Genomic DNA, 288358 nt, shown 5'->3' with positions numbered 1-288358 from the left:
GCTTCTCACTCATTGTGGCTTCATATCCGATCATGTTCCATCCTATATATGCCATCGTCTCATCTCTGGGGATAGTCTTGTAGGAGATATTGTCCTTCATCATGTCTATGATACCTTTAACTACAGCATTTTTCTTAGGGTTGTCTTCCGCAAAACGTAGGGGGTAGTGTGCATAGATGAATATCGTTCTGAATGCCCACACGGAACCATTGTGGCTGAAAGGCAGGATCAGATAAGGGATACCTTTATCTGCTGTGTGAGGCATAAGGCCACACACCCAACAGTTAGTTGTATTTATCACTAGTTGGTGTTGGTGCAAAAGCTGGATGAAGGAGTTATTAATGAACTCTAGTCTCCTAGCAGATTCATGTTTAGGGAGGAGTTGAAAAGAATGTGGGGAAACAGTGGAAGGAGGAGGTGCAGACGAGGTAGTGGGTGCCAATATCACATTAAAACAGAATAAAATATATCCTATAAAAAACATAAGTATACTAAATAACATAAAAATGCACAGCAGCAAAAACCGTTTCCTGGTTATCGTTTCACATATTCTCTTCTTGAAACTCAGTCTTTTAACATGTTCTCCATTTTGGAAAGATTCCATCCTCTAACCGTTGCCGCTCGTGGCGGTTGGTTTACTTCACTTAGGAGTGTTCTGAATGTTCCAGGCCGCCCTAGAACAAACCAGACCTGTAGACCTTGTGTCCACAGGCTACCCTCCTAAGTCTTTTCAGCCACGATCCTACAGCTGAACCCGGATGGAGGTTCAAAAAATACAAAAAGCAAAAAGTCATTCAAAAATAATTTTCCATATTGGAGAACTTTGCTAAAGAGAAGAAAAGTAAACTATTTTATTTGTCCTTTATTCTTGGTCGTAGATCATAACGGTTAGTCCCAGGTATCGTGTGGTCCTGAAAAAGGAGTTCAGGTTCTGTAGTGTCCAATCGAACTGACGGTGATACTGCTGATTGTAAAATGTCATCACTTTCTTTCTCAGTGAGTGTTCCTTTTATTCGTGCATCGCTGAAAGGCAGAAAACGTGGCACGGTTTCAGTCTCTGAGTCGGCGACACCTTCCTGGACCCACCGGTCACATGGCAGAGGTAGGGGTACCCTTTTGCAATGGGTCCCATGGATCCAGTGTTTCTTCCCTTCTACTCGAACAGCTGATCTTGTGGAGAGAAGAACGAGGTGCGGTCCGGTCCACCTGGGCTGCTCGTTTTTGGTTCGCTGAAAGTTCTTTATTAAAACCCAGGATCCAGGCTCAATGGGATGACCTGGAGATTCAGAGACCGGAGGCAAGGTGTTGTGGACCTGTTGATGTAAGACACGCAATTTAGCCGTCAATTCATACAGATAGTCAAGCAAGACAGGATGCTCTATCTCGCTAAACTTCTTGGGCCTAGGCACTCCCCATATATTGGCCGGGCGGCCAAAGACTATTTCGTAAGGACTAAGTTTCACTCGTGAATGCACAGTCATTCTGGTTGATAGGAGAGCTAAGGGTAGAGCGTCAGGCCATTTGAGACCAGAGCTCGCTTGTATCTTGGCCAATTTTAGCTTTAGAGTGCCGTTATAGCACTCTACTAATCCAGCTGATTGGGGGTGATTTGCAGCGTGAAACTTTTGGTTGATGCCTAGCCCTTCGCATACTTTCTTCATCACTTGACCCACAAATTCACTTCCATTGTCACTCCAGATCATTCTCGGCATTCCGAATCTAGGGAAGAACTCTTTCACAAGGGCTTTGGCTGTGGATAGCGCAGTATTGTCTTTTAGGGGATAGGCTTCCACCCATCTTGAAAAGGCACAAACAACAACGAGTACGTATTTTAAGTTGTTGCACCTCTCCATGTGGATGAAATCTAGCTGCAAAACCTCAAACGGATACGTAGGAGGTGCAAAATGACCAGCTGGAGTTGGGGTTCCTCTACCAGGGTGGTGTTTCAGGCATACCATGCAATTTCTAACCACATTTTCTGCGCACTTGGGAATTCCTGTATTTTGCCATATTGGGGCCAACAACTTACAAATCCCTTTCACACTGATGTGAGCCATTCCATGAGCCATTGTAACTACTGCAAGCACATACGCATCGGGTAGCAACCATCTTTGATGTTCTGACAACTCGACCCAACAACCATTCGCATCCAATTTACCCGTACTTTCTCTCCACACACTCAATTCTCTCTCTGTGGCTTCAGCTTGAATCGACTTCACGCTTTCTATCGTGTCTTCACACATTCCAACATCACCAATCCATCTTGCAGGGCCCGCGACATACATTCGGCTCATCACATTCCTTGCCGTTTCTTTTGCGACCTCGTCAGCAAATGCATTCCCACGACCAACATCATCAGTCACCTTTTTATGTGCGCTACACTTCACAATCGCACCTTGCAACGGTAAAGTAAGTGAATCAAGGAGCTCATTTACCAACTGACCATGCTGTATTTTAGTTCCATGCGAGGTCAGGAACCCACGTTCCTTCCACAAACGCCCAAAATTATGGGCCACACCAAACGCATATTGGCTATCGGTATAGATAGTCACTTTCATTCCTTTTGATACTGTACATGCTCTTGTTAGGGCTATTAACTCAGCTGCTTGGGCTGAATTATGTGGGATACGTGCAGCTTCAACAATCGTACCCAAAGTTGTCACAGCATACGCCGCAGTCGTGTCACCATTCGGGAGCTTAAAGCATGAACCATCCACCCACAAAGTACCATCACTCTTTGCAATGGGAGTGTCCAGAAGGTCTATTCTCCCTTTCGTTTCTTCTTCTGTTGTACGGAGACAATCATGTTGTTCAGAAGTATCTAACTCCGTCACAATTGGCAATAACGTAGCTGGGTTAAGTGTAGTGCATCTTTTTATATGTACATGGCTTGCTAACAATGTCAACTCGTAACCTGACAATCGAGCACTAGTTAAATGCTGTGTCTTGGTTCTGTTTAACAACGTGTCCACTGCATGTGGAACCATTACGATTAATGTGTTATTCATCACTAAACCAGCAGACTGGCGGATAGAAACAGCAGCTGCCGCTGCCGCTCTTAAGCAGCTCGGTAGTGCCTTAGCTACTGGGTCTAAGGTTGAAGAGAAATAGGCGCATGGACGCTCCCTGTCTCCAAATTGTTGCGTCAAAACTGCTAACGCACAACCTTCTTTCTCATGGACATACAATGTAAAAGGCTTGCTGTAGTTGGGGGTACCCAACACAGGAGCTGAACATAATGCATCACGTAATTCGACAAAACTTTTCTGACAATCTTCAGACCATGGGACGGGATTCGGTATATCTTTACAAGTTAATGCCACCAAGGGTTTGGCTATTAACGAAAAATTAGATATCCATTGTCTGCAATATGATGTAATACCCAAGAAAGCACGCACTTCTCTTTGTGTTCTTGGCACACTCATTGCTGCAACAGCTCTGATTCTCTCTGGGGTCAGTTGCCTTCCCTCCTTCGAAAAGAGATGACCTAAATAGGTCACTTCTTTTTGACAATACTGTAACTTTGAAAGGGACACTTTGTGGTGTAAATCAGACAAATGACGCAATAATGACAATGTTGCTTCTTTGCAGATCTCCTTAGTATCTGCGGCAACTAGCAAATCATCGACATATTGAATGAGAGTGGCGCCATCAGGTAACATAAGAGTGTCAAGTTGTGCTTTCAAAGCCTGACTATAGATGGATGGACTTTCACAATAGCCTTGAGGAGCTCTCTTAAATCTGAAGCTTCGTCCTCCCAAATTGAAGCCAAAAATGTCCCTGCTCTCTTCTGCAATAGGGATGCTGAAGAAAGCATTCTTCAGGTCTATTACTGAAAACCAAGTGGCTGAAGCCGGAATCATTGTCAACAATGCAGTGATATCGGGGACGACTGGAAACTGTGGCACAACTATTTTGTTCACCTGTCTAAGATCAATTACAAACCTATAAACAGGTGGCTGAGTAGGGTCAGTATGCTTCAAGACAGGCAAAACAGGACTATTGCAAACGTTGCCTCTTGTCTCTTCAATTACATCCTTCTCAATCAGATCACGAATAATTGCCATCAACGCCTTTTCCCCCTCACTAGAGATCTTGTATTGGGGAATACGTGGCATTTTAACATTGGCTTTTAATGTTATCACATATGGCTGAATTTCCAAAAGACCTACATCATTAGGTCCAGTAGCCCAAAGAGTATTAGGAAGAGACGAAAATTCTGGTGGAAATCTGTCCTTTGACAAATACATTGGTGAAACCACTTTCTTACCCAATGTGAGTTGTACTCCAGAAGGAGAGCAATACAATGTCGCATACAATCTTTTTAACAAATCTAATCCTAACAAGTTCTCGCCACAACCTGTCATCAAAATAAGGGGTGTTTCAAATTTACAAGGTCCAACAGAAAGAGATATAGGGTTAGAAATCGGATTTCTAACTGGGGCGCCGGAAAACCCTACTGATACATTTGTTTCGCCAGACAAAGGTGTGCCAGGGAGTTTTGAGTGCATAATAGAACTCTTGGTAGCACCAGTATCCAACAGAAAAGGTTCTGACACACCTGATGCAATCACCTTAACATAAGGCCCACTCTGATCTACTGGAACTGAAACAACTCCCTCTCTTTGTCTATGGCTGTCCTAGCAATCATTACTGTCCAAATGCTCACCCTCTGTATAGTAATCATCAGTATAGTACTGAGCCGTCCTACCGGATGCATTAACCTGTTGATCAAATCTGTTCATTGAGTTTTGAGGGAGGAATGGGCGCGCGTTCTGGGGAACATATCCACGTCCTCTTCCTCTAGGTGCTTGTGGAACACCTCGACCTCTTAAACCGGAAGTACCATTTGCGCGCTGTAGCAAAGCAGGGCAACTATACTTGAAATGACCCTCTTCCTTACAATATGAACACTGATTGGGACCTACTGGGATACGTGGTTGAGCATACTCGGCTCTTTGCGAGTTTCTCTGAAACGGTTGGGGCTGATAGTTATTCTGATAGTTGTTCTGTGCACCACTATTCTGACCACCACGTGGCGGGCACGCTTGTTGTAACAGAACCTTCGTTTTCAAATCTTTTGTTTTCTTCTCTACTCTATCTCTCTCATCTTTATCTCTATTTTCGTAGTATTGTGCAGTAGCCAATATCTGCGCTGAAGAGGAAACTGCCCAAGAACTTTCTGAATCTTTTAACTTTTTACACAACTCAGGAAGCAGATTATGCACGAATTTATCGACGAACAAACGTTGACCACCTTCCGTGCTCATATCTTGACCACTGTGGTCCACAAACGTTTCTTCAAACCTGGTGAAGAAATCTGATACCGTTTCTTCTTTCTTTTGCTTACATGCAGACAATTTATCCCAGTTTACACGCATCGCAGGCATTATAGTTTTCATGTAATCAATAATTCTACCAGGAAGTTCTGTCACTAAAGGCTCAGGTTTAGCACCACCAATTTGTCGGGCGTCTGCAGCAGCAATATTAGCCCATGTGTCACCTAATTCTTGAGCATGGTCTGCATGGCGAATCTTTCCCCATAAAGGCTGTGGAACAACATTCCCAAACAACATGTCTATGTCCGCTAAATTCATAATGCAAGACCCCGCAGTCTGTGACAATTCCTTGTAATACCCTGTAGGATTCTTACGGGGATCAGGCAATGTCTGCTTAAGGGCTAAAACTTCAGCTCGCTTCCATGGAACGTGTACCCATACACGCTGGAAGTGAGGCAGGACAGGTGGATTAGCATTTGGGTCCCCTTCCCTCCACTGTGGGGGAACTTCTCTCATGGGGTACTGTTTCCCTTTCTTTTTAGCAGAAGAATCATATTTAAACAATAACCTGGAAACACCTTCAGTCCTAAACGACAATAACGTCGCAACTGCTTTCTCGACATCTGAACCCACAATCAAACCTGTCGAAAAATCAAACCGTACACGACACAACTTAGGCGGATTGGGCTCCAAACCATTTTCCTCTAAATCCTCAGAAAGAAAAGTACACATTTTCTCAAAAACGTATCTCTGTTTCGGTTCTTCCCACTGATGGAAGACATCCATAACAGACTCTAGTTCATATCTCGCTGGTTCAGTAACCCATTTATGCGCCAAATAATTCAGTGTCTCTTTCTCCATACCATCAGGCAATTGGCTACGCAATTGCTTACGCTCTGTAACTGGGATCGTAGCTAATGACCCAAAGAGAGGGGATAAAAGACTAGTCACAGTGTTTGTCATTCTCTGACGGATAGAGGGAGAGGTTGACAAATGAACAGGTTGAAAAACAGAATGAGACAAGGCAGAGACAGGAGAAGTGTCAGAAACAATACCAGGAGTGGTAGTCGCTATAGTAGTCAAAGTTGTAGGAAGTAAAGGCAGAGCAGATGTCAAAGCCGGTGGCCCTTGAGAAGGCTGCACCGGAGGAATAGGAACCAACTGAAGAATAGCTGGTGGGTGCTGGGGAGGAGCAGGAGGCAATGCAACCACTGGTTGTGCAACTAGAGGTTGCGGAGGTGCCGTTGCATTCTGCGCATAGGGTGGTGGCGAACTTAGCAAATGCGACATTAGGGGATCTTTTTCAGAGTCTTTTGCTGCATCTTGCTGAAGAGGCGACAAAACTGGATAGCATTTATCTACTGTCATTTTGTGTCGCCTATGCAACTGCTCATTCAACTGTTCTGCTTCGTTATCTTTAAACTGTATAGCAGCTTGCATAATCGAAATACCTTTTTCTCTCTTATTTTTCTTAGCTAATTTAATTTCCTTTTGCTTGGCTTCTTTACGCCATAAGCGGAAAGAATCAAACATTGCCGGCCGGGCTTTCTTCTTAAAAAGTCTAACTTCGAGGTTATCTAAGATTTCTGTGTCAAAGCTACCATTTTGGGGCCATGTTAAAACACCATCTTTTCTGGTGTAACGGATCCATACTTCATTATATGTGATGGGGCCTACTCCGTGCTTCACATATAGTTCATAAGTTGGAGTTCCAATCGGAGGAACCGGACATGAGTCCTCCAACCGGGAGTCCCTTTTACAACCAAGACAAAACAAATTTCCAAGTCTGCTAAGACCAGGCATCTTCGCTCACTAGTCTAGCTTCAAACTTCAAAGGAATATCGTTTACGATAGTCTCGTGAATACACGAGTCCTTCGGCTTTGGTACTTGCAAGTTCCAAATCAAAGTGATCCCGAAGGGATACCAAACCAAATGTCCAACTTAAGGACCAAACCAAGTGTCCAACTAAGGACCAAATCAAGTGTCCAACTAAGGACCAAACCAAGTGTCCAACTAAGGACTGGGAGACGCTCCATTTACAGGGAGTGCAGAATTATTAGGCAAGTTGTATTTTTGAGGATTAATTTTATTATTGAACTACAACCATGTTCTCAATGAACCCAAAAAACTCATTAATATCAAAGCTGAATATTTTTGGAAGTAGTTTTTAGTTTGTTTTTAGTTTTAGCTATGTTAGGGGGATATCTGTGTGTGCAGGTGACTATTACTGTGCATAATTATTAGGCAACTTAACAAAAAAAAAATATATACCCATTTCAATTATTTATTATTACCAGTGAAACCAATATAACATCTCAACATTCACAAATATACATTTCTGACATTCAAAAACAAAACAAAAACAAATCAGTGACCAATATAGCCACCTTTCTTTGCAAGGACACTCAAAAGCCTGCCATCCATGGATTCTGTCAGTGTTTTGATCTGTTCACCATCAACATTGTGTGCAGCAGCAACCACAGCCTCCCAGACACTGTTCAGAGAGGTGTACTGTTTTCCCTCCTTGTAAATCTCACATTTGATGATGGACCACAGGTTCTCAATGGGGTTCAGATCAGGTGAACAAGGAGGCCATGTCATTAGATTTCCTTCTTTTATACCCTTTCTTGCCAGCCACTCTGTGGAGTACTTGGACGCGTGTGATGGAGCATTGTCCTGCATGAAAATCATGTTTTTCTTGAAGGATGCAGACTTCTTCCTGTACCACTGCTTGAAGAAGGTGTCTTCCAGGAACTGGCAGTAGGACTGGGAGTTGAGCTTGACTCCATCCTCAACCCGAAAAGGCCCCACAAGCTCATCTTTGATGATACCAGCCCAAACCAGTACTCCACCTCCACCTTGCTGGCGTCTGAGTCGGACTGGAGCTCTCTGCCCTTTACCAATCCAGCCACGGGCCCATCCATCTGGCCCATCAAGACTCACTCTCATTTCATCAGTCCATAAAACCTTAGAAAAATCAGTCTTGAGATATTTATTGGCCCAGTCTTGACGTTTCAGCTTGTGTTTCTTGTTCAGTGGTGGTCGTCTTTCAGCCTTTCTTACCTTGGCCATGTCTCTGAGTATTGCACACCTTGTGCTTTTGGGCACTCCAGTGATGTGGCAGCTCTGAAATATGGCCAAACTGGTGGCAAGTGGCATCGTGGCAGCTGCACGCTTGACTTTTCTCAGTTCATGGGCAGTTATTTTGCGCCTTGGTTTTTCCACACGCTTCTTGCGACCCTGTTGACTATTTTGAATGAAACGCTTGATTGTTCGATGATCACGCTTCAGAAGCTTGGCAATTTTAAGAGTGCTGCATCCCTCTGCAAGATATCTCACTATTTTTGACTTTTCTGAGCCTGTCAAGTCCTTCTTTTGACCCATTTTGCCAAAGGAAAGGAAGTTGCCTAATAATTATGCACACCTGATATAGGGTGTTGATGTCATTAGACCACACCCCTTCTCATTACAGAGATGCACATCACCTAATATGCTTAATTGGTAGTAGGCTTTCGAGCCTATACAGCTTGGAGTAAGACAACATGCATAAAGAGAATGATGTGGTCAAAATACTCATTTGCCTAATAATTCTGCCCTCCCTGTATACTTAACTGAAAATATCAATGACGTCACCAGAAGACTCGTCTTATCGTTTCGCTCTACCAAAAATCAAGGGTCCAAATCAGGGCGATAGCCAGGGCAGCAGTCCTTCGTAGCCGTCGGGAAGCGGGGAACCTCGCAGCAAAGACTTTCGGACCACGTCGACATGCAGGGGTCAATGAAGTGGCGGCCTTCCTCCAGAATTTTCACACGAAGCTCCTCACGAACCTCAGGCTTGGACCGGTACCGCTGGTATCGCCCCACGTTGGGCGCCAACTGAGGTACTGGGTTTTTCAGAACCGGTACTGATCCGGTAACCCAGCGGTGCCAGGGTACACCCAAAGACCTCGGGTACTTTCCTGATTCAGACTACAGAAACTCAGAGTCTTCTAGGTGAAGTAAAAGATCGAATTTATTGGCTGCAACCAATTGACAAGCGTCCTGGAAGTACAACAGCACGACTTGTATGTTCTCAGGAGACTGTGTGTCAATGCAAAATCAGGTTTCCTTATATACAGTTTTTTAAGCTTCAGGCAAACATTCTTGACATTTTGGTTGGTCATTCACATGTTTTCACTACAAAGGAAAAAACAGTGTCATGATGAAACCTCATATTTCATGTCATCCAACCCATAATAAATTACCCGGCAAGGCCTAGTATTTACATCAGATAAGTGTGGACCCCCAATAAAAACGGGCACCTCCCCCTCGTAAAGTAAGAAGAAGAAAAGAGCAGGTGCAGGTGGGAGTAAGATTAGGCAGGGTGTGTGAGCGATAATAAGGGTTTTATGGCATGGTGTGCCTTGATGCTATCTGATTCGGCCACTGGGAGAGGGACTGGCCAAACAGGTTTGGCCTGAGGCAATGGTTCCAGCTTGCCCAGGTCAGAGAAAAGTCAATCAAGGTGTACGTGTCCTTGGAATCAAATCCGACTGTATTATAAGCCTATGTGAGGGCAACTTTTAAAAATGGGAGCCACGAGTGCAGGACGAAAATGGCGATTTCGAGGTGAAAACGCTGCTGGAATTGAGCGAAAATGCTCATGCTTAGTGTACTAGTCATTATCGGTCTTTTGATACTAAAATCGTACTGTTGTGGCAAAGTAAATTACATGGGTCCAGAATTTTTAGAACCACAACAGTTACACCCCCCAAGCCCCCCCGGAAGAATGCAAAGACCAAAGAAAATGAGTGTAACTATCGGAATATATTACAAACAAGTAGGCAGAAATATATATATATATATATATACACCATGTACAAAATATATACCATTGCATAGTAGTTCAGGTACTGCACAAAGACAGTCCGTGGAACACTGGGACCACACGGTATGGGCGAGGCCCACACAAGATCCCCGACCATGACGGAGAGAACACTGCAGGGGCATCAGACAGCAAGAAAACAAGCGTCTGAGGTGCCCACCTTTCCCTCCCCTTGAGATGCCTGAGTGCACAACGCCAAATCCATGAGGGGGCCACATGCCCACTGTTACATCCTGGGGAGTGCAAAGCCACAGTCTCTCAAGTCTCTACAGTGGGTGGGTTGCCCACTGTTCCATCCTGGAGAGTGCAAAGCCACAGTCTCTCAAGTCTCTACAGTGGGTGGGTTGCCCACTGTTCCATCCTGGGGAGTGCAAAGCCACAGTCTCTCAAGTCTCTACAGTGGGTGGGTTGCCCACTGTTCCATCCTGGGGAGTGCAAAGCCACAGTCTCTCAAGTCTCACAAGTGGGTGGTTTGCCCACGGTTCAATCCTCGGGAGTGCAAAGCCACAGTTTCACAAGTCTCCCAAGTGGGTGGTTTGCCCACTGTTCAATCCTGGCGAGTGCAAAGCCACAATCTCACAAGTCTCACAAGTCGGTGGTTTGCCCACTGTTCAATCCTGGGGAGTGCAAAGCCACAGTCTCTCAAGTGGATAACAGTCTCCACTGGTTCTGGAGGGGGCATGGTGCCCAGAGTGCTTCATCCTGTTTAGGACAGAGGTAGTGGATGGATGTCTCCACTGGTTCTGGAGGGGGACTGGTGCCCAGAGTGCTCCATCCTGTGAAGGACAGAGGTAGTGGATGGATGTCTCCACTGGTTCTGGAGGGGGACTGGTGCCCAGAGTGCTTCATCCTGTGAAGGACAGAGGTAGTGGATGGATGTCTCCACTGGTTCTGGAGGGGGACTGGTGCCCAGAGTGCATCACTCACCCCGTGTCGGACCCAGTTGCGTCAGTGCCCCTGCCGCTCATGGGCCAGCGGTGCTTGAGTTGGCGGTGCCCTGTTCAGCGGTGCTTGAGTTGGCGGTGCCCTGTTCAGCGGTGCTTGAGTTGGCGGTGCCCTGTTCAGCGATGCTTGAGTTGGCGGTGCCCTGTTCAGCGGGGCTTGAGTTGGCGGTACCCTGTTCAGCAGGGCTTGTGCTGGTGGGTCTGGTGGCCTCCTGGGCAGCTGGGTTGGGGCTGGAGGTGGCCTCCTGGGCAGCTGGGCTGGGGCTGGCCGTGGCCTCCTGGGCAGCTGAGCTGGGGCTGGCCGTGGCCTCCTGGGCAGCTGAGCTGGGGCTGGCCGTGGCCTCCTGCGCAGCTGAGCTGGGGCTGGCGGTGGCCTCCTGGGCAGCTGGGCTGGCGGTGGCCTCCTGGGCAGCTGAGCTGGGGCTGGCGGTGGCCTCCTGGGCAGCGGGGATGATGGCGGTCTTCTCCGTCGTGCAGCTCTACCCAGACTTGCTGGGTTTCTTGTGGCCCTTCCCCACCTTCGAAGGTGTCACAGCTGACTCCACACTCCCAACGTGACCCCTGGAAGCGGCTTTGGTGGCTGGAGTCTTCCCCCTCTCCCGCCGGGCACTGGCCAAGTTCTGATGCTTCACAGGTGGGGGACTGTCTGTGCTGTGGCTCCGTGCCACACTGGCTGTCCTGGTGGCCGGTCTACTCCACATATTGGTGACTACAGGCACCACTGGTCCCGGAGATGTTTTGGCTGAGGTGCTACTTCGGGACCTATGAGATGGACGGGGTGGGGGAGGTGTGGGAAAAAGGTCAAGGGTGGACAGGAAAAGTTTTTTGGACACACTGAGACTGGAGGGGGTTTGGGAGTGGAGGAAGAGGTCGTGGTTGTAGGAGGTGTCCGTTTGCTGACTTTGGGTGAAGGTGCATGCGCTGAAGGCTGTCGTGAGGTGGATGGCTGTTAGGTGGGTGTGTGCCTGCGTTTCTGTATCTTGGGAGGGGGCATCACAGACACACTGGGAGAGGACACAGGGTACGTGTGAATGGTAGTGGGGGTGGTGACTGCACGTGAGCGGGGTGTGGGTATGGTGGTGGTGGTGCAGGAGAGGGACGTAGTGGCTGTAGAGGTAGTGCATGCAGGTGTGAGTGTAGATGAGACTGGGAGGGAGGAGGGAGATGACGAGGAGGGGGACACAGTGGAGGCAGTGGATATTGGTGTGTCTGCATGTGTGTGTTGTTTGCGTGAGTGCCTGTTGGATGTGTGGTGCTTATGTTTGCCTGAGCTTCCCTTGTGTGTTGAGGTGTGTGCAGGCTGGTCTGATGGTGTGCTTGGGATAGGCAGAGGTACAGGGGATTGGGTCTGGGTGGAGGAAGTTGGAGGGGGAGGCTAGAGACGGGGACAATGGCTGCCATCAGTGCTGAGGCCAGAGTTTGAAAAGCTTGGTGAAGGGCTGCCTGACCAGAATGAATGCCCTCCAGGAATGCATTAGTTTGTTGCAACTGCCTTTCTACACCCTGGATGGCATTCAAAATGGTAGACTGCCCAACAGTGAGGGACCTGAGGAGGCCAATGGCCTCCTCACTGAGGGCAGCAGGGGTGTCTGGGGCAGGGCCTGAGGTGCCTGGTGCGAAGGTGATGCCCACCCTCCTGGGTGAGCGGGCATGGGGCGAAGGCTGAGGGGCTGCTGGGAGGGCAGTGCTGGTAGGGGGGGTGGCGGCTGTACCTGTAGATGCAGGGGCACAGATGTTGCTGCCACCACAAGGGAGCTCCCATCAGAGGACGAGTCTGTGTCGCTGGTGTCAGCTCCAGTTCCCACTGTGGAGCTCCCCTCACCCTCCGACCCACTGGTGAATTCCGAGTCCGTAGTCTCGCCCTCCAGGGCCATGTGGGGTGCAGCTCCCTCCTGCTCCGGTGCCACTGCTCCTCCGCCTGATGATGCTAATGCACACAAGAACAGGGAGACCACAAAAAGGGGGGGGGGGGACAACAGAAAAAAGACATGTTGAGTGCATGGATTACCGCTACCGTTTGCGGACACGACAGACACAGAAGCCCCCTGCACTACACCGCGCTCTTGGGCTCCACTGTTCAATTCCTGGGAAATGGCCTACAAGGCTATGGACGACATCTGCACACATAGATGACACAGGGGCCAGAATAGCTGTACTTGCCACTCTACAGAGGTGGGCTGGGGTGCCACATGGCCTGCCTTATGGAGGGGCCTTGCCTACGGAACTCACCCGGGCCTAGGGAAACCCACAGCCCTCCTCCCCCACCCAGACACCTCCACTGCGCGCAAAGTCAGCAGAATGATAGTGTACTCACCCCCTTGTGTCTGCTGTGATGCCCTCAAGTGCACATCCAACTCCGGGTAGGCCACTGCCAGGATCCTGAACATCAGGGGGTCATGGTGCGACGGGCACCCCTCCCACGTTGGGAGGCCATCCCCAGCTGAGCCTCCGCCGTCTTCTTGCTCAAGCGGCGAATGTCCTCCCATTTTTTCCGGGAGTGGGTGCTCCGTCTGTGGTAGACGCCCAGGGTCCGGACGTCCTTGGCGATGGCACGCCAAATATCTTTCTTCTGGTGGGCGCTGACCTACATGAAATGTACAGGGGAAGAAGAGAAGTCATTACCAACTGCACCGTCAAAGTGATTGGCCCCCATCCCTACCCTTGCCATGTGGCACATGCATTCACCGTCTTTCATGCAGGCAGCACTCTGCCCCCTTCCTTCTTACATCCAGCCCTCTCCACACAGGCATAGCCCACACAACATGCTCCCTGTGTACTTACCTGTTTGTCTGGAGGACCGTAGAGTAGCGTGTACTGGGGGAGGACCCCATCCACAAGCTTCTCCAACTCCTCCGATGTGAAGGCAGGGGCCCTTTCCCCAGACGCATGAGCCATTGTCTCTTCCAGACCGAGGTCACAGCAGCACTTGCAGTGTAGGTCCTCTCCTGTCGAAGATCAGGTATCGAGTGATTGAACAGATAGAAAATGGCAGTCACGTCCACAGCGGTGTGTACCGTCACCGCCGGTCTACATTGTCATTGGCTCCTTGGACCCATAGGGTCCAATGTTAACCAATGCAGCATTGCGCCGCGGTCTTCGACCACCTACCGCGACGGTGTACAACGCCAGCGCAGTTACCTCACATCCCATTGTCCCACTTTACAGGTCAGGCAGCCACCATTTCAGGGGCCCACATGGCTTCATTTTCAACTGCGTCACACATACCTAGGCCTAGACTCGACACACATACAGGCCACCTTTTTGTGTATGATTGGTGTTCTGGGTAAACTGTGGGTACGTACCTCTGAGTTGTTTGACTCTGTGCTCGCTGTTGTCCTTCATAGGCACCGTCCGCTGGGACATGTGAGGAGATGGCGGCATCCTCCGGTGTACCGACCGCTGGTGGACCTGTCGACAATGGAGGAACGACATTTGATAATCACCTACAGGCTTGACCGTGCCACAATCCAGGAACTGTGTACCCAGTTGGAGCCAGACCTGATGTCAGCAATCCGCCATCCTACAGGAATCCCCCCCTCAAGTGTAGGTGCTGTCAGTGCTCTATTTCCTTGCAAGTGGGTCATTTCAAACAAACTGTGGCCATGGCATCAGGGATGTCCCAGCCTATGTTTTCCAACGTATTGTCCAGAGTGTTGTCTGTCCTTCTGAAACACATGCGGAGCTACATCGTTTTCCCTCAGGAGGAGGATTTGCCTACAGTGAAAGAGGATTTCTATGGCCAGGGACATATCCCCAACATCATAGGTGCAATTGATGTGACCCATGTGGCTTTGGTCCCCCCCCCCACAGGAGTGAACGGGTGTACAGAAACCGGAAGAGTTATCATTCTATGAATGTACAGATGGTATGTTTGGCAGACCAGTACATCTCCCATGTGAATGCCAAGTTCCCTGGCTCAGTGCATGACGCCTACATCCTGCGGAATAGCAGCATCCCTTATGTGATGGGTCAACTCCAGAGGCACCGTGTGTGGCTATTAGGTGAGCACCTGGAAGCAAGTCAGTGGGAATGGTTGTCTGGGTCTGGGGTTATCCCTCCAGGTTAGTATGTGTCTAACAGTTGCCTCTCGCCATTTGCAGGTGACTCTGGTTACCACAACCTGTCATGGCTACTGACCTCAGTGAGGAATCCCAGGACAAGGGCAGAGGAACTCTACAATGAGGCCCACAGGCGAACTAGGAGGGTGATCGAGCGGACCTTCGGCCTCCTGAAGGCCAGGTTCAGGTGCATCCATATGACAGGTGGATCTCTATCCTACTCACCAAAGAAGGTGTGCCAGGTCATCGTGGCCTGCTGTATGCTTCACAACTTGGCTTTGCGACGCCAGGTGCCTTTTCTGCAGGAGGATGGTCCAGATGGCGGTGTTGTTACAGCTGTGGAGCCTGTGGACAGTGATGAGGAGGAAGCAGAGGAAGAAGACATGCACAACAGGGACTCAGTGATCCTGCAATATTTCCAGTGAGACACAGGTAGGAATACAAACCTGCCTACTACATGTACTTAGACACTACTACCTCTCTCCTGTCTTTTGTTTTCACCCAGTGTATGGTCACTGAGTTGTCACTTTCCCTTACGATTTCACAGATGTGGGTCCCACTGTGTGACATCTGCTTAGATTCCTCATGGACTACAGCTGTGTGTCATAGGTATGTTGACATTACTATTTAAAAAACATTTTGTCACTGTAATTGCTAATACACTATTTCGAAATCACAGACAGACTCCAGATCATTTTGTGCTTTAGGTGTGTTTATTTAAATGCTTAATATTGGAGGGGGTAGTGAAATGGTGAGGGGTGATGGCAGAGGAGTGTCCATGGCAGAGTCCAGTCTATTAGTCTCACAGGTGCATTGCCAATATGGGCATAGGAAGTGGAGCTGGGGCAGTTTAATTATGGACAGGGTGACAAAGTGGGACAGTAAGATGACAATCAGGGTGGTCTCATTTCTTGGCGGGGTCTTGGCATCGTGCTCTGTCTTTGTCCTGGATCTCAGGGACCGTTTGTGGGGTGGTTCTCCCTCTGCAGGGGGTGGGGTGCTGGTGTGCTGGTCCTGTGGCGGTGCCTCCTGTCCACTAGCGCCGGTGGAGGTGGTGGGCAGTTCATCGTCCATGCTAGTGTCAGGGGCCCCTTGTAGTGCACAGTGTCCCTCCTGGTGTTGAGTAGTGCCTTCAGCACCCCTATGATGGTGCCCAGGGTGGAGCTGATGGTTCTGAGTTCCTCCCTGAAGCCCATATACTGTTCCTCCTGCATGCGCTGGGTCTCCTGAAACTTGGCCAGTACCGTTGCCATCGTCTCCTGGGAGTGGTGGTAGGCTCCCATGATGGAGGAGAGGCCCTCGTGAAGAGTGGGTTCCCTTGGCCTGTCCGCCCCCTGTCACACAGCAGCCCTCCCAGTTCCCCTGTGTTCCTGGGCCTCCGTCCCCTGGACCGTGTGCCCACTACCACTGACTCCAGGTCCCTGTTGTTGTTGGGGTGGTGGGTTATCCTGGGTTCCCTGTAGTTGTGGACACACAGCTGATTGATGTGTCCTGGGGACGGAGGTACGGGCCCGCTGGGTGGGTGCTGAGCTGGTGTTTCCAGAGGACGGAAGGTCTGTGGTGGCCTGTGCCTGTGTGAGGGGAACCAACTGTCCAGAGGTCCCCGATGGTCCGGGCTGGTCATATAGATCCAATTGGACAGAGCTGTTGTCATCACTGTGGGCCTCTTCTGTTGGTGGGGTGGACATATGTGGACCCTCCTGTCCGGTGACGTTGGGTAGGGGTCCTGCAGGGGTATAACAGGATGTTTATTAAATCTGTGTGTGTAATGGTATGCAATGGGTGGGTGACCGTGTACCCCAGTGCTAGCATTCCTGTGTGGGACCTTGTGTGATGATGGTTTAGGGGGGTGTCTTGGTATGTGCAGTGGGCATGCTTTGGTGATGGGTGTCCATGCTTTGTTGTTGCATGCAGGGCTTGGTGTTGGGATGTGTGGTTTGTGATGTTGGGACATATGTGAGGAGTTGGGGTGCTGGGGGTGAGGGTGAGGGTGGGGATATGTGATAGCATGCAGGTAGGGTGGGGGATGTAATAGTAAAGCTTTGTCTTACCAGAGTCCATTCCTCCAGCTACTCCTGCGAGGCCCTCAGGATGCAGAATCGCCAAGACCTGCTTCTCCCATGTTGTTAGTTGTGGGGGAGGAGGTGGGGGTCCGCCACCAGTCCGCTGAACCGCCAGGTGGTGTCTTGAGACCACGGAACGCACCTTTCCCCGTAGGTTGTTCCACCTCTTCCTGATGTCGTCCCGATTTCTTGGATGCTGTCCCACTGCGTTGAACCTGTCCACTATTCTTCGCCATAGCTCCATCTTCCTAGCTATGGAGGTGTGCTGCACCTGTGATCCGAATAGCTGTGGCTCTACCCGGACGATTTCCTCCACAATGACCCTGAGCCCCTCCTCCGAGAACCTGGGGTGTCTTTGCCGTTCCATGGGGTGGTGTAGGTGATGTGGAGTGTGTGGTGATAAGTGTGGTGATATGTAGTGGTGTGTTGTGTGAGGTGCGTGGAAGTTGTGTGGGTGGTGGTGTTGTGTGCCTGTGGATGCTGTTGTTCTTGCTGGTGGTGTCTCTCTCTGGCCTTCTTTTGGAAATTTTGGTAGTAGGGGTTTGTGGGTGATGTGGGTGTGTGTTTTATATTGTAATGGGTGTGTGGGAGTGGTGTGTGTATGTGTATCAGGTGTGTGTATTTTGAATTGTCCCATGTGGCTGTGTTTTGTAAGAGTGTGTGTATTTTGAGCGCAGCGGTGTGTACCGTCAATGGAATACCGCGGTTGAAAGACCGCCGCATGGATTCGTGTGTCGTGATAGTGTGGGCGTATTTCTGTTGGCGTGACGGTGGAGGTTTTGTTTTCGCTAGTTTATCACTGATCTTTGGTGTGGCGGACTTGTGTGGGTGTCTGACTTTTGGCAGATTCCTAGACGTGGGTCATAATAGCTGTGGCGGAATGCCGCGGCCGGGGCGGTGTGTTGGCGGTCTTCTGCACGGCGGTAAGCGCCTTTTACCGCCAATGTTGTAATGACCGCCAGAGTCTTTTCAATTTGGACATATAGTTTTACTTAAGGAAAATGCTCTGGCTTGTACTACAATACTTCTGCAGTCCTCTGGGATTTCTACATTGTGCAATTCTAGGAAGGTCAACGACCTCAGAGGCCCTGGGTGTTGAATCTTCATCTACAATAGGTGGTCTTTCTATTAGAAGTAGAAGGGCTTGGAACCAGTACTGTCTCTTCCTTGTTGGAGCAATCAGTATCAGACTGCACAGCTCTCTCTTCACTATATCACCTTGGTTAGTAGGGGAAGGAGTGGAAAAGCGTATGCAAATACCTTGCACCATCAGATCAAAAAGGCATTCTCCATGCCTGTTTGCATAGAATTGGGATTTCTTTTTTTCTGGTGGCTAGGCCAAACCATGGGTTCCCCCATGAGATGAATTCTTCTTGGGGAGCTGCCCTTCTGCTCCCACTTGTAGTAGTTCTGCAGTGTTCTGCTCAGGTAATCAACTTGATTGTTTTTCACTCCTGGAAATAGCTCTGATTGTAGGGTTAAGTGACGCTGAATGGCCCACTACCATAGCTTACTGGCTTCCAATGAGTAGATCCAAGATCTGGTCCGTCCAGACCAACAGATGAATTTTGGAATGTGAGGTAGAAACAATTGCAGGACTCTTCAGACAGATCTCAACTATAGGGCAGTTATGTGGAGTGTTTTCTTGCATATACCCCCTGCTAACAGTTCTTGGAATGTGAGACCTATTTCTGTATTCATTGTTGACAACCATTGTGATAGTACCCGTTTCATTTAGAAAGTTATTACTTGGTCCTCAAAAGAACCTGTTAAATGACTCTACTGACCGTCCAAGTCTTCTTGAATCAGATGTATTTGAAGACGGCAGAATAGTGTCAAGACAAAACATGAATACATCATACCAACAAAGCTTTTCAGCAGATGGCTTTTGCTTGAGGTTGTTTTCTTAGTTATTTTGCTAATGCATTGAGCGTGGATTGTCTGTCTGTCTTGGATACACTTTTGCATATTTTATATTTATTACAGCTCCTAGAAATTAGATTCTCTGAAATGAGTCCTAGCCTTGTGAAACGTTTTAAGGACATTGTAACTGAGGTTTTTATTTTTTATTTTACAGATTCTTTAAATGAATTTTTACCCATCCAGCCCTCCTGACATGGGTAGACCTGGTGACCAAAACATCAAAGTTGGGCTGCAACTGGCACTGAATTATCTGGGTGCCTATCTGAGGCTGAGTGCAAGAAAGAAGAGTGGATAGTGCGGCAGACCACCTTGAAGCTGAGAAATTGTCATTGTTTTTGGTCCATGGGTACTTGAACAATATGCATCCTGTATGTCCGAAAATGCCATACTGATTTTCCAAAAGGAGCTGCAGGATCTCCTGAAGAGTCACCATTCCGTAGTGTGTCCAAACTGAATGACATCGAGCACCCATTTTGTCTGTAGTAATTCTTGCAATGTTTGTAGAAAGCAGAGATTCTGTCAACTACTGGACGTAAGTCCTTGTGAGAGAATAAGGTGGGAGCTAGTGCCTTATGACTGTCAAGGGCATTGTTAAACTTAACTTTTTTGGGGTGTCCATTTCATCTGTACTTTGTTGGAGGCTTAGTATATGTCTGGACCAATGGTTGTCTGTATGAATGTTGTTGATGTGATGTGTTATATTGGTGTTACGATTGTGGCACATATTCTAGATGTATGTAAGACTGCTAGGCTCTACGGTAAGGTTGCATTCTCCCTCTAGCTCCGTGAAAAGGCTGGGATCCCATGTTAAAAATGGTCCAGACGATGTGGTTGAATCAATATCAGCTTTAATGCTCTGGAGTGTGTAATTCAAGTGCTTCCCAAAGAGTGACTTTCCGAAAAAAGGCATGTCTAAAATCCTATTGAACCTCAGGCCTGTGTGAGTTTGCTTTTAACCATTCCTGCTTTCTTAAAACAGCTGCTTGAGCTATCTGTTGGAATCCCAGATTTGCTACATTCACTGCGAAATAAATGATCACTCCAGATGCATGTTTTCCTTCTTGAAGAACTGCTTTTTTTCCTTGTTTTTTGTCGTCTGCCAGGATGTTCAGGTACAGAGTAATGTTCGACCACATATGGCTGTCATTCCTGCCCACAATTCCCTTAGCTTCTCTGTTTGAAATTGGTGTTGTAGATGAAACTCTCTTGCTGAAGGCATTCATTCTGCCCCCCCTCACCCCTGCTAGGATGTACAACACACCCCATTTCTTGATATTTTTTTGTGACTTGACTAACTATGTATTCTGCTTCAGGAAGGTCAACCAAGCATACAAGCAGGCTGTCTGGTACTTTGTACTTTTTATCCAGTCTGGGTACCACCACTGCAACAGTTGGTGGGGTCAAAACATGTTTTTTAACTCTTTTATTGAGTTTATAATAATAAATAAAGATCAAAACAAACAAGCAGTGCATTGTCATATGCAAAATCAGAATGTCCATTGTTCTCCCAAGCAGAGGTTGTTGATACCTATAAACAAAAACATGGAGCATATCCATCAGACCGCAGTGTCTCCTCCCTCCTCCCCTTCCGCAAGGACCTCCTATGTAACCAAACCGTTTATACCTCATCATAACAGCGATACACTATTACCACAATTGGTCGTCACCTATATGTCCGGCATAACATCCTGCAGTCAAGGCTCCTCATCTGAGCACCAGTCAGAGCTGGAATCTTGGGTCTCTGTGAAGCACTCCAACAATGTATTCCAGGTTGTTATGTCTTCCAATGCCCCTTCATCCTTGTGTGTCAGCTTCATGTTTTGTTTCTCAGCCATCCCCCATCCAAGACATCAAGGAAGTAGTGAGAAGGGAATGGGCTTCATGTTCCCATCCAACCCATAGCCACTCTTCGCTTGGACAACACCAATGCAAGCTGCGCAAATCTATATGGAACCCACCTTTCCTGTGGTCTCTGCATTACAACCAGTAGGCAAGTCAATGGAGGTGCCTCAAGTCCCAGACCGGTAGCCCAGTCCAGCTTCCTAACCCACACCCACCAAAACTGCTGCACCTCCCTAAAGGCCCAGGCCAAATGGCCCTCGTCGGGTCCATCTTATTAAGACAAACAGGCATGATGTACACACGGTGAACAAAATTAAAGTGCAACAACTTAATCCTATGATTACAAGAAACCGTGTGTACCAGAGACAGTGCCAGACTCCAGTCCCCATCTTCTAAGGGGTTCTCCAACTCTTGATCCCAGGACCTACACGCTACACACTCAACCCCCACACTATCCCCATGCAGTGCTCTGTAAAACAGTGTAACCAGGAGGGAATCCTCTCCCCAATTTATTAACCCATTCAACATCTTGGACGTCACAGCGGCCACCGGGAATCCAGACCAGACCTCCTGGGCCACACTCTCTAGCTTAGCATATGGCAAGAACTGGCCAGCCCTCAATCCAAACGTATCTCCCGCTTCCTGAAAGGAAATAAACTCACTACTGGGATATAAATCTCCCGCCACCAAACAACCACCCATTCTCCAAGCCTCCGTTGACATACAAGTATCTATGTCCCGAAAGGGGGCCAGACTCCAGATTTTCAGTTCCCTATCAAAGGGGGCATGCCATAGTATCATCTTAACCGCCTGTTCCCAGATCCCTGCTGTGTTTTTAACCAGGTAGGGGACAGAAGTCATCGACCTCCCACCCAACATTAATATGCGCACCAATACCTCATCTCCCAACATCCCAGCAAACAGCTGCTTCTCTCAATTATCCGTCTGCATCATCCACTTAGCAGCATGTTGTAAATGCGCCGCATAGTAATAGAGTCTAATATTAGGGAGTGCCAACCCTCCATCTTCCATGTCCTTCTGTAACGTGACAATGTCACCCTGCTACGACGGCCAGCCCAAACCAAGGAGAACAAGACATCCACCCGATGAAAAAGTCGAGCTGTCAGTGGAAATAAAGAATTCTGAACCAGGTAAAGACACCGTGGCAAGAACACCATCTTGGCCACCACCGCCATCACGGAGAGAGGCCGTTTATTCCAGAATGCTACAGAACGCTCCAATCCCTTCACCACCCCTTCCACATTGTGCTTCAGGTGTGCCGTCACTGTATGTGTAACCCATATACCCAGATACCGGAAACTATTAAACTCCCAGCGGAGCCCCACCTCAGGGAGATCCTCCGGCAGGACGTCGCACAGCAAACCCAGGGGAAACAGCTGTTTACCCGTAGCCCAGATATAGCCCCAAATTCTTCCATTAACTGCAGTAACAGAGGGACCGAGACACCTGGCTCTCTGAGGTACAGCAACGCATCATCAGTATAAAGCGAGACAACATATGTGGCCCGTCCCACTTGAACACCCTAGGGCCCCAATTTCTCACGCAGGCAGCCCGCCAACAGCTCGACCACTAAAACAAATAGAAGCGGTGACAATGGGCAACCCTGTCTAGTACCCCCTACCGATCGTCCAAACATCCGAGAACTCACCGCTCACCCGAACACGTGCAGTGGGAGCAGTGTATAATAGATGCACCCAAGCGCAAAATTGAGGGCCAAATCCCATTCCCTACAGAACTGCCAATAAGTACTCCCACTCCACAGTGTCAAAAGCTTTCTCTAGAGCTAGTGAAACCAAAACCAATTTGTCTACCCCCCCTGCTATTTTATGTAAAACATGTGCCAAATGGCGTAAGTTGTATTGCGACTGGGGATGAATCCGCATTGATCCTCGTGTACCAGGCCCCGGATCACTCCACGCAGTCGGGTAGCTAAAATTTTACACAAGATCTTGATATCCGTATTAAGCATAGTAAGCGGACGATATGAAGAAGGGATATCAGGGTCCCCTCCAGGCTTAAGCATTAGACAGACAACACCCCGTTGCATGGTCTCAGGGAGAAGACCCCGATCCCGAGCCTCCCCAAATACCGCCAACAACTTCTCCCCCAGCAGCAGAGGAAACGTTTGGTACAGTCAATTGGGAAACTTAGACAAAGCCTCCAATCCCGCACCTACCTATTTACCTGTTATCTCAGACTCAAGGCTCCCCATACAATCAAGCTCCAGATGCAGAAGTCTTGACCAGCCCCATAAACTCACCTAATCTAATGTCTGAGACAGGCGGACCGGCCTTAGACACATCCTGCAAATGCTCTACTAATACCTGAAAAATGTCCCTGCAGTTAGTGACCTGTACCACCTCTGCATTCCTAATACGTAGGATGGGAGGAGATTCAACCTCCCGCTTAAGGAGCCATGCCAACAGCTTACCGGCCTTGTCACCCTCCCGGTGAAGACGCTGTCTATACGATGTAAGGGTAACCTTATCCAGTGTGCCCCAGCAGCCACTAACCTTCTTTAATAGCCAAAGCTGCTCCCGCTCAACCTCCGGGGTAACCGGCGTCTGATGCTGTGCTACCTCTAGTTCACTTTCCCAACCTGTGAGCTCCTGTTCCATTTGTTTGTGCACCCCACATGTTGTGCCAATACACACTCCCCTCAAACCGCCTTCATGGCATCCCATTGCAAGCCCCTTGAGTTTGTAGTACCCCAATTCAGATCCAAATAATCCTTAAGGGCTACCGCCATTGTCTCACGACAGCTAGCCTCTATTAGAAACAAGGGAGGCATACGCCACCCATGAGGCACATTAGCATCAGCTCCCCATAACACATGCATCAGCACTGGTGCATGATCAGACAAAAACCTCCCTAAATGCTTGACATCCAACACCTGTGAACAAGTCAGTCTTCCAAAGAGGAACTGATCCAACTGGCTATATGTATTGTGTGTCTTAGAGTGACAGGTGAATTCCCTCACCTTCGGATGCAGTTCTCTCCATCCATCCCAGAGGCCTACATTTTGCATAATCTCTGTGAGAGATCTCGTCATCAATGGCTTGGTTCCCCACTTAGGAGGCGAAAAATCCTCCTCACCATCCAATATCCAATTATAATCTCCAGCCCATATCAAAGGGGAGGCCACCCCCTCCTCCCAACAGATCAAGTATGGTGTCATAAAATGAGGGATCATCTATGTTAGGTGCGTAAGTATTTAGAATGGTAAGAGGCCTTCCTTCCAGAGTGCAATGTAAATGTATATATCTCCCTTCCACATCAGCTTTGCTGTAGGTATGTGTAAACAGAACCCCTGGGGCAATCCAGATCAACACTCCCCTTGCATAGGAGGAAAAGGGTGCAGCGAACACCTGACCCTGCCACTTTTGGGCCAGCTTATGCGATTCCTCTACTGTCAAATGAGTTTCCTGCAGGCACGCAATATGAACCCCTATGTCGTCTTAGATAGGAGTGCACTCTGTAGCGGGTAGTGTAGCTTTTCAGACCCCTAACATTCCATGTCAATATATTAATCTGTCGACCCATGGTATGACTGCATATCCACCCCTCCCACTACAGCCCCTCCCCCATCCCCAAGCCCACAAGAAGAAGGGAAGACCAATCCCATCCACCCATCTCACATTCATCTATGCACTGCCATAATAAACTTCAAACTGTAGAGAACTTGCGAAAACTTTGCACTCCCAAACCCCCGTACCCACCCCGAATGAACAGTAAAGCATACTTTTCAAAATATACTGTAAATCCATATATACGTACGCTGCCAGGACAACAGCCCAAACCCCTACACACAAAAAGCCTACCACCACTGTGGAAGTGAACACCCCCATCTCCATCAGCATACGACATCATCTAGGATAAGCATTTTCCCCCTCAACTATATAGTAGAAAGACATGAAAAGCCCCTTGAAACAACTTCTGAATGAGGTTCATATCTCCCAGTCAAGCAAGGCGCAGACCGCAGTCCATCCACGCGGACCCCAAACGAGCCGCACAGGCTGTATCCCCGGAAAGGTACACATATTCAAGAATCAACAGATAGCACCCCATCCTCCATGTCCGATGGGCCATGGAGCACCATCGCCTGCGCAGGATCAACCACCCCCACAGTACCATCCTGCTGTATTTCAATTCTGGTACAAGAGTAAGAGTCAATACATCTCTGCGCAGAGACCCGGGACGGGCCCTCTCCACGCCTCCTCCAGTCTGCACTATCCACTCCAGAAGTACAAGGCCAAACCATCTCCAGACCTCCCAAAAGAACCCGGGCCAACCCTGTCCCATATCTCCAGCCATCTCCAGACATCACCTTCAGCCGTGCCGGGTACAGTAACATGTATCTGATGATCATGGCACGAAGCTTGGCCTTCACTTCCAGAAATCCTTTTCGGGATGACTGGACCTTGTGCGTATAGTCTGGGAAGATGGAGATCCTGCGATTCTCAAAGACAGTCCTATCTTTCTCACGGGCGGTCTGTAGGGTACAGTCTATGACTATATAGTTCAGGAGGTACGCTATGATGGCCCTCGGAGGGGCCCAGGGCTGGGGAGGAGCGGCCAACGCCCTATGAACACGCTCTACAACAAACACCCTGGACAACTCCACTGGTTGTCGTACATCTTTGATCCATTGTTCAACAAAGTTTTCCACTGAAGAGCCTTCCGCCAGCTGCAGGAAACCAAGGAGGCGCACATTGTTCCGCTGAGATCTGCCCTCCGAATCCTCCAGCTGTGCCTCTAATGTTCCAACAGTGGATTTGATCTGTGCCATCTGCTTGCGCAATGTGCCCACTACTGTTTGCAAGTCCACAATAGACCCCTCTGCCACCTTGACCTTTTCAGATACCATGTGAAGGTCAGCTCGCAGAAGGTTAACCGCCAAAGCCAGTCTCTATCTTCCCCTCCAGACCCACTCTGGATCCCTGTATGGCAGCCAACAGCTCCGCACGTGTGGGCTCCTGTCGTGGCTGGCTCCTCCAAGGACTCTCCCAGACCTCCCAAACGAGTCTGCCTCTGTGGAAGCGGAGTAAAAATAGTATATTGCTCCATTGTGTTGCCCTGCGACAGCGCAGCCTGCTGATGTCGCCCCATCTCACCTTCAGGTAGGATGACAGGATGTGGTACCTCCAGCAGTGTACAGATCAACTGTTCAGCCCAACTGGGCGTCGCACGGGCCCCCAGACACCCGCACAGCCCACTGCAGCCTAGCGTGGGCAAGGGTGCACCCCACTCATAGAATCCCAGGTCCGAGTCCTCTGCTGCTCCACTCACGCACCAATTACAGAACAACGGGCACCCCACTGCTGCAGGAAGCCCATCCATCAGGTCCCAATTCAGCCTCCCCAGTCGCTACTCTCCAGCAGGCCCCAGAGAAAAGTGTGCCAACGCAGGCCACTCAGACCAGCGACCCGCCGAATCAGTCCTCCATCAGTGCAGGGTAATGATGTATGGGCAGAGAATCCAGAACTAGGGGGCAAAACGTGCCCCCCCTTCAACCCTTTCACCCGGGGGGTTGTTGCGGAGCAAGCAGCTCCAATGCACACCCCGATTCCGGGTGTCCTCTCTGCCGGCTCGAGCCCCCCTCCCCCAGCACTCCAGCCACTCAATCCAGGGGCCAGCAAAAAGCTGCGACTGATCACAAGGTCGCTTTGATGTATGTGCAGATAATCCAGAACTGAGGGGGTGGGGGGCAAGCACTGCTTCCAGGAGAATATAGTAATCCCACTCATCCTCTTTTGTTCTACTAGGTTCAGACAGTTCTCCTTCTTCAATATCCTTGTAGTGGTCATCGTCAGGCATGTTTATTTGAATGGGTCTCTGTGGCAGGTCAGAGAAATGTTCAATCTCCTGATGTGGAGTTGGAGGTGGATCCTCTTCTGGTGAAGTGGGAACTCCAGGCCTAAGTCATAATGCTTGTGGTGATACAGGAGCATTTTGCAAAGGAACTGGTTGCTGTATGATTAAAGAGCTGATCCCTGCACGGTATTTGATGTAACAGTCTGCCATCACATGGTTTATATCTTTTAGTTGAATATTTCTTGTGGTCTCATATGGGTCTTTCTGGCAATCATAATTTCTGCTCTCTTCTCCCCATAACTGATCCTGGTGGGTCTGATAATTTAAGTGGTAATATACAGGTCCTCGGTGAAGGGAGTATCCTTGGTCTTCTGTCTAGTGCAATATGCATCCACATAGGTGTCACCCAGGTCAGAGACATCCCCTGCCTCCATTTCTAAGAGTTTAGGAGATCAGAGTGCTATTTTGTTAGGTAATTTTGTTAAGTGTAGTTCTGCATCCACTCTTTTTAGCATTTGGAAATTTCCATTGACAAGTCTGTTGTGGATGCTGATTTCGTGAATGGTTGTTCCATTGACAGAGTTGACACTGGTGAAGCTGTTTAAAAGACTGGCATAGATGGGATAATTGTTGTCAGTGGCCTGGTAATTAGAGGTGCAGTTGTCAATGGGCTAGTAGCAGATTGCTGAGACTGATTCTGTACTGAAGTACGAAGCATCAACAGTATCTCAATCAACTACGACGGGAGCCATCTTTGCCTTCTTTCTTTTTTTAACTGAGAAGATGGTGGTAATTGCATAGCTAAAGGCGAATTACTTTTTTTTTGTTGCTCCTGTTCAGGAGAGGATGATCTCAGAGATTTTTTTAAGAGCTTTTAATGCAATTTCTCTCAAGGTTTAAAGCAGGAAGAGAAAGGTCCTGATTTAGACACAATGCACCTGTAATATGGTGGATAGGTTGACTGCAAGTTTGTGATAGAGTAAACTGTCCGCCAAACTCTAAATCAGGCCCAGAGTCTTTTGAAAAATGTTTGTTTATGAAGCTTCAGATATTTTTGCTTCGCGTTTTTGATGCCTTTTTTTCATAGATAGTGGAGCATAACCCAAATCAATTCCCTGAAGAGGGGTTCTCAGCAACCTAATTTTCCTCTAGCCACCTAAGGAGCCTTCCGCCATGGTCACTGGGGGTTGTTGATAAAAATGTTATGCAAATTGTGCAGTCATTAGGCTTTTGATCTGAGTATAGGCAATAAATTCACATTTTGCTTGAGTCATCTGAAAGTACTCATTTTTTCTCAGGATTCATACGCCTTACAAAATTCCCTCAAGATGATTTTTCCATGTTCCATCCAGTAACTTTTTACCCAATCCAGAGAAGGTGTTAGAATAAGTTCCACACTCAACCTAAGGAAGGGTTTGAGTTGAATGTTTTATGGTAAAATAATAACAGCTCTTTGAGGTGAGAGCACAACTCAGGGGCTTGCTTTCCACACAACATGCAGTAGGACTCTAAGGTGAGGTGGCCTCTGGGAGCGGTGAGGCTGAGGACACTTCGAGGTCACTGTCAGAAGTTCAGGTCTTTTCAAATGAAGTGAGTGGGCTACTAAAAGGGAACTGTTTTAATGGCTTTCACGGAGGCAGTGCCTTGTAGTGCTATTGCTATATTCATTATTAATGAGGATCCCATAATGGACAGTGAGCATTTCATCCTCTTCTTAGCACAGAGTGGACTCCCTAGATTGTTCCACGTTGGTTGAGAAGAAACAGATTTTTTGTATTTCAACATTATTGCCTTTGCTTCAGTTCCGGAGCGCACTCTTCACATCGTTTTCACGTATTTTCTCTGCTTAAAATGCACTAGAGATACAGGCCCTCATTCCGACATTGGGCGGCGGCGGTCGCCGCCGGCCTGTCGGGGGCCGCCAGAATACCGTTCCGCGGTCGAAAGACCGCGGCGGTGATTCTGACTTTCCCGCTGGGCTGGCGGGCGGCCGCCTTCAGGCCGCCCGCCAGCCCAGCGGGAAAGAGGCTTCCACGATGAAGCCGGCTCGGAATCGAGCCGGCGGAGTGGAAGCTGTGCGACGGGTGCAGTTGCACCCGTCGTGTATTTCACTGTCTGCGAAGCAGACAGTGAAATACATTTAGGGGCCCTCTTACGGGGGCCCCTGCAGTGCCCATGCCAGTGGCATGGGCACTGCAGGGGCCCCCAGGGGCCCCGCGACCCCCCCTACCGCCATCCGGTTCCCGGCGGGCGGACCGCCGGGAACTGGATGGCGGTAGGGGGGGTCGGAATCCCCTCGGCGGCGCAGCAAGCTGCGCCGCCTTGGAGGATTCCAACGGGCAGCGGAAAACCGGCGGGAGACCGCCGGTTTTCCTGCACTGACCGCGGCCAAAGCGCCGCGGTCAGAATGCCCTGCGGGGCACCGCCGGGCTGTCGGCGGTGCTCCCGCCAACCGCGAGCCTGGCGGTCACAGACCGCCAGGCTCGTAATGAGGGCCACAGTTTCTTGAAATCAAACGAAAGTATTCTTTCTTGGCTTTAAGAAACATACATTTTGCTATATTTCTGGTGTAAGGCCGTTGTCCGATACACATCACTGATTGCTTATAAGATCTGCAAAACTGAAGAAGAGGGGCTGTTTTCTTCATCATTCTTTTGATACATTTGTAGTCTGCTCTTGACTCATACGGTTTCCCATTTGTTTTGCATTTCACTCCGTACCCAAATGCTGGAATGCCCACATTCTCCCAAAAAGCAAACATCTGCTTGATATCTGCTTATAATATTTCTAAAATATAGACCAACCCCTCTATCATTTACTTGCAAACCATCAACTTTCCTCTTTTCTGCCCGCTATTCGAACTTTGGTTTCCTTATTCTTAATAGAATGCGCCAAAAGTAGACTGCAGCTCTCCCCAGCTGCTTTCTCAACACTCTTAAATCAAGTATCGACAAGCACTGGCAAAGCGAAAATGTCTCATGGATTCCTGTTGGCTCTGCCAAAGCTTTTTGCTAATGCTACTCAGCATAAACAAAAAGAGTTTAAAAAAAAATACTTTTTTCTGATGCTGTGCAGCACTGGTAAAAGAAATCGTGAGATGTGTACATGCATCAACACGTACGTATCTCCTGATGGCACGGCGGCCCAGTATGGTGATGTATGTGTCACAGCACCTGTGCATTCTTATGCCATGCCGTGGCCACCAACTTGGATGTTTATTTGCAATTCCGAGATGGTGTATGCCAACCTTAGAGCAAAAGATATACAGTGCTGAGAGAGGAGGGAGAGCAATGGAGGAACCGGAGGGGAAAGACGTCTGTGTGGGGTGGAAGAGGGAGGAGAGGTAAGAGGCAACAGAGGAGCTTTAGGCGGGGAGGGAGGAAAGAAATAAAAATTAATTTAAAAAGGCAAGAAAAGCAAGAAAAAGCCAGGGAGGGTGGGGGACCAGCAGATGAGCTGAGAAGGAGAGAACAACAAGAAAGGTGCAAAGAGCAGGCATTTGAGGAGAGGAAGCAGCACATGAGGGTGATAGCAATAAAGCACATGCACTCCCATGGAGTGCTGCAAGGAAAGTAAAAAAAATAATTTCCTGAATGCAAGCAGTGAAAGGACACAAATCATCCAATCAGTACATAGTAAAGAAGTGCTCCAGAGGCATGAAAAACAAAGAACAGAAAGAAATGCCACTGAATAAAAAGCAGCAAAATGAGACAGGCAATGAAACCACCCACTCAAGAGCAAAGGGCTCATCCAAATTCAAAACAGGTATATATTTTAATGTATTAGTGACATTGGAGGCGAGAAATAGAACATGGTCTAGACTGTCAGTGCTGTCAATGTACTGTGCCTTTCCCACACTGTCTCACTCTATTGCTCAAGTTCCATATCTGGTCTGATGACCACATATGCTCATTCCGAACACTTTAATCTTGAATGTGTTCTATGATTTGTTTGACTGTCTTCTGTATGCTGCAAAGAAGCTTAACTGGCTTCTTAAATAAGTTTTCATGGCCTGAAAAATGAATTCAGATGCTTCATTGGATGTACACTGACCTTTAAGAATAAAAAAGCAATGTATCCTTTGATCTTTTAGACCAGTTACTTAACATTCTAAAAAGCTCAGTTGCCGACTAAAAGCAGGTCAGAGTCCTCTCGATATACATACTGCACAAAACAGAAACTGAATCCACACATGTGGCAGTACATGTACAGAAATAGGGACATAACAAAGATTGTCATACTGCAAGCTGGGAGCTGCAAGCAATGTACTCTCCTTTCCCCTTTTAGGTCTCGCCTACAGAAAGCTTTTAGTGCTTGGTTGTCGAAAACCTATTGTGTACAACACCAATCCACACAGTGGACTTTATGTCAACACGCTGCTCTTTGTTGGTTGGCTTTTTGTCAATCTTATTAGCTTGCCTTAGGTCCAATGGCCTTCCTTCCTCAGCGTTGGGCTGTCTCTCCCCTGGAGTATAGATTCTTTGCTATCCTTTTGATTGGATGCCTTGAATTCATTCACAGCTGACTTCAAGAAACTACTTTTTCCTTTATCTTCAAATACTCAATGGTCGTCAATTTCTTGCTCTATCCCACCTTCTCTCCCCTCAAAATGCCCCCCTGGCAACCTCTGTAATGCTCATCCATTATTTACCCAGTCCCAACCTGTCATGGTGAGAATTCATGCGCTTTTGTTTTTTAGCCCCTCTGCCCTCCATTTGTTTGCCCCTCCCTGCACTTTGCTTCCATACCGCTCAGCATTAACATACTTCCAAACACTTTCCTAATGCACTATTTTATATTTTTAAAGGGACCAGGCAGCAGCAGTTTGCAGGTGGGACACTACTTTCTAGAAAATGCTCTTTTTTATTCATAATATACCGCTCCAAGATGTATGTTTGCCATCTTGGAACAGTAAACTGAAGTAAAACAAACAGCTGCCATGGTGTCTTGCTATTTGCGTGCACATGTCACCATGACAGCATGCGTGAGACAGCGACGTTCCCAGGAGCTAACGATGGACACACTGACTACAGCTAGGATTGCAACAAAAGAGTTACCTAACAAACCTGACAATGGGAACAGGAGAAGAGAAGCCAATCATCGACATGTGAAGGACTGTTTAGCTATATTTTAGATTTATAGTTTATAGCCCATTGGTCCTACTGTAAATGTATGATTTTCTGACCAATGATGGTGTGAGAAGATACTTTCGGGAATTTAACTTAGCCTGCTTGCACTTAGGAATCAGAGCCCATAGCCCATTTTTCTGAGTTCATGTGAGCTATTCCTTCCTGTCCCTGTTAGAGTCCTGTTTGTGGAGTACCGTAGTTCCACGTATTCTGATTCTCTAGATTATTGTCCCCAAGTTGGTTCAGTTAACTTAGAGTGCAACTGTGGCTAAGCCATGTCCTTTCACTGTTCCATTGCAGATGCTGACCAGACAGATGTCCACCTGCTGAAGCGACCGCCTCTTGCTGACTCATTGAGATGAGGTATAATAAAATGCTATTCATTCTGAGCTATATTTCTGCTTTCTTTTAGGTACCAACCACTATTTTGACAGAGCCATTTTTAGATGTTTACTAAATGTGTTTTTTGCATGAAGCCCAAACATGCTATTCTAACTGGAAGGTCAGTTAGTATGTCAAAATGTTGACCGCTGTCATTTAAAAAGAACTGATTCTGTTCACCTGTCAAATCTAGATGTAGACTATCTCAGTATTTCAGTTTTTCCTGTTGTTGATTTGCACTGTAACTCTTGAGTGTTTAATTATAAAGTCTTTAGCTAAATTGAGATTCTTTAAACGCTTTGGTCAGCCTGTGTTATTTGTATACATTTATCATTTGGTTTTCAGACTAATCTACGTGATATTAGCATTATTATTATAGGGAAACAGGCATTTTAACTTTACTAAAAGGTGTGGTTATGCATCGCCAAATGGATCATGGTACGTAAAGATTATTGACCCCAAAAAATGGATGATCTTTATTGATTATGTTGTTATATTGTTGGTGAAGTTATGAGCTATGGTGGAATTACTCTAAGCATAGTCAAAAGGTCCATCAAACCTCTAACGCACCCTCTTATCAATTAAACTATAAAAGACCAAATAAGTCCATACGCGCTTACAGATTTTTGTAGCAGAGTTGGATGGTTACGTCTCCTTAGGAGGCCACCATAATTTTTCAGATTTTGGTAGTATAAACGGTTGGTACATCTCCTTAAGAGGCTGCCATAAGATTTTCTCAAATCTTGGTAACAGTAACGGAATGTTGCATCCCGGTAAGAGATCACTAGGATTTCCCAGATATAACAACCATAATTTTCCAGATTCAGTAGTACAAACACAAGGTTAGGTCTCCCCAAGAGCCTACCATTACTTTTCTAGAAACTTGGAGGTTGCCAGTGCTTGTTTGAAGATGTTTGCCATCTTGGAACGTTAAACTGAAGTAAAACAAATCGCTGCCATGGTGTCTTGCTATTTGCGTGCACATGTCACCATGACAGCATGGGAGGAGGGAGTAGAGGAAGAGGAAATCAAACAAACGCCACTCATCGAAGCATTAGCTATTTGGGAATTAGTTCCCAGAAACCAGCAGCAAGAGAAATTTGAGAGGAGAAGGAGAAAAGCTGAGAAAAAGTTAGCTGATGGGAGAGACAGCAGACAATTTGGAGAGCAAGAAAACGAAAGCAGGGCTAGAAAGAGTATCAAGAAGAGGGATTTGTATCCTTCAGATGACAGAGAGCAGAAATCAACAGTCTAGAAAATCTTTGATTTAAGATGAAGACTTAGATGATGATGAGTTTATTTTGCAATTACTGAGAAGTCGTCCCCCACCATATGCAGCACATGAGACAGGTTCAATTACTAGCGCAGACCCTACAGCACTGGTACCAATTGAAAACTATCCCAAGGTAAGTACAGGTTAGCCATATTGTCCCTAGCACTTCCAAAATTTAGACTCCTATACCGCAGGTTGAGATATTGAGAATTTATACAGTTGTACCTATTGTAGATACTGTAACAAACCTAATTGTGCCGACAGGGCAAGCTGCCCAAATGAGACAGGTTTACCAGAGGCAGACTATGATCCAGGTGGAGTCTACCCCTAATTTAATGTCTCCCATGCAAACACAGACAAACCAGAGATACACCCCCATAGCAGGGTCACACACAGGGATATCCGCATTAACAAGTCAGAATACACGAGTAATGTACCCTAGAGATCAAAACGTCCGACCGAGTCCAGACGTTGTGTTAGAACCCGTTACTATTGCTCCAGTCAAACACTTATTCGCACAGGAAAAAAATAGGAGCAGTGAGCAGAAAATCCTGAGTGCCAGTGTAGAAATGGAAAGGTTCAATGAACATACAGGAATGATGACTGATGAAACTGACATTTGACAGGACAGGTCCGTTAATTGATTTGAGTTACCCCAGGACTTCACCGAATAATCCGGGAAGACCAGAAATAGGTCCTAACCCATTTTCGATGACACCAGAGACTCCATGTTTAACATTCCAACAAATACCCAGTGTATGTAATAATAATGTCTCTTTACAAGGTTTGACAGCCCAGCAATTAACTGAACGGCTGGAGAAGTTGAGTATCACAACAGGAGATTCCAGTGGAGGAAGTCCGTTATATTTGACCAGACTTAATTTAGAAATAGACAAATTGATTCAGGGAACCATTGGATTGGATAGACGTAACTCATAACGAGAAGATGAGTTGCGCTTTTTGTGCAAATTAATTACCAACAAAGCTGGATTGGTACATCAGAGATTAGCAGGCCTGGCAGATAAGTGTGACATAGAAATTGAGAAAACGAAACATCTGAGAAGAAGTTACAGGTTAGAATTTGACTCAAAAGACATTGAGAGTATGAGAATCCTGGGAATTAAAATTCACATTAGAGAATTGAAACCGAGCATTCAAACATGGGGAGCATTAGATAAATGGGAAGGCAGATGGGTAAAGTAAAGAGACAAAAGGAAAAGGGAGTCTATGAATCTAACTCTTAATGTGCAGCAGACCGACAATCCAGTAAAAATATTACCAATGGGAGAAATTCCTGGAGGAAATTTTGTCCAGGTCCCTGGGAGCACAAGTGACATTTTGTCATTTACAAATGACTACCCCAGATTGAAAGAGAAACCAGTGGAATGATACTAGCAAACAGATAGGTATGTGAAGCTTGCAAAATGCCTATGGGAGGGTTTAAACACACTAGAACTAGAAATAGTGGTTCCAGCAGATCTGTGGGTAGAATGCAAAAGGAGTATAGATTGGCAAATACTAGAGCCCCCGGGAGACCAGTCAACAGGTGCACCATCTCCTAACAATATGTAGTACTATTACAAAGTGATTGAATTCTTGAAGACGAGGATTTCTCCCATAAATATTGATTGGCACAGAATAGACAGGATAGCTCACGAAGGAAAGAAGTTCTTACATAGATACAATGAGAGATTTTTGCAGGCGTTTAAACATTACAGTGGCACAGGCACAATTGAACCGAAAGACATGTTTCACTTTGTGTTCAGATTTGTTGAAGGCTTAAAACCTGAAATTAGCCAGAAGATTAAGAATCATTTGATTTGTTGGCAAGCAAAACCGATTGATGAAGTATCGCAATATGCTAAGTACTGTAGTGACGAGTGTAGGAGGCTGGACTGGCTTGTAGTGAGTACCTAGGGGTACTTGCACCTTGCACCAGGCCCAGTTATCCCTTATTAGTGTATAGGGTGTCTAGCAGCTTAGGCTGATAGATAATGGTAGCTTAGCAGAGCAGCTTAGGCTGAACTAGGAGACGTGTGAAGCTACTACAGTACCACTTAGTGTCATATGCACAATATCATAAGAAAACACAATACACAGTTATACTAAAAATAAAGGTACTTTATTTTTATGACAATATGCCAAAGTATCTCAGAGTGTACCCTCAGTAAGAGGATAGGAAATATACACAAGATATATATACACAATACCAGAAATATGCAGTATAGCCTTAGAAAACAGTGCAAACAATGTATAGTTACAATAGGATGCAATGGAGACACATAGGGATAGGGGCAACACAAACCATATACTCCAGAAGTGGAATGCGAACCACGAATGGACTCCAAACCTATGTGACCTTGTAGAGGGTCGCTGGGACTATTAGAAAATAGTGAGGGTTAGAAAAATAGCCCACCCCAAGACCCTGAAAAGTGAGTGCAAAGTGCACTAAAGTTCCCCAAAGGACAAAGAAGTCGTGATAGGGGAATAAGGCAGGAAAGACACAAACCAACAATGCAACAACGCTGGATTTCCAATCTGGGGTACCTGTGGAACAAGGGGACCAAGTCCAAAAGTCACAAGCAAGTCGGAGATGGGCAGCTGCCCAGGAAATGCCAGCTGCGGGTGCAAAGAAGCTTCTGCTGGACAGAAGAAGCTGCGGTTTCTGCAGGAACGCAAAGGGCTAGAGACTTCCCCTTTGGAGGACGGATCCCTCTCGCCTTGTAGAGTCGTGCAGAAGTGTTTTCCCGCCGAAAGAACGCCAACAAGCCTTGCTAGCTGCAAATCGTGCGGTTAGCGTTTTTGGACGCTGTTGTGGCCCAGGAGGGACCAGGAGGTCGCAAATTGGACCAGGAGGTAGAGGGGACGTCGAGCAAGACAAGGAGCCCTCTTAGCAGCAAATAGCACCCGGAGAAGTGCCAGAAACAGGCACTACGAGGATGCGTGAAACGGTGCTCACCCGAAGTTACACAAAGGAGTCCCACGTCGCCGGACACCAACTTAGAAAGTCGTGCAATGCAGGTTAGAGTGCCGTGGACCCAGGCTTGGCTGTGCATAAAGGATTTCCGCCGGAAGTGCACAGGGGCCGGAGTAGCTGCAAAAGTCGCGGTTCCCAGCAATGCAGTCTAGCGAGGTGAGGCAAGGACTTACCTCCACCAAACTTGGACTGAAGAGTCACTGGACTGTGGGAGTCACTTGGACAGAGTTGCTGGATTCGAGGGACCTCGCTCGTCGTGCTGAGAGGAGACCCAAGGGACCGGTAATGCAGCTTTTTGGTGCCTGCGGTTGCAGGGGGAAGATTCCGTCGACCCACAGGAGATTTCTTCGGAGCTTCTAGTGCAGAGAGGAGGCAGACTACCCCCACAGCATGCACCACCAGGAAAACAGTCGAGAAGGCGGCAGGATCAGCGTTACAGAGTTGCAGTAGTCGTCTTTGCTACTATGTTGCAGTTTTGCAGGCTTCCAGCGCGGTCAGCAGTCGATTCCTTGGCAGAAGGTGAAGAGAGAGATGCAGAGGAACTCGGATGAGCTCATGCATTCGTTATCTAAAGTTTCCCCAGAGACAGAGACCCTAAATAGCCAGAAAAGACGGTTTGGCTACCTAGGAGAGAGGATAGGCTAGCAACACCTGAAGGAGCCTATCAGAAGGAGTCTCTGACGTCACCTGGTGACACTGGCCACTCAGAGCAGTCCAGTGTGCCAGCAGCACCTCTGTTTCCAAGATGGCAGAGGTCTGGAGCACACTGGAGGAGCTCTGGACACCTCCCAGGGGAGGTGCAGGTCAGGGGAGTGGTCACTCCCCTTTCCTTTGTCCAGTTTCGCGCCAGAGCAGGGCTAAGGGGTCCCCTGAACCGGTGTAGACTGGCTTATGCAGAATTGGGCACATCTGTGCCCAAGAAAGCATTTCCAGAGGCTGGGGGAGGCTACTCCTCCCCTGCCTTCACACCATTTTCCAAAGGGAGAGGGTGTAACACCCTCTCTCAGAGTAAGTCCTTTGTTCTGCCATCCTGGGCCAGGCCTGGCTGGACCCCAGGAGGGCAGATGCCTGTCTGAGGGGTTGGCAGCAGCAGCAGCTGCAGTGAAACCCTGGGAAAGGCAGTTTGGCAGTACCAGGGTCTGTGCTACAGACCACTGGGATCATGGGATTGTGCCAACTATGCCAGGATGGTATAGAGGGGGCAATTCCATGATCATAGACATGTTACATGGCCATATTCGGAGTTACCATTGTGAAGCTACATATAGGTAGTGACCTATATGTAGTGCACGCGTGTAATGGTGTCCCCGCACTCACAAAGTCCGGGGAATTGGCCCTGAACAATGTGGGGGCACCTTGGCTAGTGCCAGGGTGCCCTCACACTAAGTAACTTTGCACCTAACCTTTACCAGGTAAAGGTTAGACATATAGGTGACTTATAAGTTACTTAAGTGCAGTGTAAAATGGCTGTGAAATAACGTGGACGTTATTTCACTCAGGCTGCAGTGGCAGGCCTGTGTAAGAATTGTCAGAGCTCCCTATGGGTGGCAAAAGAAATGCTGCAGCCCATAGGGATCTCCTGGAACCCCAATACCCTGGGTACCTTAGTACCATATACTAGGGAATTATAAGGGTGTTCCAGTAAGCCAATGTAAATTGGTAAAATTGGTCACTAGCCTGTTAGTGACAATTTGTACAGAGAGAGCATAACCACTGAGGTTCTGGTTAGCAGAGCCTCAGTGAGACAGTTAGGCATCACACAGGGAACACATACCTATAGGTCACAAACTTATGAGCACTGGGGTCCTGACTAGCAGGGTCCCAGTGACACATAACAAACATACTGAAAACATAGGGTTTTCACTATGAGCACTGGGCCCTGGCTGGCAGGATCCCAGTGAGACAGTGAAAACACCCTGACATACACTCACAAACAGGCCCAAAGTGGGGGTAACAAGGCTAGAAAGAGGCTACTTTCTCACAACGAGATTTGAATTGAAACAAAGAAAGTTGAAGGAGAAAGCAATGGTGATGCAGATTAAAGCGGCACAAACAGGAATGCAAAGGAGTTTTCCACAGCAGCCACAGCAGGGAAATATGTTGTTTCAGAATCAGGCCAGAGGTCGTGGTGGAATTGGAAATGGAAATATGAATTGTGGTCCTGATTTGAATACTGTAGTCAATAAGATTGACGTGCAGGGAATGAAAGGGTTGTTACCTTGTCACGCTTTTGGAGGCCTCAGACAATGGAAGCAGGAGTGTCCGACGATAGTTCAGGCAGGTGTTGCCCCACAGACAAATTAAACCAATTATTTTCCAAACATGAGAGGACCAAGAGTGAGAGGTCAAAATGTTGGTTTTCAAAACAATGTGAATCAGGTGCAACCAGCCCATGCAACAGATGCAACTGCCACTTTTGCAGATGCCACAGTCACAGCAAACGCAAACTCAAGTACAAATGGTACCTAGGCAACAAATACAGATACCACAAGCCTCAGTGGATCAGAAACAGATGATGCTTCCTCAGCAGGGTACAGGTCAAAGGTTTAATCTCAGTAATAACACCGTACACCAATATCCATTACACAGTGGGACAGCAATAAATGATGACTGGGTGTGTGAGAGTTCAGATGAAGAAGAATGTGTGTTTACAGCTTCATTAAATGTAGATCAGAAGGATTCCTACGTGAAGGGAAAGGTAATGGGTCACAAAGTTTCATTCCTGGTTGACACAGGAGCTACACACTCTACTGTGAGAAGTGCAGAAGTCCCCAACTTACCCCTTTCAGTGAAAACAGTACAGATTGTAAGAGTTGCAAATCAGTATTTGACCAACCCAATTACAGAACCAGTTTCAGTTAAAACTGGAAACTTCAGAGAACTGCATAAGTTTGTAGTTTGTGACTCGAGTCCAGTTTCCTTCCTGGGAAGGGACTTGCTATGCAAAATGGGATGTTCAAAAACTTGTTCAAATGGTGGAATTGCAATCCAGACAAATAGTGATGGTTAAGATGACCAGTTTGAGACAACAGATTGTAACCTAGTAAATGAAGCATACTCAGGGACCAGTTTCTTTCCCATTTTCACAGTACAAGATCTTTCTTCTGACTTGCAGGGAACTGTTAAGATGAAGGTTTGGGATTTTTCAGGAAAAGACATTGGTCTAATCAAAAGAGTTGACCCAGTTAAAGTCCCAGTTAAGCTAAATGAGATTTTCTCCCAGATTCCACAATACCACATGACACAGGCTACTATTGAAGGGGTTGCACCTATATTGGCAGAATTTGTAAGGCAAGGCGTCTTAAAAGAAGTATTGAACAGCCCATGTAACTCACCTATAACTGGGATTTGCAAAAGCCTTATGGGAAATTTCAAATAGTTTAGGATTTGAGGAAAATCAATGATATTGTGATTAAATGTTGTCCAGTAGTGCCAAATCCAGAAGTGATATTGTTCCAGATCCCATGTAATACTGAATGGTTCACCGTGGTGGACCTATCACATGTAATCTTTCAGGACGTCTTCATGAGGATAGCCAATTTCTCTTCTGTTTTAAATTCATTGATCGCGTATATTGTTGGTACAGAAGTCCTAGGGGTTTTCAGAGTCATCGTCCATTTTTAATCAGATACTAAAGAAGAATCTGGAGTCATTGGAAATTCCTTTCCAATCGATATTAGTCCAATACATTGATGATTTGTTGGTTGTTTCAAAGACAAAGGAAGAGTTCAGGCAAGATACTATTGCCTTTTTGAATCATTTGGAGAGGAACGGATAAAAAGTGTCCCTAGCAAAATTACAGAATTGTCAGACAGAGGTGAAATACTTGGGAGACCTAATTGAAAAGGGAGCTAGAAAAATTTCCAGAGAGAGGGTCACTGCCATATTACAGATGAATACCCTAGCTACACAAAGAGATGTCAGAATGTTTCTGGGAATTGTGAGCTATTGTCGACAGTGGATTTCCAATTTTTCAATCATCTCAAAGCCACTGCAAAAGTTGACTCAGAAAGAAGTTACTGACCCTCTAGAGTTAGATCAAGTTTGTATGAAACCCTTTACTGATCTGAGAAAAAGTCTATGCAAAACTCCGGCTTTGGGAATGCCTGACTACACAAACCCTTTTATGTTCTTTTGTCATGAGCGTGTTGCATATTCCTTGCTCGTTTTGACTCGAGTACATGGTGGTGTAAACCGCCCAGTAGCATATTTTTCAGCTACTTTGGACCCAGTTGCAGCAGCTTTACCTGGCTGTTTGCGAACTGTGGCAGCGGCTGGATTGAGCCTCATTTAGAGTGAGAGTATAATGATGGGACATCCCTTAACTGGTTTGGTCCCATACTCCAAATTTTGCTTATCTGAACCAAAGACTCAATATCTGACTAATGCGAGACTGACCCAATATAAGACTATTATTTTGGGGTCGCCAAATGTTACTCTGAAAAGGTGTACAGTGCTTAACCCAGCAACTTTGCTTCCAAAAGAAAATATTGAGATTGACAAATTAAAAGATGTCTATCATAACTGTCTGAAGGTTACTTATTTGTGCATAAAACCTAGACCTGACATTCGAGATACCCGGTTGGAAGAAAATGACTAAATTATTTTTGTTGATGGTTCTTGTTTAAGAGATAACATGGAAAAATTAAAAGCGGGATATGCAGTGTGCACAATTCCTGGTATACTCAAAACTTCCTGGCTTCGGGGAGTATATTCTGCACAAGTGGCTGAGTTTGTAGCCCTTACTAGAGCATGTTGTGTCTCTACACAACTTACCATTTATACAGACAGCCAGTACGGATTTGGAATAGTCCATGACTTTGGCCAGTTATGGTCACAGAGAGGTTTCCTGACCTCTACTGGTTCACCAGTTAGAATTGGTGACAGGATTCATGATTTGGTACAAGGTTTACAAATGCCCTAAAAGATTGCTGTGGTGAAATGCAGTGCCCACCAGAGATCACAAGATTTTGTTTCAATGGGAAATGGATATGCGGATCAAGTCGCAAGGTTTTGCGCACTGAATTGTATATCTTTCAAAGACAAATGGGAACTGTTGATTGAAGAAGAAAACTGTGCTAATTATGCAATGCATATCAGAATCCTGAGGTGAATGGAAAATTTTGCAGGAAAATGTTAACAAAGAAGGAAAGAAAGAGTGGGTTAAACTGAAATGTGTGTGGTGGGAGGATGATGTATGGGTATGTGGGGAGAGACAGGTAATTCTCTAACTGCCTGCTGACTCAGATGGCTAGGTATTTCTATGGACAAGCAAAGTTGGAAGGGATGTTACGATTCGCATTTTCCAGCAGACATGGTTTAATCAAAAATTTAGACAGGTTGCTGAAGCTGTTTGCCACCGATGTATCATCTGCCAGCAGATGAATTTGGGTAAAAGTAGCTTAGAGGTACCAAGGCACACCAAATGTAGTCCTTGGGGGGGTTCATCCAAGTGGAAATAGTAAAAACCAAGTCCAAAAGCACGATATCGAAATTGATTATTTCTTCAACAAGAATAAACTTTCTTCAATCAAAGTTACAGTCGACGACACGTATTTCGTCACATAGATTTTATCAAGGCCACAGGTTTAATGTAGATGCAGGAGTCCACTATGCATTGACGGAGTAGGAGCCAATCAAGTACCAAAATAAACCAGTGTTGCATCAAATCTCGAAATCACAATGTTCCAAAATCAAACTTTTTAACAAGGTAACTTATTAGGGAATGTCACTAGATGCAATGATCATGATACACCTGAATTAGTATCTCCGTGCATGAAAGCGTCGGAAAGTCATGTCAGGTGGGTAAAAGTACTGTGGTTAATATGAGCCACATTGGAAGAGCGGAAGGGCCATTTAGAAGAATGCTGATGGATTTCATTGAGTTGTCTGTGTGTGGAGGACTGAAATATGTGCTGGTGATTGTTTGCATTTTTAGCCACTGGGTTGAAGCCTATTCCACATGCAAAAATAACATCCTTACAGTAGCAAAGTTATTGCTTTGAGAACTGATACCTCGTTTTGGTTTTCCGGTCTCTTTAGAATCAGATAGAAGAAGTCACTTCAACAATGAGGTAAACAAATTACTTATGTTCAGCCTTAAACATTGAGCAGAAGTTGCACTGTAGTTACTGCCCTGAAACCTTAGGACTTGTTGAGACAATGAATGGTACCCTGAAGTCACGACTTGCAATGATGTGTCCACAAATCTGAAATGGTGAGATGCACTACCGTCAGTTCTGATGGGGAAACACGTGGAAGAACGAGTACGGAACCACAAGGTTGTAAAAAACGAAAGCAAAACAACACTTTTGTTTTCCACGACTTCCTGGTTTTGGTACCTTAACCAGGCATGTCTGAACAACGTACATGCATGGTTAAGGTACAGAAGGGAGTCTGAGTGGACGCAGTGAAGGAGGAGGTAAGTTGGGCTGGGACTGGGTCTGTCTGGGGGGGGCTAGGGGTGATTAGGGTTTGGGGGGCAGGGTTTAGGTTTTAGGAGTGGGGGTAGGGACTCGGGGTATTTTTAATTTTTGGGGTGGGGTGGGGGGCTGGGGGTGATTGGGGTTTATGGAGGAGGGGTTTAGGTTTAAGGGGTGGGGTGGGGGGCTGGGGTGGAAGCATGCTGGGACGTGCAAGCTGATTGCTAATGCCTGTAATGCTTGTAATACAGTCCAGCCATACTCGAAAAGTACCCTGTCCTTTGGACAATGAAGAAGAGTTGTTGAGAGTACCAACAACGCCCAGACAAACTCCTGAAGCAGAAAAGGAAACCGGAGAATCGGAAACATACCATGAGCAGAACTTAGAGGAAATACAGGAGGTCAACAGGGAACAAATCTCGACTGTTTTGTCCCTTACATGGGTATGTGGATTTTCTAAGCCAGCAGGAGAGTCTAATCAAAGGAGGGCTCCCCCAGAAGTAGATTATCTTGAGGCTCAGACAGAGCAGCCCATAGACCCGGTGGAAGGGGCTGAGTTAAATCAAAGTCAAAGCGATCTGATTCCTCCTGAGCCAGTTGCCGCTACATCATGTCATAATACTGCAGAACAAGGACACGTTACAAGTCCAGCACTGAAAAGAGCACTGACTAAGGGAGCACGGAACAGAGACAAGTGGCCAAAAGCACAAAAGAAGGGAAAAGAATCAAGTACGGTGTCAATAGTCGAGGAAGAAGTAGGCACCACAAGAAAGGAGGACTTGAGTGATGGAGAATTAAGTGGAGAGCGAGGACTAAAGAAAAGCAAATTGCAAATCGAAGGTACGCTGGTTCTGAATGGGCATATGCGACAACTAGTGATTGGCAAAGCAAGTTCTTGTGCTTTTGTTTTGATCGAGAGATTCCATGCCAATTCTTTGGCACGTGAAGTTGGTCAATGAACTGAACTTTGAGAATGATTCTGTGCAACTGAGAGACAAAAAGAGACATTGAAAGTAACCTAAAGAGACTTTTGAAATAATCTGATTTGACAAGCTGCTAAACCAATTTTGATACTTTGCTGATTTTGACAAAAATAGTTCTGGAAGAGAGACTGAAAGCTGTAAATAACTGCAAAAAAAGATTGAAGCTTTTTGCTTTGTTTATTTGCTGCATGGTTATTTATATATTTTTTCCTTCTACTTTCTGATTCTTTACAGATCACGAGTGACCATAACAAAACTGGTATGTACTGGCTTAGCAATTGTGTGCTTGATATTGATTGTGAGTATGACCTTTCTCAATAAAGTTGTAGCAAATCATACCTCTGCTTAGAATCTACTACTACATTTACAGAGTTAGACAAGTTTAGAAGAGATAAGAAATATTTGCACACAAATACTTCACAAGAAGATTTTTCCTCTAAAGATTTCTGCCGCTTATTGTGTGAATATGTGGACAAGATGAATGCAAGAGATTGTTATGTTTGCATGCAAATTCCTTCATCAGCAGAGGAAGGAATTACTTACCAAAGTTTGCCACTAACGTATGGAATAAGTTGCAGTCTTCTACTAACACGATTCTATAACCAAGAATACATACAGTATTTTTACTCAAATCATGATCTGGTATTTTTGTTTATTCAGGTATTTAATTATAGGAACAGAGTAGCTAAAGAAAATAATATAGAATTAGTGAGAGGTTTCTTCGAACCTACATTGACATTTGGCACAGCTTACGCACACAAGAACAACCTCACATGCTTGCTTACACCGATAGAAAAGAGCTTCTTAGATCAAACTGACAACAGGAGAAAGCCATTAAAAGAAATTTGAGAAGGGCTTAGTGGAAAGGACATTTAGAAATGATCATGCATTTACTGAAATCAAGACATAAGGAACATTTGCTTCAGATGCACAACACATAGGGAAGCTTTGCATATATAGACCGCAATCTGGAACAGATACATTGTTTGTGGGAACGAGTGAACGCAGAAATGTGTTTCTTTTTCAGAGTAAATGGACTTTCATGTTAAATGGACAAGTCCCAGCAATTCCATGGGTTTATTACATATGTGGACCAAATGCTTACTACGTCTTCCAAGAGGATGGTATGGCACATGTTTTTTGGGGATAATTTTCCCAAAGATTTATCAACTTGAAATCTTAAACGAGTCACCTAAACTGAATAAATTACACCTAACGAGACCAAAGACAGTCTTATTCTGGCATAATTGGAAATATATTTGGGGCTATAATTCCCTCAGTAGGGGTTATTCTAAGTTCCCTGAAGATTCAAAAGTTGTCTACTATTGTGGATAACATGCTGACTAGTTTTTCAGGAGCCATGGTCCTGATAGACACTGAAATGGCTGCGGAAAGATCTATGACTCTTCAGAGTCACCTTGCGTTAGTCATCCTTTTAGCAAAAGAAGGTGGAGTCTGTAAAATGCTGAAATCGCAATGTTGTTGCACATTTATTCCTAACAATAGTAAACAAATTAGAAGCTTTATTAACAAGCTGACAAATATTAACTCTGATTTAAAAGTTTTGGAAGAACCTTGAGTTTGGGAAAAGGTTGGCAAAGGTTTTACTTCTGTGGGAAAATGGCTGGGAAACCTAGGGAAAGGTATAATAATGAAAATAATACAAATAATTTTAATTGTTGCAATTTGTATAATTGGCATATGGGAAATCCGTAAATTGTGTTTGGGGATCAAAAGAAACAAATAAATTGAAAAATGATCAGAGAAGGGAAGAAATTAAATTAGAGTTGAAGAAGAGTAGATACTTTGATGAAGATTGGAAAATAAAAATAAATGAGAAACATTATAAGGAGGAAAACAAAATATGAAATGTTGTAAAGAAAGAACATTTTCAGTTAAACTAAAAATGTGTGATGTATGAAGTAAAGTGTGATGACACATTTAGTCCTCCGAGGAGAGATTTAGAGAGAATTAATTACTAATACATTTGTAATGATTAACTGTTAAGAATTCACCTGAAATAGGGTAACAGAGAAAACTGTGTGTCATGGAAATGTGCCCAGTAATGTGGTCACCATGAGATGTCCACAAATTAATGAGTTCACGTTTATAGTTTAAATGATGTACATGTGTAGAATAAAATGTATTATGGGGTCACATTAACATACTAATACTATGTATTTGCTTAAATTAATATTAGGCATTGATTAATCATGTAGTTTAGGCCTAGTCGACAAGCCTCATGTTAAGTTACATGGCGTGAATAACTGTTCGTAAATGTTTTTGTGAAAGCCAAGAATTGATATTGTATATTGTTCATACGGCACTGACCAAGCGATTTGTAAATGTCTTAAACTTTTTCATGAGAACTGCTGGTGGAGATATCCTGTACTAGAAAATGTTACTGTTGGACTTTTTTCCTTATGCAGGGTCATCCCCAATCTTTTTGCCTCCAGCCTCCTATTTTTTCTGACCGTTTTTTGTTGGCTTTAGAACTCTGAGCACTTTACCAGTGCTAAAGTGCATATGCTCTTTGTGTAAATTGTATTGTTGATTGGATTACCATGATTGGCATATCTGATTTACTGGTAAGTCGATAGTACAGTGCACTAGAGGTGCCCAGGGCCTGTAAATCGAATGCTACTAGTGGGCCTGCAGCACTGGTTGTGCCACCCACATTAGTAGCCCAGTAAACATGGCTCAGACCTGCCACTTCAGTGTCTGTGTGTGCTGTTTTAACTGCCAATTCGACTTGGCAAGTGTACCCACTTGCCAGGCCTAAAGCTTCCCTTTTCTTACATGTAAGACACCCCCAAGGTAGGCCCTAGGTAGCCCCATGCGCAGGGTGAAGTGTATGTTTAAGGTAGGACATATACTAATGTGTTTTATATGTCCTAACAGTGAAATACTTCTAAATTCGGTTTTCGCTGTTGCCAGGACTGTCTCTCTCAAAGGGTTAACATAGGGGCTGCCTTTATGATTAAAGCGTAGATTTCCTTGGGGAGCGTCTAGACATGTGGAGTTTGGGGTCTCTAAGCACACAATTTAAAAATACATCTTTTAGGAGAGTTGATTTTTAGACTGTGTGTTTGAAAATGCCACTTTTAGAAAGTGAGCATTTTCTTGCTTACTGTGACTGCCTGTTTGTGGATTCCCTGTCTGGGTCAGTTTGACAGTTGGGCAGTTTGCACCTCACTCTAGACAGTGACACAAAGGGAGCTGGGGTGTAGCCTGCATATCCTGATGAGCCATCTGTGCTAGGAGGGAGGGAGGAGTGGTCACTCACACCTGAAAGGGCTGTGCCTGCCCTCACACAATGCAGTCTCCAACCCCCTGGTGTGTGTCTGGGGTCTGGCGTGGGTAAGGCAGGATTTTACAAACATGAGAGACTTTTCTTTGAAGTAAGCCTACTTCAAAGAGCAAAATGGGTATAAGAAGGACAACCAAAACCACAGACTTTAGATCACTTCTGGACATCAAGAGGGACTGAAGAGCTGAGAAGAAGTGCTGCCCTGCCTGTGACTGTGCTTTGTGGAGCTATCCTGCAGTTGCTGCTTCTGCCTGGTAAAATGGGACAAAGACTGGACTTTGTTATGCATTCCTGCTTGTGAAGAAATCTCCAAGGGCTTGTCCGGAGCTTGCCTCCTGTTGTTGAAGTCTCAGGGCCATCAAAGACTTCCCCTACCAGTACCTGGACTCTCTGCTGAGACACCTGCCCTGCCAAGTGGTGCCCAATCAAGTTCCTGGAGCCTTGACAGGTGAAGCTGGCATACCAAGATTGAAAATCCACGCACAGACTGCTGTGCCAGGAAAGTACCGACGCAACCTCCGAGACGTGGCTGAAGAAACGACACGCGGCCGGCTCCGCGGCTGAAATCGACGCAGTGCTTGCAGCGCTGCTGGAAGATCGACGCACCCGGCTGGAGAAACGACACACCGCATCGCTAATGGAGGCTGGTAACATCGCAACCCACAAGAGCAGTTTTGCTATCACCGTGCATCAGGATTTTTTAATCAAACCTTGCTGGGCGTGGAAAAATGATGCAACGCCTGCCTGGACCGAGTGCTGCCCGGATCGACACATTTCTGTCCTGTGGAGAGGAAAAAAGACGCACGCCGACCCAACTAGAGGAGAAATGAGTCTCACTTGCAGGTGAGAAATCAATGCACCGCTTACCTTTTTCGAAGCACACTAGCCTGTGCGTGTTATTTTGACGTAACCCAGGTACTTTTCAACGCTAACAGTGTTTTACATGTTTACAAAAGGATTTAGACTCTTTTTCTTTTAAAATTAATATCTAGAGTTGTGTATGTTGGATTTTTGTTGTTTTGGTCTTGTTCTGTTTAGCTAAGTATTTCCTATTTTTCTAAACCTGTGTTGTGTCATTTTGTAGTGTTTTCATTAAGTTGCTGTATGTGCTGGTACAAATACTTTACACCTAGAACTCTGAAGTTAAGCCTGCCTGCTCATGCCAAGCTACCAAGGGGGTGAGCGGGGGTTAGCCGAGGGTGATTCTCCTTAACCCTGACTAGAGTGAGGGTCCTTGCTTGACAGGGGGTAACCTTACTGCCAACCAAAGACCCCATTTCTAACAGTTACATTGTAGGTTTTGATGCTTGAGATGGCGACGTTCCTAGGAGCTACAATAGATGCAGTTACTACAGCTAGGATTGCAACAAAAGAGTTATCTGACGAACCAGACGATGGATACAGGAGAAGAGAAGCTAATCATCGACATGTGAAAGACTGTTTAGCAATAATTTAGATTTATAGTTTATAGCCCATTGGTCCTACTGGGAACGTACGATTTTCTGACCAATGACGGCGTGAGAAGATACTTTTGGGAGTTTAACTTAGCCTGCTTGCACTTAGAAATCAGGGTCCTTAGTCCTTTTTTTTTTAGTTCATGCGAGCCATTTCTTCCTGTCCTGTAGAGTTGTTTGTGGTGTACCGTAGTTCCAAGCTTTTTGATTCTTTAGATTAATGTCCCCAAGCTGGTTCGGTTAACTTAGAGTCCAACCGTGGCTGAGCCATCCCCTTTCACTGTCCCATTGCTGATGCTGACCAGACGGATGTCCATCTGACAAAGAGATCACCTCTTGCTGACTCATTGAGGAGAGGTATAACAAATGCTGTTCTTTCTGAGCTATATTTCTGCTTTCTTTAAGATTCCAACCGCTTTTTTAATAGAGGCATATTTAGATGTTTTCTAAATTACCTTTGACTCAATTTGTTTTTGCATGAAGCCCAAACATGCTATTCTAATTAGAAGCTTAGTTAGTACTCCCAAATGTTGACCAGTGTCATTAATAAAGAATTGATTCTGTTCACCTGTTGAGTCTAGATGTATACTATCTCTGTATTTCAGTTATTGCTCTTGTTGATTTGCACTGTAACTCTTGAGTGTTTAATTATTAGGGCTTTAGCTAAATTGAGATTCTTTAGACGCTTTTGTCAGCCTGTGTTGTTTGTATACATTTATCATTTGGTTTTGAGACTAATCTACTTGATATTTGCATTATTAATCTAGGGAAATAAACATTTTAAATTTACTAAATGGTGTGATTATTCATGGCCAAATAGGTCATGGTGTGTAAAGATTATTGACTCCAAAAGATTGATGATGTTTATTGATTATGTTGTTATATTGTTGTTGAAGTTATGAGCTACGGTGGAATCACTCTAAGCGTAGTCAAAAGGTCCATTGAACCTCTAATGCGTCCCCTTCTAAATTAAACTATTAAAGACCAAATAAGGCCAGACGCACTCACATGGGTGAGGACTATCCAGATGGAGGTACAAACACTCCCAACCGCCCGCACTCTCATGGAGCAAGGAATGAAATATGCTTTTGCTCTGCAAATTACAAAGTAGTGAAGGTCTTCTGTTGTTTTTTATGTGTTAATAAACTAGTCGATAATTTCAGTAACTGGTGAAGCCACAAGATCTCTGCATGGATTTGGCTAGATCCTTAATGAAGGATGCTGTAAACCCCTGGAATTTCCTTGCTACAGCCTTTTTGAAGTTTACAACTGTGGACATTACTTTTATCTCCCTCCTCATGAATTTGCACTTTGTAAGCTGATCACTAATTTATGGCGACAGTAAAGAAATTTCACATCAAACCCACGGATCAGCAGATTCTACTTCTACTGTGGCATTCAGGAAAGGTAGTACTGCAGACAAACCTGTGAGCTCACATTAACCCTAAAACTCTTACCCCAAGTCAGAATGTCTATATGTATTAGGCCAGAGACGAGAATCTGCTGTAGCAAGACAGCTTGTTTTCCCTCACCGTCACCCTTCAGCCGTCCTTCCCAAAAATCAGGGAATGCCTTGTTTTAACATGCTTACCAACCACATCCTCTAACAACCTCCTTCACTCCCTCCAAGTAGTCTTCCTCGATAAATTATTCAATCCACTGAACCAGCACTCACACATTCCTCCAAATTCATCATCACAGCTTCCCACAACTTACATCTATTTGCAACCTCATGGACCAATTGTCTGTTATCGTTACGGAGCACACCCAACCCCACTTAGTATACTCATCTTGCTTAGTACTGCAGGCACCCCTTAATTAGTTTAATATCTATGTATCCAACCACTCATTCTCAGTTTTCTGGAGCTCTGATCAGTTCATGTCCACACCCTTTCATGGTTTTCTCAAAGGCTTTGTACCCTATCACTATACCTCTAACCTAGGCACGACTCTATTCTCTTCAGACTCGTTTTACCACATATAACCTTAAACCCCCCCATCATTTTCTTCTTCTCTAAACCTTAATATACAATTCCAATTTTCTAATTGGTTTTAGTCACTGGATGACCTATACTCTTTTCCTAAACTTACCTAAAACAAGATTCCCCTACTTTTCTGCTTCAACAGCCTTCCTCACTCAACTCTGATCACAACTTTCTTATCTGACAGCCGCATAATGCACTGCAGGGTCGTAATCCTTGGAATGTCCTTTGATTCTCAAACAAAACTGAACTCCTGTTTATCCCTCACAGTGAAACACTTCTGTGTGGATTCAAAGGGGCACCTAGCATTTACACACAGGAAGCCTGTGGGTACTCTTTTAAAGTTAGGAGCAGTGTGTGTGCCCAGGCTGTTCTCCTATCAGAGTTTCGGGTCAGTGGTAGACTTGATGGCAAGTTAGCTTGTTGCTAGAATAAGCAAGGGAGTATGTAGACAGGATTAAGACCCCGATGTACCATCTTAAAACACAGGCAAACTTTGGCAATGTCAGAAGGTCTGACATCAGCTCCCAGGCTTTAGGCTCTGCCAACTCTTGATTTGTCTTGTTATTGGTCTTACAAAACTTCATTTTTGGGGAGCTGCAGGGCCCCTGGCAATATATATAAAAAGGTTTCCTAAAAGAAAAACAACTTTTTCTAGTCTAAAAAAAAACAAAAAGTGCCAAGGTAGCGCTAGCACTGAATAGAGCTACTTTGAGGTGGATGTCCTTCTTGTCAAAGAGCAAAAAGCCATCACCCACAGTGAAAGTAGCCAATTGCTGAAGTGGGTTCACTAAGTCGCATGCTGGATGTTGTAGTGGCCAGAAAAAATGTGTATTACACAACATCAGACCAGTGTATGAAGACAGCTGGCTGTAAGACACTAGAAGTGAATTTGCATACATATAATTTTTGTAAAATCCTAAGGTCTTGGCTAACATTAAATGTAGATTAGTGTCAGACCGACAAAAGAAATCTCATTCAAAACTAGATGACCTAGGCAAAGTAATGGTACCAAAAAGGTTCCTTAGGCATGTCCAAATAGAACAGAGGTAAAACTAAAACAAAAGACATTTGTCTACCCAAAGTAGAGCACAAGGGCCAAAGTAACAGGCAGGCACCAGTGGTGCAAAGGTGATGTGGTGCGGTGCGCTCACACGCCCCTCTAAAAATTTTAACTCACGCAGTGCACAAGATTATTTGAAATCCTGTAACCAGAATATTGCCCATGTCTATAGAAAAAGTTCTTGGGCCTTCTAGCTGGTACACAAAAAACATGCTACTTACCTCTGCACAGTGGTTCTCCAGTATTCATATCTTCCATAGATTCATATACTTGACTCATCCCCGTCCTCGAGGTAGGAGCCCCACAGTAATTACAATAACTAGTCTAAGGGAATTCATATAAAGGAAAAGCTTAAACAAGTGACATTTGTAAACAATTCACGTCATTTTAAAAATAACTACACTCCAGACAATGAGAGAACAGTTACTACCTCTACCTTTCCTGCAAGGGCCACCATAACTCAGATTTCTAAGTATTAGTGTGAGAATTACTTGAAAGAGAGGTACCCGATTTTGTGAGCTCCTGCAATGGGGAGGAGGGAATGTCACATGTGAATCTACAAAAGATATCAATAATAGAGAACCAAAATGTACATGTAAGTAACTTGCCCTTCACCAGTATTGAATATTTCATATATTCACATGAAAAAGCAGTGGTGGGAAACACTTAGCACAGCCTGAACAAGTTCACCTCATTGGAATAGTTAGTGAAGAACTGCTTGGCCCACTGCTGCATCATCTTTAGTTGAGGCATTTAGACAATGTCTAGTGAACGTATGCCTGTTTGTCCAGGTAGCCACTTTGCACATATTCATTACTGAAACTTCGGTACACAGGGCAGTATAAGCAGACCCACTCCTTGTGAAAGGCCCACTAACTTTGACAGTCAATGGACCTCCAGCTTTTTCGTGGCAGAAGGTGATTGCTGAGACCCAGCAAGCAATACTGCTTCACGATAGAGCTTGTCCTTTCTGAGGAGGAGCAAAGGCTATAGGAAGATGGTCGGGCTTTATAAATGATTTAGGGCCAGATGTACGAAACAAAAAAATTGCGAGTAGGTGAGACTCGCTAATTGCGAGTCGCAAATTGAAATGCAGGTACAATGTCAGTGTTGAAATAGCGACTCGCACCCGGAGTCGCAACGCAGAGAGCGAGTCCACTGATTGCGAGGTCGCTTTTTGCGTCCGTGCAAAAAACGAACTCGCAATTTGCGAGTGGGCGGCGCAAATTGCGAGTTGCTTGTAAATTGGTTGCAGGTGCTGCAGAACACTCCAGAAACCACTCCAGAACACTCTGGAAACACTTCCTGGCACATGATGATGACATCACAGCCAGGAAGTTTACAAATACACCTGGGAGGAGGGAGGACCACACCCTTTTTAACTGCTGAACTGCACACAGGAGAAACAGCAGCTGCAATGGAAGGAACTCCTAGGAAGAGAAAACTTAAATTCTCAGAGAAGGAGCTGGAGGTGCTGACAGATGAATGCTGTCAGCACTATGACGAATTATTTGGGAAGGCAGCCCTCAATGTGCCAGAAGCCACCAAACGACAACTGTGGCAGGAGATCCAGGAAAAAATCAACTCCCTGGGGTTGAGCCACAGGAGTGTTGAAGAAATTAAAAAAAGGTGGTAGGACCTCCGCTCCCGGACCAAGGAGAGGGTGGCTGAAAGGCTCCGGGAGATGAGAGGCACAGGAGGGGGACCATCTTCAGTACCACCACCCACACCCCTGGAAGAAAGGGTGGAGGAGACCCTGGAGCAGGAGGCAGTGTCTGGATTTGGAGACCTGGACACCTCAGAGCCCACCACATCAACCGGTGAGTACCATGTGACATGCCTGTACCCCTATCAATGCCATACCCCCACCCACCATGTAGACAGGGGCATGCTCAACCAAGATAGCTCCATTTCAGGGTAGCAAACACCAGAATGATGCATTATGGGAAATGTAGTCAAGTAGGCAGTTTGTAGGCAATTGTTTATTAGGAAGTGTGCAACAGATAGTAGACACTGACAGTCTGTTCCCCATGTCCCACAGGTCTCCCACAAGACACCACCACAACCCACAGCAGCCAGCCACACGAGGACAGCTCAGGAGCCGCCAGCACTCCCACCTACACTGCCAACATCATCCCTGAAATGTCCACACCTGCTGCAACTGTGTTCCAGGAGGCTGCGCCAGCAACAGGCAGGAGTGATACAGTTGAACACACAGGGCAGCCACCGCTGCGCAGGCGACGCAGGTACAGGAGATCAGGGCTGCAGGCTGCGTCCGGCCGTCAACCTCCCAGCAACAGTGAGGCACAGCTGCTTTGTGGTCAGCGCCTGCAAAATAACATATTAGGGAGGATTAGTGGTGTGCTGCACCGCTTTGTCTGAAATAACGAGGCCAGCATGCAGCATCTGAACTCCAGAATTGACATTATTGCCACAAACACTGGGGACCTAGCCCTGTCCATGAGGGATCTGGCGGCAGGACTACTGGCCCAGGCCGAGGGTGGGCGGCGCAGGGACCGTCAGCTCCTACAAAGACTAGATAGGATGGCCACATCCATCGGCAGACTGGCTGTGAACACCACTGGCCTGTCGAGGAGGACAGTTGGCCTCCAGGTCGAAATGAGCCATTTTGCTGGAGATGTGGCTAGGGGCCTGGGACGTATCACACACGTGATAGACTTAATAGAGGCACGGCATCTGTCCAGGGGCACAGGGGAAACACCCCAGGACAGCGAGGAGGGCTCTACAGTGAGCAGTGTCTCTGCCACTGACACTAGGGTGCTCCGGAGTACCAGTACCAGTACCAGGCAGAGCACAGCAGAAGCACCAGGGACCAGCCAGGCTGGCAGGGCCCGCCGAAGGACATAGACATTACCCTGTCCCTGTTGATGTGGCACATGACATCAATGTGCCCCATGCATGGTTTGCATTTAGATGACCATGAACAGTTATTATTTGTAAATAGTTCTATTTCTGCACAAATTAAATAGTTTTTTTGTTCCACTTAACAAATGGAGTTTTTGGTCAATAGGTGAGTATGGTTGGAGTTGACGCGTACCTTCCAAAGTATTGGTTTGCGATGTGTTCCCGTCTCAGTCTGCCTTGATTAGCTATACTCCAATCCCCATGATGGCGATGTGGTTGCTCTTGCTCTTCATCATCAGGATCTGGATCTGCAGGGGTGAGAGGTAGCCCACGTCGGGTGGCTATGTTGTGAAGGATGGCGCATGCGACCACAATTTTGAATGCTGTAATGGGGGTATACTGGAGGACACCTCCACTGCGGTGGAGGCATCTGAATCTTGCTTTCAGGAGTCCAAAGGTGCGTTCTATAAGGTTCCTGGTCCTCTTATGTGCATTGTTGTATCGCCTCTCACATTCATTGCTGGGTGTCAAAAACAGAGTCATAATCCATGGCCTTAGAGCATATGCACTGTCACCTGTTGGGCACAAACATCACACTGTTAAAAAGTCCTGGTTGGTGTGCACAGTGACCTGTCTGTATGTCTGCAAGGTGTATGCAGCTCTACCTAGGAGGTATCCGTCTCCAAACTCCCCACGTTCCAGGCGTTGGTGTATCCCACTGTGCCTAAAAATGTAGGAGTCATGGGTACTGCCTGGAAACTTAGCTACAATGTCAGTGATGACATAATGGGCGTCACAAACAACCTGAATATTCAGTGAGTGGGTACACTTTCTGTTGCGGAAAAGATGTTCCAGGTTTGCAGGGGGGCATATTTGAATATGTGTCCCATCTACACATCCTATGACATGGGGAAAGTTGGCAATGCGGTAAAAGTCCAGCTTGGTGCTGTTTATTTCTGCCTCATTCCTTGGTAGGTATATGAAGTGAGATGTGTGTGAGTAAGGCATCTAGGAATGCCCTGAGGAACCTTGACACTGCACTTTGAGATACCCCACCTGCCACAGCAATGACCCCTGATAGCTCTCTGAGGCCAAGAGGTGCAGTGAGCATAGCACTTGCACATGCGTAGGGATGGCGCAGCCGCACAGAGTCTGGTGTTCTAGCTGTGGTTTAAGTAAATCAATTAATTCTAGTATGGCTGCGCTGCTAAGGCGGTATTTGTCATAGATCTCTTCCTCAGTTTGCTGAAAAAGAGTCTGCCTTGTTCTATATATCTTCTCCTGTCTGTGGCCCCTCCTCCTCCTCTGCTGGGCTGCGTGGACTCTCCTCCTCACTGCTATCAGGTATATCTCCGCCATCTTGAGTAACCCAGATGCCTTCTGGGTCTCCTTTTATACTTTGGTAATGGTTACCACCTGCTCTGAGTTAGTGGTAAATTGCAAGTGCAAACTGGGCTTTTTGCGACTAGTCGCAATTTGCGAGTTGCAGTTGCATAAGGTTTGCGACTCGCAAATTGCGACTTGCTATTTGCGGGTCGCAATATGGGGTCGCAAATTTTGCGAGTCGCTAACAGCTCGCATCGCTTTTTGCAAGTCGGAAATGGGGTTTTTGCATCCCATTTCTGATTTTGCACAGTCGCAAATAGCGATTCGGGCCATTTGCGACTCGCAAAACTTTGCTACATCTGGCCCTTAGTACGGTCAATGTAGAATTGTAGGCATCTTCTAACAGCTAACATATGAAGTTCTCTCTCTCCTGCATTAGCTGGAGTTTTTAAATAAGTCTTTAAGATTATTGGTTGATTGAGGTTAAAAATCAGATAGGACTTTAGAGAAAAAGTGTGATTTGTTCTTAAAAAGGACTATCGTCTTTAAATAGCATTTAAGGTTGCTTAATAGTGAAATCTTGAATCTCACTGATCCACAAGGCTTAAGTAAGGGCTAGTAGTAGCACCATCTTCCAAGATGCTTTAAATTAGCAGTATAAATGAGTTCAAATGGGATTCTCGTCAATTGAGCTAAGACTATGTTCAGCTGCCAAAAAATGGGAGGAAAAGCTCTAAGAGGTCCTCACAAACATTATTTGATCAATCTAGAACAGCATACTTTGAAACAGCCGCAAGGTGGGCCTTGACTGAACTATGTGATTGCCAGAGCGTACTAGACTAAGTAGGTGCAGTAAGATCTGTTCGGAGTAGACTTGAGAGGATGAATACTGTTCTGAGAGCACCATACACAAAAGCGGGCCAATTTTGTGTAGTATGTTTTGTTAGTAGATTCAGCTCCTGCTTTGGATAATATATACCTAAGTTCCTTAGGGATATGTAACTAAATGACTCTCATTGTGTTCCGGCGTCAGGCTGATAAATTTAGTGAATCTGATGTTGGGTGAACTGCATGACCATTGTTCATTGAGAGCATTCCCTGCACTGGTTTGAGTGGGATATGGTGCTGTTCCGACATGAGAAGTTCTGTGTACCAGAACTGATGCAGCCACACTGGAGCCACCAATATAACGCCACACAGCTCCCTTTTAGTTTTGCTGAGCAACCTGGTTATTAATGGCAGTGGAGGGAAGCCGCAGGCAAATATCCCTGCCTGAAAAGCATTCCTCAAAGATCCTTTATGGGGGTATCTGCTGGCACAATAATAACACTTGCAGTTGAGGGCTGTTACAGATAGGTAAAATTTTAGTCCCCCCATGTCTGGAAAATCATCTGCAAGTGTTGCTCAATTAGCGCCCTTTTTGTGGCACATTTTTCCTATCCTGCTTAAACTGTCCACCCACCGACTATCCTGCGCCACTCTGAGTGATTTTGTTGCATTGGACACCTTTGCAGATCTTTTCAGCCTCTGAAGAAAGTAGGTTTGATTTAGCTCCTCCCTTCTTGCTCATGGCAGTTGTATTGGCTGTACGAACCAGCACTACAGTCTTCTTCATTCACAGAAGAAAAGCTTGAAGCCCTAGAGCCACCACACTCAGCTCCTACAAATGTATATGCAATCTGGCTTCCTGCTGAGATCACTTGCCACTTATTTCAAGATCCTGTAGATGTACTCCCCATCCTTCCATGAACGCATTATATACCAAGGTTGTGAGCAAGTTAATGTCAGGCCCCAGGATATTTTGTCTCTGCATCCACAATGTCATGATCTACTTCACCTGTGGGATGACCCTGAAATGTCATTGAAAGACCCTTGCATCTCAATCCATTGTCTGTCTAGTATTGTTTGTCAAACTGAAGTGGACTTTCTTTTCGATAAGGAAAATGCTAGACTTATCTTTCGAATCATTTCCACTTTTTGGAAAAGCTTTTTATAATGTTGTATTGAGAATTGCACCCAGAAAAATGATTCTTCTGTGAGGATGAGGAAAAGATTTTTCCTTGTTGAGTTTGGGACCCAAGCCTTTAAAGATTTGAAGAGGCTAATGTGACTTGTTCTGCTGCCTGAAACAACAGTGCCTTTATGAGCCTGCCATGGAGATAAGACTAAGTGGCCATTTCTTCTCAAATAAGCTGCTACCATGCTTTTTGGAACTATTCATGAGGCAGACTTTAAACTGAAAGGAATTACTCTGAATTGATAATGGCACCCGTCAACCTCGATCCTCGGGTTGTTTTGGTGCTTTTAGTGAGTACAAACCTGGAAAGAAGCATCCTGGAGATCTGGAGAGGTAATAAAATCTTCTGGGTTTAACGAATGCATAACATCCTGACCAATTGCTTTTTCATATATTTGTTTACTGTCAACACATTTCTATTTGCCTGAGCTTTGTTAAAAGAGGAAATAACTTGAATAGAAAGCCGTGTTTCACTGTATGTCATGCCAAAAGGACCATGATCCTCTTCAGTACCACCAGCTTCCAGTAGGCACATCGAAGGTAGTAAAGAGACTTATTTGGCGACATCTGGTGTGGTCCAACAGAGATTGATGAAAAACGTGGATACGGTCACTACATCCTAAAGATTCCCATACTTTTATGTGCAATGCCCTCACCCACGTTTGTGGCATGGTTCATCATAGGACATGCTGCCAACACTTCATTGTACATGAGTATGTACAATGATGGAGCTTCTACAAGATATGCTTAGAGTAATACTTAAGGATCAATACACTACAGAATTAGTTACCACGGCCTAAAGGGATGCCCTATCTGCTTGATTTTTATTGGCTCTGATTTGGCCTTAGTTTTCTTCATAGATCCAGAAGGTGAGGGATCACTCACAGCCAAGAGGGTCTTGTCAGGCTCTTTTTTACCTTTTCTCCTATGGTACCTCCTTTGGTGGCTCTTCAGAAGACAGTTTTTCCTCCTCCTGTCTCACGTTTTCCGTCTTTTTGAGAAGTGATGACATTCCCTCTTCTTCCTCTCCAGAAGCTATAGTTTCACTGGCTTTCATTTTCTGCAGCCAGAAAAGGGGCTCAGCCTCGATGTCCTTAAGGGTTCTTGGCATAAAAAGTACAGCAGTACTTGTAATCCTTAGGCTAGTGGTCTGGATAGAAGCACTATAAACATCGTTTAAGGAGGTCCTCAGACAACAGTCCAAGTTCGCCACAGGAATTAAATGGTCTAAAAGAACGAGTTACTTACCTTCGGTAACGACTTTTCTGGTGGATACATTAGCTACCTGTGGATTCCTCACCTAATGAATACTCCCATGGCGCCAGCATTCAACGGAAATCTTCTTCCTAGTCTCTGCACGTCGACGAGGACGTCACTCTAGCCCACGCGACGCCGTCTGACGTCATACAGGCAATAAGAGGTCCTCGACGACGTGCCGACGTCAGTACCAACATTTTTTACGTGCATGAGAACAACCACCCAATGCAATGAAAGAGCAAGGCAACATCCCATAACCTTGTAAAATACACAATATTGCAATGAATAGCTGTAAATTTAATATAACAAACAAATATATGCAAATCATGTATGTACACAAAGATATATACATATATATATATATATATATATATATATACAGATAATATACACACGTATCCATATATACAACGTCTATTGCAACCTTGAAGACCAAGAGGAGCGCACTCAAGGATTACTTGGTAAGACCAGAAAGGCAACGGGGAGGCGGGTGGGACCGTGAGGAATCCACAGGTAGCTAATGTATCCACCAGAAAAGTCGTTACCGAAGGTAAGTAACTCGTTCTTCTGATGGATACAACTACCTGTGGATTCCTCACCTAATGAATAGAGTCCCAAAGCAGTACCACGCCTGGCGGTGGGTGCCCAAATGGTCAAACCAAGAAATCCTGCAGCACTGAACGTGCAAAATGGCCGTCCCTTCTAACCTCAGAATCCAAACAGTAATGTTTTGCAAAAGTGTGAAGGGACGACCAAGTCGCGGCCTTGCAGATGTCGACCACAGGAACACCTCTGGCCAAGGCCGAAGTGGCCGACTTAGCTCTGGTGGAATGAGCTCCAATGCCCTCAGGAGGATCCTTCTTTGCCAAAGAGTAACAGATTTTAATGCAAAGAACAACCCACCTGGATAGTGTTCTCTTGTGGACTGCCTTTCCTCTCCTCTTGCCCACGTATCCAATAAACAGCTGATCCTCCAGCCTGAAATCCTTTGTTCTATCAATAAAGAAGCTCAACGCCCTCTTTGGGTCCAGACGGTGCAGTCTTTCTTCCTCTTTGGAAGGATGAGGCAGAGGATAGAACGTGGACAAAGTAATTGTCTGAGCCAAATGGAAGGGTGAAACAACCTTCGGGAGGAAAGCAGCCTTGGTCCTCAACACCACCTTATCCCCATAAAAAGTTGTATAAGGGGGCTTTACCGATAAGGCCTGCAACTCACTCACTCTCCTTGCTGATGTTATAGCTATCAGGAAGACTGTTTTTAAAAACAAATACCTTAAGGGGCAAGAATGCATAGGTTCAAAAGGGGACCCCATAAGGAAAGTCAGGACCAAGGACAAATCCCATTGCGGCATAACGAATGGTTTTGGAGGATATTTATTTAGAAGACCTTTCAAGAATCTGATAACAATAGGGGATTTAAATAAAGATGGTTGGTCTGGAAGACATATGAAGGCTGACAAGGCCGATAAATAACCCTTAATGGTAGCCACTGCAGAACCTTTCTGCGCTAGAGACAGAGCAAAAGACAAAATGTCCGATAGATGAGCATGTAAGGGATCAATCTGCCTCTCTCCACACCACGCAACAAATTTAGACCATCTATTAGCGTAGATAGATTTAGTGGAGTGTCGCCTGGCCGCTAATATAACATCCACTACCTCAGGCGGGAGAGAGAAGGAACTCAGGTTGCCCCGTTCAATCTCCAGGCATGAAGGTGCAAACTCTGGAGGTTGGGGTGTAAAACCTGCCCCTGCGACTGCGAGAGGAGGTCTGCCCTGAGAGGGAGACGGAGCGGAGGGCACATTGAGAGTTGGAGAAGGTCGGAGTACCATACCCTCCTTGGCCAATCCGGAGCTATTAGGATGACTAGAGCCCGGTCCTGGCGAATCTTCCTCAATACTCGAGGAATCAAGGGTATGGGAGGAAACGCGTAAAGCAACTGGCCGCACCAGGTTATTTGAAACGCGTCCCCCAACGCTCCCTGCATCGGATACTGGAGACTGCAGAATAACTGACAATGCGCGTTATCTCGAGTGGCAAACAGATCTACCCGAGGAAACCCCCACCTCTGGAAGATTAAACGGACTTGATCTGGATGGAGACGCCACTCGTGGTCTGCCGAGAATTGGCGACTGAGACTGTCCGCACGCACGTTTAAGACTCCGGCCAGATGGTTTGCTATCAAGCAAATCTGATGGTCCTTTGTCCAGGACCATAGTCGAAGAGCTTCTCTGCAGAGAAGGTACGACCCTACTCCTCCCTGCTTGTTTATGTACCACATCGTGGTAGTATTGTCTGTTAGAACCTGTACCGACTGACCACGAAGGGAAGGGAGGAAGGCCTTGAGAGCCAGACGTACAGCCCGTAACTCTAACAGATTGATGTGAAACATCTGTTCCTCTGGAGACCAAAGGCCTTTGATCTCCAGATCCCCCAGATGAGCTCCCCACCCTAGAGTGGAAGCATCCGTTATGACTGTGGCCACTGGTGGCGACTGCTCGAATGGCTTTCCTTGTGAAAGATTGTTGCTTGCAATCCACCACTTCAAATCCACAGCAGCATCTCTGGAGATCTTGACAGTACTCTCTAGATCCCCTTTGTGTTGAGACCACTGCCTTCGGAGGCACCACTGAAGAGCCCTCATGTGCCAGCGAGCATGCGTGACCAACAGAATGCAGGAGGCAAACAGACCGAGCAGACGAAGGACCTTGAGGACTGGAACTACCGCTCCATTTCGAAACATTGGAACCAAATCCTGAATATCTTGAATCCGCTGAGGCGGAGGAAAGGCCCGACCCAATGTTGTATCCAGTACTGCCCCTATGAACAGGAGGCGCTGAGAGGGCTCTAGGTGAGATTTGGGCTTGTTCACCGAAAAACCCAGGTCGAACAACAACTGGGTTGTTGACTGCAGATGATGCGACACAAGCTCCGGGGACTTGGCTTTGATCAACCAGTCGTCCAAGTAAGGGAATACTGCTATCCCCTTCCTTCTGAGTTCTGCCGCAACCACCGACATCACCTTCGTGAAGACTCGAGGTGCTGAAGTAAGACCAAACGGAAGGACCGCAAACTGATAGTGCTGCGATCCCACCACAAACCGGAGATACTTCCTGTGTGACTTGAGTATCGGGATATGAAAGTAAGCATCCTGCAAGTCGACAGACACCATCCAGTCTTCCTTGTTCAACGCCAAAAGCACCTGTGCTAGGGTCAGCATCTTGAACGTTTCCTGCTTGAGGAACCAATTCAAGATCCTCAGGTCCAGGATTGGTCTCAAACGACCATCCTTCTTGGGAATCAGGAAATACCTTGAGTAACATCCTCGACCCCTTTCCTGCTCTGGGACCAACTCCACCGCGCCCTTTGAAAGGAGGGCTTGTACCTCCTGTTCTAGCAACAGGAGGTGTTCTTCTGAACAATAAGAAGGGCGGGGTGGGATGAGGGGCGGGAACTCCCGAAAGGGTAGGGTGTAGCCTTTTCCCACAATACTGAGAACCCAAGTGTCCGTTGTAACAGTCTTCCATTTGGCGAGAAAATGCTGTAATCTTCCCCCTACAGGAGAGGAGTGAGTGGGGAATGGTGGAAGCCTAAGGTTGCTTCCCCTGCTGCACCCCGCCAGAGGATGAGGAAGAGGCAGAGTGCTGCTGAGAGGCTCCTCTGGTGCGGACCCTACCTCTCCCTCTAAAAGATCTATAGGGATGGGACGAGGCAGGTTGCTGATATCTTCCCCGAAAGGAAGAGGAGGAAGAGCCACGCCCAAATCCACGAAACCTCCTGAAAAATCTGGAAGAGGCCGTGGAAGAAGGAGCTTGGAGCCCTAACGACTTAGCCGTGGCCCTGCTCTCCTTAAAACGTTCCAAGGCCGAATCAGCCTTGGCTCCAAACAGTTTGTCCCCATCAAACGGGAGATCCAACAATGTGGACTGTACATCCGCAGAAAAGCCCGAGTTACGGAGCCAGGCCTGCCTCCTTGCCACCACAGTTGTGCCCATTGCTCTGGCCACCGAGTCGGTCGTATCCAGTCCAGTCTGGATAATCTGGGTCGCAGCAGCCTGGGCATTTGAAACAACGTCCAAAAGACCCTGGGGAAGCTCTGTAAATGATGAGGAAATGTCATCCATCAGAGCATGAATATACCTCCCCAGGATACAGGTTGCGTTGGTGGCCTTCAACGCCAGACTGCAGGACGAAAAAATCTTCTTGGACTGCGCCTCCAGTTTCTTTGAATCTCTGTCCCCAGGCACCGTCGGGAAAGAACCAGGCGCTGACTTGGATGAACAGGAGGCCTGCACCACCAAGCTCTCCGGCGTAGGGTGCCTAGACAGAAAACCAGGGTCAGTTGGAGCCGCCCGATACCTCCTGGCCACGGCCCTGTGAACTGCTGGGGAAGATGCCGGCCTCTTCCACACCTCTAACACCGGATCCAGCAGAGCGTCATTAAATGGCAAAAGAGGCTCTGCCGCAGCTGAGGCCGGATGTAGCACCTCTGTTAGAAGGTTTTGTTTTGCCTCCATCACCGGCAAAGGCAGGTCCAAAAAACTAGCTGCCTTCCATACTACTGCGTGAAAGGAAGCAGCCTCCTCAGTATATTCTCCTGGGGACGAAAGATCCCACTCAGGGGAAGTGTCCAGCCCACTGGCCGACTCCAGACCACGCAGCCCATCACCCGAGTCCTCTAGCTCTCCTTCTTCCAGGGCTCGTTGGTACTCCTGCTCTTCTAATACACGGAGAGCACGTCTCCTCGAATGAAGCCGTTGCTCAATACGCGGAGTCGACAATGCCTCCGCCGAAGTCGAAGATCGGCGCCGATCTTCAGAAGCCACCGACGCCGCGTCCGGCGCCACAGGTAACTTCGGCGCCGACGAAAGAGCAGTCGAAGCAGATGGACCCACCGGAGTCACAGGCCGAAATCCCGACGTCGACGGGATGGAAATCCCCGGGGCCAATCCCTCTGAAGCCACCGGAGCGGCCACCGGCACCGACACCAGCGCCAAGCCCACGTTCCCAAAAGGGAGAAAGGGCATAAAGGGTGCCGGCCGAAGAGGCGCAGGATCACCCAATGAAAAGGCCAAAGGCCCAGCCGGAGCACCCCCTGGAGCCATCTGTTGGAAGATGGCATACATCGCATTCAAGAATGCGGAACTATCGGCTCCAGGGGTGGGAAAAGCCGGATACTGGGGTGCCTGTCTCGGAGGCGACCCCGATGCCGGCCTCGACGTCTGCGACACCAGAGATAACACCTGAGGCTCCAATACCTCAATCACCGACGCCTGTCCAGGTGAAGTCGGAGACGCCGGAGAGGGCAACGGCGTCGAAGGATGAGGCGTAACCGTGGGACTGATCTCCCATGTCCTTCGGCGCCGATCCGAAGACCTGGAACGAGTCTCCTTGCTCAAATGACGCCGAGATTCTCTACGGCGCCGGGAGTCTCGATGACGCTGATGTCTTGGCGAAGAAGCCTTCTTGTGATGCTTCTCTTTTTTCGATTTCGCCATAAACAGCTTCGCCTCATGTTCCTTGAGGGCCTTTGGATTCATGTGCTGGCATGAATCACAAGTCGAGACGTCGTGGTCGGAGCTCAAACACCAAAGGCAGTCGGAATGAGGATCCGTCACTGACATCTTGCCTCCACACTCACGACAAGGCTTGAATCCAGACTTTCTCTGCGACATTATTACCACAGCGAAAGACTACGCAGCAAAAATACACTGTAACCACAAAAGTAACAGCTGCTCCCTCGAAGATAACCGTTTCGAATGCACGGAAAAAAGGGAACTGACGTCGGCACGTCGTCGAGGACCTCTTATTGCCTGTATGACGTCAGACGGCGTCGCGTGGGCTAGAGTGACGTCCTAGTCGACGTGCAGAGACTAGGAAGAAGATTTCCGTCGAATGCTGGCGCCATGGGAGTATTCATTAGGTGAGGAATCCACAGGTAGTTGTATCCATCAGAAAGACCTTTTTTAGATGCCTCAGACATGTTAAAATGGTCAGTATCTACTACCGAGATGTTACCTTCTGTAATAATGACAGTTGGAGTTAACTCTGATGTCAAGTGCTAAGAGAAATTTTGTAAATATATCCAGGGACTGAGCAGGCCTTCACACGACGTGCGGTTAGGCATCTGAGTTCTTGCAGCACTTGGGGAAAAGGTAGAGGCAAAAGCTGTTTTCTGAATGGCTGTAGTTTGCTTCTTTTTAAAATGATGTGAAATGGCTACCAATGTCACCACTACTTATTTTAATTATCACAGGAAAACACCCTAAGGCCCGTATTTATACTTTTTGACGCTAAACTGCGCTAACGCAGTTTAGCATCAAAAAAATTAGCGCCGGCTAACGCCATTCTGAAGCGCCATGCGGGCACCGTATTTATAGAATGGCGTTAGCCGGCGCTAGCCGACCGGCGCTGCCTGGTGTGCGTGAAAAAAAAAACACGTACACCAGGCAGCGCCGGCATAGGGGAAAATGGCGTATGGGCGTCTCAAAATGGGGCAAGTCAGGTTGAGGCAAAAAAATCGTCTTAACCCGATTTGCGCCATTTTTTTTTGGCGCCCATCCCCCATTAACATGACTCCTGTCTTAGCAAAGACAGGAGTCATGCCCCCTTGCCCAATGGCCATGCCCAGGGGACTTATGTCCCCTGGGCATGGTCATTGGGCATAGTGGCATGTAGGGGGGCACAAATCAGGCCCCCCTATGCCACAAAAAAAAAATATAAAAAATACTTACCACAACTTACCTTTTCTTCCCTGAGATGGGTCCCTCCATCCTTGGGTGTCCTCCTGGGGTGGGCAAGGGTGGCAGGGGGTGTCCCTGGGGGAAGGGGAGGGCACCTCTGGGCTCATTCTGAGCCCACAGGTCCCTTAACGCCTGCCCTGACCCAGGCATTAAAAAGAGGCGCAAATGCGGGGTTTTTTGCCCCGCCCACTCCCGGGCATCATTTTTGCCCGGGAGTATAAATACCACGCACATGCCTGGGAGTCATTTTTTAAGACGGGAACGCCTCCCTTGCATCTCATTAACGCAAGGAAGGTGTTCACGCCAAAAAATGACGCTAACTCCATGAACTTTGGCGCTAGACGCGTCTAACGCCAAAGTATAAATATGGAGTTAGTTTTGCGTCGAATTTGCGTCGAAAAAAACGACGCAAATTCGGCGCAAACGGAGTATAAATATGCCCCTAAATGTCTACACTTATAGACCAAAACAATGTTTTTCAAATCATAGAATAATTATAAAATTGTCTCCAAACTGGCACTCCATATTTCCGCTCTATGCATTGGAGGACCATGAAAGATTCTACATTAATTCACACTATAGATGTGGCACCCACCGCTTGCAAATTTTTAGAGATGTACCCATTGCACTTTACGCTCTGGTCACTTGTGAAATGTTAGCAATTGAGTCTGAATCCCAGGGTTTGCAAATTCTGAGGTCAGTTAGCTCCACAGCATGGTTACCACTGCTGCCACGTTCGGTTATCTGCCAGCACAGCAGTACACACTGTCCCATTCTGTTAAATACTCAAGGACTGCAGCATGGAACCAACTCACTTCTTCTAGGAGCTCTTTTATAGCGCCATGCATGGCACCAAATGATAGCTAATTCTGTAAGTTCGGACCACTTCAGCATGGCACTGGCCTCGATTAGTTGTGTAAGCTCTCAGTACTGCAGCATTGTGCCCACTCCTGGCATATTCTGTATGATCTCTTGTCACCTCAACATGGCGATCACTGCTGGTACATTCTGAAAACTCAGGCAGAATTATAGCATGGCACTCACTTCTGGTACGTTATGCAAATTCAGCAGACTTGCAGAAGACACTCTTCAGATGGTAATAGGTAAACACACCCTTAAAGATGAAAGGTAGGAGAATGTATTCCAACAATGTACCTCAAGAAGTGTTGTCTTCAAGTGAAAAAACTAGGAATATTTCAGGCTAATAACAATAACACACAGCTTTTAACATTCTATGTTGCACATTATGGGTGCATTAAATTTTACAAACCAATACCTGGCAGGGAGGCGACACCGGAAGCTGTTTTTGACCCATGCCCCACCCAAGGTCCTGTTAGATCATAATGTGTCGCTAGTTCTGAACACATACTTTGGAATGTTGTCCAAATAGCTCACTTTCAAAGACACCTAGCCATTTGAGTACTTCAACATTGTTCCAACTAGTGAATAGTGCACAATCTACCATTTGTTTGGCTTGGCTTCAATGCTGAAAATGCACTTTTCCACAGGGCTCCTTTCCTTTTACTGTTAGATACTGATTGTTATTTGGCTATGCATACTAAGAAACCACTAACTAGTTTCTCAGTGAATGTGTTGCATTTAACCCCTTTGCTGCCGGGTCTTTTTCCCCTCATGTTCTAAGCCTTTTTTGGCTGTTTGGGGCAGTCTGAGCTTAGGCCCTCATAACTTTTTGTCCACATACGCTACCCACGCCAAATTTGCATATGTTTTTTCAAATATCCCAGGAATTCTAGAGGTACCCAGACTTTTTGGGTTCCCCTGAAGGAGACTAAGAAATTAGCCAAAATACAGCAAACATTTCGTTTTTTTCTAAAAAAAAAAAAAAAGGGAAAAATGGCTGTAGAAGAAGGCTTGTGTTTTTTTTCCCTGAACATGGCATCAACAAAGGGTTTGCGGTGCTAAAATCACCATCTTCCCAGCTTTCAGGAACAGGCAGACTTGAATCAGAAAACCCAATTTTTCAACACAATGTTGGCATTTTACTGGAACATACCCTATTTTTACTATTTTTTGTGCTTGAAGCCTCCTTCCAGTTAGTGACAGAAATGGGCGTGAAACCAATGCTGGCTCCCAGAAAGCTAAACATTTCTGAAAAGGAGACAAAATTCTGAATTCAGCAAGGGGTAATTTGTGTAGATCCTACAAGGGTTTCCTACAGAAAATAACAGCTGAAATAGAAAATATTGAAACTGAGGGGAAAAAAACAGCCATTTTTCTTCACGTTATACTCTAACTTTTTCCTACGATGTCAGATTTTGAAAGCAATATACAGTTATGTCTGTTGGACTTTTCTGGCTGCGGGCATATATAGGGCTTGTAGGTTCATCAAGAACTCTAGGTACCCAGAGGCAATAAATGAGCAGCACCTTGCAATGGGTTTTCATTCTATACTGGGTATACAGCAATTAATTTGCTGAAATATAAAGAGTGAAAAATAGGTATCAAGAAAACGTTTGTGTTTCCAAAATGGGCACAAAATAAGGTTTTTAGAAGCAGTGGTTGTTTGCACGTCTCTGAATTCCAGGGTGCCCATACTACCATGTGAATTACAGGGCATTTCTCAAATAGATGTCTTTTTTTACACACTGTCTTACATTTGGAAGGAAAAAATGTAGAGAAAGACAAGGGCAATAACACGTTTTGCTATTCTCATAAAAATGGTACCTCACTTGCGTGGGTAGGCCTAATTCTCGAGACAGGAAACGCAACATGGACACATCACATTTTTACATAGAAATCTGACATGTTTTTTGCAAAGTGCCTAGCTGTAGATTTTGGCCCCTAGCTCGTCCGGCACAGAGGGAAACCTGGCAAACATGCACATTTTTTAAAAACAGACACCTAGAGGAATCCAAGATGGGGTGACTTGGTGGGCTCTCACCAGGTTCGGTCACCCAGAATGTTTTGCAAACCTCAAAATTTGGGGGGGGGGGGGGGGAAACACTTTTTCCTCTCATTTCAGTGTCAGAGAGTTCTGGAATCGGACATGGCCATCAGTAACATGCCCCTATGGGGAGTGCACCTGCCCAAGGGGCTGACCCCCCCAAACAAAACACACACACCAATCCCTGGAGTCTAGTGGTTTCTGCCCCCCTTGGGGGCAGATTGGCCTAACAAAAATAGGCTTATCTGCCTCCAAGGGGGGCAGGCAGAAATGGTCTATACAATTTCCCATCCAGGGCAGCAACCTTTGCCTAAGGGGTCGCTCCCCATACATAAAAACAGAGTAAGAAAATATATATAAATATATGGTTTCTGTAATTATATTAGACCGATCTGTCTCCGGTGAGGAGGGGGGGGCAGAAAAGGCCTAAAAATATTTTACCCCCCTGGGGAGGGCCGCTCCCCTCTTGACAATTACCTTAAAAAAAAAAAACCCTGGTGTCTTTCCTTTCATGCCTCTGCCTGTCCCCTCCTCCCAAGGGAAAGAGAAACGCTAAGCATTTCTATTCTGCATCGAGCTGGAAGCATGCTTCCAGCGCGATGGGAGGTGACCTCTGATGAAGTCAGCACGCAATTGTGTGTTGACGTCATCAGACGCCACTGGGAAGGGGGGGGGTGTCAGGGTAGAAGGGGAAGCGATTCCCCTTCCAGGCCTGCCCTGGTGGGGCAGCGCCAGAGCTTTCCCCGAGGGCCGGTGCCTGGACGTAATGGTTACGTCTGTGGCACCTGAGGGGTTAAAATGTGAAGATAGGCTCTTCATACCAGTGACGGCAATTGCATGCAAATGTGTTTTATTTAGTATCTCAGCCAGAGATGCAGAACCTATCTGTTCTCTGTGTGGGGGAGTTGCAGAAGGAGCTGGTATGATTCCCTTTGGAAGACCCCAGACAGGCCTTCAGCCTTAAGCTGAAGGAGGGGGATACAGCACCACCCTCATAGGCACAGAGAGGAGATAAGAGGGTAATGGTGCAAAAGTCTACTGAGCCTGACCAAAGACAAGAGGCATTCTGGCAATGGGTGCCATGCTGTGCTACTGCAGCAGAAAGAGGCCTCCAGGGACCACTTGTAAGTATCAGCAAAAACTTTCATTGACTGTCCAAGCAGAGTGGAAAAGCCTTTTGGATTGGGATTATAACTTTGAACGCTATAACTTCACTACGACTGATGCAATTTTTGGCGGTTTGGTGTTACCTTAATCTAAAAAATAATAGTTAATTTTAGTAAATTGATCTTGGAGCTTTACTGAGTGATTTTTGATTCAGTTATGGTGCTAGTACTGTTGACTCTTATCAAGCATTCGGTGACCGACTTTGTCTCAGTTCTGTGCTAGGAAAGGGTACAATGAGGCTTTTTTAGGGAAACAATTTTTGCAAGACTAGGAGGTAGATTTGCATCATTGAGCAACTCTGCTTCCAGAAGTCATTAGTTGGGTAGATCCACCTCGATCCCTTTCCAATTCTCTGCTCTACCTTTTTTGCTGCATTTTGGGCCCTCAAGCATCTAACTTCAAAGGCTCATCCAGCCTGTTTGATGCTCCTGGTGATTGCAATACAGACTGGTACACAGCAGTCCCAGAGGAGCACTTAATGACCAGTACATATGTGGCAAACCTCTTACCTCAGAGCACCTGCAAAACAACAGTACTCAGCAGAGGATTCCAAATCGGTATTCTAACCAGAAAGGGTGAACATTCTACATACAAGATATTGCAATTGAACCGGTTTGGAATTATGTCCAAAGCATGTATATTAGGAAGGTTGATAGAGGTAGACCTAAACAAGAGCACCTCTTTCACTAAAACTATGCATAATTGACCCAACACAGTAAAGGCGACAAAACGCACAAAACCATGGTCACCTTTTTACATTTTTGGTTTGACAATTTCCACTACACTTTTAAAAGCAAAAAGAGAAATTGACCAACTGTAACGGATATCTATCCAGGGAGACATTTCCTTGCTCAGTGCTGCCAATTTGCGGAGCACTGCCCAAATTCCCAGGCCCTATTGCCCCCCCCCCCCCCCCATCTAGCAGCCTGGCTATGACCATTATTTTTACATCAGTCTGCTCCACTCTCCAGGGCTTACCCTTCCAAAGCACTGCTGCTAATCAGCTATGCAGAAAACATAATAGTGCTAGCTGGATTGCATGAATCAATTTCAGCCACTGGTAATTTCTCTGGGCTGCTACAGGCTCCGTCATTTTTACCCACCATGCCACCTCAACCAGGAACCAGCCATATGAAATACAGCCTCTTACTGGAGCAGAATTAAGGCTATTGTGAAAATGGCTGGTTCCTCCCTGAGGTGACATTGAAAGCAAATAAACGATGGACAGAAATGTGGGGGTGAGTAATGACCATTGACTGTAACTGGCAAGAATTCCACCAATCACTTTTTTCGTTTCTTCATTACAATGCACTAAGTATGATGAGTATACCCGTTAGTCCCATGCTCACTGCACCTTAAGATTCTAGCTGCACCCTACTGACAAGGGCCAAATAAGCTGAAACCAATCTGAGGTTGCTTATGTTCCTATTCAGAGGGAACCTGGCCTGGCAGTTCGACTGAAGTATTTCTAATAAATGGGGACTAAGGCTAATACAGGGGCTGATTCCTGTATGAGGTGGCATGGAGGACAAAAAAATGATGTACTGGAATGCGACTACAAGTAATTACCAGGGGTTGACATTTGTTTATAATTCTCAAAAATATGGCATTTGAACACAAACTATCTTCAGAAGTTCAGAGTTAATGTTGCAACTATCTCACTGCTGAAGAAGAGCAAACCGTTCGGGCAGCCCACTTGTTTGTAGAGTGTAGTCCTCCAAACACACACGGTGGCTCCGATGGTCCAGCCTGCCTTCTTAAAGACTGTATCCATAGTCAAACTCTGGGCCACCCAAAACCTGCTCCCCCTAGAACAGGATGGAATTAGGTGATAGTTGGAAGGAGGTAGGAGAGTCCCCTAGGCAGAGCTCCTCGCCTTGGTACCCGAAATTGAATAAGGGACAGGAAACATCGATTTAAATAAATGATTTTATTATCTCTGCTGTCGCACAAAAGTTGTCGCATTAATTATTAATACAATAATTTAATAGTAAATATTTGTTAAAAAATAAATTACATAATGGGGACTGTGCTGTGCCTTGCCAGCAACACAAAGGTCTAGAATCAAAAAACCCTTAACCGAGCATTGCAATCGAAACTGTATTTTTAACGCAACGTTAAGAAATTCAAACTGATTCCTGTAGGAGGTCGTGCGTCATCTCGACAAATACACAAGTACATGCACACAAACTCAAACGCGCAAAGGAATAGAGACAGCTGGAACCCAAACACAGCTAGCAATATGCAGAATGACACAAGGACAGGCAGAGGCACCCACATACCTATAGGGAAATAAAGGCTCACAGGCAATCACAAAAGCACACAATCTGAAGTCTAAAGCAAATACATGCATAGCTATTTTAGGGAGGAATACCGCCAAAGAATTACATTTAGCCATAGAAGATAGGCAAAAGCCAACCAAGCAAAAAAACATGAAGAACCACTGTCGGGCACAAGTAGACAACCATCAGAGTAGCGCGACCCCTACAGTGAGCCCTGCAGACACCAACGCTCCGAACGAAATATAATCAGAGGGCAATCACACAGAACAATAATTAGAAAACCACTCACAAACGGTCATGCAGTCTCTCAAAGGCACAGAGCCACAGGCAGGAAGGCAGACAAGACGTACGTGCGTGCGTGCGTGCGTGCGGGCGCGCGCGCGCACACACAGGCAAACATAATTAGGCACACACTCCTTCATGCACATTCTTAAGCAGTCTCAAACGCACACATCCCTAGAAACACAGACACCCACAGAATGTAGTCAGGCACCATTACCAATGGCGTTCTTGGTGTTATGGAAGCCTTAGAACCTGGTTTAAATTTTAAACAATGGCACCTAGGGGGTGGATGGAGATATATAAAGAAATGTTTAAAACAGTACCAGACAAATAACTTGAGCACCTGAAGGGGAGACAACCATGACAACCAAAACTGCAGGCAATTCGTGCACGAAAAAACCCATTCGTCCAGGCACACCTCCTTGTGGCGATCAGACAGGGCTTCAAGAATACTCAATCGCAGCCCAATAGCATTTGCACTATTAGCCCATTCCTTGCTCAGAGCTCCCATACAGGGCGAGCTCGGGTACCATGCGGAATGTGCTTCTTCTTATAATCACACACACACTGCCACTCTTGCTTGTGCAACTTTGCACGCACACATCAGACTGTAAACCATGTTTGTCACCCATGATCAGCAGGAAAGCAGTCTCGGCCTGGCCTGCAGTGCAGAGATCGCCAACCATGCATGTCAGGGGCAGCGTTTGTGCATTCCCCACAGGGACTTGAAAAAATAAAGTTATTACAGCACAATTAAAATCACAATACAATTAATAACAAGAAGTATTAACAAAAACATTTTGCTGATTTTCACTTGGAAAGGGAGATTCTTCTCACGGGGGCACCAAGACCTCCTCAACTGAGAAGCCAGCTACTCCAATTTACTGAGGGGATATGTCTGCGCAATGGCCGGACCGTTCGATAATGCCCTAGCAACACGCTATCCCCTCAAAGGCAACACGATTAGGAAGGTTTCATGATGAACGCAAGCCAGAAACCGTTATAAGCCCATGGCCTTAGTACATGTGCAAGTTGAATTTTACGCCCCTTCAAGGGGCTTGAACATTTTGCATTACGTTCTCGCATAAATCTCTGCTGCTGTAGTCTTGATACACCGTGGCAGGACTTCCAATAACCACACCAGTGCCACTGCTATGAACGGCTGCGCACAATGAAATCGTAATTCATCTAAACACGATGTTCAACAGTACTCCAAAAATTAACTTTAAAAATAAGTAGCACTACACGGTCTGCTTGGAGAGAGAGTTCCGTGCCAAACTGGCTTACAAATCAAATTGGCACTTTTCTGCCTAGACAGGGCAACTGAGCCTCCATTATGGGGCAGGGCGACTAAGTTGGCATGAAGAGTAGATGTCCTGGACATCTTAATGAAGGGGACCCTGAAGTTATTCCTTAGTCCTTCAAAGCGAAAGTTCTCCACCAAAAACTAGCTGCAGGTTCCCTCCCAAGTACAAGGCTAGTTGGTCACACAGTGTAGCAATACGTAAATTTCTCTAGGGCAGCCCATCGTGGCAAATATGTCCTACGCGCCCACAGGGCAGAAGAGATAATAAGTCAAAGGGAAGACGAGGATTTCTGGACTGGGACTTCATGCTCCTCTAAAGAAACAGCGATTTTACCAAGTACCAATTTAAGCACAGCGCCATGAAGGCATTGTACTGTCATCAAGCAGTGTACGAAAAAGATAATAATGCTGCTATAACCACTCACATATTTAGTAAACCTTTGGGATATACAAAATAGTTCAAACTGCAACCTCAATCAGCCACGGACACTATTTTGAACCCTGATGGACCCTCTCCCTTCCAATTCACGTCGATACCAAAGTAAAACATTTACAATTAAAGTTCTTATGAGGCTCAGCCAGTAACATCTTGGCCCAAGGCAGAGGGAGAGAGTGAGACCGCTAGCTCTCAGTCCTTAAACACCATCTGCTGCCCATGGGGGCGGTCATCGTGCATGATATGCCGCCGCACGTGGATGCGCCGCACTCTGCGCTCCCGCCCATCATCGTCGTCAGTGCAGTGGGCTCCACCACCACCTGTAGCCTCCAGCAGTGCCTTGTCCGGCACCCGGGGTGTCTCGTAGATCAGGATGTTTAGGGTCTCCTCAAAGATGCGTGCTTCAGGAAACTCTACCTGTGGCGGGGGGAGCAAAAGAAAACAGAAAGATGATGAAGGGCGCATGTGCAACATCTCAAGAGACCGCTGTGACCAATTCTGAGCTGGGGACATCGCACCGGCCAAATCTGACACTAACCCCCGGTTCTCACTCCAATTTTGGATTACAATTCCACCTTTATTTTGTACTTCTGCTCCGTGAATGTCCCGAGCCCATAAGTCACTTAAATAACAAGCTTGACGTGTTATAATAGTATAAAAACTACATATGTGTCAATCTACGGTACAAAAAGAGCACGTTTACTCCTTTAACTGTTTCATCACAGTTTCCTGGATCCCAACGCTTATAGAAGTGAGCGTTTTTTTCTTCTTGAAGATAAACAACTTTTGCAAAATGTACTATGGTTAACTGTCCTTCAAGGAATATTCCTAAATATTCATAAGTGCTAATCTGCCTAGGTCGGTACTTTGGAGTCTGTGTAGAGAAATACCGCTTTCCAATTACATCATGAAATGCTTGTAAGTCACACTTCTTGTCAATTGAATCGTTTAAACTAGCTAAAAAAAAGCAATTGTCTTACATATTCTCTCTCATTTCCCGACACGGTCATTGAGACATCCAGGTTGCCAATAGTGTCACAATGCACTGCAGTGATAGCAATCATTATTCTCTCTGAAGCAAATATCCCTTAGCACAGGATTTAACCTTTGACTATTATGTTTTCCTTTAGCTGTTTTGGAAATCTATTTCTTTTTGTTTGACTCAACATCAACTAGTATACAAAATAGTGATGAACTGAACTCTTGAACTATCTGAGCAAGTGGTAATTCCTCCCGCTGCATCACAGTCCATCGTTATTTTGCTCACATGCCACCTCCGTCTGGACCTGGCCAGCTGCACATCAGTCTTGACACTGCTCCAATGGGAACAGCTTAATCCACACTGCCAGGCCCTCCCTGAACGGAAACACAAGCAACCTTGGACTGGTTACGCCCTAGTTAGGGCTCATTTGCCAGTTATAGCTTGGCTCAAGTGACACAGTATGCACCAATTCGTGTCAGCTTAGTTTTAGAACTCTTTTGGTGAAGGTAAAATGTAACTTCAGAAGCAATTTTTCCTCTCAGCTGCTCTGTGCTACCATGCCACCACTATATAAACAAGCATTGGCAAATCCAATAGGTTTTGCGTATGGGATCTACTAAAAGTAATTGATACGCAAATTGGAAATATTTCAAGAAATGTAGTGATTTGTTTACAACCCACATAGACAAGAGAAACTCTAAAAGGAGCTCAGGAGCATCACCTGCATGCGACAATTGGAACAGCATCATGAAATAATTGAAGGAGAATTACAGGTATCCTCGAAAACAGTGGGTTGATGATAGGGGCACCAAACCCCAGGACCCCAACATCATCACCCAAGGTAGAGGACATTAAACCCTTCAGAAGGAATTGTAAATGGGTGGGGCAAAGGTAATTCATCGGACCAGGAAGCATCAGTCTTTGTTGGCCAGTGAAATGCTGCTTATTTGATTTTCTTTTGCAGTTTTATATAGTGCAAACTCGACCCAAGGGTATTGGAGCGCTTTACAAGACCACCAGTTACATTACATAAGGACACATTCATATTTCTTATAGGTACAAGGATATTGAATGATTTGCCCAGACTCACAGGATGTTTAGTCAGCAGAGGGACTCGAACATTGAAATGTGGGGCACCACAAGCTTGATTGAGGTGGAGACATATGATCATTTGCACTAATTTACAGCACGGCAGTAGTCACCAAACTAGTCATAACTCAGAAAGCAATAAATAGATACATTTGGTACAAGTCTAGGCCATTTCACGAGATGTTATTGATAGGCTTTGGAACACAGTTCCATCACTGTACCTCAAGTCTACGCGGACATATTTCCAACTCTGCCAGCCTGCTGTATTACCAGCTATTCAATGTCAATGTCCCCAGATAGTTCTCCTAATGTGCCTCAAGTCTAAGTGGTGAAACACTTTGTGCACTCTGTCCTTCTTCTCTATACCTACAGACATTCAATAATAAATACTGCCCACCCGAATTTGATAGCTTGTGTTAGAAAGTGTGGAATTTAAAGGTGTACATATAGTACATTCTCTTAATAAAAGGCAATTATTATTACATTGAGCAGTACGAAATCCTTCATCAGTAGGTGTTTGGGACGTGCATCGAATGCAGCAGTAACAATTAAATGTTTGTCTTGTCTGCGTTCAACAGCCGCATCACATCCCATTGACTTCCAACTTTGACCCGCGAGTATGATCTTGCACAAGATAAATATCTGTTTGTCCAGTTTGCCCTGAAAGAACCTGAGAGCAGGCAGAGTGCCGCTGTGCCAAACCACGACAGTGGCTAGCATATGGTACTTCCTTATCGTACAGCATTTAAGCTGGCATGCCCACCTTTTGCTTTATTCCTGTTTTTTTATTCCTCAGCCCCACAGTGGAGTGTGGAAGAGGCTCAAGCGATTGAATCCTCAAATAGGTGCTTGCATTGAAGTCCCTCTAAACCAGACGGCACGAGTAGCATCCCCAACCGCTGATATTGTGACTAACATGGCGAGCAACAAACGTGTGTGAAAACAAGAGGCCGCCACAACAAGGAGAGATGAATAGACTTGTCTGTAAACTACCGCCATAGCAAACACCCGGCAAAGAGACAACGCGGCTTGCAACTTTAAAGCAATCTTTCAGTACTCTCTTGTGATGAATTACTAGGCTCTGCAATGGTTACTAAGTAACTGTCAGCTTTTGGATCACACCGGACACCACTCTGCACTCAACAACTAGCAATAGACTGGTCACCCCAGCCGTGACAGTATATTCTCACTCTCCCAGTCACATGAATACATTCACTGCGTCCTAAACACTGTTGTGTATTTGTTGAGTATAGCCAACACTATGCACAGTACTGTCCCTACTGTCATGTGTCTGCCCACACCCCTTTACACTCAGTTGCTCCTAAGTGCCATTGTGCAGTCAAAAGCTAATAAAGTAAATTGTTACTGCACTTTCACCACTACCGTAAGCTACAGACTACCTGCTACAACGACCAGTCGTTGCCACACATTCGCTGCCCACTAGCTACTACTGTGCATTCTTTGAAACCACTGAAAACATTTCCCTTGAAGCAGCTGTATGTGCCCCATCATTGGTCACCACTGCATGCTCAAAATAAGCCCGGACCTCCACATTATAGTTGTTGCCCTACCTATAAAGAGGTAATGTATACTTGGTTGTGTGCCTCACTCCTCAGAGAGTCGCCCAAAAAAATCAGTCAAATCTGCTCCTGCTATAAAAACAGATATCCTCACCTCTGGTCAATAACAATGTTCTTCATCCCCCCCCTTATATAAGAAATGTTCCACTGCATTTCTGCACTTTTCTGTAAACTTGACACTGCATTGTTTTCCCACTTTATTTAAAGGTGTGTTGAACAAAACCACAAGGCATTAAATACTTCATACCAACACTGAGAACAACGAAGTCAGAAATGTGAAAATCGTTAAAAAAAAAGCTATAAAAAAGACAAAACTCTCTAAAAAAGGAAGCGCTCCTGGATAAAAGTTGTGGTTTACTCAGTGCTTTAAATGGAGAAAAATAAGTGCAGGTACTCACCAAATGGAGCAGTGGGCTCGCGGTGGGATAAGGGCAGGGTACGGTGGGGCTACGTTTTCAACATTTTCAAGTTTTGTAGGCAATACATTTGCTTGCCTTGTAAGAATGTCATATGTGACATAGACAGAGAGATTTGTCTAAGTAGTTCGACCAGGCAATAAATACGGCTCACTCTCTATGCTCCTCTAAATAAATATCTGGGCTCGGCGGGGCTCCCAACTCTAACTGAAACATTAAGAAAGCGATCTGACAATCATATACTGACCATAGAAGTTAAGAGAGTCACCAAATTTCTAGACAGAATTAATGTAAACATCCTAATGAATAGTTAATATCATTTTTGTCCTTGCTGGCAATTTCTTTGGGACATAGTTTAAAAAAGGAATTTATAATGTAGACTGTGAGACTTCGTGACTGTCCACTTTCTGCTGCCAGTCCCTGGCCCTTAATTTATAGAATGTATTTGTTCCCCATTTACAACACTCTTTATGGCTCTACTCAATTAATAAAATTGGTATTTGTCTCACAAGTGTCGTCTTTTTTTCCCCAAACACATTTGCCTCCCTCGAGGTAAAGCTGCATCATTTGCTCACAAAGCGGATGATATTTTATTGATGAAATTTACTTAAAACAATTCCCCAACAGTCAACTCAATTTCCCCCTTCAAGAAAAGAAAACAATAACTTCTTGCACTTAGACTTCGAGGTTTGTGGAATCTGAAATGCTGATGTGAACATCTCATTTCTAATCTATACTGCTGAGGTAATTACTTCTTTCTAGAACTTAAAGACTGTAACTTGGCTGGTTTGGAAATGGAAGAGACAGACAGTTAACACATACATGCAGTAAACACTCATGAACCCCCAAAATACAGCCTCCAGCTTTCACAAACACGCACTCACACACTCAAACTCACCACCTTGCACATTTAAACTCTCCTTTCAAACAAATTCAAACACATTGGGCCAGATGTATGAAAAAAGCCTTTCGCGATTCGGAAATAGCGATTTTTAAGAAATCGCTATTTCTGATTCGTAAAATGCAATGTATCATATTTGCGATTCGGTAATACCGATTTCTTAAAAATCGCAAATGCTATTACCAAATCGCAAATTGCGATACAGCCCCCATTCGCACCTATGGGCCTGTCGGCCCATAGTTGTGAATTGTTTGCATTTCCCAAATTGCAAATTCCTAACTGGAATTCACAATTTGGGAAATGCAAACTCCAGGGTGCTGGGGACCTAAGGCCCCCTCTGCTGCACCCCAAAACAATTTTGGAAGACATGTAAGGTGCACACATGCCAAAAGGGCATGTGTGCGTTACATGTCAATTTTAAAAATGCATTTTTAAAATTTGCACATTGTTACCACCAAGGTCAACTTGGTGGTAATAGCGATTCCTTAATGCCCAATTCGCATTAAGGAATTGCTTCATACATGTACTTAAGAAATTGCAAATAAGGATTCCTTATTTGCGATGCCGCATTTAGAGAATCGCAAATTGCGATTCTCTAAATGGGGTCGCAATTTTAAGGAATCGCTATTTTAGCAATTCCTTTAAATTGCGTTCAGAATGCCTTTCATACATTCTGAAAGGCCTTTTTGAATCCGCAAACGGGTATTCGCACCGTTTGCAAATGCAAAAAGGCTTCATACATCTGGCCCATTGTGTCACATTTGGACAACACCTACACATACTGTATTGTTTAAAAAAAAAAAGAAAATCAGTCATACTCGATATTTTGCTTTAACTTTGCCTCACACGTGCTCTTACATGTCACACACTCTCTTTTCACACACATACACGTTTCTTACACATAGTCAACCAAGTCCACCCCGCTTCTTACTTCAGTCCTTCTTGAGAAGTGTAAACATCACAGGTAGCAGTTCAGTGTGCAGAGTCAACAGCCGTCATGGCACATGGCCTCCCAGAATGTCTGGATGAAAGGTCTCTTTGATCTAAGTCAGTGGTTCCCAACCTTTTGACTTCTATGGATCCCCACTTTATCATTACTGGAGCCTGGGGACCCCCACTGAATCCTTATTGGAATCTGAGGACCCACAATGAGTTTTTAGTCGCGGACCCCCAGAGGAGGCTTTGCGGAACCCCAGGGGCCTCCCAACCAAAGGTTGGGAACCACTGATCTAAGCAGTTTTCTCTTCTAGTTATTCCTCACAGAGTTGAAAACTCTCATTCTTCCACGGTGTTCTATTGCCACACAAGTAAGTGGCTCTAAGCGAAATGTTCTCTGGTCCGGACTGCTCCTCTTCTTAGATTAGACATGTTGGTATGTATATCAATGTCAGGTACTCAGGCATTAAACAGCAGGCCAACTAACTGGAAAGTTCTAAAGGGCATGGAAATGACCCACGGCCGTCTACCAGATCTCTAATGTACACTCGAGTTCACCAAAGACACCGGCAATTGAGAGAAGAAGTCTCTAAGATGTTACACATTTGTGAGCACGACATGGCAATACAGATTAAATCTTTGGCATGCAATCAGTGCGGATTTGTATCCTGGTAACACAGAAATGGTGTGTGTTCCCAGGCTCTGTATCCTCCCACCTTCTACTACAGTGTAGGTCCCACCATCTGCCATGGTAGTTGTTTAGGGCACCTGTTAATCATGTATGGATAAGTATATTGTCAACATGGTTATAGTGTTCTGTGTTAAGGAATGAGTTCTCTCTCCCTCTACATCGGCTTTTTCTCTCTCCCTCCCCTCCAGAGCTATTTTTGTACATTGCTCATCCAGTCAAGGTTTTTAATTTGCAACTTGTATTTGTAGTCCGGGTTATGTCATAAAATCAAAACTACAAGTACCAAAATGCAAAGAGAATCAAATCAAATCAAATCAACATTTATAAAGCGCGCTACTCACCCGTGCGGGTCTCAAGGCGCTAGGGGGGGGGGGGTTACTGCTGCTCGAAAAGCCAGGTTTTTAGGAGTCTCCGGAATGCGGAGTGATCCTGGGTGGTCCTGAGGCTGGTGGGGAGGGAGTTCCAGGTCTTGGCTGCCAGGAAGGAGAAAGACCTCCCACCCGCCGTGGAGTGGCGGATGCGAGGGACGGCAGCGAGCGCGAGGCCAGAGGAACGGAGGAGGCGGGTGGGGACGTAGAAGCTGAGGCGTCGGTTGAGGTATTCCGGTCCCTTGTTGTGGAGGGCTGTGTGTGCGTGGGTGAGAAGTCGAAAGGTGATCCTTTTGCTGACTGGGAGCCAATGCAGGTGTCTCAGGTGTGCGGAGATGTGGCTGTTGCGGGGTACGTCGAGGATGAGGCGGGCCGAGGCGTTTTGAATGTGTTGCAGGCGATTTTGGAGTTTGGCGGTGGTCCCAGCGTAGAGGGTGTTGCCGTAGTCCAGGCGGCTCGTGACGAGGGCGTGGGTCACGGTTTTTCTAGTGTCGGTGGGGATCCAGCAGAAGATCTTGCGGAGCATGCGGAGGGTGAGGAAGCAGGCGGAGGACACGGCGTTGACTTGCTTGGTCATGGTGAGAAGGGGGTCCAAGATGAAGCAGAGGTTGCGGGCGTGGTCTGTGGGGTCGGTGCGGTGCCGAGGGCCGTGGGCCACCAGGAGTCGTCCCAGGCGGACGGGGTGTTGCCGAGGATGAGGACTTCCGTTTTGTCAGAGTTCAGCTTTAGGCGGCTGAGCCTCATCCAATCTGCGACGTCCTTCATCCCCTCTTGTAGGTTGGTCTTGGCGCTGGCGGGGTCCTTGGTGAGGGAGAGTATAAGTTGGGTGTCGTCGGCGTAGGAGGTGATGATGATGTCGTGCTTGCGTACGATGTTGGCGAGGGGGCTCATGTAGACATTGAAGAGTGTCGGGCTGAGTGATGAGCCTTGAGGTACGCCGCAGATGATCTCGGTGGGGTCTGAGCGAAACGGTGGGAGGTAAACTCTTAGGGAACGGTTTGAGAGGAAGGAGGCGATCCAGTCCAGGGCCTGGCCTTGGATCCCGGTGGAGCGGAGGCGGGTGATTAGGGTGCAGTGACAGACGGTGTCGAAAGCAACCGAGAGGTCGAGGAGGATGAGGGCGACTGTTTCACCGTTGTCCATCAGGGTTCTGATGTCAGAAGAAAGCTAAGACTGGGTGAGCTACGCACGCACGCACGCACTTGGGAAACCTGGCTGCTCTACCTCCACTTCATGTTGTTAAGATTAATGGGATATCAAGCATGAAGGCAAGAGCAAAATCAAGTCATTAAATACCTAATAGAAAGGTAATTGTTTTTCTCAAGTTGTAACAAAAGGGAGCCTGGCTCTTCAATTTGTCTGGTGAAAAAAAGATCAACCTTTTAGCATCTTCCGGATGCAAAGTAACATTTAAACTTGGCTGGGTAGAGTTCTTCATCAGCAAGAAAACTTGCTATTGGGAACTAGTTAAGTAAAGCTAAAAGCTACACAAACCTGGTGCCCTGCATGATTAAATGATTTGTAAAAAATCACGGAATATTGAGCTGACGCCGGGACTCAAACCTGGCTCTCCAGTTCAAAAGTCATCAGCTCAGGCTGCTACACCACATCTCCTCCACAAGCCTCTGGCCCTCCCCGTTATCTCTCAACTAATGTCCTTTAGAGTCTGGTGTGTGAGGGATATTTACTGACACGTGTCAGTTAATGCAAGGTTTCCTGCAGCTTGACAGAAGCGGGAGTCGTTATTCATCTTCTGGTCTCTTGGGGTTGAACTGAGAGTCCTGGGAGTCGGGCCGGGCTGGCGTTCTCCAGGTCAGCAAGTGTAAGCCTGATTTAGTGCTCCTTCAATAGGCCGGGTGGCACAAGTGCAGTCAGTGACCAAACAGCACAGGTAAACTCAGACAGGCAACGCTGGCAGCAGCCTACACCCCCCCCCCCCCACACCCAGCCTAAACCCAATCAGGTGTGCTGGCGCAGCATCACTAGGCTTAAAGTGCTGCACAACGGTACTGTTGTCTCCGTATAAACTGCTCTCTGCTGGTCCTGCCTCTGGCTGTGGGATGGCATACAATAAAGTTTCTTGCCACTGACCGTGCATGTCAGAATGCAAGATGCTGAGCACAAAATTAACTTCGCCGATGCGGAGCCCCTATGAGTACTGTTACGTGCCATCCTCCACCCATCTGAGTCGGGTGGGGCAGCATTAGGCCCTCCTCCCCAAAGTTTACTGCACTGGGAAGATGATTCCGTTCATTATGACCACGCTCACCTTAAAATCAATGCCAGTTCCAGAGACCTCAAACACCGCCATAGAATCTCACCATCAACAATGCTTGCGGTCAGCTAAGAGTGCATGTCGAAATGTAAAATCAAAAAAAGGGGCCTGCATTGCAGGACCCTGCAGAGTAAGAATAAGAGCGACTGGAATCAGTACTTGGGCGAGACTCCACTAAAGGACGCCACAAACACTCGAAGCCCAGGAAGAAGATGGACGAGAAAAGGTGCTGACAAATAGTAGGTAAGTAAACAAGAGCGATGTAGGAGCCACTTAATGGTTTGGAAAAGGACATATAAGGTATGTGAGACCCACGTGGGAGCGAGCCAATGGTGAGCAAAGGTAAGTAATGGGCAGGGTTTAAGCCCCTTTTAAGATTTTTGTTTTTGGTTAAATACAATAGATTTCCCTAGCACAGCGGAAGCACTGTGTAGGCAAAACCTAAATAGGACAGTCTTGTGGTGAGAAAAATCAAGAAAAGATGATCATGCTGTCTACAGTCTCACTGACCATGGCCAAGAGTCCATATAGTTAAGAAAGCCTAATCCGAGGAGGCTCTGTGACACAAAGTGAAACTGCATACAGATCAAGCTGCCGTTGTGGGGAACAGCTCCAGACTACCTTCAGAAAAAAACTCATTTTTAGATGAGGATGCAGCAACACTGATATTGGTTTCTGCCCCTCAGGCTTTGCTGAGATGCATTCTGACACCAATAGTCATCAGTCTAATATGCAATGGCATCGCTGCAGCCAATATCTGATCGAGAAACTCAATTACAATGTGTTAGTGGTTGAGGCATCCTTTACCACTGAGGCCTTTTTTTGACAGAGAACCCCAATCATGGAGCAAATAACACCAAGAGCCTGAAGGTCTAGATCCTCTTCATGATCTATATAGAAGACTCAGCTGTTGAGTAACTCCATGCCAAGGACTGGAGAACAAGTTTCTTCCGTTCAGTAGTACATTATCTGGTAGAGACAATATTTAGCCGCAGATTTCGTAACTTTCAATTTCCCAGGCATCAGACTGGATCCGGAAGATTTCTGCATGAGGAGTACCCCTGCGCGCCAGTATGTGGTGCCAATCACTCCACGCAGCATTGTCCACACCAGAAGTGATGTTGCAGTCACCTATATAGGAGCCACCATGGTGGGTTGATGTAAGTTACTTTTCACAACTTTCCAAGCCAGGAGTTCGGATCCATGAAGTTGTTGTGTAGCCATTTTAGCTATAGCTCCATGCATGTTATTTTAACGTATTAGGCCTGCCGCTGTGCACTTTAACCTAGATATATTTTATTCAGCTTTGCTTTATTATTGTTACAATAGCCACTTTTAAGGTCTTGTTTTATTTATTTCTATCTAACTGTTTTCGCCTAAGCCAGCACTCTGTTCTAAAACAAGACATTCTTGCTCACTCTGTGCTTCTTCCAAGGCTGCAGTAAGATAGGTTGCCGGTGAACATGGTACAAGTTTAGTCTCTGACATTCTTAGAAAACACACATCCTTACGTAGGGACATTTTCTCAGAGCATCAGCTGTTTTATTATAAAAACACTTCCCTGTCCCTTACACGTTAGAGGGAGATTCCAGCCAGAGAACCATGACTGTATGCTGATTACTTCGCTAGTGCTGCTTTTGCAGACTTCAGGCATTTAGTAAGGTAATGGGGATGATGTCTTCCCAGGGGATCCTGAAGGGCAGACTTAGAGCTTAACACGCTGTGCTCTGTTATAGCCTACGTAGGAATTAGTCTATTGACTGTAGTGACAATATGGTAGCGTTATTTCTATGCTTCACCCTCCTTATCACAATTTTAATCTTGTCAAGCTGTATCGTCCTGGTTATTGCAGCCCATGCTTTGCTATCTAAGATGCAGTCGCTTCATTAAAAGCATTACTGAAACATATACTGCCTCTGTTTGTCATTGTGTATATGTGACTAATGTAACTGAGAGAAACGGATAAAACATGAGTGACCACAGCTTCCCTGAGAAACCAGTTATGTCATGCGCTCGGCTGCCCAATCCTCCATGCCCTTGGGTAGAGATGAGGCACTGCTAGTTAGCCGGAGCAAAACCCGGATTAGGGCGACAGGTGTCACCTGTAGTAGGTCAGACTCAGTCTCCCACACCGCAGGCGATTCTGCCGCTCGAAATCCAGTAGTCTCATTAGAATAATGAGAGCCTACCCAACAAAGTGTACTGACTGGTGTGTTCCAAACTAGGGCCCTGAAAGGTAGTATCCTTAGCCCTAGAATATGTCCGCAGAGAATTGAGGATGGGTGGGTCGGTAAGGAATCTTCTGATAGATACTGTCTCTAACAGATAAGGCGTTACTGAAGGTAAGTAGCCTGTTCATCTGATACAGACATCTAGCTGCAGATTCCTTAGCATGCAGTAATGTTTGGTGAATGTGTGCAGTGGTGCCCCATAGCTGCTGGCAGATGTCCAAGACTGGGACTCCGTGTGTTAACGCAATGGTCGCAGCTTTGCCCCTGGCAGAATGAGCCCATAAGCCTTCAGGAGGCTGCTTTTTGGCCAATGCGTAGCAGATTTCAATATAGAGAACGTCCCATCGCGAAATGGTTTGTATTTGCCGACTGACTTTTCTTTGCTCCACAGTACCCCACAAACAGTTGGTCATCAACCCAGAACTCTGTGTGCGGGGTCAAGGTAGAACAACTCTTTTTGTATCTCCTCTCCTTCAGAGGGATGTGGAGGAGCACAGAAGGTGGGCAGGCTAACTCACTGGCCCACATGGAGGGAGTCACCACATTTTGGAGGAAAGAGGTCCTAGTGTGAAGCACCAGTTTGTCTGGGAAAACAGACTTGCCCTCAGGGCAGATGTTATTGCCACTAGAAAGGCCATCTTGATGGAGAGCAGCCAGAGGAGACAAATATAATGAGGCTCGAAGGGAGCACACATTAGGTAAGTGAGAAGCAAATTAAGGTCACACTGAAGCACAATGAAGGATGAAGGGGGAAACATATGTACAAGTCCTTTTAGGACTTTATTTACAATAGGGGACTTAAGTAAACATGGATGGTCAGTGTTAGAAATGGGTTTTTTGGTTGGCAGTCAGGTTACCCCCTGTCCAAGTAAAAACCCTCACTCTAGTCAGGGTAAGTCACACACAATCCAAATTATCCTGTGCCCACCCTCTGGTAGCTTGGCACTGAGCAGTCAGGCTTAACTTAAAAGGCAATGTGTAAAGTATTTGTGCAATAAATCATACAATAACACAATATAGCACCACAAAAATACACCACACAGTGTTTAGAAAAATATATAATATTTATCTGGTTATTTGCAGGTCAAAACGATAAAAGATGCAATATGAATTTGTAGCGATATCACTGAAAAGTGATAAGTGTCTTAAGTCTTTAAAAAGCAAACAAAGGGCCTGATTACAACTTTGGAGGAAGGTGTTAATCCGTCCCAAATGTGACAGATATACCACCAGCCGTATTGCGAGTCCATTATATCCTATGGAACTCGTAATACGGCTGGTGGTATATCCGTCACATTTGGGACGGATTAACACCTCCTCCAAAGTTGTAATCAGGCCCAAAGTCTCTTTCAAGCACAAAGTACCTGGTTTGGAGTGGAAAATCTCTGCAGAGGGCCGCAGAGGGGGAGATGCGTGGAAAAATGGTGTGTGCGTCGGTTACGCCCCTTCACACACGGACTTGCGTCGTTTATTTTCCATGCGGGGAAGACGTGCATCGTTTTCCAGGAAAAAGGGTGTGTGCGTCCGTTTCGCCCCTTCACACACGGACTTGCGTCGTTATTTTTCACGCGGGGAAGACGTGCGTCGTTTTCCGGCACGTGGGTCGTTTTCCTCTGTGGGTCACGGGACTACCAGATGTCCCGGAGTGTGTGCGTGGATTCCTGGGCTTGTTGTCCGACTGCGCGTTGTTCCGGTGGGCTGTGCGTGGAATTTTCTCCCTCACGGCAGGCGTCGTGTCGATTTCGTCTCTGGAAGTCGGGCGGAGTTGTCCAGGCGGGCTGTGCCTCGAAGTTCCGGTCGCACCACAGGCGTCGCGTCGATCTTTTCCTTGTGAGGTTGAGCGGCGTCTTTCCGGAACGGCATGCAGTGAATTTTTCACCGCGGAGCAAGCTGTGCATCAAATGTTTCGGCGCACACGGAGTCCAGTTGAAAGAAAGAAGTCTTTTTGGTCCTGAGACTTCAGGGAACAGGAGGCAAGCTCTATCCAAGCCCTTGGAGAGCACTTCTGCAGCAAGACAAGAGTTCAGCAAGGCAGCAGGCCAACAGCAAGGCAGCAGTCCTTTGAGCAGCCAGGCAGTTCTTCTTGGCAGGATGCAGGTTCTGGTTCAGGTTTCTTCTCCAGCAAGTGTCTGAGGTGGTAGGGCAGAGACACTGTTTTATACTAAAATGTGCCTTTGAAGTGGGGGAGACTTCCAAGAGGGGCCTAGAAGTGCACCAGGTCCCCTTTCAGTTCAATCCTCTCCGCCAGGGTCCCAGTAGGGGGTGTGGCAGTCCTTTGTGTGAGGGAAGGCCCTCCGCCCTCCCAGCCCAGGAAGACCCATTCAAAATGCAGATGTATGCAAGTGAGGCTGAGTACCCTGTGTTTGGGGTGTGTCTGAGTCAATGCACAAGGAGCTGTCAACTAAACCTAGCCAGACGTGGATTGTAAGGCACAGAAAGATTTAAGTGCAGAGAAATGCTCACTTTCTAAAAGTGGCATTTCTAAAATAGTAATATTAAATCCAACTTCACCAGTCAGCAGGATTTTGTATTACTATTCTGGCCATACTAAATATGATCTTCCTACTCCTTTCAGATCAGCAGCTACCACTTCAACAATGTATGAGGGCAGCCCCAATGTTAGCCTATGAAGGGAGCAGGCCTCACAGTAGTGTAAAAACGAATTTAGGAGTTTTACACTACCAGGACATATAAACTACACAGGTACATGTCCTGCCTTTTACCCACCCAGCACCCTGCTCTAGGGGTTACCTAGGGCACACATTAGGGGTGACATATGTAGAAAAAGGGGAGTTCTAGGCTTGGCAAGTACTTTTAAATGCTAAGTCGAAGTGGCAGTGAAACTGCACACACAGGCCTTGCAATGGCAGGCTCGAGACACGGTGAAGGGTCTACCTAAGTGGGTGGCACAACCAGTGCTGCAGGCCCACTAGTAGCATTTAATCTACAGGCGCTAGGCACATATAGTGCACTCTACTAGGGTCTTACAAATAAATCAAATAGCCAATCATGGATAAACCAATCAACAGTACAATTTACACAGAGAGCATATGCACTTTAGCACTGGTTAGCAGTGGTAAAGTGCCCAGAGTTCAAAAGCCAACAACAACAGGTCAGAAAAAAATAGGAGGAAGGAGGCAAAAGGTTTGGGGATGACCCTGTAAAAATGCCAGGTCCAACAGTCAGGCAGCCGCAAGAAGGCAACCAGTGCAGAAAGGTAACCCTTAAATGTACCAAGAGCAGAGTCCTCCTGCTCAAGGGTGAGACTAAAGAGAACATCAGAAAGAGAAGCGGAAAGAGGGTCGATAGACTTTTTTGTACAATAATTTACAAATTTGTTCCATTGGCAGGTGTACACCATCTTGGTGGAGGGACGCTTGGCTGCCAGAATAACACTGGAAACTTCAGGAGGAAAGTCGCAGGCTGTCAACTGTTGTTGTTCAATCTCCACGCAAGAAGTCAGAGAGTTGATAGGTTAAGGTGGAGGAACCTCCCCTGCTACCGCGACAGAAGATCCACCCGAAGGGGCAGCCTGATGGAAGGATTGATGCTCAAGTGCAGAAGCTCAAGATACCAGACTCTTGTTGCCCAATCCGGAGCCACAAGGGTAACTTGGGCCTGGCCGTTCCTGGTCTTCTTGAGAATTCTGGACAGGAGTGGTATGGGCAGAAAGGCATACAGGAGGCCAGAGCTCCACTCAAGATGAAAAGCGTCTCGAAAGCGAGCAATGGCTGCCTTGGAAACTCCAGCATGTAAAACTGCTGACATTGCACGTTCTCTGCAGAGGTCAACAGATCTAACCAAGGCTTCCCCACTGTAGAAAGAGACCTTGAGTCACCTCTAGAGGGAGACGCCACTCGTGACCTGCTAGGCATCAATGGTTGAGTTTGTCCTCTCTGACGATCAGAGAACATGCCAGGTGTTGAACCACCAGGGATATGCCCTGCTGTTCCAGCCATGCCCAGAGACACAGGGCCTCTTGACAAAGGGTCCACAACCCCACCTGCCATGTTTGTTGCAGTACTACTTGGAAGTAGTGTTGTCCGTGAACACTTGCACTAGCCTTCCCTTGATGGAGGGAAGAAAGGCTTTCAATGCAAGTTGGATCACTCTGAGCTCCTGCAAGTTGATGTGGTCAGGATGGTCTGCAGACCAGAGTCCTCGGATCTCCCCGTCTCCCAGATGGCCACCCCATCCCAGAAGTGACACATCTGCCACCCCAGAAGTGACACATCTGCCACTTCTGTAAGATATGGTTTGGGAAGGAAATTGACACAATCCCATAACCACGTTAGACGTCTTCTTCCGCACCACTTACGATTCTCTTTTTCCAAGGCAAGAGACTTACCATGGTCTATGACAATTTGGTTCCTCACTGTACCCTAATAACTACGAGGGACCCTGTACACCCCCTCGGGCATACTGCACCTACTATTAATATTCACTGATATCACTTAGAACGTGTTCACTTTTAAAGCATTGAAGGAGTCACATGTGACTAAACACGTGTTGACTGTGTTTATGAAACAATGTTCATCTTATGACTATGATGGCTGTGATTATGGAACAATTACCATCCTTTGGATATGACGTCCATGTCTACAATTAAAACAACCTATGACAATTTAACTTCATTGGAGGACTTATTTATTTATGATCATTCTCCAGAGTGCTGCGGTGCCTGGGATACATTTTGTTTGGTGCTTCCTATGAACACCACATTATGCTTTGGGGTAGTGGAGCTTATCTCACCACATTGCACCATAGCTTCCACCAACGTGGACTCTTACTGATTTTACAGATACGATTCAGAAGTGCACCTCATCAAGCAACCACTACCCATTCTTTCTCCGTGTATCCTGGACTCGCTGTTCGGGAGGATAAGCCCAAAACTGCAGTGTCCAGAACTGCTCCGATGAAAGGGAGCACCTGAAAGGGAGTCAGATGTGACTTTGAAATGTTTGTAGTGAACCCCAGTGAATGCAGGAGGTCCGCAGTAGTCTAGAGTTGGGAGACAACAGTCTGAGGGCAAGGCTGCCTTCAACAGCCAGTCAATGAGATAGGGGGAAGACTGAAACCACTGATCTCTGCAGAGGCTACCGCCATCACCTTGGTGAACACCTGGAAGGCGGTGGTAAGGCCAGTAAACCGCAGGTAATGTTTGTGGGCAGGCAGGATGAGGGTGTGGAAAAACGCATTCTTTAAGTCCAACACTACCATCCAGTTTCCTTGGTCTAGGGCAGACAAGACCCGAGTCAAAATGGGCATCTTGAATTTCTCCTTTTTGAGAAAGAGATTGAGGTTTCACAGGTCTAGGATAGGCCTAAGACCTTTGTTCTTTTTGGGTTTCAGAAAGTAGCGCAAATAGCAGCCATTTCCTACTTTAGATATTGAAACCCTCTCTACGACTCCTTTGGCAAAAAGAGTTGTGACTTCCTGGCAGCGCAAGGATAGGTGATCCTCTGTCCCCCTATTATGTGTTTTGGTGGAATAGGGGGAGCAGAGGATTCAAACAGGAGGGAGTAGCCCCTCCAAATGATCTGCAAGACCCACATGTCCGATGTTATGGACTGCCAGTGGTGGAGATGATGGCAGATTCTTCCACCAACAGAGCACCCATAACCTTTCAGGGTAAGATTAGGAGGGCTTGGAGGCTGCAGCAACCAGGGTGTGTGTGTGTGGGGGGGGTATTGTGGAAGACCTTTAGCTATATAACATGACCCACGGGGCCAGTATACCATGCAGCCTCACCCACATGTAGCTTGGGGAGCTTGACCGTAGCTATTGAGTCATTAAAGGGCTGCAGTGCTGAGTTTGCCTTTTCTCTGAAGTGATGGCAAGATGACAGATGCCACATGGTTTAAAAGGCACCTCCATTTTGTGTTCCTCTGTGAATCTCCCGTGTCCTGATACAGCCCAGTGTTTAAGGATTGCAAAAAGACCTAGGTAAGGAGCCCAAAGATATTGCTGGTTAAATAGTATTAATTGTTGAAAAAGTGTTATACTGTGGACTCTCTGTGTTTCCTGGCCTCTTTTAAAGTGGTGTTTGTTTAAAAATCGTTTTTTTGCCGTGACTGTGTGAATTCCCTTGCTAGTTTGTGCCCCCCCCCCTTTCCCCCCTCTGCCCCCCCTTTTTTTCTTCACCCCTATTCTTAGTAAAAAGGCAACATACATCTTTCAGAGTGTGGTTTTAGGGGACTGTTTTAATCTGTTTGTGTGATTGAAATTGTACTTAAAAGCTGTCTGACCCCCTGTATTTTTGCCTTAAAAAAAGCCCGATTTTAGAGTGTGCGCCCAACACTATTGCAGTGTCTGTCTCTTAAACTATCGCCCCCTTACCTGGAAAGTAGACTCTGCAAGCTTGGAAGTGTGGATTCAGCCTGTCTGTATCCAAGGAGATACTGAATAGAGCAGTAGCTGCCTTCCCCCAGGCCACAGGGACTGGAGTTTAGTTCACTTGCTCCTTATATAGGTTCCTCGTGGTTGTTGCATATGCTGTTGTGATTGGTTGTTGGGAAATGGTGTTTCATTGGTTGCTAGCTCCAAGGATGCAGTTATGATTGGTGGATAGGGCTGGGATTCTGATTGGCTGTTGGTTTTTAGGGCTGGGGCTGTGATTGGGGGTCAGGAAATAGGGCTGAGTGGTGATTAGGGCTGGGTCTCCCATTAGTTGGCTAAATCAGGGTTTAAAATTGGATTGGCTAGGTTTAGGACGAGCTTCTTATAGGCCGGTAGGGCTATAAAAGGCCAGGATTCAGGGCGTCTGGCCCGGGCGTCGAGGCAAAGGGCGGAGAGGACAAGGGCAGTTGCCTGTTTGGGCGGAGAGGACAAGGGCAGTTGCCTGTTTGGGCGGAGAGGACAAGGGCAGTTGCCTGTTTGGGCGGAGAGGACAAGGGCAGTTGCCTGTTTGGGCCTGTTCGGGACAGGTAGAGACCAGGGACTAGGGCCAGAAATGCTGCCCAATGCACATTCCACCAGGAGTGGTCTCTACCCCAACACATCCCTCAACATGCAAACGCATTATCTGCAAAGATATCCAACTCATGCATCACAAATTGACCACAGACAGATTGCATTGTCCCATCACCCATCACAATACCCTACATACAACACATATACAGATACCCCCCATAACTACTACAGTCAAACACCTTGATTCTCACAACACCCACTACTCTGTCCCCTCCCACTAACACTACCTGCCACCACCCACACAATACAAAACTACAACATATAATTCTCTCAGTTTCAGTCTCCCAGATACACACTCTCTACTCATACTAACCAAAAACACTATCCGCTGTTCGCTCCACACAGACCGCCTGTCTTCATAACAATGCCCAAAACCTGCCTTCAAACACATCATCTACAAACACTCTTCCCCTCTCCTCACCAATTACACACAACCATACAATCCCCACATTTCACTCCAGCACACATATTACCCCTTCCAGTCATCTCAACTAATACTTATTTCCCTGACACACACCCATCACCTCTTACACACCTCATACATTCATCTCCAAAACACAGCAACACCCCATCTAACACTCAAATTCCACTTAACAGCATTAACTCACATACAAATCCCTCACCAAAAACAACTACACAAATATCCCCTCTCACTATTCCACAAAAACAATACAGACCACACACATCAGCACATCAAATCAACACAAACTTACATTACACTCATCATCATACCCACTCCCACCCCCAGGACTACACAAAGGATACAAATTCCATCCAATCTCCACCCCTACCCCCTCACTCTTCACAAACACCTCCCACAAGCACCCCATCCCAGCAACCTTCCCTCACTCGCCTCTCCTCCATTGCACAATTTAGAGCCTTACATCATGATCAACATGCTCCCCCACCACCCCTAACCCATACTCCATCCACACTAAATAAACGCAAACAAAATAAAATACATGCCACTCATAGCAACCTTGCATCCCCTTGTTTGTTACATAATAAAACTACCCTACAAAAAACACTACACTCCTCATGGCTCTCTCAACCACCAAGTCCACCACCCACATACACAGACCCAACAAAATGCCTCCTTAACCTGCTGGAAGAGGAACACTATGTTGAAAAGCAAGACTATTGTGAGCCTCAAACAGTTAACACAACTAGCAACACTCCTGCTTCAAGCTCACATTATACTACTTACCCTTCTACTAAACAAAACAACACTACCACTAACACACCTTATCTAAACTGCCAGCTCATAAATGCTCGATCACTCTCAAAAAACAGGCACCACATCTACGACCTGCTCACAGACACACAACCTGACTTACTATTCATTACGGAATCCTGGTTGGGAGATGACATGGCACCAGTGTTGCACGAAGCCCTTCCTCCGGGCTATCAAACCATCACACAAAACCGTATAGGCAAGAGAGGAGGTGGACTACCTATTATATTCAAACAGGCAATAAACCTCAGTAAAACAGACAACATCTCCATACAAGGTTGTGAAGCCCTCCTTACCAGATGCCACCCTACTCCAACTTCCACCTGTAACTTTCTCCTCCTTTACAGACCTCCACCTAACAACTCCACTTTCCCAGATGATTTTCTTGACACAGTCTCAAACCTTATTACACTATACTCCAATCTATGCATTCTTGGGGATCTAAACATTTGGTTTGACAAACCCAATATGCCCCATCCAAAAGCTATCACCGCTGGCCTACTCGCATTGAACCTACATCAGATTGTACACAATCCCACACACATCGCTGGTCACATCCTAGATGTCATTTTTGCTAAGCCTGAACTCGTTACTATTCATAGCATCACACCAACCACCTGGTCAGACCACCATCTGATAACTTTCCGACAGACAACTCCACAAATCAACACACCCCACAACCACTTACATACATACACCTATCGACCATGGAGCAAACTCAATTTGGATCACTTAGAAACACAACTAACAGCAAACACAGATCTAGATACAATCAATTGTGTACCAAAACTTTATGAGTGGCTACAGGAAGCTTTTGATGTCCTAATACCACTCAGAAAAACTAAACATGACAAAAGAAAACCAACACCTTGGAGAAACACAGAACTTAAAAAGATAAAGCAACAAATCAGAAAGTTGCAGCGGACCTGGCTCAAAACAAACAACAGTCAAGACAAACTGCAGCTACACAAACTTAACAGGATATACAAATCATCAATCAAAAAAGCTAAAAAAAGATACTACTCAGACAGAATTCTAAATGCTCAATCTACAACCAAGGAATTTTACAAAGTTCTCAATGAATTTCGAAAACCAACATGCATGGAAGGAAGTCATCCCACCACTCAAGATTTCACAAACAAATTGGCAACTCACTACACAACCAAGGCAGACACATTGGACTCCTATTTAAAACAGAAGAAAAACATCAGCCCCAACCCCTTTCCTAAAATACCCTCTAAGAATAAACCATCCCAACCTCTACAGTCCTTCAAACAAATATCCCAGGATGAATTTATGGATTTGGTCAAAGCAAGCAGACCTTCTGGCTGCCCTTCTGACCCTTGCCCACCACAAATCTCCAAGAACATCCTGCTATCTACTTCTGCTGCCACACCTGTAAGAAGAATCATCAACAACTCTTTAACTTCAGGAACTTTTCCTACAGACCTAAAAAAGGCATACATACGACCATTATTAAAGAAAACAAATCTAGACCCGCAAGACCCCAAGAACTACAGACCTATCACAAATGGACCTTTCCTGGGCAAATTGATAGAAAGAGCAGCATTCGCCCAGATGTCACAATTCATTGAAGACAATTCTATACTTTCAGACTTCCAAACTGGATTCCGCCCAGGAAGAAGCACTCAATCGGCACTCATGGCAATCTGGGACGATCTTAAAAACACAGTCGACCGAAATGGAGTTGCTGCACTACTTCTCTTGGACCTCTCAGCTGCCTTTGATACGGTTGACCATGACACCCTTACTCAAAGACTCCACGAAGCCGGCATACAAGGGATTGCTCTTGACTGGATTACTTCCTATCTCCAAAAAAGATCGAATATCATCCACTCGCCCCCCTTCTCGTCCGAACCCTACCTCACAAAAACAGGGGTACCCCAAGGGTCAATCATCTCACCTTTGCTTTTTAACATCTACATGATATCTTTACCAGAACTGATCAATGATTTCCATCTCACATGCTACAACTATGCAGATGACACACAAATACTACTTCAATTAGAAGACCCCAAAAACATTGAAAACTCACAAATCTTCAGTTGCCTCAGAGCCGTTGATCAGTGGATGACCTGGAGCCATCTCAAACTAAATACCTCCAAAACTGAAATACTCATATGTGGTGACTGGAAAAATTATGACCCACTGTGCGTCTGGCCTGACGATCTCGGACCACCTCCTCAATTATCCAAGGAAGTGAAAAACCTAGGAATCACCATGGATTCCAAACTAACTATGAATGCCCAAGTAGACAAATTAGCACGCACAAGCTTCATCACCTTAAAGACTTTACGACACATCTTCCCCCACCTCGGATTTCCACACAAGGTGCAAGCTACTATCTCACTTGTATTATCCAAATTGGATTATGCCAATAGCCTCTACCATGGATCATCTCTATCTGTTATGAAAAAACTACAACGTATCCAGAATTCCGCAGCCAGGCTACTACTACATATAAAGCCGCAAGCCCACATCTCCCCTGCCTTGAGAGCACTACACTGGTTACCCGTTGCCAGAAGATGCACTTTCAAGCTGCTTTGTATCACCCACAAAGCTATACATGGAACAGGACCGCTTTTTATCAGAAAGAAAATTACCAAATACATCCAACAAAGAACCCTCCGCTCAAGACTGGCACCCCGCCTTAGAACACCACCATACAAGAAAAAGACTGTAGGTGGTACATCCTTCTCCGTCCAAGCAGCCAAACTATGGAATTCATTACCCCCAACTATAAGAGCCACAGATAACTTTCTTGTTTTCAGGAAACTACTCAAGAGTTGGCTCTTTCCTTCATAACCCCCTTTTTCAAACAACTATGAACTGCATATGCCTATGTGGATAATTATTTTTTTCAGATTATACGTATATTTCTAGTTATTTATAGTTTCTTTGGAAAATGTGTATTTCTATTTATTTATAGTTTCTTTGGAAAATATGTATTGCTACGGTCATAACAATAAAATACACACACACTCTTTTAAACCTGTCTGACTAAGTATTTTTTACCCATGATTCTAATTATGTATTGTATGTGCATATGTGTGTGTATTCATGTGTGTGTGTATAAATATATATATATGTGTATGTATGTGTATATGTTGTTTCTGTGCCTGGCATGTTTGTGGATCATTGCATGGCTCCTGGTTTTTGGGTTGTTATACTAGATATCTATGAATTTCTGCTCTCTTTTTATCACACTTATCTACTCATCACTCTTATGTCATGTCTCTATCAAACTATCCTCCATTCTCACTCTGACTCATCCCAAATCCCTTCGACCACTTTCATCTCCTAAATACCTCTGCCTAAGCTCTTCCCTCCACCTCCACATCTAACTCACCAAACCTCACTCTACCTCTGTGACCTCCCACACAACCCTACTAAATTCTCCTGCATTCATCTCACCCTGCTACTATGCTCTCCCTAACCCTTCCACATCCTCTTTCCCCTCCGTCCCCCTTTTATTCATCCCAAGCCTTTGGATTGAATAAATGAAGGATATACTCCCAATTAACACTTCTGGATTTCTTTCCTCCTCCACCCCTCCATTACTCCAGTCATTCTAACTAACAAACTCTCATATCCGCAACTCAAATTAACTCATAATAATACTAAAACTGTACTCCTTATTAAATTATACTAATCCATCACTAATTCTTGTTGGATACCGGAGTAGCGTGCTACTCATCGAAAAACGCTTCGACGCCTCGTCAGGGGTAGTAAGCGCTATATAAATACGATTACAATACAATACATTCAAGGAGGTAAAACCTTGAAAAAGAATGCAACAAAATGTCAAAAACCTTTCTGTCAAAAAACGACAGAGGGGTAACTCTTCTCCAGGTTAGCACTAACTGGCCTGGAGAAAAAAGAACTGACAGTGCGCCAAGGAGGCGCCTACATAGGTGACCGTGACATCACTTCCGCCGCCAACACGCAGCCGATCAACGTCACCTACCGGCATGCAGAGGCACTTGCTCACCTAAAAATCTTCCGGATCCAGTCTGACGCCTGGGAAATTCTAAGGTAAGCAATCTGCAGCTAGATGGCTCTATCGGATTTTTAAAAAGCTGATAAATGACTATGGCAGACCAATATTGTAGTGAGGAGTCGTACGTTTTCATGCATGTCCAACAGTACCATCCAGTCTCCTTGGTCTAGGGCAGGCAAGACCTGAGTCAAGGTGAGCATCTTGAATTTCTCCTTTTTGAGAAATGGATTGAGGCCAGTTCCTGCTTTTCCCTGGGAAATCTTCATAGAAAGATCATGGATTAACATCCCCAAACAGGATCTAGAGCAATCTCCCAGGATGTGGACCAAAACACCAGGTGACAGCCCCAGAAATCTAACATGTTCTGGTTTATACAGCGTTAGCAGAGACCAGAATACTCAAAGAACATGCAACAATACCAGTTTGGGCCCTCACTGGAACACATTCACAACACATTTTCAGAATAAATCCCATCATAGAACTCAAACACACATTTTCATTATCTTCAATGATGTAATGATCTGAGTGTCTAGCAAAATTAATAATTCATTAACAAACCAGAAAACAGATTTGTTTTAACCATGGAGCCTGACACTCTTTCAGCATCTCATTCTCTTGTTACAATGCCTGTAAGAGCCAACACCAGCCCATGATTGGAAGGACTGCATCTGAGGTAGACAATTAACACTAAAGTAGCATCCCTGCTCATTAACCACACATTTTTTGTGTGACTCCCATTAAGTTGTGTTACGTTAATTGCTAGGTATGTCTATGAGTCATACACTGAAATCTTCACAGGCTCTCAGTCAGTGACTAGTTAAGAGATCTTACCTCCAATGTTCACAGAGGACGGAACAGTGACATTCTAAAAGTTGCATAATGAATTAAAAAATATGTGGCAGTAAGATTCGAATAAAAATACCTAGTAAAAGCAGAAGGGAATCATGGGGCACTCTTCAGTCAAAATGTACACAGTCAGCGTGCCTCTTTAAACCTCCCAACTGAGAAAAGGTTGTCAATAAATGGGTTAATGAGGCACAGGCTGTGATGGGGAATGTGTATTTTCTAGCGACGCATTGTGTAATGTCTTTCCTCTGCCCGCATGAAGTTCACTGGGGTGGCAAGGTACAGAGACAAACCTTTCCTGGGCCCAGTCCCTCACTACACCACCTGAGTTCTAATGTCACACAAATCCAGAAGAGAGAGTGGGGTGACAAGGGACTCTGCTCTCAAAAGCAAGGAAAGTAATAAAAAAAAGAAACTGCCTTGTAATGTAAAGTCTGTAACGCATTTAAAAGGGGAGCAGTAATGTGAGGCATAAAACTCACCATTTGCAAGGAAAAGATTGGATGAGCCAGAGAATTTTATGTGGTAATGATTTTGGTTTTAAAATAAATGATTCATGATCTCTGCCAGACTATGGTTGGTGCAGCAATATTACCTAACATTACCTACACTGTGCTTATCTTGCCCTGTACATAAATTTGTTTTCCACTGCTGTGAAGCCTGCTTATTTCACAGGTTAACATTAGGGCTACGCTCATATACTGTTTGAGTGGTAGGTTCTGATCAGAAAGGAGTAGACAGGTCATATTTAGTATGGCCAGAATGGTAATACAAAATCCTGCTGACTGGTGAGGTTGGATTTTATATTACTATTTTAGAAATGCCACTTTTAGAAAGTGAGCATTTCTCTGCACTCAAAATCCTTCTGTGCCTTACAGGCTGTCTCCAATCCACGACTAGCTGGGCTGGTTGACAGCTCCCTTGTGCACTTCACCCAGACAACCACAAACACAGGATGCTCAGTCACACCTGCACACATCTGCATACTGAATGGGTCTTCCTGGGCTTGAAGGAAGGAGGGCCTGACACTTACATTTCAAAGGACAGTGGCCTGCCCTCACACAATGGACTGCCAAACACCCTCCTGGGACCCTAGCAGACACTTCTTGGGACAGATACTCTGCACCAGGGCAGGCAAGCAGGGTTGTACTGAAAGGGGACCTTGTGCACTCCAAAACCACTCTTTCAACTCTCCCCCATTTCAAAGGCACGTTTGGGTATATAAACTGGGTCCCCGACCTTACCAACTTAGACACTTTTTGGGACAGACACTCTGCACCAGAACCTGCAACCTGCCAAGAGAAGCTGCTTGGCTGCCCAAAGGACTCACCTTGACTGATTTACTGTAAAGGACTGCTGTCTTGCTGTTGCCCTGTTACCTTGCTGGCCTCTGACTCTGCTGAGAAGTGCTCTCCAAGGGCTTCGATTGAGCTTGCCCCCTGCTCCTGAAGTCTCAGGGTCAAAAATACTTCATCTCTGCAAAGAAACTCCTTGTGCAGGGAAAATCGACACACAGCCTGCCCATCGGTGAGAAAATCACTGCATTGCCAAACCGGAACACCGCAGTCCGGCTCCCCGATTGGAGATCGATGCAGCTTTGCGACCGGAACTCTGACGCGCAGCCACTGGATCGACGCATCACCAAGCCGCAACAACGCAGCCCAGCTTCCTGCGAGAGGGGTCGACGCAGTGCCAGCCGTGCGACAGTCTGCTGCATCACCCACTTGATCGACACAACATCTGTGTCTTTGTCCCGCATGCCAAGTATTTCCACGAATCATCCCTGGGCATCAAAAGACCATGCATCGCATAGAGGATTCAAGCCAGCGCGCCGGAATTCGACGCAAATCCCTTTGCCACATGGAAAAGAATCGACGCATTGTCTGCGTGCGCCCGGAAATCCAACGCAAACTTACCTTTTTCCACGCATCTCCTCCTCTGCGGTCTTCGTGTGTGTCATTTTGACACAACCCAGGAGCTTTGTGCTTGCAAGAGACAATTGCTGCTTTTAAGAACTAAAGACTCTTCTTATCACAAAAGTGATATTTCAACTTATGATGATTTTGACCTTAACTTAATCAGATAAATATTTCATATGTTTCTAAACTTGTGTGGTGTCTTTCTGTGGTGATCTCACTGTGTTATTGCATGAGTTATTGCATAAATACTTTATGCCTGACTGCTCAGTGCCAAGCTACCAGAGGGTGGGCACAGGATAATTTGGATTGTGTGTGACTTACCCTGACTAAGATTGCAGTCCCTATTTGGAACTCTGCCAACTAGAGACCCCATTTCTAACAGGCATGCTTTCTTTTCTACTGTAATTGTGACTTGTTATTATGAGCAAAACAACAATATAATTGGTTATCAAAAAAATGTAATATTTGAACTTTGAAAGTAGGCTTGTTTATAAAGCAGCAGCCCATTTTGAACAACGTCAGGGGTAGTAGGTACTATGTAAATACAATTCCATTTATTGGCACACACTTCACAGCTCAGTTGTTAACTCTTTCCACTACCACTCAAAAATAATAAATCTGTGTCATCACAAAATTTAAGAGTGATTAGATTAATTAAAGCTAGCACCAGCTCCCAAACACCCTGTACATTTGTAGATTAACTTGTTGTGCACGTTTGCATTTCTTTCCAGCAAGCTGGCACCCTGGCAGGAGAGATTCTTTAGTTGTCTCCCAGGATTCGGTTTTACTGCAGAGGAGACTCACTGAATGACACTTTAGCTGAAGCATTTAAACAATCGGAATTACCTGTACCGGGACGGTTGTCATTTTACAAAATGTAGGGGAATGGTGTTTTATAAGTCCAAAAAGTATAGGCACATCGTACCCCTACGATCCCACCCACTTCGACCTCTGCCCTGGTGTACCCTTCAGACTTGCGTACTCTGAAGAAGACATGAAGGGGAGATGTATTCTCTTACAGAGGACACTAGATGGGAGAGAAATCCTTAACCTTTCTGCTCTAAACACGGTTGATTTTTCATCAGGCATTCCCCATGGCACAACACTAAGCCTCACATGGGGACTGCACTGCACCAAGTAGTGTCCAATATGGGTGATGCGGATGTGTGGCAAGAACTTCACCTGCTGGTCAGAGAATTATTCTTATGACTCATCACACTTACAACAGACAAGACTGCATTCTGGCCTTGTGAGAAATTCTTTGACTGGAAAAACAGATGGGGGTACTCCTGTTCCTGGAGAATGTTGCGGTGCGTCCTGCTGCACCAGGAGTGAAGGGAAGACCTCAAAGTGCAATTGGTTGGCATATCTGAGGATCAATTGGGGCTCCATAACCACCAGAGGGAATGAGTGGAAGGTGTTGAAGGTGGTGGTTTGTGGGTTATGCCTAGGCAAGGTTAAGCAACATTTACAGACAGACCTGACCAAGGAGAAAACGCTGCTAGCAGATTTACAGCAGCAGGAGTAGGGTGGAGAGGTCATAGGAAAAAAGTTCACAAAGGTATGAAGATCCCTAGGTCAGCCATGAAACAGATTAGAAAGGCTGACACAGACTGTAGGCAGCTCCTGCACAGGGAAGGCGATAAGCCTAGTGAACTTCTTGTCTGGATTCTAACAGAGTGAAGGCAGTTCCTCCAGTAGTGTTTCTGTGGTGTTCTGATGGGGGAAGGGCCCCAACACAGAATGAAATTAATCACACACTCGGAGAACATTTAAGTGAGGTATACTGGAGAGTTACCTTGGCATCTCCGGGGGACACAGCATCCTGACTGGCAGGAATAGAGCTCCTGCGAGTGCCAGAAGCCGGACAGGAAGAGTGAAAAGCAGATATTACTTTCGAGGAATTAAGAGAGGCCTTTGAAGCACTGTCTGCACATAAACCTCTAAGTAGTGGTTTTGTGATAGATTTCTGCCAATCATTTCGGCCGCTATTAAACAAGAAGCTATTAGAGGTCTTTGAAGCAGCACGAGCGTAGGGCAAACTACCCCTATTGATGCAAGAGGGCCCGATATGCATGACGCTGAAACCATCATGTCCTTTAGACCGTCAACTATGATGAAGTCAGATGCCAAGGTCCTGTATAAGTCCTAGTGTTGCGCTTCTGTGACAGCTGATAGGCATGTTGGTGCATAAAGATCAGTGTGGTTTTATGCTTGGGTACAGCACAGTCCTTAATTTGAGAAGACTGACATGTGTTACACTCAGTGCAGGGCTGGAATAAGGAGTTGGTATTGGCGTCATCAGATATTGCCAAGGCGTTCAAAACATGGTTATGGTTAGTCAAAGTACTGAAAAGGATGGGATTAGGAAGGACCTTCTGTGCCTGGGTCAGGTTACTCATACTGGCAGGATGGTGTTGGAGGCCTTTGTGGTGCAGCATCGTACCACACAGGGCTGCCCACACTCACCACTCTTATTTGGATTGAAACAGTTAGCCATCAAGCTTCAGGTGGTATTTAGGCAGTGGGGGATACGACTGGGGGACACTATAGATATCCTATCTCTCTATGCCAATGATGCCCTCCTTTACCTGTCAAGGCCATGGCAGTCTGTCCTGGCACTGATAGCACATATAGAGGAGTTTGTCATGGTGGCAGCCTTGCAAGCTAACAGAAATAAGACAAATTTTGTTTCCCCTGGGAACACCTTTGGACCACCTGCCTGATCTTGGTTCATATTAGGAAATAAACAAATTAAGACACATTGGCATAATGGTGGCGGCAACACCTGAGAAACAATAGGAGTATCACTTTGGGAGGACGCTGGAGAGGTTACACACGTCCATTCTATTCTTGGCATGATTACCCCAGTCTGCAAAGAAAGAGTGGCTGTAGTCAAAATGGTGTTTCTTCCCAGGTGCATATACGTGATTCTGAATTCTTTCCGTCCCATTCCCTGGGCCACATTTGGGAGTTTAAATAGCCTCCTGGTTCCACTGGTCTGGGCAAGGTGGAGGAGCCGAGTGGCCCTGGACACCCTAAAGCTGGATCACGTAGAAGAGGGGCTGTGTCTGACAGAATATCGTTCATGTGCTATATAATGATATAATTCATATCTGGTAAATTGGTAACAGACGGAAAACAGAAACTGTTTCGTGGGTGGACGCATATGGATGCAGCCTTGCTAGAACTCTTGACAAGGAGCTCAAGCCTGGGTGAGGAGTTCCCAAAGCTGGTGTGACACATTACCAGGATCTGGGAGCACATGGTCACAAGGGTCCTGTGGCAACCTCCCTCCTCCAGGGATCTAGAGGTATGGGCTCTAAAGTCCTTTAACGATATTAGTTCTACCATGTCCATCACTCAATGGATAGAGGGAGGGTGTTGGACGCTGGGAGATCTGCATCCAGCAGAGCACTTTGTCCTGATCAGGAGGCCTCCTCCTTGGGAGGGGGACAAAAATTACAGTACACTAAAACTGCAAGAACAGCAAGGTACATTTCAAAGGAGTTTCCAGAAGTGCACACCCAGTCGGAGACCTTACAGAGGCTCCTGAACAAGGAAGATGGGGGCCAATTGGTGTCTTAGACATATAAGGCTCTTAAGTTTGACAGGCCAAGAATACAGTTGTGGGCTAGAGCGCCTTGGAGTAATGAATGGGAAAGGCATCTTACAGATAGCAAATGGAAAAGAACATGCTGTTTAATAAAGGAGGTTTCCAGGAATGCCAGATTTAATATAATTCATTTTAATTACATGCATCGCACTTCTCTTATGCCACTAAAGTTTAGCCACGATTTAAGCAGGCAGCTCTGCTTCATGTCCTCACTGTGGATGGGGGGAAGCAACATTTTTACATCTGGCTTGGTACTATGAGGAGGTACTGACTGTTGTACTGGCGGGTAGTGGTTGAGAGGATCCGCAAAGCTACAGAGGTGACTCTAGACCAGTTCCCTAAACAGTGCTTGTTGGGTATTATGTTAAGGGACCGGCTATAGACCGGTGGACAAGGGAAAACGTAGAATGGTTAGAGACAGACGAGACCCACATCAGGCTCTTTTGTAGAGACGAGAAGGTAAACTAGGACCTGGAAGTTTGGGAGGTCATAATTGTGACATTTGAGGAAGCAGGAACATAAAGAGGGGACAGGATGTCTACGCATGGTTTGTCAGGGGGGCTGCCTTTGTAGACCATAGAACCTCTGAGGTAGGGGCAGAGGACAGGGCACAGACCTAGAGGGGGATTCCAGGTATGTCCACGGAGTAAGGAAAACATGTGACATGGAATACAGTAGTCAGGGTGGGGAGTGGGGGGGGGGGACCCTAACTAATTGCATCAACCAGGCAAGTTGAGGGTACACTAGGGAGGGACGGGTCACTCGACTAACAAAGATACTTGTAAGAATGGGCAATACATTTCACATTTGTTTTGTTTCAGAGTGTGTAACACAAATATGTAATTGTGAAAATGCATAAATAAAGAATTTAAAAAAAAACCACAAATGTAGCAAGTTCGAAGGCAACAAAGCCCAAAGGAAGAAAAATTGTAGCAGAATGAGTGGGTTCACTTGGGCTTTGCAACGTGTTGCGGGTCTGGTACCCTCGAGACTGAGAGTGCATGCATAGATCAGCTGTCCATGGACCTCTGTCCAGAAGGGACAACATCTTTATCTGTGGCAGATATACCAGGTATGGCAAGAATAAATATACTTTGTATATCCAACCAGTGTTCAATAATCTTCTAAATCGAGACCTATAACACAGTAGTGAGCCTGAGGAAACAATATAATGAAATTGTATCTGTACTCAGGGCTCGAATCCTGACTTTAGAACACGATACCCTTGTTAACCACAATAACAAAACGCAACATCAGTTGGAGTTCGATCATGCTTCCCTGCAGGAGCACCACTCAGATGAAGCCAGGTTATGGTGGATGGCCTCAAACAGAAGTGTTTTAGAAATAGGATAGAAGACTGGAAAACTTCAATACTGGCTAGTGACCCGTAAAACCATGCCCAGGGTGATCCCTAGTATCTTAGATCTAGAAGACACTAAAGTAATCACTGCAGGAGAGACTGCCTCTATCTTTGCCTCCTATTACCATACTTTCTGTGCAAAACCGGAATGCTCCAGGCGAGAGGAAAATACATTTCTTGTGGAAGACCTTCCCCTAGCATTTCCATCTGCCCTCAACAGAGAGAATCTTGAGCAAGATATCCCGAGAGACAATATTAACGAGTCTACTGGCAATTTACAATGAAGCAAAACCTCAGCACCCGATGGGCTTCCTGTCAAATACTACAAGAAATTTGTCATTATACCCCCTCAAAAAACTGGAGCAAGGAGCCATGAGTGTAAGTCCTGATCCGAAGTATATCTAGCAACACCAGTAGCTATCAAGAAGATAAGAAGTTACTTAACTGTAACTGTAGTTCTTCAGTACTGGTATCTTTCAGAGATTCACATGCTTGAATCATTTCCTAACATCGTGATGGGAGTCCCACGGTACCTTCAGGTTAGTAACATCATATTGTCTTCTTTTTTTTTTAAAAGACTGAACTGAAGCTCCAGCTAATCAGGTGCAACACTGTCAATAACACTCCTCTGAAAAGCTCCAGTCCCTCAGATTTTTAGAGCACGAGTGTAAATAAACACCAAATGACAGAAGGTGGGCCTCTTAGTGGAAGGGGAATGGGTTGATTGTGAAAGATACCAATACTGGACAACTGCAATTACAGGTAGGTAACTTATTTTCTTACTCCAGTATTGGATCTTTCACAGATGCACATGCTTGATTCAGATTAAGAAGTTAAATAGCACATTTTTTGTATGTACAATAATATACAGTTGTACATATACATATCCATCCAATGAAACGCTTGTCTGCTTACTAAGGAATACATCTTTCAATAACCCTGTGAGTGCCTATTTTGTTTGTTGGTTTTATCACTTAAGTCCACCTCACATTTATGGCACCCACCTTCAAGGTGTTCAGTGGCTTTAGTGGATTTGGAGAAACAAATATATGTGTCTGTGTGTGTATATATATATCATACACATACATATAGAAAACACTATAAAATGTGCGTGACGTATTAGAGGATGGTGAGAAGATCTCATTATGTCTCACCTTTCCTGGAAAAAAAATGTCATAATACTGCTTGGCCCACTGTAGGAGGCTGGACTGGCTTGTAGTGAGTACCAAGGGGTACTTGCACCTTGCACCAGGCCCAGTTATCCCTTATTAGTGTATAGGGTGTCTAGCAGCTTAGGCTGATAGATAATGGTAGCTTAGCAGAGCAGCTTAGGCTGAACTAGGAGACGTGTGAAGCTACTACAGTACCACTTAGTGTCATATGCACAATATCATAAGAAAACACAATACACAGTTATACTAAAAATAAAGGTACTTTATTTTTATGACAATATGCCAAAGTATCTTAGAGTGTACCCTCAGTGAGAGGATAGGAAATATACACAAGATATATATACACAATAGCAAAAATATGCAGTATAGTCTTAGAAAACAGTGCAAACAATGTATAGTTACAATAGGATGCAATGGGGAAACATAGGGATAGGGGCAACACAAACCATATACTCCAAAAGTGGAATGCGAACCACGAATGGACCCCAAACCTATGTGACCTTGTAGAGGGTCGCTGGGACTATTAGAAAATAGTGAGAGTTCGCAAAATAACCCTCCCCAAGACCCTGAAAAGTGAGTGCAAAGTGCACTAAAGTTCCCCTAAGGACAAAGAAGTCATGTTAGAGGAATAATGCAGGAAAGACACAAACCAGCAATGCAACAACTGTGGATTTCCAATCTAGGGTACCTGTGGAACAAGGGGACCAAGTCCAAAAGTCACAAGCAAGTCGGAGATGGGCAGATGCCCAGGAAATGCCAGCTGCGGGTGCAAAGAAGCTTCTACTGGACAGAAGAAGCTGAGGTTTCTGCAGGAACGAAAAGGCCTACAGACTTCCCCTTTGGTGGACGGATCCCTCTCGCCGTGGAGAGTCGTGCAGAAGTGTTTTCCCGCCGAAAGAACGCCAACAAGCCTTGCTAGCTGCAAATCGAGCGTTTGGCGTTTTTGGACGCTGCTGGGGCCCAGGAGGGACCAGGAGGTCGCAAATTGGACCTGAAGAGAGAGGGGACGTCGAGCAAGACAAAGAGCCCTCACTGAAGCAGGTAGCACCCGGAGAAGTGCCAAAAGCAGGCACTACGAGGATGCGTGAAACGGTGCTCGCCGAAGTTGCACAAAAGGAGTCCCACGTCGCCGGAGACCAACTTAGAAAGTCGTGCAATGCAGGTTAGAGTGCCGTGGACCCAGGCTTGGCTGTGCACAAAGGATTTCCGCCGGAAGTGCACAGGGGCCGGAGTAGCTGCAAAGTCGCGGTTCCCAGCAATGCAGCCCAGCGAGGTGAGGCAAGGACTTACCTCCACCAAACTTGGACTGAAGAGTCACTGGACTGTGGGGGTCACTTGGACAGAGTCGCTGGATTCGAGGGACCTCGCTCGTCGTGCTGAGAGGAGACCGGTAATGCAGCTTTTTGGTGCCTGCGGTTGCAGGGGGAAGATTCCGTCGACCCACGGGAGATTTCTTCGGAGCTTCTGGTGCAGAGAGGAGGCAGGCTACCCCCACAGCATGCACAAGCAGGAAAACAGTCGAGAAGGCGGCAGGATCAGCGTTACAGAGTTGCAGTAGTCGTCTTTGCTACTATGTTGCAGGTTTGCAGGTTTCCAGCGCGGTCAGCAGTCGTTTCCTTATCAGAAGGTGAAGAGAGAGATGCAGAGGAACTCGGATGAGCTCTTGCATTCGTTATCTGAAGTTTCCCCAGAGACAGAGACCCTAAATAGCCAGAAAAGAGGGTTTGGCTACCTAGGAGAGAGGATAGGCTACTAACACCTGAAAGAGCCTATCAGCAGGAGTCTCTGACGTCACCTGGTGGCACTGGCCACTCAGAGCAGTCCAGTGTGCCAGCAGCACCTCTGTTTCCAAGATGGCAGAGGTCTGGAGCACACTGGAGGAGCTCTGGACACCTCCCAGGGGAGGTGCAGGTCAGGGGAGTGGTCACTCCCCTTTCCTTTGTCCAGTTTCGCGCCAGAGCAGGGGCTAAGGGGTCCCTGAACCGGTGTAGACTGGCTTATGCAGAATTGGGCACATCTGTGCCCAACAAAGCATTTCCAGAGGCTGGGGGAGGCTACTCCTCCCCTGCCTTCACACCATTTTCCAAAGGGAGAGGGTGTCACACCCTCTCTCAGAGGAAGTTCTTTGTTCTGCCATCCTGGGCCAGGCCTGGCTGGACCCCAGGAGGGCAGCTGCCTGTCTGAGGGGTTGGCAGCAGCAGCAGCTGCAGTGAAACCCCAGGAAGGGCAGTTTGGCAGTACCAGGGTCTGTGCTACAGACCACTGGGATCATGGGATTGTGCCAACTATGCCACGATGGCATAGAGGGGGCAATTCCATGATCATAGACATGTTACATGGCCATATTCGGAGTTACCATTGTGAAGCTACATGTAGGTAGTGACCTATATGTAGTGCACGCGTGTAATGGTGTCCCCGCACTCACAAAGTTCAGGGAATTGGCTCTGAACAATGTGGGGGCACCTTGGCTAGTGCCAGGGTGCCCTCACACTAAGTAACTTTGCACCTAACCTTTACCAGGTAAAGGTTAGACATATAGGTGACTTATAAGTTACTTAAGTGCAGTGTAAAATGGCTGTGAAATAACGTGGACGTTATTTCACTCAGGCTGCAGTGGCAGGCCTGTGTAAGAATTGTCAGAGCTCCCTATGGGTGGCAAAAGAAATGCTGCAGCACATAGGGATCTCCTGGAACCCCAATACCCTGGGTACCTCAGTACCATATACTAGGGAATTATAAGGGTGTTCCAGTAAGCCAATGTAAATTGGTAAAAATGGTCACTAGCCTGTCAGTGACAATTTGGAAAGAAATGAGAGAGCATAACCACTGAGGTTCTGATTAGCAGAGCCTCAGTGAGACAGTTAGTCACTACACAGGTAATACATTCAGGCACACTTATGAGCACTGGGGCCCTTGGTTACCAGGGTCCCAGTGACACATACAACTAAAACAACATATATACAGTGAAAAATGGGGGTAACATGCCAGGCAAGATGGTACTTTCCTACACAACCCCCCCCAAACGAAGGACAATAAGACTAGCCATGACCTGATGAGTCTTCATTGTCTAAGTGGAAATATCTGGAGAGTCCATCTGCATTGGAGTGGCTACTCCCAGGTCTATGTTCCACTGTATAGTCCATTCCCTGTAGGGATATGGACCACCTCAACAATTTAGGATTTTCACCTTTCATTTGTTTTAGCCAAAGTAGAGGTTTGTGGTCTGTCTGAACAATGAAGTGAGTGCCAAACAGGTATGGCCTCAACTTCTTCAGAGCCCAGACCACAGCAAAGGCCTCCCTCTCAATGGCAGACCAACGCTTTTCTCTAGGGGTCAACCTCCTACTAATAAAAGCAACAGGTTGATCCTGGCCCTCAGAATTAAGTTGTGATAGGACTGCCCCTACTCCTAATTCAGATGCATCAGTTTGGACATAGAATTTTTTAGAGTAACAAGGGCTTTTCAGGACAGGTGCAGAGCACATGGCCTGCTTCAGCTCCTCAAAAGCTTTCTGACAGTTTGCTGTCCATAATACCTTTTTAGGCATTTTCTTGGATGTGAGGTCATTAAGAGGGGCTGCAATGGAGCCATAGTTCTTAATGAACCTCCTGTAATACCCAGTGAGGCCTAGGAAGGCTCTCACCTGAGTCTGAGTGGTAGGGGGAACCCAATCAATAATAGTTTGGATTTTCCCCTGAAGTGGTGCAATCTGTTCCCCACCAACAAGGTGTCCCAGATAAACCACCTTACCCTGCCCTATCTGGCACTTTGAAGCCTTGATAGTGAGGCCTGCCTTTTGCAGGGCCTCCAAAACTTTCCATAGGTGGACCAGGTGATCATCCCAGCTGGAGCTAAAGACAGCTATATCGTCCAAATATGCTGCACTGAAAGCTTCCAGCCCTTGCAGGACTGTGTTCACCAACCTCTGAAAAGTGGCAGGTGCATTTTTCAAACCAAAAGGCATTACAGTAAACTGGTAATGTCCTCCAATGGTAGAAAATGCAGTCTTAGATTTAGCATCTTCTGATAATTTGATCTGCCAATACCCTGCAGTCAAATCAAAAGTGCTTAGATACTTGGCAGATGCCAGTGTATCTATAAGCTCATCTGCCCTGGGTATAGGGTGAGCATCAGTTTTGGTTACCAAGTTGAGACCTCTATAGTCTACACAAAACCTCATTTCCTTCTTTCCATCTTTAGAATTGGGTTTTGGTACCAGTACCACAGGGGAAGCCCATGGACTGTCAGAGTGCTCAACCACTCCTAGTTCCAACATTTTCTGAACTTCTTGCTTTATGCAGTCCCTGACATGGTCAGGCTGCCTATAGATCTTACTTTTGACAGGTAAACTGTCTCCAGTATCTATAGTGTGCTCACACCAAGAAGTGGTGCCTGGCACAGTAGAGAAGAGTTCTGAAAATTGTCCTAGGAGATTTATGCAATGGTCTTTCTGCTCAGCAGTAAGACAATCTGCCAAAACTACACCTTCCACAAGAGCATCTTGTTCTGTGGAAGAGAAGAGATCAGGTAGAGGATCACTGTCTTCTTCCGGTCCCTCATCAGTTGCCATGAGCAGGGTGAGATCAGCCCTGTCATAGTAGGGTTTCAGGCGGTTGACATGGAGCACCCTAAGGGGACTCCTGGCAGTGCCCAAGTCAACCAAGTAGGTGACTTCACCCTTCTTTTCAACAATTGTGTGGGGTCCACTCCATTTATCTTGGAGTGCTCTTGGGGCCACAGGCTCCAAGACCCACACTTTCTGCCCTGGTTGGTACTGAACCAAAACAGCCTTCTGATCATGCCATTGCTTCTGGAGCTCTTGGCTGGCCTGAAGGTTTTTACTGGCCTTTTTCATGTACTCAGCCATCCTTGATCTGAGGCCAAGTACATAATCCACAATATCCTGCTTAGGAGCTTTTAAAGGTTGTTCCCAACCCTCCTTTACAAGTGTGAGTGGACCCCTAACAGGGTGTCCAAAAAGAAGTTCAAAGGGGCTGAAGCCCACTCCTTTCTGGGGTACCTCCCTGTAGGCAAAAAGGAGGCATGGTAGAAGGATATCCCATCTCCTGCGGAGTTTTTCAGGGAGTCCCATAATCATGCCTTTGAGAGTTTTATTAAATCTCTCCACCAGTCCATTTGTTTGTGGATGATAGGGTGTTGTGAACTTGTACGTTACACCACACTCCTTCCACATGGCCTTTAAGTATGCAGACATGAAATTGCTTCCTCTGTCTGATACTACTTCCTTTGGGAAGCCCACCCTGGAAAATATTCCCAGGAGGGCCTTTGCCACTGCAGGTGCTGTAGTGGTCCTTAAAGGAATTGCTTCAGGATATCTTGTGGCTTGGTCCACTACCACCAAGATAAACCTATTGCCTGAAGCAGTAGGAGGGTCAAGGGGGCCAACTATGTCAACCCCTACCCTTTCAAAGGGAACCCCAACCACAGGCAGTGGGATAAGGGGTGCCTTTGGGGTGCCACCTGTCTTGCCACTGGCTTGACAGGTTTCACAGGACTTACAAAATTCCTTTGTGTCCTCAGACATCCTAGGCCAATGAAACAGGGGAACAAGCCTGTCCCAAGTTTTCATTTGTCCTAGATGCCCAGCTAAGGGAATGTCATGTGCCAGTGTTAGGAGGAACTTCCTGTACTCCTGAGGAATCACTAATCTCCTGGCAGCTCCAGGTTTAGGATCCCTATGCTCAGTGTACAAGAGGTTGTCCTCCCAGTAAACTCTGTGAGAGTCACTGACATCCTCATTAGCCTGTTTGACAGCTTGCTGTCTGAGACCCTCTAATGTGGGACAGGTTTGCTGTGCCACACTCAGCTCCTCTCTGGCAGGCCCCCCTTCACCCAAAAGCTCAGCAGTGTCTGCTTCCAGCTCCTCTGGTGTAGGTTCTGCACAGGGAGGGAATTCTTCTTCCTCAGAAGTAGAATCCACTGTAGAGGGAGGGATAGTAGGAAGTGGTTTGCTTCTACTAGCCCTAGCTTTAGGGAGCACTTGGTCCATTGTTCCAGGATCCAAGCTTCCCTGTCCTTTTTGCTTTTTGGCCTGAGCCCTTGTTAAAGCAAAAATATGCCCTGGGATGCCCAGCATTGCTGCATGGGCCTCCAACTCCACATCTGACCAAGCTGATGTCTCCAAATCATTCCCTAATAGACAGTCTACAGGTAAATCTGAAGCTACCACAACTTTCTTTGGACCAGTTACCCCCCCCCCCCCCCCAGTTGAGATTTACAACAGCCATGGGGTGGCTTTGTGTTATGTTGTGAGCATCGGTTACTTGGTACTGGTGTCCAAGTATGTGTTGTTCAGGGTGCACCAGTTTCTCAATCACCATTGTGACACTGGCACCTGTGTCCCTGTAGGCCTGGACCTCAACACCATTTATTAGGGTTAGTTGCTTGTACTTCTCCAAGTTATGGGGGCAAGCAACCAAAGTGGCTAAATCAATAGCCCCTTCAGAGACTAAAGTAGCCTCTGTGGTCTCCCTAATCAGACCAACCCCAACTAAATTACCAAAAGTGAGCCCAGCTACTCCCTTGGATTGGCTATTAGTAGGTTTGCTCCCACCACCACTGCTATTAGTAGGGACACTAGGTGTAGCAGTAGGGGTTGTAGTGGTAGGAGCTGTGGTGCCTTTCTTTGGACAACTGGGATCTGTTGTCCAATGGCCTTTTATTTTACATAAATAGCACCATGGTTTCTTTTCCTTGTTCTGATTAAAGGAGGATTTGGACCCACCACCCCCACCAGAGTGTTTTTGTGGGCCTGATGAAGACTCATTTTTAGATTTGTCCCCACCCTTGTCAGAAGACTTACCATCCTTCTTTTTGTTGCCATCTTTGTCACCCCCTGTATGAACTTTTCTGTTCACTCTTGTTCTGACCCATTTGTCTGCCTTCTTTCCCAATTCTTGGGGAGAGGTCAGATCAGAGTCCACCAAGTACTGGTGCAACAAATCAGACACACAATTATTAAGAATATGCTCTCTCAGGATTAAGTTATACAGGCTGTCATAATCAGTAACTTTACTGCCATGTAACCACCCCTCCAAGGCCTTCACTGAATGGTCAATGAAATCAACCCAGTCTTGTGAAGACTCCTTTTTGGTCTCTCTGAACTTTATCCTGTACTGTTCAGTGGTTAAGCCATAACCATCCAGGAGTGCATTCTTAAGAACTTGGAAATTATTAGCATCATTTTCTTTCACAGTAAGGAGCCTATCCCTACCTTTCCCACTAAATGATAGCCATAGGATAGCAGCTCACTGCCTTTGAGGGACATCCTGTACAACACAGGCCCTCTCAAGTGCAGCAAACCACTTGTTAATGTCATCCCCCTCCTTATAAGGGGGAACTATCTTGTGCAGATTCCTGGAATCATGCTCTTTTACAGGATGACTATGGGGAATACTGCTGCTGCCACCATGGGTTTCTAAACCCAACTTCTGTCTTTCCTTCTCTAATTCAAAAGACTGTCTATCCAAATCCAGCTGTTGCTTTTTAAGCTTCAGTCTGGTTTGTTCCACCCTCAACTTATTGAGTTCCCTCTCTAACATTCTGTCATCAGGGTTGGTGGGAGGGACATTTCTAGAAACAGAGCTATGATGGGAATGAACAGAAGGAGACCTGTCCCTTACAGAAGGCACCCTAACAGCTTGGTTTACAGAAACATTACTACCAGTATGGTGAGAATAAATGCTTTTGCTATGATGTGAGACAACACTATTTATTTGGTGTGGCTCATCATCATTACCATCTATGCTAGATTGTCTAGTAATGGGCAGGCTAGGAAGTTTCTTTCCTGAATCTTTTCCTGGGGGAGTCCCTGAATCAGATTGGGAACTATTAGGTACTTTTTCAACAGCTGGGGCACCTATGGCCTTATCCTGTTCTCTAAGCATATTAAGTAACAGTTCCAAGGAAGGATTCTTCCCTACACTCAAACCTCTCTCTATACAGAGACTCCTTGCTCTTTTCCAGCTAAGGTTGTCATATGCAAGTTTGGACAGATCAACACTTTGGCCTGTGCCAGACATTTTTTAGAGAGAGTTAAAGTGATAGAGAAAGAGAAAAAAGTTTTCAGAACTTTTTGGAAAGACAGAAAAAAAACTTTTTAAACTTTTAAGAACTTTTTGAAAGTTTTAGGAGTACTTTTCAGCACTTAGAAAAGAGTGAAAAAGAGGAAATGCAAAACTTTTTGGCTATGTGTATATACACTGACCTTGTTTTGTATATTTTTCTCTTATGAAAAGTACAATGACAAGAGTGGTAAGTAGTCTCAAGCACTTATCCCACCACTGCACAACCAATGTAGGAGGCTGGACTGGCTTGTAGTGAGTACCAAGGGGTACTTGCACCTTGCACCAGGCCCAGTTATCCCTTATTAGTGTATAGGGTGTCTAGCAGCTTAGGCTGATAGATAATGGTAGCTTAGCAGAGCAGCTTAGGCTGAACTAGGAGACGTGTGAAGCTACTACAGTACCACTTAGTGTCATATGCACAATATCATAAGAAAACACAATACACAGTTATACTAAAAATAAAGGTACTTTATTTTTATGACAATATGCCAAAGTATCTTAGAGTGTACCCTCAGTGAGAGGATAGGAAATATACACAAGATATATATACACAATAGCAAAAATATGCAGTATAGTCTTAGAAAACAGTGCAAACAATGTATAGTTACAATAGGATGCAATGGGGAAACATAGGGATAGGGGCAACACAAACCATATACTCCAAAAGTGGAATGCGAACCACGAATGGACCCCAAACCTATGTGACCTTGTAGAGGGTCGCTGGGACTATTAGAAAATAGTGAGAGTTAGCAAAATAACCCTCCCCAAGACCCTGAAAAGTGAGTGCAAAGTGCACTAAAGTTCCCCTAAGGACAAAGAAGTCGTGTTAGAGGAATAATGCAGGAAAGACACAAACCAGCAATGCAACAACTGTGGATTTCCAATCTAGGGTACCTGTGGAACAAGGGGACCAAGTCCAAAAGTCACAAGCAAGTCGGAGATGGGCAGATGCCCAGGAAATGCCAGCTGCGGGTGCAAAGAAGCTTCTACTGGACAGAAGAAGCTGAGGTTTCTGCAGGAACGAAAAGGCCTACAGACTTCCCCTTTGGTGGACGGATCCCTCTCGACGTGGAGAGTCGTGCAGAAGTGTTTTCCCGCCGAAAGAACGCCAACAAGCCTTGCTAGCTGCAAATCGAGCGTTTGGCGTTTTTGGACGCTGCTGGGGCCCAGGAGGGACCAGGAGGTCGCAAATTGGACCTGAAGAGAGAGGGGACGTCGAGCAAGACAAAGAGCCCTCACTGAAGCAGGTAGCACCCGGAGAAGTGCCAAAAGCAGGCACTACGAGGATGCGTGAAACGGTGCTCGCCGAAGTTGCACAAAGGAGTCCCACGTCGCCGGAGACCAACTTAGAAAGTCGTGCAATGCAGGTTAGAGTGCCGTGGACCCAGGCTTGGCTGTGCACAAAGGATTTCCGCCGGAAGTGCACAGGGGCCGGAGTAGCTGCAAAGTCGCGGTTCCCAGCAATGCAGCCCAGCGAGGTGAGGCAAGGACTTATCTCCACCAAACTTGGACTGAAGAGTCACTGGACTGTGGGGGTCACTTGGACAGAGTCGCTGGATTCGAGGGACCTCGCTCGTCGTGCTGAGAGGAGACCCAAGGGACCGGTAATGCAGCTTTTTGGTGCCTGCGGTTGCAGGGGGAAGATTCCGTCGACCCACGGGAGATTTCTTCGGAGCTTCTGGTGCAGAGAGGAGGCAGGCTACCCCCACAGCATGCACAAGCAGGAAAACAGTCGAGAAGGCGGCAGGATCAGCGTTACAGAGTTGCAGTAGTCGTCTTTGCTACTATGTTGCAGGTTTGCAGGCTTCCAGCGTGGTCAGCAGTCGTTTCCTTATCAGAAGGTGAAGAGAGAGATGCAGAGGAACTCGGATGAGCTCTTGCATTCGTTATCTGAAGTTTCCCCAGAGACAGAGACCCTAAATAGCCAGAAAAGAGGGTTTGGCTACCTAGGAGAGAGGATAGGCTACTAACACCTGAAAGAGCCTATCAGCAGGAGTCTCTGACGTCACCTGGTGGCACTGGCCACTCAGAGCAGTCCAGTGTGCCAGCAGCACCTCTGTTTCCATGATGGCAGAGGTCTGGAGCACACTGGAGGAGCTCTGGACACCTCCCAGGGGAGGTGCAGGTCAGGGGAGTGGTCACTCCCCTTTCCTTTGTCCAGTTTCGCGCCAGAGCAGGGGCTAAGGGGTCCCTGAACCGGTGTAGACTGGCTTATGCAGAATTGGGCACATCTGTGACCAACAAAGCATTTCCAGAGGCTGGGGGAGGCTACTCCTCCCCTGCCTTCACACCATTTTCCAAAGGGAGAGGGTGTCACACCCTCTCTCAGAGGAAGTTCTTTGTTCTGCCATCCTGGGCCAGGCCTGGCTGGACCCCAGGAGGGCAGCTGCCTGTCTGAGGGGTTGGCAGCAGCAGCAGCTGCAGTGAAACCCCAGGAAGGGCAGTTTGGCAGTACCAGGGTCTGTGCTACAGACCACTGGGATCATGGGATTGTGCCAACTATGCCAGGGTGGCATAGAGGGGGCAATTCCATGATCATAGACATGTTACATGGCCATATTCGGAGTTACCATTGTGAAGCTACATGTAGGTAGTGACCTATATGTAGTGCACGCGTGTAATGGTGTCCCCGCACTCACAAAGTTCAGGGAATTGGCTCTGAACAATGTGGGGGCACCTTGGCTAGTGCCAGGGTGCCCTCACACTAAGTAACTTTGCACCTAACCTTTACCAGGTAAAGGTTAGACATATAGGTGACTTATAAGTTACTTAAGTGCAGTGTAAAATGGCTGTGAAATAACGTGGACGTTATTTCACTCAGGCTGCAGTGGCAGGCCTGTGTAAGAATTGTCAGAGCTCCCTATGGGTGGCAAAAGAAATGCTGCAGCCCATAGGGATCTCCTGGAACCCCAATACCCTGGGTACCTCAGTACCATATACTAGGGAATTATAAGGGTGTTCCAGTAAGCCAATGTAAATTGGTAAAAATGGTCACTAGCCTGTCAGTGACAATTTGGAAAGAAATGAGAGAGCATAACCACTGAGGTTCTGATTAGCAGAGCCTCAGTGAGACAGTTAGTCACTACACAGGTAACACATTCAGGCACACTTGTGAGCACTGGGGCCCTGGGTTACCAGGGTCCCAGTGACACATACAACTAAAACAACATATATACAGTGAAAAATGGGGGTAACATGCCAGGCAAGATGGTACTTTCCTACACCCACTGCAGCTTCTCTGTGAACTCCAGACTCCAAACAATAGTGCTGTATAAAAATGTCTATTTTTCCAAGTCGCAGCCATTCAGATATCCTGGAGAGAAACACTGGCAGACAATGCTGCTGAAGTCGACACAGTTCTGGTGGAATGAGCTTGCACGCTTGTTTGAAATGGAGTGCAAGCCTTCTGGTGACAGAACTGAAAGGAGTTAGATATTCATTTTGCTATGCTCTGTTTTGTTAAAGGATAACCTTTGCTCAGAGCACTGTATGCTAGGAAAAGTTGATTGGATTTGCAGAAATGTTTTGTCTTGCCAGTGTAGAATTCCAGGCACCTCTTGACATCCAAAGAGTGCAATGCCCTTTCTGCTGCAGTCTTAGGATCTGGGGAAAAACGTTTACAAAACTATTGGCTCATTTAGGTGAAAATTTGATGGAGCTTTTCAATAAATTGTGGGTTTTTAAGAAGAACCACTTAATCGTTGCTGAATTGCAAGAAAAGTTCTTGGATGGCGAAAGCCTGTATCTCACCGACTCATCTTGCTGATGTTAAAGCCAAGAGAAGAGCCAATTTCCAGTAAAGAAATGTATTGCCCGCTTTCTGTATGGGCTCAAAATGGGTCCTTCATTAGTTTTGAAAAGTACAGTGTTCAGTTGCCAAAGACAGGGGGGGGGGGGGGGGGGGGGGGGGAGAAGCCTCACCAGTGCGATGACCCTAATTGTTTGATGAGTCTGCTAGACCATAACAATGGCGACGTTGCTGATCTTCTGAAGCGGGAAATGGCTGCTACGTTAATGGAAGCATGAAAGAGATCCGATCTTGCTAGATGTAGCAGATAAAGGAGGATCTCTTCTGGTGCAGCAGATAAAGAAGGATCTCTTGTCATACAGATGATATTGGGTGTAGAATAAAACGTTGACACCAGGTGAAAAATTGCTTCCATTTAAGGCTTTAAGCATATTTGTACTATTGGAACGAGCTCTGGCTAAGATATCTCTGCATTCTCCTGAGATGTTCAGATGCGCAAGTTCATTGAATTCAGGAGCCAGGCTGGCAAGGACATGGGATCCGGGTGTAGTACTTGACCATGGCTCATTGTCAGTAGAGACGGAAGTGGTTGCAGTTGGATGTGCAGTCTTTGGGAGGAGAAGTAATTCTGTGAACAATGTTGGTGTGGCCATCTCAAAGCTATGAGAATGATCATGAAGAGTTTCACTCTCATCTTCATGAGAACTTTAGGGAGGAGAGGAATCGAAGGAAAATTGTAGGCAACGATTCCAGACCATGCAATCGAAAACACATTCCCCCACGATCCTGGTTGCATATCTAAAGCTTGCGTGGAACCAGCATTTTTGGTTCTAAGACGTAGTGAATAGGTCTAGATTTGTTTTGCCCCATCGGTGAAATATGTTCTCCAGCACGTCCCGACTCATCTCCCACTCATGGCAAGCGGTTCTCATTCTGCTCCGAGAGTCTATGACATTTTGCTTCCCAGGGGCATGTTCTGCTCTCAGATGCACCTTATGTTGGACCAACCATTCCAAATTCTTTTGTGCTTCGTGGTATAGCAGGTGAGATCTTGTTCCACTCTGTTGATGTAGAGCATGGTCGTGGTGTTGTCCATGCGGATGATCACTGCAGACTTTTGTATCCTGGAAAGAAAGGGTTGCAAGGCTAGATGTACTGCCTTATGTTCAAGCAGACTGATGTGTAGAAATATAGGGTTCCCATTTGCCGCTGACTTGCAGATCCTGCAGAAGAGGTCCCCAACCCTCTAAAGAAGGTGGGTATGAAAGTCATATCCATTGAAAGATCTGTTTTTCAAGTCTACCAGGACAAGGCCATGACCATGCCTGGGGTGACCTGGATGAGATCGTCGAAAGAGGCATTGGTTTCTATTCACTGCCTGTCTAATTCTTCCCTTCCCTTAGCCGAAGCATTTCCAGGTGGCAGTATAGTACAAAAGGATTGCAAGATTACATCATCCCTAACTGGGACCTGCAGAGTCGGAACGGAAAGTGAATTTTTCTTTGCACTAGTGCTAGAGTTAGAAATTTCATTTGTGTCTCTGGTATGAGATATACTTTGTTGAGCGCTCTATTCAGCGTGGCCCCTAAGAATGTTATCCTTTTGGGTGGCTGGAGAGGTGAATTAATTTAAGACTCAACTTGGTGAACTGGCTGTGGGTGACCTCTTTACAGCCGGGCGGGAAGGTGCGTTGACCAGCCAGTCGTCGAGGAAAGGAAACACTTGGTTTTTCTTCTGTCTTAGTAAAACTGCTACTGGTGCCAAGCACTGAAAATGCGAGGGGCGGGTTTGGGGCCAAATGAGAAGGCTGTGAACTGCAAATGGCTGGTGGCTGCTGTGAATCTGAGAAGTGTTCAGTGTCGTGGGTGAATCAGGACATGAAACTATGCATCTTGAGATCTAAAATTGTCATATATCATCCTTGGATTAGAATTTGTAGGACATCTTGAAGAGTCACTATGCAGAACATCTGCTTCCTGAAGTAGGTGTTTAAGTTCCTCAGAGCAAGGATTGGGCACCACTACCCTGACTTCTTTCAGATCAAGAAGAAACAGGAATAGAAACCTTTCCCTTTCTGCCCTCCAGAAACTTGTTCTATGGCCCGTGTGCTGAGCCTTGTCTGGACTCTCAACTTGAGGAGATGAAGTGTGAACTTTTGGGGCAGGGTTTTTGTATGAATTCCAATGTGTGATCGAATTGAATGAGATCCAATACCCATTTGTCCGTTGTTAATTCTTTCTATTGTTGCAGATGTTTGGATAACCTCCCACCAAGACATTTCGTAGGAGATGGAGGTGTAGCCGGTGCCTGTAGTTTGTCACAGACGATGGCCTGTGTCCTTTCCTTGCCTGCCCAACTTCCTTTCCTGGAGTGGGCTAGTGTAGCCCGCATGAGAAGGTTGCCTTTTCTGGTTTTGTTGGTGAAATCATTACGATATCGCTAGGTATGGTGGGGACCGGCACGGTTGGTAACCTCCACCCCATCGATAGGAGCATTGCCCTCTCACACCTGTCCCTCAAAAGGGTATTTTCAGTACTGCAATGTACCCAATGATTTGGCTGTATCAGTGTCCATTTTTATTGCCTGAAGAGTGTTGTCAATAGGTTTCCTAAGGAGGGCTTAATTTTTGTGTGGAAGGTCCAGGATTTTACTTTGTACCTCCGGTCTGAAGAAAGTAGCCGTCAGCCAGCCCTGCCTCCATAGGACCGTGTACCTACCAGATGACGAAAACCACTCTCCTCCTTGTAATATCTTTCTGGCTTCATCCCTTGCTTCATTGGAAAGGTGGTCGAGGTAAGGACCACATCTGGCGATCATATTGCCCAAGAAACTCCCAGAGAGGTTGCTGCTCACACTGCGAGTGCCGGCATTGAGGAAAAACATTTTCCAATGTTATGAAAGAACCTACAACCTTCTTTGTGGGGGATTGCTGAGATCCATCATTTGAGTGGAGCTGGAAAGCATCAGTGATCATATAGTCAGGTTGTGGATGTCTGATGAGGCAGGCAGTAGAGTCTTCTAGGACTTTAAAATTCTTATCCAGAGTGGTAACACAGCAGTTACTGTGGCCAGGTTCTTCGGGGTTTTAATCCCCTCGTCCCAGGTACAATCTACTATGAGTATAGCCCTGATGCTCTTCCGAAAGAGCTCCTTGAAGTCGTATAAAAACACAATCAGTTTGCTTTGTTAGCATGGGACGATCTAATCTTTTGCTGCTCTCAAGGAGATTATGAAAACTTCCTACATCTTTGGGAGGCGAGTCTGTGGGAGGCGGTGTTGCTGGTATGAGGTGGCCATCCCATTCATCCTGAAAATCACAAAGCTCACCACCTTCTCTTTCATCACCTGAAGATGAAGTATCCTGGAGATGGCATATCCCTTGTGGATGAGGGTGGAAGCAAATTTCTTGGAAATTGTGGAGTAGATGGACACACAGGAGGAGTCTTCAAAGGTGGAACTGTCTGCCTGGGAGAAGGTGATTTAGCTGGAAAACATTTCTAGGGATTTGTCTCTCATTGATGAGGTTGTCGATGGCGGTTTTATCGGCAATGGCACTCTGACTAACTTTGCCGTCAATTGAATTATTGACGTCGAAGCAGAAATTATCTTCAGCATCAGTGGTGTTGGTGTCAGACTGAATCGGCGACCAGATGGTCATCGTCAAGGATGTGATCATAGTTACTGTCGTTGTATATTAGGCCGTAGATGCCGCTGTAGTTGTTCTCATTGTCACAGGCATAGATGAGGATCTCATTAACGATGGTGGTGAACTAGTCGACGATCTCTCTGTCAACTGTGCCGACAATAGTTTATTGAACTTGTGGAGAATTTGAGATGGGGGTGTAGGAGGCTCGGACCTGGACTTTTCAGGGTTTGTGGTGGAGAAAACACGCTCTTTATTCCTCTTAGAATGTTTTTCTGAGGGACTATATTCCCTAAGCATTGATAGAGATGGACTTTGCTCCCTGTGAGACTCATGGAGGGTCTTTTTTGGGAGGCTCATGAGGAGAATGAGCTTCTGAACTGTCCTGCTCTCTTATTTTACATTTCCATGAGGAAGATAAATTATCCTCACTATCATAATCAAAGACAGGGTAGCAAACCCCTCTCTATTCTATAGGGTTTTAGATGTAAGGGTACAACATACCTTACAATCCTTGGCATTGTGGAATGGGTAAAGGCAGTAAATACAAACTTTCTATTGATCATCTGAATGAAGCCATTCCTTGCCACAAGCCCCATGGGGTCTAAAAAGACCTTTCTTCGCTTTTTCTGACAATTTTGGAGTCAGAGCTGCTGCAGCTGGTAAAGAGAAATGTTATAAATATATACATCTTAACAGATAGCACTGAGTAGTGCTCAGTGGAGACGGAGATCCCTCACATGTTGTGCGGTAAAAAATCTGATGGACTGTACATTCTTAGGGGAGTGTTCAAGAGGCTGCTGAAACCTGGCTGGTTGGAGCTCAAGTTTAGTCTCGTTTTTTAAAATGACTAGGATAAGGGGCAGAGCTTGCCCAGTTGCAAAATGGCCGTAATGTAGCGGAGCCACCTCACAAACCGAACATAATCCTTTGCTAACAGACGCTTTCAAGACCCGAAAAACCACAGCCACGGCCGACCATACCACTGTGGAAATGCGGGGAGGGCTCCAGCCTTGACTGGACCAGGGAAACGAGACAGAGAACACCGCGGGCCCCGGACTCGAGCAGAGGAGGAAACAGAGGTGGGGCCTAGTGAAGCAGCCTGGCTGCTGCGCGACCTGGCGCTCTATGCGGGGCCCGGCGGCGAGGAAAAAGCTACTGGAGAGGAGACTAGGAGCAGGAGTTGCCCGGTTGTGTGCTGTGCCAGGCGGCGGGGCCCGGTGCGCCGGAGATCGCGAGGAGAGCGCATTGGAGGTCGGGCGTGATCGTACTGCGGTGCGGCTCAAAGTGATTCGCGAGGCCTGGCTGTGTGAAGGCGTACAGGAGAGCAAGTGGCAGATGGAGCGGCCCTGGAAGAGAGTGGCAACGTGTGGTGAGGCCTGGCACCTTGGCAGTGGTGAGGTGTGCGCCGTGGGGGGCTGTCAAGGCCGCCCTACTGGTGCGTTGTGGAGCTGCTGGGCTGAGATCAGGACCGTGGGGCCGGGACGGAAGTGGCCCATTTGAACTGAGCGGGTGACGCTGGGGGGAATTTGGACGGAGCGCACCCATAAGCCCCGATACTGGACTCCTTGCTGATTGAGGCTGGCTCTGGGCCCCCCTGCGCTATGATTGCTTGTGCTGGGCGGACCTGGGGCTGGACGCTCTTTGTGCCCTGGAACTGGATACCTGCACCCCTCAATGGCTTGGATTGTTTCATAATCCTGGCTAGAGGCCTGGGATATTCCTATCCGCGCTGCCCATTAGACAAGACGAGGGGGTGACTAGCTGTGGAGGTGCGCTTATCCGCCCCGGGGGTGACGCTGTTCTCGGCTGGCGGTCGCTACAGAGGTGGTTACGGGGAGAGCATCTGGTGCCCTGGCGCCCCCGGGTTGGTGTGTGACGTATGTCCTCCAGGGTGCGAAAAATGGGTAAGACAGACAAGACCAGGCTAAGCTTCAGTTCAACCGCCGCAAGTCGAGTGGCCCTGCAGATGATAGAGTGGAGCTTGGATCGGAGAGGAGGACAGATATGCCCAAAGGTGGGGAACAAGATTTGCGTCAAATATTGGTGCCAATTAAGAACAGCTTAACCCAGATTGATGGCAAGATAGTCTCTTTCTCATATCGGATGGACAGAATGACTAAACGTCTGGATAAGCATGCAGAGCGCCTTTATCAATCGGAGAGGTGGGTGTCAGAAGAGGAGGACGGACAGACACAGCTCGCCACCAGTCATGTTAAGCTGAACAAGGAGTTAAACTCTTTACGCCTCAAGGTAGATGACTTAGAGGCCAGGTCCTGAATAAAAAACCTGCGTACAGTGGGAGTCGCAGAGTCTACCACGATCGACAATACGGAGGGCTTTATTGAACGTTTACTGGTGCAGTTGCTGGGGCGCACCACCTTCTCTGATTTTTTCGTCGTGGAGCGAGCCCATCGCTCCTCCGCACCCTATCATAGCAAGACTATTGAATTATAGGGATCGCGACACGCCCTGTGTCGCGCCAGGGAACTGAAAACTTTGCACTATGAAGGTATGACAGTCTCACTGTATCAGGACTTCACATTGCAGGTGCAAGAGGTGAGGAGGCAGTTTATAGCCGGGAAGAAACAACTGAGAGAACTACACTTGGACTATAGAATGCTATACCCCGCTAAATTGAGAATAGAAGTGGACGGGAGCTCAGTCTTTATTACAGATCACAAGAAACTAGCTCAGTTTGTAAAACAGAGGGCAGCAGGTAAAGGAAGTTGCAGTGAGGATGATACAGATCCCTCGTCTGATGGGGGAGGGACACTGACTATACGTACTCGGTTCTGGGAGCCCATCTAGGTCACTAAATATGGCGGGGACTCCATGGCTCCAGTCTTCCTGGATGACTCTGCACTGCCGCCGGGTCCCAGAGTTAATATACTGTTGTTGTAAACTGAAGTCGTAGATTATTCTATTTTACAGTATGCTTAGCTGGGAGCAATAGGAGCTCAAGCATTTTCTATTGACCATATATGCAATATGTATGTTCGGAATAGTTTTTTAGCAACAATGTATAGGTGGCCGGCACGCAAGTGGAATACGAAGTGACTGGGCAACATCCACCTCTGCGTGTGTACCACTTATAACTATTACAGAGGTAGACTAAGTTGGGAGGGGGTGAGAGGATGTTTCGAGAAGTAGTAACCAGATGGGCATGTTGGGGTATTGCCAGCAGTGGTGTGGGGTGGGGTTTGGGGGACTGTTAGGGGTTTTCTGTTTGCGGTGTGTTTTGTGCAGTGCGATTGCAGATTCATGAATGAGATGAGGCGGACACGATACTGGAGTCATACCATGGTATATGACACATAATCACTCACGCCCGATTGGACTTGGGGGTCCTCGTGCGATACGACTGGTTACGTATAATGTGCAAGGTCTCAATGATGCTCAGAAGGTAGCAAGATAGTGGCATACCTGCACAGACACAAAGTAGATATTGCCATATTACAGGAGACACACTTGGCACCAGGCAGCCCTGTGCTCACAGCTAGGAGGATGCAGGGGCAGTTTCTGGCAGCGAGTTTCACCTCACATGCCTGGGGTGTATTGATTTGGGCCTTGAGGGTCTCCGTCATCAGCCTTCGGGGAGTGGCAGTTGACCCAGGGAGGCGGTATATTGCAGCGCAATGTGAAGGGAGTACTGCCCCCTTTTTACTAGTGGGCATATATGGTCTGAATTATGATAATCCCCAATTCTATCACGATCTGGCTGTTAAAGCGAGCTCCTCTGTGGGAGGAGGGTGGGATTAGGTCTTCCACAGCTCTGATGTGGCGATTTTAACTGTACAATGGCTAGACAGATCAGGAGGAGGGAACCGCAGACCGGCAGCCGCTGCTAGAGCGGTGATGGAATTGGCTTCTGATTTGGGGTTTGTGGGCATTTGGCGAGGTAGGCAGCCAGAGGGAGGTGGATACACATATTACTCAGCTGCACACAACCTGTACACACGTATAGATTTGCGGCTAGTCACCAGGAGTCTGTTTGGCAGCTTGCATCCTGAGGCTTCCTTGCCAAGGACCTATTCTGACCATTGCCTGGTCCCATTGATGATGACCTTGGATGCACCATCGATTCCGCCGTTCTCGTGGAGGTTCCCCCCATACTCTTTGCTAGACTCGGTCTTCCGAGACGAACTAGCCATAGCGATTAAAGACTTTTTTCAGATTAATAAAGGCTCGGTGGCTAATGTAGGTGTGGTGTGGGAGACATCCAAGATCTATATTTGGGGGATCACCATAGCCAAACATGCTGAGGTTCTGAAATCGATTAGGGGGTGCTTGCAAGTGTTGGAGCGCGACCTGCCACAGCTAGAGCAGGACCATCAATACTCAGCAGACAACCAGACACTAGGGCACATACATGCTAAATTACCAGAGTTTCAGGATATGGCCCTTGCTGCAATTCAACATCTGGGGAAATATGCTACTGCCTGAGCGTACGGGGAAGGTGAAAGACAGTTGCGTACTGGCAAATTTGATACGCCCCAATCAAGAAAAAAGTGTAATCATAGCGGTGCAGGCAGAGGATGGCAGCGAGCTTAGAGATCCGGAACATATAGTAGCTAGATTTTCTGAATATTATTAATCTCTGTATGCCTCCAGGGTCACTCCAGATCAAGAGGCAATATTGGACTATCTTACACACATTACTATGTTGCGGTTTGCAGACGCGAATAGGGAAACCCTTATGGCTTCTTTGACTCTGGAGGAGATGGAAAGAGCACTGGGGGGAATTGCGGAGGACAAGGCCCCGGGTCTGATGGGCTAACTGTGCATTTCTACAAAGCCTACAAAAACGTGCTGCTCCCGCAATTAAAAGAAGTCTATGAGGAAATGGTGGAAGGAGGGCTCATGCCCCCATCGATGCAGATGACATTGCTTAAGCCAGGGAAGCCCCCAGAGCAATGCTGATCCTATCGTCCGCTGTCGCTACTCAATGTAGATGTTAAGATCTATGCTAAGATTTTGGCAGAGTGTCTGGCCAGGGTGCTGCCGCGGTTGATTTAGCCAGAACATGCGGGATTCGTTCCAGGCAGTAGCCTGACTATGAATCTTCGCATGGTGTTTGCTACAATGCAGAACATCAACCCAAAGTTAAAAGCATTGGCAGTTTTTTTAGACGCCGAGAAGACGTTCGTTTCAGTGGAGTGGTATTTCATGAGGGACGTTCTGCAGCGGTTTGGTGTAGGGGACATCTTTTTACACCTGGTGTCCACATTGTAAGGGGAGCTATCGGCTAGGCTCCGCATCAATGGAGTGATGAAGAGGCTTTTCGGATCAATAGAGGCACTAGGCAGGGGTGTCCGATTTCCCCCCTGCTATATGCGCTGGTGGCGGAGCCCCTGGTGTGCACCCTAAGAGAGTACCATGGGCACCGCGGCCTGTGCTTTCGGGATTATACGCTTGTGATATCTACTTACGTGGATGACACACTAATATATGTCAAAGATCTGCAGCGTAATGTTGCTCCAATCCTCCGAGAGCTAACTAGATACGGCACGCTCTCTGGACTCAAGATCAACTGGAGTAAATCTGTTTTGTTCCCCCTGACAGCGGAGACAACACAGGTAGGTGTGGCATTCACTCTCAAGTGGGAAGTAGTCAGTAAGATATATGGGTATTAACATCCACACAGACCCCAAGATAGTAGTGGTAGATAATTTCGATGCTGCTCTCCAGAAGTTGGCAGGAGATGTGGAACGATGGATAATGCTTCCATTGTCCTTAGTAGGCTGTATAGCACTCATGAAAATGGTGGTGCTTCCTCGATTTTTGTTCCTTTTCCAGAACATCCCGATGTTGCTGCCGAAAGCCTATTTTAATGCACTAAGAGTATTGCTCGTTAGACTTGCCTGGGTGGGTAAGCAGCCATGAGTGAACTGGCACACTCTGACTCTTCCATGTGAGCTGGGGGTCTGGGGGCTCCGGACTTGGAGACCTATTGTATGGTTGCGCATGCTACGGAGGCCCATGCCTGGTTCCATGGAGCTGGGGTCACTCCATTTTAAAAAATGGAACGACAACTGGCCTCCCCGATCCCGCTACAGAGTAAAATATTCCATGCCCCAAACAGACGCTATGGAAAGTTTGCGTCTTTGAACTCGGTTACACGCGCCTGGCACGAACTCCTACATAGACAGGGATTGGCCCTGCTGTATTCTCCACATGTGCCATTGCAGTGGTGCGCTTGGTTCGCACTATGGCGGGATCGAAAATTGGTACAGGCTATCAGTACTATGGGGGGAACTATTCGTGGAGGGCAGCATGAAGAAATGGGACTCTACAGTGAATCAAGCTACCAAGCCCACAGCGCTGCTTCGGTATCAGTACCACAGGGTGAGACATGCTATGGCTGCACTGTTAGGTGAGGATATGTGGGAGCCCTTAAGATGAACAGGCTCTCTCTATGGTGGTATTGAACGACCAACCTCGGCGACTGGTCTCCTGTTTATATATACAAATATAGAAGACGCGCGCTCATGAGCTAGTGAAGGCAGGACTTGAGTGGCAGAGAGAGCTGGAGGTACAGATAATTGATGATCAGTCGCGCTACTGCTGCTCCATAACGCGTACAATTTCTCTGAACGGCAGGCATCGCCTCATACACTTTAAGAACTTAAATAGAGTAAACAACACCCCCCCTTAGACTCCATGGATATGGGCTACGAGCTACTGCGAGCTGTCCTAGGTGCGGTGAGGAATGGGCTGGCTTCTTGCACATGTCCTAAGCCTGTGATGGGGTGCAGCGCTTCTGGAAAGCAGTGTTCTGTGAACTAGAAGCAATAGTCGGACGACGACTAGATTTTTTACCAATAATAGCGCTCCCAGGATGGGATAGGCAGCTACCGAAAACATTCAGAAAGTTGCTGGCGATTGGGTTGCTACTAGCCAAGAGACTTATCGCTATGCGGTGGGACCGGGGTCCGGTCCCAACAGTGAAAGACTGGCACAGAGACATAGGGCCTGATTCTAACTTTGGAGGATGGTGTTAAACCGTCCCAAAAGTGGCGGATATACCACCTACCGTATTACGAGTCCATTATATCCTATGGAACTCGTAATACGGTAGGTGGTATATCCGCCACTTTTGGGACGGTTTAACACCGTCCTCCAAAGTTAGAATCAGGCCCATAGTGTACTGTAATACACAAACAGGCAATTATAGTGAACTGCTCCCCCCACCAAATAGGCCTGCGAAACACTGGGATATCTATAACAATATTTTATTGGCAAGGAAACGGGTGAGCAAGAGGGGGGTGACCCTGTGTGACAGGAAACGAGAGAGCTGGGAGTTGTGTAAATATGGCTGGTCCCTTGGTATCACACGTAAGTGGAAGATTCCAGGCTAAAACATTGAGGCCAATGTCCGCATCTAATAATTTTGTAATATCTGTCAATATATACTGTACATGACTGCAATTGCATATTTGTATGTGGAACTCTTCAAAAGCATAAATAAAAATAAATAAAAAAAAGACTAGGCTATATTAGTAAACTGAAGGTCCTAGGGCCTTTCCAGTTTAAACTTGTCATTGCATTGCTTTCTAATGCTACCACGGGAACCCAATCCCGACGATGGGGAATGATTCAAGCGTGTGAATCTATGAAAGATCCAATACTAGAGTAAGCCTAAACTTCTGCCAGAAAGCTGTCAATTATATTATCCCCATATCCCTAACTAATACAGAGATTAAGATCCATGTCAAAATTCTAGAACACATCTACAACGAGTGATCAGTTCTCTGATTTACTTGGACCAACGCAGCTTCATCCCATACCGCAGCATTAACCACTGCAACCACAAAGTACTTCTCAGACAAGCTCAGCCCAAACAATGCAGGACAGCGAAGCCCTAATGATTATAAACTTTGAAAATGCCTTTGATTCCTAAGACTGGTCCCATCCTATTAGCTTATTGACAAAGATTGGTTCTGAGCCCGCTTCCTGTCCCTAGTCAGTCCTGCATGCCCAACAGAGGGTCTAAGAAAAGTAAATAGTTGTCTTTCACCCCCATTCCCTAATGCTCATGACACAAGGCAAGGCTACCCTCTAGCCCCACTCCATTTTGCCCTAGCAATGGAGCCAGAGGCTACATGGATCACAGGCAATTTACAGATAAGGAATTTTCAATGGCAAGGGGATATTGAAGACCTAACACACTGACAACATGCTCCTCTTTGTATGATACAGGACCCCAATTTTTCCAGATATTGAAGCTATTTGTTGAATCCACTTGTCTGCAAATAAGCTGGTAAAAACCTCTTCTGATCCCCATTTAAGGAGGGTCAGAGGCAGTGGCTTGCCTGTCCCGACTCACTATTCATTTGCTCAGTTTCAAATATCTTGGTATGCATAATACTCGAAAGCCTGAATTATCCTGGTGTCTAAACCTTTTGGGATTACACACACACACAGATTTGTGCAAATGGGTCAAGCTTCCACTCAACCCTCTAGGGAGAGTAGCAGCAGTGCTGGAACAATTTCAGAGCAGGGGTTCTGCCATCAATGTTGCATCATTGAAGTCATAATGGTATGTGAAAGATCTAAGCATCATACAAAAACAAGTATAGCAAATGAGCCACCCAATTAGCAGGCAAGTGCTAATGGTGTGTTATGTATCCAGTGGAGCACACTGTCATAAATATATTACTAAAACATGGTGCAGTAGAGTGCTGTCATTTACAGATAGCGCATTTCCCACTGAAATGACAACATTTGCAATGATGTACATGATTACTAAATTATAAAGCTCACAAATGATAATGTGTGGAAATCAGGTTTAAACAAGTATTTCTCATTTGAAAATCACTAAGTAAGGTGGCTTGATTTGTTTTGATCCTATTAGGATCTTCATTTTTAGCTTATGTTTGGCTTCAGAAGCCAAATATGAGTTGTAACCAATTTTTCAATCCCATGGCACCTATCATGGAATCTAATCTGATGATTAGCAAGGATATAATTCTCAGAATGGATGCTTAGCACGTGATTTTGGAGCTTATTTAATTGGTTCCACCTTTTGGCATCCCCTGCAGACAATGACGTTCACAAGATGAAATCAGAAGCCACCACCTTCAAAATAGTGGGCCTGGAAACAAAGTTCACATGAAAGTACAGAGGTCAACGCCACCCAGGGGCATGGGGGGCACCTGGACTGTCGACGTTGGATCGGGCACCGGGGAAGGTAGAGGTGGTATGACTGATGCTGGTTTGGATTCAGGAACGGATCCATGGGTGTCCCCCGGAGCAGAGGCTGAAGCTGCCAGTGCCGAACCCGAGGGGGCCTCTGCCAACTCTACGGGGCCCAAGGGCACTCCACCATAGTCAGACTGCCTGAATATGAGCCTCATATAACTTTCAGAGCTAGGCAGGGGTCGTTTTGGCTCCCAGAAACTCTGGGAGGCGCGGAGCCAACCCAGATGCAAGCTTCGAGGAAGGAGGCCTGGAACGAAAACGATCCTTTTCCTTTGTCTCGTTAGCTGACGGACAGGGTGAAGTCAAAGAAGGTTTTTCCTTCTTTGACTTCTTTTTGTGCCTCAACTTACCCGACCATCCCGATGACTTGGTGTGGGACGATGAAGAAAAAGGTCTCCGTGACCATTCTTGGGACCTTCCTCTCGACTAAGATCGGGAGCAACACAAAGCTGAGTGCTGAGCCGCAATGAGCTCTAGGGACTTATCCCTCAAAGCTTTTGGATTCATGGTCTAGCACTCGAAGCATGAATTCGGGTCATGGACACGTTCCAGGCACCACAAGCACACGGGGTGCGGATCCGTCACGGCCATCGCCCAATGACATCTTGACGCACCAGGAGTGCAGGCACTCCAAAATCTTTAACCAGTCAAAAAGTGACTAAGGGGTAGCTCTTCTTCGGGTCTAAGCTGGCTGATACGGAAAGAAAAGAACTGAAGCCAGCGTGCTGGGGGTGGTGCCTATATAGGTCCCAAAACGTCATATCTGGCATGCACAATGACAACAACTGACACAGAGCCAACCAATACCAAATGATGGAATGCAGGGGTACTGCTTGAGAAAAAATTCTAGACTGATGCCTAGGGGAAATTTTAAGGTAAGGAATCTGCAACTAGAAGTCTCTATCAGCTTTGCTTTTTTATTGCTATGCACAGTTGTGTCACTGTATGTGTTTTTTTAGGAGAATGGTGGGTGGGTGGTGGATGTTATGAAAGAGGGAGGTCAAAGTTCATGAATTGTCAAATGAACCATTCAAACCATACTTTCATCTGACAATATGAATATCACCAATTCCAAAGCTCAAAATTCCAATTCCCAGGGGTAATGGACAGCTTATACCAGAGCAGGCTGTGAGCAAACAGGTGTAGGGAAATATATGTACAAAACCTGGTGCTTGGAGAGATGTAACCAGTGAGTAATGCTTACCAAAGGGAATAAGTGGTAGCTCCATGAACAACATTACAAATGTCTGAGATGATGGCAAGTGTTTGACGTTTAAGCATTTTATTGTACAGATACTAAAATCTATTACAATTAAAAAAATCCAAAGATCCAACTTTTACAATAACATCCAAAATATTCAGACCATGGTCATATACAAGACTTTAAAACCATTATTATAGCTAAAAATAAGTCACATGGCGGGCGGTGTAGTTAGCAATAACACAAATGTTAAAAATAACTACAAGGGTTACTTGCTAGTAATAGCAGTAATGTTACTAAGAGTGTTGACATCCAATTCAATAATAGCAGCAATTAAAACTATTTGCCATTAACAGTGTAGAGCGTGCCTAAACCTAACTATTACAACCCCACTTTTAGTGCAGAGATATAGAAGATACTGCACAAAATAATTACTAGGAGCAGTGGAGTTATACTCTAAAGTGCTGGTGTGCCTAATGCAGCAATAGCAGTGGCGAAAAAAGCAAAACGTTAGCAATATAAGATTAATCGAACCGGAAAGTTGCCACTCAGCTTTCAATACAATTGCTTACCTTAGAAAGCATATCACGCAAGGGTCAGTACTTAATACATTGTCGTGAAGCAGGCATGGAGCAAGAGCAAATGAAGCCTACACAGACAGTCAGTAGCTGCACGCAATGCTCTAGGCATGCAATCTGGCAAAGCAAATGTGAAAAAAAGACACAGGTATGTTTCATGGTTTATACAGTAAATCAACCTTATAGGCCCTTGGAATCACAAACAAGGCCTCCTATAGGGCCTCCGTGCAGTTAAACTTTTATGACACAGTGATGATAAATTTTGGCAACAGGACATTCAGCATCATGTTGTCAGGACTTAAGGACGCAATTATGGCTTGTCGACATGTGCGAATACCCATCTTGTTTTCACTCTCCCCACAGCGTGGATTTGCCCTCTGCCAGTAATGCTAGGCAGAGACACACCACATGTTCAAGGGATTCTTCCTGACAACCACAGCTCCTGCAAGTTGATTCAGCTGTCTCCAGCTAGGTTGATGTTTCAAAAAGGCCCAATCTCCTAGCCTGAGGGCCATGAATTTTTCATTGAAGTGAATATTGTAAGTGCACACGAGAAAACTGGCTGGAGAGGCTGGCTGATATATATGTATGACTGTCCAGGCATGCTTACGCTTAGTGAGAAGGTCTCTATCTGAACGAAAGGACCATAGCTGAACACTATTTTACCACCTGCTTTGAATACTAAGTGGCTTGGGTTAGTGGTCCAAACATCCTTCGCATTCAATAACTGCTGGCAGTCTTCAAGGAACCGGTAGTGTGATCGTCTTGCCCCGCTGGAGCTAATTTTGTTCCATAGTAGTGACTCCAAACTCCCTGCTTTCGCCCTCCGTAGCTTATGGCACAGCTTGAAATATGTGCCAGCACCGGCTACCGACTGAACCGGAAGATCGAATTCCAATCTGGGCAGGAGATGAAAATTGCGGCAGAAGGAAAACTTGGTGACTAAATTGCTCAACATGCAGCTATCCCTGATCATCTGAATTTCCTGGCCAAAGGTCAGTGAGGGAGCGATCTTAGTTCTCATGACTTCCAGCAGAAGAGAGAGGCTTGGCTCCCAAAGGGAGTTAGATAATTTCCAAGGGGTCACCTGCAAGGCCAGGGCTTTTGCTTTAACCTCTTTTTGCTGCTTCACAAAACAGCCCCAGACGTCAATGTGCACCCCTAAATACTTACAGGTTTGTTCTGAGGTGATTTTATTGCTGTTATAGTACCAGCCACTTCACAGATGCTTTTTCCTGCCGAAAGTGAGAACCTTTGGTTTTTTCAAGTTCACCTTTAAGTTGTTGGAGACCATGTAGGTGAGTAGCTGATTAAGCAGTCTTTCATTTAACTTTATTTCGGTAAGTAAAAAAACATACCATAAAAGTACAATACACATCAAGGAAAAGAAATACTTTTTTGAGAGCAAAAGGATACTAAAAATAAAAACACAGTAGAAAATTTATGCAAAAATAATTTAAAAAATTAAAAATCAAACAAAATAAACAACCAGATGAACACCTCTTGATATAAAAAAGGTCCACTCAGAAAAAAACTGGTTCCAAAAATCAGTAAATAATTGGTAATATAATGAACCCATATCTATGTCCTATAGAGTAAAAACTAGATTAAGCAGTCACTAAAGACCTACCCATGTGCAGCTGAACATTGCCAGGTCGTCGGCGTACAGTAGGTTACTAATCTGTGAGCCACCAATTTTTGTGGGGTGACGGCTGGTGGCATCAAGTAGTTGAAAGATCTGTTATGAACAGATCGAAAAGCAGGGGTGCTAACATCCATCCCTGTTTCACACCACGGAATGTGGGGGTTTTCCTGGAAAGGGAGACACCATCTCCCAGTTTGATGCGGACCAAAGTGTCAGTATGGAAATGGATTATTGCCTCTAAGTGCTTAAAGGGTTTTACCAATGTTTGTCTATTGGTCCACAAAATCCCCCTTGGAATCCGGTCAAATGCTGCCTTGAAGTCCAAAAAGCAGCAGTGCAGCACAGAGCACACTGTTACTGGCTTTTCCCTCAGGATTGATTATACCTTTAAACTGGTTAGCGTTCCAGATTCGGCCTTGATCCCAGTCTGGTGCTTTGCAATTAGCCCCTTCTGCCCAACCCATGACTGCAGATCCTCTAGGAGTAAGCTGGTGTAATATTTGGCCTTGTTGTTGAGAAGCGCTATTAACCTATAGTTGCTTTGGTCGGACCTAGAGCCTCCATTGTGGAGAGAATGGATTAGTGCACTGTGCCAGGACTCGCGAATTCTAAAACACCACAAGCAGTAGTAAAAAAGTTTTGTGCGCCGGCCCGCCCACAAGGTTGCATCCTGTTTAAACAGCTCCTGAGGTAAACTATTGGGGCCTGGTGCCCCATCTGTTTTTGCTTTAGATATAATACGCTGAAAGCAGTGGGAGAGGGGTGACATAGTCCTAGCCTGAGGATACGAATAATCTGAATCTGCAAATGGAGAATTGGTTGATACTGCGGATAAACTCTGCATGCTCTTATGCGGAAGATTATCTTCCAACTCACTAGCAAAGAAATGGTCAGCAAGGTAGAGTACCCACTCCCCTTCTGAAATGTTTGCACAGCCCAGCCCCCTTCACTTGTTTGTTGATTAGAGCCCAAAAATTCATAGAATTTTAATTGTTATAGGCACATACACGTTTTATCAAGAAATGGTCTGAGCGCTTGCAATTTTCCTCAAAGATAGCCTGTCTGTAAGATTTCTGTGCCTGCTTGAATGTAATAAGTAGATCCTTTGATCCTGGGGTCTTTCTAATTTCCCTTGCGGCGTTATTGCGGGCTTTCATTAAATCCTTAATCATAGTTGACCAATCGGGCAACAAGACTAGCCCAAATCCAACAGTATCCACATGTTCAACACATTCTGCCATTACTACTCAAAGGCGGAGACACTCCTTTTGAAACGCTTGAAAGTCTCAGTGCTTGATCCTCTACCTACAGCTCCTACCGCAGTGTGATGTTGTAGGTTAGACCTAATAACAGTGATCTGTGGGCGAAGGTCACTCTCTGCCCGTGAGGATATATAGTATTTTTCAGTGAAGGAGAACATTTCAATGGTGCAAATAGTGTAATCCAGGAAAGAGTGTCTGCCCACAGGTTCTCATCCAATTCTGAGGGACATCTTGCGTCAGACTGCCATTCAATACTTTATAGCCCATTCTATTGAACTGTAAAACCAAATATTCACCCAACAGACTATGAGGACAACCTCTAGGCTTAGACTGTTTGGGAACAAGCAGATGATTACATAAGTCAGGCCCCTCCAGTTGCTGGTCAAGATGCCTTGTGTATGTGATCCACGCGCCATCACGGTCCATGACATATTTTACCTAGGTCTTTTTACCATGACTATTGACTATCATTGGCACTTTCTGCTTCTTGGTGCTATTTCTACTTACAACTTTAAAAATTCACATCTCTGGTTCCCCTAATCGATTTTTTGACATTTTGGTGTCATTTTGATAGAATGATAGAGTAACACTTTTCAAACACATTTTGAGATTGTTATTTTGCATTTCACCTATATTATTATTTTACTATTGCATAAATACTACACATGAGCCTGTCTGCTCGATACCATAGCTACCAAGAGTTGAGCTCATGTATATTTGTTGACTTAAGCTGTTCACCCCTGACAAGGTCTGTGATTATAAATTGAGATGGTTACTTACAAACCTGAACTAATAATCCAATTTCTTACAGTGAGTAATTACACATTTCCTTTGACAAGCCTACTCCATACAACAGCATTCTACTAAGGTACTGCTCCACAGGTGGTATGCTGGAGAAGAAGCATCAAGTCACATCTTGTTAATGCGTAAGTGTGCAAAAAGGTGGAACAATCATGGCAATAACAAAAATTGTCAGACTGACATTTATTCAAGTAGTCAGACTCAACATTATAATACACAATTTGAGATGTATGTCAACATGCCAAATCATTCTGAGAAACTAAATATCCCATCCCAGTGGTGATGAAGTAGTAGAAACAGATGCTATCATAGGCATATCATTTACTTTGTCTGAATAGCAGTGGGGGCACTGCAAATTATCTCAGCTATCAGGTATCTTACAGTGGAGTCCATACACAGTATGGATAAAATACGATATTTGTGGATTTTCTGACTAATAAAGTATATCAATTAACTACCACCTGGCTTGTATCAGATATATTAACTAACATATTCATTATAAAGTTGACCAATACTGACAGATGGGCCATCCCACCAAAACAGGATGTGCCATTTGTTAATTTGTTGAGTTTTTCTTAATGAAATCATTAAACTGTAAAAAAAAAAAAAAAAAAACGAGCACAGATAGAGAGTATTCAAGTCTACCACTAAAAGGCTTCAGGACACCATGCACCATAAAACTGGGAGAAATACTGCTTTTGCCATAATCTTGGAAGCAGTTCCAGCTACTGCTTATCATTGATATGCCATCTGGATTTACCATGAACAAATTATGTCGGGATGGAGGCTCCATAGTGCCGCCTTAATGTTTTATTGTATTAGAGCTATTGAGCCCACACTGACATTTCAACCTACCACTCAGGTCTGTGAACCATTTGCCACTGGCTAATCACAAGGCACCTCTTTCCCTAGCTTGTTTTGAGTTTCTGGATGATATCCTTAAGGATAATTATTACTAAATGTAAGTAACGTCGTAGTCTAAAGGCTAGTAAGCAATCCGGCATATGTTGCCCCTGAATCTGAGAGTACTGTGCTCACTCAGAAGGTGGAGAATCTGTTTCAGTTCATCGAAAGTAATTGTAGGCAAGAGAGAATGGTGATGACAGTATGAACGAATTGCTTGTTAGATATAGGTGTGCAAAATAAGTAATCTTAGGTACGTCTATTGTCCCAGGTTGAGGTGAAAAAAAATCATGAAAAGGTGCGTTGCAAGTTTGCAGGAAAGATTTATGCTAAAAATCTGAATTTGCGAGTCCCATTTAGCACAATATTTAAGAGACCTTGTTCTAAATAACAATGTTAACAATGTGTCCTTGAAAACACGAGAAGCAAGTATTGACAAGAAAAGGTATTACCTGCTCTAAAATAAAAAATCTTTAAGCGATTTTAAGGTCTTTCAAAAATTACGGTTAAGTTTGCTACAAAATAACCATTTAAGGTCCTTGTTACGAGGCAGGCGGAGCTGGATTCTTTTATTCAGTGCCGCTCCATCCCATATGAATGGCCTGGGGTTCCTGATCCTGCCTTTTTGAAAATGGAAAACCGGAGTTGATTGTACTGGCAGGAAAAATCAGCTGATAAAATCGTTTTAGGCTTCAGCAAGTCAGGGTTTCATCTGACTTCCTTTTTGGGCAAGCGGAGCGAGTGCAATGCTTTCTTCTTTACTCTTCGGCCCCTCCCTGCACCAAAGCCAGGGCTCCCATGGACACTTGCTTAGAGCACCTGGTAAATGGGAGCTTTAACCAAGAGGACTCGAGAAGTTCATGCAGTTTTATGCCCGGTAAAACTGGCTGCGCAGTTATTCCCCATTCCAAGCGATGGGATTTAACTTGTAATTGCACTGTAACGGCAGCCTGTTACCGCCTGGTACCGGTAATTAAGGGTGTGGAGTTTGCCTCCAGCCAGTAACCTGCCACTTGTAATGCGCTTCTACATCTTTCCAAATTTTAATTTTGTTTGGAAAGAAGTACTTGTGGAAGCATGCTCCTGTTTGCTTAAAAGAGTTTCTTTTGTAGAGGATTATTCTGCAAACATCAGTTTATTTTTTTTACACTTTCCATAAATGAAATAAACAAAAATGTTTAAAACTGCAACTTTGCGAAATTGTGTAGTGCTTAATTTACCAGATTTTAGATGCTGAGGATAAACAAGTGAGCACTACTCAACATTAAGCTAAGTTCTACTTAGTAAAACTTTGTTTACTGCATGTGCCTTGGTACCTAAAATATAAAACTGTATATCCACATACATCCATCCATCAGTGTTTTTACTAGTAATAATCATTTCTAGAATTTTTCCATGAAAGGCATCTGTGATTTTTGAAGGGCTTGGCAAGGCATTGTGAGGGATAAACCATCAATGTCGCATGCAACTTCTCCTGAAGGCTTTAGTCCTCAACTACCTTGGAATCACAGACGGATCCTTTTAGATTTGCCAAGCTATATCTCTCAGGTAAAGATCATGACCTCAGACCCACTGGATACTAATACAATTGGCTCAAACCCAACTGAAACGTACAAAATATCCCAATATCCAGGCAACGTAAAACATAACTCTAAATCTCCTCTTAGGCAGTGATTACAAGCTGCATACAGCAGCTTGCCCAGGTGATATATGCTCCACCCAACTGTAAGTGGCCCAGTGTTTCTGCACCGGATTTCCAGGTGCTTGAACACCAGACTATTTTACCGCTTGGAAAATCCGGATGGAAAAATCAACTACATGTGCACTTGGCTAATGTCCACTGCCCTGCTATACCCATCTCTAAGGGACGGCAGTCTTTCTGCGCCACGAACTCTAACAGAAAAAAACGGTTCACACAATTACTCCCCATTCCAAGGAGATTAACATTAACATGTAGTAGGCAGATTGTGGTGGTACCTGGTGTTTCTGCACCAAAATCCATAAAACTCATAATCGGGGCCTTGGTAGGACAAAGCATACAACAAAAGGTGCCTTGAATTATGAAAAATGTAGAATTTCTGAACAATTCTTCTGCAACATGACTTGCCCTGAATCGGGGCATTGTGATACATTTCTGTACTAAGCCCTAATCCCATGATGTGGCTCACCTTAGTCTGCTTCTTTTCTGTGGCATAAACAATGGAGGTGCAGCAGAGCTCAGCAATCTTGCGGCCTTGGCCATAGAAGGACCAGCAGCAGATCTCATCACCCAACACGTCCTTCAGGAAGAGGACTCGACCATTGAAGCGCAGTGCCAGCTTGTCAAAGAGCTCGATGTTCTTCAACAGGTTCTCGTCCGAATTACTGTCAGACAGAGAAATGACCGCGGCATCAGAGGGACATAGAAACTGACTGCACAACACAGGAGATGGGGATACAGGAAAAGAAAGCAAAGGGCAAAGGAGCAAATTTACAGAGAAAACAAGTGAATAGCTGAATGTCTGTGTGTAAAGAACCAGAAGAGAGAAAGAGACAGAGAGAGAAGAATGAGTGGGCCTTGATGGATGAGGTCAGATAATATCTATGAACCACTACAAACCCCCCCGGGTCTATCTCAAAGATGAAAAGCAAAGGAAAAGAAAGAAAACAAAGGAAGGCCTAACTTAGAAAAATTCACCCTTTTAAAGGACTAACTCCCTCACTCACCCAAAGGTGTCACAGGGAACTTATTCACACCACAATACCTAGGCCCGGTGCAGGCTACAATCCCCTCACTAAGAGGGTTGAGCTTTGTGGATATTTTTGGGCATATGATAAACCTCTGATAACGAGCAGGATGTGTTATGGCAAACAGTGTGTAAACAAAAGGCAAAGTGAGCTAAAACTGACTGCAGAGTATGCAAGTTATTTTATTAGTGTATCCCTGGGCCAGGATTAGAAACCAAAACAGAGCAGGAGGGATTACACCTGACTGTTCGTTTCACAAAACCGTGATATGAACAGAGAGACGTGACTAAGTATCACGGTGCTTGGAGGTTCCCTATGATGAAGCATGCCACAATTGGGTGGGTGAGGAAATTCGTCCTCTAAAAGGATGAGTATTAAGGCCTTACTTTGTTTTCCGCTGCTTTTCATCTTGAGATAGATCCGGGGGGTTTGCAGTGGTTCATTGTGAATTATGTGGAATAACCCCTACATGTCTTTAAATTTCCCCAGTCCTATTCTGTGATTAGATATCCAGATAAATCTGCCATCTCATTCTATGTATTCTTAAGGAAAACATCATGAAAACAGAAGAGTAAAAAGAAAGTTGATGGCTAAATCAAGAATGCAATATAAATTGCGCCAAGACAGTTTGATTTTATCATAGCTTTCTACTTTTTTGCTTTTACTTTTTCTCCTATATTCCAGGGATGGCCTATGCAACATTAAAAAGCGCCCTTTCGTAATGTAAAATAGCGAAATTGGAAATACAGGAAGCAGCTGAACTGTATGGAGTGCTTGGGTGTCAATATCTGGGTACTGCTGTTTGCATTTACCCGCTGAGCTGAACACAGAGCGCAGGGGTGGGGGGGCCGTGGGGGGGGGATTTTCCTTCCGACTTTTGTCCCTTCGTCGAAAGCCCTAATAATACAATCTTTATGAGTTAGTCTGGTTCTCTCTCTACAATTATTATTATTATTTTTTAACATGGCAGCAAAGTTAGTAGTGAAAACGATAAAATGTGTTCGCATCAGTCCTAGACTCTTTTCTCCTCAGTGAGTTTCCCTTCACTGTCGACCCGTATTTAGGTTTGTCTGGGCTACTTTTCAGGTACTTGGAAAATCTGCCCCAAAAAATAAAATAAAAATGAAAACCTGGGTTTTCTTGGGAACCAAAGCAATGCATAGTGGAGCCCTACATTATTTTCCGTTTGTAATACCGACAGTCAGGTAAACATTACTCTGGCTATACATATACACTTTTGAAGAACGCAGTTCATCAAAAGGCTCGGCGTCCTCTCCGGTTCCATGATCAAGGCTCGCTAGTCCATGCCAAACTAGCCTTTTATTCTGCTCAACTCTTCCTTTAATACAGACCGGGTGTCCTCCACCCCGGGGCAGGCAGATACTGATCTTTTAGCCACAGGTCTGCCAAGTGCCAGGTATCTCGGGTCAGAGTAACGCAATTCAGTAATGTTCACCCGCAAGCACCTCGGATTGGCATGCAATTAAGCGGAAATGCTATGGGTGGGGATTTCACTAAATTGGTAGGATTTCCCTCCTTCTATTTTCTAATCGGTGGTATGTTCCTCTTTAAGTAGGGTTATAAATAATGCGATGCTGCGCACGTGTGATCAGAACTTATGTGCAGATCAGTGTGCTTTCTGAAGAGCTGCACAGGTCCCAGTTTTCAAGCCGCCATACTAAAAGTCGCTACCAAGGTGGCAGGTTTTAGTTAGTCGATGAGGCAGAACCGTTTGTTCATGGCTGCCCCGCCTCTTCTGACTGGCACTTTAATTGAGCCAAACTTAGACTGGGAGTGGCATCATATCGCAGCCCACCCCACGCAGGACGTTAGAAAGCACCTGACAGATTTTTGAAAGTAAGTGCTGTGCCTTCAGGCGCTGTATGTTTCCTGTCCGACGGACACAGCTCCGTCAAGCAAGTAACACAGTTGCGATGTGTGGAATTTACCCGGAGTGTCTCAAAGGCACAATACCGCATTAACACTTCCCAAGTGTATTTTAAAAGAAAGATAATGAAAGGTGAAATATCAGTGATAGTCCAGTGCTTGAAATGGGCCTGCCCAATCGGGGGTGAGTACCGGTACTTTTCAGTGTTCTTCCCTTGAGTACAAGAGCTTTTCACCAAACAGGGAGAGTACGTGTACTCAGGGGCCTAACGGCGCGCAGCGTCTCCCGGGCTGTGGCTGAGCCCTGGGTCACCTGTTTGGCTTGTGAACGGGCAGTACAGAACAGTCTTCACTTGCTTTTATGACTTCCAGTGTGTGCACGCGGTTCGTGTATTGTATCGCCACCCTGTACACACCCGCCCATTGCCACTGCCTGATTGTCAGGATGAGGCTTGGTGTGCAGGCGGCGTATGCACAATATGCCTGCCCGCCCTGCTCTGTTCAGGTGCGCTCTGGAGCAGCCTGGTTGTGCGCACTTCAGCAGCCCCGGGGGCTCTGGCAACACTAATCTGCACTGAGCTTTGTTTTGCCTGTCATTTTGGGCAGAGGGGAAGGGATGGACCTGTTCTCCACAACTGCTGGGATTATAGAGAGAGGAAAGGGAAGAGAGGCAGGGAGACAGTGACACAGCGTCAGCACGATTATTTTAATTACATATTCCTGCCGGCCCAGGCCCCCAGGAATTGTTGCTGCCGCAAGCCGGAGTTAAATTATATGCCAGGACGAGTCCTCCCGAACCTCCTCGACTCGTGCTGCCCTGGTGTGTGTGCGGGTGAGGGTAGTGGGGAGTGGGGAGTAGGGTGCCGTGGGTAGTGTCCCGTCGCGGTTCTCAAGACAGCGGTGACGCGCCATGATCTTTCGCCGTGACCCGCATCTGACTCTTGTTTCCACATCACAGCAACGGTCTTAAAAGATGTCTCCAGTCAGAGTCTCACTCCAAGGACAGTGGTGGTACAAAGCTGCAGGTTTTATTTTCACAGCACTGAGACTTGGTAAATCAGAGATCACCGTGGATGGGGCGGGGGGTCTATTGTTCCTGGAGCTTTGTCTACTGGCAGTTTTGAGTCTCACTATAAAGTAGAGCAGAGGGTTAATGTGCCTGCTGCAAAGAACGTGCACCAGCATATCACAGAACTGCATTTTATGTGGATAGCTCAGCGGGTTGCTGCAGGGATCCCTTTGTTACTAGTGGTTCGGCCGCATCTGGCGCTGAGGTTGGGGTGGAGAGTCCGAATTATTTAGAAATATTAGGTTTAAAAGGCACCTGATGCAGAATTTGAGTTTTTCGTTGCTCAGAGGTGTAATTTCTGATATTTGTTTGTTTTCGTTGGCTTCTTCACATTATTTTTTGTATCAAAAAGGTGTCCCTCTAAGTGTCACACATTTAGTCATTGAATGTACTTATAAGTACACTGAAACTATGAAAATGTCACAAACAATCTGAAACCTTGGCAGCTATGTAGCCAAAACATCATACATATCCAGCACAACATTTGATAATCTTAGATCAGCAGTAGTGTGCTAATCTGTTTGTTTCACTGGAGGATTCCCTAGAGATTATTATTATTTTTTTAATATGAAAAAAAAAAAAAAAAAACCTTTTCTTTTTTCTGAGGCCTCCGTTTTATTTCTTTCAGAGACGTGGTCAGGGCTCCGCAATGCACCTCGTCAACTCGGAAGGGAAAGGCCCCTCAAAGTCCAATGCTACCCAACAGCATACTCCTCGCCTCTACTGTCTGCTTTCCTTGGGGGTCAACTTCATCACACATCGGGGCAGGTTGCACCCACCGAAATGCCAACACCCTGCCACAGCCGCTTCAGAGTGCGTAGGTCCCCAAGGATGCCGGCTAAACGGGGGACTCACTTAGGGGCAGGATTTGTAAAGCAAACATGGCAGGCGCTTAGATTCCGCGCTCCGCAACACAAGTGTAATATGTGGAAGTGAATTTCTTATGTAAGTAGGGGCATAAGTGTTATTTAATGTTTGTTGCTTTAAGGAATGTAGAGTATAGAATTCTGACTAGGTCATGAGAGAATGTTTGGGTTTGATTTGACGACAGACTGGTGCGCTGGAAGAAGAAGGTCGTGGGTCTTGTCATGAATAAACTTCTACTTTCTTCAAAGAGATAATTCTCCTAATTTTATTGGATGCGCGATTACTACAATTTATGGCGACGATCTTAAACTTAGACCCACCGACAGTGAAGATTTAAACCTCGTCAAGAGTGCTGATCGCCGTTCGTGCATGTGTTTTGGGACCTGTGTGTCGGGTTGAAGACACTGAGCACTGCGTGGTGTTGTTTTTTTCAGCTGGGGGGCAGCATACGTGTTGGACTCGTGCTGGAACTACATAGGGATGAAACGGAATAATATACGAGTCAAGGTGACGAATTCAGTTTGGAAGTGTGCAATATTGCTTGGGCGAACTGCTTCGAGAGTACAGTGACTCTGTGCGAATCTCGACTTACAGTTTGCTCCGTGGTGTTGCAGTGAGGGCTTGAAGGCCTCCAACGGTTGCACCATCAACGAAGGGAGCAGCATTGTTCGAAGTGGGCGCAGAGTTCCAGGCAGTAACACGCTCTTCGTGAGGATCACAGCGCGCTGAATGACGCATGCAATCTCGCTCTGGTGCATAGCGTGGTACGTCATCACGGTGGTTGACGCTGCGTGTCTCCATTTTGGATGTGTTGGTGCAGGTTGCCTAGCAACAAGTTAAAGCGAGTGAGACACGGAGATCGTACACGGAAAGTGACTGTGTTTTCATGATTTTTCATCGCGCATGCATCCAAGACGATAGAAAGCACACAAGTGAGGAGGAGATTTAAAAAATTTCATATTATTTGTTCAAGAAATATTAAAGGATGGCCAATAATAGTAATTCAAATGCCATGCAACCACCTCCTTTTTTGGAACTTCCTGGGAAACCTAGTAAACCGTGGCATAAATGGCTAAGAATTTTTGAGAATTATCTGGAAGCCATTGATGGTTTAAAATATTCACCAGCTCGCAAAAAAGCCATTCTATTTAATCTATTGGGTAATGCAGGACAAGATGTCTACGATAATTTACCTGTGGTTTCTGCACCTACGCGAGATGACTCTTGGGATGTTTATAAGGAAGCACTGGCACGTATGGGAAGGCAGTACGCGGATGAGCCTTCAGTAATTGTGGAAAGACACACATTTTTTAAACGCAAACAATCTGCGGATGAATCTATTGAAGATTATTTGGCTGTTTTGCGTGTATTAGCATCTAAATGTGTTTTTGGGAATTATCTTGACACTGCCTTACGCGATCAATTAGTTTTTAACTGCTTTAACAAAAAGATTCAAGAACGCATCTTAACGTGTAAGAATCCATCTTTAGATGAGGTTATGGATATAGCAAGAAGTATAGAGCGTTCTGTGGTTTCATCAAAAATTTTATCGGAGTCTAGTATCAGTGTGTCCTCTGACATTGCTAAAGTTTCCGCTGTCGAGGTCACACCTGTTAGTAATGAGGCTAATATACATTTGGTTACACATAAGGGTAGTGTGAGAAGGAATGTTGACAAGAGGGTGAGTGGAGCATGCTACAGATGTGGGTCGAGATTCCATTTAGGGAATTTTCAAAATTGTCCAGCTCAAGGCAAGAGATGCAATAATTGCAAGAAAATTTGACATTTCTATAATGTATGTCATGCTAGTAAAACAAGAGTCAAGGTTAGTCAACTTGATGTTGAGAATGACATATTGGCTGAAGCGATTAACAATGTATCGGTGTCATCACTAGAAATTAGTGCATTAGGTGAATGTGGAAAAAGATGTAAAGGTCCTATGTGTGACGTTAAAATTGGAGCAATTGACTTAAATGTGATGGCGGATTCTGGATCTCCAATTACAATTTTGGCGGAGAACACATTTCACAAATTTTGGTCTGAAAAATTACTGAAATCTACAACTATTAATCCCAAGGCTTTTGGGGAGTATGACATAATCATGAGGGGATACTTTGAGGATAGTGTTTTGTTTAAGGGGAGGAACATTTTTACTAAAATTTATGTAGCTGTTAACGGACGGGATATTCTAGGTTGGCAGGACCAAGCTAAGTTGGGCATTATGTTACGACCAGGTCATGAGGAGCCAGTCACTTTAGGTGACATGCCCATTTTAATGATTCAAGAAAAAAACATATGTGACAATTTCACTAAGATGCTACAAGATAAATTTCCTCAAGTGTTTTCTAGCAAGATAGGAGTTATTAAAAATTTTGAACATGAAATTGTACTCAAGAGTAATGCGGTTCCAGTGATACAAAAAGTAACACCTGTTCCTTTGTCAGCCAGAGATAATCTTAAGAAATTACTTAATGATATGTGTAATCAAGGCATTATTAAACGTGTGGAAGCATCAGAATGGGTTTCTGCGGCAGTTGTCGCACGAAAAGGTAACGGGGATATACGCCTGTGTGCTGATCTAAGAGTTCTTAATAGAAATATCCTTGTTGATTGTCATCCCCTCCCACGTATTCATGAAATGCTTGCCAGATTAGGTGGTAGTAAATATTTTTCTACAATTGATTTACGCTCAGCGTACCATCAGATTCCATTGGCTAAAAATTCACAACATTTGACTACGTTTGTGACACCTTTTGGTGTATATATGTACAGCCGCATGCCATTTGGCTTGGCGTCTGCTGCCAGCGTTTTTCAACGATTGATGGATCAAATGTTTGGAGATCTTGGAGGTGTACAAACTTTCCAAGATGGTATTTTAGTTCACACGGAAAGCCTAGACGATCACATTGTACTTTTAGAAGAGGTCTTAGGTAGATTGGGTGCGTGGGGTATGACAGTAAATTTTGAAAAATGTAAATTTTTAGCACAACAGGTTAATTATTTAGGACACAACATTTCAGGTGATGGTATCAGACCCAAAGAATCTTTGTTAAAAGGTATACATGAAGCGGCAGTTCCGGGTGACAAAGATTCCCTTAGGGCGTTTTTAGGCTTGAGTGAGTACTACGCAAGTTTTTTGCAAGGTTATGCAGTAGTTGTGCAGCCGTTAAGGAATCTCTTGAAAAAAAATGAGAAATTCATACGGTCCAAGGATTGTCAGGAGGCGTTTGTGGCTGTAAAAAAATTAATCACGTCTGCTTCTGCAATTAAGCCATTTATATATGGGGCGAAGTGCATAATTACAGTTGATGCCAGTGGAAGAGGTTTAGGGGCAGTCCTCAGTCAAATGGTTAATGGTCAGGAACGTACCATTGCATTTGCCTCACGTACCTTGAATGTGGCTGAGAAAAACTATAGTACGATTGAAAGGGAAGCATTAGCGTGCTCTTTTGCCTCTGAAAAATTTAAAATGTACATTTGGGGGAACAAATTTGAATTGCATACGGATCATAAACCCTTAATATACATGTTGGGAGATAGTTGTTCGAATAAAGCTTCATCTAGACTGATTAGATTGTTGGCTAGGTTACAGGAATTCAACTTTGACATAAAATACATTCCCGGTGGGAAAAATGTTAGAGCAGACTGTTTGTCACGCCTACCTGTTGAATGTGATGAGGTGGTGGATGTCAAGGATAAAAAATGGGAAGGATTGGAGTACGTGTTTACTATTGGAGATGTAAATGAACAATTTCGGATTTCTGAGAAAGAATGGGTTGAGAATTGTGATAAAGATGAGTGTATGACTCAAGTGAAGAAATTTTTAATTGATGGTTGGCCCAATGAAAGATCTATGTCAATGGAGTTGAGATGTTTTCATCAGGTGGCTTCAGAAATGTCGATTGTTAATGATATCTTGGTTCGACAAGATTTGTTTGTTCCTCCCAGTGTTTTACGTCCGAAAATTATTGCTTTGGCACATGAGGGACATTTAGGTATTTCGGCAACGTCAAAGAAAATAAAACAAATCTATTGGTGGCCAGGTATTGATGGGCAAGTTAGGTTTGTTGATTCTTGCACGGAATGCTTGTGTTCAGACAAGCATTGGAAAACTTCTACGGTTCCTTTATGTCCGGTTACTTGGCCCAACAATGCTTGGGAAAAAATTGGGTTAGATTTTTCGGGCCCTATTAACATGCTGGGTTGTGATAAAAAGTTTTTGATTGTGGCTATTGATTATTTTTCAAAATAGTTGTACTTTTCTTTTGTTAAGTCTGCTGATTCTGCGTCTGTCATAACATTTTTGAAACATCTGTTTTACATAGAGGGGAGAGTTAAGGAGATTGTGACGGATAATGGCTCCCATTTTATTTCTGAGTTGTTCACCAGTTTTCTGGTTAAAAATGATGTAAAACACATAAGGGTACCTTTATATAGTCCCTCTTCCAATGGTTTAGTTGAAAGGGCAAATAGATTAATTAAGGATGGTGTTCAAACGGCAATTGCTAATAACCTTGATGTCAGAGATTACTTACAGTTCAAGGTGTGGAATTATAATATTACACCACAGAGTACAACAGATGTTGCTCCTTTCATTTTGTTGAGAGGTAGGAAACCTATTACGGCCATTAGTCCAAATTGGTTATTGGATAAAGTGGAACGTTATCAAAAAGTAGACTTACAAAGTCTCAGAGAACATGTCCGTGAAAAACAAGATTGTTATAAAAAAAACTATGATTCCAGGACGCATGTTAAGGAGGGAACGTTGTGTGTGGGAGATTGGGTCCTTATCAAAAAATCGCATAGGGTTAGTAAGGGGCAGTCTAAATTCTCTGAACCTGTAAAAGTTGTAAGGATGAACAGGACAGCAGTTCTATTGCAAGATAGGGGGTGGTGGAATTGTAATGTTTTAGTCAAAATTACTCCTAAGCAAGCTGGCATCATTTTTGAAAGGGTGAAGGCACATGGTAGCAAGGTAAGACAGGATTGGTTTGATTTAGATGCTCATACATGTGCGGGCCGCAGTAGGGAGTTGCATGATAATTTGAATCAAGGAGATGGTATGGGGAGCAGTGACAATACAGTTGTTCCTTCTCTGCCATCTAGTTTCCAGTCTACAGGTGGTGGAGATGCTTCAATCAGGAGTAGTTCTAGAATGAGATCTGCTCCTACTCATTCAAGGGACTTTGTATATTATTAATGATTTGTAAATATGTATATTCCCTCTGTTTGATTTTCCTTTATCAGTTTTAGAGTCGATGTATTTTGTGTGCATTTTTATTGTATATTTGTATATATATTTTATGTTATTGCTTCAATTTCTTATTTGATTTATGGAAAGGGGGATGTGTAATATGTGGAAGTGAATTTCTTATGTAAGTAGGGGCATAAGTGTTATTTAATGTTTGTTGCTTTAAGGAATGTAGAGTATAGAATTCTGACTAGGTCATGAGAGAATGTTTGGGTTTGATTTGACGACAGACTGGTGCGCTGGAAGAAGAAGGTCGTGGGTCTTGTCATGAATAAACTTCTACTTTCTTCAAAGAGATAATTCTCCTAATTTTATTGGATGCGCAATTACTACAACAAGCCTGTAGCCCTTTAAATTTCAGAGGCCTAAATCGCTCATCTCAGCCTTATTGAGCCTCTCCTACCGCACTATTGCTCCGGACGTGCGTGGTCCAGTGATTCCAGCCGTGATGCTTCAGTGTCGGGCCTTTCCGGAGGAAGAGGGCCCCTGGAGCTGCTGCGGCTTACTGTCGCCTTCGCTACGTGGCTTCGGGCCGCGCCTTCGTAGTGTAATTGCAGTGTCACGCTGCCTGGACTCTATGGCGGCTTGCTGCAGCGTGTCCGTGTAGGGCTGGGCCTGGTGAGCGTCTCGGACTCCGGTGTCCTGTTGGCGCGGGGGCTCGGCTGCGACTCTTAGTGGAGCTGTCCCCGTCTGGTGGTCCTGAGCGCGAGCTGCCGGACTACGGTGGGCAGCGCTTTGTGCCGGGGACAGCGGTCTGGGCACGGACCTCGCTGATGGGCCTAGAGGAGCTCGAATGGCTTTCTTTCTGCCCCACTACTGCCTGACCCAGCGTCCCCCACCTCCCCCCCACCAACTTCTTGATGCCACTGAAGGGGCCCTAATCAGCTGCACAAAATCACACATCATGGGCGGGACTACAGTCAGGCAGGAGCCACGTGCACGCAGGTTGTAAGAATATAAACCACCTCCACCCCTCACAATAAACGGACTCTTGCTGCTTATGATACTTACCTCCTTATATGCCCTGACCAGCTTCAACCTGAAGTGGACGCTCATTTAGGCAGCAAGATTGTAAGCGACCCTGGTCTTTCACCTGCTCGCGGAGCACACCTGAAACCCCAAAATCCTATCACAACCATTTCACCCACTTCACTAGGATCTCTCTTTCCTGCGGCGCACTGTGTAATACGTAAATGTAGCAGATTAACATAAATGCGTCACGTTAAAGAAATACACTTCTCTTGAATTGTATCATATTTTACGTAATGTTTGTTGTAAGATTTACATAGCAAACATATCACTGGCTCTAAGGTCCGAGCCAGACCCTTGGATCGGCTCTACTTGTTAATGTGTTGGCTAGCACAACTCGAAGCTAATTCAATGCAGAGGTTGAAGTGCATTAAAAAAAAATATGGATATTGCCACGGGGGTGCAGCGAGTGACATTGGAGGCGGAATTAAAGGCGTGGTTAAACAGCTCAAAATACTCTATTTGGTTGAGATCTCACCGTCAGTGAACGACACATAAAATAACACACACCTTAACCGAAAAAAATAAGTGAAACTAATCAGTAGGAAGTGCACTATGTTATGTTATGAAATATCTTTTGGTTAATGCAATCACTACATATGTATATGTGTGCAAACAGAGGCGAACAGAAATGAAACCTGTTTGGTGCATCAGGGAAAAGTGGCTTGTGTATTTTTAATGCTAGAAGGTCCCTGAAAGCTCTGTTAATATTTGTTATTTTTTTAAACATGCATTATACACAGTATGGTACAGTACGGTAGACACCAACTAAATGTACATTTGGGATAAAAATAAAAGTGCTTCTAAAGTATAGATTTCAGTTATATGCAGATTATACCCAGTGCAAATATTTGTTATAACTCTCCATTAATAGCACACACCCCATAGCTAAGCTTGGAACACTTTTACAGTACCTTCTCAAAAAGGAAATATCTTGTCATCAGGAAGCTTCAAGTGACTCTGCCAATTAAAACCCCCCAAGCAGCCTTTACATTTGCCAACTGTACACATTTGCATTTCTTTGGTGAAGCAGACACTCTGACAGGAAAGCTCATTTCTTTTTAGTTGCCTGCCCATCTCTCCAGAATGCAACACAGGAGACTCCCTCCACATCTGCTGAGGAATCTATTGTAGGAATTATCTCGTGCCGTTTAGCTAAAAGGCAAAAATTACAGACAAATGCTGTTCTTTAAGACTTCAATCGCGGGCAACGGAAAGCAGGGCTACTTTACGGACAGTCTATAAAAAGTACGGATGGGTGATCACCTTAACTGGGACCAACGGTGCAATCGCGTGTCAGATACTGTGTTGATTTAATTTTCAGGACAATCAAGGTATCTCTACTCCGAGAGGGCCAACAAGCTTGCAGAATGGAAAAGTGCCCCCCCCCCAACATGGGGGGAGCGCGGCCCCTTAGGGGTCGGGGACGCCAGGGCCTGGCCCTCGCACTAGTTGTGCGCGGGCTGGCCTGCGGCTTCCGCTCGCACGCCTCGCAAGGCGTGCGAGCGGAAGTAATGCCACACTGAGGACGTTGTTGGTCGGCGGCAGTGCCGGACCGGTTTGGGCCGCCACGAGCCAGTGGGTGGCATAAAAGCGCTCCCCCAGAAGGCTCGGCCTTCTTCTTCCTGGCGCGGCAGCCCGATAGGACGGACCTGTTGCTGAGGCTAGGAGCGCATCACAAGATTAGCAACCTCAAACTGACACTGTGCAAGTAGAGCTAAAAGCACTCACGGACAGAGTGTGCTACATGGAGGGACGAGCTGAAGATGCATAGGGCAGCTATCGATTGAGCAATCTCTGCACTGTGGGCCTTCCTGAGGGCTCCAAAGGCTGGGGTGCTGTGGTCTACTTAGAAACTGGATCAAACCTTTCATGCCACTGCGGGCACCCACCACATTCTTTTCTAGTGAAAGGGCCACCAGGGTTCCAGAATGTCGGTCAAAACACCTCCTGCCCTCGAGGTCTGTACTGCGACCACTTCTGCCCAAGCTCCTTCACTACAAAGACCAAAATGCTATACTACAGGAGGCACACAAAACAGGGCCACAGTCTGTTGAAAGTCAGAACATAATGCTATTTCCATACTACACTATAGCAATTTAGCATCCAAGAGTATTAACACCATCAAGCGCAAGCTGAGAGAACTGGGGACAGCATACTCACTTTTGTTTCCAGCAAAATTCTTATCACATCCATGAGTAAATCATATGTCTTCGACGACCATAGAGTTGCATGGGACTTGGCTGAACAATTCTCTGCAACTCTTCTTGTGCCCTCAGGGGAATGGGAGTGACAGTGTCAGAAACACACAAGAGAAAAGCTGAAACGATGTGCCACAATGTCAGGGTAGGGTGAGATGACTCAGTCAGAGCCAGGCAGCAGAGAGTCAATAATCTGATCTGATGGCAGCTACAAGTCTCCGATGTAACATGAGTACAGTAGACTCTGAACGCATAGATTCATCTAGTGGTACTGACTTGGCCTTATCCCATGTGTCTGCTTTGAGCTTGTGGGAGAAAGGGCCCCCGATTGTTACCACACAAGTGGCAGATGATCTGCGCACCTATTTCAATCATTACTAAGTTTCTGGATTCCCTTACCTTCTGTTGGGCACACTCTGAACACTATGTGCACCATACATTGCATCGGTCAATCGTGGATGCAGCAATAACTCCCCCATACACCAGGACTGCCGGTGGTACTTTACAATATTTCAATTTCTTGACATCTGCACACACATCACCCACTATAGCAAGTTTCACATTTAGTCTCTGTTGTTTGAACAGAGAGCCGTTTGCTTCCTGTCCCTCAATGTTCTGGTATTTCCAATTTTTCTGTTGTCTCAGACACCCTTCCGCCTTCTCACAACAGAATGGCAGTTAGGTACACCAGACCTTCCTTCTTCCCCTGATGGGGGGGTCACTGGCCACACTCACTTCCCCGCAGTTGCACATGGCAGTGAAGGATAAGTTGAAGGTATCAATGTCATACAATATAATCACTTGGAGCATTAGAGGCATGTGTACAGAAAGCAGGCGTCATTCTCTTTAGTCCTATTTAAAACGCAAGGGAACAATCTTTGTGTACCTGCATACCTGCAAATCCTGGAGGCTCAACAACTACAAAAGCGCTCCTGTTGCACTGAGCAGCAATTATGCCCCTAATACTAAGCACTCCTCCTTCCTTAAAACGTTATCTGGACATCTGGTGCAATGGTTGCACATCTCTATCTCACTGGAGGGATTTCAATTGCGTGCTGGATATCACTCTAGTTGGAAATGTCTTTTTGACAGGCCTGCTGGGGTTTCTCATATTACACTTAATGTGCACTTCCACGAGGCGTCCCTTGTCACAGGCAAATGTTACCCGACACCTGGGAAGTGCCATCCCTTTGTCCCTCCCCAGCCAAGCAGGCACAAATCACAGTGGGCTTCTTTTTGGTGTTACAGCATCCAATACTGCTGGAGTGTCAAATCCTGCTCGACAGGTCTGCTGGGGCTTTACATATAACACTGGGGTGCACTTCAAATGGCAAGAACAGGATGCAAGACAATTCTTGTATATCTACCATCTTCTTGCTGGAACATTCAGCTTTTGTCTTACCAGAATTCCTTCTCTATGTTTATTGGAAGTAGAAAGACTTCTCCAAACTAGATTTTAGTGTTATATGTGGGAGGACAAAAGGATTCCCTTAGTACAATCCATACATATCCCCCTAGCCCTCAGAGCCTAAGTTCAGTGTAGCAAACACTTCTGTGATCTTGAAAATGCCAAAAGTGGGTAGGGTTGGCCCCGGGAACTTTAACCCCATTGGTTAAGGTGAGCCCAGGAGTTATTCCTACCCACTAGCTCAAGCTGGGCAGATATGTTTAAAAACAAGGTGATGGATGGAATGCTTGACCTAATCTCAGCCACTATCAATCGCAATCGTTTTTTTTGCCCACCATGCCACCCCGGTCTGGTCCCAGCCATATGCAAATCAGTCTTGACTCTGCTCCCCCCACGGGAACAGTCCAGCCCGGACTGCCAGGCCAGGTCCTCCCTGGACCGGAAACAAGCATCCTGGGATTAATTTCGGGGAATATGAGAGTATATGTGGCACACCCAGGCACTTATACAGACCATTACTGGACCTGAGGAAGAACAGAAGAGAACTGGACTTTCTGTCTGTCCTGGGTACAGAACTGGACTTGCTGTCTGTCCTGGATACAAAAGGGAGCAGGTTCAAACCTCCAGGACTCCTGTCAGCTCACAAAGAAATGGACATCAAGGGACACAATGGTGACTTAATGTTAAAGCTACAAGGACAAAACCAGCTAAGAGAGACCTTTTTCTGCAACTGCCCACCTGACCAGTGGCAACTGGACCTGGACTGGACCCCACTATTGGGCTCTGTCTGACATCATGTGAGTCTCGAAGTGCCTCTTCTGATGTCCTGGAGGGCTTCAGATTTGTACTCCTGGGGTAGATTGGAACTTAAATGTCCAAAGTCAGAAGGCGAATCTTTGACCAAGGTGAACCTGGTTGGTGTGTCCAAACTGCGCTTCATTGCAGTCAGTGACAATTAGCACCTAGGTCCCAGTCTACCACGACCCTTGTCTATGCTTCTAAGCACTATTCCTACTTACATTCTTTGAAAAGTTATATTTTAGGATCCTCTTTTTGGCATTTTCTCATTTGGTGTCATTTTGTTAATTACATTTGACTTTGTTTTTATAATTCGGTTTGGATTTGTATTGTTTTGTATTTCAACTTCATTGCTGTTTTGGTACTGCTTAAATACTTTACACATTGCCCTATGTTACACCAATCTGCTCTGTGCTATAGCTACCAGGCTTTCCTGTACAAAAATACATTTAATCCCCAGGTTGCATTAAGTGACCCAGACCTTACATCTAATCGTCCAAAGGGTACGCGTCAACCTATACAGAACAAACTACTGGCCTTGGTCTGGAAGGGTAAAACCCCAGGTGAATAAAAAAAATCCTCTTCCGAGGTAAATACGAAGGGGCTTTGGGTTTCCCTCATGTCAAACACTATGTATGTGCTGCTGCCCAACTACGACCCTTGATAGAACCTACTAGGCCTAACTGCCCTAAACTCTGAGTAAACTTGGATTCAGCATTTTCACCACAACTAGTACATGTATTGCCAGGGCACCTTCCAAGATCAAGAAATCATAAAAATCTCCTAGAAACAACCCAGATTACGGTACATTATGTTAACCTATTTTAATGCTGCAGCTCACAGGGGTGAAGTCACTACATATCCTTCCCCAATGTATTACATAAAACAGACTTCGTCCTGGAATACCAGATAAAGGCTTTGGCAATGGGTTAAAAAAATTACACAATCGCAATAGCCGATCTGATTGAAAAAAGGTAAACCGGTCCTGATGGAATCATTATGTCAATGTTGGACAAAAGTAGTTCACAATCCCTTCTGCCACACACAGGTATTGCACAAGATAATTTCAAGAGACATCAGGCAAGCAGCCACACAAGACCTCACGCCTGTAGAAGCTATGCTGGTTGAACACATCACAAAGGTGGGTATAACCCAACTTTATCTATATTTAGTGGGACCCCCAATCTCGGCTAAGCCAGTATATTCTATCAAATGGGAAGAGCAACTGGGCAAAGAACTAGATCAAACCTAATGGCTCCTTATCTGGAAGCGAACGTCCTCCTATTTCACATGCACTCAATATAAGGAAAGTTGTTATACATTTATAATGCAATGGTATTTAACCCCGTTTGCCTAGGGGGCCATGTTTGGTTCCCATCGGGAGTGTTGGGGCAAAACAGGGGGGAGCCATGTATCATATGTGGTGGGGGTGTGAGATTAGTCATCCTTATTAAACACAGATAGTGACCAAAATTAAAGACATCAAATCAATGGAATTATGACTTGATCCCTTGATGCATATTTTGAGTGCAACAGGCGATAACTCGGAATACTCCCTGATGACTATGACAGGAAAGTGAATGACTCATTTACTTATAGCAGCTTGCCTCATGCAGGCCTGATTCTGGAAACACCCTCTCATCTCCCAACGGTGTGGCTGTCCATGGTCTGATCACTTTTTTATTGGAAAGGCTTACTTCGTTTATGAAAGAAAAAGTACAGAAATTTGAAAAAATAAGAGCTCCCATCAAGCCCTAATGGTAAACGGAATGGAAAAGGCTTTCGGGATCCAGGTCCTTTGCCGAAGCTCCCATTAATTTATGGTATTCATTTATTTCATGTTAATCATTCTTCCTGGCAGAAACACAGTTTGCACCCTGAACCTAAAAACTGACTAAAAATCAAAACTTAAAGTTCGGGGCACACCCTAACGAAATTGTTATTTTACAGTCCCGGTTTCATTCTTGGTTCTTTGGGTTAACCAAGGAAACAGAGGGGAAATAACATTCCGCTTATGTAACACCCTCAAACATTTGCAACAAAACAAAAACAAAAAAAACTGCAGAGCCAAGTGTGAATTTGGTAAACCAGTCAACCTAAAAAAAAAAAAAAAGTAAAAGTGTACGTAGACAAAAACAATATTTAAATCCAGAAAAACACAGAGAAGGTGAGTCACTTACAGCGGTCCTAAAAAACAAATTCATGCAATTTTTTCTTTGAAAAAAACAAACATTTGGTGCGACATCTCCAACACCACTAAAATCATTCTGCAGGGTTCCACAAACTTTGCATTCTTCTCCCTCCAAAAGCCACCAAATGTCACCTGGAGAGCCCTAGTCCATGAGCATATCCCTGCGCTTCCATAACACCAAGACACAGACAGGAACAACAAGAATGGCTTGCTCCACTGTCCTCTCAAAGAAACATGGCTGCATGCCTGATATATTAAGCTGGCAAGCTACACAGAGCCAAGGACACAAGCGTAACACAAAGCCAAAACAATTAACACCAACTCTACACTGAGTTACCAGACCTGAGCAAACTGAAAAGAAGCAAACATTATATATTGCCGGAGGAAATTAAATGTTTAAGAATGAAAACTCACAAAAAACGCTAATCTACCACTAAAACGTTCACACATTGTAAACAGGTTTGAAGTCTTTAATGGAAAGATGTTATAAATATTATAAACCCCAAACACAAGCAACTGCATCAGCCAACCGCTGCCTTCAACTGGCAATCACTGAACCTTCTGACAGCTAGTTCAACTGTGCCTAAGACATGAAGCACAGAACAACCAATTTCTTACTCTTAGCACAAAAACATACACACACCATTGACAGACTCTATACAGAAAAAAACGTTACCCCAGGGAGTGTGGCGTACACGGCAATACACGGATTGCTTTTGTAGTAGCTACTCTTTCACTGGCATCTGTTCATCTGTACCAATCAAAGCCATTTCAATACTAATGTTGGCACTTTGAGTGTGTAAAGGTAATCACAACTAGCTCTCTTCACAGCCAGTGCCTGGATGGGTTTCTCTGCTGTTGTCCTGAGGGTTTGGAACAATAGTAAAAGGCACATCACCTCTCTGAAGCGCAATTCCGTAGACTCTCTTGGATTAATTTAAGGGGGCAGTTTATGGGTAACTGTTTTTAAGAAACATTGTGAACTGTTACTGAACTAAGAAAGCTCCTATTCTAGTTAGTGGGTGTTCCACAGAGATAACTACAATGAAAGCGATATTCAACAAAACAAATTAATATTGAGTTGAAAGCACTGGTTCAAATTGTTGGCCATTATTTTGAACAAAAATGTTTTGAGCACTCGTGGCAAAGCAGGGCTACTGCTAGAGGAACTACCAGCAATCCAGAATGCTCTCCCGGTAATCCAGAATGAGCTAAATGCAACATAGGAGGTATTACGTGGTATGGCAACAGTAGGGCTTAGCCCTTTCCATAACAACAGCAGACTTTTTCCAATTTCAACATATTCCTTTCTGGTATCCATAGTTGTCACCAACAGCTCTGCAGTCTTCTAGGATGATGAGATGGCAGAGTTCTGTTAAGTCGAGAGCCAAGTTTCCAGGTCCAGAGAAACAGGATAGTAGTGCAAAATCTGGCCTTGTTGTCACATGAGAAGGCGTTAATAAACTTCACTAAAATCAGCATTTGGTTTCTGTATGGACTTCAACAGTAACAATGTATACCACCACAGCCCGTAAAAACACAGCTCGGCACATGGCAGAGCAATAGGATTCATCTTACAGTACCCTTGTTTGTCAAATTTGTAGAAAACAGAATCGCCCGAACAGCCTTAAATATGGGAGGATGAGGCTTACATACCCATTTCCTCAGCTTCAGAGGAACTTGAGAAATAACTAACAACGTTCCATCTTTCCTCAGGCAATGCATCAGTGTAAGTATTCTCTGGGGTTCGAAGACATGAAATGCAAACCTTTCCTCAAGTTGCTCTGATGCTGCCACCAATGTAAACCAACCCTGAATACGGCCTCAACGGATCTTGTGTTATCTAAGTGACTCACATTGCAGTGTCAAGGGGCGTGAAAAGACTTAGAATCCGCAGTGAGAATTCAGTTTTTCTTCCAAGTATCATAGCTAAGTTTAAAAGGTACTAAATTATTTATTTAAAGTGTGTTATGTTTATCACTGAGCTGTTGAAAACTGCTCCTTGAAACAAGTGGCCAGATGTACTACGACAGCTGTTGCACAAAAGCAGAAGCAAATTGCATATTGACTTTTTGCAACCACTATTTTATTTTATCTATTAACAGGTTGGTTTACAAAGACAAGGATCCAGAAATTCATTAGGCAGGTCTCAAAATGAAACCATCTGTGATCGGCAATAGCCACAGGGATGGTGGCCTGCAAGGGACCGCAGGCCACTGTTCCAGTAAATGCATTATAAAAATGGAAAACTTAAAATGTTTTTTTTTTTTTAAGTGGCCTGAGATAGTTTTAATTTTGGAAAACTTCGGTGACCGCAGGAAGTGGTGCCCTAATACCCAAAGGAGAACCTTTCCTGTTTGAGAGTTAGTTACAACCCTAACCTGGGAGTCATTAACTGATCAATACTTTGCGAACGTAACTTATGGTCACAAACAAGTCACCAAATCAGAATCTGTAAGGAATGCGCCTAACATGCCCCTTCCAAATTGTGACTCAGGAATGATTTCTAAACCCAGTTTGTAACTCAGAAAAACGTACACATGCACACAACTTACATATGTACAATAGTACATATGTAAAAGGGTTTTGCAGCTGCAAACCCTGTATTTTAGATAATCTGAGGGCTTGAGATGCCAAAACACTTAACATGTGGCACTAGATTCTTTGGATAGGATATAGCAATGTTATTTAGTATTCACTGACAGGCTCAGACATTGCATGAGGAGTAGTGTACTATTTGCGGCATCCACTGCTCCCTTGAAGACACTGCTTTTATCAACCAGCCCTTGAAACTTCTGAGATGGGCACTCAATAAAGATGTGCATTTTGGGTGCATTCGAACAAAATAACAATGCAATACTAGCCCATGCATGATAAAATAATGGTATCTGTCATGGATTGTGTGGATAGGAATAAAGAAGTATGCATACTCAAGATCTGTGATTTAACAGTTCCAGATTATTTGTGCCTCCAGAGATAGAGGCCAATATTTACTTCCTCCCTGCTTGTTCAGATAATGCATGGTCTCTATATTGTCTATTTAAACAAGGAGGAAATTTTACTTGAATGACGGGAGGAAAGCCTCCAGGGCTAAATGCACTGCTCTCAACTCCCAACAGGTTAATGTGATAGGACTGTTCTTTTAGAGACCACAAATCTTGAATCTGGAGGTGGTCCATGTGAGCACCCCATCATAATATGATGGCATCTGTCATTATGGTTTGACTTGGGATGTCTTGATGGAAATGTATGCCTTTAAAAAAACGTTCTGTGAGAGACACCAGTAGTGGACTGTACTGCATGAGTTGTTAGGATCCCTTCTTCCTGAACGTTGACTCCCCATTGGTCTTGTTGACACAGCAGCAGTCATATCACGTACAGACTTGCATTTGGGACCAGGAAAATGCATGATACCACAGATCCTTTAAGAGAGGAAACTTGTATCATCGCTGGATGGACTATTGTCTTCAGATTGCAACATTTATGTTGGATAATCGTCTCTCCTCTGAAGGAAATACTCTTGTGTGTATTGTGTCTAAGATCACTTCAAAGTAGTGAATGGACTAAACTGGCACAGAGGTGGATTTTTGTGTTATATGTGCAATATCAGTCGATTGGGAGTCACAACAGTTATTTGATAATGCTGGCTTGCTTGTTGGTGAGAAGATGCTATGATGAGCCAGTCGTCTAGATATTGATAGATGAAAATTCTAATTTTCCTGCGGTGACCTGCAACCACGGTCATGCAGTTGGCAAATGTACAATGGTGCAGATTTCAGACAGAAAGAGAGAACTGTGTATTGGTAGTGTTCTCCTCTTATTGTGAAACTCAGAAATTGTTTTTGGGCTACCAGAATGTAAAAAGCAACATCTTGGAGGTCTATGGAGCATAGCCAGACCCCCTGATAGAGTTAAGGGTAGATCTGATGGAGAGATAACATTCTGAACTTTTCTTTGCAACCCATTTGTTCACTTTTTTAGATCTAGAATGGGTCTGAACTTGTTTTTCGGTCCCTTCTTCACAAAAAAGTAATGGGGATAAATTACCATTCCTTTGAGAGTTGCTGAAATCTTTTTCACAGCATGTTTTTGAAGGAGGATGGAGAACTCCTGCTGCAGTTCTTCCCGATGGAATACGGATAATTTCTTTGGTGGCATGCCTGGCAGAGAAGACTTAAATCTGAGACAGTATCCATTCTATACAATAGTACTCTTTCAGGAAGAGTAACATCTGAGGAGAAATAAGGCACTCATTGTTTGCCATGTGTGGTTGGTTTAGTGGCCTTGGGGATGCTTGCTGACCTCCTCTGCCTTTCGATGGACACATGTGTTGTTGACATCTTTGTTGCAGCTGTTGCCCCCGAGGCCATAGAGGGGATTGAACAATCTGATGGAAATACAGATAGTCATAGGGCCTATAGGAATGTCTCCTATATTCTTTCCTCTTCTCTAGTGAGACCACCCGATGTCAAGCTCAGTCTTCATGTGAGACATCTCATCATCGGCATGATAACCGTATATAGTTGTCCCCGAAAAAGGGAGGTTAAAATGTGCTGTCCTTCTTGAAATGGATGCCCTTGACGATGAACAGGGACATTGTTTCTCTCTAGACCTTCTCTTTTTGGGTCTCACCCTACGGAGTCTTCAGAGCGAGAAACCAGTAGAGTGAACAGTCTCTCCTCAACCCTCGGATGTCTCTCCAGCCAGCGAATCTTGCCTTCTCTGGTGTTCCACTTAATCATGCAGGCAAATCTTCTCTCGCTCCCTCAAGGTACAAATGGAGAGTTTTACAGTGGCGACATGTCTGATGAGCATGAGATTCTGCCAAACAGAGAATACTGATCCTGTGCGGGTCTGTTTTTGCCATCTTTCTGTCCCAAGAGATGGCATTTTGCAAAAAAAAAAAAAGATATATTTTCTGTCAAGGAAATATCTGAAAATACTCTTCATCCTAAGAGACGTCAAGTGACCCACTTTTGAAGGGGTTTCTGAAAAAGAGGAAAAAAGCCTTACAAAATCAAAGCTCTGTCCCATATACTGTCAGCAGGAGCTAGAAAAAAGAACTGGGTAAACTGCCACTTGCAGGGCATGATGGAACACTGGAGGTCAGTGCGCTGAAAGGTGCAGTATTCTGTTCTCATGTTTTAAATGCTGCAGCTTATACAGTAACATTGAGCCTATAAAAATCACTAATTTTTTTAAGTAAAATAATGTGATTGGCAATAGGACCTCTTTCAAGGCTGCAAATTGTACATTTTTGTTACACCTACCTTTCAACCTTTCTGAAGGAACGCGGAAATACTGTAAAAAAAATGTGACTTTCAAAGAAGTACTTTGCGGTCCGCGTATATGGGCGGGACTATTCAGTGCTTATCATCTTCATTGGTGATTCCCTGAGAGAGACTAAAGAAGCACACATTTCCAATATCTGTGACCAGCAGAATTGCCCCTTTCTTACAGAGTGGTGAAGTAGCCATCCTGAATGTTTGCTTCCTCATAAAATCATAAGTCGAAGATTGGTCGTCATCTTTCTGACTTTTTCTTTACTAAGAAGTTGAAATATTGTACCATGTATGCAGGCTTTTTGCCCTTAATGTCCCCTTTCAGTCTTGGCCCTACTCCAAGAGGCACAGTCCAGCTAGAGGTCCTCAGGCTTGGCAATGGGGCTATACTATTCCTATTGTTGCAAGCTGAAGGCTGTTTAGCATTTGGCAGGATCCTGTCTAGAGTTGCACAATGTGCAAAGAATCCAGCGCCAAGCAATCACCAGTGGCTAAGATTAATTCAAGCACTGCTTCAATCTCTTTTGTTGTTTGTTGCTATTGACGCCCTAACTGCTTCGGTTATGTCCTGATGTAGATACTGTGCTACAGGATTCACGCTATACACAAAAGAAAAGGCCCAAGTAGTCCGAAAGTGGACAGAGGATACTTGTCTTCTCTTGCTTGAGGGGATCTCTCTAATTTAGTTTCTGGCAATGACAGGCCTGCAGTCACAGATTGTATGCGTTCCTACGGGTGGCATAAAACATGCTGCAGCCCATAGGGGTCCTGTGGTGTATCAATGCCCTGGGTACCTAGGTCCCATATACTAGGGACTTACAGGGGTACATCAGTATGCCAATTGTGGGTGTGAAAAGTAACCAACAACTAAATTTACGAGAGAGAGCACCGTCACTGGGATCCTGGTTAGCAGGATCCCAGTGAACTACAGTCGAAGCACACAGACACCAGGCAAAAAAATATACAAAGAAAGAAAAGAGGAAAGTGTGGTAAGAGACATACATGAACTATATAGACAGGCATGAGAAAAAGAAAGACGCAACAGAGAAGGAAATCAGGGAGACAGAGCCAACAGAGATGTAATGGAGAAAAACAGAACAGCTCAAAGAAAAGACAGAACTGATGAGAAATGGAGTGAGGGGAATAAGTAAAGATAAGCAGAAAATGGTAGACTGAATGAGACAGAGGAATGACACGTTGTGGAAACAGAAACAGAAAGATAAGGCATCAAAGAGAGAAACGGAGAAAGCAAAAAGTATGAGCAAGGGAGTAGAGAGGTAATACTTAGAAAATCTAGATGAATGGGCTAAAGAGGGAAAGAGAAGAAAGATGTGTAGGGAAACTGGGGGGCAGAGAGAAAAGGAAAGAGAAAGAGAGAAAATAAAAAAGGGTAAAGATGAAAAAGAATACAGTGGGGAGAGCAGAGGAGACTGAAAATGTTGGAAAACAAAATAGAAAGTGAGAGAGAGCAATGGGGACAGGTGGAAAAAAATGAAAGGAAGGAAGAGTAAAAGACGATAAAGGAGACTGAAAAACCTGTAAAGATGTATTCACATGGGTACTGACCTTGTGTATGAATATTTATTATTGCTTCGGTTGTGTAAAAGTTTCACCACAGGCTAAAGCAGAAGGAAACGAGATGGAGATGAAAATAAAATTAGTATATCAGCCTGCATCCATCCAACCTACTTCTTCAACATAACTAAAATCCTCCAACCCTACACTTCAAATGTACTTCCAAATACATTCGGTTCTACTGGCTTACAACACTACCTTAATGTGCTGACAGGGGAGTAACTAGTGAATGGTGTAGGAGATTGGGGTAAGGGGAGCATTAGGTGATGGAGTAAGAATCATCACTGTGCGAGTTGCATACAATGAAGAGAATGCTGGTTGTTGTGGAGCTTTAGGTAATATTGTGTGGCGTTTAGCTGTACTGGAGAGTGTGGTCTGACTTTTTAAGTATTCACAAAACTAAACTGCATTTTAATAGCAAGTTCACAAGTGTGGACTCTCCACATATAAAAAGATAGGCTTGTCCTGTAGGACAGGCCTATCGTTCTATGCCTAGAGTTCTACGTTCCTAGGACCGGCCTATCTTTTTTTGTTCGCAGTTCTTCTCCCTGACTTCGGAGTCTATGCATTCATGAACCTAATACTAAAATGCAGTATTGTTAATACTAAAAAAAAAAGCGTAAACATAAACAAACGTCTAAGTTTACCTTTGTGAATAAGGCCCAAAGAGAATGGAGCAGAAACTCTGGCTGTGAGGGTGAGTGTACGGAATAGTGCAAGTATTTCATTAATGAGCTTAGTAAGGAATGGTGTAATATGGAAATCTATCAGGAAGTGAAATGGTGTTGAAGAGCAGGCTATAAGAGAACTGTAGAGGGTGGTGTTGGAGTGTCAATGAGGTTTGAGCTGCAAGGTAGGGTGTGGGAGCACAAGTTGAAGGCGAGCTCTAGGAAAAGGCACTTGTGTTCTGGATCTAAAGAATCTAAGACAGCAGCAGGTAACAGTGTAGGAGGGCTTTCAATGGGCTGTATGATGTATTTGCTTTCATTCTAGCCGCCAAAGGGGGGTCGGGTAGTCACTTTACATTTCCTTGAATCCTCACCTTAGCACAAGAAGCAATAATCTTCTGCTCTTCCTTTGGCGAAGTTACCATTGGAATCAGGCACATTGGGTCAAAGCCCTCAATCTTTTGCTGAGGAGAATAAAGAGTTAGGTTGTTATGGTGAGATAAAGTGAACCTCAAAAGGCTATACTTCTGAAAGTAGATAGGAGGCCCATATGTTATTGTTAAATGATGTACATGCTCTACAGATACTGGCCAGGTCCAAACTTACATGACACCAGCAGGTTTCAGTCTATGAAATATCACAGCTATAGGTCAACTGAACTTCAACAACCACAAGGCATTGTCTAGAATTCTTTGCTAATGTTCTTATATCGTACAAAACACCACCATCTCAGGAACCCTCAATGGCGGTCACTCTTTCTCCTATTTGGCTAGGAAATACTGAAATACGCTACTTTTAGCTAAAAACTCTGATAAGATTTACCTGTCTTTTTGGAAAATCTAAAGATCTGGCTGTTTGTGGAGACTATTTAGTGTGCTCTTCTGTCTTGGTTATTAATTTCCTGGTCGTAGGAGGTGCTGTTAGGGTATCAGAGCTCGCTACAAGCCCGTATTTAGTCAGCGCCGTGGTTACTCTGGGACTCCTAGTATTACCTATTATTAATGGTTACATCTAGCTTCATTTTGGTGAGGCACCAGAAATTTGGCCTTCGCCGTTATACCAACGTTTTAGGAGCTGGAACAGGCCTGCATGTCCGTACCAGACCACAATTGCACTATCTCCCTGGCACAGCTGCACACTTACCACACTACCTCCCTGGCATGGCTGCACACTTTATGGCTACAAGCCAGACAGCATGCAGGCATGGTTGATGAAATGAGGAACTGGAGAGGTGTTGATTATACACTGGAAGTGAACTAGGAGTACTGGAGTCACAATTAAGTTTACTTCATCTCACTCCATGCCTTGGACTGTGTCTACTCCCAAACTAATGGACATTGTGAAGCAAGAAATAAGAGGGAAGAGAAGGCACATTTATCAGGCAGTCAGGTCTCTGGCAAACACTTCACGAAACACTACATGACCACATCAGTGAAGAAAAAGTGTCCCTTGTTGTATTTAGGCAGAAAGCGAGCGGCATAGATCTGTAGAGTGCCCTGAAAAAAGCATGACTCAAATTAAATAAATAAATGTATGGGGAGGGGGCTGCTTTTGATCTGGTTGAGTACATTTGAATTGGGATGTCAACCTAGTATGTCAAGTCATCAAGCCACATTGGGCTTTCTCTAGAAACCGGAGGGCAACCAGAGGTTCTCTTAAGGTGGGTGACATAGATCACACTGCGTTTCGGTCCTGGGTTCAGGGAATGCTGCAGTAAGAAAGTACTAGTGATTCACCCTGCAGCTATCAGGATTTGCCACATTGCTGTAACTTGTAGCCTAAATGCTAAGAATTCTCAGTTGGCAGGGACAGTAAAAGAACAGTGACCCCAATCCCAAAAAACTCTGTCCGATGACACAATACAATTTCAGATTCCAAAGCCTTTTTGCATGCTGGGTGAGGATGCAACAGTCAAATTCACTTTCTCACAGAAGGGGTGGATAACTATGAACATTTAGAGGATGCTTCTACAAGTTCCTAATCATAAGAACGGACCCTGGCCAACTGATAGCAGTAAAACAAGCAGAATTAATACAAAGATCTTATTACAAGGAATGTTGGATTTGCTCTAGTCTAACTATTCTAAAGTAAAGGGGCTGAGGAAAGTGGACAACAGCTGGTTCACTTCAGCATAGCACTGCATCGCACATGACTAGATGTGATGAAAAGGGTTTACAAACAATGATTGACATCAAGCTATTAGTTCTTGTGCACTGTGAATATAAAGTAAACAGCAGCAACTAATAACCTGAAGGAGAAATGCCAAACATCTGATGAAATCTACAGTTAATAAAAGTTGAAAGAGGTTGCAGCACAATAAAACCCACTGTCGCCATAGCAGACCTGGAAGTGAGTAGGTTGAAAAACAGATACTGACCCAGAGTTCCACCTACTCCTTAAACTTCAAATTCCTGCACAGCCAAAGGTGCCCTGTCAACAGCTGGATAATAACAAAATGGACACATGCATCAAATTGCAGACATAGACTTATAAAGACATAAGCAGCACAAAAATGGGAACATTGGAAGAGTGCTGGGGGCTTATGTATATTGCTGCTATTCCAAGGGATATGCATAGCATCAGTGGCTTAATAGGAGGTGAAACTAGGAATTTCATTACTGCAGCAGGATTCCAAAATATAATGGCTAGGGTGCCAGACAGAAAAATGCCATTTAAGGTAAAGGATGAGGTGGAAGAAACTAAATGACCCGTCATAAACCACGATCTTCAAAACAGAATCAAGAAATATGTTAATTGAAAGAATGAGTGAATTTATACTGCTCATACTACCATTAGATTTCTTTGCAATGGTCTTAAGAAACAATGAAGAAAGTAGATGCATGGTCTCATTGAAAGAGAATTCCTAAATGATCGCCACAGAATCGAGAAATCAATACTAGCTCTGAAATTAAGTCTGAATCATAGGACAGTAAGCACCCTTTTAACTTGGTCCTGTGGGGCATATGTTGAAAAATAAAGGGAGACCTTGTTAGAAAGATATGCTGGAACCAAAGTGTTACTGCATTAGGACTTCAGGATACCAATCCTTAAAAGGATAGGATTGTTAATTGAAAGCCTGCTGAGTAAATACATGGTCTTTTAAATCCACACCAGGTGTTAGTGAAACCACTGCATCCTGAGCTTGTTGTAGGGGTAGATTCTGGAATATGGGAAGACCACCACAGAATAAAAACTTGCAAGGATGAAGCAACATCTAAAGGATGGTAGGCATGCCAAAAAAACAAATATGGACAAAACACAGATACATTGCTACTCTGAATCAAAAGGACATCATTGCTACTATACAGGGTACTAGAAATCTCAGACAGATTCAGCTGAGTACCACAAGAGTTTTTGTATCCCTGGACTATACCTAAATAGTGGAGTGGAAAAGTTGATCATATCGGGGAAGTGAAGAGTAAATATCAATGACCTAAAATGTTTGGTATTACATTCAAAATTTAAAGGTCTACATTTTTTCTCCCTAGACCAGCTCACAAAAAACACTGGATACCAAGGAAAGAACAGAAAGAAGGTTAAGACAGATTAGGGGGCCTGATAGATCTTGACAGAGGGAACACTCCGTCACAAAAGTGATCTATATCCTGTCCACCTTATTATGATCTCCATAGAACTGATGGGAAATCTGTCACGTTTGTGACAGAGTATTTCCCTCCTATAAGACCTAAATCAGGCCCTATATCATGTTTGAGGAAAGACAGAAAGCCGTTAAGCTAGGGTCAACCCGCTAAAAAAAAAAAAAAAAAAAGTGATAAAGTGGGAGCTGCCAGTTGGATCAGTACATTCTGAAATTCAGACAGTGGTATTGAGGATAAAAATAATGGTATTGGGGACAACTGTTAGTGATTTAGGAAACTGATGAATTGTATAAGAGGTGCATAAACTACAAAGTGAAGACTACATGGAGTCTACCTAGGAACAACAGAAGACCATCCCATTACTGTCATACTTAAGAACCACAAGAGTATTGAATCTAATCAGAGAAACACAGTGAAGCAACTTTAAACTTGTGTTCAGTCAACTGTAGCGCAAAGACACCATAAAGTAAAATATAGAGTCACATCAGGAGAAACAGAAGTCTATGCTCTGGTGGTGGTGTTAAACCAGTGGGAAATACTTTGGGGCATAGATACCTCAGTGAGCCACTTGTTGATTTCAGTATTTAATTATTGGTAGACACTGTTGCGGGCTGAGATTTCACTTAGGATTTCCTGTAGGAATAATGCATTGGGTTAAGTGAAGAGAAGGAAGAATAGGTGAAGGACAGAAGAAGGGTGAAAGGGCAAGGATTCTGGCCATAGGCCATTTGCAGTCCCTAACAAACACAAATGCAAACATTTCATTGGATGATGCTCTTAAACGTCCAACCTTTACCTGGACAACCCGGGTAGAAAAGTAAAAATCAACGTAAGGTAAAGAGGTTTGGGGGTGGGGAACCAAGCAAATATAGCGCATTAGAGGCAGGGAGGCCAAGATGTAAGGGCAGGTAGGTGGAGGACAGAGTCCGAAGCAGAGCAACCAGGACTGATCCGGCTCAGTTAGCCACAATAATCACGAGGCAGCACCAACGCCACACATGGCCTGACAGATAAACAAAATATCTGGTCACTTCTAGTATTAGAAACATTTAGTGCACTAAAATGTTCCTGAACAATTAATTATATAACAGCTTATTTCAAGTATTTACAAGTTCTAGGACTTAAGCATTAAAATAACAACTCATATTGAGTACAACACATATTTCCTGTATGAAGTCTTTGGAGAAAATTAACCGGAGAGTTAAGAGCTCTCCTGCCTCCACAAAAAGGATAATTCAGGAAGATTGGAAGATCTGTGCACCTCTGTCCTTTTCCTAGGTAAAACCAAGGAAAGATTATCCTCTTTATAGATGGAGGGAGAACAGGGTTAGGAGTGGAAGAGAGCGGAAGCAAGTGGAGCACCCAGGGTTCATCAGGTCCTGTTAGCCATAACAATCAGAAAGCCGGCACAGAATCCATATAGTATATAACAAAACATACAAAATATCTGGACATTTGTAATGGACACATCCTCATGCCAATTCCTTCTCCCACAAACCATCCTGCCAACAAAGTAGACGTGTTCAGCTAGACCACTGACTTTCAAAACTGGAAAGATGTTGGGTATTTGAAATGTGGAAGTGGAAGCATTGGAGAGTGCCAGGGTTTTGACTGTTTTGGTTTGCAAGTGAAGGATGTAATGCAAGGTGACCAGATTTGGATCCGAGCCCTACCATGTTTTCATGATCCTGGCTAGTATCTTACATGACACCAACCTTTGTTCTGCAAATGACTATTCATTAGTTGTATGATGTACACTCTGTCAAGTACGTAAAAGATCCATTGCCCTAGCAAGACTGTGTATTGTTGTGCCATATGCAAGAAAAGAAATACTATGTCCAATAGAATTATGAATGGTGAAGGTGAGGTGTGGAGACTTCCCCCCCCCTCCCCCTAATGGGGCACCTCATGCTGAAAAAAGGAGAGCACCAAGATACAGAAAGATCTTGTGTTATAGAGAGTTCCAAACTGTCTCTTTATTTGCTTGCACTACTTATTCTAATTTACGTTTATTTACTCATGTTAACTGTCTACATTGGATGAGAATCCATATCTCTTTCCTCTCCGCTGGCCTTTTGTGACTAACAGGAAGATGAAAATACTTATTTGCAGACCCTCACTCATTGGCTCAGAATAACAGCCACAGCAGCTCTGGGTCAATTCTTCTTTCAAATGAGCCTCTTACCAAATTAACACGGCTGGAGCATCCGAAAGACCTATGGCTCTGTGGCACTGTTCAATACAAGAACCTCCTCTCTCTCAGTCTCAAACCCAGACCCTTCACATGAACTTCAAAGCTAGGGTGGCCTTCTCCCTAGACATTCGTTAGAGAGACGGAGAGCTGCTTCTTTTTCTTCTAATGAACTAATTAGTCAAGCACACCCAAAAAGAATAATCTGTGGGTTTGAAATTCAGGATCGGAGACAGTGTCCTTAATTACCAAAAGTAAGATTGTAACCCTAATCATGGCTCCTCTAATACTGGTCTCTCCAAATTGCTAAAACAGCTCAGTAAATGATGTACTTGCTGCAGAAATCGGTGTGTAATCTGCAGCTCACAGATCTCAATACGGATAGAACCGACTCATCTTTCTCCTTCTCACAGGTGAATACATGGAATACAAATAAATGGGGCAATAGGAACATCAGCTAGTCACAGCTACTGGAAACACCACCCATTATGATATAAAAACAACACAGGTACAAGCTATTATAATTATCAAATGCATTGCACCGATCCGGCTCCCACCTACCTTTAGGCGCTGTCCCTCAAAACTAGCCTCAACTCCCTCAAACTGCAACTACCTGCTCCTCTACTCGGTCTTCATTGCCTTTCTCAGAAAATATGTTGCCTCTGCTATATACTACTTCCTCAGACTTGAGGCCTCTCTAACGCACAACCTCCTCATATAATTTCCAAGGCCAGCCTCCTTTCCCCTTAAACCTGAACCCTCACCAGCTTAGTAAGGTTGGCCATTGTTAGAGTCAGGTATAGGGCTGGGTTTATGGGTAGGGTGGGGCTACTGTAGTTAAGAATAACCTCAGTGTTTAAAACAGCAGTATGTTTAAGTCTTTGATAGTTTAATGTGAGTAGTAGTAGGGTTTGGGTCAGAGAGGAATACAGATGGGTTTTAGTTAGCAGTATGGTCCATACTGAACAACAGTACAGCTGTGTTTCGGTTAGGAAATGGATGGCAGAAGAGATGGGGAGAAGTACCAGCAGTAGGGAATGTATTAGCAGAAGCCCCCACTCACCTGCATAGCCTGCTGGCAGCTCTCCACCAGTCCTTGGATGAGGTAATATCGCGCCTCACACAGCACCTCCTCCAGCTCCCGCTGTGACTCTGGTAGGGACACTGAACCATCCCGCAGATAGTTCAGGATTGTCCCAAAGTGCTTTCCACTCCGGTCAATCAAAATCCATCCTGCAAAGAAAACTCCAGTCTGTGATGGTTCAAGAATGGGTAGATGAACAGTGTATGAGACGTGGCACTTAGGCCATTCAGTTTTTTGCCCCTCTGAAACAAAATCACCACTTAGGGTAAAATATTTCAGGCATTTTATTTCCCTATGCCCCTCCCACCCGCCATCACATCTTCAATATTATCACTATCCCCACACAGAAGGGTTGATGCTTCTCCATCCTATTAACGTTCTTGTACTTGGCACCACATCTGGTACTTTCCCACCTCTCCCATACCTTTGCAAATTTCCCCTTCTGCACTTTTACTTTAATACTAGTTGCACTCCAATGTCACGGTTAGCTTAATACACCCCAGTACAGTCATTGAGCCACGCTAGCCTTTGATGTAGGCAATTTCCACAATAATAGTCCATACTTTGTGATCTAGTTGTCAGGCGTCTTCACTCAATATACCTTTGAGCTCTGTACCTCATGGCTACCCCTCAATTTTTTGCTGATGCCGCTCAAAATACATTGTTGTTTACAGTAAACCCGTACCTTCACTGTCAGTCAGCACTTCCATATGCCCACTGAACATGGCCTTCAACATAGTGTCATGCTTAGTGAGAGTCTGCACTGTGGTGTAGTGAAGGGAGCCCCCTACATTCAGCTTCACATATTTGCTGCTGGGACTCAGTGGCTTGAGATCAAAGGTCACGCCAGACCGATGATGCTGGGTAGGTACCAGTGAAGGACATCCTTCGGAAGCAAGCAGAGAAGGCAAGGCCACAGAAGCCTCAGCCGACATCACCACAGCGTCTGCACAGTGGAGGGAGGAAGGAAGGAAGGAAGGAGAGTGGGACAAAAAAGAACATTATTCTTTACATCACATGGTAAACCTCCCCCAATGACACATCACAACCAAACACAATTCTGATGTAGCAGCCAAATTATGAGTGGCTGCTGTGGAGAAAGGTGCATGCTACAAAAGGAACATGACATTTGGGCATGCCCTCGAATCTCTTAAAGCCATATTAAATGTGCTTTCATTCTCTGTCCATGGGTGGATACATTTTACAGTAAATGTCCTATGTATCCAGCCTAATCATCATACTTAAATTGTGTCTTTTAACAGTTTAAGGGGTGGTGGGAAGTTAAGTAAATAACCAATGATTTCAGTGTTATTCCTATCCAACCTCATTAAGGTTATTCAATGTACTTCATCTGTGCTTGTGGCCACAGGCCCTCCTTCATAAATTCCTTGTCTATGAAGCCGACAGCAGGCTAAGTGGACACAAATGCATGTATATGGGGAAAAATAAGTACAAGTGTCGAGACTACTAAAAAAAAAAAAATGTGGCCTGTTTAGCACAACTCTCTATGCCGTCACAGCCAGGTTCCACATCCTCTGGGTCAATCTATAAAGTCCCCGAGTGCCAGATAACCAGCAGAAACTCACACATACTCTGGCGAGGAACATTTGCTATCAGCTTTCAGTATCTGCGTGTGTACCGGTTACCGCTTATCCTACTGGAGAGACCAGTTTAATTCTGCTGACTGTGCCCCAACACACTCTGCTCCCACTGTGCCTCACCAGTGTGCCCTCTTTATTTTGTGCATCTGGGAGCTTGCCAAATCACAGAAATACTGAAAAATGTTGAAGGACTAGAAAGAGACTGAATAGTGTAATTTTGCAGCATCGCCAGTCCTCTCCTTTCCATTAAGATGTTACTAATCCTGCTAGATGGCCTAACATACACTATGGCAAAGCGGTGTAAACTTTATTCTAATGAGCTACAAAGTTTAAACCTTTCCTGCAAACAATGCTGGCATGAAACCAAACCAAGTGCTTGCTCCCTCAACGTGACACGGACTTAAGACTCAAACCAGTTAGTGGTATAACTTAAGTATGCGCTGTTGCCCAAGATAACGTTTGGAGAACCCGAGCCCAAGCCTTGAAAGCCTTTCCCAGAAATCCCAAGCCCAGACAAAACCACTTTGCCCCACGAGACGATGCACTTAAGCAACCCTCTTGTCTTATCAATCGGTAAAAAGCTATTTCCCCCTATTGTTAGCCCAACTTAAACACAGTGCAGAATTCTTTGTAGTTTATGCTGCATTACCATTAACTTGATTGGTCTACTGTATGTGCAAGCCACTATTTGAATAAATGAAGCTGTGCAGTTTCACCAGCCTGGTATTTATACGTTTCTGTTGAGCAATGCTCTGAACGTCTATATAAAAAAAACTAAAAAACACAATAGGTTATATCTGGGATCTCATATGGAAACCGGAAAATGGTAGGCCAAACACCTAAAAGAACCACCCTTAGAATATGGGACACAGTGGCGGGAAAATCCACATTGATCTCCTTTCCCTCGCCACACACCTATTCAATACAGGTCCAAGCCTTAATGCCTGCCCTTGAACCTGGCCCTTCGGATGAATGGACGAACGGTATCTACTGATCTCAGATATGTTTCAGGGCACAGATATATTTATATTTCAGAAATTCCATTTAGGCGAATCAGAATGCTTTCACAATGTGCAGATGAGGCGCTGAGTCCCTCATCCTTTAACTAGACAGGTCACTATAGCAGAGAGCTCTTGCCAACGGAAAAATGTGTACAATTAGCTTGCGACACTTGGGGACACATAACTCAGTGGTACAATATCATAACGGAATGAGCGCTGCCCTCTAATTCTGCATATAAGACTCTCTGGAATAAAACCCTGGGGATAATGATAAAATATGGACCTCATTATGGCACAATTGTCGAAATTAGTAAGTTTTATCAAAAAGCAAACCCCTGTGCTTGAGGGTCTGCAGCCCGTTTGGAGATTTTCGGAATATCTGGTGTGATTGCCCATTCATCCAACCATTTTAGAAGATTTCATTAGTGGCAAAATCAACATTAAGATATCCTATTTCGTTCACGCCGGATTTCATTTCATTAGCCTCCAATCTCCACCCTTAAAATATCAAATGTTCTCTGAGTATCTAATACCCTGGAACTCCTTAGGATCTGATAAAACCAAGCTTGCAGTCTTCTGGGAGAAAACTGAAACCTAGCTGCTATCATTATGGCATCGTTGGCTTCAGAATATACTAGCGATGTAAATGCTATCATTTGTAATGTCTGATATTTTAAAGAATTTTTAAACAATTTACAATCCCTTAATAGTTAGCATGCCCTTAGTCTGCAGTCCTGCTGCGCTGATGCACTGTAATGCAAGGAGGTTAGTGGCCCGTCTAGTGTGTCTAATCAGAGAGGAATAGGGCTTCTCCAAATAAAGTGCCTAGAGAATCTGAATTTCATTAAAGACACGGAGGCTAGCCTTATGCATTTTCATTTAATGCCACTCCATGCAGGACTTTAACGAACATATTACATCATAACGGCCACCTACCTGAACACCAGACTCAACTTCTACATTCCCTCACGCCAACTACGCTCTGCCAACCTTGCCCTCGCCATCGTCCCCCGAATCCAGCGAAAGACCTCTGGCGGCAGATCCTTCTCCCACCTCGCCTCCAAGACCTGGAACTCACTCCCGACCTCACTACGCCAGACCCAGGACCTCCTCACCTTCAGGAGACTCCTCAAGACATGGCTCTTCGAACGATAGCAGCGACCCCCCCCCCCTAGCGCCTCGAAACCCTAACGGGTACATAGCACGCTTTATAAATTTAATGATTGATTGATAAAACATTAACAATCCAGAACTAGAACCTTATTCCACAAATAAACAGTCCCTTCACAGAATCATCTGTCTCTTCTAAATGTGAAACCTTTCATCTTGTTCTCCTTGTACAAAATTCTCTTCTTTCGGAAAACAAACATTTTTTTTTAAATATTCTTCAAAATATAAAATAACCAAAGTTATCCTTACACTCCTTTTCACATTTTTAACTTACATATTTATATATATATTACTCCTATAAAATCATGGAGTTGAGGTGGAATAATGCTAGCCTCCATGTGTTTAGTGAAATTCAGATTCTCTAGCCACTTTATTTGGAGAATCGCTATTTCATTTCAAGGAAGGAGGCTAGCATTATGCAAGTTGGTAGCCCTCTAATAAACCATTTGCCATGCACTCAATTGGCTTGCAATAATGGTTTGCAAATACAGAAGCATTCGACCATTCAGCCGCTCTCGTAATTTCTTCCAGTCCCCTATCTTTCAAAAAAACTTGGCCTGACATTGCACCTCTCATCAAATGAGTTTACAATTTTTGTAAATGAACACCTGCACGTTGCATGAAACATTTCACCCATCATGCAACGGTAGCTGCAGTTACAGACTTGAATGGCTTCACAAAAGAGATCATTAATTGATTCATTCCATCAGGACGATAATCCTCCATCCTAGAATCATACTCATTCATACAATCTACCAAACACAGCTTCTTACATGTTTCAATAGTTTCCAACATTGTTTTAGTTCTTTTGGTAATATCAAATGTCACCCCAAGAGGGTAATAATGAAAATGTCACTTACCCAGTGTACATCTGTTCGTGGCATTAGTCGCTGCAGATTCACATGTTTGGCACAGTCCGCTGCCTGGTGTTGGGCTCGGAGTATTACAAGTTGTTTTTCTTCGAAGAAGTCTTTTTTGGTCACGGGACCGAAGGACTCCTCCCTCTTCGGCTCCATTGCGCATGGGCGTCGACTCCATCTTAGATTGTTTTCCCCGCAGAGGGTGAGGATGGAGTTGTTTGCTATAAATAGTGCCCATGCAATGGAGTGAATATGTATGTACGTTAAGAGTTTATAATAATTATTTACAAATGTACAGAAGTTTAAGATTTATGATCTACTTCTAAACGGCTACAGGCTTCCCAGGGAGGTGGGAGGGTACATGTGAATCTGCAGCGACTAATGCCACGAACAGATGTACACTGGGTAAGTGACATTTTCAGTTCGATGGCATATGTTGCTGCAGATACACATGTTTGGCACAGACTATAAAGCAGTTACCTCCCCTAAAAGCGGTGGTTTAGCCTGTAGGAGTTGAAGTAGTTTGGAATAATGTTCTTAGTACAGCTTGGCCCACTGTAGCTTGTTGTGCATTTAGTACGTCTACACAGTAGTGTTTAGTAAACGTATGAGGCGTAGACCAGGTTGCAGCCTTACATATTTCTCTCATAGGAATGTTTCCTAGAAAGGCCATTGTAGCACCTTTCTTTCTGGTTGAGTGTGCCTTTGGTGTAATAGGCAATTCTCTTTTGGCTTTAAGATAGCATGTTTGAATACATCTGACTATCCATCTAGCAATGCCTTGTTTAGAGATTGGATTTCCTATGTGTGGTTTTTGAAAAGCTATGAACAGTTGTTTTGTTTTCCTGATTAGCTTTGTTCTGTCAATGTAGTACATTAGTGCTCTTTTGATGTCTAATGTATGTAGTGCCCTTTCAGCCACGGAATTTGGTTGTGGGAAGAACACTGGCAATTCTACTGTTTGATTTAAATGGAATGGTGAGATTACTTTTGGCAGAAATTTTGGATTTGTTCTTAGAACTATTTTATTGTTGTGTATTTGAATAAATGGTTCTTGTATGGTAAATGCCTGTATTTCACTTACTCTTCTGAGGGATGTGATTGCAATGAGAAATGCGACTTTCCAGGTTAGATATTGCATTTCACAGGAATGCATGGGTTCGAAAGGTGGACCCATGAGTCTTGTTAAGACGATGTTAAGATTCCATGAAGGAACTGGTGGTGTTCTTGGTGGTATAATTCTTTTTAGCCCTTCCATGAATGCTTTAATAACTGGTATTCTAAATAGAGACGATGAATGAGTAGTTTGTAGGTAAGCAGATATTGCTGCGAGGTGTATTTTTATAGATGAAAAAGCGAGATTTGCTTTTTGCAAATGTAGTAAGTATCCTACTATGTCTTTCGTAGAGGCATGTAATGGTTGTATTTGATTGGCATGGCAGTAGTAAACAAATCTTTTCCACTTAGATGCATAGCAGTGTCTAGTGGAAGATTTTCTAGCTTGTTTTATGACCTCCATGCATTCTTGTGTGAGGTCTAAGTGTCCGAATTCTAGGATTTCAGGAGCCAAATTGCCAGATTCAATGATGCTGGGTTTGGATGCCTGATCTGTTGTTTGTGTTGTGTTAACAGATCTGGTCTGTTGGGTAGTTTGACATGCGGTACTAGTGAAAGGTCTAGTAGAGTTGTATACCAAGGTTGTCTTGCCCATGTGGGTGCTATCAGTATGAGTTTGAGTTGGTTTTGACTCAACTTGTTTACTAGATATGGAAGGAGAGGGAGAGGGGGAAAAGCGTATGCAAATATCCCTGACCAACTCATCCATAGAGCATTGCCTTGTGATTCGCGGTGTGGGTACCTGGATGCGAAGTTTTGGCATTTTGAGTTTTCTTTTGTTGCGAACAAATCTATCTGGGGTGTTCCCCAAATTTGAAAGTACTTGTTCAGAACTTGGGGGTGAATTTCCCATTCGTGGACTTGTTGGTGGTCTCGCGAAAGGTTGTCTGCTAGTTGGTTTTGTATTCCTGGAATAAATTGTGCTATTAGGCGAATGTTGTTGTGAATCGCCCACTGCCAAATTTTTTGTGTTAGGAGGCACAATTGTGTTGAGTGTGTTCCTCCTTGTTTGTTTAAATAATACATTGTTGTCATGTTGTCTGTTTTGACAAGAATGTATTTGTGTGTTATTATGGGTTGGAAGGCTTTTAACGCTAGAAATACTGCTAACAGTTCTAGGTAATTGATATGAAATTTTGTTTGGTGTATATCCCATTGTCCTTGAATGCTGTGGTGATTGAGGTGTGCTCCCCACCCTGTCATGGAAGCATCTGTTGTTATAACGTATTGAGGCACTGGGTCCTGAAATGTCCGCCCTTTGTTTAAATTTTTGCTGTTCCACCATAGAAGCGAGAGGTATGTTTGGCGGTCTACCAACACCAGATCTTGAAGTTGACCCTGTGCCTGTGACCATTGTGATGCTAGACACTGTTGTAAGGGTCGCATGTGTAGTCTTGCGTTTGGGACAATGGCTATGCATGATGACATCATGCCTAGAAGTTTTAGCACAAATTTTGCTTGTATCTTTTGGTTTGGAAACATAGCACTTATTACCTTGTGGAATGCCTGCACTCTTTGTGGACTTGGAGTGGCAATTCCTTTTGATGTGTTGATGGTTGCTCCTAGATATTGTTGTGTCTGACACGGTTCTAGGTGTGATTTTGTATAGTTGATGGAAAACCCCAGTTTGTGAAGGGTTTGTATGACACATGTGGTGTCGTTTGCGCATTTTTTTACTGTGTTGGTCTTGATTAGCCAATCGTCTAGGTAAGGGAACACATGTATCTGTTGTCTCCTGATGTGTGCTGCTACTACTGCTAGACATTTTGTGAACACTCTTGGTGCAGTTGTTATTCCGAATGGCAACACTTTGAATTGGTAATGTATTCCTTTGAATACGAACCGTAGGTACTTTCTGTGAGAAGGGTGTATTGGTATATGAAAGTACGCATCCTTTAGGTCTAATGTGGTCATGTAATCTTGCTGTTTGAGCAGTGGAATGATGTCTTGTAGTGTGACCATGTGAAAATGGTCCGATATGATGTAGGTATTTAGTGTCCTGAGATCTAATATTGGTCTTAATGTTTTGTCTTTTTTTGGAATTAGAAAGTACAGGGAGTAAACTCCTGTGTTTTTTTGTTGTACTGGTACTAACTCTATTGCATCCTTTTGCAGTAGTGCTTGAACTTCTAGTCCTAAAAGTTCTAAATGTTGTGGTGACATTTTGCGTGTTTTGGGAGGGATGTTTGGTGGGAATTTGTGGAATTCTATGCAATAGCCATGTTGGATTATTGCTAATACCCAATTGTCTGTTGTAATCTGTTGCCAAGATTGGTAGAATTGGCTTAGTCTTCCCCCCACTGGTGTTGAGTGAAGGGGTTGCGTGACTTGAAAGTCACTGTTTAGGTGGAGGTGTTTTTGGAGTCTGGAATCTTCCCCTACTCCTTGGGAATTGACCCCCTCTATATCCCCTGAAACCTCCCCTTTGGAAGGAACCCTGATATGGTGTGGTTCTTGTTTGTTGGCTGGTGGTGTCTGTGGGTTGGCCACGAAACCCCCCTCTAAATGGAGTTTTTCTAAAAGAGCCTTTGCTCTGCGGGGAGTAGAGTGCGCCCATGGCCTTGGCCGTGTCTGTGTCCTTTTTAAGTTTTTCAATGGCTGTGTCCACTTCAGGGCCAAAAAGTTGTTTTTCGTTGAAGGGCATATTAAGGACAGCCTGCTGGATTTCAGGTTTGAAGCCTGAAGTGCGGAGCCAAGCGTGTCTCCTTATGGTGACAGCAGTGTTGACTGTTCTCGCTGCAGTATCTGCTGCGTCCAGTGAAGAGCGGATTTGATTGTTTGAGATCGTTTGTCCCTCTTCAACTATTTGCTGCGCCCTTTTTTGGTATTCTTGGGGAAGATGGTCTACGAGAAGTTGCATCTCATCCCAGTGAGCGCGGTCATATCTGGCCAGCAGCGCTTGAGAATTTGCGATGCGCCACTGGTTGGCTGCCTGTGATGCTACTCTTTTTCCTGCCGCATCAAATTTTCTGCTTTCTTTGTCCGGAGGTGGGGCGTCGCCAGATGTATGGGAATTTGCTCTTTTGCGAGCTGCCCCTACTACTACGGAGTCAGGTGGTAACTGCGAAGTAATAAACACTGGATCTGTGGGTGGTGGTTTGTATTTTTTATCCACCCTTGGGGTGATGGCTCTTGATTTTACGGGCTCTTCAAAAATTTGTTTTGCGTGCCGTAACATCCCCGGTAGCATTGGGAGACATTGATATTGGCTATGTGTAGCCGAGAGGGTGTTAAATAAAAAATCATCCTCTATAGGATCGGAATGCAGTTGGACATTGTGGAATTCTGCAGCCCTAGCCACCAGTTGTGAGTATGAGGTACTGTCCTCTGGCGGTGACGGCTTTGTAGGGTATGAATCTGGATCATTGTCCGGCACTGGGGTGTCGTATAGGTCCCAAGCGTCTTGATCCTGATTATCTTGACTTATGGTAGTTTGCGCTGGTGAGTGCATTTGTGGCGGTGTTTGTGCCGGCGATGCCTGTTGTAGTGGAGAGGGCGGAGGCGTGACTTTTTTAACCACTTTGGCTTGTGGTTGTGCGTTATCCTTGAGGAGACTGATCCTTCTTTTCCTCATTATTGGGGGAAGGGTTGATATCTTCCCTGTGTCTTGCTGGATGTACAGTCTCTTTTGTGTGTAGTCTGATTCTACACTTTGGAGCTCTTGTCCAAATCTGTGCATCTGGTCACTTATTCCTTGTTCCTCTGAGTAGGATGAAGGTGTGGTATTTTTCGGCGCCGAGAGAGAATCTTTTTTCGGTTTCGGCACCGACAGAATTTTTGTTCCTTTCGGCATGGATTCTCGGTGCCGATGTTTTTCGGTGCCGGTATCTTGTTTTTGTCTCTCGGAGCCGCTTTCTCGGCTCCGAGGTTGCTCCATGGCGGTCCCTCGACCGGAGTCGGGTGTCTTCGCTATGGGCGTGCCCTTTTTCGGCGCCTTCGACGGGTCGCCTGTTTTATGGGTCGAGCCATGGCCTGTTGGCAGTGGCGTCCCCTGGGCTTTCGTTTTGTCGATGGTTTTACTTTTCGACGTCTTACTCACAGTTTGTTGCTGTTGTTCGACGTCGGAGTCTCCGGATTCTGAGTCCGGAACCGAGAATGTTTCCTCTTCGTCGTCGAAACGTTGTTTTGTCGGCGTGGACGCCATTTGTAGACGCCTGGCTCTTCGGTCCCGGAGTGTTTTTCTGGACCGGAAGGCTCGACAGGCCTCACAGGTATCCTCCTTGTGCTCGGGGGACAAGCACAAGTTACAGACCAAGTGCTGATCTGTATAAGGATACTTACTGTGACATTTTGGGCAGAAACGGAACGGGGTCCGTTCCATCGGCTTCGATGTCGCACGCGGTCGGGCCGACCAGGCCCTGATGGGGGAATCGAAGCTACCCCAAAGTCTTCCGATGATCGGTGTCGATGTACCTAACTATCCCGATACCGAACGGAACAATACCGACGCTTTCTTCCGAGATTCTGACTAACTTTCCGAACCGAAACACGGAGCGAAAAGGAATACGTCCGAACCCGACAGCGGAAAAAAACAATCTAAGATGGAGTCGACGCCCATGCGCAATGGAGCCGAAGAGGGAGGAGTCCTTCGGTCCCGTGACCAAAAAAGACTTCTTCGAAGAAAAACAACTTGTAATACTCCGAGCCCAACACCAGGCAGCGGACTGTGCCAAACATGTGTATCTGCAGCAACATATGCCATCGAACACTCCGTTACTCACCTCCAAAGCTTTTACATCTAAAACTCTGCGACATGAATCCAAACATAACCAAGATGCTAACTTCATAGTCAATCTTTTCAACTCCAAATATCTATTACTTGGCCATTAGGTCAACAAAGATGAAACTATATTGACATCCCACAAAACCTCAAACCTTGCCCTAGGAGGTCTCCGCAATCTGATACATTTTAGGACTCTACAAACCAAGACATTCGTACCTACACTTCTACAGTCAACCTGACTAAGGCCTTTTTCAAATTGTTCCACCAGAAACTTACCCACCACTACTATAGGTGCCTCCACAAGATCCAAACTCCTTTCCAAACACCAACATACCCATAATTTCCAAATTCCTTTATATCTACTTAGAGTACCTGGTGCCCAAGATTATCCAGTAGTTTCCTGCCTTTCCGGAAAGCCCTGACACACCTGAATATCTCCCAATACCTGTAGGCAAATGCCATCTTTCTTGCATAGGTACCCCCACTTTTGGCCTGATGTCAGTGTGTTTAGACTGTAGCTCGCTGGGATCCTGCTAATCAGGACCCCAGTGACTGTGTTCTTTCCTGTAAATTTGGTTGCTGGTAAACTTTCTACAACCACAACTGGCATACTGGTGCACCGATGTAAGTGCCTAGTATTGGCATTGGTATACCACGGATACCCATGGGCTGTAGCATGTACTGTGCCACCCATAGGAGCCTATGCAAACTGTTTCTGCAGGCCTGCCATTGCAGCCTGCGTGAAATGATGAATGCACCCTTTCACCACTGAATCTGGGCACTGCACTTAGACATTATAGGTCACCCCTCTGGTAGGCCCTTCACCCCAAGGGCAGGGTGCATGTCACTAAGTTTGAGGTTGCCTCTACAGACCCCAGGCCAATTTCTGGACTCTGTAAGTGAGGGGAAGCCATTTTAAGGTACGTAGTGGACACTGGTCAACACGAGTGGTCCAACTTCATAATGGCTTCTCCAAAACTAGGCTTGTTTGATATCAAACATGTTGGAATCATGCAACTACACCAATTCCAGCATTAGTTGCATGATACCATGTACTCTGGGGGTTCCTTAGAGGATCCACCAGTTCTGCTTGTGCATCTTACGGGGTCTGCTCATGCTGCTGCTGACCCTAGACACTGTTCTGCCCTCCTGTCGGTGAGCCAGGCTGAGGCCGGAGAGGCAGAACAAAAGATTTCCTCTAAGAGAGAGGTGTGACCACCTCCGCCTGTGTATTAGGTGTCTGGGGGCTGGGGTGGGGTGGGGTGACCTCTGAGCGCCACCAGACTGCTTTGAAGGGCACATTTGGTGCCCTCCTTGCATTATCCGGTTTGCACCAGTTCAGGACCCCCGTTTCCGCTCTGGCGCAAAACCTCACAAAGGACAGGGGAGTGACCACCCCCCTGTCCAGCTCCTCCCTTAGGGAGGTGCTCATAGCTCTGCCAGGTGGCCACTTGATTCTGCCATCTTAAAAACAAGATGGGCGGAGGCCCCTGGGAGCATCTGACTGGTTAGGCCAGGTAGAGGATGTCCCGGACCCCCCTCTGATAGGTGGTTCACTTCAGAGACTGTCCAACCCCCTTTTAGGGCTACTAAAGGGCTCCCCTGTGGGTGAATGCTAAGATTCCTAGAGAAAGACTCTCCAAGGAACTCTCTGCAAGACATCTTCTACTCCTGGCCTCTGGAACCGCTGCTGGTCTGCTTTGGAACCGAAACATGTCTGCTTCTGGTGGGAAGGCTCCCACTGCAACATTGTTTCTCCGGATCCTGCAAGAATTCTACAACATCCAAGGCTGTGCATCCTCCATGATCACAAGGACTCTATTTCTACCCGGAAGCACGAAGAACTCACTCCCCTGCATCCGCAGGCACCTCAAGACAATGTCAACCGGCTGGTAGGGTCTGCTGTCCCCACGGACATCTGAAGACTCTGCTTCACAGGTGGTGAGTCTGGCTTCCTTTGGGTCCTGCTTGTCTTTTGCCCAACTTGGGAGACTGTGGGCCCCTTCCACAGCCACTGGACTGGAACCCCTGTGCACTGCAATTGTCGCATTTGCAAAGGCTTGTTGACTCTTTCACCAGGAGATCTTCAGGCACCAAGAAGCCTCAGCCTCTAGCACACTGCAACTCGGTAATCAGCCCCTATCCTGCAACGTGGGACTTCTGTTTTGACGTGCTGGTAAGGCCCCCTTGTGACACCCTGTGTTCATTGCCTGTGGGTCACTCATGGGTGGCTCCAATGACTTCTGCTGGCCTTCCTGCGTGCTGAGGGCCAGCCCTGACTCACCCTCAAGGAAAGAGTCTCCTGGACCTTGCTGATCCCCACAACTTTGCAAATACTTCTTCAGCTCCTGCTTGCATTTATCAGCACTTGTTGGTGACCTGGCTGGTCACTGACCCTCCTGTAATCCAGCGACCATTGAGGGGCAGCTCGTAGGTGACTCCTGAGATCTTATGTAGCTCCTAGACACCGCAGTTGGATGTCTTCCACCAACTTGCAGGAACTTCACCTTCCGGAGGGTGGGTTTTGCCACCAGCACTACCTGTGAACCCCCAAGGATGCTGGACTTTGCCCCCCTTACATTGCAGGTCCTCCACGTCTCGAATCCGTCCCTAGGTTCCACTGGCCTGGTTCACGGCTCGCGATAGCAGCTGGACAATCCGAGGCATCCACTGACTTCAGAGAGTCCCTTCTCCCCTCTGCATTCGGGTCCCTAGTGTAGGTACTCCTAACATCTGGTTATCATGGGGTCAGTCACCCTCCATCCTTCCTCTTGTCTGCAGATTTCCTCGGGGTCCACTGGAAAGGGTCCTGAATCCCACAAACTCCAACCACAACTCTATGTGTTACCCTATAGGACGACTTGGTGGGTAACTACCTTGTACGTGGTCACTGGGGACACTTAGTATAGTTACCTCTGGTGTTCTATCTACCCCCCTACTACTTGTGCCTAAAGATTTTGAACTTTGGAGCCTACTTATGCAGACAATGTTACTGAACACAGTACTTTTGAACCACGCTGCTTATATAAAATACCCGAATGCATCTCACTCATCTTTGACATTATCCTAGTACATGGGGACCTTACATTTTGCTCGATCGGCCTTGAAAAAGTCACTGTGTGACGAAACAAGTGTTGGCTGCTGTTTATTGGACCTCAACGAGCTGTTATTGTGTGCACGTTTGGGTACAAATAAACCAAGATTTCAAGGAAAAATAATTAATATTTCGCTGCAGTTTATACTGTGTACTTAAGAGTGTGGTTTTTTTTATATACTAGCATATATTTAGCGAATTACTTAATCTGCTATATCATTTTTTTATTGAATGCTGTGGTTCTTATCTTATTATGGACATGTTGTGTATCCTTGTGATACATACATTTTTTGTCTTTTGGTAGTAAAAAAATTGGGCCACATTGCACCCCCATATACTGATCTACGTTTACTTTCAGACACTTGTGGGAAGTGCACTGTTGTTACCATGACTACCATTTCTTATTGATGTTCATAAACCTGTGAAAACTGTCTGAACTGAAGGGGATAACAGACCTCTTAGCCTCGCTAATTCCCTTATGGTCAAACAATCTTTTTTCAGCACACAGTGAATCTCCTTCCTTATCTTGGTCACCTCCACTGATAATAATAAAACCACATCGATTGTGGTTATCATGAAACCAAAAATTTCCAAAGTGCATGTTGGAGTCAAAAGTGACCTCTCCTTGTTCACAATAAAACATAGGGCCAGATGTATCAAAATCCCATTTTGCATTCCCTAAATAGCAAATTTTAAGAAATTGCCATGTAGGGAATGCAAAATTGTATGTAATAAAACAGTCAATACCTAATAAGGTTTTTTACAGAATCGCAATCGCTATTTGGGATTGAGACTCCATTTGTTCCTATGGGCTTGAAGGCCCGTAGGTGTGAATGGTTTTGCACTACCTAAATTGGGAAATGCACAATCAAGGGTGCTGAGGGCCTAAGGCCCCCTTCGATGATCCTGAAAATAACTTGTGCACATATAAAGCGCAAACATGCCCTACGGGCATTTGTGTGCTATATGGCACTTTAAAAAAATGCATTGTGAGATTTTTTTTTTTTTTTTTATTGCACGTTACCACCAACTTGGAGTTGGTGGTAATAGCATTCCCTAAATGCCCATTTCGCATTTAGGAAATGCTTGTTGCAAGTGCTTAGGGAATCATAATTGCGATTCTCTATTTGGAGTCCCAATTTTAGGGAATCGCAAAAATTGTTATTCCCTAAAATGGGACTGCCAATGAATAACATACATTTGTAAAGGCATTTCTACAAACTGCACTTTTGCAGTGATTTAGTGATTCACACAGTTTGTGAATATAAATATGTTTCATACATGTGGCCCCTTGACTTTCCAGTAAGTTCTTCAGATTTATTCAGCATACCCAATTCCTCCAGAAGTTGATTCAAATACAGACATTATCAAAATGTCATCTAGATAAATGATCGTCCGAGTACCCCCCTGTCTCTCAAGTAAGCTAGCACTGCCCTCATTACCTTGGTGACACCATGGCACTGAGGATAGACCAAATGGAATGCAACAAAACTGATAAATTCAATCCTGCCAAATGAACAGAAAGTAAGACTGACTGCTGTTTGCCACTAGAATCATAAAGTAAGCATCTTTCAGATCCAACTTTAGTAACCAGCTGTTCTTCAATATCATGTCTTTAAAAAAGATGGATACCTCCCATCTTGAAATGTCTGTATACTTGAAACTTGTTTACGTCCCTCAAGTTAACATCTTGCCTCCATTCCTTGTCTTTTGTTCTCTACAAAGAAGAGTACTCACAAAAACTTTGTTCTCTTTGTTCCCCTCTACAATTGCACCCTCCTCTAACATAGGCTTTATCTCTTCCTTAACCACACTCTGTTGGTCCGTGCCCAAAACCAATGTCCTTGGAAGGTTCTACTGAATGCGAATTTCTGTAAATACTACTTTGAAACTATGAATCGTTTCTAAAAACCCATGGATCTTGTGTTATATTCTCCCTAACTTAAGCAAAATATTTTAGTCGACCACCTACTCTTTCTTGGAAAGAAGAAATCACTGTACTCACCCTGGAATCCAGAAAGCGCATGTCCACAGGACTTAATTCCTCTTCCTCGCTGAAAGCAACTTCTCTGAGGATCAAAGGATGCACCTGCACCAGCTTGGTAACCTCTTTAAAATCCTTTGTTTATAACTGTTGTAATGGGACCTCTGGAATCCCCGGCTGGCAGAAAGCCCCCTTCTGCCGACCCAGTCAAAAACACCTCTACTTAACACTCTAAACATGTTATTTTGAACCTTGTCTACAGCAGTGAAGATGGCTATGTACTTTCCTAGGTCCGTGACCATGTCTTCTCCAAACAATAATCACTTTGGATTTTCACTAGCTTTCTTCCCTGATAAGTCACCTAACTGGCGGTTATTTTCCCTAATGCTGCCTTTCTCCTTTCTGTGTTAAGGCCTGCATTAGCATTGCCCAAAATTACAAGACCTCTTTGGCTCAAACCTCGTACAAGGTCCAGGTCCAATGAAAAGGCTTTAATATATGCCTTCTCAGTCATATCAATTGATCAAGCTAATGGACCACCCACATCCAGGAGTCTATCCTGCCACTGTTTTAAGGTTCTCTCGAGTCCTTTTCGGGGATCTCTGCCCATTCTGAATATAGAAAAGTGATCAAACCAGGATCCAAATTTGGGTGAGGCAGACCTTATCGGTAACAAGTCTACAACATTCTGCTTTCAATACGTTCTTCACCTCCTCCTCCTCAAAAGTGTTTTTAATCAATTTCTTAATATATTTGGCCATGTTTTCCAAGGGCCACCATTCTGCACTCCAATAGTGCTTTATGTTATGGGGTGAAAACATTTCTTCCTCGAAAAGATTTTTAGAACTATCCTTGGAAGTGGAGAGAATTATATCCTCACCAAAAAGATCATTACTCCCACCTTCCTCCTGCTGGAGGTCGTAAACATACTGATCAACAAACTCATCATTATCTTTCAAATATTCATTCTCCAATAACTCTTCATCCAGAGTTTCTATTTCTTGTGTGCCGCGTAGGACACCTTTCTTCTTAGATTGCATGCCACTTATGGTACTTCTCTCCTTTGCGGTGCTAAGACCTACTACTCCTTTTAACAGTATATGCCTTTTTTCAATATGTTTAGTCTTCCTCTTCTTTTTACCTTTCTTCATATCTTTATCAGATTCTCCCTCTGAAAAGATACAGTACTCATTATCTGAACCCATTATATTTTTTATTTTCTCCATGACTTTGTTATTACTCTCCTGAACAGAACTTCTCATCTCATATAGGATTAACTTCTTTACTATTTCCTCATTAATCTTTCCCTCAGGGATCTCGAGTAATTTTTTTCCCCTTCTCAGCCATATTTGCTTAATCACCTTTCTTTCAATGTGACTACATATTAATGTGTTTACTCTAATCTTCTGCCTCTTACCACAACTAAAACTCTCCTGACCTACAGAAACCATTCTGCCATCATTTCACCTCAGATGCCATTACAGTAACAATCTACTGACAGAATACAACTAACAAAAAGACAGCATATTTTATATGTTTATTATTGAGTCAAGCCCACTACAAACAGCTTCCGATAATCACAATATTACAGCCAAACGCCTTTGCCCAATTCTTTTCTCAAATAAGAGCTCTGCCACCTGCATCAGTACAGCTGACTCGCAAGCGGTAGGCTTCCAAAATGCGACCTTCCTCATGTGCGGCTGGAGGGCAGAGCCCTTGTTTCTGGCTCATGAGTGCCCGATGGCTTGCGGTTACGCCACAAGATCTGTGCACTTCCTGGGAGTCACAAACTTATCGTGCGGAGGCTGGTAGTACCGCCCCGAACACACATGCCTGACTGGAGACACGGGCTGACTAAACCTCTGTACCCCGGCTCGACCAAATATAAAAGTAAGCAAAGTAATATATTTAACCGGTTCTGTGCTTTGGACGAGATGATCTCGTCCAAGGCTACAGTTCCCCTGTGCCTTGGACGAGATCATCTCGTCCTAGGCACAGGGGAATTTGGGGGAGCGCTAGCGTGCCCCCGTGCACCCCTCTCCCCCCCCAGGCGAGGATGGAAGGGGAAGACCTTCCCCTTCCACCCCCGCCCCCCCCACGGCAATCCGATGACGTCAGCGCGCGCACAGCGCGCTGACGTCATCTAGTGTTGCTGGGCGCGCTGGAAGCCATTTGCTTCCAGCGCGTCTTAGGAGAAGGACGCATAAGGTGAGTCCTCTCCGTTTTTGGGGGGTGGGGGTGGTGAAAACAGACACGGGGGGAAAGGAAAGGGTTTTTCCTTTCCCCCTGTGCCTGTTTTCACAAGATACCTGCTCCACGATCGCGGGCAGGGCCCGCGATCGTGGAGCAGGAATCTCCACTAGCCACCAGGGATTTTCTTTTTTGTTTATTTTGGGGGCGATTATTTTTAGTATTTCGCCCCCCCCCCCGGGGGCAGATACGCAGATTTTTCGGCGGATCTGCCCTCAGGGGGGAGCGAAATCCACTAGACACCAGGGATGTTATGTTTTATGTGTATTTTGGGGGCGACCCCTTGGGCAAGGGTCGCCCCCACCCAGGGGCAATTTTTTTTTTGTATTTCGCCCCCCCCCCCCCCCCCGGGGGCAGATCCGCCGATTTTTCGGCAGATCTTCCCCCAGGGGGGGCGAAAACCACTAGACACCAGGGATTTATTTTTATTGTAAAGTTTTTTTGGGGGGCGACCGCTTGGGCAAGGGTCGCCCCACTGGGGGGCTATTTTTTTAGTATTTCCCCCCCCCTCCCCCCCCCCCCCCCCGGGGGCAGATTGCCAATTTTTGGGCTGATTTGCCGCCGGGGGGGGGGGGGGGGGGGGGGGGGGGGAGCTATTTTTTTTTCTGTTTCGACCCCCCCGATGGCAGACCAGCCATTTTTTGGACGATCTGGCCCGAGGGGGGGGTGGAAGCACACTAGGCGCCAGGGATTGTGTGGTGTGTGTGTGTGTGGTGTGTGTTTGGGGGCACCCCTTGGGCAACGGTCGCCCCCCCTAAGGTGGGGAAAATTCGTATTGCCCATCTCTGCCCCTAATTTTGTAGGCCCATCTGCCCCCAAGGAGGGCAGAAACCACCAATACGGCAGGGATTTTTTTGTTTTGTTTTGTGTTGTGCTGGGGGTGCCCCCTTTGGGAAGGGTCGCCCCCCTAAAAGGGGGCACAGAGGTGTTGCCCATTTCTGCTCCCCTTGGGGGCAGATTGGCCAATTTTTTTACGCCCATCTACCCCCGAGGGGGGCAGGATCCACTTAGGTACCAGGGACAACTTCTAAGTTCTTGGTGGTGGGGTGTTTGTCAACTGGCAAAGTATTTGTATTTGTGATTATAACAATTTATTTCTTCTTTTTCTTCTAGTTCAACGCTTTTGCTTCCTTTGCTGTGGATCTTTGCGGTTTTGGCAGTAGTTGTCCTGTGGTTTGCATAGTTGCATGTTTTAGGTAAGTGAAAGCAATTTACTCCAAAGGAGTATTGTTGACATGCATGAATGACATGTTTGTAGGTGGTGTACTAAATGCAGTATTGTGTGTTTGACATTGTCCTTAGATTTGAGCACAGTGATGTTTGTGTTGTCATATGTCTAATTTACTTTTTTCTTTTTAGTGGGATATCATTGGTGATTGCTGTGTCTGTGCAGAGTAGTTGCTTGGTGAGTAGCTATTCCAGGCAACTGAGTGGTATAGTTTTTTGTAGTACATAACTCTTTGTGATAAAGCTACACTTTGTTTATTACTTATTTTAGTGCTAGTTGTTGTTGGCAATCCATTTGTTGTTAGGATCATGGCTAGCCGCAAAGTGACCGCTCAGCAGGTTGTTCGCATGCTCTTTGAGTCTTCTTCAGACCATGATTACGACACTGACTCTGCATCTGAGGCAGAGGAGGAAGCAGGAGATTCTGGAAGTGAGTTTTCTGTCCGAGAGTATTCTTCTGATGAGGAAGCTACTCTCAGTGCAGATGAAGGGCCTGTGTTAGAGGAGGGCATTGATGTGCCAAGAGTGCAGCAGCCTGGGGCTGAAGGGTTTCCCATTGGAAGACCTGACACCTGGATTGCCCCAAACATGGAGCAGCCACAGTTACCTGCATTTACTGGTCTCCCAGGGTGTAGAGTTAATACGGAAAACTTTCTGCCTGTCCATTTCTTTCACTTGTTTATGGACGATGTATTTTTGGAAGAGATTGTGGAGCAGACAAATGTGTATGCAGAGCAATATTTGCGGAGCAACGCTGCCAGACTTAAGCCTCAGTCTAGAGCTACTCATTGGGTTCCCACATATCTGGAAGAGATGAAAAGGTTTTTAGGTTTGTCTTTTTTGATGGGGTTGATCAGGAAGCCGTCACTGGCTTCTTATTGGTCTACTAGTCCCTTGATGACAACTGCTATATTTCCTGCAACTATGACACGTAATCGGTATTTGCTTCTTCTTCGTATGCTGTATTTTGTAGACAATGCTTTAGCCTTGCCACGAGATCACCCTGATTGTGACCGCCTTTTTAAGATTAGGCCTGTCCTTGATCATTTTGAGGATCGGTTTTCAGAGGTCTATGTTCCAGGCAAAGAGATAAGTGTGGATGAGTCTTTGGTCCTTTTCAAGGGGCGTTTAGTTTTTAAGCAGTACATTCCTAGTAAGAGGGCACGGTATGGGATTAAATTGTATCTGCTGTCAGAAAGCAGTACAGGATATGTGTATAATTTCCGGGTCTACACTGGTAGGGATTCCAGTATTGACCCTCCTGGTTGTCCGGCCACTTTTGGAGTTAGCGAACAAATTGTGTGGGAACTTGCTATACGGCTGTTTAACAAAGGTCACCATTTGTACGTAGATAATTTCTACACTGGAGTGCAGTTGTTCAAGGAGTTGTTTAGGGTGGACACTGTTGCTTGTGGCACAATCCGTTCTAACCGGAAAGGCTATCCAAGGGAGCTTGTCGGTAAAAAACTTGAGAGGGGACAGTGCAGTGCCTTCGGAATAATGAGCTGCTAGCTCTGAAATTTTCAGACAGGAGGGATGTGTACATGCTATCGACCATCCATGATGAGAGTACTTCCCCTGTGGCTGTTTGGGGTCAGGTTGCGGAAGTGCGCAAACCTGCGTGCATTTTGGACTACAATAGGCACATGGGTGGTGTTGATAGAGTAGATCAGAGGTTGGAACCTTACACTGCTCTTCGTAAGTCTTATGTGTGGTATAAAAAGTTGGCCCTACATTTATTTCATTTGGCAACTTTTAATGCCTTTATTGTATACAAGGATTGTTCACCTGAGTCAAGGATGACATTTGTTAAATTTCAGGAGTCGGTGATAGAAAGCCTTATTGTGGTTGAACCGGCAAGAGTTCCTAGAGTAGAAGTGGTGGAGGATGTGGCTAGATTGAAAGATCGGCACTTTCCAGATCACATTCCTCCCACTCCCAAAAAAGACATGCCCACAAAGAAATGTAGAGTATGTGCCCGGAGATTAATCCGGAGGGAGAGCCGGATGTACTGCCCCGAATGCCCTTCAAAGCCTGGGCTGTGTGTGCCCGGCTGTTACAGAAGTTACCATACCCAAAAAAAATTCTGGGAAATACCTTGAGCGTAAGCTGTCTGTTTTATATTTTCATATGTTTCACGGTTGGCATCTCTGTCATGTATTTAGTTAGAGCTTTTGTGTTTGTAGTTTTGTGCTTATTTTATAATTAGTGGTTTCTTTGTTGTTTATAAACAAAAAAAGTGATGGTGGTGTGCTTGGGGTGGCGCTTGGCTGGCAGTGTGCGTGGGGTGGCGCTTGGCTGGCGGTGTGCGTGGGGTGGCGCTTGGCTGGCGGTGTGCGTGGGGTGGCGCTTGGCTGGCGGTGTGCGTGGGGTGGCGCTTGGCTGGCGGTGCCAGCCAAACGCCAGTCCACACTCCCATCAGATGGTGTGATTCTTGTTTCAGGCATGTGGGCGTATGTAAGTGATGGGCCCTTGAGTGGCACGGTCTGTCGATGTGAGTGTTGTAATGTGCTGGGCCCGTGGCTGGCGGTGTGAATGGTCTTGTGCGTGTCATGTATGAAAGGTGTGTGAATGGACTGTAAAGCGGTTGGTGCCTTGTTGCGGCTTTACAGCTCACGAGCTGCGAGTCATTGGTTCAGTTTTTTGCCTTTCAGTTATTAGCAGTGCATTTCATTTTTGTGAAATCTCTTGTTAATAAAATTTGATCCACTGAACCATCACTCACCCTCGTGCCAAATCCAACCAGTATGTGTGGTAAAAATGACAAAACCTGCTCCGCTGTAATCAGGCGTCGCAGCACACCTGTGACACGCTAGGTGCCTCGGGTGGGACCCCGATGATGAAGCATGCCACCAACTTGGTTGGTGGGTGAGGGGTCTTCTTCACATAACCTAAGTGTGTTTCTTTTCACAATTTTAGTGTTTGGCACATCACGGACGTATGTGCACACATCAATATGATATATTACAAAAATACCTGTTTTTGGGGGGGGGAGGGCCCACCTATATTTTTGGTCCTGGGTGCGGCCTTCATCTAGGGAAACCTACAAAACCCAGAAATTTTTTAAAACTAGACACCCCAAGGAGTCCAGGGAGGTGTGGCTTGCGTGGCTCCCCCAACATTTTCTTACCCAGACTCCTCTGTAAACCTCAAAATTTGCATTAAAAAAGCATATTTTCCTGACTTTTCTTAGTAGGATCACCGCTCCAGCAGAAAATTCCTACTCCCCAGTTTTCCCCTCAGTCTCCCAAGTAAAATGACACCTCACTTATGTGGGTCCCCAAAGCAGAGTCCGTCTAAAGATGTATAAAAGAATATGCCCTTATAAACTTGCTGTGCTATCCCTTCTATCTCTTCAAGTTTTGGGCCTTATTCTGTTGCAGGCACCTGGCCCACCCACACAAGTCAGGTATCATTTTTATCGGGAGACTTGGGGGAATGCTGGGTGGAAGGAAATTTGTGGCTCCTCTCAGATTCCAGAACTTTCTGCCACAAAAATGTGAGGAACATGTGTTTTTTTAGCCAAATTTTGAGGTTTGCAAAGGATTCTGGGTAACAGAACCTGGTCCGAGCCCCGCAAGTCACCCCTCCTTGGATTCCCCTAGGTCTCTAGTTTTCAGAAATGCACAGGTTTGGTAGGTTTCCCTAGGTGCCGGCTGAGCTAGAGGCCAAAATCTACAGGTAGGCACGTCGCAAAAAACACCTCTGTTTTCTTTAAAAAAAATGGGATGTGTCCACGTTGCGTTTTGGGGCGTTTCCTGTCGCGGGCGCTAGGCCTACCCACACAAGTGAGGTATCATTTTTATCGGGAGACTTGGGGAACATAGATTAGCAAAACAAGTGCTATTGCCCCTTGTCTTTCTCTACATTTTTTCCTTCCAAATATAGGAGAGTGTGTAAAAAAGACATCTATTTGAGAAATTCCCTGTAATTCACATGCTAGTATGGTCACCCCGGAATTCAGAGATGTGCAAATAACCACTGCTCCTCAACACCTTATCTTGTGCCCTTTTTGGAAATGCAGAGGTTTTCTTGATAGCAATTTTTTACTCTTTATATTTCAGCAAATGAATTGCTGTATACCCGGTATAGAATGAAAACGCACTGCAGGGTGCAGCTCATTTATTGGCTCTGGGTTCCTCGGGTTCTTGATGAACCTACAAGCCCTATATATCCCCGCAACCAGAGGAGTCCAGCAGACGTAACAGTATATTACTTTCGATAATCTGACATTGCAGGGAAAAGTTACAGAGTAAAACGTAGAGAAACATTTATGGTTTTTTCACCTCAATTTCAATATTTTTCTTTTTCAGCTGTTATTTTCTGTAGGAAACCCTTGTAGGATCTACACAAATGACCCCTTGCTGAATTCAGAATTTTGTCTACTTTTCAGAAATGTTTAGGTTTCTGGGATCCAGCATTGGTTTCATGCCCATTCCTGTCACTGACTGGAAGGAGGCTGAAAGCACAAAAAATTGCAAAAATGGGGTATGCCCCAGTAAAATGCCAAAATTGTGTTGAAAAATTGGGTTTTCTGATTCAAGTCTGCCTGTTCCTGAAAGCTGGGAAGCTGCTGAGTTTAGCACTGCAAACCCTTCGTTGATGCCATTTTCAGGGGGAAATCCACAAGCCTTCTTCTGCAGCCACTTTTTCAATTTTTTTTTAAAAAAACGACATTTTCACTGTATTTTGGCCAATTTCTTGGCCTCCTTCAGGGGAACCCACAAAGTCTGGGTACCTCTAGAATCCCTAGGATGTTGGAAAAAAAGGACGCAAATTTGGCTTGGTTAGCTTATGTGGACAAAAAGTTATGAGGGCCTAAGCGCGAACTGCCCCAAATAGGCAAAAAAAGGCTTGGCACAGGAGGGGGAAAAGGCCTGGCAGCGAAGGGGTTAAACAAAGGGAGTCAGATACATTGCATAAAATATAATCCGCTTCGCATTCAGCGCATACTAAGCAATTAAACAGAAATAAAATGTCTGAAGAAATTCAGACCCTAATATCCGAAGAAACAGTACATATCTAGCATATTTTTCGTAAACTGGGAACCATTTACAACATTTAAGTCTCAGAAAATATATATAAAGTAAATAACGTGCTACTTATGTGATTGACAAGCAGCATTTGATAGAGAAAGATGATTCTGTGAAGGGACTATTTATATGTGGAGGAAGGTTCCAGTTCTGGACTGTTAATGTTTTATGATGTAATGCGGACTTTAAGGTGCAGTGTGGAGTGGCATTAAAAGATTAATACCTAATGATAGCCTCCAGTCTTGTAATGTAATTAGTGATGTTATGAGACACTGTGACTCTAGGAGTTTTTACCTGTTCCTTTTCTATAGGAAGGCACTTTTCCGTGGTAGTCCAAACAAGACAGATGCCAAGTAGTTTGTGTCAGGATTAAAAATAGAGATGGTATCTCAACATTTACAGAAACAGCATATATGGGAGAAAAATGCTGAAGCCGCAACTTATCTCAGTCTTTGTCTAGTAATGGGAGAAGGCTCGAGTACAGTCCACTTTGCCATGCTCTCATTTGCTTTGCCTCCCTTCCTGAGAGTAACCGTTGGTAATGACAGGGATACAAACAAGAGTTAAACATGGGGCTTGTTTCAAGTGGAAAGGGCTGCTAACACTCACTGCTTGTGTTGTATAAGGAAATTCCAATTATGAATAGTTGGCGGGTACAGTCTCTTTATTCTTGTTAAATTCAAATAGATGGGATTGTCTTGCTCGGCATATGAGCTGCAGCTCTATCAGCTGATACATGCTCTGCCACTGTGTGTCATGAAGCTTTTTACAGATTATAATCAGCAGTCTCGAGGACGGCAAGAAAGTAAAGTGGTCGGAAATAAAAAGGTGAGCTCAATGGAGTATAAGTGCAGTCACTCTGGTCTGAAAGAGGATGATTCCGGTTTGAATTGCAGATAGGACTACATTTATACTTTGGTGCTATCCTCCTTGTAATCATCTCCAATGACTCAAATACATGTCCTTTCCCTGCATCTCAGACTGCTGAACACCAACTTGACATTGCTCCATCCTGCATACTGCCAGAAAGAAACACTTGTCAGCTGCTAAACCTGGAGTTTCATATGGCAAACAGAGAAACCTGTGTGTCTGGTACTATGAATATAGCACCTATGACTACCAACTGTATGTATAGGAACTACCTTATTCAGCAAATAATGCAGGGACTGCTTCCACATACACATGCAGTGAGTGCTTCTATCCCTTTTATATTTCAATGATCTGATCGTACCATGTAGCAGAGTCACTCAAGCTAGGGCAAGAAGCACCTCTAAAGTGCAGGCACAAGGTAACACCATTTACTGCCACTTATGGCTTAAATTGTAACTACAAAGCCTCTCTCTCACTAGGTTCAACATCTGCCAAGGGAAAGGTATGAGGGGCACCAGAGACTGAGACTTTGGGCAGCAGCACAAAGAACCAGAACACTACTGATCTGGAAACGGGATTCCTCAAACACAGGTTCCCAACTAAGTTATTAGCGATCCCGCTCTAATGGAGGGAGAAGATGACGCTAGCACCACCTTCCCAGGAATGCTGAATACTGTGACCCCAAAAGACAGAGGTCTAAGCAATGAAAGAGTGGGTGGGTTAGCGTATTGCAGTATGTAATAAAGGCCTTGGTGGCTGCAGCACTTGCATACTGGAAAGCCACACGATGGAGATAATTTTCTTAACAACAAGTACAAGTGAGACAAGACCATAACTCTTCACTGTCCATCAACAGAAATGCACAAACACAAACCTATAAATCATTGAGTAAATACAAAGTGAGCACTGGAGGAGGCTGAGAAAAGAAGTGCTTCAGCACACAACGACTACGTGAGCAGTATGAAACTAAACTAGTCATCACTAATGGTTTTCAAACAAAGGTCATGCTATCAGGCAGTTCCTACAAAACCAATTCCCATTACTTCAGTCAGCCCAGTTTGGTGAACCTCCATAAACCAGTACACAAAGATAAACATCGACACAATTGTTAGCAATAGACTACCCTTCCAACCTCAGATAAACCATATTATAAATAAATGAATAAACCATTAGGTAAGAATGCCAGAAAAAGATATTTATGTTTCTGCACACAAAAACAAAACAAATTCCATTACGGATGGTGCCCATTTAATGCAATACATTGTGAACTCTGAGCCAAGTTACAGTATTGCAAAACAAAATTCATCGCCTGGTCTGCCATAAATGCAATTAAACATTAAAAGCCCTCCATTGCCTTCCGGCAGACAGCCGCTTCAAACGCAATGTACCAGACAAGCTTACTGTAACACCACCCACACAGTACTTCAGATCCCAATAGCTGACTTTCAACCCAATAAATATTTACAATCACAAAGTAGATATTGTTTAACAAGCTAGATTTAATAGATTTTGAGTGGCTGATCATTTGCCACCATGTGTTCTCGTTTGGATCAATCATGGCCAAATAAAAAAAAAAAAAAAAAAAAAAAAAAAAAAAGATTTGTAAAGCGCGGCTAATCACCCATAGGTTCTCAAGGTGCTGTTGCTGTTGGGGGCGTGCTGCTTAGTTGACAAGCCAGGTATTGAGGTCCTTCCTGAACTGCTTGAGTGATGCGATCTGCCTGAGCGTGAGAGGTAGCGTGTTCCATGTCTGGGCTGCCAGGAAGGATCTTCCTCCTACTGTTTTTTTCCAGATCTTGGAGACGGCTGCGAGGGCAAGCTGGGAGGAGCGGAGAGGTCTGTTGGGTACGTAGAAGGCGTGGCGGTGGTTGAGGTATTCCGGTCCTATGTTGTTCAATGCCTTGTAGGTGTGGATCAGGAGTATGTATGTGATGCGCTTGTTGACTGGGAGCCAGTGTAGGCCTCTGAGGTGGTAGGAGATGCAGATGTGGCGGGGGATGTCCAGGATGAGTCTGGCTGCTGCATTCTGGACTCTTTATAGTCTTGATTGTAATTTCTTGGTGATGCCGGCATTAGTGTGTTGCCATAGTGCAGTTTGCTGGTGATGAGCGCATAGGTGACTGTTTTTCTTGTGTCGGAGGGGATCCACTTAAAAATCTTCTGCAGGAGCCAGAGGGTGTGAAAGCATGATGAAGAGACGTCATTGACTTGGCGGGTCATGGAGAGAGAGGAGTCCAGGATGATGCCCAGGTTGCGTGCGTGGTCCGTGGGGGCGTTTCCCAGAGCGGTGAGCCACCAGGAATCGTTCCAGGCAGAAAGGGTGAGCCGATGTCTTGTCCGTGTTGAGTTTGAGGCAGCTGGCCTGCATCCAGGCGGTGACTGCTCTCATCCGTAGGGGAAATTTCTCTTGGCCTTTGCAGAGTCCTGGGACAGGGAGAGGATCAGTTGGGTGTAAGCGTAGGAGACTATTCTTAGCCTGTGTTGTTTGATGATCTTGGCAAGCGAGGCAACATAGATGTTGAAAAGCGTTGGGCTGAATAAAATCCTTGGGGCACTCCAGACTGTGTCTTTGGGTACTGACGTGAATGGCGGTAGTCTGATACTCTGTGTTCTTCCAGTGAGGAAGGACTTGATCCAATCCAGTGCTTTATCTCGGATGCCAGCAACGTGCAGTCTGTCGCAGAGGGTGGAGTGGGAAACTGTGTCAAATGCAGCAGAGAGTTCAAGGAGGATGAGTGCAGCCATGCCTCTGCTGTCCAGTATGATGCGTACGTCATCAATGGCTGCTAAGAGTGCTGTTTCAGTGCTGTGGTTGCTTCTGCATCCGATTGCGCGCTGCTGGTTGATGGCCTTCTCCGTTACCTTGGCTGGAAAAGGGAGCATAAAGATGGGTCTGTGGTTCTTCACCTCCCTAGAGTCGGCAGTGGTTTTCCTGAGTAGAGGGTTGCTTTTGGCGTGCTTCCAGTGTAAGGGGAAGGTGTTTGTCTGGAAGGATCGGTTGATAGTTCGGCAGAGCTCTGGTGCTATGATGGCACTGGCTAAGTTGAAGATATGATGAGGGCACAGATCAGAGGGTGCTCCAGAGTGAATGGAGTTCATCAGTCTTTGGGTGCCCTCTTTGGTGATGGGGGCCCAGGAGTTAGTATCTGGTGAGGTGCTATGTCTGTGGTGGTGGCGATGCTGGTGGCTTTTGGTTTCTGAAGGCTTCACAGATGTCCTGGAGTTTTCGGTGAAAGAAGGTGGCGAGGTCGTTGCTAAGGTCTTGGGCGGGAGGGATGGATAAGGTGTCCTTTCCGGGGTTCGTGAACTCTTTGACAATGGCGAAGAAAGCTTTGCTGTTGCGAGTGCTGGTTTTGAGACATGCTTGAGAGGCGGCTTTTTTGGTGGCTCTTATGTTTTGGTGCTAGATGGTGACGGTATTATTGTAGGCTGTGCGGTCTTCGTTTGATTTTCTGATCCTCCATTTCCATTCCAGTCATCTGCAGGAAAGCTTGAAATTTTTGCAGGTGTGCCGTAAACCATTTTGGTATTCTGTTGATATGCTGCTGATTTGCTTACAGGGGCCACGTTGTTGGTGCAGTTCGATAGCCAGCGGTGCAGGTTGCGTGCGTCTTCATTGGTGTCCTCTGTGTCTGGTGGGAGGGAGTGGCTGAGAGCATTGGTGAGTTGTGCTTCTGTGACTTTGCCCAGCATCTGCTGTGGAGACTGGGGGCATAGTGGTGTGCGGTGTTCTTTGTGTAGGTAAAATGGACGCAAATGTAGTCGGTCCAATGGTGTTTGGAGGTGTGAGAGATAGTGATTTTGTCCCCTGCTGAGAAGACAGGGTCGAGAATGTGTCCGGACTGTGGGTGTTTTAGTTGCCTCGGATGTTGCCGATGTTGCAGATGTTTTAGGCCAAAAGTTGTGAGGTTGTCCATCAGGTTTGTGGTGTTGGGGTCATCATGGGTATCAAGGTGAAAGTTGAGATCGCCGAGCAGGATGTAGTAGGAAGAGGTGAGCGCGTGGAGGGGGGCAACAAAGTCAGCCTTGTCTTCGCAGGGCTGTGGTCGGGGCCCGGGTGGCCTGTAGTTGAGGGTGCCCCGGAGGGAGGTGTTTGGGTTGGTCTGAATCTAGAAGTTTAGGTGCTCGTGGCTTGACTGAGACTGCGACTCGTTGGTGGTTGTCAGGCCAAGTTTGTTCTTGTAGACTTAGAGCCGGCTGGCCTGGAGGAGGCATTGCCAGTCTTTGTGGATAATTTTGTAGTTGTCTGGGATGGCAGTGACGATGTCTGGTGTGGTGGTGGGGGTGATGCATGCCTTCAGGAGAAAGGCGACATCTGGTGCTGTTGAGTCAGGAGTCCCATACTTCTACCGCATGCTTGACAAGGGAGCTACAGGTAGAGGAGTATGTACTTGCGGTGGCCGTCCGTGCTTGGTGTAGGATCATGAAGTGGTCCTTTGAGGGTGCTGGAGCAGGTGGGGAAAGAAAAAGGCCCACAAGTGTTCCTGGGGTCAGCTCAGGGGCAGGCTGATTATCTTCCTGGGTTGAGGGCCCGTAGAGTGCTGGCATCGAACCAGCAGATGGGGCGAGAACCAGGGTTCGTGGCGCTAGGCGCTGTCGCGATGCGGACAGGCTTGCCTTTGGCGCACCTCCAGCGCACCAGCCACCATTAAGAAGGGGAGGGAGGCAGGGGGTCCGATCAGCTGGGAGGCAGGGAAAAGCGATTTGCAGGAGAGAGTGGGGCGGGGCCACAGGGGCAGCAGTGGTGTGGGGAAAAACCAGAGAGAGTGAAGGAAAAGAAACAAAAATGAATAACAGACAGAAAATGAAAACAGAAGTAAAAGGCAGGAGTAAAGAGAGACAGAAGATACTTGCAGATGACCACTAGGCCATCAGGGATGAGGCGCAGGCAGGAGCCTGCGGGTGGAGGTGGGCCTCGAACTGAGAGTTAAGCAGACTCTCAGTGCGCCCAAGGCAGAGGCAGCAACAAGAGGTGGAGCAGCATAGGGGAGGGCAACAGACGCCAACCAGGAGGTCACATAGCATAACATAGTAAATCAAGACTAAAGCCAATGGCAAATCTCAGCTGCAAGACAATCACCCCTGTTATTTTGTTCTACCTGAGGGGGAATTTGAAGCCCTTATCACTCATAACTGTCACTTTTTGACATACCTATTGTTGAGAGGCATGTAGAGTAAAGTGTCCCTTTAGCAACAGTAATAACCCTTTCAGCAGCTCCCAGCAGCTTCCTAGCACACATTTATCAAATATACTTTTCTTTCCCATCTTACTCAGTTCCTGTATTATACTTTTCGCAGTTACGATACGGATGATGCCCAAGTTAAATCAGCCCAAATATGCTTCAAAGTGTGCATCTTGAATGGCTATGGTTGGACTGCGGAAATCTTCAAAAAAGAAAAAACAAACTCAGTGCAGTAATACGAAACTCCTTGTTGTGGGACTACAGCAAATCTGCAAATCTTCTGATCAAATACCTCTCGCTCATTGCAATAATCCATGAGAACATGATTGGCCAGGATAAATAAAATCAAAACTGTATGAACAACTCCAAATAAAGAGCTCCAAACTGACAGCGCTGTGAAATTTAGTAATTTCCAGGAGACGACTCAAAATGAGACCAAAAAAATAATTTTAAAACAAAAAAACAGAGACTTGACTTTCACCCAGGGTAAGTACAGGAAGCTGGAATGACAAGCAATAAGAATCAGTCTCCTGGACTGCTGCACCTTTTAATATACCAACCTTTACCCTCAAGACAAATAAACGCCTACGATATTCTGAGGTGGGGTATGCTGTAAATAAACTACGGAAACACCTCAGCAGCCCTCCAACCTTGCCTTTGGCATCCGGGTTCAGACGTGCATTCACCTAACCTACCTTTCTTCGCAAACAAATCTCTCTAAAATGTAGCAATGCCTACCTAGGAATCTATGAACTAGCAGGGTTCATAAACTGAAGACTCCGCTTCTATGCAGCAGTTCCCCCTCCCTGTCGTTTTCTCTCTCTCTCTCTCTCTCTCTCTCTCTCTCTCTCTCTCTCTCTCAAAGGTACCTGTCCTTCTCCTCCCAGCTGTTTTTTTTTTTTTCTTAAATGATTCAACAGTGATTCAGAATTCACCTTGGGCACATTTCTTCACTCAGCTTCAGCTTCTCAGTTGACCCTTACTCATTTCATGCTACCCTCTATCCCCTCTGCCCCCTGCTGAAGTTGTGGCTGTGGTCTCTGCTGTACCAACGGAGCTGGCAGGAGCTGTTACTGCAATTATCCATGCTGTGCTTACTATTGTGGTCCAGTGTGTTGTTTTGGCGACTGCTGTTGTTGGTGCTTTTGTCCGTTATGTCGTTGCTGTTGTCCCTGCTGTGGTGGCAACAGGGACAACTGTGGCCACTGTTTTTTTTTTTTTTTAAGAGTTGTGATTGCTGCTGCTTTGGCCTCTGCTGTGCTTTTAGCTGTTGCTCTGGGGGCAGAGAAGGGGGATGTGAGAGATGCACATGGGTTTAGAAGAAAATGACCGAAAGAGTCTCTATAAACATAGTTTTTTTTGTTGATTCCCGTTAGACTTTTCATCCTTGGCATGGTCTCTGCTTCCCAGGCTGTTGATGTGTGCTGGACTCTATTTTTGCTGTTCTGTTACTCTGGGTACTTTACCACTGCTAACCAGTGCTAAAATGCAAGTGCCCCAATACAAAATGTGTATGTAATTAGTTCATCCATGATTTGATTTACTGGTAAGTCCTAGGTACAGTGCACTAGAGGTGCCAGGGCCTGTAAATTAAATGCTACTAGTGGGCCTGTAACACTGGTAGTGCCACCCACAATAGTAGCTCTGTACCCATGGCTCAGACCTGCCACTGCAGTGTCTGTGTGTGCAGTTTTAACCTGCCAATTCGACTTGGCAAGTGTACCCACTTGCCAGGCCTAAACCTTCCCTTTTCTTACATGTAAGACACCCCTAAGGTAGGCCCTAGGTAGCCCATGGGCAGGGTGCAGTGTATGTTTAAAGTAGGACAAATACTAATGTGTTTTATATGTCCCAACAGTGAAATACTGCTAAATCAGCTTTTCACTGTTGCAAGGCATATCCCTCTCATAGGTTAACATGGGGGGGCTGCCTTTAAATATGATTAAAGTGTAGATTCCCTTTGGGAGCAGATAGACGTTTGGAGTTTGGGGTCTATGAGCTCACAATTTTAAAACACAATCTTAAAATTAACTTTACTAAAATATGTGTGTTTGAAAATACCACTTTTAGAAAGTGGGCATTTTCTTGCTTAAACCATTCTGTAACTCTACCTGTTTGTGGATTCCCTGTCTGGGTCAGTTTGACAGTTGGGCTGTTTGCACCTCTCTCTAGACAGTGACACAAAGGGAGCAGGGGTGTAGCCTGCATATCCTGATGAGCCATCTGTGCTAGGAGGTGTGAGGGAGGAGTGGTCACTCACACCTCAAAGGGCTGTGCCTGCCCTCACACAATGCAGTCTCCAACCCCCTGGTGTGTGTCTGGAGCCTGGCCAGGGCAAGGCAGGATTTCACAAACAAGAGAGACTTTTCTTTGAAGTAAGCCTACTTCAAAGGGAAAAATGGGTATAAGAAGGGTACGCAAAACCACATACTTTAGATCACTTTTGGAAACCAAGAGGATCCTCTGCCTGGAGAAGAGCCGAAAAGCTGAGGAAGAAGAGCTGCCCTGCCTGTGACGAGGCTATCCTGCAGTTGCTGCTTCTGCCTGTGCAAGAGGACAAAGACTAGATTTTGTGTGCCCTCCTGCTTGTGAAGAACTCTCCAAGGGCTTGAAGTAGAGCTTGCCTCTTGTTGTTGAAGTCTCAGGGACAGCAAAGACTTCTCTCTGCCAGCACCTGGAGCCCCTGCTGAGACTCCTACCATGCCAAGTGGTGCCCATCCAGATCCTGGAACCCTGAAAGGAGAAGCTGGCAGAACAAGAGTGAGAAATCCACACACAGACCGCCGTGCGAGGAAAAGATCCACACAACTCCGAGGCACGGCTGGAAAATCGACACATCACCGGCTTCGTGGCTGAAATCAATGCTCACCTGCAGTGCGTCTGGAAGATCGACGCATGCGGCCGGAGAAACAACGCGCAGCATCGCTGATAGAGGCTGGTGAGATCGCAATCTGCGCTGTGTGGTTTTCGAATCATTGTGCAGCAGGATTTCTGACACAAACACCGCTGGGCATGTAAAAATGACGCAAGGCCTGCCTTGAACCGAGAGTGCTGTTTGGATTGACGCACCGCTCTCCTGCAGAGAGAAGAAATGACACACGCTGACCCGACGGTAGGAGAAACAATGCACAGTCTCGCTCGTGAGTGATATGGACGCATCGAAAGCCCCTTTTGACGCACACTTGCCTGTGCAGGGTTATTTTTGACGCACCCAGTTACATTTCCATGCTAACAACGTTAGTGTTGTGTTAAAAATTACAAGAAGACTCTTTTTGGTTTTTAATTGATAACTTGACTTGTGGATTTTTTGTCGTTTTGTTTAGATAAATATTCTCTATTTTTCTAAACTTGTGTTGTCATTTTGTAGTGTTTTCATTAAGTTACTGTGTGTGTGTTGGTACAAATGCTTTACACCTAGCACTCTGAAACTAAGCCTGCCTGCTCGTGCCAAGCTACCAAGGGGGTGAGCAGGGGTTAGTTGAGGGTGATTCTCTTTTACCCTGACTAGAGTGAGGGTCCTTCTTTGGACGGGGGTATCCTGACTGCCAACCAAAGACCCCATTAATAACTGCCCCATCCATCCCAAACATCTAAAGCGGTCTACATCTAGACCTGAAAAGAGATCTCTTTCCTTATGCAACCCAAAATGATTATACAACAATCAAATGATCAGCTCATTTAAGAGGCTAATCAACAATCAAAACGCCCCTCTCACTATGTGATCTTTTTATGATGACATGAGCTCTGGCAGACAATTAAAGCTGTGTACAGCCAGAACTAAAACGTAATTCCACACAATGTTAATGAAAATGACAAATGTATTAAACAACCACCACAAAAAATGAGGAAAACAATAAATGAAAATAGGCCATTAACAGTTTTAACCTTTTCACTTATAATTATCAGGAGCGAAGGTTAGCCAAGACATCTAGGAAAAATAAGGACACCTGTGGAAAATGGTTGAAAAGTTAGAAAGAATAACTAGCACCTGATTAAGATTGGGCAGGATAAACTGTGTCCAAATTTGCATATGCTCTAATTTACAATTGCATAGAGGTTGCAATTAAGAGGTGTGATTTTTGCACTGGATTACACATTTTTCACATTGTAAAGGGGGAAAACATGCTAACAAGTTATTCCAAGGTCTGCAAACAGCTTGACCATTTCGATTGCCTTGTACTTCTAAGAAAAGATCCCTCAATCTGGCCAGGGGAGGAAGGGTCCCATCTGCTGCCATGAAGCAGCAAGCAGCTTCACTGTTCCATTAGGACAATAATGCTACAACCTGGCACAATTATCATATGGAGGAATCATCTTTGCCTTTAATAGGTGTGACATGCCAGGCACAGCTGATAAAGCAGGCACCTTTACAACCGAATAGTCACTTCACTCAGTCCCAGGTAACCAATAATTGTGTAATTGGCTGCCTGGATCTAAGGACCTGTTTCATCATCTAAAGAAATGTTTTAGAAGCAAGATTTTACCAAATTTCAGATTCCTTAATTTCTTAGAAATACAAATATGTACAACAATCAGAAGATATTGTCTAAGTGTCATCATCAGGTATATCCTAACAAAAACATTTGAATTTAATCCGGAGGTTTAACAAAACCTTCAAATGAAATAAAACATCTATATATACCTAAATACAGATATCCTATATTTATCCGTGTGTCACTTGCAGGCTTGGTTCAGCACAATAGAACAATGAGGCAAATTAACATTTGCAAGGGCTTTGGGACCATATACACAAAACCCTTTCTGGTGGTGTGTGTTTAACAAAAACACTTGGTACATGTAAAAACCAGAAGGTCTGGCTAAAGCCAAGTTACACTCATTACCGATGTGGTTTGTACAGTGGTAAAGGGTTGTATGGCTGACACAAGTCAAAGATTTCAGGTGGAGGGCACCCCTATGATATGTGTACTCTGTAGATACTGGCAAATCTCTGTAGCAAATGGTGAACGGACCAATAGGTCCATGATGCAGCTGCAACATTAACGTGTGATTTACCTCACAGCGTAAAGGCACGAAAGGGGCATCTAATGATTCCACAATTAGGACTTTGTATCTTAGCTAATGTGACACTATTTATGGCTATACAATGAAAGGGGAAAATCCACAATACTGACATATCACAGGACCTCTTGTGAAACAGGTGAATTGGGCTATGGTTACAGAACACTTTAAAAATCTACATTGCTCTGGGCATATCACTGCCACAAGAAGATGCCCATGCAAGTTTTAGTATGCAAGGTGCAAATCTAGTGCCTGGCGAGGGACCAGTTCCTCTACATATCCGGCAGTACAGCTTTCTCTTCTTCCAGTACAAACCACACAGCAGGTATTCTCTGGTGTCCTACATCTGTTTTGAGTTTCTGAGAAACAGCAACTGCCACAGCCCTCTTCTTGATCAGACATTCCTCTCTGCTGCTGAAGCTCAGCTTCACCAAAAATCATCACAAATATAGCCCAGTAGCTAAATGAAGACAATACTTACTTAAAGGTGGAGGCAGGAAACCATGGCCAATTGAGCTCCAGACAGAATAAAAAGACCATACCAAAGGCCATATTTGCGTCCTTTCTCCCTGCAATGTCACAAAGGAAAAAGAACTACTGCGTCCATTACTTGCTAATAATGACATTATACCTGGTTCTACTCCCTCGTCTTCCTTATTTACCAATGAGGCCTCTTGGCTCTCCTGGACCCTTCCCTTCCTAAGATAAGCTGTTCCCGCCCCTCCTGTACGTAAACAAGCCAACCAGAAACTGAGTTGTCCTTTACCAGGAGGGCGGGAGGGAACTGTGAGGAAGACGAAGGAGTAGGACTAAGAGTAAAGCCATTATTGGTAAGTAATGGACGCATACCTCCCATCCCTCCCTTGTATTCCCAATGAGACATAGCAAGTAAAAACAGAAACGGACAACTAAATTGCAATATCCAAAACTTTAATGAAGCGTCCAGAAAACATACATAAACACCTCTATTCCCTCATAGACAAACCCCTGGGACCCAAAACATTCTCCAAACGTTCCAACTCAGCAATCCGACAGTGTGGAACAAAGGTGGAGGGAGTGGACCAAGTCGCCACCCTACAAATCAACGTCATGGAGGACCCTTGCAGTTCAGCCACTGTTGCTGCCATACTTCACGTGGACCACCCCTGAATCCCCAGAGGAGGAACCACACTCTTCAAGTCAGAAGCCAAGACGACCAGAGACCGGATCCACCTACTCAAAGTAGCAGTGGAAGACTTCTATCTTTTCTTAGCAGGACCAAAATTCAGAAAGAGTCCCCTTTCCGGAACAACTTCACGACTTCCGGACACCACAGCAAAGCCAAGCCCATCGTACAGCCAAAGAATGTAACCTGCACACCTCATTGGAGGATAGCTCAGGACAAAAAGCAGGAAGAATCACCTCCTCACCTTAGGGACAAAAGAGAGAACCGGAACAAGAACAATTCTATCCAGAAAGACCTTGCAGAAAGGGAACTTACAGGACAAAGCCCCCATCTCCCCCAAGCGTCTGATAGATGTAATGGCCACCAAAAAACAAGTCTTCAATGTCAAAAGCTTCAAATCAACATCCTCAAGGGGGCCAAAGGGAGGCCCAGTCAAGACATCCATCACCAACTAGCGATTTCAACTAGGTAAAGACTGAACCCGTCTAAGAAACAAGTTTAACCCTGATAAAAACCCAGACATCAGTCCCCCCTTCATTCTTCAGATTCTGCCAAGGACCACAAAATGCCCAAATCGCCACCCATTGAACCCTTAATGTGGCAACCAACAAACCCATGCCAGCTCCATCCTGCAAAAACGGCATAACCAAAAACAAAGAGGCCACCATAGGAGCTACCTGTTTCCTCAAACACCAAGAAGAAAAGACTTTCCAATGCCTGGCATAAGAATGTAGAGTGGACGATCTCCGAGAAGCCTGCAAAGTCCGAGCCAGCTGCTCAAGAACCCCAAGATCCATCAAACCCATCAGTTCAACCTCCATGCCGTCAAATGCAACCTCCTCAATGACTACAGAGAGAGGCTCTGAAAACACAGAGGAAAAGGGTGTACTGAATAGCCCACTCCGGCTCTTCCATCCTTTGCCAGTTGAGGAAGCCCATTTATAAGGCAAAGCATGTTTCCTCTCCTTACATGCCCTAGAGATCATGGCCGGCAACTGTTCCCCAATGAGCGCATGCCTCTGGAAAGGGATCCTCAACAGGGCGGCCTTTTCCCCAGGGTCTGCCTTCCACTGCCTCAACCACAGAGAACGTCTGGCTACAATAAAAGCCCCCCGAGGACATGTTATATGATGGATCAACGCTTGCGCCAACCACGCGGCTGGAACCACGACTGCGTTGTTTCCACAAATGCCTTTACCACGCATGCCTTTACAATGATTTTTCGTTGTAAAGGCATGAGTGGAACAGCATGCATGTTTGCAGCATGCCAGCCCCGTCAATAAACACAACTACCCTAACCCCCCCACCCGCCCCAAAAACACAACTACCCTGACCCTCCCCACCCGCTCCTAAAAAATACCCCTATATCCCCACCCACACTGAGCCCTAAAACCTACCCCAACCGCCCTAAAACTAGAGACGCCCACCCACCCTAAAAACAACTGACCCCACCCCAAAAATAAAAATTACCCGACCCCCAACCGCGCCACTAAAAACCTGACCCCCCCACCGACCCCAAATACAAAATAACCCTGACCTCCCACCCCGTCCCTAAAAACCTACCCCCACCCGCCCTAAATACAAAATTACCCCAATCCTCGCCCTAAAAACCATAGTACTCGGACCCCCACCACACTCTAAAAACAACAGTACCCCGATCCCCCACCCAAAAACCAATAGTACCCCCACCCAAAAATCAAAGCTTACCTGATCCCCAACCCTCAAAAACAAAAAAACACCCCCACCCCTAAAAACTACCCCCAATCCTCTCCCAGCCTCACTTACCTGACCACGTCCTACCCCGATCCCCCACCCCTAAAAACAAAATAACCCCAACCCCCCACCCCTAAAAACCCAACCCCCCCACCTGCCGACTTTTTCTCTGCCTTAACCATGCATGTGCGTAGTTCAGCTCATGCACGGTTAAGGCAGAGAAAAAGGGAGTTGTTGTTCCGGTAAGCGTGGTGACGGCATAGCTGCAAATGCGGCTTGTTGCATTTGTCGCGTTGCAAGGGATGTGCCCCGTGCTCCCTCTACCCCCCCACCGAGGACATAGTGGATGCGCGTATAATAGAGAAAATGTCAGCTAGCAACCTTGCCTGTTGTTTCATCACCGCCAATAAGTCAGAACACTCAGACCCCTCCTGAACTGACAGTTTATCAAAGTCCTGCACCAAGGATTGGGCGGAATAGGCCAAGAAAAGACTCGCTCTCAATTCTCAGCCGCAAATGCCTTGTTAAGACCAGAGGAACAAGTTACTTACCTTCGGTAACGCTTTTTCTGGTGGATACACTGACTACCTGTGGATTCCTCACCTTATGAATTTGATCCCTGCGCCAGCATCCGACGGAAAGTCTTCTTCCTAGCTGTCTACGTCGACGAGGACGTCATAATGGCACGGCTCCACGTGACTCCGTCTGACGTCAGCTTGCCAATAAGAGGTCCCCGTTGGCGTACTAACGTCAGTTTCACCTCACTTTTTTCGTGCCTTTAAAGCAAATAGGAGTAAACCGACCATGAAAATTTATAAATAATATAGAAAGATGTACACACACAAAAACCTTGATCATTTAAATAATCCATTCTTATTGAAAGCTGGGACACATAAATATACAAAATAAATAGAGAAATATCATTATATATATATATATATATATACATATATACATATATATATATATATATATATATATATACACACTTTCATTTATATAAATATAAAGCTAAATACTGCAAGATAAGAGTGTAACCAGGTAGGCAACGGGGAGGCGGGAGGGACCGTGAGGAATCCACAGGTAGTCAGTGTATCCACCAGAAAAAGCGTTACCGAAGGTAAGTAACTTGTTCTTCTGATGGATATAACTACCTGTGGATTACTCACCTTATGAATAGAGTCCCAAGCAGTACCGCACTCGGTGGTGGGTGCCCACCTGATTACACTAAGAAATCTTGCAATACCGAGCGAGCAAAGTGACCGTCCCTCCTCATCTCGGAGTCTAAACAGTAATGTTTCACGAACGTATGGAGGGACGCCCAAGTTGCCGCTTTACATATGTCTACCAATGGAACTCCCCTCGCCAGAGCCGAGGATGCAGATTTAGCTCTAGTAGAGTGGGCCCGGATACCTTCAGGAGGGGCCTTTTTTGCCAAAGAGTAACAGATCTTGATACACAAGATGACCCACCTGGAGAGTGTCCTTTTCTGTACAGCTCTGCCTTTCTGTTGACCAGCATACCCAACAAATAGTTGCTCATCCAAACGAAAGTCTTTAGTTCTTTCGAGATAAAAACTCAGGGCCCTCCTAGGATCCAACCTATGGAGTCTCTCGTCTTCTTTAGACGGGTGGGGAGGAGGGTAAAAAGCAGGAAGAGTGATATTCTGCCCTAAATGAAAAGGGGTGACAACTTTCGGCAGAAAAGCAGCCCTGGTTTTTAGAACCACTTTATCAGGGAAAAACACCGTGAAAGGAGGCTTAACGGAGAGCGCCTGAAGCTCACCAATCCTTCTAGCAGAAGTAATCGCGATCAAGAAAACAGTCTTGAAGGCTAAATATCTCAATGAACATGAATGCATGGGCTCGAAAGGCGAACCCATTAAAAATGTTAAAACAAGATTTAAGTCCCACTGAGGCATGTGAAAAGGAGTAGGAGGAAATCTATTCACCAAACCCTTAAGGAACCTATGTACAATGGGAGACTTGAATAAAGATGGCTGATCCGGAAGGCAGAGAAACGCCGACAGAGCTGCCAAATAACCCTTAACTGTAGCTATAGCACAGCCTTTCTTCGCCAAACTGAGAACAAACAAAAGTACATCTGAAAGATGGGCCTTTAAAGGATCTTTTTGGTTCTCTCCACACCACAACACAAATTTTGCCCACCTTCCGGCATAAATAGACTTAGTGGAGTGTCGCCTGGACGATAGTATAACATCCACTACATCCGGTGGGAGAGAAAAAGAACTCAGGTTGCCCCGTTCAATCTCCAGGCATGAGGTGGGGGTGTAGAACCTGCCCCTGCGATTGAGAGAGGAGATCTGCCCTGAACGGGAGACGGAGCGGAGGGCACTGAGAGAGTTGAAGTAGGTCTGTATACCATACCCTTCTCGGCCAGTCCGGCGCCACCAATATGATTTGGGCCCGGTCTTGACGAACCTTCCTCAAAACCCGAGGAATCAAGGTTATGGGGGGAAACGCGTAAAGCAACTGGCCATTCCAGGACATCTGAAACGCATCCCCCAACGCCCCTTGCATCGGATACTGGAGGCTGCCGAATAACGGGCAATGCGCGTTCTCCCGAGTGGCAAATAAATCCACCTGAGGAGTACCCCACATCTCGAAGATGTGGAGGACTACATCCGGATGGAGACGCCACTCGTGATCTAATGAGAAGTGACGACTGAGAACATCCGCACGTACATTCAACACTCCGGCCAAATGATTTGCTATCAAGCAAATCTGATGGTCCTGAGCCCAGGACCAGAGTCGTAGGGCTTCTCGGCAAAGAAGATACGACCCCACTCCTCCTTGCTTGTTTATATACCACATCGCGGTAGTGTTGTCCGTCAGGATCTGAACTGACTGACCGCGAAGGGAAGGGAGGAAGCCCTTGAGCGCCAAACGTACAGCCCGCAATTTCAACAGATTGATATGCAACATCTGTTCCACTGGAGACCAAAGACCCTTGATCTCCAGGTCCCCCATATGAGCTCCCCACCCTAGAGTGGAAGCATCCGATATCACTGTGGCCACCGGAGGTGGTAGTGAAAACGGTTTCCCTTGGGAAAGGTTGTCGTCCACTGACCACCAATGAAGATCCGCTACAGCGTCCCTGGAGATCTTTATTGAATCCCTGAGATCCCCTTTGTGCTGGAACCACTGTCTGCGGAGACACCACTGAAGAGCCCTCATATGCCAGCGAGCATGAGTGACCAACAGAATGCAAGAAGCAAAAAGACCTAGCAGGCGTAAGACTTTGAGGACTGGAACTGCCGCTCCTCTTTGAAACAAAGGAATCAGTGCCTGAATGTCCCGCACCCGCTGAGGCGGGGGTAGGCCCAAAACCTTGTCGTGTCCAATACTGCCCCTATGAACAGGAGGCGTTGAGAGGGCTCCAGGTGAGATTTGGGTACGTTCACTGAAAAACCCAGATCGAACAACAACTGCGTTGTCATTCGCAGATGAGACAACACAATCTCTGGAGACTTGGCTTTGATCAACCAATCGTCTAGGTAGGGAAAAACCGCTACCTCCCTCTTTCTGAGATGTGCTGCAACAACTGCCATCACCTTTGTGAAGACCCGGGGTGCTGAATTAAGACCAAACGGAAGGACCGCGAACTGGTAATGCTGCGATCCGACCACAAAACGGAGATACTTCCTGTGCGACTTGACTATGGTAACATGAAAGTACGCGTCCTGCAAATTGACAGACATCATCCAGTCTCCTTCGTTCAACACCAATAGCACCTGCGCTAGGGTCAGCATTTTGAATTTTTCCTGCTTGAGGAACAAATTCAAAATCCTCAAGTCTAGGATCGGCCTTAGACGACCGTCCACCTTGGGAATCAGGAAATACCTCGAATAACAGCCCTGGCCCCTTTCCTGCAACGATACCAACTCTATAGCGCCCTTTGTCAACATGACTACAACCTCCTGTTGCAACAACAGAAGATGTTCTTCTGAACAAAAGGAGGGACGGGGAGGGAAGGGAGGAGGAAACTCCTGAAAGGGGAGAGCATAGCCCTTTTCCACAATTCCTAGCACCCACAAGTCTGTTGTAATTGACCTCCATTGCTGCAGAAAAAGACTCAATCTTCCTCCTACAGGAGAAGTGTGACTGATACCGACGCCAAATGCGCAGAAGGAGATGGAGCCGGTCTGAATGAGGCCACCAAAGACGCCGGATGGCGCGGAGAAGGAGTCGGACGAGAAGCCGACGGATCCACAGTCCCAGGCGAAGGACTCCTGCCAGGGGAAGCCCCCGGCGCCGGACCACCAGGCTCTGAAGGGCAGAAGGGCATGAATGGAGCAGCCCTGTACGACGCCGGCGAGCCCAAATTGAATGCCAATGGCCCCGTGGGACCCGCCGGTGCACCAGCAGGGGCCATGGCTTGAAACAGCATACATCGCATTCAAAAATGCGGCCGGATCCGTCCCTGGAGTCGGGAACACTGGGTACTGCTGTGTAGACGTCTGGGGAACATCAGGATCCCTCGGCGCCGGTGAGAAACAAGGACTATCTTGAGTGACCTCATAAACTGAAGGCGCCGGTGACAACCTCGGACTCTCCGGCTGAGGCGTGACCGTAGGACTCATCTCTCACGTCTTCTGGCGCCGTGACGAACGAGACCTCGACCTCGAACGACTCCTCAATCGGCTCCGCTCCGAACGGCGCCGAGAGTCATGACGGCACCGAGAGTCATGATGACGCCGCTTCTTATGTTTTTTGAGAGAAGCATGGGAAGAAACCTTCTTGTGTTCCTTCTTCTTTGCCTTGGCCAAGAAGAGCTTCGCTTCTCGTTCCTTCAGAGCTTTCGGATTCATGCTCTGGCACGAAGAACAGCCTTCCACATCATGCTCAGAGCTCAAACACCAAATACAATCCGAATGGGGGTCGGTCACTGACATCCGACCCCCGCATTCCCTACACGGCTTAAAACCGGACTTCTTCGGAGGCGACATTGTAACTTCACAAGATCGCTACAGTAACCAACGGGCCAGGAAGAAAACCGTTGAAGTCGAATGCACGGAAAAAGGAAAAACTGACGTTAGTACGCCGACGGGGACCTCTTATTGGCACGCTGACGTCAGACGGAGTCACGTTGAGCCGTGCCATTATGACGTCCTCGTCGACGTAGACAGCTAGGAAGAAGACTTTCTGTCGGATGCTGGCGCAGGGATCGAATTCATAAGGTGAGGAATCCACAGGTAGTTGTATCCATCAGAATCCACTTTACGAATCAGTGGCATCAGCAGGGGTACAGTCATTGTACTGACAGCTGCCTTCCCAATCAAAGTAGCCAGGATTAAATCCATAGAACGGAATGGAGAAAGGCATCCTCCTAATCTAACAAATATAGTTTGCTTCCATTCCCAGAAGACCATACCCTTAACAGGACCCTGGAAGGGCATGGCAAAACGAGAAGAAGTAACATACTGAGGAAACAAGGTAGACTTTGTCTCCGCTGACTGAAAAGAAGGAAACCCCAGGTTCTCCCTCACATGAGCCAGAACGTCCTATATCTCCTCATAGGAAAAATACTTTCCACCTGAAGAAATAGGAGAAGCCTCTGAACTCGAGACCATTGTCCATTATCAATGTCTTAGACCTAGATGACCTCCCACGATGTGCCGGATGAGCCTGAAGAGCCCTTGTCACTGGCCCCTCAATCAGGTCCTGCACCTCTTCCCTAGTTATGAGAGGTGCACTCCCCCCTCCATAACTCCAGGCATCCTGAAACCTCTTCTGTGGCATAGGTACCCCTTCCTTCCCTGAGGAAGAAGTGGTTGACAGCACATAATCCCTTCAATGAACCAATGGGGAAATGCCAGCAAAACTGCAGCAGCCACCAATCACAGCAACCCGGATTTGCCCCCCAAAACTGAAATAAAAACAGGCACAAAAAAACCCTTCCTACCGTATAAACAGTGAAGGAACGCTTCCGAAAACGTGTCCTGCCATGCTGAGGCGCCGACCCGGAAGCTCAGCCACAGTAGGACCGCCCAACATCATTGTAGCATCCCCCTGCCACGTTGAAAGGAGAGCCGCACTGCCAAGCAAGAACGCAGCCAAGCCGGAAGACCGCCGCAGGGAGCATTGTAGCCCACCAAGATCCATCACCTAAGACCCCCAAGCCCTGCCATGGAGGGGGAAGAAAGGTAAGTCTCCTGGTAGACAAAAAAAAAGAGAAAGGAGGGGGAAGGGAATAGGGGCGTTTTACTTTAGGAAGGGAGGAGTCTAGGAGAGGCAAGGGGCCTTACTGGTTAATAAGGAAGGCGAGGGAGGGACGAGGTAGTGCCTATAGCATGGGGGATAATAGCCAGCCTCCACCACAATTGGCTGCTCCTCTCAGTACATTCACACACTGCTGAGTTAATAGGTGGAAAAAACAGCAAGTCAGGTCTGAGAAGTGAAGTGAAAAGAAACCAGGAAGGCACTGCTGTCCACATGGTATGAGGGTTTTTCTATCCACAAACCTCAAATGGCAGTTTACATTCCTTTTAAAATTAGACCAAATTAAACATAGCCAAGCCTAAAACAAGTGGGTGATCAAATTCACATCAAAAAGAAAGGATTTTCTAGAAGATTCCTGAACTCCAATTCCTGTTAATCTCAACCTTATGACCAACTGAGATTTTGCTGGTCTTAATCTTCTGTCAGTTACCTCTTTTGGGATTAAAATGTCTTCCATACCAGTAAATTTAAGACCAATTGATCCTCACCACCATTTCTCTCCATGATATGTATCACATAGATATTTGATGTGATTTACACTTCTACTCCTTATTTTAACAACACATGCCTGCTAGTAAAAAGGCCTTCCACAAATGATATTCTCAAATGACATACACAAGCTTTCATACTTTAATATGAAATAAGGAAATCTAAGCGGTGTACACATTGCTCACTGCTCCCAGAGGTGGGTAGGGTCTAGGGCAGTGACTGTGTAGTTCAATATTGTCACTATTTACATCACGTAACACAGCTGTAGGCTTTTGCTTTTCAAAAAAAGTGAAACTTACATTAATCAAAAATATCCTCCCTGGTATAAGAGCCTCTCTCCCCTGAAACATAGATGCTTATAGACAAAGCTTTGAGAAAAAAAATCCTTACTAAACAAATCTAATATTTGTGCCTTGGACCCGCATTAAAAATGAAGGATAATTGGTATTGTCATTTTTTTACTACTTTGGTGTCCATTATTACAGCGTTTTTTCACGTTTAACTTTCCATTTTAATCGCCAGCTTGTATTAAATAGCATAGCTAAGTTCCAAACTGCAAGCAGTATAACTTAGTGATGAACTTATATTCAACGATAGGGCTAAAACTGGTACAACAATTGTTTGCTCCATTTAAGCACAACACTGAACTTTCAATCAGGTTAAAGGAAGCAGAAACACATACCCAGGCAGCTAACTTTTAACCAACATGAACATAAAACAAAGGAACAACAAACTTGGTGCCAGTTTTTACCAGTTGCAAACCTCCTGATTCATTACATCAGAGAATTTGCAACCAATAAAAAACATTTTATTAAACACTAAATCCATTTTGCAAGTCAGAAAAATATATTTGGAGGGACATGTTTTGAGCGCCCCTTGCAAAAATGGTTTGCAGCTATATCTCTAGTTGCAAACCAATCATAAGTTAGACTCCCAAGATGGAAAGGCAACTCATTCACAAAAGGAAAGGGGTCCTTTTGGACTTAATTGCCATTGTAAACTGGGGCGGCAACTTCAAGGGGGTGAGAGTATGCAGTGTTCCAGAAGACCACTGCCAATTCTCACTGAAGTTTTTCAAAACTGAAAACTTTTTTTTTTTTTTAAGTAGTCTTGTTATCCTTAAGCAAATCAGGCTACTTAAGAAAATAAAACAATAAAAAGTGTTCAGTTTTGAAAAGCAAAAAAGACAGGCACTGTGATGCTATGTCCCTTGCAGCCAATCTGGTGGCCCTATGATTATAAATTAGGTAGTTTGTTCTGCAACTCGCTCTGATTTGGTATTTTATAAACTGACCCATCAGTACATTGGGCGGTTTGTAACAAAATACTGGTCTCAAAACACGTGGGGCACAAATGTCATCTACTAACTTTGTACAGCTAGTCCACAGATCATTGGAATATACAGAACATATTTCATGCTCAATCCCTCAGAAACCTGGAACGAAGTTTCTATGAACACTGTCACAGAACTAAAAATCCAGGCTTACAGACTTTAGGAACCTGTAATCCAGAAACAGAGATCTTGGGAATGAAATCATGTTAAATGGAATCTGGGAGTATACAACAAGGTAAAATAGAATTAAGAACGTAGAAACTGGTAAATAAAGAACCTGTGAACATAAACCCTAGAAGCATAGATAATGATAGACCTTGGAATCCAAAGAGGAAAGACACTCTGAAAACTTGTCAGCCCCTACTAAAACAAAAATCCTGGTAATTTAGGCGCATAACCCCCAGGCATGAGAACATCGATTCTAGAAAACGCAATGCAATAGAAATATATAGCTCCTAAAAACTCGAACAATAAACGGTGGAAACAGTGTTTGGACCATTGGAACAAATGACTAGAAGATGGAACATATGGTTAAGAACAGAGACCTTGGGAATTACGAACCTACTACAGTGTAGAAACAGAACCCGAGGCTTTTAATAGTAGGAATCAGACAGAACATACCTTCTGGGAATCTGGAGCAAAACCCCACGACGTATAAATACAGATCCTGGACTCAAAAAATATATATTAAATGACGGGTATCGAATAAAAAGATCTAGGAACATCGAACTAAACATCAGCATAAAAAACTGTTAAACGCCCACACATACTAAACTCAGACCAAAGGCTATATTTCAGTTTAGGGTGTAACCTACTACGATCATGTAAACACTGCGTGCGTCAGAAAGACAGGACAGAAGAGGAAGCATGAGCTGCTGGACAGAGGCATGAAAGCAGAAACGTCTTATTACAGTGTAGTTGCATTTACATTGTGCTTCAAACGCCTACGGGGCTTCGAACAGTATTTTCGGACGGTTAGCACGGTGGGGAGTGCTTGGTCAGGGAGTGTTTCAGGACAACCGGTGAAATGAAACAAGAGTAAGAACGAAAGTACCAAGGGAAGAGGAGTCAGAACTGCAGTGCCATAAAGGACATGGAAGCTTGAAGCACTGAGGGAAGAAAGCAAGGAAATGGGGAGGGAAACGTATGAAACGTATGGAGGGGGGAGTGTACGGGCTGGAGGAGAGGGAAAAATATTGTACTTTGGTGAACGAGGGTGAAAGCAATGAATACTGGAGTCATGATGTAGGGAAGTACAGAGGCAGGACTTGGTAGGTCGATAGTATAAACTGTTGCGGGGGAAACTGGCAAATACAGGAACTGCCGAGGAGAGAGAAGCAACTACAAGGAGACAAAGGGTAGGGTTTAACATACTCACGGGAGAGGGAAGATAAAAAGGAGAGGAAAAGGCAGGAACTGGTGACGGGACATTCACGACACTTTTATTCTGTACTCGATTCTCACCCTGCTGTGCCACTAGATATTTCTGTTCGTCCTGACGAATGTCCGTGCTATCGCTACTCTGCCAATCCGCAGTAAAAGCTGCTGGTAGTGCGGGTGTGTTCTGCTGCTGCTGGGCGTGTCACTCAGAGAACTGTCACTGACGCGCACATGCGGAAGCGAGGCGTCCTCGAGGAATAAAGAAATTCGGGCTAGGGGAGAGAGAGCAGAGTGGAACACGGGCACGCGCTCGAACGGCTGCCAGCGTGCGCGACCCACATTGCTTCATCAAGCAACTGTACTAACGGACTGGGACGAAAGCACGTCGCCATCTTGGATTGGGAGGAACCACTTCCACGTTGCATTGTTGTACCGGTCTGCGCTCAGCTATGGATACTCTTTGGCTACCTCACTGTGTTAACGCGTCCCTTTATGACTAATTTACACACATTGGGACTCGTTTTAGGCCAACGAATCTTTTGACCCTGATTGAAGACACCTTAGGACGAGATAACTAATCAACATGTCAATCAATCCGTCAATAATGTCATCAATATTTACTATAACCCCTTCGCTGCCAGGCCTTTTCCCCTTCCTGTGCAGAGCCTTTTTTTGGCTATTTGTGGCAGTTTGCACTTGGGCCCTCATAACTTTTTGTTCACATAAGCTACCCACGCTAAATTTGCGTGCGTTTTATCCAACATCCTAGGGATTCTAGAGGTACCCAGACGTTGTGGGTTCCCCTGAAGGAAACCAAGAAATTAGCCAAAATACAGTGAAAAATTTGTCTTTTTCAAAAAATGGGAAAAAAGGGCTGCAGAAGGCAGCTTGTGTTTTTTTCCCTGAAAATGGCACCAACAAAGGGTTTGCGGTGGCAAGATCACCATCTTCCCAGCTTTCAGGAACAGGCAGACTGGAATTGGAAAACCCAATTTTTCAATACAATTTTGACATTTTACTGAGACATACCCCATTTTTACATTTTTTTGTGCTTTCAGCCTCCTTCCAGTTAGTGACCAAAATGGGTGAGAAACCAAGGCTGGATCCCAGAAAGCTAAACATTTCTGAAAAGTAGACAAAATTCTGAATTCAGCAAGGGGTCATTTGTGAAAATCCTACAGCTGAAATAAAAAAATATTGAAACTGAGGTGAACAAAAACAGCCATTTTTTCCACGTTTTACTCTGTAACTTTTTCCTGCGATGTCAGGTTTTTGAAAGCAATATACCGTTACGTCAGCTGGACACTTCTGGTTGCGGGGATATATAGGGCTTGTAGGTTCATCAAGAACTCTAGGTACCCAGAGCCAATAAACGAGCTGCACCTTGCAATGGGTTTTTATTCTATACCGGGTATACAGCAATTCATTTGCTGAAATATAAAAAGTGAAAAATAGGTATCAAGAAAACCTTTATATTTCCAAAATGGCCACAAGATAAGGTGTTGCGAAGCAGTGGTTATTTGCACATCTCTGAATTTCGGGGTTCCCATACTAGCATGTGAATTACAGGGCATTTCTCAAATAGACGTCTTTTTTACACACTGCCTTACATTTGGAAGGAAAAAATGTAGAGAAAGACAAGGGGCAATAACACCTATTTTGCTATTCTGTGTTCTCCCAAGTCTCCCGATAAAAATGGTACCTCACTTGTGTGGTTAGGTCTAGCGCCCACGAAAGGAAATGGCTCAAAACGCAACATGGACACATCACATTTTTTCAAAGCAAACAAAGTTTTTTTTTTGCAAAGTGCCTACCTGTGGATTTTGGCCTCTAGCTCTAGCCTGGGGAAACCTAGCAAACCAGCACGTTTTTGAAAACTAGACACCTAGGGGAATCCAAGATGGGGTGACTTGTGGGGATCTGACCAGGTTCTGTTACCCAGAATCCTTTGCAAACCTCAACATTTGACCCAAAAAACACTTTTTCCTCTCATTTCGGTGATGTGTCCACGTTGTATTTTGGGCCATTTCCTTTCGTGGGACAAGTGAGGTACCATTTTTATCGGGAGACTTGGGGGGACGCTGAGTGGAAGGAAATTTGTGGCTTCTCTCAGATTCCAGAACTTTCTTTCACCGAGATGAGAGGAAAAAGTGTTTTTTGGGTCAAAATTTGAGGTTTGCAATGGATTCTGGGTAACAGGACCTGGTCAGATCCCCACAAGTCACCCCATCTTGGATTCCCCTAGGTGTCTAGTTTTCAAAAATGCGCTAGTTTGTTAGGTTTCCCCAGGTGCAGACTGAGCTAGAGGCCAAAATCCACAGATAGGCACTTTGCAAAAAACACCGCTGTTTTCTGTCAAAATTTGTAATGTGTCCACGTTGTGTTTAGGGGCATTTCCTGTCACGGGCACTATGCCTACCCACACAAGTGAGGTATCCTTTTTATCGGGAGACTTGGGGGAACGCTGGGTGGAAGGAAACATGTGGCTCCTCTCAGATTCCAGAACTTTCTGTCACCAAAACGCGAGGAAAATGTGTTTTTTTAGCCACATTTTGAGGTTTGCAAAGGATTCTGGGCAACAGAACCTGGTCAGAGCCCCACAAGTCACCCCATCTTGGATTCCCCTAGGTCTCTAGTTTCTAAAATGCACAGGTTTGGTAGGTTTCCCTAGGTGTCGGCTGAGCTAGAGGCCAAAAGCTACAGGTAGGCACTTTGCAAAAAACACCTGTTTTCTGTCAAAAATTGTGATGTGTCCACGTTGTGTTTAGGGGCATTTCCTGTCGCGGGCGCTAGGCCTACCCACACAAGTGAGGTATCAATTTTATCGGGAGACTTGGAGGAACATAAAATAGCAAAACAAGTGTTATTGCCCCTTGTCTTTCTCTACATTAATAGCTCTGAAAATGTATGTGCAGTGTAGTTCTGAAAGCCCCAACTATATCCACGTCATCAGTGTAGAGCACAAGGTGACCTATTGTCCAGATGGAAACCAGCCCACCACCTTCCCATAAGTGTTTACTGTCAAAGGCTCCCTCTTCTCACCCAGATGGCCTTCCTCTCTGGCCCAGCCTCTTAAAAACCTCTTGACTAATTCCCCCGCCATGGGCACATAGCCTCGGGGCATTTTGTCCATAAAATGGATGCCCACCAACTTCCCTGGTATCATGACGTGAGAAAGTCCTTTCTCAGTCTGTCCCATCGTAAACAGCACCACATCCTTAACTCTTTCCCATTCCCGGATCTCCTACATGTCTCTGTACTGAGGAATTCTTCCCACACCTGAGTATAATGGGGATTGCCTTGAAATGTCTTTTTTACGTGTAATTTCCCGTTGGGAGATGATAGAGATTTGAAGTTTGGGGTCTCTGAACTCACAATTTAAAAATACATCATTTGGTGAAGTTGGTTTTTGAGTTGTAGTTTTGAGAATGCCACTTTTAGAAAGTAGGCATTTTCTTGCTTAACCGTTCTGTGCCTCTGCCTGTCTGTGGAATACACATCTGGGTCAGGGTGACAGTTGGGCTGTTTGTGAATTCACTCTATACAGTCACACAAAGGGAGCTGATGTGTGCCCTGGATTTCCAGATGGGTCTTCCTGAGCTACAGTGGTGGGAGGAGCTGACACCTGCACCTAAATAGGGCTGTGCCTGTCATTACACAAGCAGTCTCCAACCCCCTGGAGTGTGTCTTGGGCCAGGGAATGTCAGGGTCTTCTGTACTACAAAGCCTTCTCTTTGAAGTTTGTCTAGTTCAAAGACAGAAATGAGTATAAGTATTGGACCTCTGGACTGGACCTCTGACCCCACAGAGTTAGAACTCTTCTGGACTGAGGACATTCTGCCAGGAAGAAGAGCTTGATGATGTAGGAGGGACTGCCACTTTGGCTGTTGCTTTGTTGTGCTGGCCTGCTGTTTGCTGCTTCTGTTCTGTGAGTGAAATAAATGAACTTTGCTTTATATATCCTGGTTTCCAAGGTTCTCCAAAGGCTTGAACTGAGCTTGCCTCCTGTTAAGAAGTCTCGGGCCATCAAAGACTTCACTGCAGGCACCTGGGCTCTGTTGCCAAGTGGTGCCAAATCCAGGGGACCTTGGAAGTGAGCTCTGGTGCAACTTAGAAGAAACTAAGCACATCGACTCCAGAGCAACTTCGGAACTGGCGCTGCGTTTCAATTCCTTACCACTGCCTGCACCTGAGCCATGGTCCCAGCTGAGTGCAACAACTGTGACCTGCAACACAGGGCTGATGCCGCCTCAGTGCCTCCGAAGCCCCACCATAGCATGAGTCCTCAGTGCCGTGTCACCAACGTCCATGACACCCGACTCTTACTTCACTGACGCCACCTACGGCCCTGTGGTGTGATCGCGACACCACAAAGTTGACACCTCACATCTTGACCTGCTGGATTCATCGACCCCACTGGGTCTTAAGGAACCAACGCCTGGCCACTGATGCTGCACCACCTCCCCTTCAACTGTAAAGGACCTACATCTCCCCTCCCTAGCAGCAAGGAACCAACGCCTCATCTCCCAGGTAGCAGTAAGGAACCGACGCCGCACCTGCTCCAGTGACACCTCACCTCCCCGACTCTATGCAACTTCTTTGCTTCCTCGTCGTTTTTCAAGGTACTGTGCCCGGGGTCTGTGCAACTCCATGACCAGCCCACACTCCCTCGCGAGTGGTGTTGGGCTGTTAGGAACAACTCTGTCAAGATGCCAGGATAGCCCCATTTGGATCTATTTTGTTTCTAAGCGCTTTACTAAGATTTCATCTTTGAAGATTCATATTCTTAATTGTGTGCTTGTTGTTTTGGTCTTGTTTTACTCAGATAAATATTTGCTATTTTTCTAAACTGGTGTGAAGTACTTTTGTGGTGTTTTCACTGTGTTAATGTGTGTGTGTGTACAAATACTTTACACAGTGCCTTACCCTGACTGGAGTCAGGGTCTGTTGGACTTTTGCTTATGCAGGGTCATCCCCAGTCTTTTTCGCCTCCTGCCTCCTATTTTTTTCTGACATGTTGCTGTTGGCTTTTCAACTCTGAGCACTTTACCACTGCTAACCAGTGCTAAAGTGCATATGCTCTCCTGTTTAAATTGTATGTAAGTGGTTTATCCATGATTGGCATATTTGAATTACTAGTAAGTCCCTAGTAAGGTGCACTAGAGGTGCCAGGGCCTGTAAATCAAATGCTACTAGTGGGCCTGCAGCACTGGTTGTGCCACCCACATAAGTAGCTCTGTAATCATGTCTCAGCCCTGCCACTGCAGTGTCTGTATGTGTATTTTTACACTGTAAATTCGACTTGGCAAGTGTACCCACTTGCCAGGCCTAAACCTTCCCTTTTCCTTACATGTAAGGCACCCCTAAGGTAGGCCCTAGGTAGCCCCAAGGGCAGGGTGCAGTGTATGGATAAGGTAGGACATATAGTAATGTGGTTTATATGTCCTGACAGTGAAATACTGCCAATTTCGTTTTCACTGTTGCAAGGTCTGTCTCTCTCTCATAGGATAATATGGGGGCTACCTTTAAATATGATTAAAGTGTAGATTCCCCTAGAGAGTAGATGGACATGTGGAGTTTGGGACCCCTGAACTCACAATTTAAAAATACATCTTTTAGTAAAGTTGATTTTGAGATTGTGCGTTTGGAAATGCCACTTTTAGAAAGTGAGCATTTTCTGCTTAAACCATTCTGTGACTCTGCCTTGTTTGTGGATTCCCTGTCTGGGTCAGTTTGACAGTTGGGTTGTTTTTCACCTCACACCAGACAGTGACACAAAGGGAGCTGGGGTGTGATCTGCATTTCCTGATTAGCCATCTCTGCTAGGAGGGAGGGGTGGAGTGATCACTCTCATCTGAAAGGACTGTGCCTGCCTCTGACAATGCTGTCTCCAGCCCCCTGGTGTGTGTCTGAGGCCTTGCCTGGGCAAGGCAGGATTTCACAAGAAGGTGTGAGTCCCCTTTGAAGAAAGGTGACTTCAAAGACTAAAATGGGTATAAGAAGGGCACCCAAACTTACAAACTTTAGAAACACTTCTGGAATCAAGGGGAACCTCTGCCTGGAGAAGAGCTGATCGCTGAGGAACAAGTGCTGCCCTGCCTGTGACTGTGCTTTGTGGAGCTTTCCTGCAGTGCTGCTTCTGCCAGAGTAAGAGGGCAAAGACTGGACTTTGTGTGCCTTCCATCTTGAAGAAGAAATCTCCAAGGGCTTGATGTAGAGCTTGCCTCCTGTTATTGAAGTCTCAGGGATAGCAAAGACTTCTTCCTGCCAGCACCTGGAGTCTCTGGAGAGACCCCTACTCTGCTCTGTGGTGCCCTTCCAGTTCCTGGGACCCTGAAAGGAGAGGCTGGCAGCCTAAGGACAAAAATACACGCACCGCGCACCGTGCGGAGAAAAGATCGACGCGAATCCGATCGCGGCTGAGAAAACGACGCGACGCCGGCTCCGCAGCTGAGAAACGACGCCGCTGGAAACGCGACCGGAGAATCGACGCCCGGAGCAGGAGAAACGACGCGCAGCATCGCTGACGAAGGCTGAGAGATCGCAACCAGCGCCGCGGGACTTCGGACCGTCGCGTGGCTGGCTTTTTCGACGCGCCTCGCCGAGCCGAGCTGTTTTCGACGCATATACCCGTGCAGGGTTATTTTCGACGCACACCGCCCGTGCGGGGTTATTTTTGCCGCAAACCAGGTACATTTTCACGCTAGCAGCGCTAGTGTGGTGTTACAACTACCTAAAGACTCTTTTTATTTTAAACCTTTAAAAAATCATAACTTGACTTGTGTATGTTGGATTTTTGTCGTTTTGGTCTTGTTTTGTCTAGATAAATATTTCCTATTTTTCTAAACTGGTGTTGTGTCATTTTGTAGTGTTTTCATTGAGTTACTGTGTGTGTTGGTACAAATACTTTACGCCCAGCACTCTGAGGTTAAGCCTACTGCTCTGCCAAGCTACCAAGGGGGTAAGCAGGGGTTAGCTGAGGGTGATTCTCTTTTATCCTAACTAGAGTGAGGGTCCTTGCTTGAGCAGGGGGTAACCTGACTGTCAACCAAAGACCCCATTTCTAACAGGGTCACTACCTGAACAGGGTGAAAACCAATGCCAACTATACACCCCATTTCTAACAAGCAGTAATCTAACATATGGAGAACTACTTGTGCTCAGGTCCTTGTCATCCCATCCTGACATCCTTGAAAACAATCAATAGACCATCTAACCAGACCCATGATTTCCTCCCTTGATCAGCCCCTCCTCCCCACCTCTGTTGCTGTCCCAATGTGAAAAGAATGTGTACCATACTCATTAGCCGCCAACCCAAAACCCCCAAGCAGTTTTCTAAAAATCGCCAACAACTGCAATGAGGTGACTGGCTTACCATCCACATGTTGAAAAACTAAATTACCTGTTGCCATTTTTTGCCGCCAAAGCTTCTTACCCCATGCTAATGGCAGAGCTCGCCCCTGTGGCTTGAAGGCAGAAGTACAGTTGCACCTCTTGACCTCTGGTCTGTCTTTGAGCTGCACAACTAAATTGCCACACCTTCTGGTTGAAAACTTAGTTCTACCCATAACAAACCCTTTCCACAAATTGGCCCCCAACAATTCTGACACTCTGAAAGCCCCAACTATATCCACGTCATCAGTGTAGAGCACAAGGTGACCTATTGTCCAGATGAGCAATTAGCTGGAAACCAGCCCACCACCTTCCCATAAGTGTTTACTGTCAAAGGCTCCCTCTTCTCACCCAGATGGCCTTCCTCTCTGGCCCAGCCTCTTAAAAACCTCTTGACTAATTCCCCCGCCATGGGCACGTAGCCTCGGGGCATTTTGTCCATAAAAGGGATGCCCACCAACTTCCCAGGTATCATGACGTGAGAAAGTCCTTTCTCAGTCTGTCCCAACGTAAACAGCACCACATCCTTAACTCTTTCCCATTCCCAGATCTCCTACAGGTCTCTGTACTGAGGAATTCTTCCCACACCTGAGCATAAGCCTTCCGAGTGGACACAGCAAAAGACCCTACCACCAACTGAAGCATCCTTCTTCTCCTACTGTCCAAAAGTGTGGTGGCATGTGTGTCTTGTCCCCATTCACCTTAGTGGCGAGTCCATGGAAGCTCTCCCCCTGTGAACAAGACAAAGCATCCGCAATATCATTGTCCTCTACTTGTACATGTTTTTACAAACAAAATATCATGCCGCAGACATGCAAGCACAAAGACGCTCAGTAACTTTAGCACCTGAGGATTCCTTGCTGACTGTTTGCTAACTAGCTATACCACGGCCATGTTGTCCACGCAAAATAAAACTCTTCTGTGTTGCAACAAATTGCCCCACAAAATGACTGAAACCCCCCCCCCCCAAAAAAAAAAGCTTAAGAAATGTAATACTGCAACTGCTTTGCTACCAACTATCTGGCCATTCCTCTGCACAACACCGTCCCTACCAATATGGGCCAAAACCTATGCGCCTGATGCATCAGAATATATCCGTACATCCCAATCCATTTCCCGGGGGTGTGCATGGGATTGCCATTAAAAGACTTCCAAAAGAAATGCCACATTCTCAAATCCTCCCTCACTCTAGCAGACAGTCTTAGATGATAGTGCAGCAGAGAGAGTCCCAACAGCGTGAAACCCAGTCTCCCTCAGAAAGTCCTACTTGCCCTTACCACTTGGCAGGCAAAATTGAGATGTCCCAAGAGTATTTGCACCTCCCTTGCAGTGACCTTACGTTTCACAAGCATGATATCTAGCAATAATTGCATCCTCGCTTTTTTGTCCTGTGTGGAAGGCAGACCTCCATGATCTCAGAATCCAGCCCAATTCCCAAAAAGGAAAGGGTTGTCTGTGACCCACCATCTTTTCCGGTGCCAAAGGGAAACACCCATGTCATCCATGAGCTCCTGAAAACTTACCAGCAATCACTGCTAGTCTGTGGAACTGGAGGCAGTGACGAAGAAAAAATCATCCAAGTAGTGGGTCACCCACTCATGCCCAGTACACCATGTGAATAACCATAGTATTAAGGAGCTGAAACACTTAAACAGAGCACACAATTTTTAAAAGCCCATTGGTAACGCCTTATTCACATACCACTCTACGAACTGAATACCCAGTAACTGGTAATCATCTGGGTGTACCATTAGCAACCTGAATGCCGATTTCATGACATATTTTGCCATTTGTACACCTTTTCCTCTCTACCAGTGCCATTGCCAAATCCACTGACGTGTATGACACCGAGGATATTTTCTTGTCAATACAGTAATTGATTGAGTGTCCCTATGGCCAGGACAGATGCTGTCTCAGCCGGAACTGCCCTTGTTCGTTCTTTGGAACCACCCCTACTGGGGACACGATCAGACCATCCATAGGCCAGTCATCAAAGAACCATCAATCCCCCCCTCTAACTTCTTTTTGTAGTTTCTTCCAAGCCACCTGTGGGTGTACCTTGACTGGCTTGAGATTCTCAGCCCGTCTTTGCTCTCTAGGACCCTTGTAACCAATTTGAAGACCCCACTGAAATCCTTCCTTAAGATTTCTGCATCCACTTTGTTAGAGTAGGAATGCAGCCAAAAAGTCACTCTGTCCAGCTTAACAAGTTTACGAGCTTTTTCTCCCAGAACCCTGAGCCCCAGGCCCTCCTCTATAGATACCTGACACAGCCCAGGGCATTCCTGGACCTCCCTAACACTGTTGCTATTAGCCAGAGTTGCCCCCAGCATGACCTCCCTGTGCACTCCCAGTGTTACTAGAACACTGTAAAAGTGTGTGTTTCCCTGTGCACTTTGAACATTTATTTAGAGTGCTGTCTTGTGCATAACCCTTTATTAAAGTCCCAAAAGGGCCCCAAAGCCCCCCCCCCGACCTTTGGTTGTGGATCCCACACCTCCCCTGGTGGGACAGGCCTGAAACAGCCAGTATACTGTTGGTAACCCATTGGCCATGAAGACCATTTTACAAAATTTCACTGGACCCATTGTATGTTGCCATACGTCTGTATGTATTTCCCCCCATTTGGCCATCTGTACCCGGAACTCATTATCATATTTCACCCAGGCATTGCCCTCAAACAAGATTTGCGCCTTGCGTATGATATCCATATATTTATCATCGCTTTATTTCGATCGCAAAGATAAAAATACAAAACAGTTAAATAATAAACCTACAATACTTAAAACCACATTAAAGTTAAAAATACAATATAATAAAATCTACTTACAGCCAAACCTTTTCCAATGATAATGTGACCACAGGAAACTAGAGGTAACTTAATATTGAATAACTGAAATGGCATAGGTTGTCTATAACAGAGTATTACTTACGCCCATAATAGTAGTGTATGAAGGGGAGTGTGCCTAACATAAGTACTATAAGAGCCAAGGAAAGGAGTTGCAAACTACACTAAGTTCCTTCGATCTAGGGGGAAGAAATTTGAAACCAAGAATCTACAAACACTCAACTAAAAATAGAAACCAACAGCAACAAAGTGCACGTGCAATTCAAGATATCAAACAGTTTTGATCTTCGCATAATACATCCACTCCTAGGAAATATCAAATACGATCCATGGTTGTCAGATGGTAGCCCAATGGAGCCAATGCTCATCAGGATTTGGCCTCAATACACTTCTTAGAGGCTATCTAACTGTCAATCCGTGTGGGGAACTCAGTGCAGTTGTCAAACTTAAAAAAAAACATTATTTAATACCCTCCTAGGGCTTACATAGAGTTTTCAACCCCAACCCACTCCTGAACCAGAATCATGTTTCTTCTAGTCCATGCTCCCATAAGAAATCAACTTATTGGGTAAACTATGGTCTTATCTGTACTAGTCCTGAACAGGCGCAATGCCACTTGGTAATCCTCAATCCCTAACGCTAGACAGACTGGCCTAAGCCACTGCCGCCTAGAGGCTTGATGACCTGGGAAGACGATGATAACGTGTCTAACCGTTTCAGGCGTTGATTTACAAAGAGGGCATAAGACAGACGTCCTACTCCCTCGCCAGAAACTACAAAAAGCATTCACCGGCAAACAGCTGTATCTGAAAAGCAAATACACACTTTTGGCCCCCAGGGAGGTAACATAATCCAAAAAGTCCTCATATTTTGGCATCACTTTAAGCTCCAGATACAGATGTGTAAGGCAACCCTGTTTAGCCCTTGTCTGTTGCCACTCCCTGATATGTTACCCGTAGGTTGCCTTGACAACCTGTCTGTCTTCTCTACGAATCAGATCTGGCCGATCTCAAAATTTCTCGAGCTTCAGCTTTTTATACTAATCACGAACAAAGCTCAGCCATGGAACTTTCCGGGCTGTATCCAGCTTTACCAGGTGGCCTAAACACGAACTGTATGTGGACAAGTCAGGGGTAGACCAGACTTGTACCCAGTAGAGAAGGGGTTTTAATTGTATTAAGTCAGTCACCCTAATAATACCCATATCATATCTCAGGGGAATAAGTGAGGTACTAGTCGGTACGGCCGATATCGCCCTAATAAAGTTATTTTCAGCTATCTCTAGCCTATGAGTATTAGCATACCCCCAGACTTCTGCACCGCAGGTAGCTGCACTCAGGGCCCTAGCGACGATAAGCCTCAAGGGCTGGTGAAATAGAGCGGGTTTCTGTAGCCCTAAAAAAGCAAAGGATAGCACTAAATCTGTGCGACAATGATAGGGAGCTTTTTATTACTTGTGAATACCAATTTAATTTCAGAGACAAGGTAATTCCCAGATAGTCGAACTCCAACACCCTATCAAGAGTGGAATCACCCATTCTTATATTCCTCATTCCCAAGAACCATATACTTGGTTTTGGAACAGTGGATCTCCAGCCCCCTATCTCTACAAAAAGACCTGAATTTTACCATCAGATTTTGCCATCCCATTGGAGACTTGGAAATTAGCACTGGCTCATCAGCGAACAAAAGGATAGGAATTTTCCTTCCATTGATAGTGGGCGAATCATTTATGCACTGCTCAAGGTATTCGGTGACATAATTCATTTATAGGGAAAAAAGTGTAGGGGCCATCACGCATCGTTGCGTACCCCATGACAAATTGGGATCCTGGACGTCGCTTCTCCATTCCCCCCCAATGGACCTGTGTGTAGTTCTCGCTATGTAACCTGATTAAAATGTCAACCAAACTGGTAGGAATTCCCATCTTCCTTAGGACTTCCCACAGGTAGTCACGTGGAATTAAGTCAAAAGCAGCGTGTAAATCGGCAAAGGCTACATATAGCCTCTGACGTTGGAGGAGAACCTGCTTCTAATACAGAACTGCAAACCTGAATACCTGATCAATGGTGCTAGCCTTAGGCCGGAATCCTGCCTGCACTGGGGTAAAGACCTTTTCGCTGTTAGCCCAGTCCAACAGTTTGTCGAGTACCTGCCTAGCAAATATCTTTTGAAGATTATCCAGCAGACTAATGGGGTGGTAATTGGTGGGCTGCTTGCGTCACCTTTTTTATACATTGGGGTGATTTCAGCCCCTTTCCAAGTGGCCGGCATTTTGCCCCTGTGTGCTATTGCATTCGATATGAGATTTATATACACAACCCACACTTGTGGTTCAGATTTATACAAGTCCCCAGGAATTCCATCTGGGCCGGGTTTGTTTAGGGGTTTCAAGCTGTCTATGGCTGCCAACGTGTCTTCCAGTGACAAGAAAGATATAGAGCTCTCTACCACACTTTCCTCTCCCAAAGCTATGCATGAATTCTCTACTCCATCAACTGTGTTAAGATCTACTATGGGGCTCGCTACGTGTTGAAATAAAGGACCACATGGACCCTTCCCCACATCATTGGAGCTCCCGGAATATAAAGCACCAAAATGATCCTCCCACCTGGTAGGTGCGATATTACAATGCCTTGAAATGCCAGAACTACCAGTTCCACCAGAAATTATTTCCCAAAAGGCTCGATAGTCTCTTAATTTTAGGGCCTGGAGTAATTTGCGTCAGTTATCTTCGTCCCACCTACCCCTTGCCACCATTTGGGCCTTTTTATATCTTACTCGAGCATGCTTGATGTCTGCTCGATTACCCTCCCTAACAGCAGATACCAACTCCCGCTTGGCTATCCTACATTCCCGGGTAAACCAGTGGGGAAGTTTCACACCCAACCTTTGGCTGCCTTGATGTTCTCTGACAAAAATCGTTTTAAGTATGTCAAAAAATAGGCAATGGGTTTGTAGGAAGTGATTGGGGTCTACAAGCTGATCTTCTAACTTAGCTACATACTGTACACACCACTGATAGATCTCCGCGTGCGTGTCCCGGTCAGCCAAGACTCTAGGCCACATTACTCGTCGTAGGTTGCAAGAGAGGCTAGGTTCTGGAAAGGTCGAAAATTCCCGAGCAGTTGACCTAAAATATTTTCCTCCATTGAGCGTTACCACTAGAGGGAAATGGTCACTCTCAGTAGTGCTCAACACCTCCATATCCACCAGGTCTGGCATAGACCGCACATCCAATAGGATGTAGTCAATAACGCTCCTCTGAGGCCCCCTTCTAAAATTAGATGCTCGCACTTGGTCAGATCTAGTCCTCCCATTACAGACATGTATCCTATGTGCCACCACCATCGCCACTAGCTGTAAGGCCTTATCAGAGAGTTGACCTAAAGGTTTGCCGATCAGCTGGGGAACGCCCCACCGCTCGTCTTCCTCCCTGGTTACCAGGTTAAGAACAAGGCAAGGTTCGAATTGGGTATTAAAATCACCGGCCACTATTATTCTAGATTCACATTTGTAGGTCTCTACAAGCTTGCCTAGCATGGATACAACCAGGGACTCCTTGTTTGCTGGCATAGAGTGCGCATACATATTTAATATCGCTAGATTCAACCCCCTGGGGAAGCTCAGTCTGATGCCCATTAAATCAGGGAAGTCTATCCTCAGCTGTTCATGCTTACAGGCTATATCGGTTCTCACCAAGATCATGAGACCTCCCAATGCCCAGCCCCTTTTCCTGGGTGGCAGGGCTTCCACACTGTAGGTGGTAAATCCATAAACAAAGACATTATCGCTGGCCCAAGTTTCTTGGAACACACAGACATCATATTTCCCTATCAAGGAAATCCACTCTTTTTCTACCACTTTAGGGTTCACGCCAGCCACATTCCAGGAGATTACTGAAAGTGTTGTCCTGCATTCTGACGGCATGTCAGAGTGGGCACCCGTATGTACTCCTCTCATGAGTGTGCCAGGTGCCCCTGCAAGAGAAGCCACCAAGGTTAGTTCATTTTCATAAAGGCCGGGGGAGCTAGAAATTCTCCTAACAGTCTGTGGCTTCATTATACTCAGTCAATCCTGCTGGTCTACTGATGTCAATGGGTAGTAATGATTACAGGTAGGTACGCCAAGAATAGTGTGTTGAGTGTCCCGAGTTTGAGATAATCAATATTCTTCAAAAGGGATAATTCCAGTACCCCCAGCTGCTGCTGGATAAAAAAAAAACCCCAAGGGTAATGCTCTAATACCCCCTTCCTCATGGCTTTTTTTTGCTAATCAGATTTAACAAAGATCGCACACAACCTGGTGACTTGAAATTCACAATAATGCAATCTCCCTGTGAGGATTTTGGCGTAGGACCCGCCCAAGCCACCCTTTGTGTAGTGATGATTTCCCCACAACGGCTCTGTGACCAGCCCGACTATTTCTGTAGCCAGTGTGCAGTTTTGTTTAACAATGAGTTATGTGACTCACTTGTCCCTCCTTGCAACCATGGGACATTCTCCAAGATGATAATGTAAGGGGTACATTCCGGAGGAATACTAGGTCTCATATCGGAGGTATATGAACATGGTCGCAATAGCCCTGGTTCCTCTCTACTTCTAACTAAATCTACTGCCCCTGCCACTTCACCCCCGAGATGTTTACCACATGGGAGGGTTCCATTTGGGGGTGAATTGTTACCTACTTGACCTCTCCCCCTACTTAATACAATCCTTCATCGTTCCTTCTCAGGCTAGCTTTCTGTTCATCACGAGTTACATGTGACTCCTGAGTGTTAACACTACACCCATTCCTGGGGTTAGAAAGATGGTTTCTTCTATCATGGACAAACTCGTGCTGTTGAATCTTTGCCTCAATCAAATTTAAATACTCGATCAGAGGCTGCAGTTTTAAATCAAGGATACATCCAAGTTTGTCCACGATCTGTTCTAATGTCATCCCTTTGACCTGCACAAGTCCCTGCCCCACCTCAATTAAAGAGGGGCATTGGGCCACAAGCTGTTTACTACCGCCCCTTGGGTTCTTATGATTCCTAATTAGGTCTGATCGTTTTCTCTTCCCACCTGGTGCCATGTCTTCACTTGAACTTAGTGGGGAAGCTAGGGGTACATGCATCTGCTTTGAAGCCAATACTTGCTCGACCGCACCTTCCTGAATCTCCTCTGCCTCAGGGCCGTCACGTGGCATCTCATCCCTACATACTACCCTCCCATCCGGCTCACCATTGTTTGTAGTACATGATAACGAGGTCCCCGGGGAAGGTGAGCATAGAGAGGATACAAACAGCCGAACTTCCGCCAGCTCAATTTCTTTATCGATTATACCTACAGCCCTTACTATGAACTTATCCATGCTCGAACTACAGGGGCCTATTTGGCCTGTTGGGCTCATGGACCCTAAGGCGGCCTTACTAGTTGCTGTACGGCTAGTTGTCTTAGATTTAGGCATACTGCAGAATGCTATAAGGACCCACCAACACCCACCCAGTTTCAATCATCCTTCTTGTGACTAGCCCACTCGCTGCCCTTATAAATATGATTTCAGAGCCTCTTCTGGGTGATGACGGGTGAAGACGGGCCCTGTCTTGGCCCAGTCTTCGTCTGGGCTCACGCCTGTGCGCATCCCGCAATGCGAGAGTGCAGCTCTCCCTTTGCCGGGTCGATGCCTGACTCCTACTCCTTCACTTTGTGGCAGGGGCTTGTAGTCCACCCCCCACGCGGATACCTCTAGCAAGTGCGTCCCTCGCTGCGGGAGTGCAGCGCTCCTTTTAACAGGCCGATGCCTGACTCCTCCTCCTTCACTGGGTGGCTGGGGCTTGTAGTCGGCCCCCCACGCAGATACCTCTAGCAAGTGCATCCCACACTGCGGGATTCAGCGCTCCTTTTGACAGGCAGATGCCTGACTCCTCCTCCTTCACTGGGTGGCTGGTGCTTGTAGTCCGCCCCCCGCGGATACCTCTAGCAAGTGCGTCCCACACTGCGGGAGTGCAGCGCTCCTTTTGCCAGGTCGATGCCTGACTCCTCCTCCTTCACTGGGCTGCTTGGGCTGGTAGTCCTCCGCCTACGCGTATACCTCTAGCAAGTGCGTCCCGCACTGCGGGAGTGCAGCGCTCTTCCCACAGGCCGATGCCTGACTCCTCCTCATTCACGGGCGGCTGGGGCTTGTAGTCCGCCCCCCACGCGGATACCTCTAGCAAGTGTGTCCCGCACTGCGGGAGTGCAGCACTCCTTTTAACAGGCCAATGCCTGACTCCTCCTGCTTCACTCTAGCAAGTGCGTCCTTTTTGGGTCAGTGTGCAAATATTGCTTCACTTGGGGGCCATCTGGGCCACAATGAGTTAGGTAGGGCTGTGTAGTCTAACTCAGTTCTACGAGGTGCTAGGGGCATTGGCTCAGGCTGATCTCTTGTTTGCCCAACATTGAACATCACTGAGAAATTGTCCCATTCACAGTGGAGTTGTCAGGCTCCTTCCAAATTGGTGTGCAGAGGAGTGTGCTAAGGTCACTGGGGCTGAGGAGCTTCATGCGCACATGCGCTAGCACAGAAAGGGTTGCACTGAGAACCACTAGCCCCTCTCACCTAGTGATATTGGTTCTGTAGTTTACTGCTGTAGGAGCGCTTGTCGGCCTAAGCAGTACGGGCTTATTCCACTACCCGGAGTGAAGTCAGTGAACCGAGACAAGCCACTGTTGGATCCCCGGAGGTCACCTCGGCCAATCTCAGCGGTAGGCCTCGGGGCTGCCACGGGTCTCTGTCCGGTGCAGATGGCCCGATAGGCCGCGCCCGGCGTTGGTGTAGGTCGGGTGGACAGGGCACTCCACCGGCAGTTGTTTTATGTTTTCTCAGTGTGGGCTGCTCCTTTGCAAGTTGTCAGCGGATACAGAGTGCAGCAGCAGAAGAATCGATGGCAGAGAGAGACCCGCGCACGAGGATGCCATCCATATATTTAAAGAGGGCCACACTCTGCTCAGGGTATTTTTCACAATACAGAATAGTGTAAATTAGAAAAGCTGCCATCCCATTTTCTATATTCATTGGCACCCATGGCCTTTTTGCCAATTCATATTCCTCTTCTTTTGATCCCTCCTTGGTCCTTAATTCTCTATTCCCCTTTCTAAATGTTTTCTTTTGCAGATACTTCAGATGAGATCCTAGAGGCTTAGTCACTTCCCATGTAGGAGAGTTTATTGGTCTTCAACTCTTTACTCTATTTCCCATTTGTCTCAGACTTACCTGCATCCCTTCTTTAGCATCAGTGTTTATGGCCTTCACCTGCTCCTCTGACTGTCCCCCAGCCGGTCCCAGATTTTGACCCACTCTCTACACAACTCACCTCCTGCTTGCTGACTGCAACCATACCATCTCCCTTTGTTTCCTTCTCATCTGCCCTAACCCAGTATCCCTCAAATGCCTACCCTTTTGGGGTCTCACCTCATCTTGTCCCCACCTGCAACCCATGTCAACCTCCTTTGACACCATTACCAGGGCCGTCCTCACATTTACGTGTTCTTACCTGACTTTAAGGTTGGTGCCTGCTCCGAAGTCCAACTCCTTGCCAGTGAAAGGTTCCGCTCTGTTATCCGGGTTCTAACCGACTGCAACAGTGCCTCTCATGGCCTGAAAAATATCACTGACATACCAATTAGCTTGATCTCCTTTTCATGTGTGTCCTTTCCTGACACCATCTCTATTCCATCTAACTCGGAACAGCTATATCCACAATCTCACCTTCCTCCAGATTGTCCTCATCATAATCCAGCTCTATTTCATCCATCCAGTCCTCCACAAAACAGTGTTTGTTACCTGCCACACCTTGTGGCACCCTGTATCCCACCATGGGGTTTCTGACCACCATACCCTGATAGACCATCAGGGGCAGCTAGTGCCATTTGAAAATGGTGGGGGCGAAAAATTGGGCCTAAGAGTTACGTCGTAAGCGTGTGAAGCGCACAAGCCCGGCCAACAGAGAGGGTGTTTGGGGTGGCGGGGGGGGGGATTTCTTCCCCAGAGAACATTTTTAAGAAAACAGTGGCAAACGTGAGAAAGTAAGAAAGTTTATAAAGTAATTGTGAACATGGAGTGTTGAAATATTTTAACATATCAAAAACAGCCCCATGTCTTACTGCTTTAAATACGTTTAAAAGTTACTGTAGTGAGCCACTTGTACAATTGGACATAAGTACTATGAAAATTAAACTATGGAATCGTTGTACATAAATAATTTGAAGAGTTTGCAGCTATAAACAAACAGTTTTACCATCAGATCACCATAGTTGAAAATCTGCCATTGAGAGCAGATGTGCCCCTGCAAAGAATGATTAACATATGCCACTTAACAATTAAAGCTCACAAAAAACAACTTCAAGTGCTTCAAAAAGTGAATGCCATCCAAAATTGAGACCAGTTTTCCCTTCATTTTCGCTCTATACCCTCCAGCAGGCAGTAGTCACACATACCAGCTTACAACTTATGGTTTGCTAACATTAAAACCAATAAGTTACAGAGCTTTTGCTTGTCACAATCAAGGGGAGAACGGTTTGGACAAATGCCAGGTACCTCCCCAAACAGTCATACAAATGACATCTCTTAGCTTCCCAGGACTCTCTAGCAGTCCTTAATTTGTAAATTAAGAGGTGCCGGTGCTCAAAGCCCTTCTCTTAAACATGAGGCTGTTGTAATTAAATCTGCCCGCACTGAATACCGAGCAGCGTAATCCTGAAGCCATTTCGGGCCTCTTCAATCCATTTATGGCCACCCTTGCCCCTTCAGCTCATCCTGCAACGTTCTACTTTCAACCTTTATGACGCTTTTTAGTTTTTCCTTCTTCCGTCTTTCACATATGTGTCTTTTGCTCGCAGCAAATGCTTGAGGCATAAGAATAAGCCCCGGCCCTCAAAAATAAGTGCCGGTGCTCAGCACCGGAAACAACAAGCACAAATTAAGCACTGCCCTCTAGCCTGCAGTATGTATGCTGCCCATGCAACAAGAAAGTTCAAGGCCTGTGTTGTTATTCATTAATTGCATGCAGACTTGACATTTATTTAAAACATTTAAACGAAGAACATAAAATATTTCGAACTGCAGAACAGAGGTGTAGCAGACTCGTCCCTGTAGGAGGCTGGCCTGGCTTGTAGTGGGTACCAGAGGTACTTACACCTTGTGCCAGGTCCAGTTATCCCTTATTAGTGTAGAAGAGGTGTTTCTAGCAGCTTAGGCTGATAGAAGGTAGCTATGGCAAAGCAGCTTAGGCTGAACTAGGAGACATGTAAAGCTCCTACTATACCACTGGTGTTATATGCACAATATCATAAGAAAACACAATACACAGAATTACTCAAAATAAAGGTACTTTATTTTTATGAAAATATGCCAAAAGTATATCAGTGAGTACCCTCAGTATGAGGATAAGTTATATACACAAGATATATGTACACTAACCAAAATTATGCAGTTAATAGCAAAAGGAAGTAATGCAAGCAATGTAAAGTTACAGTAGATTGCAATAGGAGCACATAGGTATACGGGCAACACAAACCATATACTCCAAAAGTGGAATGCGAACCACGAATGGACCCCAAACCTATGTGAGCTTGTAGGGGGTCGCTGGGACTGTAAGAAAACAGTGAGGATTAGAAGACTAGCCCACCCCAAGACCCTGAAAGGTAGGTGTAAAGTGCACCTACTACCCCCAGAGAGCACAGAAGTCGTGATAGGAGGATTCTGCAGGAAGAACAAACACCAGCAATGCAACAACAGTGGATTTCTGGACCTGAGTACCTGTAAGACAAGGAGACCAAGTCCAATAGTAGCGACAGTGTCGAGAGTGGGCAGGAGCCCAGGAAATGCCAGCTGAGGGTGCAAGGAAGCTGCCACCTGTTGAAAGAAGCTTGGAGTTCTGCAAGAAAGAAGAGGACTAGGAACTTCCCCTTTGGAGGATGGATGCCCCACGTCGTGAAGAAGCTTGCAGAGGTGTTCCCATGCAGAAAGACCGCAAACAAGTCTTGCTAGCTGCAAGGGTCGCGGTTAGGGTTTTTGGATGCTGCTGTGGCCCAGGAGGGACCAGGATGTCGCCACTTGGATGAGGAGACAGAGGGGGCGCCCAGCAACGTAGGCAGCCCTCACAGAAGAAGGCAGCACCCACAGAAGTACCTGAATAGGCACTTAGAAGAAAAGTGAACCGGAGTCCACTCAAAGTCACAAAAGGGAGTCCCATGACGCCGGAGGACAACTCCGAAGGTTGTGCACTGCAGGTTAGAGTGTTGGGGACCCAGGCTTGGCTGTGCACGAAGGAAATCCTGGAAGAGTGCACAAGAGCCGGAGCAGCTGCAAATCACGTGGTACCCAGCAATGCATTGTGGGAGTCACTTGGACAGAGTTGCTGAGTTCCAGGGACCACGCTCGTCGTGCTGAGAGGGGACCCAGAGGACCGGTGATGCAGTCTTTTGTTGCCTGCGTTGCAGGGGGAAGATTCCGTCGACCCACAGGAGATTTCTTCAGAGCTCCTGGTGCAGAGAGGAGGCAGGCTACCCCCAGAGCATGCACCACCTGGAATCAGTCGAGAAAGCCGGCAGGATGAAGCGATACAATGTTGCTAGTAGTCGTCTTGCTACTTTGTTGCGGTTTTGCAGGCGTCCTGAGCAGTCAGCGTTCGATCCTTTGGCAGAAGGTGAAGAGGGAGATGCAGAGGAACTTTGATGAGCTCTTGCATTCGTTATCTGGTGAGATCCCCAAAGCAGAGACCCTAAATACCCAGAAAAGGAGGTTTGGCTACCTAGGAAGGAGGATTGGCTACCAAGAGAGGTAAGAGCCTATCAGAAGGAGCCTCTGACGTCACCTGCTGGCACTGGCCACTCAGAGCAGTCCAGTGTGCCACAAACACCTCTGTTTCGAAGATGGCAGAGGTCTGGGACACACTGAAGGAGCTCTGGGCACCTCCCCTGGGAAGTGCAGGTCAGGGGAGTGGTCACTCCCCTTTCCTTTGTCCAGTTTCGCGCCAGAGCAGAGCTGGTGGATCCCTGAACTGGTGTAGACTGGCTTATGCAGAGATGGGCACCATCTGTGCCCATCAAAGCATTTCCAGAGGCTGGGAGAGGCTACTCCTCCCCAGCCTTCACACCTATTTCCAAAGGGAGAGGGTGTTACACCCTCTCTCAGAAGAAGTCCTTTGTTCTGCCTTCCTGGGCCAGGGCTGCCTGGACCCCAGGAGGGCAGAAACCTGTCTGAGGGGTTGGCAGCAGCTGCAGTGGAGACCACGGAAAGGCAGTTTGGCAGTACCCGGGTTCTGTGCTAGAGACCCGGGGGATCATGGAATTGTCCCCCCAATGCCAGAATGGCATTGGGGTGACAATTCCATGAACTTAGACATGTTACATGGCCATGTTCGGAGTTACCATTGTGACGCTGTACATAGGTAGTGACCTATGTACAGTGCACACGTGTAATGGTGTCCCCGCACTCACAAAGTCCGGGGAATTTGCCTTGAACGATGTGGGGGCACCTTGGCTAGTGCCAGGGTGCCCTAACACTAAGTAACTTTGCACCCAACCTTCACCAGGTGAAGGTTAGGCATATAGGTGACTTATAAGTTACTTAAGTGCAGTGGTAAATGGCTGTGAAATAACATGGACGTTATTTCACGCAGGCTGCACTGGCAGGCCTGTGTAAGAATTGTCAGATCTCCCTATGGGTGGCAAAAGAAATGCTGCAGCCCATAGGGATCTCCTGGAACCCCAATACCCTGGGTACCTCAGTACCATATACTAGGGAATTATATGGGTGTACCAGTATGCCAATGTCAATTGGTAAATTTAGTCACTAGCCTGTCAGTGACACATTTGGAAAGCAGAGAGAGCATAACCACTGAGGTTCTGGTTAGCAGAGCCTCAGTGAGACAGTTAGGCATCGCACAGGGAACACATACAGGGCACATACTTATGAGCACTGGGGCCCTGGCTGGAAGGGGGAAGGGTCCCAGTGACACATACACTAAAACAACATATATACAGTGAAATATGGGGGTAACATGCCAGGCAAGATGGTACTTTCCTACAGTCCCCTGATACTTAGTTTGCACTTTTACTGATTTCATTGTTTGCTTCCTTCTGTCCTCACTTCTCTGGCTGTTTTTCACCTAAGCACAACACTATGGTGGAGCGAGGACCTGTGTACCTATTTGCACTCGTCATCAGCGCTGCAACTGGAGGCGCTTTCTGTCTGGGTATCCCGTCCATTCCCTCTGGCACCGGACTTCAAGCAGCTATGTTAGATACGACAGAGGGAATGGGCCATGACAGCCGGAGAGACCCACACATGAAGCTCGGTGCCAGGCTGGCTGCTTCCTGCTTCAACTCACCAACCCAGCTCTCCCATGAGGCCAACGCCGCCTCTGCGCTCTCCTCTATTCGTTAAGATAATTGAAAGTCTAATAGACAAAATGCGCTTGAGCTGCAATGTTTTTATTTCACGTGTACAACGAATGGAAAGAATTTGGACGAAGGAACCTTCTTTCCATTTATTATGAAAAGTGTGAAATAAAAACGTTGCCAGCTCAAGGGCATTTTGACTATAAGACTTTCAGTTATCTTGATGAATAGGCAGCACCACTGAGACTTGAGCAACGCTTAGTGCTTTTTTTATACTTTTTTTCTCGAACCTCCGGTTCGCCTCGAGTGCTACATGTATTCATATTTTCCCTGTAGGGAGCTACAGTCTGTACGCAGATATGTATACATCTAACACACGACATGATGCGAACCGGGAGGGCTGAGAAACAAAAAAGAAGAGAAGCACAATCCGCTGTCGGAGTCTCGGCGCCGGCTGTAGTATATTCTGTGGTTCTGGGCAAATCTTGTAGCCTCGTTGCGGCTAAAAACACCTGCCTTTGTGTACTGTAGTCAGGGCGCTCATGTAAGGCGCCAATACCTTTGGGTGGAGTTTGCCTCCAGTGATGAGTGGCCTGCCCTCCCCAGGCCCTGTTCTGCCCCTCCCTACCCCCTCCTACTGGGGTGTTTCAACCTCACTGTGTTCCCTCATGTGGCCTACAGTATACCCACCGTTCTGTCTCTGATCGTCCACTCCAGCTAATGGGTGCATTTGTGCCCCTTCATTTAATTGTATTTGCCTAAATTGTCCATCTCCATTATAGTGCCTTCCCCTTTAAATTGTTGTGGCATGGCCCCTTGTTAGTAAGCTTCCCTGAGCACTCATAACGCTTTTTCTCTTAGCTCGCCCCCGGGAAGACACAGCAGGTCGATTTCCACCCCGCAGCCCTCCCACACAGCTTATAGCGCACAGCCCCCCACCTCACCCTGCCCCGACCGAGTGTGTGCTTCTGGGCCGCTCCACGAGCTCACGGGCAGCCTCGAGCACCTACCTGGCCACCTGGAATGTTGCCTCTATGCACACAAGGTGGGGACCATCCAAGGACCACTGTTAACAGCCTGACGTGAGCCTGGTCGGCCCTGTCTCGGTGCCTGGCGTCTTCAGGAAGTCGGAGCGCCTGCTGCACCTCTTGTTCCTTCGACAGGGACGTCATTGAATTTAGCAACATCACCTTAATAAAATTAAATCAGAACAGCTGCGCTAGCACTGGGCTAATAAAAAACTGGTTGGCACTCACTACTAAAGGAGGGGCTACTACAGGGTACAACTATCACAACATTGATGGGTGCCACCTCCAAAATGGCCAGATATATAGCTTTGGTCTACATCCTTTAATTGATGTAGCCCTGAGTAGCCCTGTCGCCTAGACTGTGCCACGATTCCCTTAATGCCCCCAGGGGACACACATTTCTCTGGTTGGCTATCCCTGGAGGAGCGTCCCCCCCTTTCCTGGCCAGCAGCAGGAGCTGCAAACCTTTACAAATAAAACGATGATAAACGATGATTATTACCGTTTTATTTTTAAAGGTCCATCCCTGGCCTGGAAATCTGCACATAGACAGCCTCCTATTCACCTTTCAGGAGTCATTTATCTCAGTGGGTCGGGGGTGATATTGCATGACCACTTTGAAGGTAGCCACAGTTTCTGTGCCAGAGAGGTGAACTTGCTCCAATTGCTGCCTCAACCTGCATTTCTTAAGACTCTGTCCTCCTGTCTAAGACAATGCTTATTTTACTTGCACCGTTATCTACCAGGCTGCAGTGATACATTAACTTATCACAAACTGATCACGCCTTGGTCATTCTAAACCATGATTTGTACAGCCTTCGAAGATTTGATCTGATTGGACAACTCTGGCCATAAGTACTGGCCCCTCTGTCTTGTAAATTGTTAAACATTTTCACAATTATTAAGCATTAGCTGCACACCAGTGTAAGTGAGAAGACCTGAAACCCAGGTTTCCATTCTCCTGATCAGGACTTGGACTGCTTATGCTGAACTGCATGAAATGGGAGACTTGCCTGCCTGTGAGAGCCGCTGGACTGTGCTATAATGAGGAGTGATTGATACCTAGTGAAAATCATAGTCCAGGTGCATGGAGAGCCTGTGAGGGACAGCCCTGCAGACTGTGTTTTGCCCCAGGGACATAAAGTCGCTCTCAGCGTGCTATCTAGGAAGTAAGAATGACAGATTAGAGTCACCTGGGCTTAAATGAAGCTTGCTGTAGCGTCCTCCCCAGCCTCGATAAGTCTCAATGACTACGTCACACACAGAGCTGTAAATCACACAAACTTGTTCCTTTGGATGTACCTGTGAATTCCAGCATTCTAAACCAGACTTTCATTGCATTCTATTCCAGCGAATACATCACACTACTATGGAATCCATTCAGAGCCAAAATGATTCTGTCCTAAAACTTGCAAAACACTACAACACCTTCTCTGTTAAATGAAAAATGACAATTGTTACAAAATAAGTAGACATACACAAATATTTATGAAGAAATATGTACAACTATATCTCTTCAATCAACCTTCTTGGCACTTTGATCATTTGACCCGATATTGTTATTGGAAGCTGTGCGCTGTCAACTTCAGTTGCAGAGATTGCTAAGGATGGTGAAGAAGTAGCAGCAGTCACTGAGTTTTCAGAGTCTGTCTTCTTTTCACCATTACAAGGTGAAGACCGATGAATCACTGGCTTGAAGTGAGAAAAGTCTCTGGTAAAAGACTTTCTAGGGGCTGGGCAGTCACCATGTGTCCTTTCGCAGACACCACTTGGAATGGTTTAGCATCAAATGGAGCATCAGATTTTCTTTTTCACATCTATAGAGCGATCATCCAATCACCTTTTTTAAATGTGATATCCTTCGCATGTCGCCTCTTAGAAAATGAAAGCTTGCGTTGACGTTTGTTAATCAAGTCTCTTGTATGAATCATGTTCTCACTCTGGTCTCTTTAGGTGGTCCATTGAGATAACTTGTTTATCGTTGCTCTCCCAAACACTTAAGTCACAGGATTTTTGCCTGTGGTTGATTGGGGTGTTGAACGATAAGCTCGTAGAGTAGAATTTAGTACTGTTTTTAAACTGAGCTTCTCAAGAGTTGCCTGCTGTACTGCTTTCTTTAGCATACTCATAAAATGCTCTAGTCCATTGACATGCAACCACAGAGGTGTACTCTTTTGATGCTTTAAGTTCAGATTCTCCAGGAGGTCTTTGAATTCTTTGCTGTTAAAGGGTGGGCCATTTTCTGACTTCGCAATGGCTGGAATGCCCCAAATTGCAAAGATGCCATCACATTTTTCAATTACTTATTTGTGAGTGTAGATGAGAGATCTTCAACTAAAGGGAACCGTGAGGATTCATCAACAATCACCATCGGGTGATGCCCATTGTCCAGTGGGTGAATACATTGATGGCTATTCTCTCCTATGCATGCTTAGGGAGTTCTGACATGTTTAGAGTATGTTGAGTAACACTGGTAGAAAGGCAGTTACATATATGAAGGCCTTGAATTCATTTTTCAACTCTTTCATCTAAGTATGGAAACCAAATTTGGACTCAGAGAGCTCCTTCTGTGGCAACGATACCACAATGCCCTTCTTGAGCCACTTCCATTACTTTCTGCCACAGAGTCTCCAGAATCAGGATTATTTATCCTCGTAGTATGACTCCTTCTTGAGATATGAACAGTTCATCCTTGACATTTTTGTAGTTTTCATACTCACCATCATGGATGAGAGGTTGAGTGTGTCGGTTCTGTAACTAGTGTGTAATTATAGTCTTCAACTGCTGCATGTCACTATTATGCCTCGTAAGGCTGATTATCTGTGCTAACAAAATAGCAATTGTATATTTAACTTGATTATGAAATTAATGTAGGCTTTAGCTGTCGGATAGAATACTGTGACCTTGTATAGGCACGCAAAAAAAGTAGTCAGCAGGATGGACAATGCAAAATCGTATGATCATATTCTCTGCAATTGCACTCCCCATCATTCATTGTGCGGATGCATCTTGACCTTTGGATTGCTAAAGATAGTCAGTAGAGCTTGATGATCAGTTACCAGCATGAAAGGCTTACCATACTGGAATACATGGAAATGTTCACAAGCTCATACCACGGTCAAACTTTCTTTCTCAGGCACTTTCTGTTTGGGACAAACATCCACTAGTATAGGCCACAATATGCAGTTGAGCATTTGGGCGTCCGCTATGTTGTGCAAGGATTGCACCTAACCCGATCGGGCTGGCATCAACAACAACCTCTGTATGAAGCTTTGGATTAAAGTATGCTATTTTCAATGATGTGTTTCATCCTCTTGAAACTTCTCTCACATTCTTGTGACCATTGAAAAGAAACATTTTTGTTTGTTAACTCTCATAATGGAGCACTGTCAGTGGCAAAGTCTTGTATGTATCTTGAAAAGTAACTGGCCTTGCCACAAAAGGAACGTACCATTGAAACATTATGTGGGGGATCAGCATTTGACAAAGCTTATACTTTTGCAGGCTCTGGTGTCATAGTCCCATCCCAGACGATATAGCCAAAGAATTTTAGTTTTGTCTTGTCTACATTCAAAGTCAATCCTGTATCACTATGTACACAACATACGTGTGTGAGAGCTCTATTGTGCTTATTCTGTGTAGCTCCAAAAACATAGCTATAATTGAATGCATTCACAACAGACTGTATGATATGTTGAATGACATCTTGAAAAAGTTCTGCAGCCGATGACACACCAAAACGTAGGGCCTGATTTAGAGTTTGGAGGAAGGGTTACTCCGCCACAACAGTGTCCAATATACAATCCATAGAAATATTGATCTCATTATATCCTATGGGATTTATGGGGCATATTTACAAGCCCCTTGAGCATTCTTGTGCCCCATTAGCGTAATTGTTTTTTATGCTACTGTGGCATTAGGTAGGCTTATTTACAAAGTGGTGCAATACTTGCATTGAACCACTTTGTGACCTCTTGCTTCACATTATGCCTGTGCCAGGCATAATGTATGCAAGGGGGGCGTTCCAGCGCTGGGAGGCCCTAAAAAATGGCTCAGTGAAATCTACAAGATTTCCTGCACCATTTTTTGCATCATTTGTAACGCCTGCTTAGAGCAGGCATTAAAATGACGTACCCATTATATTAAGTGGGCCTCACTGTGCTTTGCTGTACTAGCGTCAACATTTTTGACGCTAGTGTAAGAAAGCGCCAGAATAATGTGAAAAATGTTGATGCTGTTGTGGTAACGACTGCCATAGTATACCGTATTGTAAATATGGCGCAACCATGGTGTCGTTAGGTGCACCACTTTCTTGTAAATATGACGCTATATTTCAGCAGACAATGATATCCATCACAGTTGTGACAGAGTAACCCCTCCGTCAAGCTCTAAATCAGGTCTTTTGTATCAAAACAAACCAACATGTGTAGAAAATGTTCTATTGGACCTGCAATCTTCTTCAGGTTGCAACTGATGATGACCTTTGTTTAAATCAAGATGAGAAAAGACATTTGCACCATTCAATTGCATTATCATGTCAGCAATGTGCGAACATGGATGTCGTTCTCATTCAAGTGTCTTGTTTGCCTGATGGATATCAACCCAGATGCATACATATCCTTCACTGTCCTTTTTGGACACTACTACTATGGGACAAACCCATGTGTTGGACCAGTGGAATGCTCAACATGTCATGTCTAAGTAGTGATTTAAGTTATTTTTCAACAGCTTCTTGTAAATGAAAAGCAATTTGTCTTTCTCTTTGAGCAACAGGATGGGAATTTTCATTGATATGCAGTTTTACTTTCATTGTCTTAAGCTTTTCTAAACCATGAAACGAAGAGATTTGACTTACTATTTAATGATGAGCATTCATTTTGTAATTCATGTTGTAATTCACAGATATCAGTCCTATATCAGCAGCCATATTGAAGCTGAGTAAACAGGCACTTGACTCTGTACCCTGAAGCACATGGATTGGTCCTTGAACCTTTGTTTTCTTATATTTCAATCTCGCTAAAAATGGGTGTCGATGCAGGCTATGTATATACTTTGGTCTTCAATAGCATAAGTCGCAAAAATGGAGACAGTTCATTTTATTTCTCTTCAGGCACCAATGTTGATGAAGAAAGGTATTGGACAACCATTTATTTTCAGTGTAATCTTTGGCGAGTGTTTGCATGATTTTGTTGCTTTGGCGTGTCGACTTTTCTTTGACTGACACATTTTTTAAACATGCGACCAGTCCAACACATGTGTTTTTGTTCTAAGGCAAACATCAACATGGCACAGTGACTTTCTTCACTTGATATTGAAATAGAAGAGCTGTTTGGTGATGATTTAGTTTAGTGTCAATTTGCCTCAACTGATGTTGCCGCTTGGCCTTGAGGATGCACGTCGATTGTTGCTTCTGGAATGTTGTGCCAGACATTTTGTCTTGCACACATTTTTCCTTCACTCTACACATCATCGCAAAATGGTTCTCTTTCCCACAGCCTTTACATATCTGTCCAATGGTGGGACAAGTTCCTTCATGTGGAGATGAAAATCCACATCTAAGCACAAATTCTTTTTACGTGTGGACATCACTTTGTGTCCTTTAATCTTTTACTTCAGCTTAATGTTCACACTCCTAACTCCTTTGGCCCCCATGTCATCCAGGACAGTCTTTGGGGTTTTGACCTTCTTCTGGGTCTCCATCGGAGTCTGGTCACTTGTGGAGACCCTTGGAGTTGTTCTGGGCCACCACCTGGCATCTTTGGTGTTGTGCTGCTTCAGGCCAGTTCAGTAAGCACAACCACAGCGCTTCTGCTTGTGTCTCCCCACCTGGTGCTTGAGGTCATAACGCTCCACTTATCAAGGCTCTGGTAAGGGTAACAACGATATGGTTCTTTTTTACTTGTTCTGTCAGCCAGCTCTTCTATTCATAGCTTTCTTTTGCAAATTATATTTGTCTCTGACTGTGCTTCGTAAATCTGGTTATATCCACCTTCAGCGTTAATGGTCTGTACGAAGTATAACTTTATTTTGCGTGGCAGCGCGGTACCTTTTAGTATGGCCTTGTTCGCAGTTTCTTGACCAACAATGCGTAGGCTTCTCAATAAAGCTTTCTTTATCTTCAAATGCTTCACACTGGCTGGAGTTGTGATTTGACTCCACATACGGCAACCATCAACTCGCCATTTCAACAAAAGCACATGTGTCATGCACAAGCTTGTACCACAGCAAACTCTCTGGGAGAGCACTATCCTTCTTCTGGTTATTTATCCCCTATCTCATCACCAGTTGTAGCGTCCTCCCCACCCTCAGTGTCTGTCAATAACTACGCCACACACAGGCTGCAAATCATACATGCTTATTTCTCTGTGCGTACCTGTGAACTCCAACATTCTAAACCAAGATTTCATTACTTTCTGTTCTACTGATTACATCACACTGCTATAGAGTCTGATCAGAGCCAAAAGGGTTCAGTCCAAAAACTTGCAAGACTCTACACATTTAAGGATACAAAATAGGTGAGCCTGCTTTGTCCCTACCCCTTCCTGAGCCATAAGGACTCTGAATCATTCCCGTTAGTTTCCCCAGAAGGTTTTGAGTTTTCCTTGATTTCACCTCTGGTCTGGAAATCCGTTGGAATAGCTAGAGAGAGAAGTCTGGCACTACTGAAATTTTGATGCAAGCCCAAGCGATTACAAATTTATGGGCCCTCATTAAAACAATGGCAGTAAATGCCACCTACTGCCACGTTGATGGCCGCCATAAGACCGTCGCCGCAGCTAACATCCGCCTGCCAAATTATGACCACAGCCGGATTTCCACCACAAGAAGGGCAGAAATCCGGCTGTGGCCATGCTGGCGAATGGTGTTAAGGTGGCGCTACTACTACCAGCAGCGCCACACCAGCAGACCACCGCCAGCCGTATTATGTCAAATAATACAGCCTGGCGGTGTTCTTTTGGCAGGCGCTGCTTGCAGTAGCAGCGCCCTGTCCCGTTCCCTGGATCCATGTAAGTTGGGTTTCCAACAGGGGACAGGGATGGGTGGTGTTGTGTGTGTGTTGGGTTTGGAAGGGGGGAGCGTGGATGGAGGGGGACATTGGGGATGTCTGGGGAGTGTTTGGGGGGGACGGAGCCTCCTATCAGTGACAGGGAAGGAATTCCCTGTCACTGATAAGGCCTACCGCCATGGTTTTGGTGAGGTTATGAACGCCACGAAAACCATGGCGGTAGGCAGGGCCAAAATGCCTGAGGCGGTACAACAGCGGCCACCGGGCTAGAGATTCTTCTCTCCAGTCTGGCAGCTGCTACCGCCATGGCGGTCGCTGTGGTACATTGGCAGGTTGGCTTCAGCCAACCTGCCAATGTCATAATGTGGCTGGATGTACCGCCTGCCTGGCGGTACTACCGCCACATTATCACCGACCTCCAGGGTCAAAATGACCCCCGTTGTCTTTTGAACCCAGATCAGGACTCTAGTCACCTTAGTCTCCAGCTTTGTCTTGGCACCATCAGTGCATGCTTTGAATGCCCTCTGCCTCATTGGTTCTGCTGCACTGGAACCACTTGTCTGCAACTAATGGTTTCTGATATATCATCCCAGAACACGCCATCACCCTTAAGAGGGTATTCAGTGTGGAGTAGCACCCTGACAAGCTATTGTCCGTACTAGTAGTCCAGTGGCAGCTGGGCAGCTGGACTCCTGTGGTTTCTGCCCAATACAGAGAACTGAAGCCTGGACAACAATTACCTTACTGGACATCATCACATATCACCCAGAGAGCACCGTTTTGGTTGGCAAGCTTCAGGTGGGCACTTCATCATTTAGGCAGTAGATCCACAAATATCCTGGAGGTTTTGTACAAGGTTTGCCTGCAGTGTATCAGAATTAAATTGGGGCATATAGAAACCAAGCACTTTAGAGTTTAAAGTGTATTTGTGTAATTGCTACAGTATTTCACTTTAATAACGGAGGAGATCATTTGGTTTGTCTTTGTTTGCCCAGCTGAGTAACAGATATTATGTAAACATCTTCCATAGACTAACATCAGCCCTAGTGATAACTGTGACTGTAGCTGTTAGTGGTTACCTGTTATATTACTTCTTGCAGTAAGATCTCTTGACAATAAGACTCTAGAGGCCTCTGGTTTTGGGTAGATATCCTAATTTAAATTATGGTATTTTATCCTTAAATATATTAAAGTTCTTCTCTTTTGAAACGTAAATAATTCACTAGATATTAAGGCCCATATTTATACTTTTTTAGCGCCACATCTGCGTCATTTTTTGACGCAAAAGCAGTGCAAAGTTACAAAATACAATTGTATTTTGGAACTTTGCGCTGCTTTTGAATCAAAAAGCAGCGCAAATGCGGCGCAAAAAAAGTATAAATATGGGCCTAACTTTGTCGACTGGTATTGAACTGCAAACTGCATTCTGTGATTAACTTCGCTCCTCCTCCGTGAAGAAGCCTTGGATTCCTTGACCACATTACCTTTAGAGAATAAACTCTGAAAGCGAAGTACTTGGTTATTCAATTGTAGTGAAACACTGTTGTGCCCCAAGGCACCCGTACTAACAAACCTGAAATTGGCGCAATTGAAGCTGAAGGCTTATTAATCCCTGGTTGCATCGACAGCCTGTTAATTTAACCCTTTTACTGCTAAGCCTCCCCGTGCTAAGCCGTTTTTTGGCTATTTGGGGTAGTTTGTGCTTAGACCCCATAACTTTTTGTCCACATAAGGTATCAACGCAAAATTTGTCTCGCTTTAGTTTCAACATCCAGGGTATTCTAAAGGTACCCAAGGTTTGTGGATTGGCCTGGAGGGGACTGCGAAAATAGCCAAAATACAGCTAAAATTTGGGTTTTTAGGACAAATAGGTGAAAAGTGAGGCAGAAGAAATCATCTATAATTTTCCCTGCAAACAGCGACCACGAAAGGTTTGTGGTGCTAAAATCATGATCTTCCTAGCTTTCAGGAACAGGCAGACTTGAATCAGAAAACCAAACTTGTCAACATAGTTTTGGCATTTATACTAGGACATAGCCCATTTTTCCTATTTTTTGTGCATTCAACCTCCTTCCAGTTAGTGGTAGAAATGGGTGCATCCTGGAAAGCTATACAATTCTGAAAAGTAGACAAACTTTTGAATTCAGCAAGGAGTCATTTGTGTAGATCCTTCAAGGTTTTTCTATAGAAAGTAAAAGTTGAAATAAAATAAATATTGAAATTGAGTTGACAAAAACAGCCATTTGTGTCTTTGTTTTCATCTCTAACTTTTGTTAACCAATGTAGATTTTCAAAAGTAATATACTGTTACGTCCTCTGGACCCTTCTGGTTGCGAGGATGTATAGGGCTTCCCAAGGTACACAGAGCCAGTAACTGAGCTGCACCTTGCAATGTTTTTTCATTGTGTACCGGATATACAACAATCCATTTGGTAAAATATAGAGAGTGAAAAATAGGTGCCAAGGAAACCTATATATTTCTGAAATGGGCACAAAATATGGAGTTTAGAAGCACCTCTGAATTTTTGGGTACCCATAGTAGAAGTGAATTAGATGGCATTTCTCAAAATGACTTATTTCTTACACATTGTCTTAGATTTGGAAGGTGCAAATTCAGAGAAAGACAATTAGTAATAACACTTGTTCTACTAATCTGTGTTCCCCCCAGCCTCTGATAAAAATGGTACCTCACTTGTGTGGGTAGGCCTAGTGCCCACAACAGGAAACTGCCTAAAACGTAGCATGGACACCTCACATTTTTCCACTGAAAACTGACCCCTTTTTTACAATGTGCCTAGCTGTGGAATTTTGGGCTCTAGCTTAGCTGGTGCCTAGGGGGAACCTAGCAAACCTGCAAATTTCTGAAACTAGACACTTAGAAGAATCTATGATGGGGTGTCTTCGGTGGCTTTCACCACAATTTTCTACCCGTAATCCTTTGCTAACCTCAACAGTTGTCTAAAAACACACATTTTCCTGACATTTCTGTGTTGGAAAGTTCTGGAATCTGAGGGGAGCCACAAACTTTCTTTCACTCATCATTTCCGAATGTCTCTTGATAAAAATGATACCTCACTTGAGTGGGTATGCCTAGGATCCGCAACAGGTAACAGTCCAAAACGCAACACGGACACATCACATTTCTTCACAAAAAATGAACCCTTTTTTTCGCAAAGTGCATAGCTGTGATTTTTTAGCCCTAGCTCATCTGTCACCTAGTGAAAACTAACAAACCTGTACATTTCTGAAAAATAGATACTTAGGGAAATCCAGAATGGGGTAACTTGCATGGCTCTCACCAGGTTGTGTTACCCAAAATATCTTGCAAACTTCACAATTTGACTAAAAAAACGCATCATCTTCACATTTCTGTGATGGAGCCACAAAAGTCCTTCCACCCTGCATTCTCCTAAGTCTTGAAAATGGTGCCTCACTTGTGTGGCTGGGCCTAGTGCCAGTGACAGGAACTTATCAAACCAAGTACAATGGGAGCCCTTGCTTAGGGACTCCTAATGACATCGGTTGGATATGTTCCTGTCTCTGACACTATGCACAACCACACAAGTGGTGTAGAATTTTTGTGAGCAGAAGTGGGGCAATGCTGGGTCGTAGGAATTATGTGGATTCCTGCAGATTCTGGTAATTTTAATCTCAGAAATGTGAGGAAAAATGTGTGTTTTTAGTCAATATTTGAGGTTTTCAGGGATTTGTGGGCAAGAAAATGGTGCGGATGGATGTGAAGCATCCACCCTGGGCCCCCCCTGATGTCTAGTTTTCAGAAATGTCTGGGTCTGGTAGGTTTGTCTAGGTGGCAGCCTACCCAAGCCCACAAAGTGCAGGTGCTCACCATTGCAAGTGGGATGATACTGGGAGTTAGCCAAACTCTCCTGGCCCACTTGCTTACCATTGGGATGAGATACTTTAGACCACAGGGGAGCAGAAAGACTGTTTCACCATTTTGAGGGAGTAGGGCAAGGGGTCACTCCCCAAATTATATTTTTTTAAATCGCTGGTGTCTAGTGGTATTCTGCCCCCCTGGGGGCACACTGGCCTACAAGTAAGGCCAATTTGCCCCACGGGAGGCAGAAAATGGCAAACATTTATTCCCAAATATTCATAGTAGCCCTTGCCTAAGGGGCTTCTCCCTGCTCCCAAAAACAATCCCTCGTGTCTTGTGGGGTGGATCCCTACTTGGACCTGTGAGCACCAAAGCAGTGACAGTTGAGTTGATCGCTGTGCGTGCAATTGTCATTACATTGCAACAAAAGAAAATGCCTTAGTCGGCTAGGGAAGCTCTTCCCCAGCTTTCGAGGCCAAAAAAAATGAAATCCCTCTGCAGAGGGACTTGGTGGTCATTTGTTGAGGATGGAACGGTTCCGTCCACAGCACATGAGCACTGTGGCTGAGGATGGAACTGTTCCATCTTCAGCGCCGAACTGGTTAAAAGCCACATGTTGGTAAACAGAAATGTGCTCTATTGATAACGATTTACAGGTATCAGGTAGAAGCTGAGGGGAAATGTAAGGTGTCACTTACCAATGTACGCTGTCTTGCACACATCTGTCTTTGGTGGTCCTCTGCCAGGTGTCACGTTTTGCCCCTCACTTCTGACTCACACTTGTCAACGTGCCTACATCGTAAGTTTGAGTCATCATCATTACTTTGTGGACTACTTATCTGATCACAACTCTACATAGAGCAAACTAACATGCCATTACAGTCAGTCCAGAATATTTATGGAAAAGAGTGTTTTTGGACAGAGCATCAAACGCCAGACACTCGTGTGCACAATACATTGAAAGAAACACATTCAGGGTACGAACTAGAGGAATTGAGCATGAATTTTATTGTAATCTTACTGATTTTTAAGTTATCACATAGTTAACATTTGTTTTTCATTAATGAGAGAGGGTGCTTGGCTTTTACCAGGCATGGCATTATACAGGATTAAAAGGCCAAAAGTAATTTCACCTCCAGGGTTAATGCTACTGTAACAGTAGGAGACATTTGACTTGTTGGTAGGGTGTGTGTTGCAGTGTAAACATCTGTGAGTGCTGACGTTTATTAGTGATGGTAGAGGACCCATGTTAGCCATGGGCAAAGTGGGCAACTGACCTGGGTGGCTTCCTTCTAAGCCCACCCACTCTGCCCCCATAAAGTCATCTTTAAAAGTTTCTATCACTCTTTTTGACCTTTATTGATTTCTCTAAAAGAACTTTCCTCTCTCTCTTTTTCTGCCTCTACCACTGTTTCTTTCTACCCATTGTCCTTTGTAGGACTCGTGGGCCCCATGCAAGACATATCTCAGCTGTTTTTGTGTGAATATATAAGAATAATATTGTTTGTTTTGCATCATGCAGGTGCACATTATCAGAAAATATGTAATAAAATATAAAGTTGTTCCGAACAAGGGGCCCAAAAATATGTCTTGTCCTGGGCTCCCAACAATCCTTCAGATGACACTGACAGCGCCAACAAAACTATTGCATGCAGCACTCAGTTGTTTCCCAGCTAGGTTTGCACCATGGAAATGTCCATATTTGCTTGCATATATTCCATTTAATTGGAAAATCTGGTTAGCTTAAGAGGAACAGAACCTTTATTTATGGGTACTTCAAAAGCAGTTGAAAAGCGGATACACATGAAAATTAGAAGGTTCCGTTGCCTTCTGGAGCTAAAAGAACACCATCAAATGTTTTTATAGCCCTCTAGTGCTTGCCATTAAATGTTCTATCTATTCTGGCTAAGGTTATCTTAGGGTACTGTGTATGCGTAGGGTCAAAGGAACCTCTGGTTGCCAAGTCTGTTTAATGCAAGAGCTTTCCCTCACTTGGGATGCAGAAGACAGTGACACCGCGTATGGCCTTGAAAATAGACCCACTCCTGTACAGCTAATCCTCACCAGGTAGTAAGATACATGAATTAGCTCTAAGTCACACAAAAGAGCCCAGAAAAAAAGATACCACCAAAACTGAAAAAGAGAAGCACCCTTGGTGCTGCTACTGCAAGGTGCTGATCACAACTAGACACTGACCAAGTCGGTGGTCAGTTTAACTAGGCAGCTAATGTTTGCTGTTCAGGACACAGCCGTTCACAGTTCTGGGCACAGTAGAAGACCTAAACCGAACTCTCAAATTATTTTAAAGATTTTTAGTTTCAAAAGTTCTTGCTAGAATGAACGTTGTTGGTTAACAAGCCGTACCACTTCACTTGTGGTGACAATACTTTTACAGTAGCAGAATTTTTCTAGGTAAGCTTGACATAGGCCCAATCTGGAAGGAGAGCAGCAAACAAAAGAGATTCAGGGGGTTATTTACAAGTTGCTTGCAAGCGGCGCAGGCTGCAGGTCCTTATCTACAAGGCCACACAAAGCCACTTTCTGTGACTTTTCATAGCCTTGGAGATATGGAGCAAGGCATTGCAGCGCAAGTCGCTGCATTGCCTTACTTTGCATCAAAGAGGCATCACATAGGTGTTGCTGTGGGCGTTCCTACGCAACACCCATGGATTTTGACATATTCCCAGATTTACAAGGTTTAGTAAACCTGGGAATGTGTCAAAACCCTACGCCACCCCAGGTCTGGTGCAACAGGAAGAAATAACTTTATTTCTCCCCATTTTTCCATTTTTTATATGTGTGCTGCATTCTGCAATCTCCACTGTTATTATTAACTTGCTAACACACAAATCATGTGAAAGCTAAAGCTTGAAAATCCATCAGATCTGGATTTATGTTTTATAGGCCACTGCATGCCAAAAGTTGACCAAAGGATGCTTCACCCGAAGTTTAACATGTTGCTATTTAGGGACTAGCATGTGGAAAATGGACCAAGTAATTACCATCTGGTCAAAAGAACTTGTTCCACCACCAAAACGTTCAAACCGAGTCAAGAATTTGGCGGTGATTATGGACTCCTTAACCCGAATTCAAAACAGCTCCTTCATCTACATATTCAGACACACATTTCCCCATCTCTGCAATCATTACACTGGCTGCATATGGATAAGTACTTTAAATGCAATGTGTATCAAACATCAATCAAGTAACAGTAATGGACTACTCTTCTTCCAGTTCAACAGTATCTGCCACAAAACTAGAGTGCTAAGTTCTAGGTTGCACCCTGACTTTTGACCATTCCTCATTTCATAATGTGTCTCTCTGGCAGAGGCTCCTTTTCAGTTCAGACGGCTAGGATATGAAACTCAATTGCTGCTTAGTTGCTTCAGGAACATTTTTAGACAACTGTATCATAATCAAGAAATACCAAACATCTTCTCAGAATGACAGAGAAGTGGGCATATTGATCCTTGGTTGTCAGGCAGAGATTTAAGAACTCCAGTGCACCAAAGTTATGTCTCCAACCTGCCAAAGTTGTACAGATTATCTAATATGCTTCAAATCAATATCATGGTCGTTCATAGGCAGGAGAGAGCTTCAATTAATGTTTGAATGATAATGATGAGGTTGAAGTTTCCTTTTTTTTTTTTCACAATGAGTTAATGTGTTAACTGCCCCATGCCTAAAAAACATAATCTGATGTACTGTATCATCAGTGGAAACAATTGCTTTGTACCATGACTGTTGTTCGGTGGTACCAGGGAGGCTGTGGAAGTCTGCTATTAATACACCAAGACCATAGTCATCAATAACAGACCACGGCATGAAGATGGTCACATGGGGAACCATCTTCTGCTGACCCAGTGAAAGTACTAAACTGTACACAGCGGACAGGTATCCTGTATGGTCAAACCTTGTTCTCAACAAAGTATGCAGGGACTTGTCTCTCCCTTTAGTCCTGCTTCCACTCTCAAACCCTACCTCTTTCTCTGTTGTTCCCCTCCACAGCGATTCCATTGCTTTTTTATTCAGAATTTTGTAACCACCTCCATTTTCTTTAATTGCCTCTCTAGCCCGAATGCTTTCTCCCCCACCAACTATATTTGTTTGGTTATCTTTTTTGGAGGGGTAGGTAGCTGCAATTTGCTACCAGATAGCTCCTTTTCTTATGCCCTTTTGTGCATATTTTTTCTTTCGCCACCCCAAGGTTGATGTCTGTCAGCTGATGACAATAAATAGAAAAAATGGGCCCCACACCATGTCACATAAATGGTGTGCAAAACTCAGTTATAAACATACATGAAAACCATAGTCTGAACGAAACATCTGAAAAGATTCAATCTACTAAACATCAATACTGTTAGACACTCCAAAAGAATCATGTAGACTAGCAACAATACAATACACACATTATTATCAGATCTCAAAGCAGATGATGGTGACATCAGTAAATCATCATATTACAGTTTTAACAATCAATTTCAGATTTCAGATTTCATAGCTGGACCATTCGTAACACTAACCAAAATTGGGACTTGCATGTGTGGTAACGGGCTAAGACATGCAGGCAAAAGCAAAAAATAATAGTAGACAAAAATAATTTGGAAAACCCCTAACTAGAATAACTCACTACAAAAATATGCTGGTGTAAGTTACTAACTGAAAGGGAAACAAGAAACCACATTTAGTTATATCTCTCCATATGGGAAAGCGGACTGCTTTGATTCATTCATCATCTTCCGGTGTCAGTTGCAGCAGCATCAGAACAGCGCAGAACACGGGCTGCACATAGGACATATCAGAAGTTCAGAATTAGTTGGCCTTATTAGTACTGAACCACATAACAGAATAGGGCAGTTAAGACTATAATGAGAAAACGTGTCAGGGAAAATTAGAAAATAACAGAGTGTGAGAGACCAGACTAAGGAAGCATAGAACTTATTCTCAGAAGACCTGGCCATGGACTGATTTCAGTTCCAAAGTTCTTCACTAATTAAAATACACAAAATCACTTTGATTGGTCCTCCTAGAGGGCATGCTCTGGGTGCTGATTTCTGCATCCAGTCACTCTAGATGGCATCACCAAATCTGTTACATTCAGAAATGTTCACACCAAACGTCAATTGTTTGGGGGGGGCGGAGCTAGCCAGCTGGCAAGATGGCCGTCACTGTGTGAGGCTCTGCCGGACTTGGGGCTAAAATCCTTCATTTCTCCTGATTCGGAGGTGCTGGAGACACTGTGAGCGGACCGTGTCTCACCTGGGCCGTACACTTGCTGGCCAGCTGCCTTGGGGGCCGGTGGTGGACCGAGGCCCTGCTGGTGGCTGGCCGGGCCGGTGGTGGAGCGGCGTGCTTGGAGCTGAGGGCTTGGGCTGGGTCAGGCCCGGGATGGCGCAGTCCTTGCAGCGCGCGGCTGCCTGGAGGCACACGCCGCGGGTATAGGGCCTCCCCGCCCCTGGAGGTTGTTGCGGGGGCTGGGTTCCGATGAGGCCGGATGAGAAGAGAGAGGAGGCGGCGTTGGATAAGGGGGCCATCAGCTGTCTCGCCGGGTCGCGGCCCCACCCCGTGAGGTGGTGGGCCTGGATTGGGCCTGACCTGGAACCGCGTGGCTGCTGGGGGTTGCGCGCCGTGGCTGTGTGACCTTCCCGGCTTGGAGGTGGAGACCGGTGGCGAGGAGGCCTGTGGGGGGCCCTCGGGACGGTGGAATCCTTGCCCCGGGGGCCCCGTGAGTTGCGGGTTGGGGGGACCCTCCCCCGCGGCCTAGTGAGAAGCGGCACTGTATTGGACCTCCAGTGGGGGGCCCCCATTCAGGAGACTTGCGCCCCATTGTCGCCTGCCGGATCGGGCTGGGGGGGCCTTGCAGGGGGCCCTTCTTTTGTTTGGGCCTGCATGTGAGAGCGGTGGATTTGTTGGTGATGTCCGCTGCTGCCTATTGCGGGTGCTGAAGAGCTGCTGTTTCCCTCTTCTTTGGTCCTTGCGGAGGGCTGAGGAGCGACTGCTGGATAGTTACCTCTGGGGGAGTGCGCCCGTCGACGGATGTGATCGGATCAGTGACTGGCGACTTTCCTGCGTGTTATTGGCTGCCCTTTTGCTTGCTGCGGAGCTGCCTGCCTTTGGGTGCCTGGTGGAGTGTCTGGGACCGGGCTTTTGGTGAAGGCCGCGATGGGTAAGGCGGAGCAGCGGCAGGCCAAGATCTCCTTTGAGGGTGGTAGACGGAAGGGAGGTGCTGCCGCACTGCAATCTGGTGAGGTGCAGACGGAGGATGGGCCTTCTGAGGTTTCTGTCAAATCCATGTTCACGGACCTTAAGAGTAGTTTGGCTGGAATAGACGCTAAGTTGGACCATTTAACAGAGCAGATGGACAGCATCAGGGCTCGGGTGGATGAGCATGATGCTCGGTTTGAGCAGTTGGAGTCGCGCACTTCGGAAATGGAGGATCAGTGGCACAGTGAGAAAGAGCGCCTTTCATAGATGGAGCGAGTGCTGGAGGTCATTAGGGCCAAGAATGAAGACTTGGAGGCGCGGTCCCGGCGCAATAACGTCCGGTTGCTTGGCCTTCCTGAAACCACGGACATGGGCAGGATGGAGGATTTTGTGGAGCAAATGCTGGCTGAATTGTTTCTTGGTGAGCTTTCTCGTATGCTGGTGGTGGAGAGGGCTCATAGGTCCCTGGGCCCTAGGCCCCCTCCTGGGACCCCGTCGCGGCCTGTTATTTTCCGTCTTTTAAATTTTTATGACCGTGATACTGTGCTGTGCCTGGCTCGGGACTGCCGCCCTGTGGTGTATAGAAATACCGAGCTGCAATTTTTTCCGGATTACACTCCAAGTGTGCAGGCGGCACGTAAGGCGTTTTTGCCGGTCAAGCGTTCTCTGAGTTTGACTGCAGCTCGCTTCTCGCTGATCTACCTGGCTAAGCTTCAGATACAACATGGTGGAACATTGCATTTCTTTACGGATCCAAAGATGGCGGACAAGTTTGTCAAGACGCTGCCTCGGCGCTCTGCGGCTGAACAGTCTGGGGCTTCGGGTTCAGAGCGGGCCTGCCTCAGTGACAATGATTGACTGCACTGCAGCTGTGCTGACGGCCGGCCCTGACTCATGGTGGGTGCCATCTCTGTGGTGCCTCTGACTTCTTTTTCAGTGCTTCTGAATCAGTTTCTTTCTTTTTCTGTTAGCCCTTTGTCCTTTCCAGCCTGTCTGTTTTTTCGGATGGGCTGGATGGCTAGCCTTATGACCCCTGGATGAGTCCTTTCTTCTGATGGGGGATTTGATCTTCTCTGGTTGGGAAAGGGGGGGAGGTGTTATGCTCTGACCCGTTTGGGGGGTCCGCGTGGGTGTGGGTGGGGCCGGGCCTTGTTGTCTGTTAGACTTGTATTACTGTTCTGTTATGTTGGATGGAACTGGCTGGAGGTGGTGGTTGGATCTGCAGTGGGACGTCTGGTAATGGTGCTGGAAGGATGATGGGGGCAATGACAGCGGTTAGTTGCCTTACATGGAATGTGCGTGGTTTGAATGATCAGCGGAAGGTGCACCAGGTTTCTGCTTATATTCAAAGGCATCGTATAGATGTGTGTTTACTTCAGGAGACACATCTGGTGGCGCAGACGATGAAGCGGCTGAGGGCGGGGTGGATTGGAGAGTGTCATGGAGCAGTATTCACGAGCTATGCCAGAGGGGTGGTGATTTTGCTGCGAAAGGGGCTGCAATGGCGCACGCATCGTGTGATAGTGGATCCGAATGGGCGGTAGGTGTTGCTCGGTGGGACATTGTTAGACAGGCCCTGCCGGTTGGTATCAGTGTATGGGCCAAATGTGGATGACCCTTGCTTCTTCTGCGAGGTGTGGCACTTGGTGGAATCATTAGGCAGTGGCGCTGTGATCTGGGGGGGGTGATTTTAATGTGGTTCTGGACCCAGAGAGGGACCGGGAGTGCTTGACCAGGCCTGGGAGTTCTGCTGCTGCTGTGGCATTGCAGATTGTGATGAGTGATGGTGCTTTGGTTGATCTATGGAGAGCTAAGCATGGTGACTTGAGGGAGGGCACATGCGTTAACTACGTTCATAATAGCTGGTCCCGCTTGGATCGCTGGCTGGGGACCAGCGATGTGGAGATGTGGACGCATTCGGTGGAGCATCGGGCCCGGACCCTTTTGGATCATTCGCCGGTGAAGTTGCAGCTGGTGATACCTGGGGCACGCGGGGGCGCTTTTACCTGGCGCTTGCTGCAGGGCGCTCTTCGAGATGAGGTGTTCCGTGAGTAGGTGCGTGAGACCATTTTGCATTTTTTTTTGCTGAGAATCGTGGGTCAGTGAGCTCGGCCGGTACGCTTTGGGAGGCATTTAAAGTGTTTATTCGAGGGGTGTGCCTCTCTAAGCAGCATGGTGTGCTTTGTGCCTTGCGTAGAGAATTAGCTGAGCTGGAGTCTCAGATAGTGGAGCTGGAGGCGAAACTGGCAACGGACTGGGCTGGAGGGACGTTAGCGGCTTTGCGGGCTGCGGTTTCCAGATATGAAGAGGCATCTGATCGGGAGGTGTGCTTCTTGGGGAAGTATGCCCGGGCCCAGCGCTACGGGGAGAGTGACAGGGCAGGTCGCACCTTGGCAAGTATGCTGCGCAAGCCTTGGGCGAGTGGGTACGTCACCGAAATAGACGGGAGGGGAGGACAGCGGGTAACAGGAACAGTGGGGATTATTCAGGTTTTTGCACAATATTTTGAGGATTTGTACTCGGCCCCTGCTGTGTCAAATCTGGATGTGGCGCAGGCTTACTTCGCTGACATTAGTCTGCTTTGGTTTGATGACAAGCATAGAGCCTATTTTGATGAGCCCTTTTCGGTGGCGGAGGTAAGGGCAGTCATTGGAGCTTTACCACCATGCAATCCACTGAGTCTCGATGGCTTGACCCCTGCCTTCTATAAGGAGTACTCCGACATTCTGGCCCCCTACCTGTTGGAGGTTTATGCTGAGGCGTTGGAGGCGGGCTCTCTTCCCGCCTCTCTGCGGGAGGCGTTGATTGTTACAATACTCAAACCAGGCAAGGCTCCTTGCAGCTGCGATTTGTACCGCCTGCTTTCCATGATTAATGTTGACAGTAAGATATTGGCTAAGTTGATTGCGCTTCGGCTGCAGCCATTGATGTCACGGCTGGTGCTCCCAGATCAGTCTGGGTTTGTGCCGGGGCGCACGACTGCGCATAACTTACGCACATTTTTCGCGGTGTTGGGTAGCCTCATGGTGGAAGATGAAGCCGCTGCAGTTCTTTAGGACGCGACAAAGGCGTTCAATTCCCTGTCCTGGCCCTACTTATTCACGCTGTTGGTCAGGGTTGGTATGAGCGCACGCTTTATAGGGCTGATTCGATTGCTCTATATGGATCCGGTTGCGCGGCTCCGGTTGAATGGATATATCTCGGAACCCTTTCCGGTGGCCCGGGGAACCCGGCAGGGTTGCCCTCTGTCCCCGCTCCTTTTCGCTATTGCGATGGAGCCGTTGGTGGCCTATCTTCGGCAGCTCCACAACCATAGGGGGCTGCAGTTTAGGCAGCGTCCGATCCTGGTCTCTATGTACGCGGATGATATTGCACTGTATACGCCAGAGCCCTGTGGGAACTTGGATATTTTGCTCACTGAGGTTGTCCGCTTCGGTACTTTCTCTGGTATAGTGATGAACTGGTCTAAGTCGGTGGTGCTTCCTCTTACTCGTCGCACGGCACGCTTTCCATCGCGGTATTCTGTTGAGTGGGTGGAGGGCCCAGTCCTTTATTTGGGCACCTGGCTCAGCTGTGATGTTGGGACCCTTTGGCTTGCCAATTATGGCAGGTTGGTGGCCTGGTTGGAGGGTCGGCTGGAGATGTGGCGCTCCTGACCGCTTTTGCCGATTGGGCGCATTGGCATTGCTAAAATGGTTGTTTTGCCTAAATTCCTGTATCTTTTTGTACATCTTCCGCTGATGTTGCCCCGGAGCTTTCTGCGGAGACTTTTTTCGGCTCTGGTGTGGTTGGTTTGGGCGGGCGGGCAGCCCAGGATTGCATGGGAGAAGCTGACGCTGCCATTTGAGATGGGTGGGCTTGCTGCCCCAGATCTGGAGTTGTATTATTACTGTGCTCAGGCCCACTTTGCGTATTTCTGGATCTGCCCGGTGCGATATTTGCCTCATCTTGCGGTAGAGAGTGATGCAGTATGGCCGGATCGGCCGCCGAGAGTGCTCGGATGTATGAATCGGACTCGCCCTCGGGGTGTGAACACTGTTGCATGTATGTCTGGGGCTTGGGCTGCTCTGATGGGTCGGTCGGGTGGATGTGTGCCCTTTGCCCCCACGATGCAGGTGCTGGAAGTTGCGGATGAGAGAATGTCCAGTGATGTGTGATTGCGGGACTTTCTTTCTGCTTCTGGGCTGTCCTTGCTGGGAGACTGGTTTGTGAATGAGCGTCTGCGGTCGCCTAAGGAGGCGCTTAGCGACGGGGTTGATAATGCGCTGCATAGGCTGTACTTGTTAAGGGTATACGTGATGCTCCAGACGCGATTTGCTGGTCTCCCGATTATGCCTCTGCCTTGTCAGGCGCTGGAGCTGCTTTGGCGCTTGCAGTCCCCGCGTCAGCTTATAACCAAACTGTATAGGTGCACGCAGGAGCAGCGACGGGGGGTGGAGGAGGCTGCGACAGTCAAATGGGAGAGAGATGCTGGAATGGAGAGAACTGATGCTATGTGGAGAGGCTACTGTGCACACATGAGAGCATTGTCGCCCAATTATAGACTGCGGCTTATACACTTTAAATTCTTGCATCGTTTGTATCATACCCCCCTCAGTCTATGGGCTATGAGGCTGCGTGAGGATGCGTGCTGCAGGCGCTGCCATGCCCCAGACACCGATTTTCTGCATTTGGCGTGGACTTGTGAGGCGGTCCGCGTCTTTTGGGGTGAAGTGATGCGGGTGATAACTGGCGTGACTGGCTTGGATCTGCCCTTTTCTCCTGCAATGGCGCTGCTGGGCCTGCTGGATGGGGTGCCGTCGGAGTGGAGACGCCTTGTGGGTATGTTGCTTTTGCTGGTGAAGAGAAGAGTGGCGTTCTGCTTGGGGAGGGGCAGGGCTCCACGGAAGGATGATTGGCTGCAGGACACTGTTTTCTGTCAGGAGCAGCTGTCCATCTTTTGGGAGTTGGCCCCGGCGCGCTCTTGCCCTAGAGACATCTGGGCACCTTTTCTCTCATTTATGGAAGGTACTGGTTGAGATTGAGAGAATCCTTGCGCGGGGTGTGAGGCTACGCGCACTACTGTTTGGACCGAATGTTGCCCTCGCATGTGTGGGTAACAATGCTTTTTGGACGTTCCTGCTGTGTGGATCTGATTGGCTGCCTCCGTCCTTCTGGTGTTATGATTGTTATTGGTTTAATGCCCCAAGTATTTCTGTATTTAGATTCCTCCTGGGACTGTGTCTCTTGCAACCCTATTTGGCATGTATATGGGATGGTAGTTGAACCGGGGGCTTCGACCCTGCTGAGTACATTGTTTCATTGGACTTCGCCTTGTTATCCCGACTTGTCCTGGGCACACGCTTGTGGACTCCTTGCCATCTATGTGGAATGCTCGGGGTTGTTGTTGTTGTTGTTGGTATTATGCAAATTTGTATAAATAAATAAATAAAAAATAAAAAACGTCAATTGTTTCTTACTATGACTTCATATGGTTCTGTTAAAATAGTACATTTTCTAATAATCTGCTACTAACAGTCCCTTTCCCGGGACACACAATAGACTAAAATAATACTCTCTCACATAAGCTTCATGACTCGTCCTGTGTGATTCAGCGAATGGAACAAATATTGCTACATTAGCTAAACTTGAAACATGTTCTTCTCCTAGAATACAATAGAACATTCAACATTACATGTGGTGCCTAAAGAAAGAATTCAGATTAAAGGGGAAACTTAAACCAACAGCTTTCCATTGCTGCTTGCAAAATGAAGTTTGGGGCCTAGTCATGTTAAGAAAGCCTAATGCATATTAATACAATTAATACATTATTATAAAACATGATCCCTCTCAATCCCTCCTCAGATGGAAAGCTATGCCATAAGAAAACAATGATTCTCATTTACAATGAGACAAGTCAAAACCTTGTAGTTTGATAACGCATTGGTCTATGTTTGCGATAATCGTCAACTCTCTTCATTGATTTATAATATCTATTTTCCATTTCCTCCTCTGTTTATTCTTTGCCTGTTGCCTTTTCCAGAAATTGCTAGCTTTGTAAAATCCAAGTGCACAAATTATGCTCAGTGTCACAATCAATAAAGTTTTCAGGATCACCGTCACAAAACCATTTCCCAAGTTACTAAACCAAGATCCTACCTTAGAAAATCCTTCACCTACTGTTTCCCAAACATTTTTCTCTTTTAGGTAATTTAAGTCATGTCTCAGACTTGTCAGATTAGATAAGTATCTCCTTCTCTTCTTGCTATTATTAGGAAAGTACATGCAACAGTGTTGTGATTTAAAAACCCTGCAGACTCTGCCCTCTTTTGCTAAAAGAATGTCTAACGCAAGGCAATTCTGTAGAATTACAGACCTGGCAGCAACCATTTCTGTGTCCATTAGGAGCATTGCACCTGAAAATCAGTTGACATCTTATCTAAGGTTGTTGATAATGTCCTTAACTTTATGTCATTCAAGATAACTCCCACTGATAGAATAATAGCTCAAAAAATACCGTCTGTAATTTCTGAACCACTAATGCCTCTCTTAAATCTCATTTTAGGTCTCTCAATTGCTTCACGATTGTCAGTGTTGTCCACTTAGTAAATTTTCGGGAAAACCGCTCCCAAAAAGTATGTACCATACCAGCCTTTTGGCAATTTGTAATAAGCGCTCTTACCACAGATGTAATAAACACCAGGTACAGCGAGGTCTTGTCCGTTTAGCATAAAATTCCATACATTCTTAAACAAAAACACAGGTCTACCTTCACTCGGTCCTACAAACTTATTGTCGGCTTTTGATTGCGGCCTATATATACAAACCTTTCCTACATGTTGATAATCTAAAGCTAAGCATACTTGTGTATCAGGAGTGTTGTGAAACAATTTCCTCTTGCTATTCTGTTATCTATAATTTCTTTAATTGCCTTTCTTCTATCATCTACCTGATTAATTAACTCCTTTTCTACCTGTGTGGGAATACATGTCAGGTTATTCCTGTGTGCATATGCTGTGTCACAATTCAGTTTAGGCTCAAAGAATCTTCCTACTATGTCTATGTTTCTAGAGTTTGCAATGCTGCTCAAATGCTGATTAATGGGAACAAAAGAGAAAACAACATCAAAATTAGCGTAAAAATACTGAATGTACTCGTAGTTATACAAACATGTTAATAATAGACTGCAACAAATCCCATATAAGTGATTTCTACTTGCATTGATGAAGGAATTTGTGTACACACATTACAATCACGCACATTAATTGTGTCCATATATTCATGAAGGAAACTACAATACACATTGAAAAATAAATCTTCCTTTGTGTCATCTAAATGAAGCAATCCCTCATCCTTATAAAACTTACCCTGCTTAGATGTTTTCATTCTCAGCACTGGAGTCACCATACTTTGCACCTCTCTTTTCATTGAAACACTCATTCCTGCAGTCAATAAAATGCACACAATCATATACACTATTATCAAACCAATACACACATATTTACACCTACTTTGTTTGCTGTATCCAGGATTCATGGCTTTTGTAGAATGAGAGGAGAAAAGAAAAGGAGAAAATATAAAAAGCAAAGCAAACAAAATCAAAACAATCATTTTCTTTTCAAAGTCTCTTTGTGCTATTTAGAGCAGTTCTCAATCTTCAAGAAATTTCTTGAGCTCAGCAAAAAGTCACCAAAAATCAGTTCAAATGTTTGTTTTTAACACAGTTTGTTGATCACTTATTGTTATTTGCAGAGTGTAATGTCTTTGTTGATCAATTGTCAAGGTTCTTTCAAAGCTCAGTTGTAATGCAATTTCAAGTTCCAGAATATTCAGCTGAATTCGCACGGACAAAACAAAAGGCCATAAACTTGTTCTCCCATTCATTTGTGACAAGATAGATCCATTCAGGTGAAGAGCATCTGCGACTTGGCACTCTTTTTCTTTTTGTTCTCCTTACAGGCCCTTCTTCATCTTCACTCTGATTTGACTCTTCAACTGTTTCTGCTACTGATCAGAGTTTATCATCAACCTGTTTATGTGCAGCTGCAGGCCATTTGTCTCATTTCAAAGTTCTCTTTCCTGGTGCAATTGCTTTCACATTGTTTGCTGTATTGACAAGAATCAGTTGATTTTGACTTTGACTTGGATCTCCTGTACTTTTGTCTGTTTGCAGGCTGCTTGCACCTTTGTCTGCACCTTCATCTATGTGCAGACTGCTTGTGCCTTCACCACTTTGCAAGTTTTCTGCTTCAGCCACTGGTTCCATCCTCACAGCTTGGTCAAGCCGAACACCTTCTTCATCAGCCTTCACTCTTGCAGATCAGACTGTGTTTTCAAGATGACACAGAGCTTTGCACATGTGGCTTGTATGTGTCCAGTTTGGAAGACCAGCACACTTCATAGCTGTTGTCGTCACCAAGATGATTTGATATGGACCTTTCCACCTTGGTTCTGGGAAAATGTTCCTCACATGCTTTTTAACCAAAACCCACTTGCATGACTTCAGGCTGTGGCACTGTTTGTGGGCTATTGACCTGTTGCTGCTTCAACCTGATGAGACAAAGAGCAAATCACATCAGACAGACCCTTGCAATAATCCAGCACTAAAGCATCTGTTATATTCACAAGTACATTTTCAGGTACTGCCGGCAATCTCATTGCATGACCCATCAGGACTTTATGAGGAGACAGTCCTATTCTCAGGGGTGCTATGTACGCTCATCAGAACACACAGCAATGTTTCAGGCCATTGCAATGCTGTAGAGGTACAAGCTTTTGCCAATCAAGTTTTCAGTGTTTCATTAATTTGCGCCATCAATCCAGATGTCTCTGGTCTTTAACTGCAGTGCAATTTTTGCTCAATGTTGCACACAACAACTTTATGATCTCATTATTAAAATAAGTTCCTCGATCTGATTCCAAAGAACTCTGGAATTTATAACGTGGAATAAGTTCCCTGAGCAGCAGCTTAGCTACAGTGAGACTATCATTCCTACGTGTTAGATAAGCCTTGATCCACTTAGAGAACACACACACAATAACCAACATATACTTCAATCTGTAACAAGCAGGCATCTCAATGAAGTCAAGATGCATTCTGGTAAATGGACCTCCTGATCTGCCCATGTAGCTCAAATTTACCACTGTACATTTCCCTACATTCACTTGTTGCCATGTAACACATCTGTGACAAACTGCTTCTGCAACCAATCCAAATGTGGGGTTGTACCATGTCTGTTTGAATGTGAGAATCATTGCATCTCTGCCAAGAAGGACCTAACCATGATAATACCTAGCCATCGAGTTCAGAAAATAATCTGGCAACACAACCTTCCCTTCATTTGAAATCCACACATCATCTCCCTCTCTCTGAATCCAACCTGCTTCCAACCTCTGTGTTCTTTTCTGTTGCCTCTTCCTGCAACCTCTTAATTTCATACAGGTATCAACTACTGTCAGCAAGATGTTTTGAGTTGTCTCTCTGGTGTCACTTTCTTTACTCCACTCTTCATAGAAGGTGATGCAATTAAGTGCACAATATCTGGCAATTATTTTTCAGCATGGACATTACCCAATGGTACATAGGCATTTGATTTTACTTGAGCAGTACACTTTACAATCGCAATCTTCTCAGGTAAATGTAACGTATTTAACAAATCATGAATCCTTTCATCATTTCGAATAGGGGATCCAGGCGAGGTCATAAAGCCTTGCTGGTGCCACAACTGCCCATAGTCATGCACAACACCAAATCTATATTGACTATCTGTGGATATTGTCACTTTGACCTGTTCGGAAACGCACCATGCTCTTCAAAGAGCAACCAATTTGGCTACTTGGGCTAAAACAACTCCTTGAAGCCATGACGCTTTGACTACTCCTGGGAGTATGCATACTGCATAAGTAGCTCTCAGAGCACCTTTGCTGTCTCTTAAAGAGGCACCATCAACAAAGACAACATGGTCTTCTTCCTCTAAAGGAGTATCCTGAATATCAGGTCTGGATTTGGTGCACAGTTCAGTATCATCTAGGCAATCATGTTTCATGTCATTAACATCAACTGAATCATCAACATTTACAGGCATTAATGTGATGGGCTCAAACTTGAACATCACTTAATGACAACATTGGGAGATCCAAGAATCCATAATTCATAACGTGTAAGTCAGGCACTGGTCAAATATTGGGTTTTAGAATGGTCAATAATATCTTGACCGAGTGAGGGACGAAGACAGTTAAAGGATGTACATCACAATGCCTTCGTATTGGCTAATGCTCACACCAGCAGAAGCCACAGCTTTCAAACAGCCGGGCAAAGCAGCAGCTACAGGATCCGATGTGTCAGAAAAGTATGCCACTGGCCTGTTTGTTCCGTCATGCAACTGCATCAAAACAGAAAGAGCACAACCATCACGTTCATGACAAAACAGTGCAAAACCTTTTGTGTAATCAGGCATTCCCGAAGCTGGAGCGCTGCACAAATTCTCCAAACTCAGTGAAAGGTTTCAAGTACTCATCATCATAGGGGACTGTATCTGTGACTTCTTTATGTGTCAATCTCTGCAACAGTTTGGAAATTACTAAAAAATTCGGGATCCATTGGCAACAATAGCTCACCATTCCTAAAAACATTCTGACATCTCTCTGTGTGTCAACACCAGAGCAGTACGCGCTCTATTGGCGACAAAAATGCAAAAACCCTGCACTCTCAAAACAACGTAATTTATGCATTGTGCTGATATGTTGTGGTTTAACCTTTTGCATTGCAGAGTTCAATCCTGAAAACTTATTTTTAATATGCTTACAAATACTGTTCCTTTGCAATGTATTGCTGCAGGTTTTCAGAGTGTGTTAGGGTGTGGCCCCTTTCCAGGGCCTTCCAGAGACTTTCCCTGCAACATGCCTGGGCGTGGTTCTGGGCTGGGCCAAGACTCTGAATAGTGAGCACTGGGAGTTGGGCTGGCTCTCTTTTATAGAGGTCCCGGTTCCCACAACACAAATGATACAACAATTTGTTAGACCTGGCATCCTTGGCATGGTTTCCTCTGACTTTTAGAGATTAGACCTCCTATTTGGCTGACCTGCTGACCTTTTCTTTTGATGGCTATAGGACTCTAAGCACTTTACCACTATTCACCAGTGCTAAAGTGAATGTGCTCTTTGCTTAACACATAGTAACATTGGCATATACATACTTGGCATATTTAATTCACTTATAAATCCCTAGTACAGTGTACTATCTGTGCTGCCTTGCCTCTTGTTTTCTTTAGTCTCAGGGACACAAAAGACTTCCAACTCATGTGCTACAGCACCTGGCCTCTGCCAACTGTGAGTCTTGCCTTGCCAGTGGTGCCAATCCAGTCCTGGGCCCTTGGAGTTGGGTATAAAGTGCTGTTCTGATCAGAACCGACACATCATCGCTGCTGGGTGGATCAGAACGGTTGCATCACCTCTATTGCGTGGATTAGAACCAGTGCATCAGTCCTGTTGCGTGACTCTGAGTCAATACATCGCCTCCCCAGAAGCAGATAGTCCTTAGCGCATCGCCTTCGGAACTGCCAAATCTCAGACCCGAAGAATCACTGCTGCTGCGTGGGAATGATTGACACATCGTCTTTACTGTGGGGATCAACACCAATGCATTCTTCAGCCTGCTCCCCGCATCTTCCGTGTTGATGCAACCAGGATTATGGTACTTTTGTTCAGAGGGCATCAATGGGGCCCTGTAGTCAGCCAGCACTCCATCGCAGGTGGCCTGAACTTTTGACTTTGTCCCGGTCTGCTGTGACCAGATATCTTCGGTTGGCGCTTCTTATTTTTAAGCACTATTTCACAATTTGTTCTTTAAACATTCATATCTCAAATTCTACTTATTGGAACTTTGGTCTTGATTTATTTATAAAATGAAGCTCTGTTTTTCTAATCAGATGTGGTATCTTCCTTTGTGGTCTTTTCACTGTTTTACTTTTTAGAGTGTTGCAAAAATACCTAGCATATTGCCCCTTAAGTTAAGCCCGACTGCTCTGTGCCAAGCTACTAGAGGGTGAGCACAGGTTAATTTACGATCGGTTTGTGTCTTATCCTGACTAGGATTGTGGTTCCTTCTTGAACAGGGTGCTGACCTCTGCCAGCCAGAACCCCAGTTTATTACACAATTCATATTGCTAATGCTGGTTTTAATGCATGGTGTGAATAAAAGGAACTGGGGAACCAGGTTTGAGTACCAGTGTTGGCTCAGCATCCTGTGATTCTGGGCAAATCACTTAATCTCTCTGTGCCAAAAACGTGAATCTGACCTTGTTTTATCTGTGAAACAAGCACATTTTGAAGTTGACTAGATGACTTTGTAACATTTTAAAACATACTTGAAAAGAGGTTCCATGTCAACAATTGTGCAGCTGTTGTGTTTTTTACATCAATATGGAATTTCTGCACTTGGCACATAATCCATTTTATGTTGCAGGATTTGAGGATTTTACCCAAAAAAATTATTACAACAGCAAACACATCGAAAGTTATTCAAAACGCTACAAAACCTGTTGCCACACAGTGACAGGTCTTTTGCGACTCAAAGGAAGGTCACATTTCAATTACAGATTGCTGTCTTTAGTAGTTAAACTAATATCCATAAGGTGAAATATTTGTGCTTTTAATGTTAACATGCAAAAATGTGAGAAAATAGGGAATACTGCTTCAGAATGAGCTACATAAAGCCACATATTATTTTTTTTGCAGCATAATATAGTAAACCGTGCCACATACTTTGGTCCTCATTTGCCATTTACTTCCGTTGGTCATGGTCATAATGTACTTTACAGACTATTGAAACGCAAAATAAATTGTTGCTCCTGACTTTCTGAGTTTTTCCTTGAGAGTTAAGCAGTCAAGTGGGTGAAATGCCAGAGATAGCCTTTCAAATAAAAATAGGAACATCGCACTGCTAATGGGCTAATTTTAACACTCCTTGAGTGAAAAAAAATACATTACTTCCCAGAACAATGAGAGCAGCAGAGACAACCTGAAAAATAACAAAAATGCGATGGCACCCCTCATTCTGAGCGCCTGTGCTGCAGGCGCTAGCCCTCGAGGAGCACAAGTGGACATACCCCTCAAGTCACCGGTTTCCAAGTACCGCCTGCATTTTGGGATTAACACCTGTACGCACGCAATTAGAGGCTTGCAGACGCAGCTGAAATGGGGCAGACCTCTGTGTTATTTTATCCAAAAACACTAATCATATTCAATGTCTGCTCATAGATTAGCTTTTGCCAAAGATTAACTGGGGGACGGGGAGGCAACAGTAAGCCATGCCAAGTGCTACGCATTGCGCGTTCTACTAACGCAGTTTAACAATTTCTGTACATTACCGCAAACATACAAGATTGTCATGCAGTTAAACTAAACCTTGTGTTAGCTGTACTGTGCATAGTCTTTCCACCAGTGGTGGCTGGTGAAATTTGAAAGGGGTGGGGCGTAAACGTTGTGGCTGGATGTTGTGCAGGGGAGCAGGCAAAGCGCATGAGCCTGACCATCAGAAGGAGGGCTTGAGGGGGGTTCTCCCCAGGAAAAGTTTGAAAAAAGAGTGAGCAAATGTTGCATTTTAAGGCAAATTTGAAAAAGCAGGAAGGTTTACAAAACATTGTGAAAGTGTGGACTTTAAATATTGAAACATGTTGCACTTAACTATGCCACTAGTACATATATATTACATGGTCTTTATAAGAACCTGTCTAAACTGTATGAAGAAAATATCAGTTATGGTATCAGTAAGGACCCAATTATGTAGCTGCTCTGTAACAGCAGTGTATCAAAAACTGAGATCTTTCCTTTTCTCACACAGTGAATCGATGCATAGTTAAGCACATTTCTAGACAATATATCATAATTAATTAACATTTCCATGATGCTACAATCTTTCTATATTTACGTGGTTCTTGCCACCGCTACACGCCGTAACTCGAAGAGCCTTGATATTCATGCTCTACTGTGGCCTTCAAAGCACGTAGACAGATATTGGAAACAGTTATTCTATATAGTAATGGAGACTCCATGTGCCTTTGCAGATTAAAAGTAAAACACCCTGACTGCTGCATGCACAGAGCAACCAGGTGTCCTGTAGCAGGAAGAAAACAGGCTGTGAAAACTGGGAGCTTCCAGGATTAAGTTACTTTTGTTTAGATATCTCCGGTTGGCGCTTCTTGTTTTTAAGCACTATTTCAAAATTTGTTCTTTAAACATTACTATCTCAAATTTTACTTAATGGGTTTTTGCAGTTTTGGTCTTGATTTATTTATTAAATTAAGCTCTGTTTTTCTAACCCGGTGTGGTATCTTTTTGTGTGGTATTTTCACTGTTTTACTTTTTAAAGTGTTGCAGAAATACTTTACATATTGCCCCTTAAATTAAGCCCGACTGCTCTGTGCCAAGCTACTAGGGGGTGAGCACAGGTTAATTTACGGTCGGTTTGTGACTTATCCTGACTAGGATTGTGGTTCCTTCTTCAACAGGGTGCTGACCTCTGCCAACCAGAACCCCAGTTTCTAACACAATTCGCATTGCTAATGCTGGTTATAATGCATGGTGTGGATAAAAACAGAGGATGTAACATTATGGCCCGAGCTGCCAACTTTGGAACTGGGGAACCAGGTTTGAGTGCCAGTGTTGGCTCAGCATCCTGAGATTCTGGGCAAATCACGTAATCTCTCTGTGCCAAAAACGTGAATCTGACCTTGTATAATGTGGTGCTCATGTAAAGCACTCCAGTGCCCTTCGGCTGGATTTGTGCTATATGAAACTGAAGAAAATGAGAGTGAACCCTCACAGAATATAAGTGCAGATTTTACTTTTGTTTGAAGGGGCAGCACACACTTCAGTGTTTGAAGACGTGGAGTCAGAATTCCCGGTAGCTGCCAACTGTGGGGCTATTAAGGGCATTACTGCAGCAAGGAGGAGCTGCTGGTTCAGTATAGCAGCTACATCACTGTGGTAGGCAGCCAAGTCGGCCCTGAGGGGTGGTGGGTGGGTCCTCTGTGATGGCTACTGTATCTGTACTCCTCCTTGCGATTGAAGGTGTGGTCTGGAGGGTTCCAAGGACATCTTGGAGGGTCTGCTGGCTAATGTTTGTCATGTTTGATCCATGTCATCAGGGAAGTCCAGGACAGGCATATCCCCAGGAGAGCTATCGTCCTCTGCAATGAGATATTGTACAATTAGTGTGTCTGTGTTTTGGCAGTTGTAATGTGACGTTACTGACTTCCTATTAGTGAGACATAGTAACCTTGGTTCCTGTTCATTGTTCCTTTCATTAATATTAGCATTCTCCCAGGGCCACGCCCCACCTGCATGTCACATGTAGTGTGGACAGTTTGGTGAATTGTCTGTGTCACATCCTCTAGGTGGAGGTTCTGTCCAGATTGTATGTTGCCACCTTATTGTCCTACTCAACCCTCTGTCTACTTCCATTAGCATGGTGAGGCCTTGCAATGGCTGTGGGTGTTCTGATGCCACTTGCACCACACTTAACAATGTGGAACTGACCCAGTCTTGGATATTTCACATACCCTATATGTTGCTGAGACCAAGCACATACTATGTATAGCATTGGCATGGCACGATACAGGTGTCAGCATTGGTAGTGTGTAATATTGATGTTGGGGAATGTGTGCTACATTGGATTGCACTGATGGTCCTGGCAGTGTTCCATTTCCTCTTATGACGGTGCAGGTGTGTTTAACTAGCTAGACACATATGTCCTCCCCCTCAATGCTGTTGTCTTAGCAGTATAACAGTTGGGATGCTGCAAGGTGGCATTGCAGCTATTGTAACACAGGCACGGGGTAGACCCTGAAATGTGCAGCATGGGTATGACATTACTGCTGTGTACTTCATAATGTAAGTAACAATACCTGATGTTTATAGCGCCTATAGACATGAGCATTTGACACGATTTGCACTTTGTTAGGCATTACCGGGGATTGATAACGTCATCATCCTGAACCCTCTATTTTGGGTGTGTTTGACCCATGGGTAGGAAACTGCCTTTAGCTACTTGACCTGCACACACAGCACAGGTGGTAGTGGCAACTGTTGTTATTGGTAAATACCACTTGCGGATATGGCCTGAGACTGGAAATTGAGCCCTAGTTCATGCAGCGACAATACCAGCTGTCGTGTGACAGCAGGCCAGTTTTACGTAGTACCTTACCCTCCTGGACTGGCTTTGCCTTTCCAACATCCTTGGCATGGCAGAGTACCTCCATGCAAAGGTTGTTGGTGTAGTGTTGTGCTGTGTCCCTGGTTTCCACTGCACAGCCCATGCACTCATGCTGTGCCCCTTTGCCCTTTCCACTACCTGATTTTCATGGCTGACATGCATTGTGTAGTAGGTATGTCCCCCCCTGTTTACAGTTAACATTTAGGCAGTTTTGTCCCCCATGCAACTTACCCTGCATCTGTGTGGTTTCCTGGTAGTCTGCACTGCCCTGTCCTTGAATCCCTGTGACGATTTCCTCTGGGATGATGGCTGCCACCATCTCCTCTATCTGGTCCAAGGCCTCCTGCGGTGCTGGACTCCCACCTCCAGTCTGCAGTGCTGCCTTCCTGTTCCTTGCCATCTTTTCCTTGGTCCTGTGCTTGCAGTCATGCCAGCGTTTCTTGCACTCAGTGACTGTTCTCCGTACTCTGTCACATTGTTTATCTTGTCCACAATTTGTTGCCAAATTGCCTCTCTCGTCCGAATTGGCAATTTTGAGGTGACAAAAAGTTGATGCTGGTGGTCTGTCACCTCTTTCACCAGTATTTCCTGCTCCCCTACACTGAAACAACACTTCCTTTTCTTCTTCTCCCTCCCCTGGGTCTTGTCTGGGTCCTCCTGGCTGGTTCCTGGTTGGTTGGAGTCTTCCTGGGGTCTCTCATGGCTTCTGGTATCCATTTTGGGGCTCCTTTGCACATTTTGCTGTGTTTGAGCCGCTTTTTGATGCACTTGCCGGGAAAAATGGTGCGTATCCGGTTTGCCACGTCATAAACCGGATTAAAGTCATTTTCGCTGCGTTAACGTGGCGCAATGGTTAGAGAAAAAAAGGACTCTAACCCAACCCGTGGTTTGTGCCATGGAGCGTCAAAGTATAAATTTGACGCCCGGGTGGCGCAAAGAAATGGCATTAGCTGGTGTTAAACCTCAGTGCAGTTTTGCATCAAAAAGTATAAATATGGCCCTTTGTTCATGACGGGTATGCAATCCAGGATACCCTGTCCTCCCGGGGTGGCTAGCCCAGCACTGACTCAAGGGTGCTGAGTGGGCTATGCCACTAAGAAGGACGAGACTGTCACTTCAAGGCAATCCAAGCAGACATATTGCCCTGACAGCTGTGGTGCTGAAGGAGGTCCAAATGTTTAATCAGATTTTTGCCACTGTGCTCCACACAGCGCTTAAAGCTGTTATTGACACCAAAAAAATGCACATGGAGAACAGCATTACAAGAATGCCAAAACCCAGGGGCACTCCAGTGTGACTAGCAGGGTGATTTACAAGAGTGGAGCAGTCCATTGTGGTGACCGCAAGGCCTGTCTGCTGCCAAGGACCACCGAACCTAGAAGAGGGTCACCACCAGAAGCTGCTAGCTCTTTCTGCTTCCCTCAAAGACTCATTGAGCAGTCCATACCTGCTGCCTTTGTCAGTTCTGCACTTGAGCATAAGGTGGAATGTCATCATGCAGTCCAACTAAACATGGAGCAGCTACTTTACCTGGAGAGCAAGCTCAAGGTGTTGGAGAGTCAGTGTCATTGTCCTGAATGGTGACGAGTAAGGCATCCTACATGCCCTTTTCCAACTGCATGGTGGTCAAGTACCCACTTCTACATCTGTGCAATCAGCTGATCTGTGGCAATAGATGCCCGGCAAGTTTGCCACAACTCAGAGAGGCCCCAGCATGACTACCAGTATGACTCACCTGAATGGAGAAATTGTGTCCGCCAAGACAGCAAGGCCCGTTTGCAGCCAAAGATCTCCAGAGCCTAGAAGAGGGCTAGGGTCAGAAGTCAGCCACTCCTGCTGTCCTCAAGCGGTCTTCACCTTCCCACTCTGAGCGGCTTAGCTGCATGCTGGGGCTGCTGCCCACTACAACTCAGATGACCCCATCTGCAAGAAAAAGGCCTGCCACAGCCCTCTGTTGCTGGAAGAGATGGGTGAGAGACTATTCGAGCTACCCTGCCAGGAGACTGTGTACTAAGAGAGGGGAAGGAGTGCTTCACCTTACCTAAAGACTGGTCAATTGAGCCCCAGACCGTTTGAGAGGAGCCTGAGGGTAGATTTCGTAGAAGTGCCCCCACATTAAGGCTCATTGGACTTGCACTGTATATCGGTTATCTAAGAGATTGTAAAGTGTGGTGTACTGTGCTTTACAATAAAATAAAATGCCTGCTTTTTCAAAAGGTAAGCACTAGGCTGAACAATCATGTTATTGCCCTGCTGGGCGTATTGTTGAGTGCTGAGCCTGTGTACTCCCACCCTAACCTCCCGGAGAAGGCTGTGACTGCTTGCAAGCACTACCACTGAGGGTCAACAGCCCGAAGGATTGTAATTTCCCCAGTTTGCTGAGCCATAGTAGGAAGTGCCCCAGACCAGTAGAGGCAAATAACCCCAGCCCCCATGGCTGTGGCCCAGTACCTCCGGCTTGTTCTGTGCTGTGCCTGCCTTTAGGGCGTCTGTCAGTAGCATGATTGGGTCGTGGCATGAATGTAGGTTGAAGAGTCTTTCAAGGAAAACCAAGAGCTGAATCAGCAGAACAGCAAACTAGGAAATCAGCAGCAGTCACGCTTGGAATGATAAGGGCCTATAATGGAATGTCGTCCTGCAGTGCAACCTAAACATGGAGTGGGCACCTTCCCTGGAGACAAAGTTCAATGTGTAGGAGAGTCAGGGCATTGCCCTCAATGGGCAGAAGAAAGGCATCTCACATGTACCCATTCCCAAACCTGTGCAGTCAACTGATTTTTGGTTCTAGTCCGGTGTACCAGAGATCCCTAAGAGATGCCGGGCAATTTACGACCCAGCTGCCATAATCAGCACTTTAAATACATCTGCATCGGAATAGCAGCGGTAGCAAAAGCGACATCACACCCCCTTTGACACCGACCCCCCCACACTGTCATCATATGTTGACCGTTTTCTTCAACTCCTTCAACGCCTCCTAATTGGCGCTAAGAGGCTAGAGGAAGGGCAAAGAATAACAAAGGCAAAAAAATAAACAGGGCTTGTTCAATCTTAATTACTTCCAGTCAATGTCACAGCACATGTGATCAATGAGAACAGGGAGATGAAGACTTTGCCAAGATCGCCGGGTCTAGTCAATCAGTGGCCTAATGCAGCAAACTGAAAACATATATTTGACCTGATGATCACAGGTTCTAATCGCGGTAGGTCCACTCAGCCTTTCATCCTTGTGATGTCAATAAAATAAGTACCATTGAGTTAGGCCACAATAAACACCTGTTATTCAACACTAAGGTGTCTCAAGGAGTGAACATGTGATCCACAAATACACTTGTTATGGTATGTAGCAGCTGCTAGCCCTGGGTACCTCCAAGTGATGCAGTTGAGGGTGACAGTGTGGGGGCAACAGAAGTGAGAGAGACAGACAGATAGGTGAGAGGCAGCTGAGAGGGATACAAGGGAAGAGGAGTGACAGAGCCAGAACAGTAAGGAAGTGACAGTTCAGGAGACAGATACAAGGAGATATAGGAGAGAGCATGGATACAGTGGTTTAGGAGGGAGATAAGTTAAACACATTTTAGAGCTATGGAAGGAGAAACTTGTGAGAGAGGCGTAATAAAGCCTCAAAGGCTAGTGGGAAAGAGACAGATAAAATAAATACACAAAGAGGGGAGCATGGGAAATGGAGACAGGCAAACAAGATAGAGAGTGGTTAATGAAGAGAGAGAAGAGAAAAAAGGACTACAGAGAAGAAGAAAGCGATAGAGAGAGATGGGAAGGAGACAGGTGTTTGAGAGAGATGAATAGAGGTGAAAGACAACTTAGAGCAAAAAAGGCAGCAAATGAGATAGGTGATAAAGAGACAGCAGAGAAAGCGATAGCCCTGGCAGAGTATAATTCACCACAAAAGAGAGGGATGAGAAAGAGACATACAGGTTAGAGAGAGAGGCAGGCTAAAAGAGGGACAAGCTAAAAGAAGTGATTAAGCAACAGACAGATGAGAATGGGGCAACGGAGAGAGGAAGAGGAGAGTAGTGATAGACATGATAAAGAAACTAACAACAAAGAGACAGTGGGGGAGAGAGAGTGAGGTAAATCAGGAGACAGATACAAGGAGATATAGGAGAGAGCATGGTAATTCAGAGACGGATTAGAAAGAGAGCAGAGGGTGTGGGGAGTGATTACAAGTGGATGAAGAAACATATATATAAAGAGAAGGGCAAGTGGAAGATGTAAACAAACATTTGCAATGCAACAGGTCTCGCATTTGCTCGAGTTAAACCTAATAGTGTTGTAAACTCCTAACTGGACTTTTCTTGCAACACAAATTGAAAGGAAACAAATGAGGCACTCGCGCCATAAAAAAACAGCGCGATCACGCTGAAATTGAAAAATAAAACACTGAGGGGGTTCGCCGCCCGCCAAAGTAACCCCGTCGAAAGACCGCGGGGGTCATTTCGACTTTCCTGCTGGGCCGGCAGGCGACCGCCAAAAGGGCGCCCGCCGGCCCAGCGGGAAAGACCCTGCAACAATGAAGCCGGCTCCGAATGGAGCTGGCGGAGTTGCAGGGGTGCGACGGGTGCAGTTGCACCCGTCGCGATTTTCACTGTCTGCCAAGCAGACAGTGAAAATCATTATGGGGCCCTGTTAGGGGGCCCCTGCACTGCCCATGCAAATGGCATGGGCAGTGCAGGGGCCCCCAGGGGCCCAACAACACCCGTTCCCGCCATCCTGTTTCTGGCGGTGTAAACCGCCAGAAACAGGCTGGCGGGAAGGGGGTCGGAATCCCCATGGCGGCGCTGCAAGCAGCGCCGCCATGGAGGATTCTCCGGGCCAGGAGAAATCCGGCGGGAAACCGCCGGATCCCCTTTTTTGACCGCGGCTTTACCGCCGCGGTCAGAATGGACACGGAAGCACCGCCAGCCTGTTGGCGGTGCTTCCGTGTCCCTCCACCCTGGCGGTCCATGACCGCCAGGGTTGGAATGAGGGCCTGAGTGTGATCGCACTATGTAAAACGCATCGTGCTGCGTGAAAAATAAAAAGATAAAGTAGTCCAGAAATCATGCTGAAAACATGGAGCCTCGTATGTTTTTAGTAGTTGCCCAGTGTGCTCGAGGTGGGCTAAACACCGGAAGAGGCATGAGGTATGCATGCCTTCCACTAATGAAATCAAGCTCATTTTGAAAGGCAAGCCCACGAACCAACCAAACAAATGGGTGTGGTTAAAAGCCCATAGAGAGATTAAACCAGAGAGGGAGCGCATTGTGCTCGACCCTAAAAAGAGGTATGAAAGAGACAGGCATGTGAGATAGGTAGCTGAGAAAGACTGGGGAGAAAGATCACATTGGCAATAGACAGGTATGTAATAAAGAAACACCTGAAAGAAGAAGGGGGAGGTAATGATAAAGACAGATGAGAAGAAGAGAGGAGAGAGAGGAAAACAGGTGGCACAGAGACAAGTAATGTGAAAGGGGAGAATAGACAACCAAATGGAGGAAATATGAGAAAAAAGAGTAGGGGAGAGGAAGAGAGAGCAATGGAGAGAGGTGAGATAATAGACAGAGAAAGGGAGACTAGAACCATAGGACAGGGAAGATGTGAAGAAAGAGCAAATGGACAGTCACATGAGGCAGAATGTTGGTAGGAGAAGAAAGAGATGGGTAGAATCAACACAGGAAGAAGAAAAGAGGCAGATAAGTTGTTGGAAATGGCCCATTCCACAGGGCCACTCCCAAACCTATTGCCTGTTTCCCCTCCCCTTTTTGCTGAATCGTTTTGTTGGTTTTAGGATGCAGAGCACTTTACCACTGCTGACCAGTGCTAAAGTGCGTGTGCTTCTCCCCTAAACATGGTAGAATTGGTGTATACTCAATTGGAATATTTAATTTACTTGTAAGGCTTTTGTAAAATGGTGTGCCACATACCCAGGGCCTGTAAATTAAATGTTACTGGTGGGCCTGCAACACTGATTGTGCCATGCACTTAAGTAGTACTTTAAAAATGACCATAACCAAAAAGGAAGATGGTGATCAAAATGAAGCACAGATCAGTGGTACATTGGTGTTGCAAAGACAGCCTACTTAACATAAACCATAAAGCAACATTCAGAAGTTCCAACAGTGTGCCAATTTGAAAACAAGGTCTGTCTTGTGAAATGTCGATGGTGTAGCAACCCTTGTAGTGGATAAAAGGGTCTCATCAGGACAAAGATTGACCTGGGAAATGAAATTCCTCTCTAAGGAGCCTGTACAATAAGGTAATCAATCGTCTCCAAATGGGTAAAAAAGCAGGACAAGAGGGTACAAAGCCTTTGCGGGTGAGGGTAGTCACAAAAGTGAGAGACCTGAAGTGCAAATAAATTAATGTAAATTATATATACTCACAGGGCAGTACTCCATGAGTGCAACAATGATCACAGCCCACAGCCTGATCAGGCGAGGAGATGAGCAGCAGTATGCGTGCTCTCGATGAGGGGATTGCTCAAACGTCAATGAACGACAACATTATGGTTTCTTGCACCTGAGCTCCTTAATGAAACTCTTTCACTATTCACTCCACTACACTTTTGTTTGGATAAACTTATTCACTGTTTAATTATTTTGAATACATTTGCATTTAACTAGATTGATTTGTTTCTGTCATAATGTTTTTCCTCTATTTCAGCAAACAGTGCTTTTTGACAAGGTTTTCCTGCCTCGTTATCAAGAATGTATTGTTGATTGATTCAGGTCAGAATTTCCTCTGACTATTGCTTATTTTGGTGAAGTGAGTTCCATGTGAATGACTGTTTCTAAGTTTTTTGACTTTTTGAAAGTGTGCATTTTTTTCTCTTACTGCTCTATGTGCCTTGCAGTCGGTCTCCAATACATGTCTGAGGTAGGTGACAGCTACACTTTGTGCATTCCCCCCAGACAGCCACAAAGACAGGAAGGGTGGGTGTGACAAAGGACACATCTGCATTCTGATGGACCTTACTAGACAAGCAGGGTGAAGGGGAGGTGACACTTACACTTAAATAGGGAGGTGCCTCTATCCACAGAAAATGCATTATTACCCCCTACGTGTTGCCTGGAGCCAGGGCCAAGAAGAAAGGTTCTCTGTGCACTTCAAATACCCATCTTTGAAGTCACCCCCACTTCAAAGGCACATTTGGGTATAAGTACTGGGGCTCTAACCCTACCAAATCAGTACACTACTGGACCTCGGAAGAATAATGAAGTAAAGACTGTTGTGCTATAAGGATTGCCACTCTGCCTGGAATTACTGTTATGAGGAACTGCTTCTCTGCTTTACTGAGCTGCCCTGTTGCCTACTGATCTCTGCTTTGCTCAGGACAAGGACTGGGCCCATCTCAGTTTAACCCAGAGTGACTCCAAAGGCATGCTGGCTTGCCCCAGGGACACAAAAGACTGCCTGCAACCCTCCTGGTGCTCCTGGACTTTGCCATCTGTGAGTCCTGTCTTTGCATGAGGTGGCCCTTCAGTCCTGAGCCTCAGAAGTGTGTTTTGCAGTTGCTTTCTGCTAAAAAGTGATTCATCATCACCACTGTACTGGTCGGAACCAGCACATCACCCCTTTGATGCTGAGAGGCTGTTCAATGACAGGGGAGCATCAACCTGTGCGGTTCGACTACAACACTCTGCACGGCTCAAAGGCGACACTTCGCAATCATCTCAACCGAGCTCGACACCAATGCTTGACCTGATAGCGAGGCTCGACAGTGAAACACCGACCCGACTCAGTGGAGAATATTCGACATATCATCTTCGCATTTACTCGTCGACGCTTGCTCCATTCAAGGTACTTTTTCAGCGGACCCTGTGTGAATTCAGTAGGCGGCCTATCCTCCATCGTGGTTGGCCTGAACTTTGGATTTGCACCGGTCCCTCGCGACCTCAAGCAACCTTTTAACTGCTAGTGACTCCCAAGCGCTATTTTTAGCTTAGTATCTTGAAATTCACATTTCAACTTCTACTGATTGGAATTTTGTAGTTTTGGGCTTGTTGTATTCTGATAAATATTCTCTCTTTTTCTAAACCTGTGTGGGGTCTTGTTGTGATGTTTACATTGCGTTACTGTGTGTGTGTTACACAAATACTTTATACAGTGCCTTTTTTGATAAACCTGCCTGCTTTGTGGCAAGCTACGAGACAGTGAGCACAGGTTATCTGTAAGTGTGTATCTAGCTTACCCTGACTAGAAGTTGTGGTTCCTGCTTGTGCAGGGTGCATACTGTGACAATCAGAAACCTCAGTTCTAACTTGGTGATCAGTGGTGATGATAAGACTTGTTTGTGCAATACCACATAGTAATTCAGTGTTCACTTCAACTCTATACTCAAGACCAATCTGAACCCATTCTCCTTGATTAGCTGTTTTGCTCTGCCCATTGCTAATTGGCATTTTTAGTTTTTCTGTTCTCCCTGATTGTCCTTATATCTTTCTCCTGAAATCATGTCTGTTGCTAGTAGGCCAACAGCTACATCTGCACGTGCATATGTACCTGCCTCTGCACCAATGGAAATTGAGCTGGCCAAACTGGAAAAGTTACAAAGTGGCCCTGCTCAAGGTTTTGAGCTAAGAGTTTTAGATCTTTGTGATTGATTTCACCGGAAAGATGGAGTTGCAAAAGGTGCTAAGGGCTTACATAGAAGCAAGGGATGCAGGACTTGTCCCAGAGGAGGAGTGTGCAATTCTGGATGAGGAGCCAGACCAGGAGGTTCTGGGACTCCCTGCGGGCGAGGAGGCCAACAACTTGCCAAGAGGAGTGGGTCCCACCAAGGCAGGGAGCATTGCCTCATCCAGGAGCCTGACCGCAGAGGAACTGGAGGACAGGATGGAAAAGGGAAAGCTAATACTAGAGCTGGCCAAGATACATCTGGGTCAGCACCACAGTGTCCAGAAAGGTACCTAAAAGTGACCCCAAGATGGATGGTTCAGGTACCCCTCAAGAGAGTGAGGTGGGAGGTCAAGAAAGATCCAGACAGGTCTCAGGGTAAGGGGAAAATACAAAGTTCCCATCTCCCTTCTGAGAAGAAGTGGAGAGGTTCTGGTGGGCACTGGCACAGGACACCCCATTTCCAACCCCTCTGCTTTGAGTGTTCCCAACTAGGACACCAGCAGAGGGACTCTGCCTGTCCAAAAAGACCACCCACCAGTGGGAACCCTACCATGATGGCCAATGCGGCCTTAGGCGAAATAAGTCCTCAGAGGCAGGTCGTAGACCATGCCATGATCTCCCTCAGCTGGGAGATAAGACTCAGTGGTGAGTTGGTGATCCCAGAGGGTGGGAGTCATCATTTCCACCAGGTGGGAAGGAATGGGGTCCAACCACTGCTCTGAGGGATACAGGGGCCAGCAGGACCATGATTGTGGAAAAGGTAGTCTCCCCAGCGCAGTACACCAGCGAGGTGTGTAGAGAAACTCCAGCCCACGGGCAGGACTTTTCCACCCTAAGACCCTGGTTGCTCTAGAGTGGGGTTAGAAGGTGACCCAGAGAAGGGTCATAGTTAGTCCCCAGATGCCCACTGACTGCATTCTGAGGAATGAGTTGCTCCCAGTGTCAGGTGAACTGGGAGAGGCGGCTGCCGCAGATTCTCAGACTGTTCAGTTTTCTGGGGGTACACTCCCCAATGGAGGGTACAGAACTCCCGGCCGTAGCGGAGGGGGAGGAAAGACTCACCCTGACTCCTGTCCAGCCCAAGGTGTCTGACTCTAGGCTGGAGGACCAGTTGCAGGATGCCACCTCTGAACTGGTGGGAAGTGGAGTGGAAGATGGATGCAAGGCATCTGGGACTACTGTCTCCCCTCTGAGAAACCCCAGGATGGCTTGGGGCCTGGCTCTTGACATTGACAGCTGTCAGTGGTCTCTGGTGGTTGCTGTCCCTGTGGAGAGATTTTTCCTTGGGTTGGGGGCAGAAGTTAGATCCAAGGGGCGGAATGGGACACATCACGTTGTTGGCCATGGTGGTACTGTCTGCCTACTGGGATGCATCTGTGAGAAAGTTAAAGTTAGGTGCTACACAGATGGGGTTTCCATGTAAGGAGAAGGATTCCCCATGAGTCAGCTTAGAAACCTCCAGAGAGCATAGATAGAGGGATCCTGGATTCAGACATGCGTAGAACTGGCAAGAACCCCTGCAGTAGCCTGCCATTGTCTAGGTCCTATCGTCCTAAGCAGGGAAGTCCATCAAGGTATTGATTAGTCTACCCTGGCCTTAAGCTTGAATAGGGTCGTATTGGAAATGGCCCTTTCTGAAAGGTCACCTCCAAACTTTTTGCCTTGTTCCCTCCGCTTTTTGCTGAATCTTTTTCGGCTTTAGCAGTCTGAGCATTTTACCACTGCTGACCAGTGCTAGAGTGTGTGTGCTTCCCCCCTAAATATTGTAACACTGGTGTATACACAATTGGCATATTTAATTTACTTGCAAGTCCCTTGTGAAGTGGTTTGCCATATACCCAGGGCCTGTAAAGTAAATGCTACTAGTGGGCCAGCAGCACTAGTTGTGTCATCCACTTAAGTAGCCCTTTAAACATGTATCAGGCCTGCCACTGCAGAGCCTGTGTGTGCAGTTTTACTGCCACTTCGACTTGGCATTTAAATCCCCTTGCCAAGTTTGAAACTCCCCTTTTTCTACATATGTCACCCCTAAGGTAGGCACTAGGTAGCCTATAGGACAGGGTGCTATGTAAGTACAAGTCGGGACAAGTTCTTTTACATTTTATATGTCCGGTTTTTAAAAACTCACAAAGTTGTTTTTCACTAACATGAGGCTGACTTCTTTCATAGGCCAGCATTGGGAATTCCTTACTGTCTTTTTAAGCTTTAATTCCTGATCAGAAAGGATTAGCTATACTATGTTTCATATCATTGGAATAGTAATGATAAATCTTCTTAAATGGTAAAGTAGTATTTAACACTACTGTTTTAAAAATGCAATTTTTGGAAAGTGGGCATTTCTCACTCTTATTGCTTTGTGTGCCTTGCAGCCTGTCTCCAATACACGACGGGGGAGGAGACTTCGACACTTTGTGGCTGTCTAGAGGGAATGCACAAACACAGGAAAGGTGAGTGTGACAAAGGACTCATCTGCATTCTGATGGGTATTCTTAGGCAGGAATGATGGAAGGGAGCTGACATCTACACTTGAATAGGGAGATGCCTTTCCCCACAGAAAAGGGCTGATTGTCCTCTACTGGCTGTCTGGAGCCAGAGCAAGGAAGAAAGGATCTCTGTGCACTTCAAAGACCCTTCTTCGAAGTCACCCCCCACTTCAAAGGCACATTTGGGTATAAGTACTGGGGCTCTAACCCTACCAAATCAGTATACTACTGGACCCGGAAAGAGCTACGCTGGAGTAAAGACTGCTGTGCTGGAAAGCTTGCCACTCTTCCTGGAATGAATGTTCTGAGAAACTGATTCTCTGCTTTGCTGCGCTGTCCTGGTGCCTGCTGATCTCTGCCCTGCTGAAGTCAAGGACTGGACCCATCTCACTTTAACCCAGAGTGACTCCAAAGACTTGCTGGTTTCCCCCTGTTATTTTGCAGCCTCAGGGGCATTAAAGACTGTCAGCAACCCTCCTGGTACTGCTGAACTCTGCCATCCATGAGTCCTACCCTTGCGTGAGGTGCTCCTCCAGTCCTTGGCTTCAGAAGTGGGTTTTGAAGCTACTTTCTGCTAAAAGTGGATGCGTTATCACCCTCTAGTTAGTCAGAAAAGATGCTTTGCCCTTTCTATGCTGACGCAGAGGTTGTTGGAAGACATAGAGGCGGTCATTCCAACAGCGGCGGTCGCCGCCCGCCATGTGGTTACCGCCGAATGACCGCTCCGCGGTCAAAAAACCGCGGCGGCCATTCCCGCTTTTCCGCTTTCCCGCTGGGCCGGCGGGCGACCGCCAAAAGGCCACCCGCCGGCCCAGCGGGAAAACCCCTGCAACAATGAAGCCGGCTCCGAATGGAGCCGGCGGAGTTGTAGGGGTGCGACGGGTGCAGTGGCACCCGTCGCGATTTTCACTGTCTGCATAGCAGACAGTGAACTTCTTTGTGGGGCCCTGTTAGGGGGCCCCTGCACTGCCCATGCCAGTGGCATGGGCAGTGCAGGGGCCCCCAGGGGCCCCACGACACCCGTTCCCGCCATCCTGTTCCTGGCGGTAAACACC

The 288358-nt window shown here is 45.6% G+C and overlaps 1 protein-coding gene across 3 annotated transcripts; it reads right to left on the bottom strand.

Moving 5' to 3' along the window:
* Positions 1-71981: 71981 nt before the first annotated feature.
* Positions 71982-219734, bottom strand: KCTD13 (potassium channel tetramerization domain containing 13). 3 transcript variants are annotated; one of them, XM_069244110.1, is made up of 8 exons: positions 219416-219519; positions 210491-210663; positions 172564-172824; positions 171858-172027; positions 165379-165468; positions 164328-164380; positions 140220-140415; positions 71982-74786 (listed from the first exon to the last, which is right to left on the bottom strand). In XM_069244110.1, exons 3-8 carry the CDS (start codon positions 172811-172813, stop codon positions 74562-74564), a joined length of 984 nt encoding a protein of 327 aa, XP_069100211.1. In that variant the 5' UTR covers positions 172814-172824; positions 210491-210663; positions 219416-219519; the 3' UTR covers positions 71982-74561. The 3 variants fall into 3 exon arrangements, with proteins under 3 accessions (XP_069100211.1, XP_069100208.1, XP_069100212.1); XM_069244107.1 differs by lacking the exon at positions 210491-210663 and having other exon boundaries at positions 219416-219734; XM_069244111.1 differs by lacking the exon at positions 210491-210663 and having other exon boundaries at positions 219330-219564.
* Between the last annotated feature and the right edge of the window lie 68624 nt (positions 219735-288358).

This window comes from Pleurodeles waltl, chromosome 7 (genome assembly GCF_031143425.1).
Source record: "Pleurodeles waltl isolate 20211129_DDA chromosome 7, aPleWal1.hap1.20221129, whole genome shotgun sequence".
In the NCBI taxonomy this organism is placed as follows: Eukaryota; Metazoa; Chordata; class Amphibia; order Caudata; family Salamandridae; genus Pleurodeles; species Pleurodeles waltl.
Note: the sequence above shows the minus strand (reverse complement) of the source record. Positions and strands in the feature narration are given on the sequence as shown.

Coding starts and splice junctions, on each gene's coding strand:
- KCTD13 (XM_069244107.1), bottom strand. CDS start 172,813: ATGTCGGCTGAGGCTTCTGTGGCCTTGCCTTCTCTGCTTGCTTCCGAA. Junction 172,028..172,563: donor AGTGCTGACTGACAGTGAAG/GTACGGGTTTAC, acceptor TTTTCTTTGCAG/GATGGATTTTGATTGACCGG. Junction 74,787..140,219: donor CAGAAAAGAAGCAGACTAAG/GTGAGCCACATC, acceptor CCCCCGCCACAG/GTAGAGTTTCCTGAAGCACG.